The sequence below is a fragment of the Panulirus ornatus genome, chromosome 4 (genome assembly GCF_036320965.1).
Source record: "Panulirus ornatus isolate Po-2019 chromosome 4, ASM3632096v1, whole genome shotgun sequence".
In the NCBI taxonomy this organism is placed as follows: domain Eukaryota; kingdom Metazoa; phylum Arthropoda; class Malacostraca; order Decapoda; family Palinuridae; genus Panulirus; species Panulirus ornatus.
This window is the reverse complement of record NC_092227.1, coordinates 5,757,491-6,013,920: the sequence shown is the minus strand read 5'-3', so window position 1 is coordinate 6,013,920 and position 256,430 is coordinate 5,757,491. Positions and strand designations below refer to the sequence as shown.

General features: G+C 39.6%; 3 protein-coding genes across 5 annotated transcripts in view; 2 read left to right on the top strand and 1 right to left on the bottom strand.

Moving 5' to 3' along the window:
* The first annotated feature begins 16,863 nt into the window (after window positions 1-16,863).
* Window positions 16,864-142,341, top strand: dsd (attractin-like protein dsd). Of its 2 annotated transcripts, XM_071692726.1 has the most exons (23): window positions 16,864-17,108; window positions 26,619-26,819; window positions 29,154-29,282; window positions 29,577-29,770; window positions 32,976-33,179; window positions 40,827-40,906; window positions 51,102-51,567; window positions 59,126-59,306; window positions 60,391-60,702; window positions 65,776-65,847; window positions 68,806-69,001; window positions 82,347-82,415; window positions 108,585-108,911; window positions 110,057-110,183; window positions 114,756-114,953; window positions 119,119-119,259; window positions 120,001-120,147; window positions 122,565-122,729; window positions 126,561-126,771; window positions 131,703-131,781; window positions 132,833-133,210; window positions 135,241-135,355; window positions 137,354-142,341. In XM_071692726.1, exons 1-23 carry the CDS (start codon window positions 16,882-16,884, stop codon window positions 137,506-137,508), a joined length of 4,374 nt encoding a protein of 1,457 aa, XP_071548827.1. In that variant the 5' UTR covers window positions 16,864-16,881; the 3' UTR covers window positions 137,509-142,341. The 2 variants fall into 2 exon arrangements, with proteins under 2 accessions (XP_071548827.1, XP_071548836.1); XM_071692735.1 differs by lacking the exon at window positions 82,347-82,415.
* An 11,177-nt stretch (window positions 142,342-153,518) lies between these two features.
* On the top strand, window positions 153,519-209,349 carry LOC139765337 (BOS complex subunit NOMO1). Its single transcript, XM_071692717.1, has 12 exons — window positions 153,519-153,808; window positions 155,089-155,188; window positions 159,322-159,450; window positions 166,908-167,087; window positions 169,857-170,010; window positions 174,329-174,555; window positions 176,840-177,008; window positions 186,112-186,244; window positions 188,364-188,504; window positions 189,124-190,392; window positions 197,671-197,842; window positions 202,672-209,349. Exons 1-12 carry the CDS (start codon window positions 153,669-153,671, stop codon window positions 203,320-203,322), a joined length of 3,465 nt encoding a protein of 1,154 aa, XP_071548818.1. The 5' UTR covers window positions 153,519-153,668; the 3' UTR covers window positions 203,323-209,349.
* Window positions 207,925-256,430, bottom strand: part of nonC (serine/threonine-protein kinase Smg1) — a 455,954-nt gene continuing 407,448 nt past the window's right edge. For both annotated transcript variants that reach the window (XM_071692708.1, XM_071692701.1), the window contains exons 57-66: window positions 254,034-254,208; window positions 247,863-247,990; window positions 238,902-239,059; window positions 235,191-235,355; window positions 234,872-235,019; window positions 230,040-230,200; window positions 220,091-220,256; window positions 215,703-215,906; window positions 213,195-213,301; window positions 207,925-209,454 (exon numbers count right to left, since the gene is read on the bottom strand). In XM_071692708.1, the coding sequence (XP_071548809.1) occupies window positions 209,377-209,454; window positions 213,195-213,301; window positions 215,703-215,906; window positions 220,091-220,256; window positions 230,040-230,200; window positions 234,872-235,019; window positions 235,191-235,355; window positions 238,902-239,059; window positions 247,863-247,990; window positions 254,034-254,208 (1,490 nt within the window). In that variant the 3' untranslated portion in view covers window positions 207,925-209,376. The remainder of the gene's footprint in view (window positions 209,455-213,194; window positions 213,302-215,702; window positions 215,907-220,090; window positions 220,257-230,039; window positions 230,201-234,871; window positions 235,020-235,190; window positions 235,356-238,901; window positions 239,060-247,862; window positions 247,991-254,033; window positions 254,209-256,430) is intronic.

Below are 256,430 nucleotides of genomic sequence, written 5' to 3'. Positions count from 1 at the left end.
AATTCAAGAAAGTCAAAGGGTACATCACCAAGACTCTTTAAGAATATAAAATGTTTCATAATATGATCTTGCATAGGAGTGTTAATTGGAAATATTCACGTCACGAAGACTATATTTTTAAGTCCCAATCTCTACACGTTCTAATGAGTTTATCAGTTTTTTTTGGCATTTTTATCATTAATTTTATCGTGGTCATATAATAATCTTCGCTATTCATTAATCTTGAATGTATATTTATCTATCTGTCCCGCTAACGCTCTGGACATCACCGTTTAAACGCATCCCAACTTCATTCATGCCCATGATACATCTACTATAGACACCCAACACTTATTACTCCATTGCCTTACACTTTCTGCGTACAAACGCACACATACATAACACAGTGCTTTATAACTTCTATAACTCGGTGGATCTGGCCAGCTTCAAGTGTGAGGCAGGGGTCTCATGAAGGGAATTCTTTGGGTAGGAAGGTGAGGTGTGTAAGATACTTGTTGGCCGTCTTAACGTATGAAGAAATGGCCTCATTTGCTTCCATCCACGGAAACCAGAGCCCACTACCCTGCGTGTGGTTTCCCCTGGCATCTTCATATGCCCTGGTTCAGCCCATCGACAGCACGTTGCCCCCTGTACATCACATCGCTCCAATTCGCTTTGACCCACACCGCAAACCCTTTTGCATGGTTAGGCCTAAGCATCTTTCACCCTATCCTTCCACCTCCAATACAGTCTATCTCTTCTCCTTATCACCCCCACTTCTCTCTTCACCTTCTCTTCGATCATCCAAACCGTTTCAGCATACCATCTTCATCTCTCTCACACAAATACCTGTTACTACCACACCATATTCTCATATACTTGTTACTACCACACCACATACCCTTGCAGTGGCGGCTGACCTCCCCCCCCCCCCTCTGAAAAGCAGGGGGGGGGGGCTCAGCCCCCATTTGGTTAAGACTTACTTGTATAGAACTACAGTATGCTGCATCGTTGCCCTCAGATCACTGGCAAGCTCACTGCCACCACACTTGGCATTACTAGTCCGCCAGCTGCGTCGTACGTTCGCGGCTGGTGCGCGACCGACAATGCGCATGCGTAAAGCGTATTAGTTTTCAAGCGGGAGACAACATCAATTATGGCGAAGCGACAGGCTATTTCGCTTTTGATGTTCTCGAGAGTGAAGAATACGAACAGGGATGTTTCTGAGGTGTTAGAAGAAGCATATCGGTTTGAAGTGTATGGGGTTTTGTGATTTATTATACAGTTAGGAACATTGAATTAGTTCGCCCTTACAAATGGGGTACGACTCATGCAACTTGCCCATCTCTCCACGTGAAGCAGAAGCACTTAATGAAGTCCCTGAGAACGGGAAAGCGTCAGCATGTCTACTACAATTGAAGCAGCTGAGCTAGTCCATCCATGTACTGGACTACGTTGTACTGCCAGTGCTGAGAATGTTCATCAGCTTACTAAGGATAAGCCAACACTGGATACACTATCTTCCAAAGGGACAAACTTTCAAGTGTCGTGCTAGAAGTCATACTCTTGGCTGGGTCACCAAGACAGAGGCAGAATATTGTAGGTGGACGCTACACAGCGTGAGCCGATCTCCCTCAGCAAGCTAGATGAACAGACATTCACCAGAAGTGGATTTTGCAGTCGGAAGAAAGGCCTTAAGAAATTCAAAGCTCACGGTGGATGCCATTACCACAGACAAAAACATCAAGTGGCTTTTGCCTGTCAAAAAACCAACGATTGCTGTACAGTTGCATTCGCAAGTTGGAACAGCTCCAGCAGAAACGTTGGCGAGGCTTTTTGGGCTCAGTGGTCAGGGATGCGAGTCCTCACTCGCCAAGGTAGTCGTCCTCTTCGAGACCATACACAGAAGGATATCTGGCGCAGCTTCTGATACAGAGCGCGAGCAATGAGATTATCAAGAGATGGATGACAGGTAACCGTTTTACCTTCCATGATGCATTCACTGAGCAGATTTCCATACAGGTGACAGACACTGTTGCACACTCTTTTAGGCCCGATGAAGGAAGTAACTGGGCTAGCATGGTATTATATAATTGCAGATGAGGCCACAGATGTCATCAACAGTAACCAACTCAACCTGTCTATTGGCTGGGTAGATGACAAATTATGAGGCCCACGAAGACCCTGTAGGTTTGTTTAGGGTGCCTGATACCAAGGCAGAAACATTATTTGCATTTATCAAAGATATTCTGATACGATGCCACCTTCCTCTGCAATTGTGCCCAGGGCAAGCATACGATGGTGCTGCCAACATGCAAGGAAAAATACCTGGAGATGCAACACGATTTAAGCAGGAGGGTCCAAGCTGCTGTTCACTCACTGCTTTGTCCATTCGTTAAACTTATGCCTCCAAGATGCGGGCAGAAAGCTCTTGTGCTTGAGATATGTACTGGAAATGGTAAAGGAAGTAACAAACTTAATTTGTGTCCCCCCTCCCCCCAACACATACACACGAGATCAACGCTTTTCACAGCAGTGATGCAACAAGCAAGCAGTCCAGACTCTGTGGTGAAGAGGAAACCTTTGTGCCCGACTCGGTGGACTGTAAGAACAGGTGCTATAAATACCATTGTCAAGGACTACAGCCTTTCGTTGGAAATTCTACAAGAACTACAGCAAACCACACGTGATGAGTATGGCTTAGAGGCTGGTGGTTTACGACATGACCTGAACCAATTCAGCACCTTGTCGAATCACCTTTTGTATGCTGCTGCAGAAACTCTGTCCCTTTACGGAGAATCTTGCCTTCCAAGACGCAACAGATGCAGTGGAAACTATAAAGGCTTACTATAGACGACTACGTTCACATGGCGATTTCAATCAGTTCTGTAATGAGACAGTTGCGTTGGCGGCGAAAAACACAATACTGGACAGCCACAGATACCTAGATATAGGCGGGGGCCACCACGGGTGGACGTTGGGAGCGGCAGCCAGCACATATTTCCCAGCGAATAAGCACACTATCGCCAGATGCACTTCGAGGCATGGAATCGCCTTTGGTGGCGTCCTAGAGGACAGATTCAGCAGCCAGCGCAGTGCGTCAGTGTCAGCACTTGAGAGCACCTTGTTCAGTGCAACAAATGGCAGTGGCTATGAGAGTCATATTTCACAGTTGAAAAGCACTTGCTTTTACGGAAGACCTCCCAAGGCATTTGTCCTTATTGCAAGATGTGATCAAGAAGGGCACTCCAATGGTTAAGAGGGGAGGGGGGGGGGACGTCAGTTCACCTCCATATGAGGCAATGAACAATGCATGTGTGGATGCTTCACACCATACATAATAAACCTGGGTAACTCTGGGCTACTGGGTTGTTTCTGTCGCTTGAGGCAGAGGTTAGATGGCTTGGAGTTTCTCAGGACTTATTTATCATTGGTATCAGATTATTGGTGGTGGATGCCATACGCCCTAAATGTCATATAGCCTAGCCAACATCAAGGCTTCAAGTGGATGAGATATCTTTATATAACAACATATATTTCTAAGTTGACAGTTAGCCTACTATGGGGTTCTTCACTAAATTTATAATGGTGAACTATAGCGTCATTCACCAAGTCAGTTGTGGTGAACTGTGGTATAGTCCCTGAGGAAAATTTGCATGAAGTGCTGAACAATGTTGTGTGGTCATCGTATCAAGTAAAGCTTAGCGGAGCCTGACGCAGGGCTGTCACTGTGGCGGGTCGGGTGTTAACAAGTGTCACACTCGTGCCTGAGAAAGAAAGAAAAAAAACATTTGTTAGAATGAGGGTCAAAGATCTTACTGTCATTACTACAGGCCGTGTGTCAGGTCCAGTTCACCTTCACCTACAACCTTCCACGTTCAGCCTCAGTGACAGAGAGAGGTGTTCTCGCACCTCCCTGCCAGACATATCCTCGCTTGCAAGTATTCACTTGTGGAAGACATACGACATCAGTAATTGAGGAAGTCATGAGTTGTTATTCCAGTAAACTTCCGAATGAAATTCTGATGACACTGACTGACATCAAGTTACATGTTTACCTAAGTCATTCATCACTCCCTCCTCTACTGTAACGTCGTCAGTCAATCCACGGCAGACAATTTAATTTCAATTTCTTTTTAATGCTACTCAACACACTACCTCCTTTACTTCAAACTAGCCTGAACTCAAGTTCTAGAATCGTAGAAATGAAAGGCAGGAATCTAATTTTGTACGTGTCATCGGAAAACATCAGCGGGGTGGGTGGTGGGCGAAGACTGACTTTTAATACGAATCCAGCATGGAATTCATCTACAATGTAATGATTTGAAGATAGTGGGTATTGCGTCTGTTCACCCACAATCTTTACCCTCACCGACCCATACCGTTCAGCAGTGTTACCCAAGGTAACCTGCCCAAAGATGTCTCCTATTTCATCCGGTTCTTTCCAGGTGTTACACATTTCCTGTTGTGCGTTGTCTGTCAGCTGGATTTTCCCAAGGATTACGCGTAGTCTCTCACATCTCCCAGCTTCTTGATACTCAGCGTGGAGGGGACAGCACGAGCCTCCTGTTAATAGCCTGGAAGGGGCAGTATTAGCTTCCTGTTACTAGCCTGAAGGGGGCAGCAACACTGTTACCAATGCCATGATGCGTCAGATGGTGCTGAAGGAAGAGGCCCGAGGCATCTCCACGTCAGCTGGGAACACGTCCCCTCACCAGACTGGTTGACTATACCATGTGGAAGTGACAGGGAAACGTAACTCAACGATATGTACATGAATAGTTGTCACAAAGAGGTTTTAGATCTTCTTTTAGTAAGACATATATTCCACCTTTGGTTAAGACGAATATGTCTTAATCTCTCCGAATGAGACATAGGCAGACTCGACCGGGATAACCATGACCCATTCTGTAGTGGAAGTCGTCCTTACTAGTTGTTTATTACTGGCTGCCGGCGAGGAGTTGACCCGAGACACTCAGATGAACCTTCCCTTGAAGGATCTGAAAACTGTGTCAAGGCAATTGCAGTCGTCATTAAATATCCTGTGGAAAGTATCTGAGTGATGTGGAGAGAGTAACATATTTTGCAAGTCCTGCCCAAGGCCGTAGCTAAGATATGGGGAGGAGATTTCCAAATCAACTCGCTGCAAACAGGAGTGGACACCTTTAACCTCCCTGGTGGTGCTGACCTCACAGTGGCCTTGATCTGACCAGGGCTGTACTGAGTGGACAACCGTTCGCACTTGAATCTCCCAACGTACAACCTTGTCACGTCACATGAATGGTAGTGCTAGGGAAAGGAGCAAGGTGGGGGTTAGCAACTAAATCAAAAATGGAAAACTCCCGGCTCTCCCTCTTTTTAAGGTTTGACTGTCAGTGATATCCATAAAGAACACATGTGCCCCATCTTTAATTCTTAAAGTGGACGAATATGGCATTAGATTCTTGACCGTAACATATGTCAAATGCTTTACAGCCGGCCACTTACAAACAATCTACCCAGTCATCTCTTTCCGTCAGTGCTGAGCTCGCTCTCTCGTAGAAACTGTGGAGGATCGTTACGCATGGCATTCTTTGCTCATATCCACTCCATTGGCACATTCCTTCACTCCCCAGGGGCACCATGAATAGTAACTCAAGAGGTTTCTGAAGTGTATGTATACACATCTTCAGCACTTGTGGAGAAGCTTCATCAAGACTATGTTCCGTGTGTGGGTCAAGACCCTTTCAGTATTTTATTAATGTCTTATCTCGACTTTTCCATGCTTTCTACGACCTCCGCCCCATTCCATCTCACTGGTGATGGGGGTATAGTGTGTTCCACTAGGAAATCCCATTTAAAAATTTTCAATTAGATCTTCAGATTCCCTTACATCAACCTACACAAGGACGTAGAGGGGGCAGCCTAATCAGCTGCTCTTTCACTGAAAAATTACTGAGTTTCTGGAAAAGACCTGGATGTTCTTTTGCTATGGCCGCTATAGTCTTTTCAAAGTTTCTATGTTTCTCCATTCTCATCCTGCTATATTTGTTCCGCCCACTCTTTTACCCTACAAATGCTGACTGACTGGAGTAATAGTAACATGTCTCTTCACCACAGCACATCTTGACGCTACTTTGTTCATTGACATCTTCCACTGAACGATTCTTCCCTCTCTCTTAACCTTACCTCTGCACTTGAGGCCAGTGGTACCCACATTTTTACAAAAACCGTTCACCATTATACCCAGGTTCTTGGCTGCTCAGCTCCATTTCTCAATTCATGTAACTGTAGAAATGTCAAGCTGTGTAGTTTCTATGATTTTTTAATATCCTATAAAAGTCTTGTTTCATCTTTGCATTTTCAAATTCCTCATTCACCACGTAATCAAACTTAAGCATTACACGAGCAACCCTTTTCCAGCTGGGTGTATCACAATTATTGGTAGTGGATAAAATACACTGAGTAATGAGACTGTTGATGTAGACAGCCACGGAGAAGCTTAAAAAGTTCTACGTCTTAGAAACTAAAACTAAGATCAGCTCAACTTTTCTCCATGGCAGACATATTCGTATCCCTCAGCCTCTCATGCAGGTTACCTCTCTTAATTCTCGCTGTATGTACATGACACTTGTTCATGACACGGCCAAGCGGTTTGTAAGTCCCACGGGGAGACCCTATAGATGCGCGAGGCAGGAGGTCACTTACGCCAGCTGTGAATTTGGAATGCGACCACGATGGGCCGTGGGGCGATCCTAGGGTTGCGCAAGGGGCCCAAGGTCATTCACTCCGCTCGGGGGGGGGGGGGGGGGGGGGGGTATGTTATCTAACTGCGTTGAGGAAAGGTTTTGGAGCGAGGCGTCACCGCAAGGCACCTTAGTTCCTCACACCAAGTTGTAAACAACAGATCAGCCTCACCACAGGAGCCACATGTGGACTATGACCGCAAGCAAGACCCTGCGTCTTCCTTGAGTTCGTGAATATCCAACATATAATTTCTCAATTGTTCTAACAATAAATGCAGCCCTTCAACAGACACAGTAAACTTCATACGAACGAACAAATTCAGGCCGAAACCTGGTTCATTTATACGAGTTTCCAGTAAATCCTCAAATATTATGGTAATTAGGTTACTGATGTATCATAATTAACAGTTGTGCCACAGGCAGTGTGAGTGTCGGCATTGGCATGTAACATGGTCTTATTGCCTTAGATTCTGTTAAAGCTCAATAATGATAATAATAATAATAATAATAATAATAATGATAATTTCCACACCAATAGGTATGCTTGAAAATGCACACATAAAAATCTATATCAGAAATCATTTCCCTCGAACATGCATGACGCACATCAACTTCCATTATCATATATTTCCAGACATGCATGTCGTTATATGAATACAGCCAACAAACATATCTTCTGCGTGCAGTATATATTTGGAATAACAATGTAGAACGTCTCATGCGCAGTGCCTTCCTGCAGGCTCCACCCATCACCAGCTTGTGATGTAGTTGCTACATAGGGAAAAATATATATTGGACTGTTATATGACAGACTTCATTACCCATGTTTGACAAACTCTCTTGCTGGGTCGTATCTATTTTTCCCTGGTTTACTGTGGTCTCGCGAGTTACCGATTATCTGGTCAGGATCGACCCGTTGAAGAAAGACAGTAGTAACACAAAGAAAGGTTACCAACCAAGGAAAGTTCCCTTCGAGGAAAATTGGCTCTCTGGTAACTCCACTGAGTCACTCACCAGCTGCTCATGGTATGTTTGAGGGGTTCATGGTCGCTCCGTATGAAACATCATATATTCATTTTTGCGTTTAATCTTCATATTGGTATATTCCTGATCCTATGTGAGAAAAAATAATTAACGGCTAGCTTCTTTACGCCCATTAGCGAACAGGCAAATATTAGACACTAGATCAATAACCACCGTTTTGCCACGTTATAGCATTTTGTGTTGTATCTTAGAACCTAGAAATAATCTGAATCAGTGAAAATAGATTTAGAAAATTCTTATCTCCTTTAGAAGATGAAAATTATCTTTTCATTAGTACTTTTTAGAATCGATATAAATCATGAATAAAATAATTGGTAAGCGTTTATTGTAGAACAACAAGTTATGGCATTCAATGTTGCTATTACGAAAAGGTATGACCGACAACAAACTTAAAGGCTCCTATTCTGTATTTTCTCTTTTCATTTTTATGGTAGGTTTGAAAGCTAAAGATATTTTAGCTGCAGCAGACTTTGTAATATATTCAAAGTAATGATAGCCAAAATATTTTCCTATCGTGAACTGATTGTCCTGAATGTTCATTGCAAATTAGGCTTATACAATAATAAACTCTTGCAATGAAATATCTGATTTGCTCTAGAACATTTCTTATTTTGTACTGCAAGTGCTCTTTCTGTTAGTGGATTATTACAGTGAAATTATGGCAGGAATTACTTCTGATTAATTGTTGTTTATAAAGACATGTGAAAGTCTATGTTGACCGACTACCTTTATATTAGATTTCTAATTTCATTTATAGTCGAGAAGATTTTTTCGACTGTAGTCAAGAGTGCCCAGAAAGTATTTCACGATTTTTTTTGGGGGGGTGTAGATGTAGATGTCAAACTTTTACAAAATATGTATACATTATGTAGGGAATAAAATTCTATTAAGTCAGTGGGTTACAGGAATATGTTCAGTGTGCTTAAACGCTAACACAAATTCTCACTTTTAATGAAAATTACTAGAAATGCTTCATCTGCCAACGATGTCAAGTATGCATCATTTGTAAAATGTGCGGGAGGGAGGGGGTATGTTCCTTTTTGTCCCCTTCCTTTAGTCGCCCATGATTGGTACAGAAGTCAGAGAAACATAAGAGTCTTTGCATGAATTTGGAGAGATTCAGCAACAGCATATCATCCATTTGCTGGGCTTTGCATATTGAATTCCGTAAACAATCAGGACTCGTGCTGAAATCACCTCATAGTACTCTGCAAAGTATTGATCAGTAGTTCCATTCTATGTCGATTGCTTGAATGCTTGAATTAGCTACATGGCGTGTGGAATGGACACTTATTACGAGTTATCACGAGCCAGCCCCCATGTCGGACCCGCCTGGGTTCGAATCTAAGGCATGGCACTCGTCCTACACCCAACCAAGGCGTTCATCATTCCCTTGCGGCTGGTCGATAAACGGGCACCTGGCTACGACTGGGATGTGAAACTATCTATTCGTAATAACCTCTTTGAACAGTACGGGGAGGGAGATATACACTCGTGGGGCCTAATCTTTCTTAGATTTACACCATGTGGTGAACATCCCACCGAATTCCACCACGCCTTTAAGATTCTTAGCTTTTCTATGGCCTTCCTAGCTTGATGCCTCCGAATTTAACGTGATCATAACTGGCCCTTCCCCCCACCCCTCTTTCTCCTTTACGTCTTTGCTATAACCACCAATTATATCTTTTCCTCTATGCAGGAAGCCTCCAACAATCATTCAATACACATTTCCTTCTTATACCCCTTTCTTCTTTATCTGTTGATCTTGGAAGCCAAAAATGATCGTTGATTTACATCTGTCAACCTCCTGTTTTACTAGACATACTAATTTTGGTGCCATCCACAGTTCAGCTAGATCCTCGGCGTGGCATTTTCAACCTCTATGTTTCTAACTTTATAATCTCTCTTTTAGCCAGCAAGCACAGGTTTTGTATTCCCTGTACTCTCTCTCTCTCTCTCTCTCTCTCTCTCTCTCTCTCTCTCTCTCTCTCTCTCTCTCTCTCTCTCTCTCTCTCTCTATCTATCTATCTATCTATCTCTAGTACATCTACAGATAAGTAAAAATGGCAGTACTAATGCTCATGGCAGGCTGAACAGATTACGAGCATAGGCGTAGATCGTTATCGAAAAATGATGAAATTGGATATCCTTATTAATGGAATTCAGTTCATGCATGTTATTCACTGTGACTAATGTGAAATGGAAATAGCCGCGTCTTACGTGAGCACTGATGAGAATAAACGAAATTGATAATACGCCATGAAACAATATATTTTAAGCTGATAATATTTTCCTTTTTTTTCAGAGTTTAGGGGACAACAATACTGATATATTGTCCCAGGGTTCCTAAAAGAAAGTGGGGCAGGAGGGGGACATTAATGCTAGATCAAGAACTGGTAATTACTAGGGATGAAATGGACAGTGACGATATAGTCTCAGATTGTAGGGAATGCATTTTGTATGGACCCATATCAGGGCTTCTACGGTAAAACTTAAGCCGTCAAAGTAAACAGGATCAGGAGTTAAGTCCGATCTCTCATGGAGTTTGAATCGCAGACCCGGTCTTCTTACCCGGAAGAACATTAATTAAATCAAATGAAGGTGTAAAGTGCTCAATATCCGAGCACCAAAACAAGGAACATACTGTGTGCCAAATATGAAGGAAGGCTTAGTAACCTGTGTAGATAACACTCAAGGAAAAGAATCAAAGGAAACAGAAGTTTTAAAGTATTAAAAACGTTTCGGAAGAGTGATTTAGTTCTTCCACTTACCATCTGGAATTAATTTTTAAACCAAGAACAAAAAGTATCTCAGCCAAACCGAAAAAATTTCTGACGCAGGATTGGTTGCAGAAAGACCTAGCATTTTTCAAGAATGTCAATAGGTACTAACTAGCTAGTGAATGCAAGAAGTCGCTCTTGTGAAAGCATAAAACCCCAGAATTCGTTCTGAAGTAGGGAAAGCAGTAACAGTAATAAGAAAGATGTATTCCTACCCACCTGCACCAACAGATCGTGTCCCTGCTACGCTACGTCTTGAGCGGCATCATTTTCATTTGAACGTCATAAATTTCAGTTTTTTTTCACACTGTTTCAGATTCTACTAACATTCGAATTACTGTAAACTGCGTGAACTTTTCCGACGCAACTACATCATAAAATTTGTCTAAGATCAAGAAGTCACAAATTTCACCCCCGCGTCATGGCTTCATGTAGAAAATTGGTTTAGTTTCTGACAATCAAAGCTAGACATTAAGATTCTTGAGCATGATTGTATAATCCTCATTCCTACGGAATTTACCTAGAGCGCGTCTGTAAAATCCTTGTCCAGACGTTACCGTGGAACGGTCTTTTGAGTCTTATAGCCTCCCCTCCACACGATCCTCATCGGGAAGATCAGCAGGTAATTGCTAAGGTCATGTCAAAGGGCAGGCTATCATACCCAAGGGTGGTATAAAATGCTTGAGGGTATCAACGTCGTGCTCAAGGGTTAGACGCGGAAGGTAACCCAGGGAGGGAAGGCCACGAGTTCAACACAAGGTCAAGAACACGTTAATGGGAACGTCGGATTACGGGGTCGCCTCCTGGTGGGTAGGTAGGTCACCTAAATCCAATTACCAGAGGTTAGTTCACTTCCCGCCACCGGCAGTCACTGTTAACTCTGAATCATTTGACATTTTTCAAGGCAAAATGGGTTTAGTTTTTCGTCTAAAAAACCTATTTTACAAGGTAACTTGCTTGGTTAGCAGTGCCACATGGCGTGTTTGATAGCGTAATTAGCTTTCGAGAATCAATACATTCAGCAGAAATTAGTTTTTTCCTCGTATTTTGAGGGGCCCACAAAACTGTAGAATTAATCCTCTTTTCCTACTGGCAACCGAAATCATCGATTGTCGAAAGTGATAATGCCGTTTGACACCGCTATCAAAGCAATTGTGAAGAATTCTCAAATAAAATCCTTTACCTCCGACTCCCTGGTGAAAATCTCTCATTGTTAAAAAACCTAATGCCATCCGTTGGTCAAATACACTTTGACGGAGTTTCCCAGACTAGTAATACACACACACACACACACACACACACACACACACACATATATATATATATATATATATATATATATATATATATATATATATATATATATATATATATATATTTTTTTTTTTTTTTTTTTTTTTTTTATACTTTGTCGCTGTCTCCCGCGTTTGCGAGGTAGCGCAAGGAAACAGACGAAAGAAATGGCCCAACCCCCCCCCCATACACATGTACATACACACGTCCACACACGCAAATATACATACCTACACAGCTTTCCATGGTTTACCCCAGACGCTTCACATGCCTTGATTCAATCCACTGACAGCACGTCAACCCCTGTATACCACATCGCTCCAATTCACTCTATTCCTTGCCCTCCTTTCACCCTCCTGCATGTTCAGGCCCCGATCACACAAAATCTTTTTCACTCCATCTTTCCACCTCCAATTTGGTCTCCCTCTTCTCCTCGTTCCCTCCACCTCCGACACATATATCCTCTTGGTCAATCTTTCCTCACTCATTCTCTCCATGTGCCCAAACCATTTCAAAACACCCTCTTCTGCTCTCTCAACCACGCTCTTTTTATTTCCACACATCTCTCTTACCCTTACGTTACTTACTCGATCAAACCACCTCACACCACACATTTTCCTCAAACATCTCATTTCCAGCACATCCATCCTCCTGCGCACATCTCTATCCATAGCCCACGCCTCGCAACCATACAACATTGTTGGTACCACTATTCCTTCAAACATACCCATTTTTGCTTTCCGAGATAATGTTCTCGACTTCCACACATTTTTCAAGGCTCCCAAAATTTTCGCCCCCTCCCCCACCCTATGATCCACTTCCGCTTCCATGGTTCCATCCGCTGACAGATCCACTCCCAGATATCTAAAACACTTCACTTCCTCCAGTTTTTCTCCATTCAAACTCACCTCCCAATTGACTTGACCCTCACCCCTACTGTACCTAATAACCTTGCTCTTATTCACATTTACTCTTAACTTTCTTCTTCCACACACTTTACCAAACTCAGTCACCAGCTTCTGCAGTTTCTCACATGAATCAGCCACCAGCGCTGTATCATCAGCGAACAACAACTGACTCACTTCCCAAGCTCTCTCATCCCCAACAGACTTCATACTTGCCCCTCTTTCCAAAACTCTTGCATTTACCTCCCTAACAACCCCATCCATAAACAAATTAAACAACCATGGAGACATCACACACCCCTGCCGCAAACCTACATTCACTGAGAACCAATCACTTTCCTCTCTTCCTACACGTACACATGCCTTACATCCTCGATAAAAACTTTTCACTGCTTCTAACAACTTGCCTCCCACACCATATATTCTTAATACCTTCCACAGAGCATCTCTATCAACTCTATCATATGCCTTCTCCAGATCCATAAATGCTACATACAAATCCATTTGCTTTTCTAAGTATTTCTCACATACATTCTTCAAAGCAAACACCTGATCCACACATCCTCTACCACTTCTGAAACCGCACTGCTCTTCCCCAATCTGATGCTCTGTACATGCCTTCACCCTCTCAATCAATACCCTCCCATATAATTTACCAGGAATACTCAACAAACTTATACCTCTGTAATTTGAGCACTCACTCTTATCCCCTTTGCCTTTGTACAATGGCACTATGCACGCATTCCGCCAATCCTCAGGCACCTCACCATGAGTCATACATACATTAAATAACCTTACCAACCAGTCAACAATACAGTCACCCCCTTTTTTAATAAATTCCACTGCAATACCATCCAAACCTGCTGCCTTGCCGGCTTTCATCTTCCGCAAAGCTTTTACTACCTCTTCTCTGTTTACCAAATCATTTTCCCTAACCCTCTCACTTTGCACACCACCTCGACCAAAACACCCTATATCTGCCACTCTGTCATCAGACACATTCAACAAACCTTCAAAATACTCATTCCATCTCCTTCTCACATCACCGCTACTTGTTATCACCTCCCCATTTACGCCCTTCACTGAAGTTCCCATTTGCTCCCTTGTCTTACGCACCCTATTTACCTCCTTCCAGAACATCTTTTTATTCTCCCTAAAATTTACTGATAGTCTCTCACCCCAACTCTCATTTGCCCTTTCTTTCACCTCTTGCACCTTTCTCTTGACCTCCTGTCTCTTTCTTTTATACTTCTCCCACTCAATTGCATTTTTTCCCTGCAAAAATCGTCCAAATGCCTCTCTTTTCTCTTTCACTAATACTCTTACTTCTTCATCCCACCACTCACTACCCTTTCTAAACAGCCCACCTCCCACTCTTCTCATGCCACAAGCATCTTTTGCGCAATCCATCACTGATTCCCTAAATACATCCCATTCCTCCCCCACTCCCCTTACTTCCATTGTTCTCACCTTTTTCCATTCTGTACACAGTCTCTCCTGGTACTTCCCCACACAGGTCTCCTTCCCAAGCTCACTTACTCTCACCACCTTCTTCACCCCAACATTCACTCCTCTTTTCTGAAAACCCATACTAATCTTCACCTTAGCCTCCACAAGATAATGATCAGACATCCCTCCAGTTGCACCTCTCAGCACATTAACATCCAAAAGTCTCTCTTTCGCACGCCTGTCAATTAACACGTAATCCAATAACGCTCTCTGGCCATCTCTCCTACTTACATAAGTATACTTATGTATATCTCGCTTTTTAAACCAGGTATTCCCAATCATCAGTCCTTTTTCAGCACATAAATCTACAAGCTCTTCACCATTTCCATTTACAACACTGAACACCCCATGCATACCAATTATTCCCTCAACTGCCACATTACTCACCTTTGCATTCAAATCACCCATCACTATAACCCGGTCTCGTGCATCAAAACCGCTAACACACTCATTCAGCTGCTCCCAAAACACTTGCCTCTCATGATCTTTCTTCTCATGCCCAGGTGCATATGCACCAATAATCACCCACCTCTCTCCATCAACTTTCAATTTTACCCATATTAATCGAGAATTTACTTTCTTACATTCTATCACATGCTCCCACAACTCCTGTTTCAGGAGTATTGCTACTCCTTCCCTTGCTCTTGTCCTCTCACTAACCCCTGACTTCACTCCCCAGACATTTCCAAACCACTCTTCCCCTTTACCCTTGAGCTTCGTTTCGCTCAGAGCCAAAACATCCAGGTTCCTTTCCTCAAACATACTACCTATCTCTCCTTTTTTCACATCTTGGTTACATCCACACACATTTAGGCACCCCACTCTGAGCCTTCGAGGAGGATGATCACTCCCCGCGTGACTCCTTCTTCTGTTTCCCATTTTAGAAAGTTAATACAAGGAGGGGAGGATTTCCGGCCCCCCGCTCCCGTCCCCTCTAGTCGCTTTCTACGACACGCGAGGAATACGTGGGAAGTATTCTTTCACCCCTATCCCCAGGGATAATATACATATATATATACATATACACACACACACACATACACACACATACGCACATACACACACACACACACACATACATATATATACATATGAAAAATGTAAGAAACAATTTAGAAAACAAACTTTTAGCTTGAAATGAATGAAAAAAATGAATGTCACATATATATATATATATATATATATATTTTCTTTTCTTTCATACTATTCGCCATTTCCCGCGTTAGCAAGGTAGCGTTAAGAACAGAGGACTGGGCCTCTGAGGGAATATCCTCACCTGGCCTCGTTCTCTGTTCCTTCTTTTGGAAAATCAAAAAAAAAAAAATATACAGTCATATCGGAAAAGTCTCTGATCGTGAGTCCCGGAAATATCCACCGAAAGGCTGGGAATGCAAACGGTTTCCCACCTCATGTTGTGTCGTGCATTCAACGCATGGCTCAGTTAGCGAGGTACGTGCACTGAACTGTACCCTTTGCCATAAACCAACTTAATTGTCACTTTTTATGCACGAATATGTGTTTTCCGAGAGAGAGAGAGAGAGAGAGAGAGAGAGAGAGAGAGAGAGAGAGAGAGAGAGAGAGAGAGAGAGAGAGAGAGTTCCTTAGTCAGTTATAAGATACGAAATGTTTTCTTTCAGTAATTTACTTCATTTGTCTACATTATCAATTTCAGTTTCTCAATACTGACTGATTTAAGCTATAATGGTAATAATGATGATGATGATGATAATAATGATAATAATGATAATGATGATAATGATAATAATAATAATAATATTATTATTATCATAAATGGGTGAGAAAGAATCCTACTCGAATTATCTCCTGCATGTTGGACAATGCCTCTAGGGAGGGAAACGGCGTATAGGTGTGATGGAAAAATTCTTTTTATTACAATTCGTTTTATTATCATTATTATCATTAGTTTTGTTGTTGTTCATAATTATAAGTACAATTTTTGAATACTGTTTTATATACATTCGAAACACAACGAGGTGGTGGCGTGCATTTGCCCTGGAAATAAATGAAGATTGTCAAGTCTGTTCAAGCTTCCTCGGGTTAATTATCTTGGGAAGAAAAAAAAAAAACTTCCGTAAGACGTTGCCAATGTTCCGGGTGTGGGTGTCTTTAGAAATGCTCCAGATTAACAGTGTAGAAATGTGGACATGTAGGAAGACTGAACAGCGAAGGTAAAGTTATTTACCTATGAACACAAGATGGTAATAACATGAGGTCAAGGTGCCTGAAGTTCCGTTGACTCCTAAGATTAATGATTTACTGAGAACAAGGGGACTGTGATCCTACCTGATTACAATAAACTCTTTATCCTAACCTATTGTATATGTAATACGAAGAACAGCAGGGACACGATATAAGAACTAATTTAACTTCACTTACATCTACCAGATGATGCACTTCGTTTAGAGAACAGTCTGCCTTGTCATGTAACCTTGTACCGTTAAGACGGACAATCTGGATAAATGATAAATGGGTGCACGTCAGTGTCTTAGTTCCACTATTTCTTTTCTTTTTTTTTACACTCGAATAACGGGAATTAGCGAGGAAAAAAGAGCGAGAGTCTGGTCTTCCCATACTCTGGACTGTGTTTTGTGTGACGTCATTAGTTGCGGAAATGGCAGATCCAAGATGGCTGCGGATCTCCAGAAATTTCTGTTCAAATCTAAGTTTTTGAGGAAATTAGAGCGACCGAAGACCTTAGTCATAGTGTTAGTGTTATTAGGTTATGTGGTGGTGTGTACAGAGGGACAGGAGTGCAGTTTAGAGTGCGAACACGGCAGGTGTGTGGACAACAAGTGTATATGTGACCCAGGATGGAAAGGGCCGCTATGTCAGTGGTGTGAAGGAAGGGTTAGGTGAGTATTAATTCGGTTATTTCCCGCTCTGATATTTCCCTTATGAATCGCCTACTGGTATACGAGGTAGCATGATAATATAGCTTGGCAAATTAGAGGGGTTATCATCCCGAAGACAGAGTCAAAGGGATTGTTGAAGGTATTTAAATTAGGGGATTTCCCTGTCTTATATCAGGAAGTTTGACCCTGATATCTGTTTACGCCTTGGTGCAGTCACCAGGTTTACGGTAGCAACCTCAGCTCCTGCTACGCTGCCGCCCTGTTTAACATTATAATGTTTTGTGTATGACTTGTTTTTGAATAGAGAATTAATAAGGTTAAATGCTGAATTGTCTGATGATTTGGAGGAAGAGTTATGTTCAGTTCACACGGTAATTCTTTTATCTGGATTATTTTCGTTTGAGGGGTGTCTTCAGATATAGAGCATCATTAGTTAGATTAATCCTCTGTCTTAGCTAAAGGCATATGATAAATATGGTAGGTGGAGTAAAGCTGACACTCTTGAAGTGGTGAAGGTGAGCAATTTACAGGCACACACCAAGCAGTGGCTAAATTACGTATGTACCAGATTTAAGGATGCTGCTAGAATAACCAGACTTTTATGGAGGTGGTGTGTGGAACTGGATGGAGAATATAAAAGACTGATAGAGTTATTTGCATAAGTCGTTTTATTATATGATAATAAGAAAGTCGACTATGGGTAGGGCTTTGAAAGTTTTGGAAAATCTGTAATACACATAAATTATGATAGATGAAACACCCTTAAAAATCTACAGGACCAATAAAAACCTTAATCCTCATCTGATTTTCTTGAATTATTTTGTTGGATTAAGTTTTAGAAAACCAAGCATATTGAAAGGCTCCCTGTGTATGTGGAGTAAGAGGAGGGGATTCAGAAATGTCTTGGGTTCTTGGTTTAAGCTGTTCATAAAACCAGTGGCTTAGTTGAAACTTACTGAAACAAATCCATAAGTTATTTGATCGCAGGAATGCTTATTATGATAGTTTAATGGTGTAAAAGTCAAGCTAACCTTTAATGTGCTATTATCTTTGGCTATGAAGTGATTTGATGTTTAAGTAATAGTGCAGTGTACTGGTAATGCAATAATAACTAAGTCTTGTGATGTAGAGCATTATATTGTTTCTGCAGTATTAAAGGTGATAATGGTGAGGGTCATGAGGATCAGGGTTTGATTAATATAAAAATATGGTAGGTGAAATGCATACAAAGATTTAACAGAATCCATGAAAATCTTATCTGGCATCCTTTAGCAGCCAAGATTGATCTGAATTTTCATAATTTTAGTCAGAATATATCAGATAAACCCATGGCTTAACATCATACCAGCTGCTCATAGACGTATACAAGCAGGTGACACTAGGTAGCTATTTGTGCCAGAGCCCAACCTCCCAACAGAAAGCCATTCTGTGTTGTCCTCAGCAGTTGACTGCATCAATGTTGGTATTGTACTGTTATAAATTTTGGCTGCCAAGCGTGCTCTGTTTAGCTTTTTCACAAGTGGTTAACCTACTTTTAAATTGATTAAACCCACTTTGTCTGATATTTTATAACCCTCACTTCTGTCACTTTATTTGATATCACAGAATAATATATAATGCTTCAAATCATGCTTTGCCCCTACTGTTCCCTAAACACCATACTGCCATTGAAAAACTAGATCACTCATTGCCCAGAGCTCCTTGAAATGTTGCAATGTAAACATCTAATAATTAAAAATCTGGAAACATAAAACACCCACATGCTTTGGAACTCACTTTGATAATGAACAGTTTGTGCTAATTGTACAGGTCTTTCTAGGCTACCAGGTCGAAGAATTTAGATAATGATAGATATCTGCAGTATTAGGCCAATGGTGCTTGAGAGAATCCAGTGTCTAGAATTATAAGAATGTATCATAAAGGTGTCCACCTACAATATGGGGTCCAGTGTATGCCTGGGCATATATGCAGAGGTCATTAGCTGCCCCCAAACATTATTAGTGAAAAGCCTTACAAAGTGTTTTAAAATTTTGCATACTGTATGTGCCTTGCAATCTATAAGAAATAGAGTAATAAAGGATATAGCCCAAAATTTAGATATGTTATGACTAGGACTATTTATTCATAGAAAACATCACAGTAATGACCAGTAACTTTGCCCAATCACTCGGACTGTATTCATTTATAGAAAATATCACAGTAATGACCAGCAACTGTACACAAAATTTTTGAAAGGGTGGAGGATATGTACCATAATTGTTATGCTTAAAGGTTGGAAACATAACTTTTTATTGTTGAAACCACACATTTTTTGTTCGTCGTCATATTTTTTTTTTTAAGCTTTGACTTAAAACACTATCTTTTCTCAGTTCTTCATAACTCTCAGTTATCTTGCTTTATTTCTATGCTTTTATTAGATATAGCATAAATCCCTTATCTTGCTTGTACTTCATTGCCTCTGCAAATATCATGATTTAAGCATGTGCTTATCACTTAAAACCCCCTTTTTTTCAATCTTTTTTTTAACTTTTAAGTTTTTACTCCAAGTTAATTAAGACTCCTTTTTCACAAGTTCCCTAATGTTTTTATATTTTCATTTTTGTTATTAATTGAAATTCCCATTTTTTCTGTACTCTATAGCCTTCTTCTTTTCCCCATATATTTTAAGCTTTCACTTGGATATGATATAACTTATGGTTATTAGGTTCAGTAGGGTTGAGGGACAAGTCAATTGGGAGGTAAGTTTAAATGGAGAAAAATTGGAGGAAGTGAAGCGTTATAGATATCTGGGAGTGGATTTAGCAGCGGATGGAACCATGGAAGTGGAAGTGAGTCACGGGGTTGGGGAGGGGGGGCAAAGGTTCTGGGAGCATTGAAGAATGTATGGAAGGCAAGAACATTATCTGAGAGAGCAAAAATGGGTATGTTTGAAGGAATAGTGGTTCTAACAATGTTGTATGGTTGTGAGGCATGGGCTATAGATAGGGTTGTGTGGAGGAGGGTGGATGTGTTGGAAATGAGATGTTTGAGGACAATATGTGGTGTGAGGTGGTTTGATCGAGTAAGTGATGGAAGGGTAAGAGAGATTTTTGGTAATAAAAAGAGTGTGGTTGAGAGAGCAGAAGAGGGTGTATTGAAATGGTTTGGTCACATGGAGAGAATGCATGAGGAAAGATTGACAAAGAGGATATATGTGTCAAAGGTGGAGGGAGTAAGGAGAAGTGAGAGACCAAATTGGAGGTGGAAGGATGGAGTGAAAAAGTTGTTTAGTGATCGGGGCCTGAACATGCAGGAGGGTGAAAGGCATGCAAGGAATAGAGTGAATTGGAAAGATGTGGTATAACGGGGTCGATGTGCTGTCAATGGATTGAACCAGGGCATATGAAGTGTCTGGGGTAAACCATGGAAAGTTTTGTGGGGCCTGGATGTGGAAAGGGAGCTGTAGTTTCAGTGCATTACACATGACAGCTAGAGACTGAGCGTGAGCAAATGTGGCCTTTGTTGTCTTTTCCTAGTGCTACCTCGCGCACGTGGGGGGAGGGGGGTGCCATTTCATGTGTGGCAGGGTGGCAACGGGAATACGTTGAAATGTATAGGTATGTATATGATGTACGTGTTTGGGCGTGTCTGTATATACATGTGTATGTGGGTGGGTTAGGCCATTCTTTTGTCTGTTTTCTTGCGCTACTTCACAAACGCGGGAGACAGCGACAAAGTATGATAATAATAATAATAGTAATAATAATAATAATAATAATAATAATAATAATAATAATAATAATGATGATAATATGATAATAGATTTTTGCCCATGGACCAGCTTTTTAAGAATTTTATAGAATGCTCAGTAAGATGATATTTTCCTGAAAATATATTGACCCAGTAGCTGCCAATTTTTATTCTGCCAAGGAAATGTATGAATTTTAGACACTTGTTTATGTGGGTTAGTTGTTGTAGTAACATTCTTTGTGTGTCTACAGACAGACAGAAGCTTCTTTTTATGATGTAAATAGGCATGATGTATGCTTTCTTACACATTTTTTTGCACTATTCCTTCCTTTAGTGTCTTAATGAACAATATTCTGAGAAACCTAGTGTCTACACATTCCTTCCATGCAAATGTGGGAAACTTCAAGTTAGTAATCCTTATTTGGGTCATATTGTTGTGGTAGGATGAGTATATAATTTCTTATAAGTGTTTACTGTCTTGGGCTTCATTCCCATCCATCTTTCTAACTATGGTTTTCTATCATCTTCCACTGTGAAAGTGCTTTTCACTTCATCATGTTGCTCCTCTCATATTTCTTTATCTTCAGTATTCTTCCCCCTGAGTCTCTTAGCCTGATTACTTGTTCTTTGATTGGTAGTTTACATCTGATGAACTTATAGAAAAGCTTTGAGTTACCTTTCAGCTTGTCCATAGGACTCTTTCCAAAACCTCTCTGCTCCTCCTGCCTTACCTTGCGGTACTCATTCTTTCTCTCCATTGCGTTTCTAATGCTGGCTGGTTACAATGTTGTTTATAACCCTTCCATGGTACATCCCTGAGCTCTCTTGCTTTTTGGCATTTCATGTTGAACTAGGCCTCTCTCCACCTCACTTTCACTCCTCTCCAAGTGTTCCATAGTACCCATACCTGTAACCTTTAGTAGAAGATTTCACAGAACCTTCTGTAGCACTTGACTGTGATCTTATTGTGTATGTTTGTATTTGTTGTCTGTGAGTGGACACATTCTTGTTAGCTTAATAAGCTGAGAACCATGAGTGTTAGGAATATTGTATTTATACTCCATTTACCCCCTTGGAAGTGATGACTAGGTGAGATTTTGGGGCACATAGTTGCATATGTTTATCTAGTAATTTGGAATTATGCATTTTTTGCAGATGCTCTTAATTTAATTGCTCAATGATGGGTGGTTCAGATTTACATTTATGTATTAGGCAGTCATATTATGGCATACAAATGTTTGCAATTTTATAGGCTTAATGACTGTGTTTAGACATTAGGTAATGCAAGTATCCCATACTAATTCTCCAATTGATAATTATGTTGTTATCCAATGGGCATCCACTGTAGTAGACATATTGTAAGCATAATGTGTTGATGATTTTCACGAATGAATATCCTACAGTGAAGTTATGTAGAATAGATTTTTGATAATAATTGTCAAGACTCTGAAGGGGCCAGTGTAAGCATAATGTGTAGATGATTTTGACGAATGAATAGCCTACAGTGAAGTGATGTAGAATAAATTTTTGATAATAGATTTTCAAGACTTTGAAGAGGCCAGTTGTTGCTGTATAGTTTCTTGTATATTATTTATTCATTTATTTATTTATTATACTTTGTCGCTGTCTTCCGCGTTAGCGAGGTAGCTCAAGGAAACAGATAAAAGAATGGCCCAACCCACCCACATACACATGTATGTACATACACTCCCACACATACACACATGCACACATACATACCCATACATTTCAACATATACATACACAGACATAGACATATATACACATGTACATATTCATACTTGCTGCCTTCATCCATATATATATGGGTGTTTTGAAATGGTTTGGGCACTTGGAGAGAATGAGTGAGGAAAGATTGACCAAGAGGATATATGTGTCAGAGGTGGAGGGAACGAGGAGAAGTGGGAGACCAAATTGGAGGTGGAAAGATGGAGTGAAAAAGATTTTGTGTGATCGGGGCCTGAACATGCAGGAGGGTGAAAGGAGGGCAAGGAATAGAGTGAGTTGGATCGATGTGGTAAACCGGGGTTGAAGTGCTTTCAGTGGATTGAATCAGGGCATGTGAAGTGTCTGGGGTAAACCATGGAAAGCTGTGTAGGTATGTATATTTGCGTGTGTGGACGTATGTATATACATGTGTATGGGGGTGGGTTGGGCCATTTCTTTTGTCTGTTTCCTTACGCTACCTCGCAAACGTGGGAGACAGCGACAAAGCAAAAAAAAAATTATATATATATATATATATATATATATATATATATATATATATATATATATATATATATATACACAAATCCATTTGCTTTTCTGAGTATTTCTCACATACATTCTTCAAAGCAAACACCTGATCCACACATCCTCTACCACTTCTGAAACCACACTGCTCTTCCCCAATCTGATGCTCTGTACATGCCTTCACCCTCTCAATCAATACCCTCCCATATGATTTACCAGGAATACTCAACAAACTTATACCCCTGTAATTTGAGCACTCACTCTTATCCCCTTTGCCTTTGTACAATGGCACTATGCATGCATTCTGCCAATCCTCAGGCACCTCACCATGAGTCATACATACATTAAATAACCTTACCAACCAGTCAATAATGCAGTCACCCCCTTTATGGATCTGGAGAAGGCATATGATAGAGTTGATAGAGATGCTCTGTGGAAGGTATTAAGAATATATGGTGTGGGAGTCAAGTTGTTAGAAGCAGTGAAAAGTTTTTATCGAGCATGTAAGGCATGTGTACGTGTAGAAAGAGGGGAGAGTGATTGGTTCTCAGTGAATGTAGGTTTGCGGCAGGGGTGTGTGATTTCTCCATGGTTGTTTAATTTGTTTATGGATGGGGTTGTTAGGGAGGTGAATGCAAGAGTTTTGGAAAGGGGGCAAGTATGAAGTCTGTTGGGGATGAGAGAGCTTGGGAAGTGAGTCAGTTGTTGTTTGCTGATGATACAGCGCTGGTGGCTGATTCATGTGAGAAACTGCAGAAGCTGGTGACTGAGTTTGGTAAAGTGTGTGAAAGAAGAAAGTTAAGAGTAAATGTGAATACGAGCAAGGTTATTAGGTACAATAGAGTTGAGGGTCAAGTCAATTGGGAGGTAAGTTTGAATGGAGAAAAACTGGAGGAAGTAAAGTGTTTTAGATATCTGGGAGTGGATCTGGCAGCGGATGGAACCATGGAAGCGGAAGTGGATCATAGGGTGGGGGAGGGGGCGAAAATCCTGGGAGCCTTGAAGAATGTGTGGAAGTCGAGAACATTATCTCGGAAAGCAAAAATGGGTATGTTTGAAGGAATAGTGGTTCCAACAATGTTGTATGGTTGCGAGGCATAGAGTTGTGCGCAGGAGGATGGATGTGCTGGAAATGAGATGTTTGAGGACAATGTGTGGTGTGAGGTTTTTTTGATCGAGTAAGTAACATAAGGGTAGGAGAGATGTGTGGAAATAAAAAGAGCGTGGTTGAGAGAGCAGAAGAGGGTGTTTTGAAATGGTTTGGGCTCATGGAGAGAATGAGTGAGGAAAGATTGACCAAGAGGATATATGTGTCGGAGGTGGAGGGAATGAGGAGAAGTGGGAGACCAAATTGGATGTGGAAAGATGGAGTGAAAAAGATTTTGTGTGATTGGGGCCTGAACATGCAGGAGGGTGAAAGGTGTGTAAGGAATAGAGTGAATTGGATCGATGTGGTATACCGGGGTTGACGTGCTGTCAGTGGTTTGAATCAGGGCATGTGAAGTGTTTGGGGTAAACCATGGAAAGCTGTGTAGGTATGTATATTTGCGTGTGTGGACGTGTATGTATATACATGTGTATGGGGGTGGGTTGCGCTACCTCGCAAACGCGGGAGACAACGACAAAGCAAAAAAGAAAAAAAAATGTGTATATAGTATGAAAGATGAAAGATATATATGTATGTATGTATGTTTTTTTTTTTTTTTTTTTATATACTTTGTCGCTGTCTCCCGCGTTTGCGAGGTAGCGCAAGGAAACAGACGAAAGAAATGGCCCAACCCCCCCCCCCCCATACACATGTACATACAGACGTCCACACACGCAAATATACATACCTACACAGCTTTCCATGGTTTACCCCAGACGCTTCACATGCCTTGATTCAATCCACTGACAGCACGTCAACCCCTGTATACCACATCGCTCCAATTCACTCTATTCCTTGCCCTCCTTTCACCCTCCTGCATGTTCAGGCCCCGATCACACAAAATCTTTTTCACTCCATCTTTCCACCTCCAATTTGGTCTCCCTCTTCTCCTCGTTCCCTCCACCTCCGACACATATATCCTCTTGGTCAATCTTTCCTCACTCATTCTCTCCATGTGCCCAAACCATTTCAAAATACCCTCTTCTGCTCTCTCAACCACGCTCTTTTTATTTCCACACATCTCTCTTACCCTTACGTTACTTACTCGATCAAACCACCTCACACCACACATTGTCCTCAAACATCTCATTTCCAGCACATCCATCCTCCTGCGCACAACTCTATCCATAGCCCACGCCTCGCAACCATACAACATTGTTGGAACCACTATTCCTTCAAACATACCCATTTTTGCTTTCCGAGATAATGTTCTCGACTTCCACACATTTTTCAAGGCTCCCAAAATTTTCGCCCCCTCCCCCACCCTATGATCCACTTCCGCTTCCATGGTTCCATCCGCTGACAGATCCACTCCCAGATATCTAAAACACTTCACTTCCTCCAGTTTTTCTCCATTCAAACTCACCTCCCAATTGACTTGACCCTCAACCCTACTGTACCTAATAACCTTGCTCTTATTTACATTTACTCTTAACTTTCTTCTTCCACACACTTTACCAAACTCAGTCACCAGCTTCTGCAGTTTCTCACATGAATCAGCCACCAGCGCTGTATCATCAGCGAACAACAACTGACTCACTTCCCAAGCTCTCTCATCCCCAACAGACTTCATACTTGCCCCTCTTTCCAGGACTCTTGCATTTACCTCCCTAACAACCCCATCCATAAACAAATTAAACAACCATGGAGACATCACACACCCTTGCCGCAAACCTACATTTACTGAGAACCAATCACTTTCCTCTCTTCCTACACGTACACATGCCTTACATCCTCGATAAAAACTTTTCACTGCTTCTAACAACTTGCCTCCCACACCATATATTCTTAATACCTTCCACAGAGCATCTCTATCAACTCTATCATATGCCTTCTCCAGATCCATAAATGCTACATACAAATCCATTTGCTTTTCTAAGTATTTCTCACATACATTCTTCAAAGCAAACACCTGATCCACACATCCTCTACCACTTCTGAAACCGCACTGCTCTTCCCCAATCTGATGCTCTGTACATGCCTTCACCCTCTCAATCAATACCCTCCCATATAATTTACCAGGAATACTCAACAAACTTATACCTCTGTAATTTGAGCACTCACTCTTATCCCCTTTGCCTTTGTACAATGGCACTATGTATGTATGTATATATTTATATTTTGTTATGTTAACTTAGGTGGCAGGAGTCAACTATGGCCTTATTCAAGGCCATCTCATTAACGCTATTTATATATACAGTGTATATATCCTAGGGTGAGCCAGATACCCATTTCATTGACCAACCCCATATTTGGATGAACAGTGGTTTGACTGTGGACCGACTGCCACAATCAGGATTCAAGCCTTTGCGCTCAACCCTGGGTGGCTTGTGAATGCGAAATGGGCCTGTATCACTTAACAGCTTTGCATTCTACAGGTTATGGTCCAATTCAAGTGTGATAACAGATGGGCCAGGGAACTATTCTACAGACACACAGTGCACGTGGTTGATAGATGCAGGCCGGCCCAGTACTTCCATCCGTCTTCATTTTGACCATTTTGCCACAGAATGCTCATGGGACCATTTATATGTTTACGACGGTGACAGTATTTATGACCCCCTACTTGCTGTTTTCAGGTTAGTCATGGACAGGTATTGTTCTTTATATGCTCCTCATATACTGTTTTCCTCTTTAATGTGTAAGTTTCAGTAACCATTTCTGTGATGTATCACATGCACTGCTCATCTCCATGTCCCTTCAGTACTAAGATGCTCTCAGACCCACAGGCCTTTTACCTGTTTTTAACTCATCTCACTCCTGCTCCTGCATGTTTGGGGAATGCTTTTACAACTTCATCCTTTTTCTTTCATGTCTAATATGTGATTATGAATTTTGCTCTTTGCAGTTATTTTGTAGTGGCTAACATGACATGGAAAAACATGCCCTGTCAAAGGCCATCTCAGTTTAAAAGAATGATGTGAAAAAAATGTAGAAATTGATTTGGGCTTACAATTGTTTTATTGACCTGACATATAGATGTAGAAGGACAGTAGGAAGAGGGAAACACAAAAGGAGCGAGATAATTCCACAGCTTATTTGTTCGTGGGAAGAAGGAAGTATAATTATGGTCAGTCTTCAAGTGGCTGGTCTCCTTACAGAAACTGTGGGAAGCAATGGCCGGATGCATGCCTATAGTCCAAGCCTTGGGGATGGGGACATATGCCAATATAATGTCAGTAGAAGAGAGAGAGAGAGAGAGAGAGAGAGAGAGAGAGAGAGAGAGAGAGAGAGCAGCAACTTTCCCATATATAAAGAGGTATGGTTGAAGAGAGATAAGATAAAGTTAATTGATGAGATAGAAACCCTTTAATTCTGTTCTGGTTTAGAGAAGTGGAGGAAGTACCACCCCACACATTTGAGGAGTACTCCATTCAGGGTGGGTGAAACCCTTGTAGACAGCAAAAATAATTGCAGCACATATGATTTTTTTTTTATGTTGATGATATGGGGTTTGTAGATCAGAGTGGAGCATATAGTATTGACCAGCATGTTTACATTGTTTCATTGTTGAATTGTGGTGGTTTGAAATTGAGCAGAGGGAAATGAATGACTGTCATATAGTCGTTTAAGAAGAAATTGTTTTAGTACTGTTATCTTTAACCAAGTTACTATTACCCCTTTTTGGGGTACTGCATAGGTCCTAACTGAGAAGGAAATTTTTTCAGTGTGAAAAGGAGAATTATTAGTAGATGGAGAAGGGGATGGGAAGGAAAAGGGGTTGCAGTTTTTAAAGTGAAATCAAGGGCCCAAGACTCTTCAATACTATGCTTCCTATTATCAGAAGCAAAACAGGATGCACAGTAGAGAAGTTTAAGAGTGCTCTGGACAAGTACCTATGGGGACTGTGTAGGCCTGTGGTCTACAGCTTTCAACAGCTTGGTCGACCGGTGACCCAATCCAACAGGCTGGGCCCAGCCAGGGCTGTAAGGGTGAAACCCCCCCAATGACTTCACTAGTTATTCACCAGGTTTCAGCATGAGAGTGAGTAGGGTTAGGAATGAAAAAGAGATCATTTATGGAAAAAAAATGAGATTAAGTGATAGAAAGGAAAGAAATGCCACTGTTGATGGGTAAGAGGGGAAGTTGCTTCGTCAGCATTTACTGAAATGCAGCAGCTAGTGAGGAAGGCATGCATTAAGAAAGAGAGGAAAGCATTTAAAGATAGTGAGAGGAAAGCATGTAAGGATAGTGATAAGTGAAGACTGTTTTTTTCTTGGCCACTCCTTTTATAGGAGTTCCTGGAAGGAATGGGCATCAGCTCTATAGATAGATAGAAGTGCAGTAAAACCAAAAGAAGGGAGTTTAGAATGCAAGGGTTTATGCCATCCTTGAAGATGTTGGGCTATGACAAAAATTTCACCAAAACTTTGGAAATTGGAAGACCAGAGATGAGTCACACTAGAGAAATCACCACATGACCTATCACTGTAAAGTCTGTTTTGGTAATTTAAAAGAAGGTAATAGAGTTAAGTGTTTGAGAAAGTGAAACCAAATTGGAAATGGAAGGATGGAGTGCATTAGATTTTTTGCATTTGTAGTCTGAACATGCAGGAGGGTGAGAGGTGTGCATAGGGTAGAGTGAATTAGAGTGATGTGGTATGCAAGGGGTGAGTTTCTGTCAGTGGACTGAACCAGGATATGTGAAACACCTGGGGTAAACCACAGAAAAGTCTGTATCTCCTGCTTATGGATAGGGAGCTATAGTTTTGGTGCATTACACATGACAGACAGAGAATGGATGTGAGTGAGTGAGGCCGTTGTCTGTTCCAGGTGCTGCCTCGCTAACACAGGAACAATAAATAAATATGAAAATAAAAAGAATTAATATATCTGTATGTAATGAAAAAAATTTGTAAAATTGAAGGATTATGTTTAATCATCATAATATTTTTCATGTTCCTTGGTGACAGTGGGATGGTGGTTCAAGATGATTATCGTGTCCCGCACATACCAGAAGTGGTAGCCACATCAGGCTACGCACTTCTGTACTTTTATTCTGATGCAGCATACAACCTTACAGGATTCTCAATATCGTACAGGTAAGAGACTTTTCTTTTTCATTTATTGTTAGATTAAATAAAATTAGGATTTTTTCACAGATATAGGTAGCAAGGTAGGCCGTTTTCTGAAATATGTTCAAAGTTTGTTAATTGTGTTAAGCTTTAGAATTAAACATCTTGATAAACATCATTATCAGACAAGGAAGGATGTATTACTACTAAAGTAGAAGTTGGTTGTAAGGTTATAGTCTCTGAGGCTTATTAATTTTTTTGCATTACTAGGAGAAAGGTATGATCGTGATAAGATTGTTGAGTCAGTTCTGTGCCCAACAGTGTTGATGGCTGCCCGAGTACAGCGGTTGGGGAGGAGTGCTCTGGCCGAGGCGCATGCCTTGAGGGGGTCTGCACATGTGATGCTGGGTGGGGGGGTCCTGCCTGCTCTGTTCCAGTCTGCCCAGAAGACTGTTCTGGAAATGGTCAGTGCAACCCTGAGGAACACCGCTGTCAGTGTCATCCTGGCTATACAGGTGGGTCACATAATCAATCTTTTAGGGAGGAGGAAATGAATTTATACTGTATATTATCATTATTACTATTATTATTATTATTTATTTATTTATTTTACTTTGTCGCTGTCTCCCGCGTTAGCGAGGTAGCGCAAGGAAATAGACGAGAGAATGGCCCAACCCGCCCACATACACATGTATATACATACACGTCCACACATGCAAATATACATACCTATACATCTCAATGTACACATATATATATACACACAGACATATACATATATACACATGTACATAATTCATACTGTCTACCCTTATTCATTCCCGTCGCCACCCCGCCACACATGAAATAACAACCCCCTCCCTCTGCATGTGCACGAGATAGTGCTAGGAAAAGACAACAAAGGCCACATTTGTTCACACTCAGTCTCTAGCTGTCATGTATAATGCACCGAAACCACAGCTCCCTTTCCACATCCAGGTCCCACAAAACTTTCCATGGTTTACCCCAGACACTTCACATGCCCTGGTTCAATCCATTGACAGCACGTTGACCCCGGCATACCACATCGTTCCAGTTCACTCTATTCCTTGCACGCCTTTCACCTTCCTGCATGTTCAGGCCCCGATCACTCAAAATCTTTTTCACTCCATCTTTCCACCTCCAATTTGGTCTCCCACTTCTCCTCGTTCCTTCCACCTCTAACACATATATCCTCTTGGTCAATCTTTCCTCACTCATTCTCTCCATGTGACCAAACCATTTCAAAACGCCCTTTTCTGCTCTCAACCACACTCTTTTTATTACCACATATCTCTCTTACCCTTTCATTACTTACTCGATCAAACCACCTCACACCACATATTGTCCTCAAACATCTCATATCCAGCACATCCACCCTCCTCCGCACAACTCTATCTATAGCCCACGCCTCGCAACCATATAACATTGTTGGAACCCCTATTCCTTCAAACATACCCATTTTTGCTTTCCGAGATAACGTTCTCGACTTCCACACATTTTTCAACTCTCCCAGAACTTTTGCTCCCTCCTCCACCCTGTGTAGGCATTTATGTATATGCATTTGTATGTGGGTGGGATAGGCCATTCCTCATCTGTTTCTTTGTGCTGCCTCGCTAACGTGGGAGACAGCAGTTAAGTATAATAAATGAATAAATGTAAAATATTATTATTATTATTATTACCATTATCATTTTGCATATTTGATTGCCATTTACTGCATTAATGAGGTAGTGCTTGGAGCAGATGAATAAAGGCCACATTTGCTCTCATCCATTCTTTAGCATTAATGTGCAATGCATTGAGCACTACAGCCTGCTATTCACAACCAGGCACCACGGACCTTTTTGTGGTTTCCTGTAGCTGCATCATATGCCCTAGTTCAGTCCATTGACAGCATAGTATGGGTCAAGACCTTTCAGTATTTCATTAATGTGTTTTCTAGATGTCCTAACATTTTCTAAATCTTCCTCCCCATCTCATCTTATGAGTGATGGAGTTGTAATGTTTTCTAATGTGTAAGCACATATGAACTTGTTTTGCATTCCTCTCATATTACATCATCCATTACTGATTTTTTCTCTGAATCCTGTAATCTGATTGGTACTTTCTAACTGATAATGGTATTTCACATGCCTTATCCAAAATGTTCTTTTCAAAATTTCTCTGTTCCTCTTCTCTTATCCTGCTGTACTCATTCCTTGCTCTTTAATACTTTGCATAAACTGGCCAGCTCTGTATTTGAGACTAGAGATACACATGTTACTCCATTGTAAATTTCACAGAATCTTCCACTACAACTCCCTGGTTCGTGGTTACTGCACTGTGTATCGCAGTTTACGTTACCATAGATATTGATAAGTTTTTAGTGGTTTCCATCCTTATATGCATCTATGTACAGAAAGTGCAAAGCCATGAGTAGTAAGTGCTCCTTTTTGTTATGGTACTTACATTATAGGCATGAAGATTCTTGGGATATGTTGAAGTGATGTTTGCAGTGTTGTAATTATACGTAATGTCAATTGCAAGTTTTTTAAGGTTCTCTTGTAAGTTGATACAATCCCACATGCTTTACACTTCCCTCAAAACCTTTTAATATTCTGGTATGGCAAGGAATGCAAAAGGAATGATTTGTGTAGTGGTAGAGTGGGTGAAACGTAATACTTTGTGGTGGATTGGCATTTGGTAAGAATGCAAAATGGAGAGTTTTCAAGAAAGGTGTGTGATAGTATGACTAATGGTGTTGGTGTGAGAGGGAGACCACTTGTAACATAGGAAAATGGAGTGGAAGAGTAGGAAAATGGAGTGGAAGAGTACTGAAGGGAGAGAAAAGGGGGAAGAATGCCTGGAATGTTGTATGCGAGGGAGGAATGTAAGGACAGGTGTAGTGGAGACTCTTTTGCCATGGCCAGGCCTTGATGGTAGACTCAAGTTAGCTACTGCACATGTTGACTGAGTTTGGAAGAGTGTATGAAAGAAGAAAGTCGAGAGCGCTTGGGAATAAAAGCAAGGTTATTAGGTTTAGCAGGGTTGAGGGATGGTTTAGTTGGGGTGTGCATTTGAGTGGAGAAAAAATGGAGGAAGTGAAGTGGTTTAGGTACCTGGGAGTGAATGGGGCAGTGAATGGAACCATGGAAGTGGAATTGAGTCTTAGGGTGAGGGAATGGGCACAGGTTCTGGGAGCTTTGAAGAAAGTGTGGAAAGAGAGAACATTATGTGGGAGGACAAAAATGGGTATTTTTGAAGTAATAGTAGTCCCAACATTATTATATGGATGTGAGGCATGGGCTATTGATAACGCTGTGTGGGGAAGGGTGGATGTGTTGTAAATGAAATGCTTGAGGATGACATATGGTGTGAAGTTGTGCAATTGAGTAAGGACTGAAAAGGGTAAGAGAGAATTGGGATAATAAAAAGAGTGACTGAGAGAGCAGAAGAGGATGTGCTGAAATGGTTTGGTGTTTATTGCTTGTAGTTTACCAAACATTTCTTGATCCATATACTGGTGCTCAAATGCCATTCTGATCCTTGCTAGAAGACAGTTTCCCTCTAACATGTATATGTATATTCATAAAGTTTGTTGATTTGAATGGAAATTCATGTGACTTTTTGAATCAAAGGTTTTTTACGTTGGATACATGTAATATGAAAGTTGTCACAAGGTCATCATTTCAGCATTCTCCCTCAATTATGTTTTTCTAGGTGCTGACTGTAGCCAGGTGATTGAGGAGGGATGGTGGGAGGTGGTAGGACATGACATGACTAGTCAGTCGACCCACCCTGACCCTGTTTCTACACTACTGGAGAGGTCATCACATGCTAGTGTTCTTATTGACAATGAAGTATGGGTTATAGGTGGTTACTCTTTTACTGAGCGCCCATTCCTTGTACGATATAATATTTCAGGTAAGTAATAATATTTTTTGTTTTTCTTCCTCCTTTGTTTTTCTTTCTTGGGATGGGATAAAGAATTCTTCCTCTATTCCTTGTGTGTTATATAAGGCAACTAAGGTTGATGGGAGGAGGAGGCTGGAAGCCTTCCCCATTTATGTATTTTAGTTTCCTAAAGTTGGGACAAAAGAAGGAGCCAAGCGAGGAGTTCTTATTCCCCTCAAAGGCTTTGGCTAGGGTGTCTTAATGTGCTTGGATCTAACCACTTTGAGAAAAAGTGAGAAAAGATATCTTTGAGGAAAGGAACCTGGATATTCTATCCCTGAGTGAAACAAAGCTCAAGGGTAAGGGGAAAGAATGGTTTGGGAACATCTTTAGGGGAAAGTCAGGTGTGAGGGCAAGAGCATAGGAAGGGGTAGCACTTCTGTTGAAGGAAGAGCTGTGCGAATGTGTAAAAAAGTGTAAGGAATTGTGCTCCAAACTGATCTGGGTAGAAATGAAAGGTAAGAGAGATGGGTTATTATTAGTGCTTATGTACCTGGCCAAGAAAAGTTTAATGAAAAGAGGTGGGTGTTTCAGGAGCTGAGTTATAGTGTCAGCAGTTTTGATGCAAGAGTTTAGGCATTAGTGGTTGGTGGTTTAAAAGTGAAAGTGAGTGATGTGGCAGTTGGGGGTCTAACTGGGGGACTTGGTGTATTCATTGATGGGAATGGAAATGGTGAACAACTTGTGGAGATGTACCAAAAATGGACTGATGATTAGGAATACCTGGTAGAAAAAGAGTACATATATAAGGATACAAGGAGTAGGAAAAATAAGTGTGCGTTATTAGATTACTTGCTAATTGATAGGTATGCAAAAGAGAGACTATTGGATATGAATGTTTTGATAGGGGCAGCTGGTAGGATATCTGATCATTACCTGCTGACTTTCCACCTTTAGTTTTAGATATCTGGAAGTGGACATGACAGTGAATGGAACCACAGAAGCAGAAGTGAGTCAAAGGGTGAGGAAGGGGGCTAAGGTTTTGGGAGCACTGAAGAATGTGTGGAAAGAGAGAATGTTATCTGGGAGGGTAAAAATGGGTATGTTAAAAGGAATAGTAGTACTATCGATACTGTTTGGATGCAAGGCGTGGGCTATGGATTAGTTTGTGTGGAGGAGGGTGGATGTGTTGGAAGTTCAATGTTTGATGACTATATGTGGTGTTAGGTGATTTGATTTAGTAATTTAAGGGTGAGTGAGATGTGTGGCAGTAAAAAGAGTGTAGTTGGGAAAGAAGAGGGTCTGCTGAAATGGTTTGGTCATATAGAGAGAGTGAGTAAGGAAAGGTTGACAAAGTGGATATATGAGTTGGAGGTGGAGGGAATAAGGAGAATATGGAGACCAAATTGGAGATGGAAGGATGGAGTGAAAAGGATTTTGAGCAATCAGGGCCGGAACATGCAGAGGGGTGAAAGGTGTACAAGGGATAGAGTGAATTGCAACAGTATGGTATACTGGGGTTGACTTGCTTTTGTTAGGCTGAACTAGTGCATGTGAAATGTCTGGGATAAACCATGGAGAGGTCTGTGAGGCTTGGGTGTGGTTAGGGAGCTGTGGTTTTGGTGCATCAAACATGACAGCTAGGGAATGGATGTGAGTGGATATGGCCTTTCTTTATCTGTTCCTTATGCTTTTCCCTTTTGATTTGTGAGTTTTTCATGTTTGCCTCTAGTTTGTTTTAGATTGTTTAGCTCACTATCAGTTTTTGCCAAGTGTTTCTCCTGTTTGCCTCAAGTTTGTTTTAGATTGTTTAGCTCTGTCAGTTTTTGCCAAGTATTTCTCATGTTTGCCTCTAGTTTGTTTTAGATTGTTTAGCTCACTGTCAGTTTTTGCCTAGTGTCTGTCAGAAATGCACAAATAACTAACTCTAGATATTTATATGCTATACATGTAGTAAGGGAATTTATTTTGTGGTGATTTAAGAACTGTATAACATAGAGGCCTTCTTACTCATTACTGTCTGCTACTGTACAGCACTGGAACAATATTATCTGTATATATGATGATATACATAGCATGGTCATGTAAGTATTGCAGTAAGATAAATTTACCAGACTGTATGTTGTGCCCCCTTTTCTGTTCCTTCTTTTGGAAAATTAAAAACGAGAGGGGAGGATTTCCAGCCCCCTGCTCCCTTCCCTTTTGGTCGCCTTCTGCGACACGCGGGGGATGCGTGGGGGGGTGTTCTTTCTCCCCTGTCCCCGGGGATGATATATATATATGTATATATATATATATATATATATATATATATATATATATATATATATATATATATATATATATATATATATATTATCCCTGGGGATAGGGGATTAAGAATACTTCCCACGTATTCCCTGCGTGTCGTAGAAGGCGACTAAAAGGGGAGGGAGTGGGGGGCTGGAAATCCTCCCCTCTCGTTTTTTTTTTTAATTTTCCAAAAGAAGGAAGAGAGTGGGGGCCAGGTGAGGATATTCCACAAAGGGCCATTCCTCTGTTCTTAACGCTACCTCGCTAACGCGGGAAATGGCGAATAGTTTAAAAGAAAAAGAAAGATATATATATATATATATATATATATATATATATATATATATATATATATATATATATATATATATATATATATATATATATGGGAGGGTATTGATTGAGAGGGTGAAGGCATGTACAGAGCATCAGATTGGGGAAGAGCAGTGTGGTTTCAGAAGTGGTAGAGGATGTGTGGATCAGGTGTTTGCTTTGAAGAATGTATGTGAGAAATACTTAGAAAAGCAAATGGATTTGTATGTAGCATTTATGGATCTGGAGAAGGCATATGATAGAGTTGATAGAGGTGCTCTGTGGAAGGTATTAAGAATATATGGTGTGGGAGGAAAGTTGTTAGAAGCAGTGAAAAGTTTTTATTGAGGATGTAAGGCATGTGTACGTGTAGGAAGAGAGGAAAGTGATTGGTTCTCAGTGAATGTAGGTTTGCGGCAGGGGTGTGTGATGTCTCCATGGTTGTTTAATTTGTTTATGGATGGGGTTGTTAGGGAGGTAAATGCAAGAGTCCTGGAAAGAGGGGCAAGTATGAAGTCTGTTGGGGATGAGAGAGCTTGGGAAGTGAGTCAGTTGTTGTTCGCTGATGATACAGCGCTGGTGGCTGATTCATGTGAGAAACTGCAGAAGCTGGTGACTGAGTTGGTAAAGTGTGTGGAAGAAGAAAGTTAAGAGTAAATGTGAATAAGAGCAAGGTTATTAGGTACAGTAGGGTTGAGGGTCAAGTCAATTGGGAGGTGAGTTTGAATGGAGAAAAACTGGAGGAAGTGAAGTGTTTTAGATATCTGGGAGTGGATCTGTCAGCGGATGGAACCATGGAAGCGGAAGTGGATCATAGGGTGGGGGAGGGGGCGAAAATTCTGGGGGCCTTGAAGAATGTGTGGAAGTCGAGAACATTATCTCGGAAAGCAAAAATGGGTATGTTTGAAGGAATAGTGGTTCCAACAATGTTGTATGGTTGCGAGGCGTGGGCTATGGATAGAGTTGTGCGCAGGAGGATGGATGTGCTGGAAATGAGATGTTTGAGGACAATGTGTGGTGTGAGGTGGTTTGATCGAGTGAGTAACGTAAGGGTAAGAGAGATGTGTGGAAATAAAAAGAGCGTGGTTGAGAGAGCAGAAGAGGGTGTTTTGAAGTGGTTTGGGCACATGGAGAGGATGAGTGAGGAAAGATTGACCAAGAGGATATATGTGTCGGAGGTGGAGGGAGCATGGAGAAGAGGGAGACCAAATTGGAGGTGGAAAGATGGAGTGAAAAAGATTTTGTGTGATCGGGGCCTGAACATGCAGGAGGGTGAAAGGAGGGCAAGGAATAGAGTGAATTGGAGCGATGTGGTATACCGGGGTTGACGTGCTGTCAGTGGATTGAATCAAGGCATGTGAAGCGTCTGGGGTAAACCATGGAAAGCTGTGTAGGTATGTATATTTGCGTGTGTGGACGTATGTATATACATGTGTATGGGGGGGGTTGGGCCATTTCTTTCGTCTGTTTCCTTGCGCTACCTCGCAAACGCGGGAGACAGCGACAAAGTATAAAAAAAAAAAAAAAATATATATATATATATATATATATATATATATATATATATATATATATATATATATATATATATATATATATAGATATATATTATCCCTGGGGATAGGGGAGAAAGAATACTTCCCACGTGTTCCCTGCGTGTCGTAAAAGGCGACTAAAAGGGAAGGGAGCGGGGGCTGGAAATCCTCCCCTCTCATTTTTGATTTTCCAAAGGAAGGAACAGAGAAGGGGGCCAAGTGGGGATTACCCTCAAAGGCTCAGTCCTCCGTTCCTAAAGCTACCCCGCTACTGCGGGAAATGGCGAATAGTATAAAAAAAAAAAAATTACAGAGGTATAAGTTTGTTGAGTATTCCTGGTAAATTATATGGGAGGGTATTGATTGAGAGGGTGAAGGCATGTACAGAGCATCAGATTGGGGAAGAGCAGTGTGGTTTCAGAAGTGGTAGAGGATGTGTGGATCAGGTGTTTGCTTTGAAGAATGTATGTGAGAAATATTTAGAAAAGCAAATGGATTTGTATGTAGCATTTATGGATCTGGAAAAGGCTTATGATAGAGTTGATAGAGATGCTCTATGGAAGGTATTAAGAATATATGGTGTGGGAGGCAAGTTGTTGGAAGCAGTGAAAAGTTTTTATCGAGGATGTAAGGCATGTGTACGTGTAGGAAGAGAGGAAAGTGATTGGTTCTCAGTGAATGTAGGTTTGCGGCAGGGGTGTGTGATGTCTCCATGATTGTTTAATTTGTTTATGGATGGGGTTGTTAGGGAGGTGAATGCAAGAGTTTTGGAAAGAGGGGCAAGTATGCAGTCTGTTGTGGATAAGAGAGCTTGGGAAGTGAGTCAGTTGTTGTTTGCTGATGGTACAGTGCTGGTGGCTGATTCATGTGAGAAACTGCAGAAGCTGGTGACTGAGTTTGGTAAAGTGTGTGAAAGAAGAAAGTTGAGAGTAAATGTGAATAAGAGCAAGGTTATTAGGTACAGTAGGGTTGAGGGTCATGTCAGTTGGGAGGTAAGTTTGAATGGAGAAAAACTGGAGGAAGTAAAGTGTTTTAGATATCTGGGAGTGGATCTGGCAGCGGATGGAACCATGGAAGCGGAAGTGAATCATAGGGTGGGGGAGGGGGCGAAAATTCTGGGAGCCTTGAAGAATGTTTGAAAGTCGAGAACACTATCTCGGAAAGCAAAAATGGGTATGTTTGAAGGAATAGTGGTTCCAACAATGTTGTATGGTTGCGAGGCATGGGCTATGTATAGAGATGTGCAGAGGAGGGTGGATGTGCTGGAAATGAGATGTTTGAGGACAATATGTGGTGTGAGGTGGTTTGATTGATTAAGTAATGTAAGGGTAAGAGAGATGTGTGGAAATAAAAAGAGTGTGGTTGAGAGAGCAGAAGAGGGTGTTTTGAAATGGTTTGGTCACATGGAGAGAATGAGTGAGGAAAAATTGACCAAGAGGATATATGTGTCGGAGGTGGAGGGAACGAGGAGAAGTGGGAGACCAAATTGGAGGTGGAAAGATGGGGTGAAAAAGCTTCTGAGTGATCGAGGCCTGAACATGCAGGAGCGGGAAAGGCATGCAAGGAATAGAGTGAATTGGAACGATTTGGTATACCGGGGTTGATGTGCTGTCAATGGATTGAACCAGTGCATGTGAAGTGTCTGGGATAAACCATGGAAAGTTGTGTGGGGCCTGGATGTGGAAAGGGAGCTGTGGTTTCGGTGCATTATTACATGACAGCTAGAGACTGAGTGTGAACGAATGTGGCCTTTGTTGTCTTTTCCTAGTGCTACCTCGCACACATGAGGGGGGAGGGAGTTGTTATTCCATGTTTGGCGGGGTGGCGATGGGAATGAATAAAGGCAGACAGTATGAATTATGTACATGTGTATATAAGTATATGTCTGTGTGTGTATATATATGTATACATTGAGATGTATAGGTATGTATATTTGCGTGTGTGGACGTGTATGTATATACATGTGTATGTGGGTGGGTTGGGCCATTCTTTCTTCTGTTTCCTTGCGTTACATCGCTAACGCGGGAGACAGCGACAAAGTATAAAAAAAAAAAAAAAAAAAAAAAAAAAATATATATATATATATGGGAGGGTATTGATTGAGAGGGTGAAGGCATGTACAGAGCATCAGATTGGGGAAGAGCAGTGTGGTTTCAGAAGTGGTAGAGGATGTGTGGATCAGGTGTTTGCTTTGAAGAATGTATGTGAGAAATACTTAGAAAAGCAAATGGATTTGTATGTAGCATTTATGGATCTGGAGAAGGCATATGATAGAGTTGATAGAGATGCTCTATGGAAGGTATTAAGAATATATGGTGTGGGAGGAAAGTTGTTAGAAGCAGTGAAAAGTTTTTATTGAGGATGTAAGGCATGTGTACGTGTAGGAAGAGAGGAAAGTGATTGGTTCTCAGTGAATGTAGGTTTGCGGCAGGGGTGTGTGATGTCTCCATGGTTGTTTAATTTGTTTATGGATGGGGTTGTTAGGGAGGTGAATGCAAGAGTTTTGGAAAGAGGGGCAAGTATGCAGTCTGTTGTGGATAAGAGAGCTTGGGAAGTGAGTCAGTTGTTGTTCGCTGATGATACAGCGCTGGTGGCTGATTCATGTGAGAAACTGCAGAAGCTGGTGACTGAGTTGGTAAAGTGTGTGAAAGAAGAAAGTTGAGAGTAAATGTGAATAAGAGCAAGGTTATTAGGTACAGTAGGGTTGAGGGTCATGTCAGTTGGGAGGTAAGTTTGAATGGAGAAAAACTGGAGGAAGTAAAGTGTTTTAGATATCTGGGAGTGGATCTGTCAGCGGATGGAACCATGGAAGCGGAAGTGAATCATAGGGTGGGGGAGGGGGCGAAAATTCTGGGAGCCTTGAAGAATGTTTGAAAGTCGAGAACACTATCTCGGAAAGCAAAAATGGGTATGTTAAAAGGAATAGTAGTACTATCGATACTGTTTGGATGCAAGGCGTGGGCTATGGATAGAGTTGTGCGCAGGAGGATGGATGTGCTGGAAATGAGATGTTTGAGGACAATGTGTGGTGTGAGGTGGTTTGATCGAGTGAGTAACGTAAGGGTAAGAGAGATGTGTGGAAATAAAAAGAGCGTGGTTGAGAGAGCAGAAGAGGGTGTTTTGAAATGGTTTGGTCACATGGAGAGAATGAGTGAGGAAAAATTGACCAAGAGGATATATGTGTCGGAGGTGGAGGGAGCATGGAGAAGAGGGAGACCAAATTTTTATTGGGGGATTAACATGGTTTTCCCCTTTTAGAAAGGGGGGGGAAAGGAAAAAATTTCCAGGAATTTTTTTGCGGCAAAAAAGGGGTTTTTTTTGTTTATTCTCAAAATTTTTTTAATTTTTTTTAAAAGGATGGGTTTTTTTTTGGGATTTTCCGAGTTTGGAAAAAACCCAAAACCCGGCCCCCCTTTTATCCCCCTTTGGGATGGTATTTTTTGGGATTTTGGGGGTTTTATTGGAAAAATGAAACCCCGGGGGGAGATCCAGGGGTAAAACTTTTTATGTAAAGTAGGATAATGCTTTTTGATTTCAGATAACAATTGGACCACCATAGAAAGCACTAGCATCAGGAAGCCAGTCCCCAGATATGGACACTCTGCTGTGGTTCATAATGTGAGTTACTTAACATTTTTAAGAGGCACGTTCATCCCAAAGTTGATCCTTAGGTTGTTATTAGAGGTGAATTTACAAATCAGCACCATGAATAAAAGTATCTACAAAGCATTTGAAAAACAAGCAAAAGCCTTTTCCCACTTCTTTCTGTATGAAAAACTTGTCCAGTCAGATGATGAAGAGGTGAACATCCTTGATCAGTAATGGTCCTTGATCCTGAACATGAATTATATTCTTACATTTGGACAGAGCCATGTGAGCATTGAAGAGAAAAGATAAAAAAGATTATTGGTAAGCATGCATCTCAACAAAATAGCTTCATAATGTTAATGATTATATAGTACTTACTTGTTGTCCTCAGAATTACAGAGCAGTCATTCATGAACACACGCATGTAACAAAAGCAGCATAAGACCAGAGTCTGTCACAGATTCATGATTATTGTAAGCATTTTCACTCTCGCACTAACACTCATGTTAACAGATTCACTTTGTAATACTAAAAGTGTTATGACAGTTGGTGTATACAGTAATATAGTGCCCCTCTTTATAGATATAAGCATGTACTTTATAAATATAAGCATGTATGAAAAACTAGTGTAATACCAAAAGCATTACATATTGATAGTTATTAACATTTATTGACTAGGGATTGCATACATATAGTGTCCATATATTGATAGTTATTAGCATTTATTGCCTAGGGATTGCATATATGTAGTGTCCATAAAAAACCATGTCTGCATCCCCATACATTTTCAGAGGCAATGTCACAATTACATCTTTGATGTTATTACTGTGTAATCTCTTCTTTGACTGTAATTACTATCAGCAGACCTTTGGGCATGGAATTGGCAAATGTTTCTGAAGTATTCTAAGTCCATGTATTGGTTCCATAGGGCCTTGATCTTGTGAATAAGGTGAGTCATTGATGGGGTGATGCAGAAAACTGCTAACTGATCATATGTTCTGAATGCTCAGTGTGCCTAGAAATCTTGTGTACCCACATTTTCTTGATATCGTACTAGACTTTGGGCTTTCTCTTCCTTAGAAAGGGAAGAGCCAACCATCTTGAAGCACAGGTGGAAGAAATAGAGTGCCCAGAAGTGAAATTCCATAAATGAAATGGCAACTTAGAGAAGAGAAAGAACATCATTTGCTTAAGATAGCCTGAGGCACGCTTAGGCAGTTTTTTATGCTTGCATCATTAGAAACATTAGTCTCAGCAACTAGATATATGGTACGAGATTTCACCTTGAGAGTGTCATATGCTTGTACCCACAATAAACCTAACTCTTTGAAGATATATAGGGGGCAGACAGGGCTATTAGTGGACACTATCAACAAGATTGCTTCCTAAAGGTGACAATGCTATGTTATTTACTAGTTAGGATACACATTATCATACACCAGTCATTTACAAATAGATGTCTGTAAAAAAAGTATGAAACCAAGAAGAGTGACAAACTGATTATTTTATTGTAAAAATATTGAAAATATATAGGAGGCAGACAGGGCTTTTAGTGGACACTGTATCAACAAAATTGCTTCCTAAAGGTGGCAGTGCTATGTTATTTACTTGTTAGGGTTTATTGTCATGCACCAGTCATTTACAAATAGATGTCTGTAAAAAAGTATAAGACCAAGAACAATGATACAAACTGATTGTTTTATTGTAAGAATGTATGCTCAGGCAGAGGTGTAAAGGTGATAGGGTTTGTTGTTGTATGGGGTATCTTATTGCTGTCATGTGGCTTACATATAACATTTAAGGCTGACTCTTTATTTTGTACTTCCTCATTTAATACACATAGATATTTAAGATTTTGACCATTATAATTTGAACATTCACTTTTGTTCCCTTTTACCTTTATACCATGACACCATATAGGCATTCTGACAGTCCGTAGGTACCTCACTTTGAGCCTTACATACATTAAAACCTTAGACATAGTCACCTTTTTTTAAAAAGATTCATCAGCAGTCCCATCCGCTTGCCATTGCTCTCACTTTGCATACCTCCCAGACCCAGACATCCTGTTATCATCAAATGTACTCAACAAACCTTTGGAATACTAACTCCATCTCTTCACCTCTACATGTTGCCACTTTCCCATTGATGCTCCCATTTGTTGTCTTTTTTTGTCACACCATTAGCCTCCTTCCAAAACATTTTTTTATTCTCTCAGAAGTTTGCTTATAATCACAAACCCCAACTCTCACTTGCCTCTGCCACCCCAAGTACCTCACACTTGTCTAGCATTATTTACTTTCATCTTTTGGTATCCCCTCACACAAGCTTCTTTTCCAAGTTCACTCATTTGTGCCACCTAATTCTGACTCTTATCATTTCCCTTTTTCCTCAAGCTCTTTAAACCTTCACCCTCACATCCATTGACTCTTGATTAGACATCCAACCTACTGCTCCTCTTTCCACATTCCCATGAATCAAGAATCTTTCTTTTGCAAACTTATAAATTAGCACCTAGTAAATTGTATAGGAAAGTGGTGAGTGAAAGGGTGGTGGCATGCACAGAGCTTCAGATTTGGTGGGAACAATGTGGCTTTAGGAGTGGCTGCCGTGAAGAATATGTTTAAGAAATACGTAAAGAAACTTAGAGATTTGTATTTTATGTTAATGGAAGTGGAGACAGCTCATGACAGGGTTGATAGAAATGTCCTATGGAAGATATTACAGATATATGGTGTGAGAAGAAAGCTGCTAGATGCATTGAAGAGCTTTTATAAGAGAGTGAGATGTGTGTGTGAGTAGGAAGAGAGGAAGGGGAGTGATTCCGGGTGAAGGTGGGTATGCAGCAGGGTTGTGTGATGTTACCATGGCTATTTGAATTGTTTATGGATGGGGTTGTAAGGGAGGTGAATGCAAGGGTCATGGAAAGAGTAGCAGATATGCAGTCTGCTTGGGATGGGGGACTTGGGGGTGAGTTGGTAGTTGTTTGCTGGTGATGGTGCTGTTAGCAGATTCAAATGAGAAACTGCAGAAGTAGGTTTCTAAGTTCAGGAGTATGTGAAATGTGAAAATTGAGAGTTAGTTGGAGTGTGAGTTTGTATGGAGATGGTGTGGAGGGTGGGATGCTTTAGATAGCTGGGAGTTGGAATGGCAGTGATTGGAACCAAGGAAGCTGTCATGGGCCATAAAATGAGTGAGGGGGTTAAGGTCCTAGGCATGCTGAGGAGTGGATGGAAAGAAAGGTATTATATGTGAGGATAAAGATGGGTATGTTTGATGATATAATATGTTGTATAGATGCAAGGCATCTTTTTTAGATAAACAAGTACAGAAGAGGGTGAGTGTAATTATCTATTTGTGCTGTATGGGGGAGTTTTACATTTGTCTCTTGAACATTCTCTGCTATCATGTATCTTTAAATCTGATGTGTGCTGTCAGTATTAACCATGTTCCTCGTAATTTCATTTCATTCTTCCATCACTCTTACACTGTAAAAGTAATTTTTTTGTATCGTTTTTACAAGTTCCTTTTTTGATTTCATGTTTTCTTCTGGTTTCTTTATTTCTACATCACTTTCGAAGAACTATTCGCGGTCTGCATTATCAGTCTGATTTAGAAATGTAATGGTTACGATCAGGTCACCTCTCTGTCTTCTCCCATTGAATTGAATTAAATTTTCCAAAAGAAGAAACAGAGAAGGGGGCCATTTGAGGATATTCCCTCAAAGGCCCAGTCCTCTGTTCTTAACGCTACCTCGCTAATGCGGGAAATGGCGAATAGTATGAAAGAAAGAATATATCTATTTTTTTTTTTTTTTTTTTTTTTGCCGCTGTCTCCCGCGTTTGCGCGGTAGCGCAAGGAAACAGACGAAAGAAATGGCCCAACCCACCCCCATACACATGTATATACATACGTCCACACACGCAAATATACATACCTACACAGCTTTCCATGGTTTACCCCAGACGCTTCACATGCCCTGATTCAATCCACTGAGAGCACGTCAACCCCGGTATACCACATCGATCCAATTCACTCTATTCCTTGCCCTCCTTTCACCCTCCTGCATGTTCAGGCCCCGATCACACAAAATCTTTTTCACTCCATCTTTCCACCTCCAATTTGGTCTCCCACTTCTCCTCGTTCCCTCCACCTCCGACACATATATCCTCTTGGTCAATCTTTCCTCACTCATTTTCTCCATGTGACCAAACCATTTCAAAACACCCTCTTCTGCTCTCTCAACCACGCTCTTTTTATTTCCACACATCTCTCTTACCCTTACGTTACTTATTCGAACAAACCACCTCACACCACACATTGTCCTCAAACATCTCATTTCCAGCACATCCATCCTCCTGCGCACAACTCTATCCATAGTCATACATACATTAAATAACCTTACCAACCAGTCAATAATACAGTCACCCCCCTTTTTTAATAAATTCCACTGCAATACCATCCAAACCTGCTGCCTTGCCGGCTTTCATCTTCCACAAAGCTTTTACTACCTCTGCTCTGTTTACCAAATAATTTTCCCTAACCCTCTCACTTTGCACACCACCTCGACCAAAACACCCTATATCTGCCACTCTATCATCAAACACATTCAACAAACCTTCAAAATACTCACTCCATCTTCTCACATCACCACTACTTGTTATCACCTCCCCATTTGCGCCCTTCAGTGAAGTTCCCATTTGCTCCCTTGTCTTACGCACTTTATTTACCTCCTTCCAGAACATCTTTTTATTCTCCCTAAAACTTAATGATACTCTCTCACCCCAACTCTCATTTGCCCTCTTTTTCACCTCTTGCACCTTTCTCTTGACCTCCTATCTCTTTCTTTTATATATCTCCCACTCAATTGCATTTTTTCCCTGCAAAAATTGTCCAAATGCCTCTCTCTTCTCTTTCACTAATAATCTTACTTCTTCATCCCACCACTCACTACCCTTTCTAATCAACCCACCTCCCACTCTTCTCATGCCACAAGCATCTTTTGTGCAATCCATCACTGATTCCCTAAATACATCCCATTCCTCCCCCACTCCCCTTACTTCCATTGTTCTCACCTTTTTCCATTCTGTACTCAGTCTCTCCTGGTACTTCCTCACACAAGTCTCCTTCCCAAGCTTACTTACTCTCACCACCCTCTTCACCCCAACATTCACTCTTCTTTTCTGAAAACCCATACAAATCTTCACCTTAGCCTCCACAAGATAATGATCAGATATCCCTCCAGTTGCACCTCTCAGCACATTAACATCCAAAAGTCTCTCTTTCGCGCGCCTGTCAATTAACACGTAATCCAATAACGCTCTCTGGCCATCCCTCCTACTTACATACGTATACTTATGTATATCTCACTTTTTAAAACAGGTATTCCCAATCATCAGTCCTTTTTCAGCACATAAATCTACAAGCTCTTCACCATTTCCATTTACAACACTGAACACCCCATGTATACCAATTATTCCCTCAACTGCCACATTACTCACCTTTGCATTCAAATCACCCATCACTATAACCCGGTCTCGTGCATCAAAACCGCTAACACACTCATTCAGCTGCTCCCAAAACACTTGTGTGTGGATGTAACCAAGATGTGAAAAAAGGAGAGATAGGTAGTATGTTTGAGGAAAGGAACCTGGATGTTTTGGCTCTTAGTGAAACGAAGCTCAAGGGTAAAGGGGAAGAGTGGTTTGGGTATGTCTTGGGAGTAAAGTCAGGGGTTAGTGAGAGGACAAGAGCAAGGGAAGGAGTAGCAGTACTCCTGAAACAGGAGTTGTGGGAGTATGTGATAGAATGTAAGAAAGTAAATTCTCGATTAATATGGGTAAAACTGAAAGTTGATGGAGAGAGATGGGTGATTATTGGTGCATCTGCACTTGGGCATGAGAAGAAAGATCATGAGAGGCAAGTGTTTTGGGAGCAGCTGAATATCTATATATATATATATATATATATATATATATATATATATATATATATATATATATATATATATATTTATTTTTTTTTTTTGCTGTCTCCCGCGTTTGCGAGGTAGCGCAAGGAAACAGACGAAAAGAAATGGCCCAACCCGCCCCCATACACATGTATATACATACGTCCACACACGCAAATGTACATACCTACACAGCTTTCCATGATTTACCCCAGATGCTTCACATGCCCTGATTCAATCCACTGACAGCACGTCAACCCCGGTATACCACATCGATCCAATTCACTCTATTCCTTGCCCTCCTTTCACCCTCCTGCATGTTCAGGCCCTGTTCACACAAATTCTTTTTCACTCCATCTTTCCACCTCCAATTTGGTCTCCCACTTCTCCTCGTTCCCTCCACCTCCGACACATATATCCTCTTGGTCAATCTTTCCTCACTTATTCTCTCCATGTGCCCAAACCATTTCAAAACACCCTCTTCTGCTCTCTCAACCACGCTTTTTTTATTTCCACACATCTCTCTTACCCTTACGTTACTTACTCGATCAAACCACCTCACACCACACATTGTCCTCAAACATCTCATTTCCAGCACATCCATCCTCCTGCGCACAACTCTATCCATAGCCCACGCCTCGCAACCATACAACATTGTTGGAACCACTATTCCTTCAAACATACCCATTTTTGCTTTCCGAGATAATGTTCTTGACTTCCACACATTCTTCAAGGCTCCCAGGATTTTCGCCCCCTCCCCCACCCTATGATCCACTTCCGCTTCCATGGTTCCATCCGCTGCCAGATCCACTCCCAGATATCTAAATCACTTTACTTCCTCCAGTTTTGCTCCATTCAAACTTACCTCCCAATTGACTTGACCCTCAACCCTACTGTACCTTATAACCTTGCTCTTATTCACATTTACTCTTAACTTTCTTCTTTCACACACTTTACCAAACTCAGTCACCAGCTTCTGCAGTTTCTAACATGAACCAGCCACCAGCGCTGTATCATTAGCGAACAACAACTGACTCACTTCCCAAGCTCTCTCATCCCCAACAGACTTCATACTTGCCCCTCTTTCCAAAACTCTTGCATTTACCTCCCTAACAACCCCATCCATAAACAAATTAAACAACCATGGAGACATCACACACCCCTGCCGCAAACCTACATTCACTGAGAACCAATCACTTTCCTCTCTTCCTACCCGTACACATGCCTTACATCCTCGATAAAAACTTTTCACTGCTTCTAACAACTTGACTCCCACACCATATATTCTTAATACCTTCCACAGAGCATCTCTATCAACTCTATCATATGCCTTCTCCAGATCCATAAATGCTACATACAAATCCATTTGCTTTTCTACGTATTTCTCACATACATTCTTCAAAGCAAACACCTGATCCACACATCCTCTACCACTTCTGAAAGCACACTGCTCTTCCCCAATCTGATGCTCTGTACATGCCTTCACCCTCTCAATCAATACCCTCCCATATAATTTACCAGGAATACTCAACAAACTTATACCTCTGTAATTTGAGCACTCACTCTTATCCCCTTTGCCTTTGTACAATGGCACTATGCACGCATTCCGCCAATCCTCAGGCACCTCACCATGAGTCATACGTACATTAAATAACCTTACCAACCAGTCAATAATACAGTCACCCCCTTTTTTAATAAATTCCACTGCAATACCATCCAAACCTGCTGCCTTGCCGGCTTTCATCTTCCGCAAAGCTTTTACTATTTCTTCTCTGTTTACCAAATCATTTTCCCTAACCCTCTCACTTTGCACACCACCTCGACCAAAACACCCTATATCTGCCACTCTATCATCAAACACATTCAACAAACCTTCAAAATACTCACTCCATCTCCTTCTCACATCACCACTACTTGTTATCACCTCCCCATTTGCGCCCTTCACTGAAGTTTTCATTTGCTCCCTTGTCTTATGCACTTTATTTACCTCCTTCCAGAACATCTTTTTATTCTCCCTAAAATTTAATGATACTCTCTCACCCCAACTCTCATTTGCCCTCTTTTTCACCTCTTGCACCTTTCTCTTGACCTCCTATCTCTTTCTTTTATACATCTCCCACTCATTGCACTTTTTCCCTGCAAAAATCGTCCAAATGCCTCTCTCTTCTCTTTCACTAACAATCTTACTTCTTCATCCCACCACTCACTACCCTTTCTAATCAACCCACCTCCCACTCTTCTCATGCCACAAGCATCTTTTGCGCAATCCATCACTGATTCCCTAAATACATCCCATTCCTCCCCCACTCCCCTTACTTCCATTGTTTTCACCTTTTTCCATTCTGTACTCAGTCTCTCCTGGTACTTCCTCACACAAGTCTCCTTCCCAAGCTCACTTACTCTCACCACCCTCTTCACCCCAACATTCACTCTTCTTTTCTGAAAACCCATACAAATCTTCACCTTAGCCTCCACAAGATAATGATCAGACATCCCTCCGGTTGCACCTCTCAGCACATTAACATCCAAAAGTCTCTTTCGCGCGCCTGTCAATTAACACGTAATCCAATAACGCTCTCTGGCCATCTCTCCTACTTACATACGTATACTTATGTATATCTCGCTTTTTAAACCAGGTATATATATATATATATATATATATATATATATATATATATATATATATATATATATATATATATATATATATATCCTTGCGCTACCTCGCAAACGCGGGAGACAGCGACAAAGCAAAAAAAAAAATTTTTTTGAATTCATATTCGCTGTTTGCCGCGTTATCGTGGTAGTGTTAAGAACAGGACTGAGCCTAAGAGGGAGAACCCTCTTACACATATGCATACACATACATAGCCATATTCATATATACACAAAGCAAAATAAATATAAAAAAAAAAAATAAACATATACTTATTCATTCTTGCTTGCCTTCATCAATTCCCAGTGCCACCCTGCCCCACAGGAAACATCTTCACTGCCCCCTGCATCAGCAAGGTAGCACCAGGAAATAGAAATTTAGTAATCACAAAGATAGCTGACACTATATATTGCATATCCATGATATGGTGATGAAGATTATGTCATTGCTATTTGTGTTACCTGGAGAGAGTTTTACACTTGTATTTCCCTGCCTCTTAACCTTGCACCAAATCTTTATGCACACACACACACACACACACACACACACACACACACACACACACACACACACACACACACAGCCTAGCATATGTGTAGATCCCTGATAAGGGATGACAGAGGAGAGGGCTAAAGGTAGAGTTGAGGAGTAATATGCTGCAAATTCATTTATGACTCTAATCAATATTAATGAAGGAAGTACATGTATGAGTAAAGAATGTTTATAAATATGTGTGCTAACATGATTTATAGAGCAGTGAGATAGTGCAGAAGATAATGTATAAGTTCTTCAGTAGGGGAAGGGGGTTATGGGGAGGAACAGTTTGTATGAGCCTTGTAATTCACATTCATAAAATTATACTTCACTATTTATGGTTACTAGTTTAACAGTTTTATATATATTTGTACACATTAACACGTATATTTACATTTATTTACATACAGATATAAGCATCAAAATTACTTCCAGAGACTGGTACTCTCTGAAATAGTCACCAGTAGTAACTAAGGGACACTTAGCATCCATATAGATGTGACAGTATTGTTGGGTTGCTCAAAATAAGCCTGTAAACTGTAGCACTAACATGAATACACCTGGGGCCTGCTATGTAAGTCTTCAAAGGAGGAAGACCTCCTTGGGTTCAGGGTTAAGTAAGGTTGTTGGCTGCCACTTTCTGACCCTCCCAACCATGTTTATTCTCATGCTCAACAAGATGTTATTGAATGATAAATGGGGTTGTTTTTCAGTTTATTCTACCCTCTTGTTTTGATGCTAATTAACACTATTGGTGACATTTTTGTCTTCTTGTTGTTGATGTAAGGGCTTCATATATCTTTTTTCCAGTCTGAAAGAGTTTTTTGTTTTATTCCCATGAACACCTTTCATCTGTGGGTATGAAGTTCCTCCATCTTAGATAATCCTTAACATATCTATGTTAATGATTTTGATTTCATGGAATACATTGGTTTGAAAAATATCTTAATACTGTATTCTGAAGCAGATATAAAGATTTTATTAATTCTTATTCATTTATAGCACTCATGCAATCCCTTTTTTTCATCATTATTATTAAGTGTATCTGTACTGCTATTAATGTTAATTTTCATCTTTTTCTGTAGGGTTCCATTTATATGTATGGAGGAATGAAGGAGGATGGAAGTATAACTCGAGAAATGTGGCGTCTAGAGACTGAATGTGTTGAGTGGTCATTAATACCTTCTGATCGGGGAGCTTGGGGCAGTGGACGTGGTCGAGATGGAAGATGGGGAAGACTTGGCTGTCATGAAAGAAACAGACGCAATGATCGTAGTGGAAGGAGTAAAGAGGATAAAGAGGGTATTATTAGCAGTCATAGAGACTGGGAAGAGGAGGAGGAACACAGTGAAGAAGATATTAAAGAAGAGGAACACCCAAGTAAGAATGAGAGTGGGGGATGTGCCTCTGCCCCTGGTCCCTGTGCACCCATTCCGTGTGTTGGTCATGCTGCTGTGGTTGTGCAGAAAGCGAAGAAAGAAGTCATGCTTGTCATATTTGGACATTCCTCTAAATATGGCTATCTGAATACAGTCCAGGAATATGACTTTGGTAAGAAACTTAAGAGTTAATGAATGAAGAATACCCCATTTTGTGTCATTCATGATTTTTTTTGAGTAAATGATCATGTTAATGGTAGAGATATTGTTTATTTTTTATGTCAATGCCCTTTTTATTTGGGGGCATATTTGCTAACCCTTCTTGGATATTCAGGAGCTTCATAAGGTTAGAAGGGACTCCTGGGGCTGGATGGTAAGGTAAGGTATCTTCAATTACTCCTGTTTACACAAGTAAATCCCAAACTTCTGGAAACTTGCCAGCCCTAAAACCCTCTAAACCACCTAACTCTTCCACCTTCTACTGTCCTCTATCACTTCTCTCCTTAGTATCCAAACTCTGTGAAAAGATGGTCCACAACAGAATCAAAGAACGCATTCCACTCTTACCCACACAGCATGGCTCTAGACCCAAACACTGCCACAGTACTACACACTAAGCTCACAAAACATATTCTAGGGGATTCAGCTAACTAGTTAGTGGCAATAGACATCAACAAAACATTTGTCAGTGTACCTATCCATGTCCTATCACAAAATAATTCATGACACCATCCTCCACAGCAGTGATAGAAAGTGGTTGGGCAGGTTCATAGCAAGCCACCATGCCAGAGTCACTCACAATGGCTTCACTTCTAAAATGATAAAACTCTGTGGTGGAGTTCCCCAAGGAGCTGTTCCTTCTCCATCATTCTTCAATCTCTTCTTACATGACATCCCATTACCTCAGATAAACCTCAACAGAAGGCCCTTAATATGCAGGTGATCTTATAATGACATCACAGCATTCTTACTTCTTCAATCACTTTTGTAATCCAAGATAGCCTTGAATCCAGTTGACACCCACCAATCTTCTTGAACGGACATTTTTTTTCTCTCAACAAAACACTGGCCATTCTAAGGATTACATACAACACCCACAACATTCACTTGTTGCACCAGCAACATAAACTTCAAAAAGCAACACACAAACTAAATGCTCTAAGAGCACCAGATTTGGACAAGTAAAGGAATACCTTATCATCTTATGCACTTCATTTGCTCCTTTTTGAACTGCCTCACCTGCCTGGTCTTCCACCCTCAGAAAAGCAAATATAACAAAGCTGCAGATCATGCAAAATAATGCACCTCAAAACAGTCACTGGCTGCTTAGTAACCACAAATGCTCAACATCTTCACAATGAAACAAAGATGCTCCTGGTACAAACCCATTTCAACATGTGTGACACCCATTGTTATTTCACACCACAAGACCTCTCCCACCCAAATTACTCTGTCGCTAACCATCAGCCCCAAATGATAATGGAAATGTTCCACTTCCTCACATTTTAGTATACTCTGTTCACTAATCCCCTTACTTCCAGCAAATATGACAGTATCAAAACATGCACACACTGAAATAACCACACATGCATGAAACATCCAACCTCCCAAGTTAGTCTTGAACTCCAACCCACCAGACATACTCCCATCAGAAACCACACTCCCCAGATAGACATGAATCACATTTTTCAGCTTATGATCTGGACAGTATGTGGTGTGAGGTGGTTGGATCGAGTAAGTAATGAAAGGGTAGCAGAGATGTATAGTAATAAAAAGAGTTTGGTTTAGAGAGCAGAAGGGGGTGTGTTGAAATGATTTGGAAATATAGAGAGAATGAGTGAGGAAAGGTTGAGAAAGACAATATATATGTCAGAGGTGGAGGGAACAAGGAGAAGCAGGAGACCAAAGTGGAGGTGGAAGTATGTTGTGAAAAAGATTTTGAGTGATTGAGGCCTGAACATGCAGGAGGGTGAGAGGTGTGCAAGGAATAGGGTGAATTGGAATTATGTGGTATACTGGGGTCAATGTGCTGTCAGTTGACCAAACTAGGGCATGTGAAATGTCTGGGGTAAACCATGGAAAGGTCTGTGGGGTCTGTATGTGGATAGGGAGTTGTAGTTTTGGTGCATTACGCAACAGTTAGAGAGTGAGCGTGAACGAATGTGGCCTTTTTTTTTGTCTGTTTTCCTTATGCCACCGTGCTGATGCAGGGGATGATGGTGATGTATCTTGTGGGGCAGGGTGGCACCGGGAATGGATGAAGGCAAGCGAGTACAACAGTGGTGTCTTTCAAGGTTTTGTTTTGTCTCATGCACTTTTTGTCAAATACAAAATACAAATGAATTCAACCAGCAGCAAACTCCTTATCCCTTTAGAGGCTGTTTTTGATAGTGGAAGAGACATGAATATCATAGATCAGAGTGGTAAGAGTAGAGATATATAGATATGAAAGATTTTTTTTCATACTATTCGCCATTTCCTGTGTTAAGAACAGAGGACTGAGCCTTTGAGGGAATATCCTCATTTGGCCCCCTTCTCTGTTCCTTCTTTTGGAAAATTAAAAACGAGAGTGGAGGATTTCCAACCTCCCCTCCCCCTCTCCCTCCCCTTTGAGTCGCCTTCTATGACACGCAAGGAATACGTGGGAAGTTTTCTTTCTCCCCTATCCCAAGGTTGAGATATGAAAGATAAAAAAGATTATATACTTTTCATGAAGCTAAGGAGGTGCAAATAATGTCAGTCTTGGATTTGAAGCAAAATATTTATCACTAGAATGTATGTATGGTACTACTTTCTGCCACTCTAATTGACAAATCATACATGAGTTAACAATCCTTTTTATTAACAATTTCCTTTCTCCTGCAAATATTCACAGTCACTCACATGCTCACGACTCAATTTTGCATTTTTCCACGACCATCAAATCTGCTCTTTCTTCTCTCCCTTGATTTACATCTCATCTTGACTCAACTTCCTTAGTAAACTCAGACTTAGGATATCTCAGTGGCATAGGCATAATCTGGTTAAGTTTAATGCCTTCAAGACCCGATTTCAGCTCATCTCTCTATTGAAGATTCTTCATAACTTCCTCTCTTCTTTGACAGATCCATAGTTCTACCTCTTAACTCATTGAACATACTTGGTATTGCTGTAACATCAACACAGTCATAGAAACCACACATTATGGATATAGCTGCCTGCCTCTTAAGAAATTGGGAGCCTTATTTAGATGTCAAAATTTCCTTTCATATGAAAAGTTGCTCTGATTTAAAGACGATTTAAATGGTGATTTAAATGCGAAGGTAAGTAATGTGGTATTTGAAGATATAATTGGAGCACTTGGGTTGTCAGTGTTATGATTGGAAATGGTGAAGAGCTTGTGACGTTGTGTATTGGGAAAAGACTAGACATTGGGAATACCTGGTTTGAAAAGAGGGACGGACGCAAATATATTTAGGTGAATATGAGAGATGGTCAACAGGCATTATTAGATAAGTTATTGATTGTTGGGCATGTAAAAGAGAGAGTTATGATATAAATTTTGCTGAGAGGGGCAGCTGGTGGGATGTCTGATCACTATCTTTTGTAGGCAAGGGTTAAGATTTATAGATTTTTTTTTTTTTTAAAGAGGAAACAATTTCGGGGAGAAGAAAATGAGTTTGGAAAAAAGATCTGGGTGAAGAAATAGCAGGAGAGACTGAGAGTAGAATGACAAAAGATGAGAGTAAATGAAGAGAACGTAGTAGGTGAGGAATGGGAGGTATTTAGGGAAGCATTGATGGCAAGTGCCAGTTATGTATGTTAATGCAAAAGATGGGCAGATTAGAAAGGGTAGTGAGTGATGGGATGATGAAGCAAAGTTGCTAGTGAAAGAGATAAGAGAGGCACCTGGGCTATTTTTACAAGGAAGGAGTAATGACTGGAAGATATATTAGAGAAAATGGGAGAATATCAAGAGGAAGGTTTAGGGGTTGAAAAATAGGACAAATTAGAGTTAGGTTGAGAAAGTATCATTAAACTCTAGGAAGAAAAAAAGGTTTTAGAGGGAGGTAAATAACTTGCGAAAGACAAGAGAACAAATGGGAACATTGGTGAAGGGGCAAAAGGGGAGGTGGTAACAGGTAGTGATGAAGTGAGGAGGAGTTGGAGTGAGTATTTCAAAGGATTGTTAGACTTGTTTGATGATAGAGTGGCAGATGTAGGGTGTTTAGATTGGGGTGGTATGCAAAGTGAGAGAGTAATAGAGAGTGGTTTGGTGAAGAGAAAAGAGGTGGTGAACGCCTTGCAGAAGACAAGATGTGGTAAGGTGGTTGGAGTGGATGGTATTGTGTCATTGATTGGTTGTTAAGCATATTCATTTTATGTATAGATCATGGTGAGGTGCCTGAGGATTGGCAGAATGCCTGTGTATTACCTTTGTTCAAAGGCAAGGAGGATAAAGGTGAGTGTACAAAGTACAGAGATATAAGTTTGTTGAGTATACCTGGTGAATTGGATGGGAGAGTATTGATTGAAGAGGTGAGGGCATGTACAGAGCATCAGACTAGGGAGGAGCAGTGTGGTTTCATAAGTGGTAGAGGTTTTGTGGAATAGATGTTTGCTTTAAAGAAAGTGTGTGTGAAATATTTAGGAAAACAGATGGACTTGTATGTGGCATTTATGGATCTGGAGAAGGCATATGATAGGGTTGATAGAGATGCTTCGTGGAAGGTCTTAAGAATATATGGTGTAGGAGTTAAACTGCTAGGAGCAGAGAAGTTTCTATCGAAGATGTAAAATGTGTTTATGAGTACGGAGAGAGGAGAGTGAATGGTTCCAAGTGAAGGTTGGTTTGCAGCAGGGGTGTGTGATGTCACCATGGTTGTTTAATTTGTTTTTTGATGGATGGTGAGGGAGGTTGAGGCAAGAATCTTGGAGAGAGGGGGGATTATGCAGTCTGTGGTGGATGAGAGAGCCTGGAAAGTGAGTCAGTTGTTGTTTGGTGGTGATACAGCACTGATGGCTGATCCAAGTGAGAAACTGCAGAATTTGGTGACTGAGATTGCATGAGTGTGTGAAAGGAGAAAGTTGAAAGTAAATTTGAATAAAAGCAAGATTATTAGTTTCAGCAGGTTTAGGGACAAGTTACTTGGGATGTAAGTTTGAATGGAGAAAAATTGGAGGAAGTGAAGTGTTACAGATATCTGGAGGTGGACATGGCAGTGAGTGGAACCCTAGAAGTGGAAGTGAGCCGTTGGGCAGTGGAGGGTGCGAAGGTTCTGGTGGCAGTGAAGAATGTGTGGAATGTGTTATCTGGGAGGGCAAGAATGAGTATGTTTGAAGGAATGGTTGTGAGGTATGGGCTTTAGCTAGAGTTGTGCAGAGGAGGGTGGATGTGTTAAGAATTAATGCTAGAAGACAGTATGTGTTGTGAGGTGGTCTGATCAAGTAAGTTATGAAAGGGTAAGAGAGACTTGTAGTAAAAAAATGAGTGTGATTGAGAGAGCAGAAGAGGATGTGTTGAAATGGTTTGGACTTACGGAGAGAGTGAATCAGGAAAGGTTGACATTATCATTTCCTCTTTTCTTTCGTGCATTTGTTCTGTTTCTTGCGGGGCAGGGTGGCATTGGAAGTGGATGACAGCTGACAAGTATGAATATATCCACATATATATATATATGTTATCCCTGGGGATAGGGGAGAAAGAATACTTCCCACGTATTCCCTGCGTGTCGTAGAAGGCGACTAAAAGGGAAGGGAGTGGGGGGCTGGAAATCCTCCCCTCTCGTTTTTTTTTTTTAATTTTCCAAAAGAAGGAACAGAGAAGGGGGCCAGGTGAGGGTATTCCCTCAAAGGCCCAGTCCTATGTTCTTAACGCTACCTCGCTATCGCGGGAAATGGCAAAAAGTATGAAAAAAAAATATATATGTGTGTGTATGTATATGTATGTATATGTTATTCCTGGTGATAGAATAGAAAGAATACTGCCCTCATATTTCCTGCGTGTCGTAGAAGGTGACTATGAGTGGCAGGAATGGATGATTGGAAGTCTTCCCTTCCTGTAGTACCTTTCAAAAGAAATAACAAAGCAAGGAGCCAAGTGAGGATTTTTCCCCTCCAAGGCTCTTCTTTGCTCAGGGAGGAAATGCGGGCATGTATAAAAAGAAAATTATATAAATATATATTTCTTTCTTCTTTCTTTCAAACTATTCGCCATTTCCCGCATTAGCGAGGTAGCGTTAAGAACAGAGGACTGGGCCTTTTTTGGAATATCCTCACCTGGCCCCGTCTGTTCCTTCTTTTGGAAAATTAAAAAAAAAAGAGAGGGTAGGATTTCCAGCCCCCCTGCTCCCTCCCCTTTTAGTCGCCTTCTACGACACACAGGGAATACGTGGGAAGTATTCTTAACCCAGGGATAATATATATATATATATATATATATATATATATATATATATATATATATAAAAAAAAAATATATATATATATATATATATATATATATATATATATATATATATATATATATATATAAAAAAAATATATATATATATATATATATATATATATATATATACACATATATCCCTGGGGATAGGGGAGAAAGAATACTTCCCACGTATTCCCTGCGTGTCGTAGAAGGCGACTAAAAGGGGAGGGAGCGGGGGGCTGGAAATCCTCCCCTCTCAATTTTTTTTAATTTTCCAAAAGAAGGAACAGAGAAGGGGGCTAGGTGAGGATATTCCCTCAGAGGCCCAGTCCTCTGTTCTTAACGCTACCTTGCTAATGCGGGAAATGGCGAATAGTTTGAAAGAAGAAAGATATTTTTTTTTTTTTATTTTGCTTTGTCGCTGTCTCCCACGTTTGCGAGGTAGCGCAAGGAAACAGACGAAAGAAATGGCCCAACCCACCCCCATACACATGTATATACACACACGTCCACACACGCAAATATACATACCTATACATCTCAATGTACACATACATATACACACACAGACACATACATATATATATACCCATGCACACAATTCGCACTGTCTGCCCCTACTCATTCCCATCGCCACCCCACCACACATGGAATACCATCCCCCTCCCCCCTCATGTGTGCGGGGTAGCGCTAGGAAATGACAACAAAGGCCTCATTCGTTCACACTCAGTCTCTAGCTGTCATGCAATAATGCCCGAAACCACAGCTCCCTTTCCACATCCAGGCCCCACACAACTTTCCATGGTTTACCCCAGACGCTTCACATGCCCTGATTCAATGTTTATGTGTATGTATGTGTGCATATTTATATACGTATATGTGTTTGTGAGCAGAAGTGCCTTTCTTCATGTTTTTCCTGGTACTACCTTGCTGATGTGGGAAATGGTGATCAAGTATGAAAAAAATATACATATTTGTATTACAGTGTTTATTTTCTGATCAGTTCACTGGATTGTTTAGGATTTTGATAGTATTTGCTGATAATACTTATTTTTAAGAATTGGGTGATTTATTTCTTATCATCCAGAAACTCTTAATGTACTTAGTAGAATGTATTTACAGTTGATGACGTATTTGTCTTTCATATAGCAAAGATGGATAGTATTCCACAACTGAAGGTTCAGTTTTGATACTGTTATTTCATGTTCATTTTAATTAATGCACATAAAATGATTTCTTAATGAAACAGCTCCTTGAGATTATTCATCTTTGTGAAGTTGAGGGTTGCAGTAAACACTTTTGACCACAAACTCACTTCCAGAACAAGGGAGCTGGACAACAGTAGAAACTCGAGGTGCTGTAGTGAATGGAGTTTATGGTCATACGGCAGTGTGGGACCCTGAGACTGCCCTTGTTTATGTCCATGGTGGTCTTCTCTCCATTGTTTCTACAAGTCATGTTGTTCCATATCTAATGACATACGACCCCATTAAACTAAAGTGGTAAGTTGTATGTTAATGAAGTAAATGTATAGTCGGATTCCTATATTTAGAGTAGATTTCATTACATTTGGTTCTTTTGATTTTCAGAATTATTATGTGTGAGAGAAGTGAATGGCATGTGGAAGGTGGGAAGTGGGCTTGTGAGACAGGATAGTGAGTGGTGGGATGATGAAGTGAAGTTGCTACTGAGAGAGAAGAGCGAGATATGAAATTTAGTGGTTGGGGAATGTGAGGTATTAGGAAATGTAAAAGAGAAAGTAGCAGGATGTCAAAAGAATGGTGCTGGGACTGAAAAGAGGGCAAATTATAGTTGGGATCATTGAATATTAGCAAACTTCAGGGAGAAAATAAAGATGTTTTAGAAGGATGTGTAGCTCAAATTGACTAATACCTCCTTCTTCCTTTGGAACATCTAAGCCCTGTGGAATATTCTTCTTTTGTTGTCTTTCTTTTTTTGTCTCACCCAAGCTGCCCTTGATTGGGGGCTTGTTTTGCCTCTGCCATGTTGGTCACAGTAAGAAAAAAGAAAAGAAAAGCAAGAGAACAAATGGGAGCATTTGTGAATGGGGAAAATGGGGAAGTGGTAACAGGCAGAGATAAGATGAAGAGATGGAGTGAGTACTTTGAAGATTTAAGAATGTGTTTGATGAAGGATGGTATGGTGTGGAATGTTTGGTTTGGGGATGTGGTGAAAGCCATATGTTGGATGAAGTATGGCAAGGCAGCCTTAGGGGATAATTGTATTGTGGTTAAATTTCTCAAGAAAGGAGATGACTATTGTTGATTAGTTTGTTTGGATTTTTAGTGTATGTATGGATCATGGTAAGGTGCGTAAGGATTAACAGAGTGCCTGTATAGTGCCATTGTGTAAAGGCAAAAGGGGATGAAAGTGAATGTTCAAATTACAGAGGTATAAGTTTGTTGAGTTTACCTGGTAAGATGTATGGATCATGGATGAATGGCCACTATTGCTAGTTGTAATGATCGGTTGATGTAATTGTGTTGTGAGAAAATGAATTTCTGAATGATTTTCAACACATCTATAATATGATTTTTAGTACTCTTGAAATGTTTCTATTTTCAGGAAACTCCGGAGCCCAGCACCAGTGCCTCGATTCCTGCATTCTGCCGTCCTAGTTGAAGGTTTAATGCTGGTGTTTGGTGGAAACACGCATAATGATACAGCCTTTTCTTATGGTGCCAAATGTTACAGTGCTGACTTTCTGGCATATGACATAGCCTGTAATTCGTGGCATACACTGTCCAAGCCCCCTAACTTGTATTTGGATGTAGCACGATATGGGCATGCAGCAGTGATACACCGGGATGAAATGTACATTTTAGGGGGCTTTAATGGCAAAATGCTTGGTTCTGTCTTGCATTATCATCCAGGAGTGTAAGGATTTTTCCTAATTTGTTTTTAGTTAAATTTAGACTATGTATTGATCACAATGTGTTATGGTTTATACTTGCTGTTTGATGTGTTGATATAATTTAAGTAACATGAAGGAATAGTGGTTCCAACAATGTTGTATGGTTGCGAGGCGTGGGCTATGGATAGAGTAGTGCGCAGGAGGGTGGATGTGCTGGAAATGAGATGTTTGAGGACAATATGTGGTGTGAGGTGGTATGATCGAGTAAGTAATGTAGGGGTAAGAGAGATGTGTGGAAATAAGAAAAGCATGGTTGAGAGAGCAGAAGAGGGTGTTTTGAAATGGTTTGGGCACATGGAGAAAATGAGTGAGGAAAGATTGACCAAGAGGATATATGTGTCGGAGGTGGAGGGAACGAGGAGAAGAGGGAGACCAAATTGGAGGTGGAAAGATGGAGTGAAAAAGATTTTGTGTGATCGGGGCCTGAACATGCAGGAGGGTGAAAGGAGGGCAAGGAATAGAGTGAATTGGAGCGATGTGGTATACCGGGCTGACGTGCTGTCAGTGGATTGAATCAAGGCATGTGAAGCGTCTGGGGTAAACCATGGAAAGCTGTGTAGGTATGTATATTTGCGTGTGTGGACGTATGTATATACATGTGTATGGGGGTGGGTTGGGCCATTTCTTTCGTCTGTTTCCTTGCGCTACCTCGCAAACGCGGGAGACAGCGACAAAGCAAAAAAAAAAAAGAAAAAAAAAATTCAAAAATATTTGATATTTATTTGATATATTGAAATGAGTTTTTTTTTTTTTTTGCTAATGAACAGAGCACTGTGAGCATTAAAACTTTATCCTTGCTGGGGCACTTTAAGATATCATTTTACCTTCCAAAATAAGGTGAATCAAGTGTCATACAACACATGAGGCTGGCAGATGCTTGTTTGCAATAACTGGCAATGTCACTGACTTTTATATGTTTGAAGCTCCAGTTATTAGAAGTCCGCATTGATGCAAAGGCTTGATTTGAAAATGTAAAGAGGAGGTAGAAATAAGAAGTGATGAAGAAAGATTTTTAGAATTCAAGAGGAAATGGAAAATCTATTTAAGTTTGAACAGGTTTTAGTTATATGATCAGAAAGACATGAAAGGGTAAAGAATTCTAGGGCACTGAGATATAGGGATAGAAACATATAACTTAATAGCCCATTTTTGAGTTGCTAGCAGTTCTGAAATGATCATTAACTGACATGTATTGATAGGTCTAGCTGATGGTGGGGGCACATAAGCAGCCAGCTCTTGGAAGTATGAATCTGAGTAGAATTAGCGGCAATGTTCATCCCATGTGAGCTCTTTCATAAGCATTCTCCTTCAATACCTGAGAATGGGTGCCATCTGATCCATATATCTTACCTGAGTTCAGAGAAAGTGCAGCTTAGAATGAGTATAAGGAGATCATAGGCAGAGGCATAGGATTAGTAAGAGGATTATTAGGGGTCTGTATATCTTACCTGAGTTCAGAGAAAGCGCAGCTGAGAATGAGTATAAAGAGATCATAGGCAGAGGCATAGGATTAGTAAGAGGTTTATTATGGGATAGGAAAGTTAAGAGTCATCCAAGTTGTAGTGAAAGGAGGAAAGAAGGCCCAAAAGAGTTAAGTTGTCAGTGGTATAGGAAGATATAGTATTGTCCAAATGGAAAGTGGAGACAGAATGCTAGAAGTTGTTATAGATGCTTGTAATGGAATACCAGAAATATTTATCATTATATAAAGGCTCACTGGTCAAAAGAAAATATTCATATTACAAAGGTATAAGTCTAGGGAAGAGGAAATAGGACTCTACTTCTAAATCCCTGCATGTCATAGAAGGCAACTGAAGGGGGGGGGGGGGGGGGATAGGAACAGGGGGCTTGAAATCCCTCCCTTCTTGTATTTCAATTTCTAAAAGAGGGAACAAAAGGAGCTAGGCAAGGAGTGCTCACCCTCCTTGAAGGCTCAGATTTGGGTATCTAAATATAAGTGGATGTAAACAAGATGAGAAGAGAGTGGAGGTGGGTTGTATGTTTGAGAAAAGAAACCTGGATGAATTGGCTCTCTTGTGTTAATCAAAGCTCATTGGTAAAGGGGAAGAATGGTTTGGAAATTTCTTAGTGTAGAGTCAGGGGTTGGTGAGAGAACAAGAGCTAAGGAAGGAGTAGCTTAACTGAAGCGGTGGTTGTGGGGTTTGTGATAGATTGTAAGGAAGTGAATTCTAGATTTGTGTGGGTAAAACTGAAAGTGAATGGTGAGAAATGGGTGATTGTGAGTGCTTATGCACCTGGTCATGAGAAGAAAGATCATGAGAGGCAAGTGTTTTGGGAGCAGCTGAGAGAGTGTCAGCAGTTTTAATGTAAGGGACCAGGTATTAATGATGAACGATTGAAATGCGAAGGTAAGTAACATTGAAGTGGAGGGTTTAATTGGTGCGCATAAGGTATTCACTGTTGTGAATGGAAATGGTGAACAGCTTAGGGAGCTGTGTGCTGAAAGAGAACTGGTGATTGGGAATACCTGGTTTAAAAAGAGGGATTTACACAAGTCTGTGTATTTGAGTAGGAGGGATGTTAAGTAGGTATTATTGGATACGTATTAATTGAAAGGAGTGTAAAAGAAAGATCTTTGGATGTAAATGTGCTGAGAGGGGCAGCTGGCGGGATGTCTGATCACTGTGTTATGGAGGCGAGGATGAAGATTTGTAGAGGTTTTCGATGAAGAGTAAACACTGTCAGTGAAAAGAGAATGGTGAGAGAAAGTGAGTGTAGAAAAGATATTTGCATGAAGAAATACCCGGAGAGATTTAGTGTGAATGACAAGAAGTGAGTAGGTGAAGTAGGGGAGTGGGTGAGGAATGTGAGGTATTTAGGGAAGCAGTGCTGGTGATTGCAAGAGATGCAAGTGGCATGCAAAAGATAGGAGGTGGGCAGATTAGAAAGGATAGAGAGTGATGGGATGAAGAAATGAAGCTGCCAGTGAAAGAGAAAAGAGAGGTGTTTGGCACTTATTTACATGGAAGGAGTGCAGATGAATGGGGGATTTATAAGAGAAAGTGACAGGAGGTTAAGAGGAAGGTGCAAGGGTTGAAAAAGAGGGCAAATGAGAGTCAGAGTGAGCAAGTAATAGTAAACTTTACAGAAAATATGATGTTCTGGAAGGAGGTAAGTAATGTGAAAGACAAGAAATGGGAACATCAGTGAAGGTGATAACGTATTGACAACGTGAGGAAGAGATGGAGCGAGTATTTTGAATAACTATTAAATGTGTTTGATGATATAGTGACAGATTTAGGGTGTTTGTGTTGGGGTGGTATGTGAAGTGAAAGAGTCATGGAGAGTGATATAAGTCTTGCGTAGAGAAGAAAGAGTTCTACCTCTAAAATCCCTGCATGTCATAGAAGGCTCCCACTTCCTTTAGGAGCCTTCTGTGACATGAAGGGATTTTAGAAGTAGAAGTTTTTCTCCTCTGTCCCAGACTTATGCCTCTGTAATTTGAACATGGCAATGTGGCTAGAGCAGATGGTATTGCAGTTGAATTTGTTAAGAAAGGGGGTGACTGTGTTGTTGATTGGTTGATAAGGATGTTCTTTTTATGTATGGGTCATGATAAGGTACTTGAGGATTGGTTGAATGCATTTATGGTGCTGTTGTATGAAGGCAAGGGGAATAAAGGTGATTGTTCAAACTACAAAGGTATAAGTTTGTTGAGTATACCTGGTAGCATGTATGGGAGGATACTGATTGAGAGGGTGAAGGCTTGTACAGAGCACCAGATGGATTTTTATGTGGTATTTATGGATCTGGATGTGGAAGGTCTTTAGAGTATACATTGTGGGAGGGAAGCTGGTTGAAGCAGTGATAAGTTTTTAGGAAGGGTTTAAGGCTTGTGTATGAGTGGGAAGAGAGGAGAGTGAATGGTTCCAAGTGAAGGTAGGTCTGTGGCAGAGTTGTGTGATGTCTTCATGGTTGTTCATTTTGTTTGTGGATGGAATCATGAGGGAGGTAAATGTGAGAGTCTTGGAGAGAGTGGTTTAGATGTAAGAGGGTGGGATGTAAGTTTGGAGAAAAATTGGAAGTAGTAAAGTGTTTTAGATATCTGGGATTAGACATGGCAGCGAATGGAACAATGAAAGCGGAAGTGAGTCATAGGGTGGATAAGGAGCGAAGGTTCTCTGAGTGCTGAAGAATGTGCAGAGTGAGAGAGTGTTATCTGGGAGGGGAAAAATGGGTATGTTTGAAGGTGTGGGAGTCCCATCAATATTATGTGGATGCAAGGCATGGGCTATAGATAAGACTTTGTGGAAGAGGGTGGATGTGTTGGAAATAAAATGTTTGTTGGCATTATAGGGTGAGGTGGTTTTATTAGATAAGTAATGAAAGAATAAGAGAGAAGTGTATTACTGAAAAGAGTGTAGTTGAGATAGCAGAAGAGGATTTGCAACAGGTAAGTAACGAAAGAGTAAGAGAGAAGTTTAGCACTGAAAAGAGTGTAGTTAAGATAGCAGAGTAGGGTGTGCTATTGTGGTTTGGACAAATAGAGAGAATGATTGAGGAGAGCTTGACAAAGAGGATATATGTGTCATAAGTTGAGGGAATATTGGAGATGTAAAGATGGAGTGAAATAGATTTTGAGTGATTAAGGTCTGAATATGGAGGAGGATGAAAGGTGTACATGGGATAGAGTAAATCGGAACTACTGGAGTTGATGTGCTGTCAGTGGACTGAACCAGAGCATGTGAAGCATCGAGGGTAAACCATGGAAAGGTCTAAGGGGCCTGGTTGTGGGTAGGGAACTGTGGTTTTGGTGCGTTACTTATGACAGCAAGAGAATGGATGCAAGTGGATGTGGCCTTTCTTTGTCTGATTGTGGCATTACCTTACTGATGTTGGAAATGGCTACCAAGTATAGAATTTTTTTTATCCCAGGTTTCTTTAAAGATGATTTATTGATTAGTAATTATTGTAGAAAATCACAAAGCCATGTAATGAGGTTTATCATTGAAATTAGCTCAGATTAAAGATTTATTGTTTTTTAATGGCCCTTTTACTTGAGAATTTCTTTACAGATGCAAGACACGACTGACCTCCAGTGATAAGTGCCTGCATGCTTACCCTGGCCGCAAGTGTGTTTGGAACAGGTGAGCTTTTAAAATTGGTAGTGTTAAGAGACAACTAGAGGCCAATAGGTATTTAGATATTATGACTCTGCTGGTAGTTCACTAGTTATGGAGTCTCTATTACAGTGGCCACCCCCTGTATAAAGAGTGAACAGTAGTGATGATAACACACAACCTTGAGGAGCACTTGTGTTTTTTATCAACAAATCCAAATGTTTACCCATAGATTTCACAAATTGAGGTCTACATGACAGAAAATCATGAATTCACTAAACTAGATATAAGTTGACATTATAGAAATAATTTTTTTGCATCAGACTATGGGGCTGGATGGTGTTGAAAACACTTGAAAAGTAGGCAAAAAAATCTTTGTGGAATTTTTAGCAAAGCTAGAGTTGACCTTTTTCAGAAAGCTAAGTATTTTATTTATTTATTTTGCTTTGTTGCTGTCACTGGCGTTAGCGAGGTAGTGCAAGGAAACAGATGAAAGAATGGCCCAACCCATCCTTATACATATGTATATACATACACGTCCACACACGCAAATATACATACCTATACATCTCAACGTATACATATGTATACACACACAGACATATATACACATGTACATAATTCATACTGTCTGCCTTCGTTCATTCCCATCGCCACCCCGCCACACATGAAATAACAATCCCCTCCCCCCGCATGTGTGCGAGGTAGCGCTAGGAAAAGACAACAAAGGCCACATTTGTTCACACTCAGTCTCTAGCTGTCATGTATAATGCTCTGAAACCCCAGCTCCCTTTCCACATCTGGGCCCCACAGAACTTTCCATGGTTTACCCCAGACGCTTCACACGCACTGGTTCAATCCACCTCTGCTGTGTACACTTTCAAGGATGAAAATGGCTGAGTGGATTTGGGTGAGACAGGTTTGCTGTGGCTCCATTTGTTTGCATTATTGTTAGACAGAGTTGTAATGAGTTTATACAAGAAGAGGAGCAAAAATTAGATGAGATCAGAAATAAATAGAAAGTGACTAGATTATGATATGGCATGTATAAGGGAGAGAAAAGCTGTAGGATACAACTGGGGAGTAAAATTTGAAAAGATTGAAAAGGAGTAGAAAGTAGGTATGTCAGTGAATGCCTATGAAGTGCCATTTATAGTGGAGAGAAAAATTGTAGGATGGAATGAAGTATTTTTGAGTTTTATCGTAAAAGATTAAAATGAAAATTTTGTGTTTGAAAGATCACCATGGCATTATTAAGTAAATGGGAGTATGTGTCCAGTATCAAGGGAGCATTCTTAGTAATGGTAGAGGAATGAATATGAAACACTTAAAAGGCTTTTCAAAGGAAGTCAAATAACTGAAGTAGTGACAATGTAACTTTGAATTAAAGATGTGAGCCTGTATGTGTGACAGTTTCTTAGAAGGCATTCAGCTGAGCATGGGAGTGTCACAAGGGTTTGCAGGTATAGAATGCTGGTGCTAGCTCTGGAGATGGATCTCTTTACTTAAGAATGGGAGTAAGAAAAGGGCTGAGACTGAGAAGAGTGGTAAGCAATTTAGAAAAGTATGGTTGAAAAATTGAGGGATGTTTGAGCCTTCAAGAAAGATGAGTGTAGGAAGTATTACAGTGAAAATGCATAAGAATAAGAATAGGAAAGGAAAGAGGAAACCAAAAATATGATGGAAGGAAAGCTTGAGAGGTATATGGCCAAGAGGATTTCACAAAAAAGGAACATATGGAGGTTTGCTTGGAATAGTGTGTTTAATGGCGAGATACAGCATAATGTGAGTGATATGATGTGAAATGTGCTTCAATTGATGTGTCTGTTAATGAATTTATTTGTTGCTCACTACATGGAATGAGTTACTAAAATATAAAAAGAGTAAATTTGGATATTTTCATTAGCTGCAGTCAGGAGAAAGAATGAATGTGGCTCTGGTTTTTAACAGTTAAAGTTTTAAATGTTTGTAGATATATGCCACTTTATAAGGAACTCTTGTTGTTACTGGACTCTACCAGCTCAAGGTATACCTCAAGTAAAAAGTCACCTCTAATGAGACTGTATCACTTTGAGTTCAGCCTCTTCATAGAGCTTCTCACTCCTAAGGAGTGCAAATTTCCCTGTTGCTGAAAGTAGTGTACCTTTGGGCTGTAAAGCCTGTAGAAAGAGATCCTGGGTTATATCATGAGCTTTTCTTAGAAAGAGGTCCTAAGGCAATTATAGATAGATAAGTAGGTTAACTTTTCACCCATGTCAGATTTTTAGTTGTCTTATAACTTGTATGTATATAATACAGACAGCATAATGATTGAAATAGACTCTTCAAAGGTTGCAATTAGTGCATATGCATAATAAAAACACTGTACTTTTTGTGTGGCATTCATCTTCTCATTGTTATTCATATGCAACTGATTTCTTTTGCTCCCTAGTTTTACAGATGAAAATTTTCCATGCTATTTACAGCTTCTGAGAAATCCATTGTACTGTAGTACAATATGTCTTATTTTCTAAGTTCCTAAGTGTTTGCAAGTTTTGACAGTACAGGTGTTCATACATGGAAATGTATGTATGATATTCAAGCATATTTCTGAAAAGTGAAGACTATATGAAGCATAAGTAACTTTTGATATTGTGTCGTGACCCTTGCTGTATGTCCTGTTCTCACTTTGTGTTTTCTTGCTTTAACAAAGTACACTGATGGTTTTTTCATTTAACCATGAGACCTTCATTTACTTTTTTTTTATCCTTGAGACTTCTGTCATAGTTCATACTTCTCTCAATCCTTCTCTGCTTACTTAAGCCATTCCATATTCATCTCTTTGTCTTTGTCTGGCTTTCTTTAAAAGATGTATCTAAGAAGCTTAATTTGTCATTTACATATTTTTTGCCTTAGATTAGTGTGATTATTCACCTTGCATGGACTAATGTGAAATATCATCTTCCTATGGATTGTCCACTACCATTGATAATATTTTACTTTCAGGATTTTGACCCGATGTGAACTCAATAATAATAATGATAAAACGGCATATGATGTATGTCCAGCTGTGACACCGAAGCTTAATTTTACCGCACTCTGCAGTGAGCAAAATTCTTGTCGGTCATGTGTATCTAATACCTTCGGCTGTGTGTGGTGTGGCAATACCTGCACCCACAACAAGTGTGTGGAGTACACCAAGGTTAGAGTTTGTTGATTTTTTCTCCACACTTAACAGTTAACAATTTATCACTGAATGTTGCCATTTGTATACAGAATGCAGGCTGGTTGGACATATGGAAAACAGAGGGTAAGGAAATGTTTCATTATAGCTTCTCAAATAGGCTAAGGGAACATTCAAGAGGACAGCTTGCTGTAAGATTGAGCTCCATGTATCTTGCATACATGCCAGGACATGCTGGCTTGTTAAGGTGCTTTAGATCTGTATCTTATATTTCAACTTTTAGGCAAGGGATAGTAATTGCCTTTCAGAGGAATGTTGATTGTTCAAGCTGGAGAGCTGCATATGGGGAGCACTTTATCTGAAAGTTCTTTATGCCTTGATCCTTTTGGCTAGATTTAGCATGGCCATACTAGCCATATCTTTGTTACAGTTGTTGTAGGAGTTACCTATCTATAGTTACCTAATATTGCTTTATTTGGGAGTTTTGTACTCATGGAGCCCCACCTCTTGAACTTTCTCTGCTGTCATACAATTTGTGTATGCTCTCTGCATTTTCCATGTCCTCAGTTGTTGTATTCCATACATCCAACATTTTTATTCTTTTTAACAAGTTTCAATTTCATAATTTCATGTAATGTCCTCTGGATGCTGTATCCTTACTTCTCTCAAAGAAATGTTCACTCTTACATAATAGATCTGTATAAAAACCTTAAATTTATATTGTGATCAGGTCACTGCTCACTTTTCTTTTTTCTAAGATTGGCAAATTAAAGGACTCTAACCCTTTCCATGTAACTCATATGTCTTATGCAATCACAAGCATAATAAGTAAGAGGATGTTTTTGTTTTGAATTGTCTTGGGATCATATAAATTTATGTATTTCTGCAAGTATTGTTGAGAAATTTGTTGTCTTTTGCAGCAGATATTTAATGATAGCAGAATTACTGGGGCCAATTTTTGTATTTTTGGCTGGGTTACTGTAGATGAAACGCATTCACTTTATGTATTGTTGTATGCGAATTAGAGACAGAGACTTTTAACATTGAGGCAAAGCTCTACTGTTGGACAACACATAACAAGAGATCCTCAAAATATAGTGAAAGATATAACCAGCCAATCAATGTTGACCGGGCATTTCAGCCAAATCAGTGAGAAGCTGCCACTCATATCCATTGTTTTATTTGTTTTTTGCCAAGTATATCCTTGTTAACCTCATCTCATTGTTCCAAGTTGTTTCAGGCTGTAGTGAAATCATAGAGGATGTCAAAATCTTACTTAATTACTGATACAGTTCTTTGCACTTAAATGGTGACCCACAGCAATAGATGTATTTTACAGAATGGCTGCCAACATCCATGGATGGATTAATTTTTTTTGCCTCTGTTTAGATAACCAGCTGACTTATTATGTAATAAGTACCCTCTAGAAGTCTCTTTTATTGACAAGCAGGGGTGGGAAAAAGTTCTTTGGTTCTCAGTACCCCTTCAGCTACCATTATATATAGCTGCATGATTGTTGACTGTAGGTCTCGGGTGCATGGTGACTCTGCAGAAATTGTCAGAGCTTAGATAATTAAAGTGATGAGAAGGAACTCTCATCATATGTATCAGTTGATGAGGAAAATGATGAATAATATGAGAAATATGAAGAAATAAGTGACTCGGAGATTGATTTAAACCTGTTTGTAGACCTGACTCTTAACCCTTACTCTGCTTTGTTCCTTATACTAGAAATCTCTAAGGACTGCTCTACGTCTCATATGAGGTTAAATGGTTCCTTCCTCATTTAAATTCACAACTGATGGAAGCTTCCATCTCCTATATTTTATTATCATTGATTAAACCCCTGGAGTGCTTCAAGAGAATGGTATTAGCCTCCGTACTATTTGTAATCATGTTATTTTACATTGATATGAATTTAAATGAAAGTAAAGTTAGATATTTTGCAGATGATGCAAGATTGAGTTAAATGGTTGAAAGCCTCAGAGATCAAGAAAAGATGCAAAAGAGAACTGAATATTACATATAGATGGGTAGAAGAGAACCAAGCAGAATTCAGGAAAGAGAAATATGAACAAATAAGTCTTGGGAAAATTAGCAGTATTTCAGCATCTTAATACAAAATTCCTATAGGAAAAGAAATAGAGTGTTAAGTAAATTCCAAAGTATTTGGGGATTGTTATGAATGAAAAACTTGATGAGATAAATGCTCTCAAGCCAAATAATGAATGGGATGTTACCAAGAGTCATTGAAACTAGAGATAGAACATTGTTATAGGGAAAGGATAGAAATTTTAAATTTGTCCCCCTCGGTAGGGAGAACAGTGAGGGGTGACATGGATCACAACCATTTCTGATTTTGAAAAAGATTGAGGATGTAGAGAGTGAGTGGTTCTTTGAGAGATGTAGGGATAGAGCAGTAAGATGATACATTATGAATTTAAGCAAGAAACTTGTTTAAATAGATGGAAGAATGCTTTAATGATATAAGAGTAGTGGATGATTGGAGTAGAATGACTAAGGACAAGGTTAATGTAGACTGCATTAAGAAGTTGTATGATAGAGAATGTTCAAGAGATGGGGCCCATGAGTGTAAAACTCCCTCCATGTGCAATACAAATAGGTAATTACAGAAAGCTAGTGGTGAAACTGTATGATTTATATACAAGAAATAGAATTAACTGCTGTTGTGTTTTCTGGTTGGTAATTAAAATAGATTGATATAAACAAAGTAAAGAGAGTTCAGAAACACTTTACAAGCAAAATCAGTGGACTAGAGCATATGATCTATTTGAATGCTCTGTGAGGAAACTGGAATTATGATTTAATGCTGTACCAAGAGGATTGCACATGTAGTGACTACAGAAACATTCAAAGGAAAGCTAGACTCATGCTGGAGGAAAATATCACTTGACCTAAGGATAAGCAGTTATGCCAGAGAAGTAGTCACAAAAAAAGGCATCATCCAACAAGCAAGATGTGAAATAAGTATTATGGTGAATGTTAAGGGAAACAGAATAGCTCAACAAGTAGTGTGCATTGAGTGCTTCAGGCTAACCATACCATCCTGGTAAAAGCTTGTTTAGATATTTAGAGGCAGGTAGGTATTTGGGCTTGAATAACTTCAAGGCTGCACTACACTCAGTAGCAGGGACAGGTTGGACTCCTTTGAAGCGAGAACTTCTTTCAAGAAACTGTACTCTTTGTACCAGCTTACAGGAACACTGTACTACCAAGCCAGATATGACTTTTCACTTACGGTCTAACCTCAAGAAGGCAAAGTCTGGCAACACCTCTGCTATCCATAGATGCCACTAGCAACCTAACAACACAGCTGGAACAAAAAATATTATGCATCACAATCACCTATGAATTGTCAAAGAAATTGTAGCTGTCAATGTGATGGGAAGGCAGATTTACACATCAATATTGTGGATATTTTTAGAATATTATAATCAGTGGACTCCAATGATGCAGTGGGTAGCATTCCTGACAGTGACACATTCACAGGCTGCCCAGGGTTGAGTCCATAGGTTCAAATCCTGGTTATGGCATTAGGTCTACAGTCAATTCAGCTGTTCATCCACCCCTAGGGATGGTTGATAAAATGGGTACCTGGCTCAGGCTAGGGTTTCTGTGCATTATACATGACACCTAGAGACAGAGTGCGAATGCTTGTGGCTTTTTTGTCTGTTTTCTTGGTGCTACCTTGCTGACTAGGGGGGTGGTGATGCTGCTTCCTGACAGGCAGGGTGGCTCAGGGAATGGATGAAGGCAAGAAAGTATGAATATGTACAAAATCTTTTTCACTCCATCTTTCCACCTTCTATTTGGTCTCCTGCTTCTCCTTCTTCCCTTCACCTCTAACACATATCCTTGTTGTCAATCTTCCCTCTTTCATTCTCTTCATGTGTCCAAACCATTCCAACACACCCTCCTCAGCTCTGTCAACCACACTCTTTTTATTTCAATGCATCTCTCTTACCCTTTTGTTACTTACTCGATCAAACCTCCTCACACCGCATATTGGAGTGTGGCAGTGAGGTATGGTAGCTAGTGGCAAAACTGTTTGTGGGTGATACTTTTTTGTTTGTGGAGAGTGAAGAGGAGTTGCAGAAGGTTGTAAGTGTGTTTTGTGATGTGTGTAAGCAGAGGAAATTGAAGGTAAATGCAAGTAAAAGTAAAGAAATGGTGTTTAAAAGGAAATAGAGTGAAAATATAGATTTTATAAAACCATATAGAGTGAAAGAAGAAAGTGTACCAAATCGTGCTGTGGATATGGAAGAAAAGACTGAAAGAAGTGAGGGAATGTAAGTATCTGGGAGCAGTCTTGGGTAAATGTGGTGATATGGAAGGAGAGAGAAGGGAGAGAGCAGCCAAAATATGGATGTGGAATAAGGCACAGAGATCAAGAATCTAGGTTGTGGAAATGAGCTGTTTGAGAAGTTTACAAGGAGAGTGTATGATAGTACAGTTAAAGAGGTTGGTGTGAGTGGAAGACCACCTGTGACATGGGCAAATAAGGTGGAGGAATACTGGAGGGAGAGAAGCAGAGGAAGAATGCATGGAATGGTGTATGCGAGGGAGGCATGTAAGGACAGGAATAAGTGGTGACTCTTTTGCCGAAAGTAAGTAGTTACAATGAATGTTATTGAATGATCAACTTTAGTTCTGTATCATTTGAGCTAGCCTTGGATATTCTGTCAAGGATTTTATACTTACGTATCATTGACCTTTTTCACTTGAACACATTGATTTTTCTTGGTACCTTCCTTATCTGGACAAGTTATAACATTTTAAGCCTTCACTATGGATTCCAAGAAGAGACTGCTCCATCGTGATGAATTTCATCCTGCCTAATGCAAGCATGCTACACTTGGTACACTAACTGTCTTCAAGAAAGTATCAATTATGCAGAAGTTTCATAAAAGGACTTCAATGAGGTTTTATTTCCAGTACATCCACCCTTGCCTACACTTTCTCATCTGTAACCAGTGCTTCACATCCCTATAGCATTAGATAGGGAGCTGTGGTTTCATTGCGTTAGACATGACAGGTAGAGACTGTGAATGAATGGGGCCTTTTTGTGTGTATTCCTGCTACTACCTTGCTGAAGCAGGGGATAGCAATGCTGTTTTCCTGTGGGGCAGGGTTAGTGACAGGAATGGATGAAGGCAAGCAAGTATGAATATGTACATGTGTATGTATATAATGTTTGCATTTGTTTATGTATTTGTATCTAGGATTAAGAATACTTCCCACGTATTCCCTGCGTGTCGTAGAAGGCGACTAAAAGGGGAGGGAGCGGGGGGCTGGAAATCCTCCCCTCTCTCTTTTTTTTTTTTTTTAATTTTCCAAAAGAAGGAACAGAGGGGGCCAGGTGAGGATATTCCCAAAAAGGCCCAGTCCTCTGTTCTTAACGCCACCTCGCTATCGCGGGAAATGGCGAATAGTATGAAAAAAAAAAAATGTTGATATGTTTATGTAGGTATAAACGTGTATGTGGGCATTTATGTACATATATGTGTATATGAGTGGATAGGCCATTCTTCGTCTGTTTCCTGGCTCTACCTCGTTGACATGGGAAACAGCGATTATGTATGATAGTGATAAAAGAAAATACTATTTTTATATTTATTATTTATTTATTTATTTTGCTTTGTCGCTGTCTCCCGCATTAGCGAGGTAGCGCAAGGAAACGAACGAAAGAATGGCCCAACCCACCCACATACACATGTATATACATACACGTCCACACATGCAAATATACATACCTATACAACTCAATGTATACATATATTTACACACACAGACATATACATACATACACATGTACATAATTCATAGTCTGTCTTTATTCATTCCCATCGCCACCTCGCCACACATGGAATAACAACCCCCTCCCCCCTCATGTGAGCGAGGTAGCATTAGGAAAAGACAACAAAGGCCCCATTCGTTCACACTCAGTCTCTAGCTGTCATTTAATAATGCACCGAAACCACAGCTCCCTTTCCACATCCAGGCCCCACAGAACTTTCCATGGTTTACCCCAGACGCTTCACATGCCCTGATTCAATCCATTGACAGCACGTTGACCCCGGTATACCACATCGTTCCAATTCACTCTATTCCTTGCACGCCTTCCACCCTCCTGCATGTTCAGGCCCCGATCACTCAAAATCTTTTTCACTCCATCTTTCCACCTCCAATTTGGTCTCCCACTTCTCCTCGTTCCCACCACCTCTGACACATATATCCTCATGGTCAATCTTTCCTCACTCATTCTCTCCATGTGACCAGACCATTTCAAAACACCCTCTTCTGCTCTCTCAACCACACTCTTTTTATTACCACACATCTCTCTTATCCTATTACTACTTACTCAGTCAAACCACCTCACACCACATGTTGTCCTCAAACATCTCATTTCCAGCACATCCACCCTCTTGTGCACAACTCTATCCATAGCCCACGCCTCACAACCATACAACATTGTTGGAACCACTATTCCTTCAAACATACCCATTTTTGCTTTCCGAGATAATGTTTCTCGACTTCCACACATTCTTCAAGGCTCTCAGAATTTTCGTCCCCTCCCCCATCCTATGATTCACTTCAGCTTCCATGGTTCCATCCGCTGCCAAATCCACTCTCAGATATCTAAAACACTTCACTTCCTCCAGTTTTTCTCCATTCAAACTTACCTCCCAGTCGACTTGACCCTCAACCATACTGTACCTGATAACTTTCTCTTATTCACATTTACTCTCAACTTCCTTCTTTCACACACTTTACCAAACTCAGTCACCAGCTTCTGCAGTTTCTCACATGAATCAGCCACCAGCGCTGTATCATCAGCAAACAACAACTGACTCACTTCCCAAGCTCTCTCATCCACAACAGACTGCATACTTGCCCCTCTTTCCAAAACTCTTGCATTCACCTCCCTAACAACCCCATCCATAAACAAATTAAACAACCATGGAGACATCATTCACTGAGAACCAATCACTTTCCTCTCTTCCTACACGTACACATGCCTTACATCCTCGGTTAAAACTTTTCACTGCTTCTAACAACTTGCCTCCCACATCATATATTCTTAATACCTTCCACAGAGCATCTCTATCAACTCTATCATATGTCTTCTCCAGATCCATAAATGCTACATACAAATCCATTTGCTTTTCTAAGTATTTCTCACATACATTCTTCAAAGCAAACACCTGATCCACACATCCTCTACTACTTCTGAAACTACACTGCTCTTCCCCAATCTGATGCTCTGTACATGCCTTCACCCTCTCAATCAGTACCCTCCCATATAATTTACCAGGAATACTCAACAAACTTATACCTCTGTAATTTGAGCACTCACTCTTATCCCCTTTGCCTTTGTACAATGGCACTATGCAAGCATTCTGCCAATCCTCAGGCACCTCACCATGAATCATACATACATTAAATAACCATACCAAGCACAAGCCATTACTGCTTCCCTAAGTACATCCCATTCCTCCCCCACTCCTCTTACATCCTTTGCTCTCACCTTTTTCCATTCTGTGCTCAGTCTCTCCTGGTACTTCCTCATGCAAGTCTCCTTCCCAAGCTCACTTACTCTCACCACTCTCTTCACCCCAACATTCTCTCTTCCTTTCTGAAAACCTGTACGAATCTTCACCTTCGCCTCCACAAGATAATGATCAGACATCCCTCCAGTTGCACCTTTCAGTACATTAACATCCAAAAGTCTCTCTTTCGCGCGCCTATCAATTAACACGTAATCCAATAATGCTCTCTGGTCATCTCTCCTAATTACATACGTATACTTATGTATATATCTCTTTTTAAACCAGGTATTCCCAATCACCAGTCCTTTTTCAGCACACAAATCTTCAAGCACTTCACCATTTCCATTTATAACACTGAACACCCCATGTATACCAATTATTCCCTCAACTGCCACATTACTCACCTTTGCATTCAAATCACCCGGTCTTGTGCATCAAAACCACTAACACCCTCATTCAGCTGCTCCCAAAACACTTGCCTCTCATGATCTTTCTTCTCATGCCCAGGTGCATATGCACCAATAATCACCCATCTCTCTCCATCAGCTTTCAGTTTTACCCATATCAATCTAGAGTTTTCTTTCTTACACTCTTTCACATACTCCCACCACTCCTGTTTCAGGAGTAGTGCTACTCCTTCTCTTGCTCTTGTCCTCTCACTAACCCCTGACTTTACTCCCAAGACATTCCCAAACCACTCTTCCCCTTTACCCTTGAGCTTCGTTTCACTCAGAGCCAAAACATCCAGGTTCCTCTCCTTAAACATACTACCTATCTCTCCTTTTTTCTCATCTTGGTTACATCCACACACATTTAGACACCCCAATCTGAGCCTTCGAGGAGGATGAGCACTCCCCGCGTGACTCCTTCTTCTGTTTCCCCTTTTAGAAAGTTGAAATACAAGGAGGGGAGGGTTTCTAGCCCCGGCTCCCGTCCCCTTTAGTCACCTTCTACGACACGTGAGGAATGCGTGGGAAGTATTCTTTCTCCCCCATCCCCAGGGAAAATACAAATATGAAAATATAGGTTATTGTTATTGTTATTATACTTTGACGCTGCCTCCCGTGTTAGCAAGGTAGGGCAAGGAAACAGACGAAAGAATGGCCCGACCCACCAACATTACACATGTATATGCATAAACACCCTCACATGCACGTATACATACCTATACATTTCAGCGTATACATACGTATACATACACAGACATATACATATATACATATGTACATATTCATATATGCTGCCTTCATTCATTCATGCTACCACCCTGCCACACATGAAATGACACCCCCTTCCCCCCATGTGCACGCAAGGTAGCGCTAGGAATAACAACAAAGGCCACATTCGTTCACACTCATTCTCTAGCTGTCATGTGTAATGCACCAAAACCACAGCTCCCTTTTCACATCCAGGCCCCACAAAACTTTCCATGGTTTACTGCAGATGCTTCACATGCCCTAGTTCAATCCATTGACAGCACATCGACCCTGGTGTACCACATCATTCCAATGCACTCTATTCCTTGCACGCCTTTCACCTTCCTGTATGTTCAGACCCTGATCGCTTAAAATGTTTTTCAGTCCATCCGTCCACCTCCAGTATATAGGTAAAATTAAAAAGTATTTCATTACAAATGTTATCATCTTTGAAAATACAGTACTATATTCCTAACTGTTTAAGCAAACGTTTAGCTAGAATATTCTTGGTATAATAAGGGAAGGAAGTAGAGAATTCATTGTTTTTCAGCATTTTCTCGTGAAGATGGATGGTTGTGTAAGAGTGCTGTGAATTGGATGATAATGTTTTATGAATGGAATTAGCTAGCATATCTAGACTTTGCCAAATCTTCAGAATTCTTGGAAATTTTGATTCTATTTACTCTGGAAAAAGCATTTGTCTAAGAACTGCTTGGTTCCCTGGTCACATGGGCAAAAGTATGGAATTAGTGGTATCCTGGCCTTTCCTGTATCTGAATGATTTTAAGCCAGGTCAAGGGTTACAATCAAAGGTTCATGTCATTTTACAGCATATCTCTTTTAGATATGACAGACCCCTTTACCTTAGCAGCCGTAAAGAAACAGTTTATTTAAGATTTTTTTATGCAAAATTTGTCACTCTTGGGCAGATACCTCATCAAGAACATTGACTATGTCATCCAAGAAAACACTGGAAACAGCTGCTTTTAAGTGAATCCAAATGAACAGGGTCCTTACATATTTTTTTCTTTTATTTTAGATTTTTCAGAGTAGAAGAAAATAGACAAGAATGATTTTTGCAAAGGTGCTGACACACTTGGAAGTACTCTTATCATTAGCAGAATGCTTCTCTTATGAATTGCAAACTTGCATATACCATTCCTGTCTTTAAAACTGTCTTTAAAATGATTAAACTGCCAAGCAGAGAATTCACAGTGTTCCTTAGTAAGTGGTTCAAAAATAGGCTTATTTTCACTGCTTTGTTGTTTGAACCACTCAGAAAGTGTCTGTCAAACTTAGGAAACTATGACTAGCTTATATTCTTTTATGTTAGTAGACCTTCAATAAAGTTAGTCAGCATGAAACTTAAGGATCTGCTCATTTTGTGTCTTTAGATCTTAGACTATTATGCATGCTCTTTCCAAGCATTCATTGCTAACCCACATGAGAATAGATCAACAGCTCAGGGTTTACCTTGGAATGCAGCCCGTTATTTAATTATAGCTTTTAGGTTCAGATTGTTTTCTGTCTGTAAAACTTTTTATTTTTATTTTCTATTTTTTTTGTTGACTTAAAGGAAAAGGGATCTTTTTTAGATTGCCTAATTGGTATAGTGGAGTTTTGTTCTAGCGTACAAATGATTGCATTATTATGAAGAGAAGAAAGTGGGTTGACAAAAATTTTATGGTAGGCCATATCAGCAGAAAACTTATTGTACATGTTTATACAAAGATAAGGATTTTGTAACGATTAAAGATTAGTTGTTGTTTGTGTGAACTATTTCCTTAGTTTGTATTGCACAGTTTGTGAAGAATCCATTGTATTGTCAACTTTTTGGGCATTTACTTGTGTGCTATCATTTACATTGCACTTTTATTTCTCATTACACCTTTCACTTGCAAAGGGAGCTGTGGTTTTGGTGCTTTACACATGAGACCTTGAAATTGGATGCAAGCAGATGTGGCATTTATTTGTCTGTGCTTGACACTACCTCACTAACATGGGAAATGGCGATCAAGTATGAAAAAACTTGGACATGGAAAAATTAGAATAGTCTATTGGATTGGTTTAGTTAGTGAAGTAGAATAGTATTAACAGTTTTTAGGTTTTTGATAAATGGGCTTGCTAAGAAGAATAATAACATATTTTTGTAGTATCATTGATTTTGCTCCTACTGAATTGATGTTTTCATTTACTGGGTGTGATTTCACCTATGAAAGATGTGAATATTTTTAGAATATTGTTTACACATTTTTCAAGTATTAACTTAAGTATAATAGCTCTGCAAAATGTGGATGCAGAGTTAAAACCTAATGGTAAAGGAAAATATCAAATGTTTTGTTAGTTGTGTACATTTATATTTTATTTGTTTCCATTTGCATTTTCCTACTGTAGTAAGGTTGCATCAGGAACAGATGTCTGGACCTTAGATGTAAAATTCACAGTGGGTTACTTTTTTGTTTTACATTTAGGAAGTGATGATACAGGAAGGGAGGATTCTAAACTCCCACACTCCCATTCCCACATAATTGCCTTTTGTGACATGCAAGTGATATGCAAAAGGAATGCAAAGAAAAAGGAATTCATACAGCGGAGACCATCGAGTCCTTTTTAAGGCTGTTTTTGATTGTAGAAGATACCAGAAACTCACAGATCAGTGTGCTAAAAGTTGGAAGGCAAACAGATAATTCAAAGATAATAACCTGCAAGTTGTCATTGTGTCTAAGGAGGCACAAATGATGTAAGTCGTGGACTTGAAGTAAAGTATTTATCAAGTCTATTCTTAAGTATATCTTTCAACTACTTTAATTGGCAAATCATTTCATATATTAACAATCCTGTTGAAGAAGAAGAGCTTTGCCTCATTCGATGTATAACATTTCCCCATGAATATGTAACCATTACTATGAGTAAAATCAGATGAATCAAAGTATATTAGGTCAAGGTTATCAAACCATTGGTTGATTTTGATTACTTCCAATAGATCACTTCTTAAGCTTCTCTTGTAAGCCAAATTGATTCAAGTCGTTTGATCTGCTTTCTTAGGATTTGTTTCTCAGTCTAGGAGTCATTTTGCTTGCTTGTTGTTGTGCACCCTCTATTTTGTCTGTCTTTCTTTGGTAAGGTGACCAGAACAGAACAGTATCAAGATGTGGACAAACCAGTTAATTGTAGAGTGTAATGATGATTTCTCTGGACTTAATTTGAAGGCCCTTCCTCTGAATCCAAGAATTTTGTTCGTTCTTTTCACCTCTTCTGTGCACTGCTTACTTGGTTTTATGTCGCCATAGATTATTATGCCCATTCTTCATTTATCCTTTGCAATTCAACAGATTTCATACTGTGGTTTGCCTTTTCGTTTTTACTTCTTATAAATTAATGCTGCTGTACCCTTTCTAGACTATCCCCTAGGTTAAAAACCTCTGACATTGTGGTCATTCATCATTCAGTAGGTATTACTTTCATGCACATTGCAAGATAGTAGCTGTATTAGGACAGTTACCACAAAACATGATTTGATGATATTTGGCAGCCTTGGGTTGCTTTAGGCAGTTACAAAAGAATGTGATAATTTACACATTTCGCTTTATACTGCAGTATGATATGGGCTGCTTTTTAGATAGAAATGTTTGTTTGCCAGTAACACACAGAAGGCATCATCTGTTTTGTTGTTTTATAGAAGCTTGGAACCTGTGCATGATGTCACATTATGTTAGCCATATCTTTTGTAGGATGATTTTATTGATGGAATCCAAAATAGATGCTAGGTTCAAAGGCTTCTGCATATTTTGATTTCAGTAATAGTGACGTTTATTGTAATTTTGTACAGTGGTGCAGTTTTTATACATATGTTTCCTTAGCCCTTAAATCATAAAATTTTTTTCTCAGCGATTGGTTTCAGGTAAGAGTGTTCATTATTTTCGTACAAATTTTTTTGTAATTTGTAAAACAGTTGCTGTGTGACAACTGATGCATTTACAGTATGACTTCTATGTCATTGATTCATGAAATTAGGGCCTTGAAAATGTGTTATCTTTGCTTTATTAATGTTATTTTAGTTTATCAAATGCTTTTTTTTTTTTTTTTTTTTTTTTGAAGAGATGAAAATTCTCTGAATATAAATATATTGTAGGTTTAAGTTTGGCTGCTCCTCATTTTTGCATTTTCCTGTGCCCAACATTGTGAAAGCCTTTTTGTGCTTCCTGTATATATGAACATCATGTGTGATTTATTGATTATATGATTATTGTTCCTTTTTGTTGTTGATCATACAACTGACTAGTATGATAGGAACTATCTTGTCAATCTTGGAGTTGCAAGATGCATGTAAAAATGAGCATTTTATATTAATTCATTAGATAAAGTGAAAATAAATGATGGACACATTTTTTTGTATTTTGTTCACAGGGGTTTCCTGCAGTTTAATATAATAGAAATTTTGATTTATATTGTTATATATGTGTGTAAGGTTCATGAAGATTGAAAAGTTTTTAAGAAACTGGAAGCCCCTGTTGTTGGCATTGAGTAAACAAATGAATGTTTTATAAGCTTTGTCCTCAGATGTGGAGTAGTAACTGTTTGCCCCATTTCTGACAGCCTGAGGGTGTGATGAGTTTGAGTAATGGCCTCATAAATAAAGAGGTTCCCAGGCCTACTAAGGTGGTGGTATGTTGGTGTCAGCTGCTCTCCTGCTCTCCCTACTGTACTCATGGTCATTTAGTTACTGCTGTTCCCTTGTGTGCATGATCTTAAAATGTGCTCACTGTGGAGACATGTTTTTTTTTAAAGCCTGTTGAATATCCTGCTAAACAAGTTTTTGCTTCAGTTTTTAATTATGACCCAACCTCTGTATAAATATTGCATCCCATGCTTACTGTATCAGTTGTTGCTTCTGAGTAGAATAATTAGAATGATGTATTGTGAACTGCTTCTTGCTAGGGGCCTGATGTTATTATTCTGATATGACTGTTTTCACATCAGTAGATCACTGCTTTTTGTTTCTTCCCTATTGTAGGGATATTGGAAAATACCTGTCAGTTGGAAATGCCAATCTATGAGTATGTGTCTTTCGATTATATGGTTCTTGCATTTAAAAGACTTTGATTATATGGCTCTTTGTGTTTAGAAGACATTATGTACCTTACTCTTCGGTTTTTGTCCATCTCCACTCCTTGATATGATGAATTTTCCATAATAAGAGTCACTGATCATCATATTGTCAACCAATGGAGTGTTAACAGCAAGGACTTTTGCTTTAACTGCATTCACATTGCATCCATACTTTATTTTATTTGTATCATTTACCATTTTTCCCCACAAACGACACTTTTCTCTTATCCATGTCTTTTCTCTCATGTTTCCTTTATGTATACAGTATTGGATACCCCCAGGTCTGAAATAGTAATTGTGTTTCTGTTTTGCTCTGACTCTTACTGTTCAGGAAAATGGCTCTTCCAGATTTTTCTGCAAGTAATGTCTTAGGAAAAGATCTTACACACCCACATACATAGGTTTCTTCTTCTTATGTATTTTCTCACTATCTTTCCACCTTATCTCTATTGTCCACTTTAGTCTTGTCTTCATCTCTATCATGTATCCATTCTTCATCTTTTTAGCAGTGAACTTTTCTAGATGATGTTACCATGTCAAAATTCATCATTGATTGTATGATCCATTCCTGTAGTCTTCATCTTCACCTCAGATCCTCATTTCTAACTTTTTCCATCTTATTGCCTCCACTTAAGTACATCAGAAAACTCCAGCTTGACAGCTTGCATATTTCTTATTTTCTCTGATAGATGCTAACATTTCACTTCCATACATCAACATTGTTTAGTTTTTCATCAACAGATAAATCTGAAGAACACAATAGATCAGGCATGGGTGTCCAGGAGACTGCCTATGTTTCTTGGTTGGTCCATTGCAAGGCTCTGGTTAACATCTTAGGGAAATGAACATTTACCACTGTACAAATTGATACATTTAGTGATCATCATAGAACTTTAAGTGTCTTCTTCTATTGATGATCTTTTCAAAAAAATAACCTTGTGTCTGCAAGTATGCTTCTATTAGCAGGCTTCTCCATATTTCTCATGACTTCCTCAGAATTCAAGCCACTTGCTCACTTTTCATTACTTTTCAGCTTTCAGCATCCAATCCACCATTTTCAGTAAAAGTACCCACAGACATACGATATCTTAATTCTCATGTCGTTGCCTCATTTCGTAAAGCCTCTACAAACTTTCAGTCTCACTTATACTAAGAAATGATTAGACATTCCACCAGCTTCTCCTCTTAGCACATTTACATCCAGAAGTCTCTCTTTACCATACATATCAGTTAGTACATAATATGATAATGGCCACATTATTAGCCCCATTCACCCATGTAATCTTATATATGCCATTTTTAAACCAGATATTCCCTATCATCACTCCTATTTCAGCTCATAACTCCACAAGCTGTTGAATTTTATTCACATCAATGGGTACCACATGCCCCCGAATTATACCATGTCTGTCAGATCACCCACTCATGCATTCAAAGGACCCTTCACAATTACTTGATTCCTTGCATCAAAATTGCTTACACTCTTACTCAGCTCCTTTCAGACTCTCACATCTTATCCTAGTTTCTCTTGTTGCAGTTGCATAAATGTTGATAAGCATCCACCTCTTGTAATCCACTTTCATTTTCACCCCTTCATATTGAGGCTCATGTTTAAACTTACACAAATTCCCAAAATAACATCTTCAGCATAATTACCCCCTTCTTTGCTCTCACCCTCACACTATCACCCTACTTTACTTTTTGTACATACCTCTACCCTTATGCTTAGTTTCACTCGGAGCTAGAATATCCAGGTTCCTCTCCCCAAATGTACTACCTGTCTCTCCCTTCTTATGTTGATATTCATGCATTAGTCAGACATCCCAGCCTGAGTCTTTGAGGTGGATGAGCACTCATCACGTGGCCTCTTCATCTTTCTGTCTATCTGTCTGTCTCTGATGCCTGTTCCAGGGGTGGCCACAGCAGCAAAGTCTCCTAAACTTGTGAAATCCAATGCTACTTCATAGCCTTTAGTACTTCACTCTTAACAGGCACCTGGTAAAGGGCAACTCAGGTGCAGTGTTCGTAGAGGCTCTTGCCAAATGCTCCTACAGACTACCTCTACCTAATGTTCCAGCCTCCTACTTCTGCATAATGCTCTTGCCTAAATGTTCCTACCAACTTCTATCTATTGCTCATCTTTATCTCTTCCTGCTTTTAGAAATATGAATACAATGAGGAGAGTGTTTCCACCCATCTGTTCGGCTTGAAATTGTCTTTAAACTGTCAACTCCTTTTTTTCCTTAAAATTCTCATTCACTCATTTTCTTCCATTTTTTGCATGTTGTCCTTGATTCTGTTTTCCTTATATTTTAGCCTCATTACATAATCTTCCCTCTTCTGATATACCTTTTTTTTATGCCTTTATATATTATATATTTATTTATTTATTTGTTATACATAATCGCTGTTTCCCGCATCAGTGAGGTAGCGCAAGGAAACAGACAAAGAATGGTCCATCCACACATATACACGTATGGTGAGGTGCCTGAGGATTGGCGGAATGCGTGCATAGTGCCATTGTACAAAGGCAAAGGGGATAAGAGTGAGTGCTCAAATTACAGAGGTATAAGTTTGTTGAGTATTCCTGGTAAATTATATGGGAGGGTATTGATTGAGAGGGTGAAGGCATGTACAGAGCATCAGATTGGGGAAGAGCAGTGCGGTTTCAGAAGTGGTAGAGGATGTGTGGATCAGGTGTTTGCTTTGAAGAATGTATGTGAGAAATACTTAGAAAAGCAAATGGATTTGTATGTAGCATTTATGGATCTGGAGAAGGCATATGATAGAGTTGATAGAGATGCTCTGTGGAAGGTATTAAGAATATATGGTGTGGGAGGCAAGTTGTTAGAAGCAGTGAAAAGTTTTTATCGAGGATGTAAGGCATGTGTACGTGTAGGAAGAGAGGAAAGTGATTGGTTCTCAGTGAATGTAGGTTTGCGGCAGGGGTGTGTGATGTCTCCATGGTTGTTTAATTTGTTTATGGATGGGGTTGTTAGGGAGGTAAATGCAAGAGTCCTGGAAAGAGGGGCAAGTATGAAGTCTGTTGGGGATGAGAGAGCTTGGGAAGTGAGTCAGTTGTTGTTCGCTGATGATACAGCGCTGGTGGCTGATTCATGTGAGAAACTGCAGAAGCTGGTGACTGAGTTTGGTAAAGTGTGTGGAAGAAGAAAGTTAAGAGTAAATGTGAATAAGAGCAAGGTTATTAGGTACAGTAGGGTTGAGGGTCAAGTCAATTGGGAGGTGAGTTTGAATGGAGAAAAACTGGAGGAAGTGAAGTGTTTTAGATATCTGGGAGTGGATCTGTCAGCGGATGGAACCATGGAAGCGGAAGTGGATCATAGGGTGGGGGAGGGGGCGAAAATTTTGGGAGCCTTGAAAAATGTGTGGAAGTCGAGAACATTATCTCGGAAAGCAAAAATGGGTATGTTTGAAGGAATAGTGGTTCCAACAATGCTGTATGGTTGCGAGGCGTGGGCTATGGATAGAGTTGTGCGCAGGAGGATGGATGTGCTGGAAATGAGATGTTTGAGGACAATGTGTGGTGTGAGGTGGTTTGATCGAGTAAGTAACGTAAGGGTAAGAGAGATGTGTGGAAATAAAAAGAGCGTGGTTGAGAGAGCAGAAGAGGGTGTTTTGAAATGGTTTGGGCACATGGAGAGAATGAGTGAGGAAAGATTGACCAAGAGGATATATGTGTCGGAGGTGGAGGGAACGAGGAGAAGAGGGAGACCAAATTGGAGGTGGAAAGATCGAGTGAAAAAGATTTTGTGTGATCGGGGCCTGAACATGCAGGAGGGTGAAAGGAGGGCAAGGAATAGAGTGAATTGGAGCGATGTGGTATACAGGGGTTGACGTGCTGTCAGTGGATTGAATCAAGGCATGTGAAGCGTCTGGGGTAAACCATGGAAAGCTGTGTAGGTATGTATATTTGCGTGTGTGGATGTGTGTATGTACATGTGTATGGGGGGGGGGGGGTTGGGCCATTTCTTTCGTCTGTTTCCTTGCGCTACCTCGCAAACGCGGGAGACAGCGACAAAGTATAAAAAAAAAAAAAAAAAAAAAAAAAAAAATTTACATACATATACATATCAACATATACATAGATATACACACACATACACAAACATTACATTCATATGCATGTACATGTACATACATGCTTGCCTTCATCCATTCCTGTCGCTACTCTGCCCCACAGGAAAACAGCATTGCTATCCCCTGCTTCAGCAAGGTAGCGCCAGGAATACAGACAAAAAGACCCCATTCATTCACACTCTCAGACTTTTCCATGGTGTACCCCAGATGTTTCACATGCCCTTGTTCAGTCCATTCTCAGTACATCAACCCCGATATACCACATCATCCCAGTTCACCCTATTTCTTGCAAGCCTCTCACCCTCCTGTATGTTCTGGCCCTGATAGCTCAAAATCTTTTTCACTCCATCCTTCCACCTCCAGTTTGGTTTCCCACTTCTTTTTCCCTCCACCTCTGGCATATGTATCCTTTTTGTCAGCCTTTCCCTCCTCATTCTTTCCATATGTCCAAACCATTTAACACACCCTCTTCTGCTCTCTCAACTACATTCTTTTTCTTACCACACATCTCTCTTACCCTTTCATTACTTACTCAATAAACCACCTCACACCACACATTGTCCTTAAACATTTCGCTTCCAACACATCCACCCTCCTCCGTACAACCCCATCTATAGCCCCTGCCTCGCAACCATATGATAGTGTTGGAACTGCTATTCCTTCAAACATACCCATTTTTGCTCGAGATAACTTTCTTTCCTTCCACTTATTCTTCATTGCTCACAGAACCTTCACCCTCTCCTCCACACTGTGACTCACTTCCACTTCCACGATTCCATCCGCTGCTAAGTCCACTCCCAGATACCTAAGACACTCCACTTCCTCCAATTTTTCTCCATTCAGACTTACATCCCAATTAACTTGTTCCCCAACCCTGCTGAACCTAATATCCTTGCTCTTATTCACATTTACTCTCAACTTTCTCCTTTCACACACTTTTATTATACTTGATCACCTTTTCCTGTGTCAACAAGGTAGTGCCGGAAGACAGACGAAGAGAGACCCATCCTCTCATATACATATGTTTATACATAACGCCCATGCACGCACATATACATACATATACATATCAAGAAATATACATATGTATACATACACATACACAGACATATACATATATACACATGTATATATTCATACTTGCTTGCCTTCGTCCATTCCTGGCACCACCCTGCCCCAGAGGAAACAGCATCTTTACCCCTACTTCAGCGAAGTAGCACCAGGAAAACAGACAAAAAAGGCCACATTTGTTCACACTCAGTCTCCTCTCCACATCCAGGCCCCACAGACACATGTATATGTATGTATATGTGCATTTATGGGCAAGTATGCAGTCTGTTGTGGATGAGAGAGCTTGGGAAGTGAGTCAGTTGTTGTTCGCTGATGATACAGCACTGTTGGCTGATTCGTGTGAGAAACTGCAGAAGCTGGTGACTGAGTTTGGTAAAGTGTGTGAAAGAAGAAAGTTGAGAGTAAATGTGAATAAGAGCAAGGTTATTAGGTACAGTAGGGTTGAGGGACAATTCAATTGGGAGGTAAGTTTAAATGGAGAAAAACTGGAGGAAGTGAAGTGTTTTAGGTATCTGAGAGTGGATTTGGCAGTGGATGGAACCATGGAACTTAAGTGAATCATAGGGTGAGGGAGGGGACGAAAATTCTGGGAGCGTTGAAAAATGTGTGGAAGTTGAGAATGTTATCTTGGAAAGCAAAAATGGGTATGTTTGAAGGAATGGTGGTTCCAACAATGTTATATGGTTGCGAGGCATGGGCTATAGATAGAGTTGTGCAGAGGAGGGTGGATATGCTGGAAATGAGATGTTTGAGGACAATATGTGGTGTGAGGTGGTTTGATCGAGTAAGTAATGAAAGGGTAAGAGAGATGTGTGGTTATAAAAAGAGTGTGGTTGAGAGAGCAGAAGAGGGTGTTTTGAAATGGTTTGGTCACATGGAGAGAATGAGTGAGGAAAGATTGACCAAGAGGATGTATGTGTCAGAGGTGGAGGGAACGAGGAGAAGTGGGAGACCAAATTGGAGGTGGAAAGAGGGAGTGAAAAAGATTTTGAGTGATCGGGGCCTGAACATGCAGGAGGGTGAAAGGCGTTCAAGGAATAGAGTGAATTGGAACGATGTGGTATACCGGGGTTGACATGCTGTCAATGGATTGAACCAGGGCATGTGAAGTGTCTGGGGTAAACCATGGAAAGTTGTGTGGGGCCTGGATGTGGAAAGGGAGCTGTGGTTTCGGTGCATTATTACATGACAGTTAGAGACTGAGTATGAACGAATGGGGCCTTTGTTGTCTTTTCCTAGTGCTACCTTGCACACATGAGGGGGAAGGGGGTTGTTATTCTATGTGTGGCGGGGTGGTGATGGGAATAAATAAAGGCAGACAGTATGAATTATGTACATGTGTATATATGTATATGTCTGTGTGTGTATATATATGTATACATTGAGATGTATAGGTATGTATATTTGCGTGTGTGGACGTGTATGTATATACATGTGTATGTGGGTGGGTTCGGCCATTCTTTTGTCTGTTTCCTTGCGCTACCTCGCTAACACGGGAGCCAGCGACAAAGCAAAATAAATAAGATAAAGATAAATATATATATATGTATACGTTGAGATGTATAGATATGTATATGTGCTGTGTGTGGACGTGTATGTATATACATGTGTATGTGGGTGGGTTGGGCCATTCTTTTGTCTGTTTCCTTGCGCTACCTTGCTAATGCGGGAGACAGCGACAAAGTATAATAAAATGAATAAATATTTAAAATATATATATATATACGTATTAAGTAAGGGGAGTGGGGGAGGCATTGGATGTATTTAGGGAATCAGTGATGGATTGCGCAAAAGATGCTTGTGGCATGAGAAGAGTGGGAGGTGGGTTGATTAGAAAGGGTAGTGAGTGGTGGGATGAAGAAGTAAGATTATTAGTGAAAGAGAAGAGAGAGGTATTTGGATGATTTTTTGCAGGGAAAAAAATGCAATTGAGTGGGAGATGTATAAAAGAAAGGGACAGGAGGTCAAGAGAAAGGTGCAAGCGGTGAAAAAGAGGGCAAATGAGAGTTGGGGTGAGAGAGTATCATTAAATTTTAGGGAGAATAAAAAGATGTTCTGGAAGGAGGTAAATAAAGTGCGTAAGACAAGGGAGCAAATGGGAACTTTAGTGAAGGGCGCAAATGGGGAGGTGATAACAAGTAGTGGTGATGTGAGAAGGAGATGGAGTGAGTATTTTGAAGGTTTGTTGAATGTGTTTGATGATAGAGTGGCAGATATAGGGTGTTTTGGTCGAGGTGGTGTGCAAAGTGAGAGGGTTAGGGAAAATGATTTGGTAAACAGAGAAGAGGTAGTAAAAGCTTTGCAGAAGATGAAAGCCGGCAAGGCAGCAGGTTTGGATGGTATTGCAGTGGAATTTATTAAAAAAGGGGGTGACTGTATTATTGACTGGTTGGTAAGGTTATTTAATGTATGTATGACTCATGGTGAGGTGCCTGAAGATTGGCGGAATGCATGCATAGTGCCTTTGTACAAAGGCAAAGGGGATAAGAGTGAGTGCTCAAATTACAGAGGTATAAGTTTGTTGAGTATTCCTGGTAAATTATATGGGAGGGTATTGATTGAGAGGATGAAGGCATGTACAGAGCATCAGATTGGGGAAGAGCAGTGTGGTTTCAGAAGTGGTAGAGGATGTGTGGATCAGGTGTTTGCTTTGAAGAATGTATGCAAGAAATACTTAGAAAAGCAAATAGATTTGTATGTAGCATTTATGGATCTGGAGAAGGCATATGATAGAGTTGATAGAGATGCTCTGTGGAAGGTATTAAGAATATATGGTGTGGGAGGCAAGTTGTTAGAAGCAGTGAAAAGTTTTTATCGAGGATGTAAGGCATGTGTACGTGTAGGAAGAGAGGAATAGTGATTGATTCTCAGTGAATGTAGGTTTGCGGCAGGGGTGTGTGATGTCGCCATGGTTGTTTAATTTGTTTATGGATGGGGTTGTTAGGGAGGTGAATGCAAGAGTTTTGGAAAGGGGGCAAGTATGAAGTCTGTTGGGGATGAGAGAGCTTGGGAAGTGAGTCAGTTGTTGTTCGCTGATGATACAGCGCTGGTGGCTGATTCATGTGAGAAACTGCAGAAGCTGATGACTGAGTTTGGTAAAGTGTGTGAAAGAAGAAAGTTAAGAGTAAATGTGAATAAGAGCAAGGTAATTAGGTACAGTAGGGTTGAGGGTCAAATCAATTGGGAGGTAAGTTTGAATGGAGAAAAACTGGAGGAAGTAAAGTGTTTTAGATATCTGGGAGTGGATCTGGCAGCGGATGGAACCATGGAAGCGGAAATGGATCATAGGGTGGGGGAGGGGGCAAAAATCCTGGGAGCCTTGAAGAATGTGTGGAAGTCAAGAACATTATATCGGAAAGCAAAAATGGGTATGTTTGAAGGAATAGTGGTTCCAACAATGTTGTATGGTTGCGAGGCATAGAGTTGTGCGCAGGAGGATGGATGTGCTGGAAATGAGATGTTTGGGGACAATGTGTGGTGTGAGGTGGTTTGATCGAGTAAGTAACGTAAGGGTAAGAGAGATGTGTGGAAATAAAAAGAGCGTGGTTGAGAGAGCAGAAGAGGGTGTTTTGAAATGGTTTGGGCACATGGAGAGAATGAGTGAGGAAAGATTGACCAAGAGGATGTATGTGTCGGAGGTGGAGGGAACGAGGAGAAGTGGGAGACCAAATTGGAGGTGGAAAGATGGAGTGAAAAAGATTTTGTGTGATCGAGGCCTGAACATGCAGGAGGGTGAAAGGAGGGCAAGGAATAGAGTGAATTGGATCGATGTGGTATACCGGGGTTGACGTGCTGTCAGTGGATTGAATCAGGGCATGTGAAGCGTCTGGGGTAAACCATGAAGCTGTGTAGGTATGTATATTTGCGTGTGTGGACGTATGTATATACATGTGTATGGGGGTGGGTTGGGCCATTTCTTTCGTCTGTTTCATTGCGCTACCTCGCAAACGCGAGAGACAGCGACAAAGCAAAAAAAAAAAAAAAAATGAGTGGATTGGCCATTCTTCATCTCTTTCCTGGTGCTTCCTCTATGACATGGGAAATGACGATCAAGTATAATGAAATTATATATAAGATGATATAGGCATTCCTCATTTTCTGCAATTTCTATCCATATGCCTTTCTCACTGTATTTCTAATAATATCCTTTTTTTCTAATTCCTTGCTGTCCTTTATAGGATTGGTGGAATAATCATCTTTACATTTGAAACCTCTATATTGACATAATTTCATCTTTTTCCTTTGATTATATTTTTACATCACATTTCCCTTTGTATTTTGCATTCTTCAAATAATCTTTATTACTTCTATGTTAAAAAGCTTGCTAGGGGATGTGTTTCACATTTTTCTATATTGTTGGCTTCAGTTACATGATCCATTAATACATTTCACCTGCTTTTCATGAGCATTTCTTTCTGCTATCTACCACTGCTTGTCTGAAGAACCAGTCTCATATTTTGACTTTTACGTTATTATCATCTAACACTAAAATTGTTTTCCTTACCATATTGAGTTACAGATTGTGCTAATTTAAGTATTTCACTGTACTTCCTTCTGATTTTCTTCGTGCACAAACACTGTCATTATAAACTACATTGCTCAATGTGCAGTCAGAAATGCAGTAATCTTGTGTTGATTATATTTTACTTTGCTGACATGTTTCTGCAGATCAATTGCCACACTTTGCTTTACCCTTCTTCCCCTCTTTCCTTCTATTCATAAATACACCCTCAACCTCTGAAATATATCCTTCTTATCCCTTTACACTTTAGTATGTTACACAAGTATTGATATGTATTTCAGGCCATCTATATACCTGTAACAGCATCTGTTGATGTATTCACATGAGGTGGACGAGGTTATTGCCTTTTATTTCACTCATTTTTATACTTCTCCCACTCAATTGCATTTTTTCCCTGCAAAAATCGTCCAAATGCCTCTCTCTTCTCTTTCACTAATACTCTTACTTCTTCATCCCACCACTCACTACCCTTTCTAAACAGCCCACCTCCCACTCTTCTCATGCCACAAGCATCTTTTGCGCAATCCATCACTGATTCCCTAAATACATCCCATTCCTCCCCCACTCCCCTTACCTCCATTGTTCTCACCTTTTTCCATTCTGTACACAGTCTCTCCTGGTACTTCCCCACACAGGTCTCCTTCCCAAGCTCACTTACTCTCACCACCCTCTTCACCCCAACATTCACTCCTCTTTTCTGAAAACCCAGGTGCAAGAGGTGAAAAAAAGGGCAAATGAGAGTTGGGGTGAGAGACTATCAGTAAATTTTAGGGAGAATAAAAAGATGTTCTGGAAGGAGGTAAATAGGGTGCGTAAGACAAGGGAGCAAATGGGAACTTCAGTGAAGGGCGTAAATGGGGAGGTGATAACAAGTAGTGGTGATGTGAGAAGGAGATGGAATGAGTATTTTGAAGGTTTGTTGAATGTGTCTGATGACAGAGTGGCGGATATAGGGTGTTTTGGTCGAGGTGGTGTGCAAAGTGAGAGGGTTAGGGAAAATGATTTGGTAAACAGAGAAGAGGTAGTAAAAGCTTTGCGGAAGATGAAAGCCGGCAAGGCAGCAGGTTTGGATGGTATTGCAGTGGAATTTATTAAAAAAGGGGGTGACTGTATTGTTGACTGGTTGGTAAGGTTATTTAATGTATGTATGACTCATGGTGAGGTGCCTGAGGATTGGCGGAATGCGTGCATAGTGCCATTGTACAAAGGCAAAGGGGATAAGAGTGAGTGCTCAAATTACAGAGGTATAAGTTTGTTGAGTATTCCTGGTAAATTATATGGGAGGGTATTGATTGAGAGGGTGAAGGCATGTACAGAGCATCAGATTGGGGAAGAGCAGTGCGGTTTCAGAAGTGGTAGAGGATGTGTGGATCAGGTGTTTGCTTTGAAGAATGTATGTGAGAAATACTTAGAAAAGCAAATGGATTTGTATGTAGCATTTATGGATCTGGAGAAGGCATATGATAGAGTTGATAGAGATGCTCTGTGGAAGGTATTAAGAATATATGGTGTGGGAGGCAAGTTGTTAGAAGCAGTGAAAAGTTTTTATCGAGGATGTAAGGCATGTGTACGTGTAGGAAGAGAGGAAAGTGATTGGTTCTCAGTGAATGTAGGTTTGCGGCAGGGGTGTGTGATGTCTCCATGGTTGTTTAATTTGTTTATGGATGGGGTTGTTAGGGAGGTAAATGCAAGAGTCCTGGAAAGAGGGGCAAGTATGAAGTCTGTTGGGGATGAGAGAGCTTGGGAAGTGAGTCAGTTGTTGTTCGCTGATGATACAGCGCTGGTGGCTGATTCATGTGAGAAACTGCAGAAGCTGGTGACTGAGTTTGGGAAAGTGTGTGGAAGAAGAAAGTTAAGAGTAAATGTGAATAAGAGCAAGGTTATTAGGTACAGTAGGGTTGAGGGTCAAGTCAATTGGGAGGTGAGTTTGAATGGAGAAAAACTGGAGGAAGTGAAGTGTTTTAGATATCTGGGAGTGGATCTGTCAGCGGATGGAACCATGGAAGCGGAAGTGGATCATAGGGTGGGGGAGGGGGCGAAAATTTTGGGAGCCTTGAAAAATGTGTGGAAGTCGAGAACATTATCTCGGAAAGCAAAAATGGGTATGTTTGAAGGAATAGTGGTTCCAACAATGTTGTATGGTTGCGAGGCGTGGGCTATGGATAGAGTTGTGCGCAGGAGGATGGATGTGCTGGAAATGAGATGTTTGAGGACAATGTGTGGTGTGAGGTGGTTTGATCGAGTAAGTAACGTAAGGGTAAGAGAGATGTGTGGAAATAAAAAGAGCGTGGTTGAGAGAGCAGAAGAGGGTGTTTTGAAATGGTTTGGGCACATGGAGAGAATGAGTGAGGAAAGATTGACCAAGAGGATATATGTGTCGGAGGTGGAGGGAACGAGGAGAAGAGGGAGACCAAATTGGAGGTGGAAAGATGGAGTGAAAAAGATTTTGTGTGATCGGGGCCTGAACATGCAGGAGGGTGAAAGGAGGGCAAGGAATAGAGTGAATTGGAGCGATGTGGTATACAGGGGTTGACTTGCTGTCAGTGGAGTGAATCAAGGCATGTGAAGCGTCTGGGGTAAACCATGGAAAGCTGTGTAGGTATGTATATTTGCGTGTGTGGACGTGTGTATGTACATGTGTATGGGGGGGGGTTGGGCCATTTCTTTCGTCTGTTTCCTTGCGCTACCTCGCAAGCGCGGGAGACAGCGACAAAGTATAAAAAAAAAAAAAAAAAAAAAAAAATAATAATAATAATAATAATAATGATAATAATAATAATAATTATAATAATAATAATAATAATGATAATAATAATAATAATAATAATAATAATAACAATAATAATAATAATAATAATGATAAAAATAATAATAATAATATTAATAATAATGATATTAATGATAATAATAATAGAAAGTTGTATGGTTGCAAGGCGTGGGCTATGGATAGAGTTGTGCGCAGGAGGATGGATGTGCTGGAAATGAGATGTTTGAGGACAATGTGTGGTGTGAGGTGGTTTGATCGAGTGAGTAACGTAAGGGTAAGAGAGATGTGTGGAAATAAAAAGAGCGTGGTTGAGAGAGCAGAGGAGGGTGTTTTGAAGTGGTTTGGGCACATTGAGAGAATGAGTGAGGAAAGATTGACCAAGAGGATATATGTGTCGGAGGTGGAGGGAACGAGGGGAAGAGGGAGACCAAATTGGAGGTGGAAAGATGGAGTGAAAAAGATTTTGTGTGATCGGGGCCTGAACATGCAGGAGGGTGAAAGGAGGGCAAGGAATAGAGTGAATTGGAGCGATGTGGTATACCGGGGTTGACGTGCTGTCAGTGGATTGAATCAGGGCATGTGAAGCGTCTGGGGAAAACCATGGAAGGCTGTGTAGGTATGTATATTTGCGTGTGTGGACGTATGTATATACATGTGTATGGGGGGGGGGGTTGGGCCATTTCTTTCGTCTGTTTCCTTGCGCTACCTCGCAAACGCGGGAGACAGCGACAAAGTATAAAAAAAAAAAAAAAAAAAAAAAAAAAAAAAAAAAATTTCACTCATACATATCCTCACTCTATATCCTTTGTGATAAAGTGGACATGTGCTTCCACACTGATGTAAGTTCTTCATCTTTTTTTTTATTTTACATGCATGGTTTATTTCCATTAACATACTTTTGCCTTCTCACTCGAAAGAATTCCATTGCTCATTGTCAAAAACCATTCCTCTAGTATCATCTGAAGTATCTGTAACCATAAGCAGTTCACTCACTTTATCTGGCTATTTTTTTTATGATATGGGTTTGCTATGTAGACATCATATTTAGCACCTTATTTCTTCCTTACCAAACTATCATTTGTCATGCTTACTATATGGCCACACCATCTGTTGTGCATCCATCTTATATGGCTGTACCATTTTTCCTGTATTTTATATGGCTATACAATATATATATAAAAGGCATTCATCGACACATCTTGCTAATGTTTGCTGTGCTCCACATATATTTCTCATCTGTTCATTCTTTTCTCTGTATGTTTTCTTAGTTCCAGGTACCTTATACCGTTTACCTATCTCTGCTGTTCTTTTTATGTATCTGGACTTTGGAAAACTAAGGACTTAGACTCTCAGTCATATGCCAAAATTGGGACAGGTATTCCACTTTGTAAGCTTCTTCCACTTTTTACATATAGATTCTTCCAGTTCGTCAGAGCTCATATACACATAAAGTCTTTCACCGTTCTTTGATTCTACTCTTAAGCTTGAGCTTTCCTGTTGTCATTCTTGCTGATTGTCACTCCTAAATACTTAACTCATTAAGTCTTTTTGCTCACTGATTCAAAATAATATTATGCTGTGACCATCATTTGTTAAAGATTATATTTGTGATATATTTGTGACTATCTATCTATCAGAGATTTTACATGTTCAACACAGTGACCTACAATTTTATTCATTCTATTTCATCATGGTTTATTTCTACATAACAGTCATCCAGTTTCACTCTCTTCTCATGCAATGCTCCAAAGAAAAAATTAAACATCACTAGTGACATAATGCACTTTTAACCTTCCGAGAATAGTACTTCAAACCATTCACTAACACCACGCTAAGCATTGTTGCCATTATAAAACTCCTGCCAGATATTCTCATAGTTATCTTATATTTCAGTAGAGAATCAGAGCTTTCTGAAGTATATTTATTTTAACTTTTATCTTGTTCCATTTTTACCATAACCTGTTACGACAACATAGGTATTTTTCTTTTTGTATAAACACACTGTCTGTACACATTCTTGCTTTCTAAAATCTGTTTTATTCTTATTTTATAAGAGGATCATTAATCCTAGCAGCATAATGAATCATAGTTTTGCTTTATATCTTACTTATTACACCAAGAAGACATATCTTATCAATTTGTAAAATTATATGAACTGTCATTATAAAGTAAAATGTTCACTATCTTTGCTTCAGCTAAGGTGAATCTAGCATCCCTCATGACACCTTGTTTTAATGTCTGTGCAGGATCGCTTGTTTTATAAGCATTAACAGTTCCTGAGATCCAGCACAGTATTTGTATTATGATAGTTTCTTTAGTAAAAAATAAGTATATCAATTTTTCATGATAGGTAGATTGATTTTTGAAAAATCACTTTCATGATAAGCCTTGATGAAAATATACTAAACAAAACAGAGTTAAAAAGGTCAAACCATCAGGTTCGCATTATTGCCTTTGGGGTTTTGAACATTTGGATCAAAACAGCAGATGTCATTTGATTGATTGAAAAATATTTTTTGGAGGATAATTTGTTACTGATAAACACAGAAAGAATCTCAGTTTTTGTCTGAAGTGAAGTGAAATTTTTAGGAGTGAAACTAGGAGCTGAATTGCCTTTAGTCTTTATGTCCTGGAGAACATTGAACTTAGGTTAAGTAGTGAGCACTAGAAATACAGCCAATATGATAGCAACAGCAGCTTATGGTTGTTCAGTGAAAACAATGTGGTTTGGATGTAAGATCTGGTGAAGGCAGAGTCTGTGTTGCACTATATAAGTAACTTCAAGTCTTGTGTTTTAATCATCAATCAGTGATTGCAGTAATGATTAACACTTTTTTCTCATGATGGTCATTTTATATGCTATTTTTCAAAAAGCTTTTCCTTTTATGTATTGTTATTTGTCAGTATGGTATTGTGCCTTCTGAGGATGTCTTTTTGACTCCCAATTGTCATAAGTTCATAGATAGTTTGTTTTTTTATTGAGTGTGTTAGAGTCTTCTTTTTTAGCTGTTACTTCCAAAAGGATAAAATAGTTTTTGACATTAAACTCTTAATAGTCTGACAGTACTGTTATGCTGGTCTTGGATTTGTGCAGTTGACCATGTGCCTGTAAATCTATTTTGAATGGTTTGGCTCTGCACCTGTTCTGTCCTTTTTTCTTTTATTTCTTTATTATGTATTTCAATGCTCATAACTGACATTATAATAAAATTTTTAGTACCATCAGAGTTCATATGGCTCTGTAAAAAGTATTTCTGGTTTTTGTGTTATAGAGTTTGACTGAAATGTCTGAAAAATATCCTTGAAGTTGTTATTTGGTCTTAACTTCATTGTAGTGTCAGAACAAATAGTTTAACTCCTTCCCTTCCAAGTATACTTTGGATAATACATAATTAGTATCCTGGTTTAACTCAGGGGATTTATGTTCTCAAAATTGTTATCCTGAGATAACTCATGTGGGGTTCCAAGTACATTTTGTGTCATTCCCAGCAGGCAAAAGCATCCTAAGTATCATTGTAATAAAATTTATCCTTTATCAGAATAAGTCTCACGGATTTGTTCTACACAGTCATGCCTCACACAGATTTCACATCTTTGTCAGTGCCATCTTCCAAGATTGTTTGATATTTTCCTTTAAATTCACATTTATTCTTCTTCCAGGATCCTTACTTGATTTTCTTTAAATCAGGTACATCACCTTTTTTCTGCTTTGAATTTTTATTTCACACACTTTACCCTGCTTTAGTCACTATTTTATGAAGATACAGCTTTTCCTTCCAAAATTTCTTTTTCTCCTCAACTATATTTCATTTATCATACTTAATCGCTGACTCCCACATCAGCGAGGTAGTGCATGGAAACAGATGAGGAATAGCCCAACCCAACAACGTGCACATGTATACACATAAATGCCCATACATTCACATATACATACATATACATTTCACCGTATACATAACATATACATACAGACACCTACATATATACATATGTATATATTCATACTTGCTGCCTTCATCCATTTCTGTTGTCGCCCTACTACACATGAAATAAAATCCCCCCATACCCTCCCTACTATCTTCGGTAATTTTTTTTTGTGCTTTGCTCTTTCTCCCTTTCCACAACATGTTCCTACAAGCAAGAGATATAGTAAATTTGAAGAAGTGCATGAATGCAGAGTTGAGTCATTGGCATAAGACAGTATGATAGAGGTAGGGGCAAGAAGGAAGCCAGAGAAACATGGGTATTAATAGGGAAAAAGGTTGACCTGTCTTTGGCTGTGAAAATGAACTGTGGTGTAGCAGTTAGCGTTCCTGACCATGACGCACCATGGGCCGCTCAGGGTGGAGTGCATAGATTTGAATCCTGGTTGTAGCAGTCAATCCACAGTCAACCCATCTGTTCATCCACCCCTTAGGGTTAGTTGATAAAATGGATACCTGACTCAGGCTAAAAAGGAGGGATAGGTAGTATGTCTGAGGGAAGAAACCTGAATGTTCTAGTTCTGAGTGAAATGAAGCTCAAGGGTAAAGGAGAAGAGGGGTTTGGAAAAGTCTTGGGAGTAAAGTCAGGGGTTGGTGAGAGGACAAGAGCTAAGGAGGGACTAGCATTACTCCTGAAGTGGGAGTTGTGGGAGTGTGTGATAGAGTGTAATAAAGTTAATTCTAGATTGGCATGGGTAAAACTGAAAGTGGTGGAGAGAGATGGGTGATTTTTGGTGCTTATGCACCTGGTCATGAGAAGAAAGATCATGAGAGGCAAGTGTTTTGGGAGCAACTGAGTGAGTGTGTCAGCAGCTTTGGTGCACAAGACCAGGTATTAGTGTTGGGATGATTTAAATGTGAAGGTAAGTAATGTGGCAGTTGAGGGTATAATTGGTGTACATGGGGTATTCAGTGTTGTGAATGGAAATAGTGAAGGGCTTATGGATTTGTATGCTGAAAAAGACTGGTGATTGGGAATACCTGGAAGGTTTAAAAAGAGAGATATACGTGAGTATATGTATGTGAGTAGGAGAGATGGTGAAAGGGCATTATCAGATTACGTGTTAATTGATAGGTATGTAAAAGAGTGACTTTTAGATGTTAATGTGCTGAGGGGAGCAGCTGGAGGGATGTCTGACCACTATCGTCTGGAGGAGAAGGTTAAGATTTGTAAAGGTTTTCAAAAACGAAGAGAGAATGTTGGGGAGAAGGGAGTGGTGAGAGTAAGTGAGCTTGGAAAGGAGACTTGTGTGAGGAAGTACCATGAGAGATTGAGTGTAGAATGGCAAAAGGTGAAAGCAAATGACGTGAGGAGAGTGGGTGAGGGATGGGATGCATTTAGGGAAGCAGTGATGGCATGTGCAAAAGATGCATGTGGCATGAGAAAGGTGGGAGGTGGGCTGATTAGAAAGTGTAGTGAGTGGTGGGATGAAGATGTAAAGTTGTTAGTGAAAGAGAAAAGAGAGGCTTTTGGATGATACTTACAAGGAAGGAGTGCAAATGATTGGGAGATGTATAAAGAAAAGCAGCAGGAGGTCTAGAGGAAGGTGCATGGGTTGAAAAAGAGGGCAATGAAAGTTAGGATGAGTGAGTATCATTAAATTTTGGTGAGAATAAAAGGATGTTTTGGAAGGAGATAAATAACGTGTGTAAGACAAGAGAACAAATGGGAACATCGGTGAAGTGGAAAAAGTGGGGAAGTAGTAACAGGTAGTGATGAAGTGAGAAGATAGAATGAGTATTTTGAAGGTTTGTTGAATGTGTTTGATGATAGAGTGACAGATGTAGGATGTTTTGGTCGGAGCGGTGAGCTAAGTGAGAGGGTCAGGGAGAATGGTTTGGTTAAGAGAGAAGAGGTAGTGAAAGCTTTGCAGAAGATGAAATCTGGCGAGGCAGCGGGTTTGGATGATACTGCAGTAGAATTTATTATGAAAGCGGGTGACTGTGTTGTTGTTTGGTTGGTAAGGATATTCAATATACGTATGGATCAGGGTGAAGTGCCTGGTGCTCAAACTACAGAGGCATAAGTTTGTTTAGTATTCCTGGGAAATTATATGGGAGGGTATTGATTGAGAGGTTGAAGGCACGTACAGAGCATCAGACTGGGGAAGAGCAGTGTGGTTTCAGAAGTGGTAGAGGATGTGTGGATCAGATGTTTACTTTGAAGAATGTATGCGAGAAATACTTAGAAGAACAGATGGATTTGTATGTAGCATTTATGGATCTGGAGAAGGCATATGATAAGGTTGATAGAGATGCTTTGTGGAAAGTCGTAAGAGTATACAGTGTGGAAGGTAAGTTGTTAGAAGCAGTGAAAAGTTTGTAGCAAGGTTGTAAGGCATGTGTATGAGTAGGAAGAGAGGAGAGTGATTGATTCCCGGTGAATTTCGGTTTGTGGCAGGGGTGTGTGATGTTACCATGGTTGTTTGATTTGTTTACGGATGGGGTGGTTAGGGAGATAGATGCAAGAGTTTTGGGAAGAGGGGCAAGTATGCAGTCTGTTGTGGATGAGAGGGCCTGAAAAGTGAGTCAGTTGTTGTTCGCCGATGATACAGCTCAGGTGGCTGATTCGAGTGAGAAACTGCAGAATTTGATGACTGAGTTTGGAAAAGTTTGTGAAAGGTTGAGAGTAAATGTAAGTAAGAGCAAGGTTATTAGGTTCAGTAGGGTTGAGGAACAAGTTAATTGGGATGTAAGTTTGAATGGAGAAAAATTGGAGGAAGTGAAGTGTTTTTGATATGTGGGAGTGGACTTAGTAGCATATGGAGCCATGGAAGTGGAAGTGAGTCCCGGTGATGGGGTGGCGATGAAGGTTCTGGGAGCGATGAAGAATGTGTGGAAGGAGGGAACGTTATCTTAGAGAGCAAAAATGGGTATGTTTGAAGTAGTAGTAGTTCCAACAGTATTATATGGTTCGAGGCATGGGCTGTAGATAGGGTTGTATGGAGGAGGGTGGATGTGTTGGAAATGAAATGTTTGAGGACAGTATATGGTGTGAGGTGGTTTGATCAAGTAAGTAATGAAGGGTTAAAAGAGATATGTGGAAATAAAAAGATTAGTTGAGAGAGCAGAAGAGGGTGTGTTGAAATGGTTTGGACATATGGAGAGAATGAGTGAGGAAATATTGACAAAGAGGATATATGTGTCAGAGGTCGAGGAACAAGGAGAAGTGGAAGACCAAATTGGAGGTGGAAGGATGGATTGAAAAAGATTTTGAGTGATCGGGGCCAGAACATACAGGAGGGTGAGAGGCGTGCAAGGCATAGAGTGAATTGGAACGATGTGAAATACTGGGGTCAACGTGGTGTCATTTGACTGAATCAGGGCACATGGAAATGTCTAGGGTAAACCATGGAAAGGTCTGTGGGGCCAGGATGTTGATAGGGAGCTGTGGTTTCAGTGCATTACACATGACATGGATGAAGGCAGCAAGTATGAATTTGTACATGTGTATGTATTTATATGTCTGTGTATGTATATGGATGTATACATTGAAATGCATATGTATGGATATGTGCATGTATGTGCATTAATGTAAATATATGTGTATGTGGGGAGTTGGGCCATTCTTTATCTGTTTTTTTGTGCTAACTTGCTGATGTAGGAACAACAATTAAGTATAGTAGATAGATGTAAATATATATTTAAACGCCCATACATGCATATATACATACATATACATATCAACACATACATTATTATTATATCATTATACTTAATCGCCGTCTCCCGCATTAGCGAGGTAGTGCAAGGAAACAGATGAAGAATGGGGAGTATGAGGGGACATCAATACATGAGTGGTCCATACTGTACATCTTGTTTGTGTTCAAAGAAATAAATGCTTTTTCAGAGGGTTATAAGATTAGTAAGAGATGTAACAGGGGATGAGGGAATATTGGAGTCTTTCAGAGTGGAACTAGAGTTACAAGGAATACCAGAAGATTGCTTTTATTGGTTTGAGAAGTACCTGTAGTATTGTTAGTATGGAAAAATGGAGTAAAGTAATAGGACAGAAGATTTTGTACTTGGATGTCAAATAGGACAGAAGATTTTGTACTTGGGTGTCTAATGGTGTAACTCATTTGTACCCCAGATTGAAGAAACTGGCTCCCTGTGGCACTGTTATTTATTAAATCAGATATAGTATATACTGTATCTCTTGATTTAATTGGCTCCATTAAGGTCAGGTATCAGATATATATTGCAGTTAAATTGGTTGTTTCACTAAGGTTGTTGAGTTTTGGCTTCTTTTAGGAAAAGTGCGCTGACATCTTAAATTTCTGTGACTGAGTAGGAACTCCAAGGAGAGCAAAGTCTGATCTATTCCATTTGAGGCATATCTGAATGCTCATGGATCTTTTTCAGAAAATTTTATAGTCTCAAAATGCATAGTTTCTTTTTAAGATAATGAAATCAGTTATTTGTTTAAACTGCTATGTTTGCTCTTTCAAGGTTTCTGTTATCACATGCAACTGCCTTCAGCTTTTTGTACTTACTATGTTTCTCAACTAGAAGAAAGGAGTGCATGTGCATGAGAAAGAGTTAGGTGTTGGAGGAAATCCCTTTTCATAATTTTACATGTGATGATGGTAATGACAGTTTCCTTCCTCAGTTTCAGTTTTTAGTTTATCAGTTTCATTTATCGTGAGTAACTATGTAGCACATAGTTATGATATAAGAATTTTTCTACTGTATTGAATAGATGGGTAGGAGATGCCTTAACTAATTCAAACTGAAAAAACACAGCAGTTGATATACCCCCTGTTTGCCCTTCGTTATTTCCAGTACTGCATTCTGTATTTTCCAGTTCACCTACTTTTCCTTCTTTTTCATACTTAATGAAGGTGCTGAAAGCCTTCTTGGTGCAGGCATGTGACAACCTACAGGCATGTTACTACCATTTCATTTACATAGCCAGTGTCATAAGGAGAATACTTTATTAGATATTTTGTTAATAGCTCTCCAATACTTTTAGGTTTTATTGTGGTTTGTCACTATGTTTAGGGAAAATGCTAGAAAAAGTAACATGGTGCATAGAGATGAATAATTTATTTGATTTGCATTTGCAGAAAGAATAGAGAAATACATATGAGAACATTAGAGACAGAAAAGTAAAATGGAAAATTGAGAGATGATGGTTTTAGATTTTAAATTAAAGTGAAAGAGGCAGGTATATAAGATTAGAAGTTTGAGAAAGAATCATGTCAGCTGTAGTGAGCTTGTAGTTTAACCATGAATGTATGAATGTAGAATGAATTCTTATAACTTACTCTTGATACCTGTGCACTGCATTGGCATGACTATTATTTTGTACATCTGATATGATTTTATGTTTTTGTGCCATTCAAACCTTTTTACTTTGAATTTATGATTGAGTATTTTCATGAGATTATTTTATTGCTCATTTGATCATAAGTGCAATGTAGATTAGATATCTAGACCCTTTAGAATTAGTTGGAACATTTTTTCTTTTTTTTTCCACCAGCTTACTTTCTGAAATGGAGATATTTCTTTTTAACCATAGTTTTCCTTATTCATGACCTTAATTATTTGAAGACAGTGAGTTAATCCTTTCAAAATATTAGTCATATTTTTTTGGTTGGTGTATTTTTAAGCATTTGTCATAAAGAAATTAATGAATGAAGTGAATAACAAAATGCACAAAACCAGTATTCTTGTGGTTATGAAAATAGTGTATTAGGGTAGAAAGGATTTTTAGACTCCATTAGCTAAGATTTTGTCTTTATGATTACTTAGGGGTGTATGAATTTGGTTATGTGTCCAGTCCTTGTCTTTTCATGTGCATATGTCTTTTATAGATAACACGAGCAGTGCATGCAGCACTACAGCACGTGCACAAGTAGAATGCTAGCTTGCACTAAACAGAATTGCTGCATCCTCACAGGAATCCGCTATCATCATTTTGACTACAGACAGATGTATTCAACCTTTACCTTTGTTTTACCCTGAATGGCTAACTGTTCCCATTCAACAAAACACCAGCTGGACTAGGCATTGCATATGATGCACACGGCATATATCCCCCACATAATGAACATCAACACTGTCCACAGACAAACTAAATATTTTCTCAACCTTCATTGTCAAAACCTTTGGACAGGAAAAAGAATCCCTTACTGTCCTTTACAAACAGCTCATTTGATACACTCACACCTAGGCCATACTTCCCTGGTCACCAGTTCTTTCAAAAAAGTAACTACGGAACTTCATCCCAAACAGAACACTCAGATGACTCAAAAGCTGCATTTCACCAGTATCATTCAATATTTGCACTGTGAAATGAAGATCCTTTCCAAAAAATATACCTTAGCATGTTGAGCAACAAATTTTTGCAATAGTATTGCCCCCACTCCCTCGCTCCATGGAGTGAATGAGATTCCAGTTGAATTTCTTAAGAGAGAGGGTGACTGTTGTTGGCTGGTTAATTAGGATGAATGTATGGCTCAAGGGTAGGTGTCTGAGGATTGGCAAAATGCCTGTGCAGTAAAGTTTCTTTGTATAAAGGCAAGGAGGACAAAAGAGAATGTTTGTATTGCAGAGGTATAAGTTTGTTGGAAAAACTGGTAACGTGTTTGAGAAAGGAGTGGTTGAGAGAGTGGTGGCATACACAGAGCATGAAACTATTTGGACATGTAGAGAGGATGACAAAGATGGTATACATGTCAAAAGTGAGTGGAACGAAAGGGGGTGGGGGAACCTAGGAGGAGGTGCCTGAATATACAGAAGGGTGTGAGGTATGCAAGGGATAGAGTGAATTAGAGTGATGTGGTATATGAGGGACTTTGAGCTGTCAGCAGGCTGAACCAAGGCAGGTGCAGTGGTCAGGGTAAAGCAGGAAAAAAGTCTGTGGGGCTTGTTTATAGATTGGGTTAGATATGACAGAGGGTAAATATGAGTGATTAAAGCTACTTTTTTGTCAATTCATAGTGGTTCTTTGCTAATATAGGAAATGGCTGATTTGGGTGAGAAATTGCAGAAGTTGGTGACTGAGTTTGGTAAAGTGTTTGAAAGAAGAAAGCTGAGAGTAAATGTGAATAAGAGCAAGGTTATTAGGTTCAGTAGGGTTGAGGGACAAGTTAATTGTGAGGTAAGTTTGAATGGAGAAAAACTGGGGGAAGTGAAGTGTTTTAGATATCTGGGAGTGGATTTAGCAGCGGATGTAACTCTGGAAGCAGGAGTGCGTCATTGGGTGGGGGAGGGGGTGAAGGTTCTGGGAGCGATGAAGAATGTGTGGAAGGTGAGAACGTTATCTCGGAGAGCAAAAATGGGCATGTTTGAAGGAATAGTAGTTCCAACAATGTTATATGGTTGCGAGGCATGGGCTATTGATAGGGTTGTGCGGAGGAGGGTGGATGTATTAGAAGTGAAATGTTGGAGGACAATGTGTGGTGTGAGGTGGCTTGATTGAGTAAGTAATGAAAGGGTGTGGTGAGAAAAAGAGCATGGTTGAGAGAGCAGTAGAGTGTGTGTTGGAGTGGTTTGGTCACATGGAGAGAATGAATGAGGCAAGATTAACAAAGAGGATATATGTGCCAGAAGTGGAGGGAACGAGAAGCAGAAGACCAAATTGGAGGTGGAAGGATGAAGTGAAAAAGATTTTGAGCGATCGGGGCCTGAACATACAGGAGGTTGAGAGTCGTGCAAGCAATAGAGTGAATTGGAACAATGTAGTATACTGGGGTCGTTGTGCTATCAATGGATTGAACCAAGGCATGTAAAACGTCAGGGGTAAACCATGGAAAGGTCTGTTGGGCCTGGATGTGGAAAGGGAGCTGCGGTTTTAGTGCATTACACATGACAGCTAGAGACTGAGTGTGAATGAATGTGGCCTTTTTTTTTGCCCATTTTCCTGGCACTTCCTTGCTTAAGTAGGGGGTAGCGATGCTGTTTCCTTTGGGTTGGGGTAGTGCTAGGAATGGATGAAAGCAAGCAAGAATGATTATGTACCTGTGTATATATGTATATGTCTTTGTATGCGTGTATATGTTGATATGTATATGTGCGTGTATTGGCGTCTGTGTATGCATATGTGTATATGATTGGATGGGCCATTCATCTTGTTTCCTGGCTCTACATTGCTGACGTGAGAAACAGCGATAAAGTATAATTCAAGGCTGATGAAGTGGTTGGTTTTGCTGTTGAATATCCTGAGAAAGAGGGTGACTGTGCCATTGATTGGTTAGTTAGGATTTTCAGCGTATGTTTGGATCATGGTGAGGTGCCTGAGGACTGGCGGAATGCTTGTGCAGTGCAGTTGTATAAAGGCAAGGGTGATAAAGGTTAGTGTTAAAACTCTCACCCCTGCCAGGCAAGGGTGTGTTGCCTAACCTAATTCTGCCCAGTTTCTGTGCATCAGTTTTCTCCTGTACTGAGTGTTCTTATGTAATCACCTTCCCTCTCTAATTGCTGTATGCTTACTATTCTTGCTTAAAACTCTGCCGTGGTAGACTTCCCTGTTTCTTTCTCTTCCCTTCAGAGAGATTTAACTCTCATATTTGTATCCAGCATCCTACTTTTGAGTGTATTAGTTTACATCATATCTGGGCAGTAATCCTGATTTAACTACCCTCTCATGGATTTTGAACCAGGATGATACAGCTTTAGGATCATCCTCCACATTGTCCTTGAGTACCCTAAACCTGTACTGGGTTGTTAATTCTCTAGCTTGAACTCCTTCTTTAGGAAGACATGGCTGAAAGGCACCTCTATCCTCTGTCTGAGCCTTGGGAGTTGCATCTTTGTCTCTGAGGAGTCTGGTTTACCATTTACCTTACAATTCGTGGGATGACACTTTATCTAAATTTGCTTGGTCACTGATAAGATAGATGGCCTTATGAAGGATGGTTTTGATTACTCTGTTGTTTGTTGCATAATATTTGTAAAGATTGCAACATGTATGGATGGTATCATTATATTTAGACACACATTAGCCCAAAACATTACACACACACACACAAAAAAAAAAAAAGCAGCCAACTCTGTTTATCAGTTGATTATGATTATTCTTGTGTTCATACAGAATTATTGCATTCATATAAACTGTATCTATCTAACCTTGCCATCGCTTTGGTAAATTTTATTGAGATTCTTACTTTAAGTCTCAGAGAAGGAAAAGTAAAGGAATCAAAGTATTAAAGAACTAATTGCAATCACCTTGTTCAGTGAATGGGTTATTGACATGAATTAATATATTGTGCTAAACTGAGACATTTATACAGACAAATTTACATTTTACACTTTTTTATTTCACTATGTTTGCTTAGGGCGTAGCCAGTGGAGAAGGTTGTGAGGACAGTTTGCGGTCGCGTTGCAAATCTCTCACCACTTGTCCACTATGCCGAGATCACCACCATTGTGACTGGGTGGAGCACCTATGTGTTGCTGCACCCAATAGAACATCATCAACTGGGGATGTGGAAGAAGCAGGCCCCAGCCTTACATCGGAAGATATTCCCAGCACTCACCCTGTTGACCAGCCTGATCATCAGTCACCAGTAACGAGTGGTATCCGGAATGCACTGCATCCTCTTAGGAAGTGTGAGCCAACATGTGCTGAGAGATCATCGTGTTCCAACTGCACAGCAACAAAAGTAATGAATGTATTATTACATTTCAAAAACTTTATTGAGGGACATTTTATAGGTAACAGAATGAAGAGTAAGGAAACAAGACAGGACTTTGAAATACTTTATATTATTTTGGTGTTTGCTTGTCCACTTGTATCATATGCATTCTTCTTCCTCTTAGAATAATTAGGTGCTGCATGCAAGACTTTCTCCTTTGTTGTGGTAACTGACTGTCAGTATGCTCAGAAAAAGGGAAACTATTAGAAGTGCTCAGAATGTAGCAAAAAATCCTGCATCTTGGTTATATATTTTTATCTTGATATCTATATGAAGCAGTTGCTTCTTACTCTTAAGGAAATAGGAGTACTTCATTTGAAAGGAAAGAGGATTCCTACTCTATGTATGCTGTCTTTCTTCATTTTTGTGTTTCATTACCCATTTTTCATGCTTGGAGTAAGGTGATTCATGTTCTCCAATTCTTTTGATAACTGTCCATCTTCATACTTCAGATTAGGCATGAGGATTCTTTTTGAACAAAGATATAACAGCATATATAATTTGTCACCTGAGATTGCATCCTTCAGATGGAAGAGTATATATTGGATGTAATGCTTGTTGTTGCCTCTTACTAGTAAAATGTTTTGATTTTCAAAATGTTTGGTTTGGTGCTTGACAGTTGGACAAAGGTGGATATTGCCCCACTGTACTAAGGACAGGGATTAAAAGGAAATTTAAGAATTATATAGGAATAAGTTATCATGGCATAGTTTGCAAGGTTTATGGAAAGTGATTGATCATGTTAAAAGAATTAGTGAACCCCAGTTTGAAGTTTTCTCATAAGTCTACCACCAGAGCTGTCATCTGCAAACAGCAACAGATACACTCTCCTGGCCCCACAACTCCCAGTATAACGTAGAACAAATCCATTTCAGTCTATAATCAGATTACCATAGGAGGATTTTACTTCGAGTAGTTATATCTATGGCTTTTGTTCTCAAAAATATTTCTTGTTTTTACCACCATATATTGATACATTATCCCTTCCATTTGCAACTTAGGATTGATATATATGCTTAGCGTAAAGTGAAATTTGATGGTCCGTTTTGTTTTTCCTTCTAAGAATTAGAAACTGATTTGTTTTACTAAAACTTTGTTAATGTTGTCTGTAGGGTTCATGTATGTGGTGCTTCAATCAGCAGCGCTGTGTCAATAACAACTCATATTTGGTCAGTTTCCCATATGGACAGTGCAGAGAATGGACTACAGAAGCCAAAAGATGTATGGGTGTTGAGCCAGGTAAGAAAATTCCTGTATAGAAGTGCCTGTGGCTTACTTCCTATGGTTATAATTATTCTGCTTTCTCTTTCACATACTTTCATCAGTGATCATATTAATATTCTAAGTTACCTAGTGTAGCTGCAACTGGTTGAATGTAATCTGTTAAGATAAGTAGTAACTTTCAGTGTTTAGTGCACTGCTTTCATTAAAGGATGTTATCAATTTGAAACCTTTTATAATGCAACATAATCAATGTATATGATCAAAGTAAAGTAGTTCATATCATGTAAATTTTCAGAAAGCATTTGACTAAGTTCCTCATCAAAGGTTATTGGCAAAATTTGACTCACTTGGTGGGATTTTACTTTTGTGGACAAGAAATTTGTTGACTGACTGTTAACAAAGAGTTCTGATCAATGATTGAGCCCTAGAATGGTTAGACATAACGAGTAGTGTGTCACAAGGATCAGTCTTGAGACTGGTTCTCTGTTTTATAGATATTAATGATACTGATAATGAGCTGCATTGCAAGATATCAGAATTCACAGATGATACTAAGGAGGAAAATAAAGCTGCAAATGAACTTGAATGTCTGCAACTTCAAAGTTATACATAGACAAACTGATGGACTGGGCTTATAGGTGGTAAATTAATTTGAATATTGATAAGTGCAAAATTTTGCATATTGACAGTAAAAGCAAAAAGGTATGTTACATTATAAACTCCTTTGAACACCAAAAGGTAAACAGGGAAATTTCTTGAGCATGATAATCTGTGGTTACCTAAAACCAAGTAAACAGTGCATAGAAACAGTGAAAAGGGAACAAGATTCTTGGGCTCATAGGTTGGGATTTTATATTTAAGACTATGGAAGTCATCCTTAATCTTTACTGTTCATTTGTGCATCCCCATCTTGAATATTGTGTTCTGTTTTGGGTATCTTGTTTGAAAGATAGATGTAGTCAGAGTTGAGAGAGTACATTGCTAAGCACCCAAGTTGGTTTCTGGACTGAGAAACAGATCTTGTGAAATCCAACTAAAAGACTTGAATCTGTTTAGCTTAGAAAAGAGATTGTTAAGAAATAAACTAGTATAAGTACTCAGAAGTATCAAAGGCTTTGATAATTTTGATTTAACAAGCTAATTAAGACTTAATTTGCTTTATTTCAATTATAGTAATGGATACAAACTTGTGGGCAAATGGTTTACCTTGAATGAGGCAAAGTATTTTTTCTTCAGCAGGATTGTTAACATATGAAGTGATTGACTGGTTAGAGTGATTGAAAGTGGTACTGTAGACATATAGTAGTAAAATTGATAAATGTTTTGCTTTAAGTTCATCATTTTTGTTTCTGTATTAACTTTGACAGTTTGCAGGCTTTTGTGCCACACAGTTTTGTGAGTTTCTGATATCCTCCACTATCACAAACAGCCTCAAAATAGTATTTTGATGTAATCGTTTGTAATACACCATCTCCAGTGCATTATTGATCCATAACATGCTCCGTGGTGGATGGGATTATTTTAAACCTTTTCATTGCATAGTCGTTTGTATAGGCCAGTCTCTCAAGCATTGAATAGGGGTTGATGTATATGTATTTCACAGTTTTGGTATGTGTGTGTGTGTGTGTGTGTGTGTGTGTGTGTGTGTGTGTGTGTAATTACCTGTTTGTATTGACTAGGGAAGAAGTTTTACACTCTTGGGGCCCCATCTCTTGAACAGTCTCTACTATTGTACAACATAAATTTATGTATGCTGTCTGCATGAACCATTTCTTTAGTCATTCAGTTCCATTCATCCATCACTCTTATACTATAAAAGTACTTCTTAACATCCTTTTTTTTTCTTATCAAATTTTGAACTTTTTTCATGTATATGTGAGGATAAGATCAAGCAATGATTGTATATTGGTCTCCTTCATCAGAATGTGTTCGCTGACATCATGGTAAAGGAACTTTTTCAGTACATATACATTATAAAGATTTGTCTCTCAAACTCCCTGTCATTATGAAAATTTAAAATCCTCCTCATCTATCTCTGTGTGTATGAAATCTATAATCAATACTTTACCGTCCCTGAGAAGTGTTTTGCTGGCTTCTATACCACTGTGATTGCTCCTTCAGTTGTTATCATTTTGTGTTTTTTCTGGATTGTTGCAATCCTTTGGAGGTTTATGAAATATCAACTCCATGATGCATCTCTTTCCTTCTGTTATTCTTCCCATGGTATATTTTCTGAATGTGCCATCTCCCATTATTTCCTGAAACTTATGGCTATCTGTTATAAAGAGTGTTAAGCCTATCCTCCATTGTCATCTCTTTTTCTCCTTAGCATTTTTTATTATTGTTATTTTGCTTTGTCGCTGTCTCCCGCGTTTGTGAGGTAGCGCAAGGAAACAGACGAAAGAAATGGCCCAACCCACCCCTATATACATGTATATACATACACGTCCACACACGCAAATATACATACCTATACATCTCAATGTACACATATATATATACACACACAGACATATACATATATACACATGTCCATGATTCATACTGTCTACCTTTATTTATTTCCATCGCCACCTCGCCACACATGGAATAACATCCCCCTCCCCCCTCATGTGTGCGAGGTAGTGCTAGGAAAAGACAACAAAGGCCCCATTCATTCACACTCAGTCTCTAGCTGTCATGTAATAATGCCCGAAACCACAGCTCCCTTTCCACATCCAGGCCCCACAGAACTTTCCATGGTTTACCCCAGACGCTTCACATGCCCTGATTCAATCCATTGACAGCACATCGACCCCGGTAAACCACATCGATCCAATTCACTCTATTCCCTGCCCGCCTTTCACCCTCTTGCATGTTCAAGCCCTGATCTCTCATAATCTTTTTCACTCCCTCTTTCCACCTCCAATTTGGTCTCCCACTTCTCCTTGTTCCCTCCACCTCCGACACATATATGCTCTTGGTTAATCTTTCCTCACTCATTCTCTCCATGTGCCCAAACCATTTCAAAACACCCTGTTCTGCTCTGTCTACCACACTCTTTTTATATCCACACATCTCTCTTACCCTTACATTACTTACTCAATCAAACCACCTCACACCACATATTGTCCTCAAACATCTCATTTCCAGCACATCCACCCTCGTGCGCACAACTCTATCCATAGCCCATGCCTCGCAACCATACAACATTGTTGGAACCACTATTCCTTCAAACATACCCATTTTTGCTTTCTGAGATAATGTTCTCCTTAGCATTATGTACCCTTTTAGGCAGAAACATATGAGATCTTATCTCTTCTGTAAGCTTCATTTTCATGATTACACCAATATCAGGTGCAATTTCCCTCATGCACTCCCAGACTTCCGGCTCTTTACCATCAACTGCGAATCTTTCAACGTTTGTATAGATTCATTTCAGTTTAACATTCCCACCTCTTAAAACTCTTCACATCTGTACAGTGCTGGCAGGTCTGCTTCATCCTCTTGCCTCATTTGGCATCCCCAGTGTTTTGTCTTTTTACTGTACTCTGTTTTTTTCTCTCTCCCTCTGTTATTGTGATTGATCTCATTTGATGAATACCCCACTGAATTCTATTTTGTATTTAAGTTTTCTTAGGTTGTCCAAATGTGTCTTTGATGGATGACTCCAGGTGATGAGTTAGGATGCCATCTTGTCACTAACATGCCACTACACTATGACATCATAGACGTGACAGGCTCCACTAAAGTTTTTGATTCTCACTGGATGAGCTTCAACTGGCTTATAAGTACTATGTTGGTCAAAGAATGGTGAATCTTTCATGGGTACACCCTATTTTAGGGTTGAAATGGTGATTTGACCCTCCCACTGAACAAGTACACTGCTGTTTCAGATGCTTACAGGGTTCATTTCATAGGTGGGAAATAAGAGTATTGGAGCAAAGGCAGATAATATGCACAAAATATTTAGGATTAACAAAATTATATACTGTAGTGCAAAGAATGAAGTTGTGAGAGAAGTTTGTGGTTTGAAGAAAAAGAAATAATTAGAAAGGCATAAATGGAAGCCTTTTAAGATCTTTTGTTCATGTTAATCATGTGGCAGATGATAAGGTAGTAATGCTTTATGGTAATGTGGTTGAAGTTACAAGGAGAATAGAGAGATTATGAAAGAGGTAAGTAGATGCAGAAGATAAATTTTTTAAGATTAAAGATATTTTAGATGATGATAATGGGGGAATGTGTGCTGTGTAGGTGGTTTATTGTATGAAGTGGTGATGTGAATTATTTTAGTTTCACCTGATAGATCAATTTGGGGTTCTTAATGAAAATGTAAGGAGCATATATATGTAAATACCAAATTCTTTTGTTTACAGTAGCAAACTGGATATATAGTGACAATATATATGATGAACTGAGAGGTGATATGCTCTTGATCCAACTTATGTAAATGTGGCAGACTTTAAGAGTTGAAGATGATGATTAGATAGATAATTACAATTCTGTATGGCATTCAGGCAGTGAATAATGTGTTTGGGAAAGCATTCACAAATCTAATTATTATGTATACCTTTTGCATCCTAATTTTTAACCAAATTTCTGTAGGTGTAAGTCGATGCAGCATTCACCAGACATGCAAAGATTGTCAGGCAGATGTGGCATGTGGCTGGTGTGATGATGGGAGTGGAACAGGCATTGGAACATGCATGGAGGGAGGACAGCGTGGCCCTATCAATCCAGTCACAGGTGTAACACAGAAGAACAAATGTCCCAAGTCAAATTGGTTCTTCACAGATTGCCCTTGTAAGTGTATTTTTGATATAGCAAATATTTTGAAACTAAATTAGTTTTTCAGAATGCCCTTGTACATGTTTGTATTAAAGTGAATGTAAGAGGAAAGCTGGTTAGTCATGATGTTTGACACGCATGTGGCCCAAGATGAGGTACTGTTTAAGTGCTTGTGTAACACTGACACAAAAAAGCAAAGGGGACAAAAATGAATGTTTGAATATCTGAGTGAAGTCTATGGAGGGTACTTAGTAAGGTGTTTGAAAGAATGTTGATTGATTGGGTTGTGTTTTGCTCAGAGCAGTTGATTGGAAAGGAATAATGTTGTTTTAGAAGAGGTGGAAGATGTGTGGACCAGATGTTTCTGAGTGAGAAAACTTATAATGACTTGTGTGTAGCATTCAGGAATCTTTTTTTTTTTTTTTTTTTTTTTTTTTATACTTTGTCGCTGTCTCCCGCGTTTGCGAGGTAGCGCAAGGAAACAGACGAAAGAAATGGCCCCCCCCCCCATACACATGTACATACACACGTCCACACACGCAAATATACATACCTACACAGCTTTCCATGGTTTACCCCAGACGCTTCACATGCCTTGATTCAATCCACTGACAGCACGTCAACCCCTGTATACCACATGACTCCAATTCACTCTATTCCTTGCCCTCCTTTCACCCTCCTGCATGTTCAGGCCCCGATCACACAAAATCTTTTTCACTCCATCTTTCCACCTCCAATTTGGTCTCCCTCTTCTCCTCGTTCCCTCCACCTCCGACACATATATCCTCTTGGTCAATCTCTCCTCACTCATTCTCTCCATGTGCCCAAACCATTTCAAAACACCCTCTTCTGCTCTCTCAACCACGCTCTTTTTATTTCCACACATCTCTCTTACCCTTACGTTACTTACTCGATCAAACCACCTCACACCACACATTGTCCTCAAACATCTCATTTCCAGCACATCCATCCTCCTGCGCACATCTCTATCCATAGCCCACGCCTCGCAACCATACAACATTGTTGGAACCACTATTCCCTCAAACATACCCATTTTCGCTTTCCGAGATAATGTTCTCGACTTCCACACATTTTTCAAGGCTCCCAAAATTTTCGCCCCCTCCCCCACCCTATGATCCACTTCCGCTTCCATGGTTCCATCCGCTGACAGATCCACTCCCAGATATCTAAAACACTTCACTTCCTCCAGTTTTTCTCCATTCAAACTCACCTCCCAATTGACTTGACCCTCACCCCTACTGTACCTAATAACCTTGCTCTTATTCACATTTACTCTCAACTTTCTTCTTCCACACACTTTACCAAACTCAGTCACCAGCTTCTGCAGTTTCTCACATGAATCAGCCACCAGCGCTGTATCATCAGCGAACAACAACTGACTCACTTCCCAAGCTCTCTCATCCCCAACAGACTTCATACTTGCCCCTCTTTCCAGGACTCTTGCATTTACCTCCCTTACAACCCCATCCATAAACAAATTAAACAACCATGGAGACATCACACACCCCTGCCGCAAACCTACATTCACTGAGAACCAATCACTTTCCTCTCTTCCTACACGTACACATGCCTTACATCCTCGATAAAAACTTTTTACTGCTTCTAACAACTTGCCTCCCACACCATATATTCTTAATACCTTCCACAGAGCATCTCTATCAACTCTATCATATGCCTTCTCCAGATCCATAAATGCTACATACAAATCCATTTGCTTTTCTAAGTATTTCTCACATACATTCTTCAAAGCAAACACCTGATCCACACATCCTCTACCACTTCTGAAACCGCACTGCTCTTCCCCAATCTGATGCTCTGTACATGCCTTCACCCTCTCGATCAATACCCTCCCATATAATTTACCAGGAATACTCAACAAACTTATACCTCTGTAATTTGAGCACTCACTCTTATCCCCTTTGCCTTTGTACAATGGCACTATGCACGCATTCCGCCAATCCTCAGGCACCTCACCATGAGTCATACATACATTAAATAACCTTACCAACCAGTCAACAATACAGTCACCCCCTTTTTTAATAAATTCCACTGCAATACCATCCAAACCTGCTGCCTTGCCGGCTTTCATCTTCCGCAAAGCTTTTACTACCTCTTCTCTGTTTACCAAATCATTTTCCCTAACCCTCTCACTTTGCACACCACCTCGACCAAAACACCCTATATCTGCCACTCTGTCATCAGACACATTCAACAAACCTTCAAAATACTCATTCCATCTCCTTCAGGAATCTGGAGAATGCATATGATAGGGCTAACAGAGGCGCATTATGGAAGGTGTTACATATATTAAGCAAAGGTGCAGACCACAGTATGGAGTGTTTTCCAGGGGATTAAAGCAGGGTGCATGGAGGAAGGCTGATGTGTATGGATTGACGATGTGTGATGCCACCATGGCCGTTTGATCTTTTCATGGATGGTTTGGCGAGGGAGACAAATATAAGGGCTTTTGAGCAAGTAGTAAGTCTACTAGGTCTTGTGTGTGTGTGTGTGTGTGTGTGTTTTGGAGGGGGGGCAGAGTTGAGTCTGAAGTTGTTTGCAGGTGACAATGCTCTTGTAGCAGACTTTAGAGGAAGCTGCAGAAGCTCATGACGGAATTTGGTTGTGTAGTAAAAGGAGAAAGCTGAAAAGTAATGTGAACAAAAGTATGGTCATGTGGTGCAGTAAGGATGGTTCGATTGTGCTGCACTTCATTGGAGAGGATCTGGAGGAAGTGGAATGCTTAGTTACTTAGGAATTGACAAACCATGGAGACTGGATACTTGAGGGAGCAAGGGAAAGGAAAATTGTGACTGTAAGGGCAAAGATGAGTTGAGGATAGTATAATAGTCTCACCAGTGTTATATGCATATGAGTCTTAGCTCTTGAATGAAAAGGAAAAGATGAGGGTTGATTTGTTGGGAAGGAAATTCCTCAGGATGGTATGTGGTATGCAGCATATTGATCGAATAAGAAATGACATTGTCTTAGAGAAGTTTAATAGTAAATATAGTATGATTGGGAGGACCAGCCAGTGTGGTTTGCACTTGTGGAGAGGATGATTGAAGAAGTACTGACCTAGAGAATACATGTGTCTGAATTTGAGTGAGCAAGGTGGTGGGGGAGACCAAGAAGGAGATGGAAGGATGGAGTAAAGGAGGCTTTAGGGTTTTGGGGTGTGAAAAGGCAGGATGGTAATAGATGTGCACGGAATACAGTGCTTTGAACTGTTGTGGTGTATAGGAAGTGACATGGTGCTACTAGGATGAATGGCCAAGGTAAATTATGGAGTAATCTGTTGTGCTTGGCTGTGATTAGTGGGCTCTGGATTTGATGCAGTGTACATGACATCTAAAGAGTGTGTGCTTGCAAAGGAGACACTGTTTGTTTGTTCTTGATTTTTTCCCATTGAAGTACGAAAGACTGTTAGGTTTAGAAAAATAAGTTTTCCAAAATCTTAACCAACATACTTCTAGTCTTTGATTTATTGTACTATCTTCATTTAGATTGATATCTACTTCCATATTTTCTTTATTCATTTTCCTGTTGATTACATGAAATTTTTAGATGCAGGGCATTCAAACTTTATTTAGTGACAGCGCTGAGTACATAATGCAGAGACATTAGTATGTCCACAATTAATAAAGAGCCTCTGAGCATATAAATTCACTGCTAATAAGAATTAACCTCACAGTGGCATGCTGCCAAGGTTAGTGACATGAATGAAAGTGGGCCAATTTTAGGCATGTTTTATAATCCACTTGGAATAGTAATTCTTATTTCGGTCTTGGGCTGAAATGAATTGCAATCATATGACTCCCCTAAACATTGTGAGTTACAGTACTTTTAAAACTGGTACTGAATTAGATGATTTTTTATATTCTAGCTTGAGATGTTTTCTTGTAATATTACATGGGCAGCTAAACATTTAATTCACATTTTCCATTATGTGAATTTCATCTGTTGAATTATTTTGGACTCTGCTCATCACTGATTACAGCATGCTTTGGATTGCATTATTCATTTAGGGAAATATCTTTGAAAGCAGTGTGTTTTCTTAATGATTGTGAATTCCAGCTATGAATGTCAAATTATTTGCATTTTAAGAACTTTTACTTGGTATGCCTTTACATGCATTATGTTGTCTGACTTGTTTTTTCAGTGTGTAACTGCAATGGGCACAGTAAGTGTGAAAATGGTAGCCAGTGCATTATGCCTTGTGCCAACAATACTGGTGGTTCTCACTGTCAGCATTGCATTGAAAAGTTTTTTGGAAGACCCATAAATGGCGGACTTTGTAAACGTAAGTTTTTTTCCCTTTTGTCCATTTATCATGTGAACAGTGAGATATCTCTTGGATATTTTTGGCCTTAGCTCCCTCTGACATCACCTCTACCTAGTGGGGTAGCACAAGCATTCCCCACCCATCACAAATCATGAACCCATGGTAGTGGCTGCATGGCCATTTAGGGCCCACCTTTAACCAATCAGACTCTGCTCCAGCAATGATGCCACTGACCAGATCACTTCAAGGGAGTGATCTTCCCTGGCAGCTTATGATTCTCTTGGATCACGTGTCAACTGGATGTTTTTTATGAATAAACTTTATGTGATATATGTAATCTCCAAATTCTCAGCTTGCAGGTATGTCACTTCCCTAGAATAGATGGGTTCACTACAGTGAACTGTGATTGGTTGAAGGTTGGCCCCATATGAATGAGCTGCCTCTGCCATGGGTTTGTAATAACTGATGGTTGGAGAATGCTTATGCTATACCATTTGTTGGATGGGGTGTTAGAGGGGATCAAACACCTAAAATATCCAAGATATCTCATTGCTCGCAGAACACCACCTCAGATTGAAAATGTTTTTCATGCATTAAAATTCTCAGTCTTTTAAGTGTTTCATTATTGGTACCAGATGATGGAAATATCATTTATGCATAATGATAACATCTTGCACACATATTTTATCCCTATCATAGAATAATGTAGAAACATAATATTTTGATGAAGGTTGTTCTGTGTCTCTGTTTTGATTTTAGCATGTATGTGCAATGAACATGGTGACACATGTAATAGAGAAACTGGTCGCTGTAACTGCCACACCAAGGGGGTAACTGGTGATCATTGTGAACGCTGTGATACACAAAACAACTACGTGGGTGAACCTCTCCATGGATCTTGTTTCTGTAAGTTAATCTTATGTTTTTATATTGATAACTCTGGTTGGAGGCTTCATGATAGTTATACAGATAACCTTTTACCCCTTTAAGTATGAATATTTAGCAATTATGGAGACTTTTGCTGTGGCCACTCCTTGAGGGAGTTCCTTGAGGGTACAGGCATCAGAGATATAGATAGGTATGATGATAGACAGATAGATAGGCAGATGATCAGCCTAAACGTTGTGCTGGACTCTCTTGCTGTACGTTGTATTCAGATGTGGGAAGACTCCTCTGACATTACAGGTTGAACCTCTTTAATCCAGTATTCTTGGGACCTGGCCATTGCCAAGCCACAGAAAATGCTGGAAAACAGAAATTGACAAAGAGGATATATGTTAGAAATGGAGGGGACAAGGAAAGGGAGAGACCAAATTGGAGATGGAAGGATGGAGTGAAAAATATTTTAAGTGCCTTGGGTGGAGGCTGAAGGGCATGCACAGGGTAGAGTAAATTAGAGTGATGTAGTATATAAAGGCTGATGCACTGTCAGTGGATTGAACCAGAGCATATAAAGCAACTGGAGGAGACCATGGAAAGGTCAGTGGGGCCTGGTTGTGGATAGAGGGCTGTGGTTGTAGTGCATTACACGTGATACCTTGAGAATGGATATGAGCTAATGAGGCCTTTTTTTCATCTGTTCCTGTCACTTCTTGCCTAGTGTGGGAAGTGGCAAACAAGACTGAAAGGAAGAAGAAAGGTACCTTGTATCTTGTTGAAATCAGGTGAGTGGGGGTAGTAGCTGGAGAATCTTCCCTCCTGTATTATCACATTTTGATGGAACATAAGAAGCTAAGTAAATAGTTTGCTTAGAAGGCATAGTTATTTTTTCCATATACTACCTCATGAAGGTGCAAAAGAAAGTTTCACATCCATAATTCTCAGGCTCAGAAGTGTTCCTAGGGAGCAGTTTTCTCTAGCCTTCATGAGTCTCTCTCGACATGATTTGCCATCACCTCAGGTCAACCACAGTCTTAAAGTTTTCTTATATGCAGATAACTTCATAATCATATCACAGTACTATAACATTCCTTAAACAACAGCAAACATGCAGTGCTACACAATGCAGTTGGAAATATAGCTCTCAAAATAGAATGTCAGCATCCTCACAGAATTACAGTATCTTTCTTAAACCCCAGACAAACATGAGTCTAAAATGCACCCTCCCACAGCCTTAAACTAAATGGTCAACCACTTCCATTCGCCATGATTCCAACTATACTAGACATCACACAAGACACTCAAACAATGTTCATTCCCCTTTTACATTTTTCATCATGAAGGCCATAAACAAAATTAAACACCCTCAAAACACTTACTGGACAGGAAAATGAACCCTTTAGTAACTAAACAAACTGCTCATCTGCTTCTCTTTAGATTATGCCTCACCTGTCTGTTATCCAGCCATTCAAATGCATATATGACAAAGCTGCAAGTAACCATAACAGGGCGCTCAGAATGATCACCGGCTGCTCAGCAACAGCAAGCATACATCAACAGCACATTGAAACAAAAATCCTTCTAATGCTTTCTCATTTTAATATGTTGATCATTCACATTCTTTGCAACAGCACAAGATCCCTCTCATCAGTACCACTCTATAATCATGACCAACCCAAACAAGAGATGAAAAAACCTTACCCCTGCTTTACACCTTGATAACTTATAATCTCAGATACCCCCTCTCTCCAACAAATACAACATTGTCAGAACTTATACACATTGAAGTGGCATGATAATTGCCAGGCTACCACTCTCCCAACCAACTCTTAAACCCTGCCCCCACCAAACATACACCTATATTAAACAACACTCTTCAGACATATATGAGTTACCCTTTTTATGACTGCTTTCTTGATACCCCCTTCTTCTTTAGCACTATGAATGCTGGTGATTCAGCATATCACAAGATCCCTCATTCCAGCATATCATAAGATCTCTCATTCCCAGATTGCAATTTTTACACTGAATACACTTTACACTTACTTGTTTGTCTTCTGTCCGCTCCTTGCAGACACCCAAACATGATGATGATGATGATGATCATCATCATCATCATACTGTTTGATCTGCAATCCCAACTAGCATGTAGGTGTTATCATGCTTTAATTGCAGGTTGTTACATCTCAAGTGAGACATTACTTCAAAGAGGCTGTATCATCAGTAGACGGAAAAGAGAAAAGTTTCGCTAAGGAGTATATCATTTCCTTGTTTTGTTGTGGGGTGCAGCCTTATACCTGCAGGAGCTCCATAAAAGGGTTCCTAGGGATGGATGATGATAGTAATGATATGAATGTTTATTGTATAGTGATCAGAAGGAAAGAGCCATCAGCCTTGGTGATACCTGTTTTGGCTAATATTCTCATGTTTTTCATATTCTGCAGATGACCTTCAGATTGACTACCAGTTCACTTTCAACCTTTCCAAGCACGAGGATCGTCACATACGGCAGATCAACTTCTTCAATGTACCTACCAAAAGTGATGTGGACACTGACTTTGACATATATTGTTCCAAAGCGACAAAAATCAAGATATCAGCAAAAACAAGTTAGTAATGCTGCTTGTGATATGGTCAATCCTTTGATGTTTCTGTGTTCTCCAAGTTTACCATGTTTTATTAATGAAATGTTGTAAACCATTGTTATTCCCAGACTCCTGTCAGTAAGATAGTTTTCTCCTTTTCTAATCGGTCTGTTGTCTTCTCTTCAGGTATTTATCTCTATAGACATAGAATAGATATATAAGATCTTACCAGAAGACAGTTATAAGGAAAGTAAAAGATATTTGTTGTGTAATTGTGGATTGCGCAAAAGATGCTTGTGGCATGAGAAGAGTGGGAGATGGGTTGATTAGAAAGGGTAGTGAGTGGTGGGATGAAGAAGTAAGAGTATTAGTGAAAGAGAAGAGAGAGGCATTTGGACGATTTTTGCAGGGAAAAAATGCAATTGAGTGGGAGATGTATAAAAGAAAGAGACAGGAGGTCAAGAGAAAGGTGCAAGAGGTGAAAAAAAGGGCAAATGAGAGTTGGGGTGAGAGAGTATCATTAAATTTTAGGGAGAATAAAAAGATGTTCTTGAAGGAGGTAAATAAAGTGCGTAAGACAAGGGAGCAAATGGGAACTTCAGTGAAGGGCGCAAATGGGGAGGTGATAACAAGTAGTCATGATGTGAGAAGGAGATGGAGTGAGTATTTTGAAGGTTTGTTGAATGTGTTTGATGATAGAGTGGCAGATATAGGGTGTTTTGGTCGAGGTGGTGTGCAAAGTGAGAGGGTTAGGGAAAATGATTTGGTAAACAGAGAAGAGGTAGTAAAAGCTTTGCGGAAGATGAAAGCCGGCAAGGCAGCAGGTTTGGATGGTATTGCAGTGGAATTTATTAAAAAAGGGGGTGACTGTATTGTTGACTGGTTGGTAAGGTTATTTAATGTATGTATGACTCATGGTGAGGTGCCTGAGGATTGGCGGAATGCGTGCATAGTGCCATTGTACAAAGGCAAAGGGGATAAGAGTGAGTGCTCAAATTACAGAGGTATAAGTTTGTTGAGTATTCCTGGTAAATTATATGGGAGGGTATTGATTGAGAGGGTGAAGGCATGTACAGAGCATCAGAATGGGGAAGAGCAGTGTGGTTTCAGAAGTGGTAGAGGATGTGTGGATCAGGTGTTTGCTTTGAAGAATGTATGTGAGAAATACTTAGAAAAGCATATGGATTTATATGTAGCATTTATGGATCTGGAGAAGGCATATGATAGAGTTGATAGAGATGCTCTGTGGAAGGTATTAAGAATATATGGTGTGGGAGGCAAGTTGTTAGAAGCAGTGAAAAGTTTTTATCAAGGATGTAAGGCTTGTGTACGTGTAGGAAGAGAGGAAAGTGATTGGTTCTCAGTGAATGTAGGTTTGCGGCAGGGGTGTGTGATGTCTCCATGGTTGTTTAATTTGTTTATGGATGGGGTTGTTAGGGAGGTGAATGCAAGAGTTTTGGAAAGAGGGGCAAGTATGAAGTCTGTTGGGGATGAGAGAGCTTGGGAAGTGAGTCAGTTGTTGTTCGCTGATGATACAGCGCTGGTGGCTGATTCATGTGAGAAACTGCAGAAGCTGGTGACTGAGTTTGGTAAAGTGTGTGAAAGAAGAAAGTTAAGAGTAAATGTGAATAAGAGCAAGGTTATTAGGTACAGTAGGGTTGAGGGTCAAGTCAATTGGGAGGTGAGTTTGAATGGAGAAAAACTGGAGGAAGTGAAGTGTTTTAGATATCTGGGAGTGGATCTGGCAGCAGATGGAACCATGGAAGCGGAAGTGGATCATAGGGTGGGGGAGGGGGCGAAAATTCTGGGAGCCTTGAAGAATGTGTGGAAGTCGAGAACATTATCTCGGAAAGCAAAAATGGGTATGTTTGAAGGAATAGTGGTTCCAACAATGTTGTATGGTTGCGAGGTGTGGGCTATGGATAGAGTGGTGCGCAGGAGGATGGATGTGCTGGAAATGAGATGTTTGAGGACAATGTGTGGTGTGAGGTGGTTTGATCGAGTAAGTAACGTAAGGGTAAGAGAGATGTGTGGAAATAAAAAGAGCGTGGTTGAGAGAGCAGAAGAGGGTGTTTTGAAATGGTTTGGGCACATGGAGAGAATGAGTGAGGAAAGATTGACCAAGAGGATATATGTGTCGGAGGTGGAGGGAACGAGGAGAAGAGGGAGACCAAATTGGAGGTGGAAAGATGGAGTGAAGAAGATTTTGTGAGATTGGGGCCTGAACATGCAGGAGGGTGAAAGGAGGGCAAGGAATAGAGTGAATTGGAGCGATGTGGTATACCGGGGTTGACGTGCTGTCGGTGGATTGAATCAGGGCATGTGAAGCGTCTGGGGTAAACCATGGAAAGCTGTGTAGGTATGTATATTTGCGTGTGTGGACGTATGTATATACATGTGTATGGGGGTGGGTTGGGCCATTTCTTTCGTCTGTTTCCTTGCGCTACCTCGCAAATGCGGGAGACAGCGGCAAAAAAAAAAAAAAAAAAAAAAAAAAATAAAATACTGTGTGGGGGGGAAAGTTTTACACTCTTGGGACCCCATCACTTGATCATTTACTATCGTACAACATTTTAAACCTCTGTATGCCATGTGTATTTACTGTTTCCCTATTCAGTGTAATTGTAATGTATTTTAAACTACCTGTATGTCCTGTATGAGGAGGAAGTTTTATGCTTGTTGGTCCCCTTCTCTTGAACATTCTCTTCTATCATGCAGCTTATTGAATTTATGTATGCTGTTTACATTAACCATATTAATGTTTAATGCAGACATCATACATGAATATAGGAAGTTACATAATACAGAATGTTCAAGAGATAGGGCCCCCTTGAGTGTCAAACTCTCTTTGTGCATTACACGTGCAGCAGTCCCTTGCCTACCATGGTTTTCCAATTACTGTTTTGAGTATACTCACCTAGAAAAATTTGTTCCATTTTGCCAGCCATAACATTGAGTTGTGATTTTCGTCATTTTTCACAACACAAAATTTTATCCATGCATTGGGAAATTGTCATGTGGCCATGGTCTGCATGTTTTCCAGTCAAGCATTAACCAGTTCAAGGTAGAGACAGGAGTGTCATAGACAGGCATTGTTGCTAGGGCAAGCATCAAGGTGCCCTTTTGTGCCGTGTAGGTGGCTGGCTACATTGAGGGAGTATGGAGATGCAGAATCAGTGGACATATACTGCATCTGTGCCTTGTACAAATGCTCCTTGACATATGATGGGGTTATATTCTGATAAACCCATTGTAAGCTGAAAATATTGTAAGTTGAAAATGCATTTAATACATTTGATACAGTACATCTAACATAATGAACATCATAGCTTAGCCTAGCCTACCGTAAACATTCTCAGAACTCTTACATTAGCTTACATTAGACAGTCATGTAAAACGAAGTCTATTTTATAATAAAGTGTTGAATACCTCATGTAATTTATTGAATACTGTACTGAAAAAAAAAATAATGGTTGTAGGGGAACTCATCAGAGGCAGGAGAGAAAGGCATTTTGTAAACATGATGGGACACAAAAAAACAAAACACAAAATCAAAATGCTACTGCACAGTACACTGTAGAGTAACAGTTGTTTACACTTGTGATCACATGGCTGAGTGGAAGCTGCGACCTGCTGCCTCTGTGCAGCATCATAAGAGAGTATTGTACTGCATATCGCTAGCCCAGAAAATATCAAAATTCAAAATTAGAAGTATGGTTTCTAAAGAATGCGTATTGCCATTTCACCATAGATACTCTATTTTCAGATTGAATGTGAGGAAATTTTTCTCTCCTTTTTAGAGTAGGGATGAAGATTTTTCTGTTGGAAAACTAATTTCTTTGTTTTCCTTTTCAGCTAAGAGTCATGAGTCTTGGATAATTCGGAACTACACTGGTACAGAAATTAAGCAGAGATTCAGTGCTTCAGAGTATGCATTTGGATCTGCAGATAATAACACAACATTTCATGTTTATGTGTACAATTTCACACCTCCTATAGAGATTGTTGTTTCCTTCTCACAGCATCCAAAACTGGACCTTCTTCAGTTTTTTTCCATATTTTCACTGTGAGTATTCCTTTGCATTGCTGTAATTTATGATTTTAAAACTTTGTGAAAGTTATTATTATATAGCATATCATTTCTCTTGCATGTATTCTTAACTTAAGGCCATTATGATAGAATGAGCATGGGTTTGCACACTGTTATAAGCCTGCTTTAGTTTGTGACAGGCATTTAAGTTGATTTGTTATATCTGATGGATGTCGTCATTCCTACCTCTGTCCATTTACATGACATTTAAGTTAATTTGTTATGTCAGACAGATATATCCATTCCTACATCCACCCTTTTACACAAAACAGTTCCATTTCACATTTCCATTCACCACACTGCTCTTCCACAATCAGAGCATCAGACTGGCAAAGAGCAGTGTGGTTTCAGAAGTGGTAGAGGATGTGTGGATCAGGTGTTTGCTTTGAAGAATGTATGTGAGAAATACTTAGGAAAACATATGAATTTGTAAGAAAAACAGATGGATTTGTATGTAGCATTTATGGATCTGGAGAAGGCATATGATAAGAGTTGATAGAGATTCTCTATGGAAAGCATTAAGAGTATATGGTGTGGGACGTAAGTTGCTAGAAGCAGTGAAACGTTTTTATCAATGATGTCAGGCATGTTTACAAGTAGAAAGAGAGGAAAGTGAATGGTTCCCAGTGAATGTCGGTTTGCAGCAGGGGAGCATGATGTCTCTATGGTGGTTTAATTTGTTTATGGATGGGGTTGTTAGGGAGGTGAATGCAAGAGTTTTGGAGAGAGGGGCAAGTATGAAGTCTATTGTGGATGAGAGGGTTTGGGAAGTGAGTCAGTTGTTGTTTCGCAGATGATACAGTGCTGGTGGCTGATTCAGGTGAGAAACTGCAGAAGTTGGTGACTGAGTTTAGTAAAGTGTGTGAAAGTAGAAAGCTGAGAGTAAATATGAATAAGAGCAAGGTTATTAGCTTCAGTAGTGTTGAGGGACAAGTTAATTGGGAGGTAAGTTTAAATGGACAGAAACTGGAGGAAGTGAAGTGTTTTAGATATCTGGGAGTGGATTTAGTAGTGGATGGAATCATGGAAGCGGAAGTTTCATAGGGTGGGGGAGGGGGCGAAGGTTCTGGGAGCGTTGAAGAATGTGTGGAAGGCGAGAACGTTATCTGGGAGAGCCAAAATGGGTATGTTTGAAGGAGTAGTGGTTCCAACAGTGTTCTATGGTTGCGAGGCATGGGCTATAGATAGGGTTGGGTGGAGGAGGGTGAATGTGTTGGAAATGAAATGTTTGAGGACAATATGTGGTGTGAGGTGATTTGATCAAGTAAGTAATGAAAGGGTAAGAGAGATATGTGGTAATAAAAAGAGTGTGGTTGAGAGAGCAGAAGAAGGTGTGTTGAAATGGTTTGGTCAGATAGAGAGAATGAGTGAGGAAAGATTGACAAAGAGGATATATGTGTCAGAGGTGGAGGGAATGAGGAGAAGTGGGAGACCAAATTGGAGGTGGAAGGATAGAGTGAAAAAGATTTAGGGCGATCGGGGCCTGAACATACAGGAGGGTGAAAGGTGTGCAAGGAATAGAGTGAATTAGAACGATGTGGTATACCGGGGTCGATGTGCTGTCAGTGGATTGAACCAGGGCATGTGAAGTGTCTGGGGTAAACCATGGAAAATTTTGTGGGGCCTAGATGTAGAAAGGGAGCTGTGGTTTCAGTGCATTACACATGACAGCTAGATACTGAGTGTGAACGAATGTGGCCTTTGTTGTCTTTTCCTAGCACTACCTCATGCACATGCAGGGGAGGGGAGTGCCATTTCATGTGTGGCAAGGTGGCAATGGTATTGGATGAAGGCAGAAAGTATGAGTATGTACATGTGTATATATGTATATGTCTGTGTATGTATATTGTTACGAACCTGTGTGTGCGTCTGCCCCCATGTTCGTGTATATAACGTGTGTGTGTCGTTGTGTATGGTGTTGTTGCTATTCCTTATCAGGGCGAGGAGTGATGTCTTCCACTGTGGCTGGCTCGGAGTTTCTCTTCCCACCAAGCATTAGGCTTAATAATTTTGTTTTTGAAGCCAGATGGTGAATTGTCCTTGAGCACTCGGACCCTTATCAGAGGCGAGAGAATAAGGTGTCAATTAGCTACAGGATATTTCACCACTGTATGTCATCACTGCTGACATAAACAAGAGGACCAAGGAGTGTGGACTATGCAGAGACTTTAGGACCCTCCAACCAATCAGAATTGTTCTTAGTCCCATAGCCAATCAAGGGTAGCGTTATAAAAGCAGGGTGGACACTCGTCTTTACTTGTAATAAATACCCATGACACCCGCTGAGATTTGATTTCTTTCTCTCTAGCCCAGCGAGGTAAGTGGTGTCCCCCCTGCTGTAAGCCTGTAAACCCGTTACCCGAGTGCTGTGCTGTAAGCCTGTTATCCGAGTGCAGTGCGATACTGACCCTACATTGATTTGTCTCTGTCATAGTTGAGTATCATAGAGTTGAACTTGTAACTTAGTGTAATGTTATCGGTCAAATTGTCATAAAGGAAAGAGATCTCCTGGTTTGAAATCTTATCTGGAATGTTAACTCATGTTCAGTGTTAACTCATGTTCAATGTTAACTCATGTTCAATGTTAACTCATGTTCAGTGTTAACTCCTGTTCACTGTTAACTCATGTTCAAATGTTAACTCATGTTTAATGTTAAACTCATGTTCAGTGTTAACGTAAATGATTCATGCCTGATTTATGTGCTTATTTTTTTGTACACTTCAATTCCTTTTCATTATAAGTAGATTTGATTTAATGCTGGTCTTTAATTTAATCCCATAACTTTATGATAGTGTTATCCTGTTGTGAAACATAACAAATCTAACATCCTTGCAAGACAAGGATCAGTATAGTATTTGTGACACATATATGTTACTGGCGACCTTGCCCGAATGAGTATTGAGTTTGTAACAATATGTATGTATACGTTGAAATTTATAGGTATGTGTATGTGCGTGTGTGGGCGTTTATGTATATACATGTGTATGTGAGTGGGTTGGGCCATTCTTTCGTCTGTTTCCTTGGGCCACCTCGCAGATGCGGGAGACAGTGACTAAGTATAATAGTTCCATTTCACATGGGCAGAAATCATTCCTGTAGCTTCCTCACCAGAAATAATTATATGCCAAAATAGTTCATACTCTGTATTTGTCTATCTCCTTAATAGTCTTTTTCTTCTTTTGCTTTCATACACTCAGCTGTATATCTTCTACACCATCTTATCACCTGATTCACTGAAGTAAATTTGATGCAGATATTCACCAACTCGAACATACATGTATGTGATAACATAATACTACTTTAGTGATTGTTAGTCATTCACTCTGAGCATGCTTACACCATAATAGATTCTACTTTTAAAAATTCCTGCATGTGAAATGATTCTGAGGTTACAGTAAACCTAAGGTGTTATGGCTTTGTAGTTTGGTGATATTCATTTTATCCATTCATGGATGATGAAGCCTTTTGGGCTTTATACGTGCGGAGCAGTGACTTTGGGATTGCTGTTGAATACACCAGTCATTTTTCACAACATACTCGCTATATGAGTATGCTTTGTTGATTCACTGTACTTTATTCCTTGTTGCAGTACACACTGTTTTTTTACCCTATGTAATGAGACAGTCCTACACTCTTGTGTATAGGTTCCATCAGCCAAAAGGGTTAAGAGACAACCTTCTTTGACAGTTGATTAGAGAGATTCAGCACAATGCAATTTGGACAAGTGTATCACGTACATGTACCGGAAGCACTACGGTCAAGGCCCTCATTCAGCTACATGGTGCTAACCAGGACAAGCATAATGTTTACATCTGGCAGGAGTGCTAGGGGCAAGACTGCTACTGGCACATGTGCATACTAAAATTGAAAAGCAAATGTGTGGTTACTTACACAGGAAAAATTACCTAATTAAGAGGCAGTGTGGGTTTATAGAATAGATGTTGTGCATAGCACATCTAAATATCTATGATAAAGTGATGTTGTTATAGATAACAGAATTATATGGATGGATTGTATGTTCTTATGCTACCAGAAGGCATTTGACACTGCTCAACGTAGACAGTTCATTAAGAAGTCGGAATTTCAAGCAGACTTAAAAGGAAAATATCTTGAATGGATGAAAAATGATTTTAATGGTATGCAGCAGAAGACACATATCAGTTTAATCCTTTTGAATTGAGTTGGGTTACCAGTGGCATGCTCTTGGGCTCAGTTTTGGGGTGATTGTTTTTCTTGATCTGTAAAAATGATTTGCAATTAAGGGTTGGGTATTTATGCAAATGATGAAATGTGAAACGTAAAAACTAATGAGGATTGCTTCATCTTACAAAGGGATGTAAAGAATCTCTGTAGTTGGACTGGTATGTGCCTGATGAAGTTGAAGCCAAGCAAATGGAAAGCTGTGGAGATGGGACACTGTGAAAAAGGGCCTCAGTATAGAACAAGTTGCTTGAACTATGATTTATATGAAAGGGGTTAAGAGTCACTGTTCTATTCAGAATACCAAAACCAGAACTACTTTCAACAATGAGTTGAGAGAGGAGAGCTGAAAAGAGAGTTTTGGGGAAATAGAAGGGAGACCATTCTTTATCAGGTTATGATTTTGTGAACTTATCACAAGATATGAGAGGTTCTTCGTCAGATTAACACCTGACTCATGCCACTCGTGTATGCATGGAAAAAATTAGATAGTTGCTTTTTTTGATGGGTTATTGGCTCAGTCATTGTTGATGGTGTTAGTTAATTGGTTTATTCGACTTTAAAGTGCAGTTAAAACAAATCTCCTGAGATGAAACTGAAGACTATTAAAGATTTACTTTGAAAAGAAATATTGATGTATTATTTTGTTAATGTAATTGTTTTGAAAATGATATTGTTACTAATCTTTGTGTTTTCACTTTTTCAGGTGTTTTTTAATATTGTTAACTTTAGCAGCAATATTATGGAAAATAAAGCAAAAATATGACATCTATACCAGGAGGCAGGTAAGATAACATTAAACTATATTGTTGCTTTTATAATTTAAGTAGGTTCTTTATGATTTCACATATGCTGGGACTGCATTAGCAAGGTAATGTCAGGAACAAACAAGGAAAAGCCATATTGTCCTACAGTGAAGTTGCGGAAGGTTGTGAGTGTCTTTTAAGCATGGTCATTTAAATGTCAATGCAAGTAAAATTAAAGTGTTTGAAAGAAAACAGAGTGTAAAGATAGACTATGCAAAGCCCTATAGAGCGAAAGAGGAAAGTGTACTAAACTTTTTTTTAGATATGGGGGGATGAAGACTGGAAGAGGTGACAGAATTTAAGTTTTAGGGAGCATTCTTGGATAACTTTGGTGATATAGAAAGAGAGGTAAGGGAGAAAGCAGTACAGGGTCCCTTAATAGAATAATGAAAGGTTGAGGTGTAAGTATGGAAGTGAAGAAAGACTTATGGGATGGCATAGTCCTTCCATCCCTGACCTATGCAGCTGAAATATGGGTGTGGAATGAGTCATTCAGGTCAAGTATCCAGGCTATGAAAATGAGCTACTTGAGAGGGGCATATTGTATGATTAAATGGAATGAAGGAAGAAATGAGTGGTAGGGGTGTATGAAAGATTTGATATGGCAGGTATATGGGGAGTTTATAAGGAGAGTATATGAGAGTACAGTTAAAGGGGTTGGTGTGAGAGGGTGATCACCCATGACATGGGGAAATGGAGTAGAAAAGTACTATAGGGAGAGAAATGGTGGAAGAATGCATGGGATGGTGTATGCAAGGGAGGCATGTAAGGACAGAGATAAGTGGAGACTTATACCATGGCCACCCCATTGATGGGAGTTCCTGGAGGTAATGAGTGTCAGAGATATACATAGGTACATCTTTTTTATCCAACTACTTTATTTAGGTAAATGTTGATTATATGATTTTTGTTCAGAATTTCAGTGCTCAAATTGTTACCATGGAAACAGATTTTTACTTTGTGCATTGTAAAGGATTATTTTGTATCCTCAAAGCTGATTTGATTAATTGTATTTTTTGTATTACCACAGCGCTTACTGGTTGAGATGGAGGCTATGGCTTCTCGCCCATTCCGCCCTATTCTTCTGGAATTATATCCAAGGGGAGCTGATACTGAAGTTTTAGAAAATGGCGACACCTCTCCTACCACAACTTCCACAACTGGCACCACCACAACAACCACTCTCACCAATAACTGTTGTGTGATGGTGACAAATGGAGCCATGCCCAATGCTACCACCACAGCCATTTCTTGTCTTAACTCTGATGCTGTCACAAAGGCTACCAACAAAGCTAATATAAAATCTTTCAATAGTAGTGCCAATAAGATCATCCCAAATGCTACATCACCAGACAGTCTGTCATCAGACTTACTTGATAGCCTAAGCACACTGAAGATAAAAAAGAAGGTATTGTACTATGTGTATGTTTTTTGTTCATTCTTTTTGTCAAACACAATAACTCCAGCAACACTTAAATGGTCATGCAGTAGGTACCCTTATCTTGCTTTTAAGGGTTATTTTGTTACTATGCATATACTGACATGCTTGTTAGTTTTTTTTTTTTTATACATATTCACCATTTCCCACATTAGCGAGGTAGTGTCAAGAACAGAGGACTGAGCCTTAGAGGGAAAGTCCTCATGTGGCCCTCTTCTCTATCCCTTCTTTTGGAAAAGTAGAAACTGGAGGGGAGGATTTCCAGCCCCCACTCCAAACCCTTTTAGTCGCTTCTATGACACACAGGGAATATGTGGAAAGTATTCTTTCTTCCCTGTCCCCAGCGATGATGTATGTATGTTTGAAGGAATAGTAGTTCCAACAATGTTATATGTTTGTGAGGCATGGTTTGTAGATAGGGTTGTACAGAGGAGGGTGGATGTGTTGGAAATGAAATGGTTGAGGACGATATGTGGTGTGAGGTGGTTTGATTGAGTAAGTAACGAAAGAGTAAGAGAGACGTGTGGATATAAAAGAGAATGTGGTTGAGAGAGCAGAAGAGGGTGTGTTGAAATAGTTTGGACATATGGAGAGAATGAGTGAGAAAAGGTTAACAAAGACCAAATTGGAGGTGGAAGGATGGAATGAAAAGGATTTTGAGTGATCAGGGCCTGACCATACAGGAGGGTGAAGAGGCATGCAAGGAGTTGAGTGAATTGTGGTATACTGGGGAGGATTTGCTGTCAGTGAACTAAACTGGGTCATTGAAACATCTTGGGTAAACCATTGAAAGGTCTATGGGGTCTGAATGTGGATAGGGAGCTGTGGTTTCAGTGCATTACACACTACAACTAGAGACAGAGTGTGAACAATCATGGTTTCTTTTGTCAGTTTTCCTGGTGCTACCTTGCTGAAGCAGGGGATAGCAATGCTGTTTCCTTTTGGGGTAGGATGTTGCCAGGAATGGATGAAGCAAGCAAATATGAATATGTACTTGTGTATATGTGTACATGTTGATATGTATGTGTATATGTATGTTATTTGCATATCTGGGCATTTATGTAAATATGTGTATGTGAGTGGATGGGCCATTCTTCGTCTGTTTCCTGGCGCTACCCCGCTGACACAGGAAATGGTGATCATGTATAATAGATAAAAAAAAAATTGTTATTATATATCTTTCTTTTTCTTTCATACTATTCTCCATTTCCCGCATTAGCGAGGTAGCGTTAAGAACAGAGGACTGGGCCTTAGAGGGAATATCCTCACCTGGCCCCCTTCTCTGTTCCTTCTTTTGGAAAATTAAAAAAAAAAACGAGAGGGGAGGATTTCCAGCCACCCGCTCCCTCCCCTTTTAGTCGCCCTCTACGACACGCAGGGAATACGTGGGAAGTATTCTTTCTCCCCTATCCCCAGGGATATGTTATTACATATATATACACAAATATAGTGCATATGACCACACACTTTTCATAGAATACTTCATGCTCTCCAACTGCAAGGATTTGAACCTGGCACCATTCATGTGATTGCTGGGACACTAACCACTCATCTATGATCCTCCCTATAGGGAAGTGACTATTCAATTAGTAGCAATCGAAAACCTGTCATCTCACGTCCTGAGCAATTAGATCTAGCCTGATCATATCTCATCAGCCTCACATTACCAGTAGCCAGCAGTTTCACAGAATATACTGTCACACGTGGTGGTATATGAACACAAAATAAGAACTCTGTTGCTAAGGCCACCCCTTTAAAGGAGTTCCAGTTGGAACAAGTGTCAGAGATATAGAAATATAGTGTGTCAGAGATATAGAAATATAGTGCATATGAATGTGCACATTTCATAGAATACATAATGCCATCATGCAAATGATGCCGGGTTTGAATCTTGTGTGCATTTGAAAAGGATGCAGATTTATACTTATTCAGACGATCATGAAGTGAGGATGAGATGACTCTTAAGACTACTTATTTTGAAGCAAATGTATTATTGGCAGGTTAACCCTAGTCCCATTGCCCTGGAGCCATGTTGTGGCAACCGTGCAGCCGTCCTGTCCCTCCTGGTGCAGCTGCCCACTGGTGGAGAATCGTATACTCCTCCAGGACACCCAGGTTGGTTCTCAGTTTGTAACAAAGGGTCATACACTTATATAGAACAACCAGATATAGCAAGACTATTTTGTACTTTGAAGTCATCTTTTACCCAAGTAGGTTCTCGGCTTGATCTTAGGATTCGGCTGTTCATGTATTGTAAGGCCACATCTTGCCATAAAAGACTTAAATAGGCTCAAGCTTGTGTCTGGAGATCATATCATTCTACAGAATTTTCAAGTTGCTTTTCATTTACTACTGGAAAATCACAAGATATAGGATATCTAGTTATGTAATATACTTAAATCTCTTAGATCTCTCATATAGGTAAAGGTGTTGTATTCATATAAAAGACTCAATCTGTTAGCTTGTTCTTAGATTTCATACATTTTTATAGCATATGATTTCTCAGACTTGCTTTGGGAGGCAGCAGACTCTTGTAAATATACCTCAACTTGTACCCTTTTACACACAACAGAGCCAGGAAGATTCCTAGCATTTATGCCAAAGTTATGTTTTTCAGCAATATAAGATAGGCCCAGCTTATGATTAGAGATCATATTTATTGTCGTACATCATGGTAGGTTGTGATTATTTGCACAAAATAGGTTCTCAGGTGTCATATTACAGTACTTATTAGTAGCTTCTGATTTTTCACACGAAATAGTTTGTAAGTATAAACTTTTCTCTTTCTGTCTTTTGTACTCGTTCATTGTTTCCCGTCAGCAAGTTAGTACCAGGGACATACAAAGAAAAAGCCCCATTTGCTCACAACCATTCTTTCACTGTAATTCACCAGAACTATTGCATCCCAGCCACAACAAAGCCCCACAAACCTCTCTGGTTTTTCCTGGCTGCTTCATATTCCTTGGTTCAGTCCATTGGCAACAATTTGACTCCTGTGTACCATGTCATACCACTTCACCGTGTTCCATGAATGCCTTTCACCCCTCTGCATGTTCAGGCCCCAAACATCCAAAATCTTATTCCCTCCATCCTATCATCTCCAGTTGTCTTTCTTCTTTACCCCTCTGCTTCTGACATATCCTCTTTGTCAACCTCTCCTCACTCATTCCTGTCTTTATGTTTAAACTATTTCAGCTGTATACACCATGGGATGTTTATACGTTTCCATTTAAAGATATCCAGGCTGGACCTTAGCTTGACCATGAGGCTCTTTTCTTATAAAGTACACGTAAATATATTTCCTGCTTATCCCAGTAGATGTTACACTTTTGAAGTATATTCAAATAGGCTATCATATTGTATCCAATCCAACAGTATTTCTGTTTAGATGTTCACCTCCTATAGGATTTAAACTTTTATAGCACCTTAAGATAAATGCTGAACTTGCAACTGAGGGTCAAGTCCTTCTAAGGCACACTTCGATAACTTCTCAGGTGATACCTGGAGATGGTATATGCTACATCTGGATAGGTCCCCATCAAGTAAAAGAGGTATATCCCTGCAGTTTACCTGTACAGTATTTCCAACATAGCGCATTTATTAAGTCTCTTTTATGTGTCTGCAAGTCATTTTTTACCACATATCTCAGAATAGGCTTTCAACTGATGATTGTATTATCATACACTATATCTGTCTAGGCCCTGAATTCTGCCTTTGGTCATATATTCTAAGAGTACAACCAGGCAGACTTTCATCTTATACCTCAGAAATATCATACTTATGTTATTTTGGAAACATATTCACATAGGATTTTATGATTTAACCTGGTAATGAAAAAGGTATGAAGTCCATATGGATTGAATTTGCAAATTTTGGTGTTGCCTTGGAAGCAGAAAGCTACCAAAATAATTTTTGACACTTTAAAAGACTTGAATTTCAAAGAATCAGAGTCATACTCTAGTTATTTCTTTTCTTATACCTAATTGTTTCTCATGCCTGAATGAGATGGTGTCAGAAGAGAATGAAGAGCAGCCTAATTTGAACACATTTATGCTGTAGTTGTCACGTATTATGTACCAATACCTGTACCTTCTACCATCTTTTTAATTTCAGGTGGCTTAGCTATAGCCAGCACACTTGTGACTCTTGGAAATCCACGCAAGTGTAGCAACGACCCCATTACACTAGCCAAGGGGGACATAAACAAAAATAAAGCTGTTAGAGGAAAACAACCATATTCCAGCCATACTCCTGACACATGCATTTAACACCTGCCTTGCCACCCTCCAGCAAGATAAATTCCTTGACTTCAGATGTATTGTATCTGGGTATTAACCACTGTTAGCCAAACATCCAGTTTCCTGTATGACTTACTTATGGAAAAATCTTTCAGAAAAATTTTTAGATTTATTTTTTATGGAAATGGCATACTGTGTTGATGCTAACTTAGTGTTTGGCAAACTAGATTGAGGAAGCCTGTCCCAGTGATGCCATAGTGGCATAATGAAAATCTTGATTTATTTTCAGTTTATGAATTATCTTAAAAGAAGGTTGTAATGAATCTGTTTGTAAGAAAGAGTGGGATTCTAATAATCATTTAGCGTATCAGATTGTCCATTGCCATACAATTATAGGGATTATGTGTCACATTAGCACACCACGAATAAAAAAGAAAAGAATGCCTGGCCAGGTTCCAAAATTTTGTAACAATTGGTTGTTGAAGAGTTTTTCAGCTTAACATTTTAATTTACTATATATACATGGATTGTAGGTGGCAAAGCATGATGACAGGTCTTTGTTGATCATTCATAATGATCAGTGATATTGGAAACATTATGTATTAAAGCATTCCATTAGTTGTACAGTATTCACTGTTTCATAGATCATATATTGTTTAGTTTTCTATCAAGCTAAGATTAAATATTCCTTATTTTGGAAACATCGTTTTCATAGAAAATAAAAAGAGGGATTTCCAAAATAACATACTGAGATGTGACTTAATTCCAGTTAGAGTCAGAAAAATAGAATTGATACTGATATGTAAGTAAATTTGCTTGGCTGAATTATATGAAACTTTTGAACATGTACATTGATGAAATAGAGGGTGGTGAATCCCAGTACATATACAGCTGTCCTGTAGTGCCCTGGACACAGCTGGTTATACACTGTTGGTTCATGTATATGCCTTTCATGAAGTGCACACACTGTTTCTTCATATGTGTATAAGTATAAAGGATATACGAGTACACTGTTGTTTCATGACATGTCAGTGAAAGGGTGCATGTTGTTGCTTAAGGATTGTGTCAGCAAGAGAGGTACACACTTGCATTGTGTGTCATGTTAGATGAAATGGTATATACTGTTGTCTCCTGTGCATGCCAGCAAAAAGGGTAGTATTAAACTTGGGAGAGGTGGCAGGAATTCTTGATACAAGTAGGTGCTAAGGTTTCTAACTCTGTCAGTGACATTAAATTTATTTTTGGTTTCTGATCACCTTGGGATAATTAAGATCTTTTACCTTATTTTTTATTCCTTTTTGGATAAAATTGATGTATGTCTACAAAGTATGAGTGTGGATTTTTTCTTAGCATTCTTTTATGAGTGACATGTAAAATGTTGAGTCTTTAGAAGTTATGATTCAGGTAAGTTTAATGGATCCCAAGTATTAATGATACAGAACCATCTGGTAAAATGTCACATCATTGAGAACTCAGGTATGTACTGTTGGAGAACTGAAAGGCCTTGGTATTAAGGGGATACCTGGTATGTCTGTGATTTTTTTTTAATTGCTGTTGATAGTATTAAATTAAATGAGTGGAACTCCTTTTCACCACACTTGTTACAATAAGCAAGTGGTAGTCAGGGTTGATTAGCTAATTATTGGGATTCGTAATGTCTGAGGATAAATGGTATAGATTAGAAAATGTTAGTGCGTTTATATATTTATTGTGATTTACAGTAATATTTCTTACTTCCATTGTAAGTTTGTTCAGGCAAGTCATTGGTGACAGACATATGTTTTCACTTGACTCTGTATTGAAAGAGATTGGCATATATAAATTCTATCAAATGTTAAAGAGTTGGAAGGAAGTTGATCTCATGCAAGCCTGTTTGAGGATCATGGGTTTGTATATAATGATGCTTTGGAATCAGTTAGGAGAGGTCAAATGATAATGGTATAGGAAAAATATCTAAATCAAATAGGATTCCTCATTTCCTTTTCCTCTTACATCATGTGTACTGTCTCATACAAAGCAGAGTTACTCAAGAAAATTAAATTCCATAGGTATCTAATATTTACTGAAACAATTTTAGCAGTGGAATGATAAGTTTCCTCATGATAAAATGCAGTATTAGAATGTTAACTTGTAGTTTTGATAACCATCCATTTCAGTAGTAGTATGCTTTCAGAAAATAGTACATTTGGTATGCTATTTACAAAAAATACATGATATGTTATCAATTATTTGTAAAATGTGATGCCCCAAATGTTGATATATAATTTGTTGAGGGGTAAAAGAATAAAGGTTCTTGTATAAAGCTGTGTGTAAGCAAATGGCTTCTCAGTTTCAAAGTACACATATAGTAATTATATAATAAAGTAAAATGTTGGTATGGCTCAGAATCTGTGATGGTTAATGTGCACTGTGAACACAGCCACTGATTGTTTGGTGAGGGGGTATAAGATTGGTTAACATGCTTGTAAATAATGTCTTTTCTTTTGTTGACCATGCTCTTTTTTTTTTTTTTCATTTTTGGATATGCTTAGTCTTATTAAAGGCATTATCCAGTCTTGTGTATGAATAATAGTCGTGAATGCCTGTGCGTTTTGCTGCAGGGCATTGTTTTTATCATGGCAAAATTTTATATTCTATTTTCTTAGATCTTAAATGCTGCCTTGATAGATGTGGATTTTGTTTCATATGGCTCAAATATTTTGTTGTTATGGTTTAGGAGCAAATGGATGTACATATTGAACAATAGTATTAAGACTTCAGATCATGATGTAATATATATATATATATACATATATATACATATATGAATATATTATTTATTTAGTCTTTATTATAAGGCAGAGCAGACCAAATTGTATGCAGACTGTCTCATTGAATCTCAGCCATGTGATAATTCTCCATTGTAAGAGCTGTGTTCAGGAGACATTAATAAGTGACCACTCAAGTACCATTATTATCAACCTGTGAAAAGTGTTCTACTGTCATTCCTAGACACTGTTTGCTGTCAAAAAATTTTGATCCAGTCTTTAAGTGAGTATTGTCAGTATCCAGAATTGGTGATAACATGAAGTGGCTTAAGCAACTTTGGTTGGTAATATTGTTTTTATTTTGAGTTGATTACTGAACTTTGGTATACACCAGAGTCTCTAAACTAAATCTGAAATCTCGATATGAATGTGACTCTATCCCCAAGTGTTTATCAATTTTTTTGAATTTCTTAGTTAATGTAATAAGTGTGGAGCTCACTTTTTCAAAATTCAATGGTGTTAACAGTTGATGATGCCAATCTGAGAATTTTAAGTGGCCTAGTGAATGTATTCTGTAAATGAATATGAAAGATGGCTGTTATGTATACTGTATATGCCACATTACTTATTTCAAAAACATTAATTACCACTTGGTAAATTTTGATAAAGATTGTCAGGTTTTAATGCTCTTGTCTGTTGAGGAGTAGATTGAGTTATGCAAATGTATCTTGAGTAGTCTTTGCTTATTCAACATAAAGGTACTTTTTTCTCTAGCTGGTAGGTCAGGTGTTGGGAAATGATTAAATATACATTACAAATGTGTTTTAAAGATAGACAAGACTGGGAACTAATTAGTTATATATGATTTAAAAGAGGAAGTGAATCTCTCAATATTCAAAGGACTATACTTGTAATTTGATATGTGCATTTGAATTACTTAATATTAGGTGGACAAAACAGGGAGTTAGTTTTACATCATTTAAGATGGCAGGTGAATCTCATTTTTTAATGAATTATAAAAAATTGTACTTCAGGTCAGATATTTGAATTACTGAAAATGTATGATGTAGAGCAGTATAATATGAATACATCTTGTGGCATATATGTGGTATGGGAAGCAGAGGTTTAATCATTTTTGAATGGTCTGAATTAATTGTATTGTTACAAATGGAAACCTTGAAGCTTGTAGAGTATGCAGTATTTTACCAGATAAAAATAAAAGTTGTATGTGAATACAGGTCACTTAAACTTCATTGTTTGATGTGTTCATCTATAACTAGAAGTTCTTGTGTCTTCTTTGCGACAATGAAATATCTATATGAAGATAAAGGACTAGGTGTAGCAAAATTTCCTTGAAATAAAGTTTAATGTGATCAAATGATGTATCTTGTTCTCTTAGCCAGAGTAGTGAAAGAAATATACTCTTCAGCATCAAGAGGTTGTATTTTATTCATGGGTGCTGTATGTCAAAGCATGAAAGTTGATGTGTTATGCCAGGACTTGGTGATTAACTACAATTAACTGTCAGCAGTAAATTGTATCATACTGAGGATTGGTTAGATTTCATGAGAGAATCATGTTTACTTTTGTTCCAAAACCTTTGGCGGATTCACCAATTTATTTTAGTATGGAAACATGCTGGTCAGAGCTGTTCATATTGGAATAAGTGCAAAAGCAAACCCATTTTTAATTAAGTTATGGTTTCTTCTAAGTTGGAACAAAACTCGGCTAAAAGGCTAATTTTGAATATTGGTAATTGTTCAGAACAGATGCATATGTGGGGGTATTAATATAGATGGAAACTTGTGGATGGTATGATTTTATAAGTACTGTACTTTTGTTAAAAGGTGTCAGAATGTGATGCAGTATGAAAGTAAGATTTACTTGAGTAATTTATATTTCCATTTGATGTAGATTATTATTTGTACAGATTATTATCATGAAGAATCAGGCTTGGAATAGAAATTTAACTTTTTTGTGAGAGAATTTCCTCATAAGGTAGCATTTTGTAAAAAAAAATTAATTTTTGTAATTTATGATATTTACTTATTAGTCATTGTTCTGCATCACTATGTACAGCAGTATAAAACTGGAAAATAATTTCTTGATAGAAAAATATATATTTTTTTTCATACCCAACTGCCTTTCATGCTTGAGCAAGGTAGTGTTAAGGACTAATGAACAGTGGCCTCATTTACACACATCTAATCAGTAGTTGTCTTGTATAATGCATCAAAACCAGGTTTATTGAATTGTATATCAAGACTAAATGCTCATTTATTGTAACTGACTGAAGTAAATTGCAGAGTGTTATTTTAAGATCACCTTTACTCTTGGTTTTTAAAAGAGCTGCTGACTATTACATAACAGTATTGTGCTATCATGCAAAATGATTGGTTTTATTGGACTCTTCCCACTTGCTGTTTGCCTTCGAGTGAAAAGTCACCTTTAGCAACTCTGTGTCATCAACATTTGATGAAAGGGAGCATAGTCTCTTTGAGGGATCTTATTCCAAAATAGTCCATAACTTCCTTACTTCCAATAGAAGTGCAATCACAAAGTTCCTGGAGACTCACAAAAGAGGCCCTGGGTTTTAATAATACAATAATATGAAAACTGAATTTTGCACTTAATTGGCTGTAGACCACAAATATAGCATTATTATTACAAAATAGGATACCTTGCTGTGTTCTTATGAGAATCCAAAGGATGAAGTTATATGTGTTTGTTCTTGTTGCATGGGAGAGGTATTTTATGTTTACCTCAAAAGTTTTAAAATAGTAAGCTCAAACATCATCTGTCACTGTCACATAAGTGTTGCATGATAACAATGGATTAAATCGCAGTCTAAGAATATGCAAAAGTTTTTTATTGCTCAAAGAAACTTTAAGCTCTTGAATAGGCCACTGAATTTCACTGAATGCAGCTGTAACAACCGAGCAATTTATGTGAAGAATTAGACCTGAGGTGTAAATATTTGCCATTTTGAAATTTGCTCATTTCTCTTTAGTTTTCTTTCTTACTCAGGCTATAATTAAAATTGTTTATGAAAATTCCAGATACTTTCTTCTTGCATTTTTTTGCATCTATAAACTATTGTGAAATCTCCAAACTCCTCTCACATATGGCTATTAGAAGTGCAGATGTTGCTAACCTCTGTGTAAATATATATTACATTTAATTTTTTGCTATGAATGACGTTTTATTGTTGAATACGTTGTTTTGTACATGACATTGTAACAGCAGAAATTATTATAAGAATTATGATATTTTGCTTGTAAGTGATTTTCGTTTAAGAAATGGTTTATCACATGTAATATTTTATTTTTGTAATTTGATTCATGAAATTTTGTGTTGTAGAAGTACAAAAATTAAATGACCACATTTGTGGATGAATATGCAAATCTATTACTGGTGACGGCACCCATTCGTGTTATCGGGTGTATGCAGCCTCATGTCACTGACATGTACCCTTAACTGTCAAGTGATTTTAAGTTAACAGCTTCCTTACAACAAAAACAAAGCTTAAGTATTTACTTTGCACACTTAATGTTTTAACTTATGAATAGAAAACTGGCAGTGGAGTGGACTTATCAGTATATGCACAACCAAAACTCAGATAATGGAGGAATAATATGGTCCAGTTGAAAAGAATTCAGTTTACTTGATTCTGGTATTTTATGTTTTTTTTTATTGAATTATACTATGAAAGAAGCATTCAGACAATTTTAGCATTGCTATTTTTATTGATAATGTAGCTTAACTCTGTTCACCTTTGTTTTGTCATAATGGATGTAATTTTTAACAATTATTTTTTACAGTGTATTTTAAATACGTATATATGACATTTGAATTGACATGTTATCTATCATGGGCAAAACACGGCACATAGCAGAGACGTCTGTGGCCTCTTGAACTTTGGGAACCCAAAATAAAAGCAGTTGTAAGATTACCATATATACCATTAATCTTAGGTAACAAATTTATGATGATTGATGAAAAACAATGTTAGATGAATGAGATTGTACAGTATACCATTGTACAATATTGTCTTCACTTGACAAAGTACTAGCTGAGTTACCATACTCTTTAAAAACAAAAAGTAAATTCTTGAACTTAACATTTATATTGTCATATTGAGGTCAGTGATAATTAACTGATTGGTATTCTAGGCCTGGTAATGTATTCAAACCCTTATGCCACCCAAATTTTCAGCTCCTCCCAAAATAATATAACCATAAACCAAATGCATGACCTTAACTTTTATCCTCTGGTGCCACTTGGCCTTGTGCCGGTGAGGTTGTAATCAAAGCACCCGTTATAATCCAGCATCATTTACTTATGCATCAATGGCCCTCCTCTGAGATCTTCAAGGGAAGCATCTCTGAAAATGCTTGTTCAAAAGAGGTCAGAATAGCCAGTCACCAAAAAATTACGTCACATTGTCTTGTGGGATTGTTCATTGACAGTGTGAGCTCCAATAAGGAGGGCTAAAAAGCCAACATCTTTTGAGCCATTCAAGTTCTCATGGAATGGTATGCTCCCAGGTGGGAAGGATGTGCCTCATTGGGGATTTTTACATGACAGATCCCTTGATTATATGTGTACATGACAGATAATACTCTTCCAACCCCATCTGGCTGCAGGACTGAACTTGCATTCCAAGAATTTAGATTGCAACATTTTGTACATATGTAAAACACAAACGTATTCAGTATCTTCAAGATCATGCAGTTTCTTTTCTGTAGCAAAATACTGTATGATAATATTCAATATTGTATATAAAAGATCATTCAAGTTAGTCTTTAGTGAGAGAGATTTCAAACCTAGTAGAATAACACATCTGAAAACTTTATGAATTTATGATCAGTATCTTAAAGTGACAGCAGAAGGATCACATCCATTAAGTTAATGGTTTTAATCTAATAAAAAAAACAAGTAAAATTGTAATAGTGTGGTTTATGGCAAATGCATAAGAATGGAGAAGGGGTAATGCTTTTAAATCTTCATAATTTTCTCCCTTTCCTTTACTGCCATTTTTTAAAAAACAGAAACATGTAGAATTTAATGTTACTAAATTAAGGAGAAAAAAAGAAATAGCTGGTTTGAATATTGTATGATCAAATATTATTTGTTCATAACTTCAAATTGTACTAGTTACAATATTAACCACTTGCCAGTATGTCAAAGCTGGGGGGGGAGGGAGATGAACATGTTACCTCAAAACCATTAGAAATTTAAGATTATTTCAAAATTGAAGGTTTATGTATTTGTATCTTAAAAATTAGAAATTTTCTTGCACCACTAATAAATACCATTTTGCTAGAAGATTTTATAGTACTCTTAAGCTTTAACAGATTTATTCTCTTCCCTAAGCATTTACTAACTGGATCAAGTCTTTTTCAGCAATATTACTAAAAAGAAAGGGATGTTGATAATGAAATGTTGGCAATGTTTTCAGTACAGGCTGTTTTTGCAATAGATATTAGTATCCTACATGGTTTACAGTTTGTCTTGCATATTCCTTTTTGTTACCAAATTTTTTTTAAGACAGATCAGTGGCATGTTTAGTGGTGGTAAGGGGAAGACAGGATTTATTTTTTCTTTTATCCTTGGTATTGGGCAGGTTAGAGCAAGGGCAAATTTATTTTTCTCAAATCCTTTGGTGTGTTTAATGTATGTTGCAATGTTTTTAATTTGTATGAATGAAGTCAATAATTCACACAATTTACAAAAGCACTGATTGTAAGTGCACTGTGTACCAAAGATTACTAATTTAAAGTGACTAGCAATCTTGTAATGTTCGAGTCTTTTTAAAAAATAATTTCAGTTATTAAGAGGATTGCTAGACTATCTAAACATGAAAGGGTTGGGAAAGGGGTAGATGCAGTTTACTTGAAATGTAATTTAAGGGTCCATTTTTTATTGTGGATTTTCACTGATATTTTTAAATACTTTTTGTGGCGTCTAGTCTTGAGTTGCAATTGTTCCCATCAGAATAGCCATGCTGGCTCACCCTAGTGTGACTTTTGTCTTCCTGTCTTTGTATACTGCTTTCTGATGTAGCTGAAAAGATACTCAAAATTTGCAAAAAAAGAAAAAAGAAAGAAGACATTTTTCAATTCTTTCCTTGACCTTCTGTATGTTTTTTGTACAACAGAATTTAAATCTGCAATATCCTTTCTTAAGTTTAGATTATAATAGCTGGGTATACCAGGTAGAAGGGGTCATATAAAACTTAGTAACATTATTTATAGGGTCTCTGTTTTGCTGCAGTCATTTTTGTTGCTGTCCAGTTTATATCAATCATCCAAGAGAAAGTGCTCAGGAAGTTATACATAATATTACAGATGAGTTTGCATATTAGTAGTTAAAGGAGCTTGACCCTCATCACAGTATCTTTAGTTTTTCCTTGTAGTTTTTGGATCGTCGTACAAGAATAAGCATTTTCTCTCTTGTCCATTGTAAATACAGAGTGAATGAACTTCGTGGGTTCATTTCATTCTTGTATAATTGCATAAATATTTTCATTCCAAGGCATGGCTTATTTCACAGCTGTGACTTGCAAGTTGTTTCAATTTAATCCTTTCATCAACTAGTATTGAGTGACCAACATTTTATTATACTTGTACCCTCTAACCAGTCAATGTGCTCAAAGTGCATTAATGAAGCATCTTGCAATTAGTTGCAGTTGTGAGAAGAGTCCCCGAGTGCACTTGATGTCCGTGGTTACTGCAGCAGCTTTTATTGTTTGTTATTAAAATAACCTTATTACTTCTTTCTGCTGTAAAAAAAATTTTGCTAATAAAAGCCAAGATATTTTTTGTTTTATTCCTTTCTTTAGTTGCTTATTATAGATTACATTGCAGAACCAGTAAATGTTAAAAGAATAAAGGAAAACTTAAAAAAAAAAATTAGTTTATGCACCACTACCTACGAGCCTATGATATAGTTGCTCTTTATCAGTGGAGTTAAGGGTGAACCATTAAAGGCTAAGAATCAGCACTGGAGTTCACCACTTATGGAGACTTTTGCTGCAGGGAATTCCTGAAAGACAGGAGCCAAACATAGCAATGCTTTAAGGTTATCTACCTTAGGAAGAAAAGTTGCTGCTAGATATGAAAATTAAAGAAAAGGATGAAGAGAAAAATGAGGCGTTTGTAGAGAGAGAAACAAAGGTAAACATTTAGAACCCAAAGAGCCCAAATATACCATTCACAGTATTTTATTTTCTGTTCCCTGAAGTTGTGGCTATATGTACAGACAAAATTCTTTAATTTCCCAACTGTGCCTCAAGGTGAAATGTACAGCCATTAATGATTTGGTATCATCCAATGCATTGTCACCTGATGCTAAAGCCTAAATTATTTTTTTCTGTTCAGTGTACAAGAATGTATGAGATGTGCACCCTATTGTTATGTAATAATTTGTGATGTTGTGAGACTCATAAAATAACAATGCCACTTCTAAAAACAATGTACATCTTGCAATTTATGCTTGGCATATATACCTGAGAGTGGAGCATCGTAAGTCAAAGGGGTAAACAGAATGTAATTTCGTACCAGGTTGAATTGCATATCATTTTATTTAGAGAATTATGTTCTAGATAGTCCTGAGTCATTATTATTATTATTATTATTATTATTATTATTATTATTATTATTATTATAATTCTCATCATTATAAATGATCGCTGTTTCTTGTGTCAGAGAGGTGGCACCGGGAAACATTCCCGGTGCCACCCTGTCCCACAGAAAATAGCATCGCCACCCTCTGCATTGGTGAGGTAGTGAAAGGAAACAGACAAAGAAAGGCCACATCAACTTGCACTCATTCTCTATCTGTCATGTGTAATGCACTGAAACCATAGCTCCCTATCCACATCTAGGCCCCACAGAACTTTCCATGGTTTACCCCGGATGTTTTCTATGCCCTGGTTCAGTCCATTGGCAGCACATTGACCCCAGTATATCACAGCATTCCAATGCACTCTATTTCTTGCACACCTTTCACCCTCCACGTTCAGGCCCTGATTGCTCAAGATCTTTTTCACTCCATCCTTCCACCTCCAATTTGGTCTTCCACTTCTTGTTTCCTCCACCTCTGACACATATATCTTCTTTGTCAACCTTTCCTCAATATCTCCATATGTCCAAACCATTTCAACACACCCTCTTTCGTTCCCTCAGCCACACACTTTTTGTTTCCACACATCTCTTACCCTTTCATTATGTACTCGATCAAACCACCTCACACCACGTACTGTCCTTAAACATTTCATATCCAACACATCCACCCTTCTCCACACAGCCCATGCCTCACAACCATATAATATTGTTGGAACTACTCTTCCTTCAAACATGCCCATTTTTGCTTTCCAAGATAACATTTTCTCTTTCCACAATTCTTCATTCCTCCCAAAACCTATGTCCCCTACCCCATCCTATGACTGCCAAAGAAATGGCCTCATTCACTCTCTAGATGTTATGTGTAAAGCACCAAAACCAGAGCTCCTTATCCACAACCAGCCCCCAAAGACCTCTTCTGTAGTTTCCATTGACTGCTTCACATACCATGGTTCAGCCCATTGCCCCATGTATACTTCACTCCAGTTCATTCTATCCCTTATATGCCTCATGGCTTTATTCATATTCCCTCCTATAATAACCAAGGGTCTTTTACTCTATCCTTGCACTTCTTGGCTTCCCCCTTTTCCTTTCTCCCTCCACTTCTCGTGTATATCCTCTTAATCTCTCCAAACTCATTTCCTCCATATGGTCAAACTATTTCAGCATACTCTCTTCATCCCTTTCATACATACTCCTCTTACTACAACTTACTCTTACCCTGTCATATCTTATTTGATCAACCTTCCTTACATCACATATTGTCCTCAAATATTTTATTTCCAACACGTTTACCTTCCTCTGTATTTTATCATCTATGGCCCATGCCTTGCATACATACATTATCAGGACAACTATCACATCAAATGAACCTATCAATTTCCACAAAGATTATAAATTCTCCACACTTTTCTCAGTGTGTCCAGGAACTTCACCCCCTCACCCACTCTATGGTTCCCTTTAGCTCCAAGTGTTTCATTTGCTGTCATGCCCATTCCCAGATCTCTTAAAAAGTTTTCGTTCCTCCAAGTTTTCTCCATTCAAACTCACTCCAACTAAACACCATTTGCGGTCATGTCCCCTCTTAGGTCTTTATAAAAAGTCAGTTACTCGCGAGTTTTCTCCATTCAAAACCATACTTTAACTAAACTTTTTTTTCCACCATTAAACCTAATAACTTTGCTTTAATTTACATTTACTCTCAACTTTCTCCTTTGATACACTCTCCCAAATTCAAAAACTGACTCCCGTGATGCTGTTAATGGAGAGGTATTCATTGCCGAGGTCCCATTTATGCTGTTAATGGAAAAGGGGTTATTACCGAGGTCCCATGATGCTGCTATTGGAGAAACGAGATATGGACCAGGTCACATGGTGACCTGAGACTTTTTCAAGGGGTGGTGTACATGATGCTGCACAAATATCAAGATTCTAGTGTGACGTTAGCTTATAACTCCCACCGAGGACAACATACAGGTAATCCTCGTGGAGTGCGACTAGTGGGGCCATGCAAAAAGGGCAGTGGAACGGCGTGTTGTTTGGTTGGGCTTTGACAGGGCATCATTTAAAAGAATTCTCACTTCTGAGGCAAATTTTCATAAGGGCCCATTTATGTGCGTGGAAATGAATAATGCTAACATAATAGAAAGTTTTTTTTTGTATTATGTATTTTTGTTGTATTTTTTTAACTTTCTAAAATGGGAAACAAGAAGGAGTCATGTGGGGAGTGCTCATCCTCCTCGAAGGCTCAGATTGGGGTGCCTAAATGTGTGTGGATGTAACCAAGATGTGAAAAAAGGAGAGATAGGTGGTATGTTTGAGGAAAGGAACCTGGATGTTTTGGCTCTGAGTGAAACGAAGCTCAAGGGTAAAGGGGAAGAGTGGTTTGGGAATGTCTTGGGAGTAAAGTCAGGGGTTAGTGAGAAGACAAGAGCAAGGGAAGGAGTAGCAATACTCCTGAAACAGGAGTTGTGGGAGTGTGTGATAGAATGTAAGAAAGTAAATTCTCGATTAATATGGGTAAAACTGAAAGTTGATGGAGAGAGATGGTTGATTATTGGTGCATATGCACCTGGGCATGAGAAGAAAGATCATGAGAGGCAAGTGTTTTGGGAGCAGCTGAATGAGTGTGTTAGTGGTTTTGATGCACGAGACTGGGTTATAGTGATGGGTGATTTGAATGCAAAGGTGAGTAATGTGGCAGTTGAGGGTATAATTGGTATACATGGGGTGTTCAGTGTTGTAAATGGAAATGGTGAAGAGCTTGTAGATTTATGTGCTGAAAAAGGATTGATGATTGGGAATACCTGGTTTAAAAAGCGAGATATACATAAGTATACTTATGTAAGTAGGAGAGATGGCCAGAGAGTGTTATTGGATTACGTGTTAATTGACAGGCGCGCGAAAGAGAGACTTTTGGATGTTAATGTGCTGAGAGGTGCAACTGGAGGGATGTCTGATCATTATCTTGTGGAGGCTAAGGTGAAGATTTGTATGGGTTTTCAGAAAAGAAGAGTGAATGTTGGGGTGAAGAGGGTGGTGAGAGTAAGTGAGCTTGGGAAGGAGACTTGTGTGAGGAAGTACCAGGAGAGACTGAGTACAGAATGGAAAAAGGTGAGAACAATGGAAGTAAGGGGAGTGGGGTAGGAATGGGATGTATTTAGGGAATCAGTGATGGATTGCGCAAAAGATGTTTGTGGCATGAGAAGAGTGGGAGGTGGGTTGATTAGAAAGGGTAGTGAGTGGTGGGATGAAGAAGTAAGAGTATTAGTGAAAGAGAAGAGAGAGGCATTTGGACGATTTTTGCAGGGAAAAAATGAAATTGAGTGGGAGATGTATAAAAGAAAGAGACAGGTCAAGAGAAAGGTGCAAGAGGTGAAAAAAAGGGCAAATGAGAGTTGGGGTGAGAGAGTATCATTAAATTTTAGGGAGAATAAAAAGATGTTCTTGAAGGAGGTAAATAAAGTGCGTAAGACAAGGGAGCAAATGGGAACTTCAGTGAAGGGCGCAAATGGGGAGGTGATAACAAGTAGTGGTGATGTGAGAGGGAGATGGAGTGAGTATTTTGAAGGTTTGTTGAATGTTTGATGATAGAGTGGCAGATATAGGGTGTTTTGGTTGAGGTGGTGTGCAAAGTGAGAGGGTTAGGGAAAATGATTTGGTAAACAGAGAAGAGGTAGTAAAAGCTTTGCGGAAGATGATAGCCGGCAAGGCAGCAGGTTTGGATGGTATTGCAGTGGAATTTATTAAAAAAGGGGGTGACTGTATTGTTGACTGGTTGGTAAGGTTATTTAATGTATGTATGACTCATGGTGAGGTGCCTGAGGATTGGCGGAATGCGTGCATAGTGCCATTGTACAAAGGCAAAGGGGATAAGAGTGAGTGCTCAAATTACAGAGGTATAAGTTTGTTGAGTATTCCTGGTAAATTATATGGGAGGGTATTGATTGAGAGGGTGAAGGCATGTACAGAGCATCAGATTGGGGAAGAGCAGTGTGGTTTCAGAAGTGGTAGAGGATGTGTGGATCAGGTGTTTGCTTTGAAGAATGTATGTGAGAAATACTTAGAAAAGCAAATGGATTTGTATGTAGCATTTATGGATCTGGAGAAGGCATATGATAGAGTTGATAGAGATGCTCTGTGGAAGGTATTAAGAATATATGGTGTGGGAGGCAAGTTGTTAGAAGCAGTGAAAAGTTTTTATCGAGGATGTAAGGCATGTGTACGTGTAGGAAGAGAGGAAAGTGATTGGTTCTCAGTGAATGTAGGTTTGCGGCAGGGGTGTGTGATGTCTCCATGGTTGTTTAATTTGTTTATGGATGGGGTGGTTAGGGAGGTGAATGCAAGAGTTTTGGAAAGAGGGGCAAGTATGAAGTCTGTTGGGGATGAGAGAGCTTGGGAAGTGAGTCAGTTGTTGTTCGCTGATGATACAGCGCTGGTGGCTGATTCATGTGAGAAACTGCAGAAGCTGGTGACTGAGTTTGGTAAAGTGTGTGAAAGAAGAAAGTTAAGAGTAAATGTGAATAAGAGCAAGGTTATTAGGTACAGTAGGGTTGAGGGTCAAGTCAATTGGGAGGTGAGTTTGAATGGAGAAAAACTGGAGGAAGTGAAGTGTTTTAGATATCTGGGAGTGGATCTGACAGCGGATGGAACCATGGAAGCGGAAGTGGATCATAGGGTGGGGGAGGGGGCGAAAATTCTGGGAGCCTTGAAGAATGTGTGGAAGTCGAGAACATTATCTCGGAAAGCAAAAATGGGTATGTTTGAAGGAATAGTGGTTCCAACAATGTTGTATGGTTGCGAGGCGTGGGCTATGGATAGAGTTGTGCGCAGGAGGTTAGATGTGCTGGAAATGAGATGTTTGAGGACAATGTGTGGTGTGAGGTGGTTTGATCGAGTAAGTAACGTAAGGGTAAGAGAGATGTGTGGAAATAAAAAGAGCGTGGTTGAGAGAGCAGAAGAGGGTGTTTTGAAATGGTTTGGGCACATGGAGAGAATGAGTGAGGAAAGATTGACCAAGAGAATATATGTGTCGGAGGTGGAGGGAACGAGGAGAAGAGGGAGACCAAATTGGAGGTGGAAAGATGGTGTGAAAAAGATTTTGTGTGATCGGGGCCTGAACATGCAGGAGGGTGAAAGGAGGGCAAGGAATAGAGTGAATTGGAGCGATGTGGTATACCGGGGTTGACGTGCTGTCGGTGGATTGAATCAAGGCATGTGAAGCGTTTGGGGTAAACCATGGAAGGCTGTGTAGGTATGTGTATTTGCGTGTGAGGACGTATGTATATACATGTGTATGGGGGTGGGTTGGGCCATTTCTTTCGTCTGTTTCCTTGCGCTACCTCGCAAACGCGGGAGACAGCGACAAAGCAAAAAAAAAAAAAATAATAGAAAGTTCACTATTGATATCACAATTCATATTTTCATACCAAAAATGGCTTCAAAGGGCTTAGCTTCTTTGTGTAAAAATGGATTTTTGGTTTTGGTTACTCAGAAGAAAAACCTACTGGGGTAATTGTCTTACTAAAAAGTAAAAAATGCTCATTGCAATAATGGTATCTCTTCTGACAGCTTGTTATATATCGAATCAGAACGTAGCATAGAGGGCCATTCTGCTAGCGCCTACTAATATCGGCAAACGCATTAGCTGGCAAACAACTAAGCCAGCTGACCGAGATACGTGAGCGACCGGCTGCTCAGCTGACTAGGTCTACTGTCAACAAGGACGCCACTAATACTAGAAAAGACATGTGCTGTGATAGATTATAGAGAGACCAAGTAAACTGCAAACTCCACAACTGAAAGGAAGGAAGGAAACATGAGGGAAAAAACGCTCCTGTATATTATAGTATCAATAGCAGCTATCATTAGACTTTCCTTGTCAAATGATGTCTTAGGATGTGGAGGATATGTTAAGAGTGACGTGGAGATTAACTTTGCACAAGTTGGAATTAAACTGTAAGTAATTGTAGCTTGTAACGAGTCTTATTTTGACGGTCAATTTCGCCTTATTATAGTATCTGGGATTTATCTTTTATCATAAACTCTGACCAAAAATTCATCACATAGCCATACCTTTCAGGTTATAGCATCTTATCTCAGCGCATGACCTGGGATACCATGTTTTAAAATCCAGTGGTATTTAGAGGAACTCCAGGAGAGAAAAGTGAAAAGATGAAATAGTACTTTAACAACACAATGACCGTAGCTTTGGGTACTGAGTGAAGTTGTTTTGCTATGGTAGTGTAGTAAATCGAGTTAGAGTAGTGGAGCATGATTTATGACATCAGATTTTATTATGTGATACCAGATATGATAAGGGTGAGGGTTATAGATTGAAGTATGGAAAATGTTAGAGGTAAAAGCTCTCTAGGCAAAATAATGCCAGAAATTAATGGAACCATTGGAGCGACTCCTTATCTCTTGCAGTTACTGAGATTTATATCAATTTAGTTATATTTGAAGTAATTTTTTGTAAGCAGGTGTGGGGCATTCTGTCAACAGGCCTCCCTTTTTATGTGATCCTTCTAAAATTACTCGAAGTCGCACGGGTAAAGTTTCATTGGTGGTTTACCAGCTTAGTTTTACATTGCAGTTAGCTTTGCAGATTCTCTAGTGCTTGTCTAGTGATTAGAAAATACATTGACAATAATGGAGCATTACATTCTCTTGATCGATTTTAGATAAGGCAGTAATTGTGATGTTATGTATATCAGAGAAACTTAGGGTTAACTTAAACTATTAACAGAATCTTTTAAAACCTTAAATGGTAGCTGAAATAGTAGTGCAAATATACCAGCATTATATTTGTCCTTTGATTTATCTGCAAATTATTTTTGTTGCACCTCAGAAAGTGGAACTTGACCGTCACTTATTTCTTCACATTTTTCATGTTATTTTCATTTTCTTTAGCAAGTGATATTAGATTGTTCCTCCTCATGGCTGTTCACTGCCTTTTGTTTTTTCACATCTGGAGCCATTTTCATGGTGCTCAGTCAGGGGTAGGGAGGTAGGTGAGGTTAGATTTCTTAGGATTTGTTGATTTTTTTTACTAATGCATTACAGACTTTTACTCCACCCAATATCATACCTGATACTACTATTGCCTCATTTGATATAGTTCAGTGAAATATTTGCTCAAAGTCTGTTTTTTCAGAATTATTCACAAACTACTTACAACATTTTATGCAAATTAGCTCTATTATGACAGCAATAATTTTGAATTTTAAATGTTTCAGGTACACAAAACAGGGAAACCTGAAATATGAAACGGAATGTGCACCTAACAATGGTTACTACTTTATGCCTTTGTATGATAAGGGCCAGTATGTAATAAAGGTAATCTTTTAATGCAAGCTTTTATTTATTATGTTTGTATTTTATGCAAAGAACATGAACATCTGCATGCTTATGATCAGATATTTGTGATAACCTGAATGTGCATTCAAGGAGGGAGTTGTTCTCTCTGTAGGGCTGTATCATCAAATTTCTTTTTATTATTCTGCATATGTCTGAATTTTTTTGATGTTCTCTGCACTGTTATGTGATCATGTTTATGCTACTCATCCACTACTTTGTCAGTATTAAAGCATTCCTACAAAGGTTGCTTTTCGGTGTTTGTATCCAGTACTCAACATGAATGTGTAGGTATGCTTGTGCTTACTTATTTTTCATATCCTGTTTGTGCATACACAGAGGAAATTTTACACTTGTAAGGCCTCATCTCCTTATGTAACTTTACAATCAAACTTTTTTCAACTTTGATTCTATACATTTATCATTTATTTACCACTCATCAATCTATTAGTAACAAAGTCTTTCAGTAAAAGCTTTCTTAACAGTGTTTTTACTTGATTAGTTGTTTTTTTGTGCTTATCACATCCTTTGTATTTCAGTTAACCATTCATTAGTGATGCTGTCAAATATGTAGATTCAAGTGCGTAAAAGTTGTAATGTCTCCCCTATCCATTGTTAACAGTGGCAAAACTATGGCTGCTGTTACTGTTAGGAGCTCATTATTGATTATATTTGGACCTTTGAATCTAAATGTCTCTTGGTATGCATGTTTGTGTAAGTACTTCATTGAGATGTAATACAGTACCTTTAAGTACTATAGGGAAGCAGTTCACCACTCATTAGGCCCCATCTTTTAAACTCTCTTTAATTAAGATCATGCAACTTTCAAACTTTTGTATACTGCTTACATTCACAGTTTCATCACTGCTCAGTCCAGTCATGTGCTATCCTTGTACTTTAAAAGTACATCTTTACATTTTTTTTTACCCCCATTGGAGGCTCCAGTCAAGGACATAAGTCCACATCAAATCTGGGCCTTGAAATATAGAGAGCATAATGAAAGGGAAATTTCTTTATTTATTTCCTTCCTGTGTGGCTTTTCCTTTGAGCATCACATGTATTCCCCCATGGCTTAATACATTGGCATTCTACATGCATTTTGCCAATCCTCAGGCACTTTACCTTGATCTATATGTACATTAAAAATCCCACTTAATCAGTCAACAGCGCAATCACCCCTTTTTTTAAAAAAGATTCAATTGCTATACATCTACTCCAGCTGCTTTGCCACATCTCATGTTAAGCAAGGCTTTCACCACCTCATCTTCCCTCACCAAACCACTTCCCATAATTTTCGCTGCTCATATATCCCTGGTACACTATAGCATTCTTTCTCCCCTATATGTATATATATCTTCTGCAAGAGGTTGTGAAAGCATTGCAGCATATGAAAGCCAGCAAGGCGGTGAGTTTGGATGGTATTGTAGTGGAATTTATTAAAAAAGGGGGTGACTGTGTTGACTGGTTGGTGAGGATTTTCAGTGTATGTATGGTTCATGGTGAAGTGCCTGAGGATTGGCAGAATGCATGCATAGTGCCATTGTACAAATGCAAAGGGGATAAAGGTGAGTGTTCAAATTAGAGATATAAGTATGTAGAGTATTCCTGGGAAATTGTAAGGGAGAGTATTGGCTGAGATGGTAAAGGCATGTACAGAGCATCAGATTGGGGAAGAGCAGTGTGGTTTCAGAAGTGGTTGAGGATGTGTGCATCAGGTGTTTGCTTTGAAAAATGTATGTGAGAGATACTTAGAAAAACAGATTGATTTGTACGTAGCAATTATGGATCTGGAGAAGGCATATGATAGGGTTGATAGAGATGCTTTGTGGAAGATATTAAGAGTATATGGTGTGGGAGGTAGGTTGCTGGAAGCTGTGAGAAGTTTTTACCAAGGATGTAAGGCATGTGTACAGGTAGGAAGAGAGGAAAGTGTTCCCAGTGGATGTTAGTTTGCAGCAGGGGTGCGTGGTGTCTCCATGGTTGTTTAATTTGTTTGTGGATGTAGTTGTTAGGGAGATGAATGCAAGAGTTTTGGAGAGAGAGGCACATATGCCCGTCTGTTGTGGATGAGAGGGCGTGGGAAGTGAGTCAGTTGTTTGCTGATCATACAGCGTAGGTGGCTGATTCATGTGAGAAACAGCAGAAGCTGGTGACTGAGTTTGGTAAAGTAAGTGAGAAAAGAAAGCTGAGAGTAATTATGAATAAGAGCACAGTTATTAGGTTCAGTAGGGTTGAGGGACAAGTTAATTGGGAGGTAAGTTTGATTGGAGAAAAACTGGAGGAAGTGAAGTGTTTTAGATATCTGGGAGTGGATTTAGCATTGGATGGAACCATGGAAGCGGAAGTGAATCACAGGGTGGTGGAGGGGGCGAAGGTTCTAGGAGTGTTGAAGAATGTGTGGAAGTCGAGAACATTATCTCGGAGAGCAAAAATGGGTATGTTTGAAGGAATAGTGGTTCCAACAATGTTATATGGTTGCAAGGCATAGGTTTGCCACACATGAAATGATACCCCCTCCCCCCGCATGCACACGAGGTAATGCTAGGAAAGGACAACGAAGGCCACATTCGTTCACAGTCATTCTCTAGCTGAGCTGTCATGTATAATGCACCGAAACCGCAGCTCCCTATCCACATGCAGGGCCCACAGACCTTTCCATGGTTTTCCACAGACGTTTCACATGCCCTGGACCAGTCCATTGACAGCAAGTCGACCCCGGTATACCACATCGTTCCAATTCACTCTATTCCTTGCATGCCTCTCACTCTCCTGCATGTTCAGGCCCCGATCGCTCAAAATCTTTTTTTCTCTATCCTTCCACCTCCAATTACGTCTCCTGCTTCTCCTTGTTCCCTCTACCTCTGACACATATATCCTCTTTCTCAGTCTTTCCTCACTCAGTCTCTCCACATGTCCAAACTATTTTAACACACCCTCTTCTGCTTCCTCAAGCGCACTCTTTTATTTCCACACATCATCTTTCATTACTTACTCGATCAAACCACCTCACATCACATATTGTCCTCACATATCTCATTTCCAGCACATACACCCCTCCCCCACCCTGTGACTCACTTTTGCTTCATGGTTCCATTCGCTGCTAAGTCCACTCCCAGGTATCTAAAACACTTCATTTCCTCCACTTTTTCTTCATTCAAACTTACATCCCAACTAACTTTGTCCCTCAACCCTGCTGAACCTAATAGCCATGCTTTTATTCAAATTCACTCTCAACTTTCTCCTTTCACACACTTTTCCAAACTCAGTCACCCACTTCTGCTGTTTCTCATTCGATTCAGCCACCAGTGTTGTATCATTGTCGAACAGCAACTGACTCACTTCCCAGGCCCTCTCATCCCCAGCAGACTGCATACTCGCCCCTCTCTCCAAGACTTTTGCATTTACTTCCCTAACCACCCTATCCATAAACAAATAAAACAACCATGGGGACACACTTAACCCTGCTGCAGACTGACCTTCACTGGAAACCAATCACTCTTCTCTTTTCGTACTCGCACACATGCCTTACACCCTTGATAAAAACTCACTTCTAGCAGCTTATCTCCCTCACCATATACTCTTACGACTTTCCACAAAGCATCTCTATCTACCTTATCATATGCCTTCTCCAGATCCATAAATGCTTTATACAGATCCATCTGTTTTTCTAAGTATTTCTCACACACATTCTTCAAAGCTAACACCTGATCCATACATCCTTTACCACTTCTGAAACCACACTGCTCCTACCCAGTTTGATGCTCTGTAAATGCCTTCACCCTTTCAATCAATACCTTCCCATACAATTTTTTTGTGAATTATACGTGACAGTTAGAGAGTGGATATGATTGAAGGAGGCCATTTCTTTGTATGTTTTTAGTGGTACCTTACTAAAAGTTCCAGATGAAGGAGCTCATACTCCTTGAGGACTTATGCTGGGGTGTTTGAATGTGTGTGGATACAGTCAGTATGAGAAGAAGTGAGAGATAAGTCGTGTTTCAATTCTTGATCACTTTTCATGTTGTAACGAAAGATGACCAGGAGCAAATTACTGAGCCTGCAAGTAAAAATATCAAAACTATTAATATTACTAATATCAAATGATTTTTTAACAGGTATCCCCTCCTCCTGGTTGGAGTTTTGAACCAGAAGAAGTGTCATTGAAAGTTGATGGGGGGACTGATGCTTGCAGCTTGGGACAGGATATAAACTTTCACTTCAAAGGGTTTGCAGTCATTGGCAAGGTTGGTGTTATTATATAAAGTTGTGTTTAAAATATATTTTATAAGAAACAGTGAGATGATGGGTTTTATTGTGAAGATGAACTTGATTAGTAATGGACCTTGCATTGTTAAGTGGTAATTGCTGTATATATTATATATTATATATATATATATTTTTTATAAAATAACTTTCTAATTATTTTATAAAAAAATAAGTAATTAGTAATTAGTAATTATATGGGAGGGTATTGATTGAGAGGGTGAAGGCATGTACAGAGCATCAGATTGGGGAAGAGCAGTGTGGTTTCAGAAGTGGTAGAGGATGTGTGGATCAGGTGTTTGCTTTGAAGAATGTATGTGAGAAATACTTAGAAAAGCAAATGGATTTGTATGTAGCATTTATGGATCTGGAGAAGGCATATGATAGAGTTGATAGAGATGCTCTGTGGAAGGTATTAAGAATATATGGTGTGGGAGGCAAGTTGTTAGAAGCAGTGAAAAGTTTTTATCGAGGATGTAAGGCATGTGTACGTGTAGGAAGAGAGGAAAGTGATTGGTTCTCAGTGAATGTAGGTTTGCGGCAGGGGTGTGTGATGTCTCCATGGTTGTTTAATTTGTTTATGGATGGGATTGTTAGGGAGGTAAATGCAAGAGTTTTGGAAAGAGGGGCAAGTATGAAGTCTGTTGGGGATGAGAGAGCTTGGGAAGTGAGTCAGTTGTTGTTCGCTGATGATACAGCGCTGGTGGCGGATTCATGTGAGAAACTGCAGAAGCTGGTGACGGAGTTTGGTAAAGTGTGTGGAAGAAGAAAGTTAAGAGTAAATGTGAATAAGAGCAAGGTTATTAGGTACAGTAGGGTTGAGGGTCAAGTCAATTGGGAGGTGAGTTTGAATGGAGAAAAACTGGAGGAAGTGAAGTGTTTTAGATATCTGGGAGTGGATCTGTCAGCGGATGGAACCATGGAAGCGGAAGTGGATCATAGGGTGGGGGAGGGGGCGAAAATTTTGGGAGCCTTGAAAAATGTGTGGAAGTCGAGAACATTATCCCGGAAAGCAAAAATGGGTATGTTTGAAGGAATAGTGGTTCCAACAATGTTGTATGGTTGCGAGGCGTGGGCTATGGATAGAGTTGTGCGCAGGAGGATGGATGTGCTGGAAATGAGATGTTTGAGGACAATGTGTGGTGTGAGGTGGTTTGATCGAGTAAGTAACGTAAGGGTAAGAGAGATGTGTGGAAATAAAAAGAGCGTGGTTGAGAGAGCAGAAGAGGGTGTTTTGAAGTGGTTTGGGCACATGGAGAGAATGAGTGGGGAAAGATTGACCAAGAGGATATATGTGTCGGAGGTGGAGGGAACGAGGAGAAGAGGGAGACCAAATTGGAGGTGGAAAGATGGAGTGAAAAGGATTTTGTGTGATCGGGGCCTGAACATGCAGGAGGGTGAAAGGAGGGCAAGGAATAGAGTGAATTGGAGCGATGTGGTATACAGGGGTTGACGTGCTGTCAGTGGATTGAATCAAGGCATGTGAAGCGTCCGGGGTAAACCATGGAAAGCTGTTTAGGTGTGTATATTTGCGTGTGTGGACGTGTGTATGTACATGTGTATGGGGGGGGGTTGGGCCATTTCTTTCGTCTGTTTCCTTGCGCTACCTCGCAAACGCGGGAGACAGCGACGAGGTATAAAAAAAAAAAAAAAAAAAAAAAAAAAAGTAATTAGAAAGTGTAATGAAATTATCAACCCATTAGAAGACAGTGAAAGAATAAGATGATGTTAAGAAGGTAAGTAAAGAGCAGTGTTTAGAAATGAAACTGAAAATGATTCTTACTATTAAAAGTTGCATAGAAAATTAGGAGAGGGTTTGAGTATATGATATGAAAAGGGGACTAGATATTGGATGATTAAAGAGTGATTTGGCTATATTTGGTGTAATTGAAGCAAGATTTGAAGAGCTGAGGAGGATGAAAGAATGTAAAAACACAGGAAGGAATTAGTAGGAAATACGTGAAAGCTTGATCATGAAAGTCAACATAAAGTACTCATGATGATTAACCCTGAAAAAAAGTTGAACACCATGAACTCTTTTGGTGTGGAGTTAGGATAAAAATGTCTTCTAGAAAGTCAGTTAAGCCTCATAATAATGGAAGAGCTTTAACCCTTTTGATATAGAGCCAGAGGAGAAAAGAGAACTTCCAGGTATAGCAAAATTTTATCAAAATTTAATTAAAAGAGCATTAGTAATTTGAACGCAGTGCATCAGAGACATTTAAACCTTAATGTGGCAATGGGGTATTTCAACTTTGGTTGGCCATCATCAGGTAGACCCTGTGTGTACCCAGGAATCCCACTGCATCTCTCTTAACTGAAGTGTGTTTCATATCTCCTGATGTGTTCAGCTATGATAGTTGGCTGTCATCATCATCCATACCACACAAAAATAATGTAGGAGATTTTGGCATTTCCTACCTTTATTTTCTCTGGGTAACTGAGGTTCATGAAATCTTTTGTGCTGATTGATATTGTGGGTGACATATGGCATTTATACATATTCATATTTATTTTTTTTTTTTTTTTTTTTTTTTTTATACTTTGTCGCTGTCTCCCGCGTTTGCGAGGTAGCGCAAGGAAACAGACGAAAGAAGTGGCCCAACCCCCCCCCCATACACATGTACATACACACGTCCACACACGCAAATATACATACCTACACAGCTTTCCATGGTTTACCCCAGACGCTTCACATGCCTTGATTCAATCCACTGACAGCACGTCAACCCCTGTATACCACATGACTCCAATTCACTCTATTCCTTGCCCTCCTTTCACCCTCCTGCATGTTCAGGCCCCGATCACACAAAATCTTTTTCACTCCATCTTTCCACCTCCAATTTGGTCTCCCTCTTCTCCTCGTTCCCTCCACCTCCGACACATATATCCTCTTGGTCAATCTCTCCTCACTCATTCTCTCCATGTGCCCAAACCATTTCAAAACACCCTCTTCTGCTCTCTCAACCACGCTCTTTTTATTTCCACACATCTCTCTTACCCTTACGTTACTTACTCGATCAAACCACCTCACACCACACATTGTCCTCAAACATCTCATTTCCAGCACATCCATCCTCCTGCGCACATCTCTATCCATAGCCCACGCCTCGCAACCATACAACATTGTTGGAACCACTATTCCCTCAAACATACCCATTTTCGCTTTCCGAGATAATGTTCTCGACTTCCACACATTTTTCAAGGCTCCCAAAATTTTCGCCCCCTCCCCCACCCTATGATCCACTTCCGCTTCCATGGTTCCATCCGCTGACAGATCCACTCCCAGATATCTAAAACACTTCACTTCCTCCAGTTTTTCTCCATTCAAACTCACCTCCCAATTGACTTGACCCTCACCCCTACTGTACCTAATAACCTTGCTCTTATTCACATTTACTCTCAACTTTCTTCTTCCACACACTTTACCAAACTCAGTCACCAGCTTCTGCAGTTTCTCACATGAATCAGCCACCAGCGCTGTATCATCAGCGAACAACAACTGACTCACTTCCCAAGCTCTCTCATCCCCAACAGACTTCATACTTGCCCCTCTTTCCAGGACTCTTGCATTTACCTCCCTTACAACCCCATCCATAAACAAATTAAACAACCATATTTATATCTATTTATTATACTTTGTCGCTGTCTCCCGCGTTAGCGAGGTAGCGCAAGGAAACAGACGAAAGAATGGTCCAACCCACCCACATACACATGTATATATATACACGTCCACACACGCACATATACATACCTATACATTTCAACATATACTTATATATACATAGACTGACATAGACACATATACACATGTACATAATTCATACTTGCTGCCTTTATTCATTCCCGTCGCCACCCCGCCACACATGAAATGAGGTAGCACGAGGAGAAGACAACAAAGGCCACATTCATTCACACTCAGTCTCCAGCTGTCATGTATAATGCACTGAAACCACAGCTCCCTTTCCACATCCAGGCCCCACAAAACTTTCCATGGTTTACCACAGACGCTTCACATGCTCTGGTTCAATCCATTGACAGCACATTGACCCAGTTATACCACATCGTTCCAATTCACTCTATTCCTTGCACGCCTTTTACCCTTCTGCATGCTCAGGCGCTGATTGCTCAAAATCTTTTTCACTCCATCCATCCACCTCTAATTTTGGTCTCCCACTTATCCATATATCCTCTTAGTCAACCTTTCCTTACTCATTCTCTCCATGTTACCAAACCATTTCAATACATCCTTTTCTGCTTTCTCAACCACTCTTTTTATTACCACACATCTCTCTTACCCTTTCATTACTTATTCGATCAAACCACCTCACACCACATATTGTCCTCAAACATCTCATTTCCAACACATCCACCCTCCTCTGCACAACCCTATCTATAGCTTATGCCTTTCAACTATATAACTTTGTTGGAACCACTATTCCTTCAAACATACCCATTTTTGTTCTCCGAGATAATGTTCTCGCCTTCCACACATTCTTCAACATTCCCAGAACTTTCGCCCCTTCCCCCACCCTGTGAGTCACTTCTGCTTCCATGGTTCTATCCACTGCCAAATCCTCTCCCAGATATCTAAAACTCCTCACTTCCTCTAGTGTTTCTCCATTCATACTTACCTCCTAACTGACTTGTCCCTCAACCCTACTGTACCTAATAATCTTGCTCATATTCACATTTACTCTCAGCTCTTTTCTTTCACACACTTTACCAAACTCAGTCATCAGCTTCTGCAGTTTCTCACCCAAATCAGCCACCAGCATTGTATCATCAGCGAACAACATCTGACTCACTTCCCAAGCCCTCTCATCCACAACAGACTGCATACTTGCCCCTCTCTCCAAAACTCTTGCATTCGCCTCCCTAACAACCCCATCCCTAAACAAATTGAACAACCATGGAGACATCATGCACCCCTGCTGCAAACTGACATTCAATGGGAACCAATCACTTTCCTCTCTTCCTACTCGTACACATGCCTTACATCCTCGATAAAACTTTTCACTGCTAGCAACTTGCCTCCCACACCATAACTCTTAATACCTTCCACAGAGCATCTCTATCAATTCTATCATATTCCTTCTCCTGGTCCATAAGTGCTACATACAAATCCATCTGTTTTTCTAAGTATTTCTCACATACATTCTTCAAAGCATACACCTGATCCACACATCCTCTACCACTTCTGAAACCACACTGCTCTTCCCCAATCTGATGCTCTGTACATGCCTTCACCCTCTTAATCAATACATATATACATAAATATGGCCCAAGCTGTTGGATATAGTTGTTGGCTGACCAAGCTGATGGAAGCCACAGCCCTCAAGCCTACATACACACACATGTACTTATTCATACTTGCTTGCCTTCATCCATTCCTGCTGCCAACCTACTCCACTGGAAAATAGCATTGCTACCCCCCGCTTCAGTGAGGTAGCGCCAGGAAAATGGACAAAAAGGCCACATTTGTTCACACTCAGTCTCTGTCTGTCATGTGTAATGCTCCAAAACCACAGCTCACTATCCACATCCAGGCCCCACAGACCTTTCCAGGGTTTACTTCAGATGTTTCACATCCCCTTGTTCAGACCATTGACTGCACATCGACCCCAGTATACCACATCGTTCCAATTCACTCTATTCCTTGCATGCTGCTCTCACCCTCTTGTATGTTCAGGCCCTGATCACTCAAAATCTTTTTCACCCTATTCCGCCACCTCCAATTTGGTCTCCTGCTTCTCCTTGTTCCCTCCACCTCTGACACATATGTCCTCTTTATCAATCTTTCCTCACTCATTCTCGCCTTATGTCCAAATCATTTCAACACACCTTCTTCTGCTTTCTCAACCACACTCTTTTTATTTCCACACCTCTCTCTTACCCTTTCATTACTTACTTGGTCGAACCACTTCACATATTGTCCTGAAACATTTAATTTCCAACACATCCACCCTCTTCCATACAACCCTATCTATAGCCCATGCCTTGCAACCATATAACATTGTTGGAACTACTATTCCTTCAAACATATCCATTTTTGCTCTCTGAGATAATGTTTTCTCCTTTCACACATTCTTCATCACTCCCAGAACCTTCGCCCCTTCCCCCACCGATGTGGTGTACTGGGATTGACGTGCTGTCAGTGGACTGAACCAGGGCATGTGAAACGTCTGGGGTAACCATGGAAAGGTTTGTGGGGCCTGGATGTGGAGAGGGAGCTGTAGTTCTGTCGCATTACACATGACGGCTAGAGGCTGAATGTTAAATGAATGTGGCCTTTTTTTTGTCTGTTTTTCTTCTAAAGTGCATCTCCATCAACCCTATCATACCATATATTTTTAAGACCTTCCATAAAGCATGTATATCAACCCTGTCATATGCCTTTTCCAGATCCATAAATGCCACATGCAAACCTATCTGTTTTTCTAAGTATTTTCACACACATTCTTGAATGCTAACACTTGATCCACACATTTACTACTACTTCTGAAACCACACTGCTCCTCCCCAATATGATGCTCGCTATATGCCTTCACCCTCTTAATCAGTACCTTCCCATACAATTTACCAGTTATACTCAACAAACTTAGGTCTCTGTAGTTTGAACACTTATCTTTATCTCCTTTACCTTTATACAGTGGCTCTAACATGCATTCTGCCAATCTTCAGGCACTTCACCATGATCCTTACATACATTGAGTATCTTTACCTACCAATCAACAACATAGTCACTCCCTTTCATAATGAATTCAACTGCTCTGCCACCCACTCCTGCCACCTTGCTGCACTTCATCGTCCTGAAGGCTTTCACAACCTCTTCTCTCTTCACCAAACCACTCTCCTTGACTCTCTCACTTTGCAAACCACCCCAACCAAAACACCCTACTTCTGCCACTCTATCATCAAACGCATTCAACAATCCTTCAAACTATACTCCATCTCCTCCTCACTCTGTCACTACCCGTTATCACTTCCCCTTATGCTCCCTTCACTTTTTCATACAAGTTTGCAGTTTCCCATATAGCTAGGTAGCTTCAGGAACAGACAAAAAATGGCCTTGTTTACTCACATCAGCTCTCTAGCTGTCATTTATAACATATAAACCAGATCCCTCTGTCCACAGCCGAGCCCTTCAGACCCCTTCGTGGTTATCCTTGACCACATCATAAGGCATAGTTCTTCCCCTTGAGAACACTTTGCCATTTGGATACCATATCACTCCTTACAACCTTCTGTTTATTTTACTGAAATGTGTTATTACTGGGTATCTTACAATTTGCTTTAATGTATGAAAGTTATAATAAAGCATTTTCTGATTATTTTTGTTATATTAATGCATTTTCACTCATGTCTAATATTTATATTTTTCTAAGTGCTGTTCTCATGCAGCTAGCATATGTGAACTCTATTAATGATATTTTAGGTGGTGAGCCTTGGGAGTGATTCTGGTCCAGAAGGGGTGACCGTATCCCTGTATAAAGGAGAGAAACTTATTCAGACAACACAGACAACCACTGATGGATCTTATGTATTTACACCACTGTCTTCAGGGGAGTACTTGGTGGTGGCTTCATACCCATCATGGAGCTTCTTAAATGACAAGGTACACCAGTCTTTCCTTTATGCCTTTGTTATAACTCAATTGCTTGCTTTCTCCACTATAGTTTTTCATCTTTATTTGTCTTGTGGGGAAATAAGAGTGGATGATTACTGGAAGGAGAGAAACGGTGGGAGAATGCATGAAATGGTGTTTGTGATGAATGCATGTGAGGACAGGGAAAAGTGCAAAGGCTTTTGCCATGGCCACTTCCTTGATAGGAGTTCCCGAAGGGAGTGGTTGTCAGAAATATAGATTGATAGATGGGGCATTAGGAACATTAGGAAAAGAAGGAATGTTATTCATGTAAGGTGGAGTTAGAGGAGAAATGGGAACCAGATTACTTTGTCTATGGGAGAGACAGCTATAAAAATGTCAGACCGGAGAGTGAAGGAAAGGTAGGACAACAAAAGTTGCCAGCGATGCCCTTAGTTACACACCAGAAAGACTTGTCATTGGATTACAAGGAGAGTTTATCGCACTTCTTTTGAATAAAGGAACTCTGCCTATTGGATAGTGTACTTGCAGTTATTACGGGCAGTGATAAATGCTGAATCGGGAAAGTGCTTCCATTCCCTCAACAGTAACCTCAGCTAATTAATTTGGTGGAGACAGAAGCATCAGTACATAAGAGACTGTGATTTACCCAAGGAAAGTCAGAAAAGAATTTTTGTAAGTTATGCCAGCCAGCTTTGTTGAGGTGCCAGTATTTATGCTGAAGAGCTGCTGGATATATATATGGCAGAGTGATCAGATGAACCAATTAGGGGACAAGACTGTGTAGTTAAAGCAGGATTGAGTAGAGGTGACAAATAGATCTAGAATATTTTGTCCATCAATTTTACTCTAATTATGTGTAGAAGTTCTGTAGATTTTACAGCACAACACTCTTATTAAAATGTTTGTGAAAGTGACTTGGGTGTCAAGTAAGTTGCTACTGCGCATATGTATCTAACTATCTTTGATGCCAATTTCCAGTGGGAACTCCCCCCAAGGTGTTGGCCACAGCAAGTCTCCGTAACTGGTGAACTCCAGTGCTGCTTCTTAGCACTTAGTGCCTCACCCTTAACAGGCCACTGGCAGAGGGCACCTCCAGTGCATGTTGTGTTATTGATTTTGCCTATATGGAAACAATGATTATTGATAATTACTATGTTTTTGATATCGTAAACCTTTCTTTTATGATCAGTGTGATTCACTGAAAATTTTTTCATGACTTCAAAATTATAAAAGTTTGTAAAATTACCATTTGCATCAGTCAGATGGCAATATTGCCTCCACTTTTGCTAGAGACACCTTCTCTTTCCTCGTCTTGGTTGGCCTTCAATGCTGCAGAAGCCAGTGTCCCTAAAATCTCTTTTAGCATCTGTGGTGCAGCAGTTAGCATTCCTGACTGATACTTTCATGGTGTGCCCAAGGTCTAACGCATAGGTTCGAATCCTAGTTGCAGCTGTTCATCCACTCCTAGGGGCTGGTTAATAAGATAGGTACCTGTTTCAGCTGAAAAAAATTATCCAAAGAAAAATAGACAAATCATCATTATCAAGCCATTGTGATACCTGATCCTCTTAATCTAGCTAATAGTTTTTCAGAGTCCTTCCTACAGAATGTTATTGTTGGCATGGCTGGAGATGACTGACTGTGGGGAGAATCATCAGGCACTGCTGTCTTGGCAACCACACAAGCTCAGCAGGTGACCTTGAAAAAGAGGTGTGAAACTTGGTGTAGATATCTGTCGTGAGGATTTGCCTGGCTTGCAGAAAAATCCATCTAGAACAGATAAGGAGTTAAGAACCTTTGATTTATTTTATATACTTTTCCATCCATTAGCAGATTAAACAACCGTGGTGACATCACACATTCTATGATGTATACCCATCACCCACCCTCTTCCCTTCCTACTTGCACACATTCCATACTCTCTTAGTAATATTTCCTTTCTGAATTTTGTAAAATTCCAGGTACTCCATATAAATGTAGCACTTTAAAGAAGGCTTCTCTGTCAATGATATCATATGCTTCCTCTAGATCCATAAATGCCACAAATAGTTAACTTTCTTCAAATATTACTCATTCAGATTCTCCGTAGCAACTTTCTCCAAATATTACTCATTCAGATTCTCCATAGCAAACTTGTGGTTTACACCCTCTTCCTTTCATGGGGCTATGTTGCTGCTCGTAAATATTCTGTGTATGCCACTGCTGTCCCATAAATCTTACCAAGTATGCTCAGGTGTATTCCTTTATTTTGCCATAAAGCTAGAAATTAACACATGGAGACAAAATAATTTATTTCTGTTGTTGCACAAAAGAGCAAAAGAATTGACACATTTTGAGCTGTATTTGTCATTCAAAAGTTTCAATGCCTTTGGATGTTTATACTGATATATGTCTTAAAGTTTTTGAGCGATTCTGTTTTCAAAATGTAATTTTTTTTCTTTTCATTGATATGTGGCACTGGAAGTGGCTGATGTTCACAGTAGTCCCTACCCTTTAAATTTCTCAGCAGTTTTGTTCTCACTCTGATCTGAAATATTTTCTTTTTATTGGTAGGTCATAGTGAAAGTTGCTGATGAAAATGGGAATGCTGGTTCATTTTTAATTGTTGGAGGGTACATCTTTAATTTGAGCAATGCTGTTTTCACAATGTAATTTTTTTCTTTTTATTGATATGTGGCACTGGAAGTGGCTGATGTTCACATTAGTCCCTACCCTTTAAATTTCTCAGCAGTTTTGTTCTCACTCTGATCTGAAATATTTTCTTTTTATTGGTAGGTCATAGTGAAAGTTGCTGATGAAAATGGGAATGCTGGATCGTCTCTAATTGTTGGAGGGTACAGTGTATCTGGAAATGTTACAACAGATGGCCAGCCTACACCAAGTGTCAATTTCATTTTGCACGCTAAGGAAGAAACCACAGGATTACCAGGTATATTTAGATTTGAATTTCTAGAGATAATACATATTTTGCTACAGTTGATAGTATGTGCAAAATTTATCAGATTTATGATAATCATTACTGTTTATAACTCCTGGAGATGTTGGGGAAAGAATACTTCCCACGTATCTCCTATGTGTTATAGAAGGAAGATAAGTGGGCAGGAATGGGAGGCTAAAAGTCTTCTTCTGTACAAGTATAGTACTTTTTTAAAGTAGGATTAGAGGAAGGAACTGAGTAAAGATTGTTTCTTGAAGGGCCAAGTTAGGGTATCTGAATGTGCATGATTATAAACAGGATATAAGAAGGGAGAAACATGTGCTGTAATCATTAAGGTAAACCTGGATATTCTGGCTTTACACAAAATAGAGTTGAAGGATAGGGGGGTTGAGTGGTTTAGGAATGAAGGAAGGGGTGGTACATCTGATAAAGAAGTAGCTGTGGAAGTATGTTCAAGCGAGCAAGGAATTGGAGAAAGTAAACTTTGAAAAGTAGGTGATTGCAAGTGCTTATGCACCGAGAAGTGATATTAGTGAAGAGGAAAGGAATGCATTTTAGGATGAGCAGTTTTAATGCAAAGGATTGAATTATAGTGTTAGAGGGTCTGAAATGAAGGTTAGGTAATGCAGCAGTTGAAAGTATGATTAGGGGCATGGTGCTGCTGAAGTAAACGAAAAAAGGTAACTTGTTGAATTCTGTGTTGAATGAAGGATGATGAAACATATTTAGGTGAGTGAATGAAGGCTTGTGGTCATTCATGATGAGTATGCAAAGGAGAGGTTGTTGTAAATGACCATCCTTAGAGTAGCTCAAAGTGGAAGGCCTGATTATTTCTTGGTGCAGGTAAAAGTGGAGAATTTTAGTAGGATTGGGTAAATAGGAAAGAATTGGTGAAAGTGAATGAGTTTAGCAGAGTGGTTTCTGTGGCTATTTCTGTCTGGAGCTGTCTTCATGTTTTTCATTCCTGAAGATGTGGACCAGTAGCATGCATCTGTCTGCTGCTTCCCATAGTATGTGTATGGAGACCAGCCATATAAGGATTTACAATTATGATACCTGTTTCATCACACAGTGATGATATGAACCCCTTCTTAGTAGAGTCTTAGACAACAGTACATTAAAAGGTTTCTCAAAGCTCTCAAATCTTGTAATGAAAGCTTTGATTTGTAAGGCAAGAGTTTCCACTGCTGAAAACCTCTGCTTAGTGATGGGGTTACATATTTTGGGAAACCTGTAACTAATAGATCCGTTCATAAACAAGCTGTTGTTGTAGTTGTTGATATTGCTGATTGTGGCGGAATTGAAGGTCTACATGGGGTTGAGCCTGTGTGGATTTCAATCCTGGTCACTGATGTTGATCTGCAGTCGACCCAGCTGTTCATCCTCCTTCAGGGGCTGGTCAAGATGGGTAGCTGGTTTATGCTAGAATATATACGTTCATTTTGCCGAGGAATCTCTTCTATCTTCATGAGGCTCCTGTGATGCTCAGGAAGCTGGCCAAATCCACTGATTGGGACTGTATTTTATAGTGTAGTAGTGTCATGTGTGTGTTTGTGTGCAAAGAGTGCAAGGCAGTTGAGTGGGCACTGCTCCATGTCTTTGCTTTGGTACTTTTAACATCAACATGAAAGATCTTGGGATATGTTGAAACATTGTTGTAATTTAGGAATGGGTGATGTCCAGAGTGTAGACAGGAAAGTGTGACACCTGGGTGTCTAGGGATTATTGCTTGTGATGCTTATATTTCTATTGGGGTGGAGTTTAAGGCTGAATTGTGAGGGCAGTTGTTTTGTGCTTGATGGGTTATTTCAGTGTAAAAGTGTTTTGTTATTGCTTTACTTATTTGCTGACGTTGGGGGATCTGTGACTAGGGGTTAAAGTGTGAGCCAGGGGCGGGCTTTTTATTTTTAACTGGGAATTGGTGTTTAGTTATGGAATGGATTAGGTGGGAGGGTCTAGTGCAGAGCATATTGAGGTGGGCATGTGGAAGGAGAAAGTTTAGAATAGATGTAATAGGTAGGGACATTTAGGAAGGAGCATAAAGTAGAAACATTAGTAGTAGTAGGTAGGAGCATTAGATAGAAGTAGTCATTAGGAATGTTAGGTAGGAGTCTCTGCAAACACTGTGCTAGAGTTGCCCTCTGCCACTAGCATGTGAAGGGCAAGGCACTGAAGGCTGAGGAGCACCACTGGAGTTCTTTCCTTATGGAGACTCTGTTGCCATGGCCACCCTTTTGAGGGAGTTCTAATTGGAACAGGCATCAGAGATATAGATGGATAAATAGATATTGAATAAATGCAAATTTATTAGGTTTGATAGTGGAGACGTTTTTTGGAGTATGAGTTTGAACGGAGAGAACTAAAGAAAGTAGAGTGCTTTAAGTACATGGGAGCTGAAGTTAGGTAAGTGTGGGTGAAGAGGTAGTCTTGGGCACATTGAGGAATGTGGAAAGAGGTCACTGTCTTTAAGAGCATGGATGTGCATGTTTGATGGCATTATAGTCCCATCAGTACTATATGGATGCAAGGTGTAGGTTTTAGACAAAAATATAAAGAAGAGTGTGGATATACTGGAAATGAAATATCTGAGGACATTATATGAAAGACGGGCAAGTATGCAGTCTGTTGTGGATGAGAGAGCTTGGGAAGCGAGTCAGTTGTTGTTCGCTGATGATACAGTGCTGGTAGCTGATTCGGATGAGAAACTGCTGAAGCTGGTAACTGAATTTGGTAAAGTGTGTTAAAGAAGAAAGCTGAAAGTGAATGTGAATAAGAGCAAGGGTATTAGGTACAGTAGGGTTGAGGGACAAGTCAATTAGGAGGTAAGTTTGAATGGAGAAAAACTGGAGGAAGTGAAGTGTTTTAGATATCTGGGAGTGGATTTGGCAGCAGATGGAACCATGTAAGCAGAAGTGAATCATAGGATGGGAAGGGGGCGAAAGTTCTGGGAGCGTTGAAAGATATGTGGAAGTCGAGAACGTTATCTTGGAAAGCAAAAATGGGTATGTTTGAAGGAATAGTGGTTCCAACAATGATATATGGTTGCGAGACTTGGGCTATAGATAGAGTTGTGCGGTGGAGGGTGGATATGCTGAAAATGAGATGTTTGAGGACAATATGTGATGTGAGGTGAGGTGGTTTGATCGAGTAAGTAATGAAAGGGTAAGAAAGACGTGTGGTAATAAAAAGAGGGTGGTTGAGAGAGCAGAAGAGGGTGTTTTGAAATGGTTTGGTCACATGGAGAGAATGAGTGAGGAGAGATTGACAAAGAGGATATATGTGTCAGAGGTGGAGGGAACTAGGAGAAGCGGGAGACCAAATTGGAGGTGGAATGATGGAGTGAAAAAGGTTTTGAGTGATTGGGGCCTGAACATGCAGGAGGGTGAAAGGCATGCAAGGAATAGAGTGAATTGGAACATTGTGGTATACTGGGGTCAAGGTGCTGTCAGTGAATTGAACCACGGCATGTGAAGCATCTGGGGTAAACCATGGAAAGTTCTGTGGGGCCTGGATGTAGAAAAGGAGCTATGGTTTCGGTGCATTATACATGACAGCTAGAGACTGAGCGTGAACGAATGTGGCCTTTGTTGTCTTTTCCTATCGCTACCTTGCGCACATGCAGGGAGAGGGGGTTGTTATTTCATGTGTGGTGGGGTGGCGACGGGAATGAATAAGGGCAAACAGTATGAATTATGTACATGTGTATATATGTATATGTCTGTGTGTGTATATATATATATATATATATATATATATATATATATATATATATATATATGTATACGTTGAGATGTATAGGTATGTATATGTGCGTGTGTGGATGTGTATGTATATACATGTGTATGTGGGTGGGTTGGGCCATTCTTTTGTCTGTTTCCTTGTGCTACCTCGCTAACGCGGGAGACAGCGACAAAGTATAATAAATGATAAATATTATATGTTGTGATGAGGATTCATTGAATAAGAAATGCGATATGAGAGAGATATGGTAGTAAAATGATATCTTTTCAGAATACCATATACTTGTATTTCATTTTATTTACACTTCATTGGGGTCCTTTTTTTCCCCCAGTCTCTGTTTAAGGGAAATGGGTATATGGACAATGGAAATAAAATTTGAGATGTTAGAACTTAGCAAGGGAGTATATGTACAAAATTGGAACAAGTATGGTAGATCGGGAAATGTGCAGTACTGTGTTGTTGAGAGTAAAGTGCTCAAACCTAAATGTTAGATTTGGTATATTAAATACAGATTTTTTGTATAGGAATGCCATATCATTGATAATACAAGTATTATCTTTCCTGATAGCATGTATACCAGGAAGCCCTGAAGGCTACCAGAACACAATGGGAATAGCAGTGGTGTGCCATGTGTTGTCTAACAGTGCTGGTGTATTCTCCTTTGGCAATGTGTCACCTGGGACGTACGTTTTGACTCCTTATTTCCATTCACCAACTACAAAGTATGAGGTATCACCAAGTCAGCTGGAGTTTGCTGTTGGACATAATGACTTAATTCTTCAGCAGCCATTTAAGGTAACTACACATATCTTTATTATCAGAAAGATGTGTTGATATGATTTTTTTTCTTATGTTGAAGGCTCCAGTCATGGACAAAAGTCCACATCATGGCTGGGCCTTAATTGAAATATATAGAGAGAATTATGACATGGAAAAAGAAAATACAAGGGAAGGTATTTATGAATTTTTAAGAAAGTGAAAAGCCTGTCTTTTGAAATGTTCTATGTCATAGTTATTGGGAAAGACATGAGAAGGTTGAGAGTTCCAAAGCTTCGACATGTAGGGATAAAAGCAGGCCCACCCCTGAGTTGCCGATGGCCACACAATAATCTTGTGACACAGCAGCTTGCCAAGTATAGCATGGTCTAGCTAGTGGTATGGGCACACAAGCAGCTAGCTCTTGGGAGCAAAAAAGTAAGTCATACCTATAGAAGAGGGAAAGTGAACCAACATTGTTGTGTATTGCAAGGGGGTTAGCCTGATACAACTGGACTGCTTTTGACTCAACTCTATCAACTAAGGATACAGGGTTAGAACCACCCCAAACATGAGAGCAGCACTCCCATACAAGGATGAATCAGTCCCTTGTATAAATGGAATAACTGTTCAGAAGAGAAGTTTTGACATGTAAACAGGATACCCAGTTTCTTAGAGGCAGACTTAGCTATTCCCGTAATGTGGGGTTTCCCAGAAAGAGTGGATGTTATAGTAATACCAAGTATGTTCATTGAGCCCAGGTCTTGGAAACAATGAGGAATGTTTTTGAGAGGTCACTATCTGGGAAGGTGAAGATGGTCATGTTTGAACGTATTGTAGTCCTGACACTGTTTTACCAGTGCAATTTATGGGCTATAGATAAGAATATATGCAAAAGGTGAATGTGTTGGAAATGCAGTCTCTAAGGACTGATCAAGTAAGAAATGATAGGAAAATAGAGAGATGTCTGGCATTAAGAAGAGAATGCTTAAGAGAGTTGAGATGGTGAAAGGCCATTTCTCTACAGTACATCCCTTTGTTCATACATTTCTTTCCTATCTTCTCCTCCACCCTTCTTTATATAAAAAAAATTGTTTAGAATCCTGTCACAAACAGGCCTAAGGGATAGACATGCAGTCAGTCCGCCAGTGAATAGCGGTGAATGGTAGCTTGGTGCTACCTCACCTCCATGCTATGATATAGCCCTGGAGAGGTTGTTGTATGGTTAATGAGTCCTGTAAACAGGCATTTGTCTGCCCTATACATTTTATGTTGGCAGAAGGTGTGAATCCTCATGGATTCACCTGATTTTTGGGATTAAACATTGTTTTAAACCCTTTGGTGAACAAGCTCTCTCTCTCAGGTGCTTTCATGTGACTGTGTTTGAGAAATAGATAGTATCCTTCAAAAACTTCATTCTGCATCCTAATATTTGCTGTTGCATAACTGGAAAGTGCCTTTTGAAATTAAACAATCAGAATAGTGAGGCAAAAGTGATGCAGTGTTTAAAATGAAATACATAATTTCCCTGATAGGCAGAGCCTTTTGAGTGCAGAGGCACTTTTGAAAAGTCACCTCATATAACATAATTAATAGTTTGAAACATGATTGTATAAGATGTAAAGAAATAGATGAAAATACACAGTCAACTATATATAACTCTAAAATTTCTCTCATTACAGTTTTATATTTACTTTACATGGGTTTATTCTTTTTATACATATTTGCCATTTCCCTGTGTTAGTGAGGTAGCGTCGAGAAGTAAAAGGAGAAATGACAGCCTAAGAGGGAAAAATCCTTCCTGGCTTTCTTCTCTGTTCCTTCTTTTGGAAAAGTAAAACAGGAGGGGAGGATTTCCAGCCTCCTGCTTCCACCCCTTTTTGTCACATTCAAAGACATGCAGGGAATACATTCTTTCTCCCATGTCCCCAGGGGTAATGGGTTTTTCTGTGTAGAATATATGTTTGGAATGCATCATTTTATTCTGGGCACATTCCAACAAAGTATGTCCATTTCCATTTCTCCTTCTACTTCATTTACCTTTAGAACTTACTTCTTAAATATTCTTTCAAATTTTGCATTCATATCAGCTTACACCATTTCCATTTAACATTTCTTATACTGAATTTCTTAAACCATAGTAATCCAAAATTTGGTTCTTGAAGATTTGATAAAAATGTTAGATTACCATTGTTATGAATATTTATACAAATATCAGGTTGGTCTAGAGAGTGCAGGGTAACATAACTGAAGGAATTATTGCAAAAAACCAGAAGTTTAAGGATACACCTCTGAGTCTTACTGATATGTATTACCTTTACAGGTTGAAGGATTCAGCGTGAGTGGTCGAGTAACCAAGGGTGTTGGTGGAGAAGCTGTGGGAGGAGCCAAAGTTGTGTTAGATAAGGCACTTTCAGCAACCACAGATGATGATGGAATTTATTCTTTTGACAATATTCAGTCTGGCAAGCATAAGATTAAAGTAACAGCAGGTCAGTTCAAGTAGTTTAGACACATTGTACTGACTTAAGGGAAAGATTTCATTAGTAGCAGGTTGATTAATGAGTGAAATGCTATACAAGATTGAAACTGACAGTGCAGATATTGAGGAATGTAAGAATTTAGCAAATGTCAGATTTACTTCATAATCATCATGTGTAGGTTTTCATTTGTTTCCCCTGAGTATTGCATACCTGATAAACTGAAAACTTGAATGAGAATTAGATCATTTCAAAATGTTTGCCTTGGTAATGTTTCTTGTTTTATGTAATATCTTCTGGTTTTCCCTGTCCATACATATTTCAAAGAACTGTTCACTGTCCACATCATCGGTCTGGTTATAACTTTAAAGGTTATCATCTGGTTCCACTGTTGGCAAATTTAAGGCTTCTAGCTGTTTCCTGCAAATTCTTTCTCTTAGTTTTAGTGCCATCTTGGTTGCCATCCTCTGGGCTTTCTCTTTTAGCACACTGTACTTCTCTAGGGTGGTGTTTTCATTCCTTAACCTGGTACAAAACCATGATGGCCTTTGTTTATGTATTTGTTGTAAATGAAATGCCCCATTGTGCATTTCTGTATTACTTGGTGGGCGGGTGGGTTCATGGTTGACGAATCATTTGCTGATGCTACATGTCTGATGGGAGGCTCAGTTAAGAAACTACAGAAGCAGGTGTGTGTGTTTGGAGGAGGTGTGTAAGGAGAGAAAGGTAAGAGTTAATGTGAATGAAGAAACTGATATTCAGTTTAGCAAGGGAGAGAGACAGGTTGGTTGGAATATGAGTTTGAATGGTAAAAACCTGGAGGAAGTGGAGAATTTTAAGTAGTGATGGGTGGATGTGGAGCATATGGAACCAAGAGAGTTGAAGGTTTTTGGTGCATTGAGTAGAGTGTCAGGGCACAGATGGTTATTTTTATGGTACTGTAGTTCCAACAATATTTTATGGATATGAGGTTTGGGCCTAAGACACAAAAGTATGGTAAATGGTGGATGTGTTGGAAAGGAAATGCTTGAGGATAATTTGTGATGTGAGGAAGGTTGATCAAGTAAGAAATGATGGAATAAGAGATAGATGTGGTGGTAAGGAAAGTATGTAAGAGAGAGCTGAAAAGGGTATGCTGAAATGGTTTGGATATATATATCCAAGGAGAGATAGGTAGTATGTTTGAGGAAAGGAACCTGGATGTTTTGGCTCTGAGTGAAACGAAGCTCAAAGGTAAAGGGGAAGAGTGGTTTGGGAGTAAAGTCAGGGGTTAGTGAGTGGACAAGATCAAGGGAAGGAGTAGCCCTACTCCTGAAACAGGAGTGGTGGGAGTATGTGAAAGAGTGTAAGAAAGTAAACTCTAGATTGATATGGGTAAAACTGAAAGTGGATGGAGAGAGATGGGTGATTACTGGTGCATATACACCTGGGCATGAGAAGAAAGATCGTGAGAGGCAAGTGCTTTGGGAGCAGCTAAGTGAGTGTATTAGTAGTTTTGATGCACGAGACTGGGTTATAGTGATGGGCAATTTGAATGCAAAGGTGAGTAATGTGGCAGTTGAGGGAATAATTGTCGTACATGGGGTGTTCAGTGTTGTAGATGGAAATTGTGAAGAGCATGTAGATTTATGTGCTGAAAAAGGACTGGTGATTGGGAATACCTTGTTTAAAAAATGAGATATACATAAGTATACGTATGTAAGTAGGAGAGATGGCCAGAGAGCGTTATTGGATTACGTGTTAATTGATAGACATGTGAAAGAGAGACTTTTGGATGTTAATGTGCTGAGAGGTGCAGCTGGAGGGACATCTGATTATTATCTTGTGGAGGCGAAGGTGAAGATTTGTAGAGGTTTTCAGAAAAGAGGAGAGAATGTTGGGGTGAAGAGAGTGGTGAGAGTAAGTGAGCTTGGGAAGGAGACTTGTGTGAGGAAGTACCAGGAGAGACTGAGGACAGAATGGAAAAAGGTGAGAACAAAGGAGGTAAGGGGAGTGGGGGAGGAATGGGATGTATTTAGGGAAGCCACGTTAAATACAATGCTCTAGCAGTAACAAATAACATCATGAACAATGGGCACTGACAACAAATTGTTGAAGAATCTATTTTTGAAGTCCTTGTGAAGCTTATATAGAGTGGCAGATATAGGTGTTTGGCACTATGCTTCAAACGTACCATTTGTTCTTAGAAAATGATCTGATTAAACATTTAAAGAGTCCAAAAGCTTTCGTCGCACTATGATCATCGCCAGTCATCGCTGCAGATCCACTCCCAGATATCTAAAACACTTCACTTCCTCCAGTTTTTCTCCATTCAAACTCACCTCCCAATTGACTTGACCCTCAACCCTACTGTACCTAATAACCTTGCTCTTATTCACATTTACTCTTAACTTTCTTCTTCCACACACTTTAACAAACTCCGTCACCAGCTTCTGCAGTTTCTCACATGAATCCGCCACCAGCGCTGTATCATCAGCGAACAACAACTGACTCACTTCCCAAGCTCTCTCATCCCCAACAGACTTCATACTTGCCCCTCTTTCCAAGACTCTTGCATTTACCTCCCTAACAACCCCATCCATAAACAAATTAAACAACCATGGAGACATCACACACCCCTGCCGCAAACCTACATTCACTGAGAACCAATCACTTTCCTCTCTTCCTACACGTACACATGCCTTACATCCTCGATAAAAACTTTTCACTGCTTCTAACAACTTGCCTCCCACACCATATATTCTTAATACCTTCCACAGAGCATCTCTATCAACTCTATCATATGCCTTCTCCAGATCCATAAATGCTACATACAAATCCATTTGCTTTTCTAAGTATTTCTCACATACATTCTTCAAAGCAAACACCTGATCCACACATCCTCTCCCACTTCTGAAACCACACTGCTCTTCCCCAATCTGATGCTCTGTACATGCCTTCACCCTCTCAATCAATACCCTCCCATATAATTTACCAGGAATACTCAACAAACTTATACCTCTGTAATTTGAGCACTCACTCTTATCCCCTTTGCCTTTGTACAATGGCACTATGCACGCATTCCGCCAATCCTCAGGCACCTCACCATGAGTCAAACATACATTAAATAACCTTACCAACCAGTCAACAATACAGTCACCCCCTTTTTTAATAAATTCCACTGCAATACCATCCAAACCTGCTGCCTTGCCGGCTTTCATCTTCCGCAAAGCTTTTACTACCTCTTCTCTGTTTACCAAATCATTTTCCCTAACCCTCTCACTTTGCACACCACCTCGACCCAAACACCCTATATCTGCCACTCTGTCATCAGACACATTCAACAAACCTTCAAAATACTCATTCCATCTCCTTCTCACATCACCACTACTTGTTATCACCTCCCCATTTACGCCCTTCACTGAAGTTCCCATTTGCTCCCTTGTCTTACGCACCCTATTTACCTCCTTCCAGAACATCTTTTTATTCTCCCTAAAATTTACTGATAGTCTCTCACCCCAACTCTCATTTGCCCTTTTTTTCACCTCTTGCACCTTTCTCTTGACCTCCTGTCTCTTTCTTTTATACTTCTCCCACTCAATTGCATTTTTTCCCTGCAAAAATCGTCCAAATGCCTCTCTCTTCTCTTTCACTAATACTCTTACTTCTTCATCCCACCACTCACTACCCTTTCTAAACAGCCCACCTCCCACTCTTCTCATGCCACAAGCATCTTTTGCACAATCCATCACTGATTCCCTAAATACATCCCATTCCTCCCCCACTCCCCTTACTTCCATTGTTCTCACCTTTTTCCATTCTGTACACAGTCTCTCCTGATACTTCTTCACACAGGTCTCCTTCCCAAGCTCACTTACTCTCACCACCTTCTTCACCCCAACATTCACTCTTCTTTTCTGAAAACCCATACTAATCTTCACCTTAGCCTCCACAAGATAATGATCAGACATCCCTCCAGTTGCACCTCTCAGCACATTGACATCCAAAAGTCTCTCTTTCGCACGCCTGTCAATTAACACGTAATCCAATAACGCTCTCTGGCCATCTCTCCTACTTACATAAGTATACTTATGTATATCTCGCTTTTTAAACCAGGTATTCCCAATCATCAGTCCTTTTTCAGCACATAAATCTACAAGCTCTTCACCATTTCCATTTACAACACTGAACACCCCATGCATACCAATTATTCCCTCAACTGCCACATTACTCAGCAGTGATGGCTTGCGCAAAAGATGCTTGTGGCATGAGAAGCATGGGAGGTAGGCAGATTAGAAAGGGTAGTGAGTTGTGGGATGAAGAAGTAAGATTATTAGTGAAAGAGAAGAGAGAGGTATTTGGACAATTTTTTGCAGGGAAATAATGCAAATGAGTGGGAGATGTATAAAAGAAAGAGGCAGGAGGTCAAATGACTGGGAGATGTATAAAAGAAAGAGGCAGGAGGTCAAGACAGGGTGCAAGAGGTGAAAAAGAGGGCAAATGAGAGTTGAGGTGAGGGAGTATCATTAAATTTTAGGGAGAATAAAAAGATGTTTTGGAAGGAGGTAAATAAAGTGCGTAAGACAAGGGAACAAATGGGAACATCAGTAAAGGGGGCTAATGGGGAGGTGATAACAAGTAGTGGTGATGTGAGGAGGAGATGGAGTGAGTATTTTGAAGGTTTGTTGAATGCGTTTGATGATAGAGTGGCAGATATAGGGTGTTTTGGCCGAGGTGGTGTGCAAAGTGAGAGGGTTAGGGAGAATGATTTGGTAAACAGAGAAGAGGTAGTAAAAGCTTTGTGGAGGATGAAAGCCAGCAAGGCAGCGGGTTTGCATGGTATTGCAGTGGAATTTATAAAAAAGGGGGTGACTGTGTTGTTGACTGGTTGGTAGAGTTATTTAATGTATGTATGACTCATGGTGAGGTGCCTGAGGATTGGCGGAATGCTTACATAGTGCCATTGCACAAAGGCAAAGGGGATAAAAGTGAGTGCTCAAATGACAGAGGTATAAGTTTGTTGAGTATTCCTGGTAAATTATATGGGAGGATATTGATTGAGAGGGTGAAGGCATGTACTGAGCATCAGATTGGGGAAGAGCAGTGTGGTTTCAGAAGTGGTAGAGGATGTGTGGATCAGGTGTTTGCTTTGAAGAATGTATGTGAGAAATACTTAGAAAAGCAAATAGATTTGTATGTAGCATTTATGGATCTGGAGAAGGCATATGATAGAGTGGATAGAGATGCTCTGTGGAAGGTATTAAGAATATATGGTGTGGGAGGCAAGTCGTTAGAAGCAGTGAAAAGTTTTTATCGAGGATGTAAGGCATGTGTACGTGTAGGAAGAGAGGAAAGTGATTGGTTCTCATTGAATGTAGATTTGCGGTAGGGGTGCATAATGTCTCCATGGTTGTTTAATTTGTTTATGGGTGGGGTGGTTAGGGAGGTGAATGCTAGAGTTTTGGAAAGAGGGGTAAGTATGCAGTCTGTTGTGGATGAGAGAGTTTGGGAAGTGATTCAATTGTTGTTTGCTGATGATACAGCGTAGGTGGCTGATTCATGTGAGAAACTGCAGAAGCTGGTGACTGAGTTTGGTAAAGTGTGTGAAAGAAAAAAGCTGAGAGTAAATGTGAATAAGATCAAGGTTATTAGGTACAGTAGGGTTGAGGGACAAGTCAATTGGGAGGTAAATTTGAATGGAGAAAAACTGGAGGAAGTGAAGTGTTTAGATATCTGGGAGTGGATTTGGCAGTGGATGGAACCATGGAAGCAGAAGTGAATCATAGGGTGGGGAGGGGGCGAAAGTTCTGGGAGAGTTGAAGAATGTGTGGAAGTTGAGAATATTATCTTGGAAAGCAAAAATGGGTATGTTTGAGGGAATAGTGGTTCCAACAATGTTATATGGTTGCGAGGCGTGGGCTATAGATAGAGTTGTGTGGAGGAGGGTGGATGTGCTAGAAATGAGATGTTTGAGGACAATATGTGGTGTGAGGTGATTTGATCGAGTAAGTAATGAAAGGGTAAGAGAGATGTGTGGTAATAAAAAGAGCGTGGTTGAGAGTGCAGAAGAGGGTGTTTTGAAATGGTTTGGTCACATGGAGGGAATGAGTGAGGAAAGATTGACCAGGAGGATATATGTGTCAGAGGTGGAGGGAATGAGAAGTGGGAGACCAAATTGGAGGTGGAACGATGGAGTGAAAAAGGTTTTGAGTGATCGGGGCCTGAACATGCAGGAGGGTGAAAGGCATGCAAGGAATAGAGTGAATTGGAACGATGTGGTATATCATAGTCAACGTGCTGTCAGTGGATTGAACCAGGGCATGTGAAGCATCTGGGGTAAACCATGGAAAGTTTTGTGGGGCCTGGATGTGGAAAGGGAGCTATGGTTTCGGTGCATTATACATGACAGCTAGAGACTGAGTGTGAACGAATGTGGCCTTTGTTGTCTTTTCCTATCGCTTTATATATATATATATATATATATATATATATATATATATATATATATATATATATATATTATATTATTTTTTATTATACTTTGTCGCTGTCTCCCGCGTTTGCGAGGTAGCGCAAGGAAACAGACGAAAGAAATGGCCCAAACCCCCCCCCCCCCCATACACATGTATATACATACGTCCACACACGCAAATATACATACCTACACAGCTTTCCATGGTTTACCCCAGACGCTTCACATGCCTTGATTCAATCCACTGACAGCACGTCAACCCCGGTATACCACATCGCTCCAATTCACTCTATTCCTTGCCCTCCTTTCACCCTCCTGCATGTTCAGGCCCCGATCACACAAAATCTTTTTCACTCCATCTTTCCACCTTCAATTTGGTCTCCCTCTTCTCCTTGTTCCCTCCACCTCCGACACATATATCCTCTTGGTCAATCTTTCCTCACTCATCCTCTCCATGTGCCCAAACCACTTCAAAACACCCTCTTCTGCTCTCTCAACCACACTCTTTTTATTTCCACACATCTCTCTTACCCTTACGTTACTCACTCGATCAAACCACCTCACACCACACATTGTCCTCAAACATCTCATTTCCAGCACATCCATCCTCCTGCGCACAACTCTATCCATAGCCCACGCCTCGCAACCATACAACATTGTTGGAACCACTATTCCTTCAAACATACCCATTTTTGCTTTCCGAGATAATGTTCTCGACTTCCACACAATCTTCAAGGCCCCCAGGATTTTCGCCCCCTCCCCCACCCTATGATCCACTTTCGCTTCCATGGTTCCATCCGCTGCCAGATCCACTCCCAGATATCTAAAACACTTCACTTCCTCCAGTTTTTCTCCATTCAAACTCACCTCCCAATTGACTTGACCCTCAACCCTACTGTACCTAACAACCTTGCTCTTATTCACATTTACTCTTAACTTTCTTCTTCCACACACTTTTCCAAACTCAGTCACCAGCTTCTGCAGTTTCTCACATGAATCAGCCACCAGCGCTGTATCATCAGCGAACAACAGCTGACTCACTTCCCAAGCTCTCTCATCCCCAACAGACTTCATACTTGCCCCTCTTTCCAAAACTCTTGCATTTACCTCCCTAACAACCCCATCCATAAACAAATTAAACAACCATGGAGACATCACACACCCCTGCCGCAAACCTACATTCACTGAGAACCAATCACTTTCCTCTCTTCCTACACGTACACATGCCTTACATCCTCGATAAAAACTTTTCACTGCTTCTAACAACTTTCCTCCCACACCATATATTCTTAATACCTTCCACAGAGCATCTCTATCAACTCTATCATATGCCTTCTCCAGATCCATAAATGCTACATACAAATCCATTTGCTTTTCTAAGTATTTCTCACATACATTCTTCAAAGCAAATACCTGATCCACACATCCTCTACCACTTCTGAAACCACACTGCTCTTCCCCAATCTGATGCTCTGTACATGCCTTCACCCTCTCAATCAATACCCTCCCATATGATTTACCAGGAATACTCAACAAACTTATACCTCTGTAATTTGAGCACTCACTCTTATCCCCTTTGCCTTTGTACAATGGCACTATGCACGCATTCCGCCAATCCTCAGGCACCTCACCATGAGTCATACATACATTAAATAACCTTACCAACCAGTCAACAATACAGTCACCCCCTATTCGCCATTTCCCGCGATAGCGAGGTAGCGTTAAGAACAGAGGACTGGGCCTTTGAGGGAATATCCTCACCTGGCCCTCTTCTCTGTTCCTTCTTTTGGAAAATTAAAAAAAAAAAAAACGAGAGGGGAGGATTTCCAGCCCCCCGCTCCCTTCCCTTTCAGTCGCCTTCTACAACACGCAGGGAATACGTGGGAAGTATTCTTAATCCCCTATCCCCAGGGATAATATATATATATATATATATATATATATATATATATATATATATATATATATATATATATATATATATATAAAGAGGATGAATCAGGAGAGGGTAATGAAGAGGGTAATCATGTCAGAAATGGAGGGAATAAGAAGGGGGTAACAAAGATGAGACAGTGTGACAAAAGCTTTGATTGATCAGGGCTTGAATATGTAGAAGGCTGAGACTTGTATGGGATAGAGTGAACTAATTGATGCAGTATACAGTGGTTGAAGTACTTTCACGGGGCTCAACGAGGACATAAGAAGTGGTCAAGATAAACCATGAATAGGTCTATAGGGCTTGGCTGTGGACAGGAGGTACATCATATGTGGCAGCTAGAGAAGGGATGTGATTAAATAAGGCCATTCTTTGAATGTTCTAGATGCTGCCTTGTTATGGAGGAAGCAGAGAACAATTGTGGAAAAAAGTTTAAAGGAAGGTTTTCTGTATTTTTTTATTTGCTTTTTTAGTATCCTGGGGCAAAAATTTTCTTTCATGGGCACATTTTCTGTCCTGTAATGGGAAAACAGGAATTATTTTAGTGAACTCAGCGTAAATAACAGCTTTTCAGGATTGCTTCTACTATGTTAAGTGGGGGATACCAGTATTAGAAATATTGTAATGGAATATATCCTTTTCTTCTGAGATGACTGCAATTGCATTATTTATGAATAATTTCCGTGCTTCTACAGTACACAACTGACATTTTGGTAATTCATCCTTAGACAAGTTTGAGTTCGAAGAAGCAGTAGTGAATGTTGACCTGCAGCACCCAGTTGTTGGTGAGATCTTCCCAGCACGTTATGAAGTTTGCTTCACTATTACTGTAGAGAAAATGGCTCCTCACGTTGGACCATGGTGAGTTACTTTATAGATATAATTGGATTTATTATTTTATTGATTTCTTTGCTTAGCACTCTGAATTCTGTAGCTTTTGTTTTTGTTCAAAGCACCGTGTTCAGGACACAGCTTTATAAACAATATCGTGAACCTGCAATTTTTGATATTTTTCTCTGGGAAATAGAGTTGCATCAAAACCTCCATATAAGGAATATTTTCATGCTGAATATGAATTGGGTTGAGGTATTGATTGGTGCTCTGTATGTCCTGTAGTTAAGTTTGTAAATGATGACAATTCTAAAACAATTTCTGATCATTTGCTTTGTATTCATTGAGTATCTGTTAGCAAAGGGAAGCATTATGAGATATTTTCTATGATTATTCCATGTATAAAAGTGTTTGAGTTTGGTATTTTTCAATTTTAAAAGAACAATTTTTGTTGGGCAAAGAAATACCCTGAACTCTTACCTGCAATTTTTTAGTATTTTTCTCAGGGAAATAGATTTACTTGGAAACTTTGTAAAAGGAATAGTATTCTGTTCCTAATGGTCCTTGTAGACCCCACTGGACTAAGTTCCGGATCTAATGGAAATCTCTGGTAAGGTTCGTTTCATCACAGATTTGGTTTAGGATATAAGAGAATAGTCTGAGAATTCCCAAACAAACGACATTCTTTCTGCACACATACATATATTTTTACACTGATTTACTGTAGTTTAATGATGCAATACTATTTATATCCTATACAACCATGAAGATAATTTACGAGGAAATTTCAAGATTAACAAGACCTAGCTTGGTCACTAACCACCAGTCTGAGATAAGTATGAATTTAGTCAGCATATAAACAAAGATAATGCCCATGGCAGATAAGAGTGCTGTCAGAGCTGTGCTTGCTAAGAAGTTCAGGAAACCCCTTGGCATTGCTGAAAAGCTGAAAATGTTGTAAAATCATGGATGTGGGAAAAGTAGCTTGTGGCTCATGCACACCCCATTTCTGACCAAGGAATACTCCAGGTGAATCTGTAGTTATTTCCTTTTGATTCAGAGTAGTTTTTGATACCCCTTGAACACCTCCAACTTGGGGAGTGACCTACAACAACAATTATCATTGAAGGAATTAGGTAAGTTTCCACTTCACTAGTTGATATTTATTAATCTTCCTTGGAACGATTTGGGACGTAACAGAATTTGGTTTTAATGGATTTTTCTTTCCCCCATTTAGTCCATTCAAAGTCAACCTTAAAACAGAGGTAAAAGGAACTTACAGCAAGGTGTTACGTTTTGCTTTCGCCCCTTACACATTAAAGGGTGTATAATCAGTCCATAGGCCCATTAAAACAGATAACTTTGAAATAACAGCTTCTGTTAACAGAGGGATTTGGGCTAGACACAGATTCCCTCACAATCTGGCTGACATCTGATAGCTGATGGCCATAATTGTACCTACTCTATCCCTTCTTTTCAAGTTGGTCATATACCAAACACAGCTATATATATATTTATTTATTTTATATATTTTGCTTTGTCACTGTCTCCTGCATTTGCGAGGTAGCACAAGGAAACAGATGAAAGAAATGGCCCAACCCACCCCCATACACATGTATATACATACACGTCCACACATGCAAATATACATACCCATGTATGTGTACAGATTACATTATACATTTACCAACAGCTTTGTATCACATCCTTCCTCTTATGGCCATTCCTGAGAGAGAGGCTTGATCTTGGCCTTCTTCCAGTTTCTATACAGCTTCTCAAAGAAAACTGAATAAGATATAATGGGTAACTGTAACATTTATTGGTAAATAGGTGAGATAACTGTAACAAAGGTCATTCAGATGGGCATCTATAAAACACTGAATGCATTGTTTCTCATGGATGGCAGTAAATGTAGATGTGTGGGAGTGTGAAGGGGTTTCCAAATCACCATGAAGGGAAACTTTTCTGAAGCCTCAGTATAAATCCGTGTGTTGTTATTCAAGGTAATTGATTTGAAATCAGATATACCCAAATGATGTAGTAAAAGGGTTGAGTTATAAAAGCATGTCACTGTCAAGTGAAGGTATTTATTTGGCTGCTTATTTATGATAGCATATATTTCCTACCCTTACTATGATATATCTTTCAGGGAAATTGAGATACTTAATGAATTTGAAGCTCGAATGGTGTTGCAAACAGATACTGAAGGTCGTGGCTGCACCTTCCTTGTAGCTGGACCATACACAGCAAGTGTCAAGCTTTCTTCAGCTGCTAATGAGGCAGGCATGAGGTGACAAATGAAGATTTATAATTCTGTTATTATATAGTTTTATTTTTTCTCTTTCCTGATGAAAGAGGGTATGGGAAGCAAGTGTAACACCTGAAGTCCAGAATAGAAAAGTTATGATGGTGCTTATGAAAAGCTATGAGTGTCTTGGAGGAAAAAATATTGAGTTAATTAGACAAGTTTAGGAGAATGTTAGTGACAAAGTATTAATGTTGTAAAAGTTAAAGAGCATCCTTTAGAGAAATAACACAAAATGATGGTGCAAGAACTGACGTAAAATTATGATGAAACAGATATCTCTTGATAGAGTAGGATTAGAAATACAGGGAGAGAGAAATATATATGCAGATGGGAAGAAAACTCTACAAAGGAAGAAGTGAGGAGAGAAACGAAGCTCTTCATTCCTAGGCTCCAATGTGCTGGTACAATGTCTCACTATGAAGTCTGCAGTGTCCTGTTAGGGTATCAGAGATTTTAGCTGGACTGTGCTAAATTCTCAGTTGGTGTATGATTCCATCTCTTATCCATAAATGTCACTGGTATGATTGTCATTCATTTTATCATTAGCATATCATTATTATTGTTTACTTCATTTATTGACTGATTTTTCTTTCTTTTACAGATTTGGTCCACTTGAACATGTATTCAGTGTAGTGTCAGAGCCCATTAGTGAGCTGTCATTTTCACAGTTCTTAGGTGAAATATCTGGAGAGATCATGTGTTTGGAGAAGTGTCCTGACCTGAATTTGGTCCTCCGGCCTTCCCGGGGAGGTTCTGGTGGACCACATACTACTGTTGCTGTCAATGGAAAGTTTTTTATAACTGAAGTTCTTCCCGGTTCATACCAACTAAGTGTACAGAAAGATGAATGGTGCTGGCAGCTTAAAACAGTTCCTGTGATTATCGATACCCAGAATGTTGAGGTATCACTAGAACAGGTAGGCTACCAGCTGACACTTGCCTCATCTCATGAAACTACCTTAAGCTATACTACTAGCACTGGGGCTTCTGGTACAGTTGTTGCTCAGAAAGGCAGCACCCTAGTATGTATGTCAGTACCTGGCATATACACCCTTACACCAGTTGGTTGCCATAAGTTTAGATCATCTAAAGTACAGTGGGACACCTCTTCACCAAGCTTAGTAACATTATCTGCCACTCGTCATCAGGTGACTTGTGCTCTGAGAGCTACGGAAGAGGCTTCTTTTACAGTTGGAGTGAAATCAAATAGCCAGGTTAACATTATAGAGCCACTCACTCCATCTCCAGAAGATCCGTACCTGTATGTGTTTGAGTTTTGGGCCCATGAAGGTGAAACTTTAATTTTAACCCCTGGATCTCCAACAAATCTGTATCAGTATGAGCCAGCATCTTTTACCATCACTATGCCAGCTGACTGTGTGCTTGACACAGTTACATTTAATGCGGAGCGTGCTCTTTTCATTCATGGTAGAGTGACCCCAGCTATAAGTGGGGTAACAGTCAGTGTTGAGGGCAATGGAAACATTTTTACATATAGTACAGATGTAGAAGGCAAGTATGTTGCAGGTCCTCTTGACAATTCTGTCCAGTATACTGTCACAGCTGAAAAGAAAGGCTATATCATGAATGCTCTTAGTGAGAAAGGACATTTTGAAGCATACAAACTTGCAGAAGTTGTTGTGGAAGTGAAAGATGAGCATGGAGCATCCTTGTCTGGGGTTCTAGTATCAATGTCTGGAGGAAAAAGCTACCGACAGAATAGTTTGACAGAAAATGATGGGACGATTGGCTTTCTTTCACTAACGCCTGGTGACTATTTTCTTCGACCTATGATGAAAGAATACATGTTTGATCCACCTTCCAAGATGGTTTCTGTCGATGAGGGAGCTACAATTATGTTGAGCATCAGGTGAGAATTCATTTCATTATTCTGTTGCTCATATGATTATTTGTTTTAGCTCTTTGTAGTTTGAATGTTGTACAGAATTAACAAATAATTATGCAGTGACTAAATGAATGGAGTACCATCTCAAGTGAGTGTACTAGGATAAGGATTCATGCTACCTGTATCAATATTGGAATAAACTTCAGTCTTTGATCAGGTATAAGTAGATAGGGCTAGGATTTGACCATGTTAAACATCAGGAGTAAGCATAAGCTTGTTAAGAAATACAGAGGGTAAAGGATAAGTGAAAATATGGCAGTAAGGCCTTCTTAGATGCTTAAATGAACATACTGTTTTAAAGGGAAGGGATATGATATGAATACGAAAATGGATGAGGTAGTAACTACTACCATTTAGATAACCATTATTAGTAAAGTCTACACCTACCATGGGACCCATTTGGACCTCAGTACAAATTCTTTTGCATGGCTTTATGTGGAACCCATTACCTCAAATTATATAACATTAATTGGAGGGCTGTCAAAAAGATTTGACAGCTTCACTTTCAAAATATGTTCATGTAGATGGATTGCAGGGAGTTGGATGTGCCTTTTTGGTAGCATAATTGATTCTCAGTAAAGATTCACATATTCACTTGATACACTGTGTAGATGGGAAAGGAGATAAAGACAATAGATAGATAGATCCAACACCAGATGATGAAAAAGGCACACATTCTATTGTGGTCTTTGTCTGTATTTTATTATTAATGCTTTTCCTTGTCATAACTGGGTATGATTTTACCTTAACTATGTAAGATATAAAATGATGCTCTTCACACAAAAGATTTTGCATCAAACAGAAAGCTGTTATTCACCTAGAGGATTTATCAGTATCATTAATTTCTTGACCAAGGCTTAGGTGGGACCTAGTGTCTTTGATGCTGTTACAAAAAAATTTACCTTATTAGCAGAACAGAAGCAACTGAGGTGTTGTAAAGTGTTTGACAGCATGAGAGATATGAGAGAGACACCAAGGTGTGTAAAAAGAGAGTATATGTAGAGTAGATTATGGCATGGTTAAGAGATCATTTAGATTGCATGTTTGTATGAAGGCGAAGGGCATATAGAAGGGTAGTGAGAGATAGGATACAGAAAATTAAAGATTTTACATGTAAAGGGTGAAGTGTACATGAATTTATTTGAGGGCATTTAATTTAAATCATATACTCTGGAGTGCTTAAGATGAATTATGGTAGATGGTATATCTATATAAGTACATTCCCAGATTGAATTATTGAAGTATTTTACCAATTTGTGAATATTTTGCATAGAAGAAATACTAATGTACTGAGGCATATAAGCACTACTAAAAGACTCTATCTTCTTCTGCTGCTTGTTTATGTCATAAATAATTGACATTCCATCTGGGAAGTTATTCATAAGTGCCACCTTGGACTCCTTCTTAGTCAGCTTTTTGTAAAACTTCATCTTCTTTTCGAGGCTTGAACTATTCTTCTTGCACTTCACATGAGATGTAGATGGCTTTCAGGAGCTATCAGGTAATTGTTGTCGGTGGTAAAGAAGGAGCCATTGTTCATAATAGTAATCAATGATGCACAAAATACACAACTGTGCTAGACCAACACACAACACTGCCATAAGTACATGGGAGTTCGTAAATAAACACCAGCACCACAAAATGTTGGGTGAGTAAACTAATTGTTGTGGTGCAGTGTGTGCGATTTGAAATATTTCTCTCTTTTGTCTCCCCTGATGCTGTGACTGTTACACGAAAGTGCACTTGGGAACTTACCGTGTTTCATTTTCCCCGTGGACTCATAGGAATATATGTTTCCTTGCGCTACCTCGCAAATGCGGGAGACAGCGACAAATAAAAAAAAAAAAAAAAAAAAAAATATATATATATATATATATATTTTTTTTTTTTTTTTTTTTTTTATTTGTCGCTGTCTCCCGCATTTGCGAGGTAGCGCAAGGAAACATATATTCCTATGAGTCCACGGGGAAAAAAAAAAAAAAAAAAAAAAAAAAAAAAAAATATATATATATATATATATATATATATTTCCCTGGGGATAGGGGAGAAAGAATACTTCCCACGTATTCCCTGCGTGTCGTAGAAGGCGACTAAAAGGGAAGGGAGCGGGGGGCTGGAAATCCTCCCCTCTCGTTTTTTTTTTTCCAAAAGAAGGAACAGAGGAGAGGTCCAGGTGAGGATATTCCCTCAAAGGCCCAGTCCTCTGTTCTTAACGCTACCTCGCTATTGCGGGAAATAGCGAATAGTATGAAAAAAAAAAAAAAAAAAATATATATATATATATATATATATATATATATATATATATATATATATATATATATATATATATATATATATATATTTTTTTTTTTTTTTTTTTTTTTCATACTATTCGCCATTTCCCGCGATAGCGAGGTAGCGTTAAGAACAGAGGACTGGGCCTTTGAGGGAATATCCTCACCTGGCCCTCTTCTCTGTTCCTTCTTTTGGAGAGAAAAAAAAAAAAAAAAAAAAAAAAAAACGAGAGGGGAGGATCTCCAGCCCCCCGCTCCCTTCCCTTTTAGTCGCCTTCTACGACACGCAGGGAATACGTGGGAAATATTCTTTCTCCCCTATCCCCAGGGAATTGAGATGTATAGGTATACATTGAGATGTATAGGTATGTATATTTGCATGTGTGGACGTGTGTGTGTATACATTGTGTATGGGGGTGGGTTGGACCATTTCTTTCGTCTGTTTCCTTGCGCTACCTCGCAAACGCGGGAGACAGCAACAAAGCAAAATAAAAATATACATATATATATATATATATATATATATATATATATATATATATATATATATATATATATATATATATATACATATATATATCCATACTTGCTCGCCTACCATTTCCCAGTGCCACCCCACCCCAAAAGAAACAGCATCGTCGCCCTGTTACAGCGAGGTAGCGCCAAGAAACATATGGAGAAAGGCCACATCCATACTCTAGCTGTCATGTGTAATGCACCGAAAGCAATGATACTCTCTCACCCCAACTCTCATTTGCCCTCTTTTTCTTCTCTTGCACCTTTCTCTTGACCTCCTGGTCTTTCTTTTATACATCTCCCAGTCATTTGCATTATTTCCCTGCTGAAATCGTCCAAATGCCTCTCTCTTCTCTTTCACTGATAATCTTACGTCTTTATCCCACTACTCACTACCCTTTCTAATCTGCCCACCTTCCATGCTTCTCATGCCACAAGCATCTTTTGCGCAAGCCATCACTGCTTCCCTAAATACATCCCATTCCTCCCCCACTCCCCTTACCTCCTTTGTTCTCACCTTTTTCCATTCTGTACTCAGTCTCTCCAGGTACCATCTCACACAAGTTTCCTTCCCAAGCTCATTTACTCTCACCACTCTCTTCACCCCAACATTCTCTCTTCCTTTCTTATAACCTCTACAAATTTTCACCTTCGCCTCCATAAGATAGTGATCAGACATCCCTTCAGATGTATCTCGCAGCACATTAACATCCAAAAGTCCTTCTTTTGTGTGCCTATCGATTAACATGTAATCTATTAATGCTCTCTGGCCATCTCTCCTACTTACATACGTATACTTATATATATCTCTCTTTTTAAACCAGGTATTCCCAATCACCAGTCCTTTTTCAGAGCACAAATCTACAAGCTCTTCACCATTTCCATTTACAACACTGAACACCCCATGTACCCCAATTATTCCCTCAACTACCACATTACTAACCTTTGCATTCAAATCACCCAAATTTGAATGCAAATATATATATATATGGGAGCGGGGGGCTGGAAATCCTCCCCTCTCGTTTTTTTTTAATTTTCCAAAAGAAGGAACAGAGAATTGGGCCAGGTGAGGGTATTCCCTCAAAGGCCCACTCCTCTGTTCTTAACGCTACCTCGCTAATGCGGGAAATGGCGAATAGTTTGAATGAAAGAAAAGATATATATATATATATATATATATATATATATATTTTATCCCTGGGGATAGGGGATCAAGAATACTTCCCACGTATTCCCTGCGTGTCGTAGAAGGCGACTAAAAGGGGAGGGAGTGGGGGGCTGGAAATCTTCCCCTCTTGTTTTTTTTTTAATTTTCCAAAAGAAGGAACAGAGGGGGCCAGGTGAGGATATTCCAAAAAAGGCCCAGTCCTCTGTTCTGAATGCTACCTCGCTAACGCGGGAAATGGCAAATAGTTAAAAAAAAAAAAAAATATATATATATATATATATATATATATATATATTTCTTTCTTTCAAACTATTTGCCATTTCCCGTGTTAGCAAGGTAGCATTAAGAATAGAGGACTGGACCTTTGAGGGAATATCCTCACCTGGCCCCCTTCTCTGTTCCTTCTTTTGGAAAATTAAAAAAAAAAAAAAAAAAAAAGAGGGGAAGATTTCCAGCCCCACGCTCCCTCCCCTTTTAGTCGCCTTCTACGACACGCAGGGAATACGTGGGAAGTATTCTTTCTCCCCTATCCCCAGGGATAATATATTTTTTTTTCTTTTTTTTGCTTTGTCGCTGTCTCCTGCGTTTGCGAGGTAGCGCAAGGAAACAGACGAAAGAAATGGCCCAACCCACCCCCATACACATGTATATACATACGTCCACACACACACATATACATACCTACACAGCTTTCCATGGTTCACCCCAGACGCCCCACACACCCTGATTCAATCCACCGACAGCACGTCAACCCCGGTATACCACATTGATCCAATTCACTCTATTCCTTGCCCTCCTTTCACCCTCCTGCATGTTCAGGCCCCGATCACACAAAATCTTTTTCACTCCATCTTTCCACCTCCAATTTGGTCTCCCACTTCTCCTCGTTCCCTCCACTTCCGACACATATATCCTCTTGGTCAATCTTTCCTTACTCATTCTCTCCATGTGCCCAAACCATTTCAAAACACCCTCTTCTGCTCTCTCAACCACGTTCTTTTTATTTCCACACATCTCTCTTACCCTTACGTTACTTACTCGATCAAACCACCTCACACCACACATTGTCCTCAGACATTTCATTTCCAGCACATCCATCCTCCTGCACACAACTCTATCCATAGCCCACACCTCGCAACCATACAACATTGTTGGAACCACTATTCCTTCAAACATACCCATTTTTGCTTTCTGAGATAATGTTCTCGACTTCCACACATTCTTCAAGGCTCCCAGGATTTTCGCCCCCTCCCCCACCCTATGATCCACTTCTGCTTCCATGGTTCCATCTGTTGCCAGATCCACTCCCAGATATCTAAAACACTTTACTTCCTCCAGTTTTTCTCCATTCAAACTTACCTCCCAATTGACTTGACCCTCAACCCTACTGTACCTAATAACCTTGCTCTTATTCACATTTACTCTTAACTTTCTTCTTTCACACACTTTACCAAACTCAGTCACCAGCTTCTGCAGTTTCTCACATGAATCAGCCACCAGCGCTGTATCATCAGCGAACAACAACTGACTCACTTCCCAAGCTCTCTCATCCCCAACAGACTTCATACTTGCCCCTCTTTCCAAAACTCTTGCATTTACCTCCCTAACAACCCCATCCATAAACAAATTAAACAACCATGGAGACATCACACACCCCTGCCGCAAACCTACATTCACTGAGAACCAATCACTTTCCTCTCTTCCTACACGTACACATGCCTTACATCCTCGATAAAAACTTTTCACTGCTTCTAACAACTTTCCTCCCACACCATATATTCTTAATACCTTCCACAGAGCATCTCTGTCAACTCTATCATATGCCTTCTCCAGATCCATAAATGCTACATACAAATCCATTTGCTTTTCTAAGTATTTCTCACATACATTCTTCAAAGCAAACACCTGATCCACACATCCTCTACCACTTCTGAAACCACACTGCTCTTCCCCAATCTGATGCTCTGTACATGCCTTCACCCTCTCAATCAATACCCTCTCATATAATTTACCAGGAATACTCAACAAACTTATACCTCTGTAATTTGAGCACTCACTCTTATCCCCTTTGCCTTTGTACAATGGCACTATGCACGCATTCCGCCAATCCTCAGGCACTTCACCATGAGTCATACATACATTAAATAACCTTGCCAACTAGTCAATAATACAGTCACCCCCTTTTTTAATAAATTCCACTGCAATACCATCCAAACCTGCTGCCTTGCCGGCTTTCATCTTCCGCAAAGCTTTTACTACCTCTTCTCTGTTTGCCAAATCATTTTCCCTGCGTGTCATAGAAGGCGACTAAAAGGGAAGGGAGTGGGGGGCTGAAAATCCTCCCGTCTCATTTTTTTTTTCTTAATTTTTCTAAAGAAGGAACAGAGAAGGGGGCCAGGTGAGGATATTCCCTCAAAGGCCCAGTCCTCTGTTCTTAATGCTACCTCACTGTCGCGGGAAATGGTGAATAGTATGAAAGAAAGATATGATTACCCCAGGAACCCTTTCTATAAGTAACCTTTTCCAAGGGTTCCTTTAAAGTGAGGAGTTTTTTTTTTTATTGAAACTGTTCTCTATTTTATCAATTTACAATGATACAGCCTCACAAAAGGTCATTTTTCACTTGCTGTGTAACCTGAAATATTTGGAATCAGGTAACACCAGCCTGTTCTTAGTTAAATCTTAGATGAGTGACAGGCCTTCCAGAATCGGCGTTACTTCCACCTTAATTCTTTCCCCAGTGGTGACTGTTTTCCTAAAAATGTTACTTAGCAGTCATTTGTACTCTTGAGACACTAAGCACTGATTATAGAAATTTCCACTGGTATTTATAGTGATCTTGAAATTATGTCAATAGTAGGCCATTTAAATGAAAGAAATTGATATTTTGATAGGAACTTGGTTATTTTAAATATTAAGTATATCACATTTTTAAGAATGGTTTGAACATAATTGGACTAAAACCACATGAAAGATTTTAAAATTTAAGAAAGGACTGTTAATTAGAGTATGTTAATATGCTTAGTGACATAACAGTCATACAAAAATACTGAATAGCTTTCTTTATTAAAGAAAGGTGGAAGTTATATGCAGGATGTCCAGGCAGTTTAGTGATATGAATGTCATATTTTAGGAAGTGAAAGATCTTTTCGAAATATTTTTAGCCAGAACATCACCAACAATATTGTCTTCTTTCAGGCAGAGCAGTAACTATTTTTTCAGAACTTGCAGTACTTTGTATCATATATTGGTTATGATAACTAATTCATAGTCATGTTGCAGTGGATCACGTGTGGCATACAGTGTATATGGACATACTGTTTCCTTGAGTGGAGAGCCAGAGACTGATGTTGTGGTGGAGGCTGTGGGTAAAGGCCCAGAATGTGATCAGTACCAGGAAGAGGCTATGTCTGATGTTCAGGGAAGCTTCAGGATACGTGGATTACTGCCAAAGGTAAGGATATTTATTCTTACAGCTTTACATTTTCCTTCTGGATTACTGGGGTATTCAGGAGGTTGAAAGGCCTGCATTAGTAAGAAGCAGTTGGAGTACTGTACTGTAAAGGGGCAGCAGGCTGTAGCTAGGCTGAATCAGGGCACATGAAGCAATCAGGGTAAACTATTGTATACCTGTAGTCTGTAGGTTTGGTCTGTAGATGGTTGTCTCTGGCTTTGATACACTACACATGGCATCTTCAGATTGGTTAAGATTGGTTAAGTTCAAATTTGTCCAATAGTTGTTTGTTCCTGACACTGCCTTGTTCAAGCAGGAAAGACAATTAGGTATTAGAAAAAAATAGCATGATTATCTTAAGGAGTAGGGCATGTCCGCCCTCTTTGCTAGTGTGCATGGTGGGGTTGAGGTCTGTAATCCTGCAGATGTTTTCAATAAATGGTGCTTTTGGATTTGGATGAAAGCAGCAAACCTATTTGGATGAAAGCAGCACACCTACAACTGTTTTGACAAGACACAGGATTCAAATGGATGAGTGAAATATTTGGAGGATAAATGATGAGAGTAAGAGAATGGAAATTATGAATAAATTTAGAAGCAAACTTGTATAAGAAAATGGGGTGAGCGATATGAAATCAAGCTCACTTTAGGGAATATTAATGAGGGTCAAGAGGTCAGAAAGATGTTTGACTGTAAATGATGTTGCTCTAGATAATTAATTTTGAAATCAATTTGTAAGGGATTTAGAATGACTGTGATGCTTGCATATGTGGCCCATGCTGATCTCACTTGCATATTCTGAGGGATTCATTAGTAGAAAAGATTGGTTTAGGTAAACTCAGTATTGATGAATATGTTTTTGTAGTAAAAGGGGTTACTGTGCCCAGCCAATTACACAGTTCCCATTTTGATTGAATTCAGTGCTGAATTAATTTTGTTACATCATTAACAGTCGTATTGCAAAATATTGAAAATGCTATTAAATGATTATTATGAGGATTGGAGCTATAATGGTGTGAGTGTAGGGTGGAGCATTGATGATGTGAACCAGGGAGTGTTGGTAGTGGAGGTGAGGGAGGGAACGGTGGAAGTGAGGGTAAGGAAGTTGTGGTGGCAGAGTTGAGTACCTAAGAGTACCTGTAATTATATTTTCTCAATAGCATGATGAATGCTGCCTCACTTTCCTGCATTGCACATTCCACAGTTTTAAGCCTGGGTTTATCTAGAAGTTTTCGACTGTACATCAGTTTTCTTGCAAATGTTTTTGTAGTTGTCCCATGCACATTTCTAATTTCTCATGGCAACGACAGCTATCTTGACACACAACAGTTGCATTTTACCACCTCTTTAAATATTCAGTTTACTCATTGTACCATCAGTATCTTATGAAGGCCTCTATCATCACAAGGCAAGCACAGGACAAAATTCTGCTGTCCTCAATACCCTAAAATCACTGTTGTAGGTTTGCATCAGTTGGCTACTCATGTGTGCAGTGACCCTGTTGAAAAATATTAGATTTTTGGAGGAAGTAAGTGATGCTGGAAAACACTTATGGTACTTAGCAGCTGTTTAGTAAAGAAGAGTAACAGGAGAAACATGACAAAATAAGGGATGGAAAGAATAAATTTAACGTTATATAAAAAGAGAAGGTCATGTTTAGATGCTGTAAGTTCTCACCTGAACAGTTATTCTGTTTATACAAAGGATTTATCCATCGTTGCTTGGAGTACTGTTTTCTCGTGGGAAGATGCATATGTACGAGACTGAGTCAAGTCTAAAGCAGTTAAACTTTATCACTACTTTCAGTTTAACCTCAAAATGTAACCAACCGGTTGCCCAGTACTGTAATGTTGGTCCACTTTCCCAAGTGGCTGATTGTGTGCCCCACTCTTACCTAGACCACTTAGTACTCAGGAAGTTACTACATCACATGATTACACTATGGCTGTTGGCAGCTCAAGAGTAGGCCATTATAATACCTTTTTTTGCTTTACACCTTGAAGCTTTGGAACCCTGCCCTCTCATGTCTTTCCTTACTATTATCACCTAGCCCCTTCTAATGGTGGGTTTTCCATTTAATCTGATACTCATAAATATTTTTCCTTGGGGGTTGGAAACCCTCCACTCCTTATATTTCAGTTTCTAAAAGTTGAAACAGAAGAAGGATCCTAGCTAGGAGTGCTCATCCACCTTGAAGGCTCAGGCTGGATTGTCTGAATGTGTGTGGGTGTTACCAAGATGAGGAGAAAGGAGAGATAAGGTAGTATGTTTGAGGGAAGGAATGTGGATGTTCTAGCTCCCTGAAAGAGGGTATATTTAAACATTTATATGTTAATGAAATTATCTCATTTCAGGTATTGTCAAAATTAATTTGGAATTTCTAAATGCACAATGGTACATTTTTTGTCTTTGGAGATCTAAAATAATTGTTTACTTGTTTACTTTGTCTAAGATTAGATACAAGAGATATACTGTGAAGATTTTAAGATGTCTTTTTTTTTTTTTTTTTATACTTTGTCGCTGTCTCCCGCGTTTGCGAGGTAGCGCAAGGAAACAGACGAAAGAAATGGCCCAACCCCACCCCATACACATGTACATACACACGTCCACACACGCAAATATACATACCTACACAGCTTTCCATGGTTTACCCCAGACGCTTCACATGCCTTGATTCATTCCACTGACAGCACGTCAACCCCTGTATACCACATCGCTCCAATTCACTCTATTCCTTGCCCTCCTTACACCCTCCTGCATGTTCAGGCCCCGATCACACAAAATCTTTTTCACTCCATCTTTCCACCTCCAATTTGGTCTCCCTCTTCTCCTCGTTCCCTCCACCTCCGACACATATATCCTCTTGGTCAATCTTTCCTCACTCATTCTCTCCATGTGCCCAAACCATTTCAAAACACCCTCTTCTGCTCTCTCAACCACGCTCTTTTTATTTCCACACATCTCTCTTACCCTTACGTTACTTACTCGATCAAACCACCTCACACCACACATTGTCCTCAAACATCTCATTTCCAGCACATCCATCCTCCTGCGCACAACTCTATCCATAGCCCACGCCTCGCAACCATACAACATTGTTGGAACCACTATTCCTTCAAACATACCCATTTTTGCTTTCTGAGATAATGTTCTCGACTTCCACACATTTTTCAAGGCTCCCAAAATTTTCGCCCCCTCCCCCACCCTATGATCCACTTCCGCTTCCATGGTTCCATCCGCTGACAGATCCACTCCCAGATATCTAAAACACTTCACTTCCTCCAGTTTTTCTCCATTCAAACTCACCTCCCAATTGACATGACCCTCAACCCTACTGTACCTAATAACCTTGCTCTTATTCACATTTACTCTTAACTTTCTTCTTCCACACACTTTACCAAACTCAGTCACCAGCTTCTGCAGTTTCTCACATGAATCAGCCACCAGCGCTGTATCATCAGCGAACAACAACTGACTCACTTCCCAAGCTCTCTCATCCCCAACAGACTTCATACTTGCCCCTCTTTCCAAAACTCTTGCATTTACCTCCCTAACAACCCCATCCATAAACAAATTAAACAACCATGGAGACATCACACACCCCTGCCGCAAACCTACATTCACTGAGAACCAATCACTTTCCTCTCTTCCTACACGTACACATGCCTTACATCCTCGATAAAAACTTTTCACTGCTTCTAACAACTTGCCTCCCACGCCATATATTCTTAATACCTTCCACAGAGCATCTCTATCAACTCTATCATATGCTTTCTCCAGATCCATAAATGCTACATACAAATCCATTTGCTTTTCTAAGTATTTCTCACATACATTCTTCAAAGCAAACACCTGATCCACACATCCTCTACCACTTCTGAAACCACACTGCTCTTCCCCAATCTGATGCTCTGTACATGCCTTCACCCTCTCAATCAATACCCTCCCATATAATTTACCATGAATACTCAACAAACTTATAACTCTGTAATTTGAGCACTCACTCTTATCCCCTTTGCCTTTGTACAATGGCACTATGCACGCATTCCGCCAATCCTCAGGCACCTCACCATGAGTCATACATACATTAAATAACCTTACCAACCAGTCAACAATACAGTCACCCCCTTTTTTAATAAATTCCACTGCAATACCATCCAAACCTGCTGCCTTGCCGGCTTTCATCTTCCGCAAAGCTTTTACTACCTCTTCTCTGTTTACCAAATCATTTTCCCTAACCCTCTCACTTTGCACACCACCTCGACCAAAACACCCTATATCTGCCACTCTGTCATCAGACACATTCAACAAACCTTCAAAATACTCATTCCATCTCCTTCTCACATCACCACTACTTGTTATCACCTCCCCATTTACGCCCTTCACTGAAGTTCCCATTTGCTCCCTTGTCTTACGCACCCTATTTACCTCCTTCCAGAACATCTTTTTATTCTCCCTAAAATTTACTGATGGTCTCTCACCCCAACTCTCATTTGCCCTTTTTTTTACCTCTTGCACCTTTCTCTTGACCTCCTGTCTCTTTCTTTTATACTTCTCCCACTCAATTGCATTTTTTCCCTGCAAAAATCGTCCAAATGCCTCTCTCTTCTCTTTCACTAATACTCTTACTTCTTCATCCCACCACTCACTACCCTTTCTAAACAGCCCACCTCCCACTCTTCTCATGCCACAAGCATCTTTTGCGCAATCCATCACTGATTCCCTAAAGATTCCTTAAGATGTCTTACCTCTTAAAATTTGATGTAAGTATAACAGCTTTTATGCGAGATAGAAGAGTTTTATTTGAATAACAATTTTTTGTTTTCCAGTGTCACTATGAGCTAAGATTGAAGGATGGAATTGGCATTAACCTGCATGTCCAACGAACTTTGCCAGCAACCCGTACCATTCACACAGACAATGAAGATGTTCGTGACTTAAAGCTTATTGTACTGCGACCTTTCAGTCAGATGGATATTGCTGCCAAGGTGGACACAGATCCTCAGCATCTGTCATCTCTAGTGGCACGTCTGTATCGTGATGACCTTCCAGAGTCTCCAATTCATACCATCAAACTTGGACTTCATCCATACTTTATGCTACCTCCAATGACTGCAGACAGACGCACATACTTTTTGCGTTTAGAATCCAGCCTTCCTACTTCCCAGTATGAGTATTCTACCCCAGAACTCACGTTCGTTGCAGATTCTTCATTTAAACATCTAAACCTCAGTTTTAAGCCAACTTTAAGAGCTGTAGATGCAGAGATGAGTCAGGGAACAGTGGTAGGTTTTGCTATTGCCATTGTTTTAGTTACAGTAGCTTTTAATTATGAAAAGTTTGGTCCTATGGCAGAAAAAGCTTCAGAAATAATGAATAATTTTTCTGCACCAAGAACCAATCAGAAATTTACATCTGTTTCATCAGATATACCCATCATTGAAGCAGTGAGGAAGAGGGTAAAATCAAGAAAAGTATAGCTGGCAACTCTCCTTTCTTTTATTCTTTTTCTCTCTCCTTTTGTTGATCTGTTTGAGTATGATTGTTTGTCTACATGAGGAGGGAGTTGTATACCCTATCTCTCAATTCTCACTCTCTCTTATTTTACAACATAAGAGCCTCCTGATTTTCATTGAGTTTTCCACATTCATTACTTCTTCATATACTTGTTCTTGTCACTACTCTAATACTAGAGAAGTGTTTTTTCATTTCCCTCCCTCCCTCCCATCTCTTGCTTATTTTCTTGTTATGCCTTCCATTTTATTCATTCTATCCCTTCTCAAACAACTCTTCCTTGTGAGTATCATCAAACCCACAGAGGAACTTAAAAGTTGCTATTGTGTCTTTCCTTGTCCTATTTTATAATGTGGGCAAGCCCTTGACTAACCTTTTTTTGTAGTTTAACTCCTATGATTCATTTGATATTTTTATTGCACTTTTAAGTACCTTCTCAAGTAGATATTTATGCTATATGTGATGACGTGCATTGCTGCTGCTACTCCAATTTTGGGTTAAATTATATGTTGCACTTTACTTAATGAACATCTCTTTGTTCATTCACTTTAAGCCAATTTTAACTCACTAGAATATGATATACTTTTGAAAAGTGTTCTAATATGGCTTACTAGTGATGAATTTGGTACTACATCCACCCAGAATTCCCTGACATGAAGATTTCTGTAATTGCCTCCTTGCAGGATGATGACTTCATTTCATAGTGTCCAAGCTTCATCACTTTTACTATTGGTTGGGTTGAATTTCATCAGCCATGTATCTAAATAGTGCTGAGGCTTATACAAGTTCCTTTGTAGGCTTTTACAACCCTGACTACCTTGATTCCTCATACTTTTAGCACCATCTGCAAACATATTGAGACAGTCATTTGCATAGATCAGAAATAGCATTGGTCAAATAGTGAACCTTGTGTGATTCCTATTTGTGTATTATGGGAGACAGTTTTACATTCATGTTGCCTGACTCTTAAAAGTGTATGAATACCCATACTTATTAACAGCTTTCAAAGTAGAAGGTTGAGGGGTTCCTATCTCAGGTATTAATGGCTCATGTTTTGTCCAAAAATGATTTTTAGCATTTATAGGGTGGTGGAAATGACGTATGCTATCAGCACTTTTTTATATTTACAAAATAATGTCAGGTAAAGTTACGTTTTGATTAGCTGTAGTGTGCAGTAAACAGAAGTGGTGTTAATGTACTTTAAACACATAAACATGAGCAGAAAGATTTAGCAGCTGATTGGCTTCAAATAAATCAAATTAGTTTGAATTGAAATAAATACTGAATTCATTGGTTATGGAAACTCTTTTGCCATGGCCACCACCCCTGGGGGAGTTCCCAAAGGGAATGGTATCAGAGAAATAGATAGATTATTGTGTTTTTTGGCATATAAAAAAAAAAAGTACATAATTTTATTGTACTGTTGAAAAACTTAATAAAGTAGATAGCTAAGTTTGGCAAGGGGATGGCTAAGTAGTTACAATGCACATTCAGATGAGAAGGCTAGGTACCATGTTTCATCTTCCTCTGTTGATACTCCAGCACAGACCAGGTATGCATTTATTGGCCAATCTTAAAGAGGAAATGAATAGCTGGGTCGGTTACGATTCAGCTCTCCTGTCTAGGACTTGGAGCTGGACCCATTAAGTTGTTGGGCTGTGACACAAGCCACAGTTTTGCATTATGCAAGTACTCTGAAATTACCTCACTGTACTCTACATTGAGGGAGTTTTCCCTTGTCAGATCCCATCCCTTGACCATTCTTAATCAAGTCATTTCTTAAATTTTGGTATGCTGTCTGCATTAACCTTTTCATGTCATTTTATTTCATTCATCCACCACTCTCATACTATAAAAGTACATTCTCAGTTTTTTGACAAATTTCCTGCTTAGTTTCATGTTATGCCTTCTAGTTGTCCTATCCCTATATCTTTCAAAGAACTGTCCAGTCTGCATCATGTCTGGTTTAAAAACTTGAAAGTTTTTGTTAAGTCATCCCTCACTCCTCTCAATTTCATGGTGGGTAAGTTTAAGGCTTGTAGCCTCTCCCTGTAATTAATTTTTCTTAAATTTGGCATCATCTTTGTTGCCCTCCTCAGGACCTTCTCTAGTTTATCTTTGTTCTTCATGAGGTATGGTGACCAAACTTAGCTTCTTGTAGGATATGAATAGTTTTTTAAATATTTTCTTATCCATTTGCTTGAAAGCTTTTCTGATATTTGCCAGAAGATAGTTTTTCTCCTTTTCTATTCTCTTAATGTTGGACTCTTGCAACAGGTTAGGAATGAAGTCAACTCCCAAGTCCCTTTCACATGCAGAATCCTGAAGCTTATTTCCTGCTTGATCATAACCATATTGAGGCATTCCATCCCTGTGTCCCATCTTCATTATTTTACTTTTGCTTGGGTTGAATTTCATGAAAGATGTATCAGACTAACTTTGATGTCTGTCTAGTTTCCCTTGTAAGTTGATGCAGTTCTACTCACTTTTCACTTACCACATGACCATTGTTTCATCTGCTGACATATGAAGGTAGGAGTCTAGAGTCTGTACCTTCTGGCATGTGTGACCATGTGAGTAATTATCTCTTTGTAATTTTTTATTTGTACGTGTTAGGAGAGTTCTGCACTCATATAGTCCCATCTGCCAAACTAACTTCATGTATGCCGAGGTTTTATAAGGCAGGGTTAACGCATAACACTTACTGCAGAAAAATTTAGCTTCAAGAATAACTATTGTTTGTGATACATATCGTTACATTTTTCTGTAATTATATCTTTGTAATCATCTGTATGTTCAGCAAAGAGAGTTTTATACTTTATGACCCTATCTCTTGAACATTCTCTATCATACAACTTCTTAGATTATGTATGCTGTCTGCCTTAACTATGTCCTTGGCCACCACTCTTATATTATGAAAATAATTCATTATATCTTTTTAACAATTTTTGCTTAAAGACTTAATGGATGTGATCACTGAACCCCTCATTCTTTTCTCCGTGATGGATAAATGTAAAGCTTCTAGCCTGTCCCTATAACTTAGCTCTATTAATGCTTGTTAATTTTGTTTCCCTCTTTTGGACTTTCGTTGTTCTCATCTTTAGTTACAGTAACCAAACCTGAGAAGTATATCCTAATTTTGGCTTTATACAGGATATGAACAGCTTGCTAAATGTATCCTTATACTTGAAAGCTGTTGTTATGTTTGTCAGCAGATATTCTGTCTCCTTAACTGTTCCCCTAATGTGGGAATGTGGAACCTTGGCAACAGCCTAGGGATATTGTTGACTGCAATGCCCTTCTTTTGCCCAAATCCTGAAGCTTATGTTTTTTTTAGATGATAATCATATTGAGGCCTTCTTTCACTTTGCCTCATCCCCATTACTTTACTGTACTTGGATTGAATTTCGTCCACCATATATCAGACCAACTTTGGAGTCTGTCTAGGTCCCTCACGTTTTACTTCCCTCATGACCTTTGCATCATTTTCAAACATATTCAGCAAGCAATTTTTACATAGATCAAGAAGAGTAAGATAGAGGGTGTGTATTTGTGAATTGAATATTACTAAGCTATGTGTATTTGAGACAGAATGGAAAAACAGCTGTGTAGGCCAGGAGGTGGAACTGGACAGCCTCTGTAGTGCTGGTTCACTGCACTGCTGTCACTAACCTATAATACCCAGTTAGTATACCTTCCTGGTTGGTGTTTGCCTGCCACTTACTACCTTGCATGAGCAATTACTTATTTCCAATTTTTACTGTATGGGTTGGCATTCTGCTGTCATAGCTCTTAAGCTTTCTCTCATATCATACAACTTTTTAAATGTGTGTTTGCTTTCCACATTACAGTTTCCTCAAGAGTTTATTCCATTCATCCACCACTCTTCTGCTATGAAAGTACTTCTTTACATCTTTTCTAACAATGTTCTTCCTTCATTTATGTTTTTTCAGTGCAGCCTCTTTCAGAGAACTATTGACTTCATCAAACTAGTTTAAAAACTTCATGATTGTGTGTGTGTTTGTGCTGTGTATTAGAGAGAAAAAAGGAACAGTGTTAATGGCATAAGGGTGTTGGTTCCCATAAGTACAATACTGTTTTTCACTAGTATTTTAGGATTAATAGGTGTTGGTATGAAGATGATAATACAAAATAGGTACTATTATAAAAACTGTTGAGTGGCAAGATGAATTAATTGGAAATATTTTGTATTTGAGCACCTTTATAAGACTTGTGTTTATGTAAGGGGTAAGAAAATGCAGGTTTTTAAAAATGGATTTTTTTCTATAATGATAATGGCTTTGGAAAACAGCTTTTGTTTGTTTTGTAATTGTTACCAGGTGTTACCAGACTCGGCCTGTTTGAGATTACACTGAGTGATGAGTCACTTTTGGCAAGGTTGTGTCTTTGGGAGTACAGTCTTATAAAAGAACTTTTCACTCCAAAGGAGTCTGTATTTCCCTGCTTTTGGAAATAGCATATCTTTGGGTTGCAGGAGCCTTTAGAAAGGCCCTGGGTAACACCAGAACTCTTCATAGAAACTGGTCCAGGGGTAATAATAAGAAAAAGAAGAAATGATTATATTGCTAATGAGACAATCACCATAACATTCTTTTCAGCACAAAGTTATTTGATGTCAATAATTTGGCAAAATGCCATAAATGACAAATAACTATGAATATTGCAGAAAGTGCATGAAAGTTTGCCAAATAACTGTACCTTTTTATCCTTTTCATCTACATGATTATACAGATGTTGAAATTGATTTTAATATAAATTAAAAATAATTTATCTTGTTGATAGTTGGCCAGTGTTAGTCCCCTACCTTCTCAAAGACTATCACACAAATACATTCATAGAGTTGTTTTACAAAATTGTATCTAGACTCATCTTCATTACATTTGGCCTGGTTTAATTTTATGTGCATGTTCCTGTACATGTCTTTTTTCATAACTGTAATTTTCAAGAAAGCTGCTTCATTTTTTGTGCTGTAAATGAAAATTTTTTGTTAGGTTCATTTGCAGTAAAGAAAATACTTCATCCATGTGTAATAAAACACATTGAAATAATTACATAACGAATTACAGTAGGTAATGAATTCACCTGCATCTATGTACACCCAATTTTTAACTTCTAAGTAATGGTAAGTTTTATTCAAGTCCAAGAACTTGACACTTTAAGGATATAAATTTGTTGAAATGTTCAAGGAAAAGTCTCCATTTGTTTATCCTTTCCTAAATGGTTACAATATAATTGTTTCATGTATAAATTCTTTTAAGGCTCCAGTAATGGACTAAAGTCCACACCAAGGCCGGGCCTTAATCGAAATATAGAATTATGTAGAGAAAAAGAAAAGTATTTATAATTTCTATATGAATTTTGGAGGAAATGTAAAAACCTGTCTTTTAAAATGTGCCAGGTCATAGTTATTGGGAAGACATGACAAGGTAGAAAGTTCCAGAGTTTCAACATGTAGGGAACAAAGCAGTTATCAAAACGGTCCACCCTTGAGTTGCTGATGGCCACACAGTAATCATGTAACACCAGCTTGCTGAGTATTGCAATGGTCTAGCTACCAGTGGGGGCACACAAGCAGCCTTCTCTCAGGAGCTGATAATTAAAAAATATATTTGAATATATGATCCAAAACAACTTTTTTGTGATTTGACTTGTTTCTCTTCAGGGCTTTCCTAATGTGTCAGATATGTAGCCACTGTGAATCCAGGAAATTTTGAAGACAAGTTTCCTATACAAAGGAAATTAAGGAAACTTTGAAGACATGTTTCCTGTACAAAGGACACTGCACATGTACATTAACAAAAGACTTGTTTGCCCTCATAATTTTTAGTGTCCACTTATAACTTGTTACTGCTGATAAAGATGTCCTGAAATTTCAGTGTAATTAATATGATCATAGCTGATAATGGATAAATTAAGACCTACTGTTATTAGTGTGTGTTACAATTTACATGAATAAATGAATTTCTCAGTAATTTTGCTGCATGAATATGATGCGCAATTTATACCCAGGGTGTCCAGCCTTCATACAGTGTTGCTAAGTTGTCCAGATTCGTTGCTTCCTTTATGGTGTAATCAACCTAAAAAAAAAAAAATATCATATCAATCTGATGTAAAAAGTTATCAATGCTGAGAAGAAAATATGACATTCAAAAACAAGAAATGCCTTACGAAATCTAAAGCAAATAAATAAGATAAAAATTATGAGTAATAAAAGTATTACTCAAAAACTGAAGCACAAAGGTGAATAGAGGTACCTATGAAGCTAAGCTGAAGCTTAACTGCATGGTGAAATGATTAATTCTGTGTTATATATTAAAAGCATCAGATTGGGGAAGAGCAGTGTGGTTTCAGAAGTGGTAGAGGATGTGTGGATCAGGTGTTTGCTTTGAAGAATGTATGTGAGAAATACTTAGAAAAGCAAATGGATTTGTATGTAGCATTTATGGATCTGGAGAAGGCATAATGATAGAGTTGATAGAGATGCTTTGTGGAAGGTATTAAGAATATATGGAGTGGGAGGCAAGTTGTTAGAAGCAGTGAAAAGTTTTTATCGAGGATGTAAGGCATGTGTAAGTGTCGGAAGAGAGGAAAGTGATTGGTTCTCAGTGAATGTAGGTTTGCGGCAGGGGTGTGTGATGTCTCCATGGTTGTTTAATTTGTTTACGGATGGGGTTGTTAGGGAGGTGAATGCAAGAGTTTTGGAAAGAGGCACAAATATGCAGTCTGTTGTGGATGAGAGGGCTTGGGAAGTGAGTCAGTTGTTGTTCGCTGATGATACAGCGCTAGTGGCTGATTCATGAGAAACTGCAGAAGCTGGTGACTGAGTTTGGTAAAGTGTGTGAAAGAAGAAAGTTGAGAGTAAATGTGAATAAGAGCAAGGTTATTAGGTACAGTAGGGTTGAGGGTCAAGTCAACTGGGAGGTAAGTTTGAATGGAGAAAAACTGGAGGAAGTAAAGTGTTTTAGATATCTGGGAGTGGATCTGGCAGCGGATGGAACCATGGAAGCGGAAGTGAATCATAGGGTGGGGGAGGGGGCAAAAATTCTGGGAGCCTTGAAGAATGTTTGGAAGTCGAGAACATTATCTCGGAAAGCAAAAATGGGTATGTTTGAAGGAATAGTGGTTCCAACAATGTTGTATGGTTGCGAGGCGTGGCCTATGGATAGAGTTGTGCGGAGGAGGGTGGATGTGCTGGAAATGAGATATCTGAGGACAATATGTGGTGTGAGGTGGTTTGATCGAGTAAGTAATGTAAGGGCAAGAGAGATGTGTGGAAATAAAAAGAGTGTGGTTGAGAGAGCAGAAGAGGGTGTTTTGAAGTGGTTTGGGCACATGGAGAGAATGAGTGAGGAAAGATTGACCAAGAGGATATATGTGTCAGAGGTGGAGGGAACGAGAAGTGGGAGACCAAATGGGAGGTGGAAAGATAGAGTGAAAAAGATTTTGAGTGATCAGGGCCTGAACATGCAGTAGGGTGAAAGGCGTGCAAGGAATAGAGTGAATTGGAACAATGTGGTATACCGGGGTCAACGTGCTGTCAATGGATTGAACTAGGGCATGTGAAGCGTCTGGGGTAAACCATGGAAAGTTCCATGGGGCCTGGATGTGGACAGGGAGCTGTGGTTTCGGAGCATTATTACATGACAGCTAGAGAATGAATGTGAACGAATGGGGCCTTTGTTGTCTTTTTCCTAGCGCTACCTCGCACACATGAGGGGGTTGTTATTCCATGTGTGGCGAGGTGGCGATGGGAATAAATAAAGGCAGACAGTATGAATTATGTACATGTGTATATATGTATATGTCTGTGTGTGTATATATATGTATACTTTGAGATGTATTGGTATGTAGATTTGCGTGTGTGGATCTGTATGTATATACATGTGTATGTGGGTGGGTTGGGCCATTCTTTTGTCTGTTTCCTTGCGCTACCTCGCTAACGTGGGAGACAGCGACAAAGCAAAATATATAAATAAATATATACAAAGGGTAAACGATGAAAAAGACTTGGGAGTGATAATCTCAAGTGACCTAAAGAAAAATAAGTAATGTGAAAAAATGTTTAGATTCATAAGTAGGGCTTTGGAATTTAAGCCCAGGGAAAGCATCCTCACTCATTGCACTTCATTGGTGTGCCCTCATCTTGAATACTGTGTTCAGTGTTGGTAACTTTACTTGAAAAAAGATAAAGACAAAATGAATATAGTACAATGACATGGGGATAGGGGATTAAGAATACTTCCCACGTATTCCCTGCATGTCGTAGAAGGGGACTAAAAGGGGAGGGAGCGGGGGCTGGAAATCCTCCCCCCTCTTTTTTTTTTTTTTTTTATTTTCCAAAAGAAGGAACAGAGGGGGGCCAGGTGAGGATATTCCACAGAGGCCCAGTCCTCTGCTCTTAATGCTACCTCGCTAATGCGGGAAATGGCGAATAGTGTAAAAGAAAAAAGAAAAGACATGCAGGCAATATGATTTTCAGACCGAGAAACAAATCCTAAAAGAGGTGACTAAACGACTTTGATTTATTTGACTTACAAAAGTGACTTAAGAGGTGATCTCAAGCAGGTATTCAAAAGTATCAGAGGCTTCCATAGTGTTGAAATAAGTTATGTAAGACTTGATTCATCTGATTTCACTTGTAGTAATGGATACAAACTCATAGATCAATGTCTTACCTCCAAATGGAATGGCTGAAAGCAGTACTATGTACATATACATGTTTTAGAACGGATGAAATATATTTTGCTTCAAGTCCACAGCTAACATTATTTGTGCCTTCCTAGTCACATAAACAGTTCACAGGTTTTTCTCTTTGAATCATCAACATGTTTTTCTACTCTTACAAAAACTAATTTGTGTTTCTGAAGTCTTCCTCTAACACATGCATCTTGGAAAGAACCAAGTGGTCTATTGCAGACTGAATTCCTTTTTTTTCATACTTGATAGCTGTTTCCCACGTCAGTGAGGTAGTGCCAGGAACAACAAGAAAGACCACAACTGCTTACTTCCATTCTCTACAAGTCATGTGTAATGCACTAAAACCACAGTTCCCTACCCACAACTAGGCCCCACAGACCTTTCCATGATTTACTTTGTATCTGTATTTGTATAATATATTTTGTCTGGTGATAAAAAGTAATTTCAAAACAGGTTTTCTTTGAATAAAAAGTATATATAATATGCATATGTGAATGGCATGCTTCTATATCTTTGAGAGACATTTTCCTCAAACTCTTCCAGGTTGTACAAAAATAAATTGTTTTTGAGTAAACGAACTTCTAAACGCCTCAACCCATGGTTACCATATTGTAAAAGTAAGAGAGACATTATCTATATCAGTTGTGAAAATGCAATTCATATCTGACTTTAGGATAAATGTTGGCATTAATCTGCTGCAAATATACTCCATAAGCACCACTGTTTAAACAAGGTGACTGACTTTTCAAAGAATTAGCTAGTATACAATATTTTAACATCAAAGACTATGACCTGTAAGACTAAAAACTGCCCCTGTATAAACTACCCCATAACATTCCAAAACCACACTCCAATGATTCCAAGTGAGACCAAGACGATGTACAATTCAATCATGTCTTAAACATACTTGTATGACAAGCATTTTTAACTTGCACAACACATGAGCATTAGGTTATGTAAGAGCTGGCATGGTTAACCGTGACTTTGAGGAAGTTAATGCACATGCCATGCTGATTTCAATATGAAACACAACTAACCGGATGTATACATTGAATTATTTTAAAAACATCCAGACCATCCTGAAATTAATAAATTCACTTAAAAGGTTTTGGATGCTTACCTGCTCTGCAACTGATGCCCTTCTTGATGGCTCTAAATCTCTTCCTTCTAATTTTATTTTAACTCGCCGCCAAACATTTAGAGCATAGGCATTGTGTTCTTGGACAACTGAAAAAGAAATAAACCATCAATGAGTTTGATGCTCTCCAAAGAGAGCTGACAGCTTTCTATAAGGGAAAATTATTAATTTTGACAATCTACAGAACACCCCATTTTTTCCTTTGAATATTATTGAGTAACATCACACTGAAAAGAGCAACCAATTATGTTAGTGACTGCATCTAGTTGCTGGTAACCTATGTATGTATTTTTTCAGGCAGTAAAATAAGTTGGGCAGAAGCCTCAAGATATATGCCCCACGTAGCCTGCCACTTGATAGTCCAGACTGGGTATGCAATTTGTAACTTACTATTTAAAGAACGTAGGAAGGAAGCTATAAACTCATGGAAACCAGTCCCTTGAACTTTCTTTACTAATATGTATTTTTTTTAAATTTCCTTACACATGGTCTGAATTCAGTCTTTAAGTTTTTACTGTATAATATCTCTACATCTTTTCTCCATGGAAAGATCCATAGCCAACACCCTCTCCTTTACTTTGGTTTTTGCTCCAGAAAGCTGGCTGCTTGAGTGCCCCCACCACTAGCTGGAAAAGTAAATTCCCAAATGCCATTTTCACTATACTTCCAAAACTTTCACAGTGAACTTATACCTTTCTTAAGGTTTCACCAGACTAATCAAACTAAATGGAGCAAAATCTTGAAAACACTCAATATGATATATGCATAGAGGAGAAAACTAAAATCCTGGAGACAACCGTACCCTCGACGACACCAAGAGGAGACCAGGGAATGTATGTATGTGTAGGTCATCAGATTTCCCGTGTCATTTCAGTGATACTGGACCTCTGTGGTGCTCTTTCATGGTTGGAGGAATCATTAGCCTTAGACTTCTGATCTGGCCTGTTTGCTGGTTGTTGAGTAAGGGAGAGAATTCTTTCAGAAAAACTGCTTCTGTTGTTTGTAATCTGATGTGACTGCTGCAGTGCTTGAGAATTTTCGTCGTATTCACCAGCTATTGTTGTGTAAGAGAAATCCTGTGATTTTTTCATGTCCCATTTAGGTGCATCTTCCTATGGGTACATTGTAGGTTTATAATTCAAAGATATGGTGATAAATCCAATGTTGCTACTAGCATGTTCACAGTCTTTGTGAGAACAATCAAATTTGTAAATTACAATGGTAGCCTTCAAAGGGCTTTTGTCATGAGTCACATTATTTTCATCTCAAAGTCATTTATCATACTTGATCGCTGTTTCCCCCATCAGTGAGGTAGTGCCAGGAAATACACAAAGAAAGACCCATCCACTCATATACACGTATATGTATACATAAATGCATATACACGTACATATACATATGAACACATGTATATATATTCATACTTGCTTGCCTTCATCTACTCTCAGCACCACCCCGCCCCAATGGAAACATCATCACCACCCCTTGTGTCAGCGAGGTAGTGCCAAGAAAACAGACAATAAAAATGCCACATTCGTTCACACTTGGTCTCTAAGTGTCATGTGTAATGCATCAAAACCACAGCTCTCCCCACATCCAGGCCTTACAGACCTTACCATGATTTACATGAAGAAAAAAATACATATGAACTGCATTGAAAGATTATAAGAACTACATGAGTGATATATAACAATAAATGCCTAGTAGCAAAAAGTGGACTTAAATAACAATGTTTTAAACCTAAGAGCAACTAAGCAAGGAAGATATAGAATCAATGTCGAGTGATTCCTGAAAGCATACCAAAAAGATTTCAAACGAAGATATATGTCTCAAATCAATTAATGTATCATCTGGAGAACTAGGAAATGTGCTTGAAGACAATATGAGAAGAACATAGGGAAGACAACCATGCTAGAGGAGTAGCAGCTGAAAAAAAAAAGAAGCATTGTACAAGAAGGAAAACAAATAATGGAAATGGGAGAGGTAGTCGAGAGAAACTTTCTTTTTCAATACACAAATTAAGTGGTCAATGCTATGCATTAGCCCTGCTGTCATGGCAAAATACTGTCATGAGTACATCCACTTGCTTCATCCACTTCTGACACATAAATCCTCTTTGTAAGTCTTTCTTTGTTCATACTCTATGTGTGAACCATTTCAGCATGATTATGATTAAGTATATCATGATTCTATAATCCTTCATAAGCTTATTCATATTGTGTAATGATTGCAGTACTTTCTATTTCTCCATTATTTCATCTATACAGCACTGGAGGCAATGTTTTCAGCCAGGAACACATCATGGAAATTTGCATTTGCTTCTTTACACTTGTCCTTTGCATCAAACAAAAATTCTTTCCCTTTAAGTTCTTCAGTCTAATTATCATTTACTAAAAATCAATTCTGACAGCATGTGAATACATATGAACACTAGTATCCACACAATAGTCTTTCATACTTAAAAGTCTGATTAAGTGGCTAGAAACTAACCTCTTCCTGTTACAGGATGTCTTCGAACTTTTGTCCTAGAATCTGGAGTGGATGTTTTAGTGGGCGACATGATGATACTAGTCTGACGAAGTAAAGGAGGCCTACGAGGTTCTCCAATGCTCTCCTTTTGGCCTTCTGCTTCCCCTTCAGCTTCCTCAACAACACACTGGTTACCAAAATCAACTAAGAGATCATATATTGTCCCTGTGAAAAAAAAGAAATGATGGTGAAGACCTTTTATCACATATAAATATAAAAACCTTGCATAAGATGAAAGGTGGTAAAGAAGCTGGAGTAGATGGGACTACAAAGGAATTTCTCAAGGAAGGTGGTGACAGTATTGTTGATTGGTTAGTTATCATTTTCGATGTATATATGGCCCAAGGTGTGGTCACATGTACCTGATGAATTGTGAAAAGCCTGTATAAAGCCAATACATGAAAGCAAGGGAGACAGAAGTGGATGTCTGAATTATGGAGATATGTCTGTTGAGTATACCTGGTAGGTTGTATAGGATAGTGGTTACTGAGTAAGAAGAGAAGCAATGTGGCTTTAAGAATGGTAAAAGATGTGTGCACCAAGTGTTTACTTTGAAAATTTGTGTGAGAAATCCTTGAAGAAAGAGAGGTATGCAACAAGGGCATGTGATGTCACCATGGCTGTTTAAGCTAAATATTACACTGACTTAAAAGTCACCTTTGAAGAGGTGGTATCTTTGTCCACTTGTAAAACATATTACAATCTTCTCAAAAAACTTCTCTGAAAAGGAGACCATCATGTCCCTGCTAGTGAATGTAGAACAGCCTTGAAGCTGCAAGAGTCCCTTTATCACTGAGAAGGAGGGCTATATAATAACAACAATAATAATAATATTATCAATAAAATAATACTAATGATATTATTCCTGGGGTAGGGGAGAAAGAAAGAATACATCCCACATATACCCTTTGTGTTGTAGAAGGCAACTAAAAGGGATGAGCGGGAGCTGGAAATCTTCCCTTTAGTTTTTACTTTTCCAAAAGAGGGAATAGAGAAGGGGGTCAACAGAGGATTTTCCCTCTAAGGCTCGGTCCTCTGTTCATTATGCTAACTTACTAATGCAGGAAATGGCGAGTATGTATTAAAAGAAATAAAATAATGGATAGGGTGGTGTAAGAAGTAAATGCAAAGGTCTCGGAGAGAGGAGTGGATTCTACAGCATGTTGGTGTGGGAAGTCTGGGATGTTTGTCTTTCAGTGTTTTCAGATGACAGGGAAGCAGACTCAAGAGAGAAACTGTAGAAACAAGTGTCTGAGTTTTGGGAGAATGTAAAATGAGGGTGGATATGTTGGAGAGGAAAAACCTGAGGTCAATACGTAGTGTGAAGAGGATTGATCATGTAAAGAATAACCGTATTTGAGAACTGTGTAGTAGTGAAAGGAGTATGACCGACAGAGATGAACAGAGTGTACTGAAATTATTTGCACATGTGGATGGGATGAGTAAAGAGAGACTGATAATGAGAAAAGTCATGTCAAAAAGGGGAAGAAGGAGACCAAGAAGATGGCAGGATGGAGCACAAGAGATTTTGAGTAACTGAGGCCCGAACATGCAATTTCTTGAAACAAATGCTGATTAGAAAGGTCCCCTACCAGTGGGAAAATCTTATCTAGCTGGTTAAAGAAAAAAACATTCTCTCTTGAAGCTACTGTAATCTTTTACCAGGAAGTTACAACAAGTAATATCTTTCCCTTCCCCCTAGAAATGCTCACACATGTTCTCTAAGTTCCTCTTCCTAATTGCCTAGACTTCCATACCAATAATAATTTCAATTATATACAACCTTAATAAATTCCACTGCAATACCATCCAAACCTGCTGCCTTGCCGGCTTTCATCTTCCGCAAAGCTTTTACTACCTCTTCTCTGTTTACCAAATCATTTTCCCTAACCCTCTCACTTTGCACACCACCTCGACCCAAACACCCTATATCTGCCACTCTGTCATCAGACACATTCAACAAACCTTCAAAATACTCATTCCATCTCCTTCTCACATCACCACTACTTGTTATCACCTCCCCATTTACGCCCTTCACTGAAGTTCCCATTTGCTCCCTTGTCTTACGCACCCTATTTACCTCCTTCCAGAACATCTTTTTATTCTCCCTAAAATTTACTGATAGTCTCTCACCCCAACTCTCATTTGCCCTTTTTTTCACCTCTTGCACCTTTCTCTTGACCTCCTGTCTCTTTCTTTTATACTTCTCCCACTCAATTGCATTTTTTCCCTGCAAAAATCGTCCAAATGCCTCTCTCTTCTCTTTCACTAATACTCTTACTTCTTCATCCCACCACTCAGCAGGTTTGGATGGTATTGCAGTGGAATTTATTAAAAAAGGGGGTGACTGTATTGTTGACTGGTTGGTAAGGTTATTTAATGTATGTATGACTCATGGTGAGGTGCCTGAGGATTGGCGGAATGCGTGCATAGTGCCATTGTACAAAGGCAAAGGGGATAAGAGTGAGTGCTCAAATTACAGAGGTATAAGTTTGTTGAGTATTCCTGGTAAATTATATGGGAGGGTATTGATTGAGAGGGTGAAGGCATGTACAGAGCATCAGATTGGGGAAGAGCAGTGTGGTTTCAGAAGTGGTAGAGGATGTGTGGATCAGGTGTTTGCTTTGAAGAATGTATGTGAGAAATACTTAGAAAAGCAAATGGATTTGTATGTAGCATTTATGGATCTGGAGAAGGCATATGATAGAGTTGATAGAGATGCTCTGTGGAAGGTATTAAGAATATATGGTGTGGGAGGCAAGTTGTTAGAAGCAGTGAAAAGTTTTTATCGAGGATGTAAGGCATGTGTACGTGTAGGAAGAGAGGAAAGTGATTGGTTCTCAGTGAATGTAGGTTTGCGGCAGGGGTGTGTGATGTCTCCATGGTTGTTTAATTTGTTTATGGATGGGGTTGTTAGGGAGGTAAATGCAAGAGTCTTGGAAAGAGGGGCAAGTATGAAGTCTGTTGGGGATGAGAGAGCTTGGGAAGTGAGTCAGTTGTTGTTCGCTGATGATACAGCGCTGGTGGCGGATTCATGTGAGAAACTGCAGAAGCTGGTGACGGAGTTTGGTAAAGTGTGTGGAAGAAGAAAGTTAAGAGTAAATGTGAATAAGAGCAAGGTTATTAGGTACAGTAGGGTTGAGGGTCAAGTCAATTGGGAGGTGAGTTTGAATGGTGAAAAACTGGAGGAAGTGAAGTGTTTTAGATATCTGGGAGTGGATCTGGCAGCGGATGGAACCATGGAAGCGGAAGTGGATCATAGGGTGGGGGAGGGGGCGAAAATTTTGGGAGCCTTGAAAAATGTGTGGAAGTCGAGAACATTATCCCGGAAAGCAAAAATGGGTATGTTTGAAGGAATAGTAGTTCCAACAATGTTGTATGGTTGCGAGGCGTGGGCTATGGATAGAGTTGTGCGCAGGAGGATGGATGTGCTGGAAATGAGATGTTTGAGGACAATGTGTGGTGTGAGGTGGTTTGATCGAGTAAGTAACGTAAGGGTAAGAGAGATGTGTGGAAATAAAAAGAGCGTGGTTGAGAGAGCAGAAGAGGGTGTTTTGAAATGGTTTGGGCACATGGAGAGAATGAGTGAGGAAAGATTGACCAAGAGGATATATGTGTCGGAGGTGGAGGGAACGAGGAGAAGAGGGAGACCAAATTGGAGGTGGAAAGATGGAGTGAAAAGGATTTTGTGTGATCGGGGCCTGAACATGCAGGAGGGTGAAAGGAGGGCAAGGAATAGAGTGAATTGGAGCGATGTGGTATACAGGGGTTGACGTGTTGTCAGTGGATTGAATCAAGGCATGTGAAGCGTCCGGGGTAAACCATGGAAAGCTGTGTAGGTATGTATATTTGCGTGTGTGGACGTGTGTATGTACATGTGTATGGGGGGGGGTTGGGCCATTTCTTTCGTCTGTTTCCTTGCGCTACCTCGCAAACGCGGGAGACAGCGACAAATAAAAAAAAAAAAAAAAAAAAAAAAAAAATACCTTAAATCATGCTTCCTCTGAAATGATGAAATTTGACGTTTTTGTATCTAATAACACCACAATCAACCATAGCAATTCAATTTTTCCTTAAATTTTCAAAAATCTATCAATACTTAAACGGACCATGCATACAAGGCTAACAAGCACTCATTTTCCTCTACATAAAAATATTAATCAATCAGTTTACTTGCTGCTAGAAATCAGTATGTATATTAATTTTAGTGGCATTTTTGTGGGAGGTGATGAAATAAAGTGTAATAATTTCTTAACTGTAACACCATTCTTATCTATATCTTATAAAGTACCTTGTTAAAAATTTTTACTTTCTAACTAAAGTATACTCAGCATGATTTTTCAACTAACCTGTCTGAGCAGTGACATCTCTCAACCTTTGAAGGTAGACAGATGCTTTATCTGGGCTCAGTGGATCATGAAGCATTTGTCGAATCAATCCTGAAATTGTCTCAGAATAACTGCGGTACAGAGTAAGATAGTCCTCCACACCAGCTAATCCCCCTTCACCTTCAAACTGAAATTAAATCCAAATCATCAGTTATGTATCTGTGCTCAAGCTGGATACATATATTATCATATCATTATTATATTTGATCAATGTTTCTTGCATCAATGAGGTAGCACCAAGAAACAAACAAAAGAATGACCCAATTACTCATACAAACACATATAAACATACAGCTTCATACACGTACATTTTTTTTTTCTTTTTTTTTTGCTTTGTCACTGTCTCCAGCATTAGCGAGGTAGCGCAAGGAAACTGACGAAAGAATGGCCCAACCCACCCCCATACACATGTATATACATACATGTATATGTCCACACACGCACATATAAATACCTATACATCCCTGGGGATAGGGGAGAAAGAATACTTCCCACGTATTCCCTGCGTGTCGTAGAAGGCGACTAAAAGGGGAGGGAGCGGGGGGCTGGAAATCCTCCCCTCTCACTTTTTTTTTTAATTTTCCAAAGGAGGGAACAGAGAGGGGGCCCAGGTGAGGGCCCAGTCCTTTGTTCTCAACGCTACCTCGCTGGTGCGGGAAATGGCGAATGGTATGAAAGAAAAGAACATCTCAACGTATGCATATATATACACACACAGACATATACATATATATATCTTTCTTTTAAACTATTCGCCATTTCCCGTGTTAGCGAGGTAGCGTTAAGAACAGAGGACTGGGCCTTTTTTGGAATATTCTCACCTGGCCCCACTCTGTTCCTTCTTTTGGAAAATTAAAAAAAAACGAGAGGGGAGGATTTCCAGCCCCCCGCTCCCTCCCCTTTTAGTTGCCTTCTACGACACGCAGGAATACGTGGGAAGTATTCTTAATCCCCTATCCCCAGGGATTGGCGGAATGCGTGCATAGTGCCATTGTACAAAGGCAAAGGGGATAAGAGTGAGTGCTCAAATTACAGAGGTATAAGTTTGTTGAGTATTCCTGGTAAATTATATGGGAGGGTATTGATTGAGAGGGTGAAGGCATGTACAGAGCATCAGATTGGGGAAGAGCAGTGTGGTTTCAGAAGTGGTAGAGGATGTGTGGATCAGGTGTTTGCTTTGAAGAATGTATGTGAGAAATACTTAGAAAAGCTAATGGATTTGTATGTAGCTTTTATGGATCTGGAGAAGGCATATGATAGAGTTGATAGAGAAGCTCTGTGGAAGGTATTAAGAATATATGGTGTGGGAGGAAAGTTGTTAGAAGCAGTGAAAAGTTTTTATCGAGGATGTAAGGCATGTGTACGTGTAGGAAGAGAGGAAAGTGATTGGTTCTCAGTGAATGTAGGTTTGCAGCAGGGGTGTGTGATGTCTCCATGGTTGTTTAATTTGTTTATGGATGGGGTTGTTAGGGAGGTAAATGCAAGAGTTTTGGAAAGAGGGGCAAGTATGAAGTCTGTTGGGGATGAGAGAGCTTGGGAAGTGAGTCAGTTGTTGTTCGCTGATGACACAGCGCTGGTGGCTGATTCATGTGTGAAACTGCAGAAGCTGGTGACTGAGTTTGGTAAAGTGTGTGAAAGAAGAAAGTTAAGAGTAAATGTGAATAAGAGCAAGGTTATTAGGTACAGTAGGGTTGAGGGTCAAGTCAATTGGGAGGTGAGTTTGAATGGAGAAAAACTGGAGGAAGTGAAGTGTTTTAGATATCTGGGAGTGGATCTGGCAGCGGATGGAACCATGGAAGCGAAGTGGATCATAGGGTGGGGGAGGGGGCGAAAATTCTGGGGGCCTTGAAGAATGTGTGGAAGTCGAGAACATTATCTCGGAATGCAAAAATGGGTATGTTTGAAGGAATAGTGGTTCCAACAATGTTGTATGGTTGCGAGGCGTGGGCTATGGATAGAGTTGTGCGCAGGAGGATGGATGTGCTGGAAATGAGATGTTTGAGGACAATGTGTGGTGTGAGGTGGTTTGATCGAGTGAGTAACGTAAGGGTAAGAGAGATGTGTGGAAATAAAAAGAGCGTGGTTGAGAGAGCAGAAGAGGGTGTTTTGAAGTGGTTTGGGCACATGGAGAGGATGAGTGAGGAAAGATTGACCAAGAGGATATATGTGTCGGAGGTGGAGGGAACAAGGAGAAGAGGGAGACCAAATTGGAGGTGGAAAGATGGAGTGAAAAAGATTTTGTGTGATCGGGGCCTGAACATGCAGGAGGGTGAAAGGAGGGCAAGGAATAGAGTGAATTGGAGCGATGTGGTATACCGGGGCTGACGTGCTGTCAGTGGATTGAATCAAGGCATGTGAAGCGTCTGGGGTAAACCATGGAAAGCTGTGTAGGTATGTATATTTGCGTGTGTGGACGTATGTATATACATGTGTATGGGGGGGGTTGGGCCATTTCTTTCGTCTGTTTCCTTGCGCTACCTCGCAAACGCGGGAGACAGCGACAAAGTTAAAAAAAAGAAAAAAAAAATATATATATATATATATATATATATATATATATATATATATATATATATATATATATATATATATATATATATATTTTTTTTTTTTTTTTACAGTGACAAAGTATAAAAAAAAAAAAAAAAAAATATATGTTCAGTGTTGTAAATGGAAATGGTGAAGAGCTTGTAGATTTATGTGCTGAAAAAGGACTGGTGATTGGGAATACCTGGTTTAAAAAGGGAGATATACATAAGTATAGGTATGTAAGTAGGAGAGATGGCCAGAGAGCGTTACTGGATTACGTGTTAATTGACAGGTGCGAGAAGGAGACCTTTGGATGTAAATGTGCTGAGAGGTGCAACTGGAGGGATATCTGATCATTATCTTGTGGAGGCTAAGGTGAAGATTTGTATGGGTTTTCAGAAAAGAAGAGTGAATGTTGGGGTGAAGAGGGTGGTTAGAGTAAGTGAGCTTGGGAAGGAGACTTGTGTGAGGAAGTACCAGGAGAGACTGAGTACAGAATGGAAAAAGGTGAGAACAATGGAAGTAAGGGGAGTGGGGGAGGAATGGGATGTATTTAGGGAATCAGTGATGGATTGCGCAAAAGATGCTTGTGGCATGAGAAGCGTGGGAGGTGAGTTGATTAGAAAGGGTAGTGAGTGGTGGGATGAAGAAGTAAGATTATTAGTGAAAGAGAAGAGAGAGGCATTTAGACGATTTTTGCAGGGAAAAAATGCAATTGAGTGGGAGATGTATAAAAGAAAGAGACAGGAGGTCAAGAGAAAGGTGCAAGAGGTGAAAAAGAGGGCAAATGAGAGTTGGGGTGAGAGAGTATCATTAAATTTTAGGGAGAATAAAAAGATGTTCTGGAAGGAGGTAAATAAAGTGCGTAAGACAAGGGAGCAAATGGGAACTTCAGTGAAGAGCGCTAATGGGGAGGTGATAACAAGTAGTGGTGATGTGAGAAGGAGATGGAGTGAGTATTTTGAAGGTTTGTTGAATGTGTTTGATGATAGAGTGGCAGATATAGGGTGTTTTGATTGAGGTGGTGTGCAAAGTGAGAGGGTTAGGGAAAATGATTTGGTAAACAGAGAAGAGGTAGTAAAAGCTTTGCGGAAGATGAAAGCCGGCAAGGCAGCAGGTTTGGATGGTATTGCAGTGGAATTTATTAAAAAAGGGGGTGACTGTATTATTGACTGGTTGGTAAGGTTACTTAATGTATGTATGACTCATGGCGTGGTGCCTGAGGATTGGTGGAATGCTTGCATAGTGCCATTGTACAAAGGCAAAGGGGATAGAGTGAGTGCTCAAATTACAGAGGTATAAGTTTGTTGAGTATTCCTGGTAAAATATATGGGAGGGTATTGATTGAGAGGGTGAAGGCATGTTCAGAGCATCAGATTGGGGAAGAGCAGTGTGGTTTCAGAAGTGGTAGAGGATGTGTGAATCAGGTGTTTGCTTTGAAGAATGTATGTGAGAAATACTTAGAAAAGCAAATGGATTTGTATGTAGCATTTATGGATCTGGAGAAGGCATATGATAGAGTTGATAGAGATGCTCTGTGGAAGGTATTAAGAATATATGGTGTGGGTGGCAAGTTGTTAGAAGCAGTGCAAAGTTTTTATCGAGGATGTAAGGCATGTGTACGTGTCGGAAGAGAGGAAAGTGATTGGTTCTCAGTGAATGTAGGTTTGCGGCAGGGGTGTGTGATGTCTCCATGGTTGTTTAATTTGTTTATGGATGGGGTTGTTAGGGAGGTGAATGCAAGAGTTTTGGAAAGAGGGGCAAGAATGAAGTCTGTTGTGGATGAGAGAGCTTGGGAAGTGAGTCAGTTCTTGTTCGCTGATGATACAGCGCTGGTGGCTGATTCATGTGAGAAACTGCAGAAGCTGGTGACTGAGTTTGGTAAAGTGTGTGAAAGAAGAAAGTTAAGAGTAAATGTGAATAAGAGCAAGGTTATTAGGTACAGTAGGGTTGAGGGTCAATTCAATTGGGAGGTAAGTTTGAATGGAGAAAAACTGGAGGAAGTGAAGTGTTTAGATATCTGGGAGTGGATCTGGCAGTGGATGGAACCATGGAAGCGGAAGTGAATCATAGGGTGGGGGAGGGGGCGAAAATCCTGGGAGCCTTGAAGAATGTGTGGAAGTCGAGAACATTATCTCGGAAAGCAAAAATGGGTATGTTTGAAGGAATAGTGGTTCCAACAATGTTGTATGGTTGCGAGGCGTGGGCTATGGATAGAGTTGTGCGCAGGAGGGTGGATGTGCTGGAAATGAGATGTTTGAGGACAGTGTGTGGTGTGAGGTGGTTTGATCGAGTAAGTAATGTAAGGGTAAGAGAGATGTGTGGAAATAAAAAGAGCGTGGTTGAGAGAGCAGAAGAGGGTGTTTTGAAATGGTTTGGGCACATGGAGAGAATGAGTGAGGAAAGATTGACTAAGAGGATATATGTGTCGGAGGTGGAGGGAACGAGGAGAAGTGGGAGACCAAACTGGAGGTGGAAAGATGGAGTGAAAAAGATTTTGAGTGATCGGGGCCTGAACATTTTGGAGGGTGAAAGGCGGGCAAGGAATAGAGTGAACTGGATCGATGTGGTATACCGGGGTTGATGTGCTGTCAGTGGATTGAATCAGGGCATGTGAAGCGTATGGGGTAAACCATGGAAAGTTGTGTGGGGCCTGGATGTGGAAAGGGAGCTGTGGTTTCGGGCATTATTGCATGACAGCTAGAGACTGAGTGTGAACGAATGGGGGCCTTTGTTGTCTTTTCCTAGCGATACCTTGCACACATGAGCGGGGGAGGGGGATGGTATTCCATGTGCGGCGAGGTGGCGATGGGAATGAATAAAGGCAGACAGTGTGAATTGTGTGCATGGGTATATATGTATGTGTCTGTGTGTGTATATATATGTGTACATTGGGATGTATAGGTATGTATATTTGCGTGTGTGGACGTGTATGTATATACATGTGTATGGGGGTGGGTTGGGCCATTTCTTTCGTCTGTTTCCTTGCGCTACCTTGCAAACGCGGGAGACAGCAACAAAGCAAAATAAAAATGATAATAAAAATAAATAATAAAAAAAAAGGTGAGAACAATGGAAGTAAGGGGAGTGGGGGAGGAATGGGATGTATTTAGGGAATCAGTGATGGATTGCGCAAAAGATGCTTGTGGCATGAGAAGAGTGGGAGGTGGGTTGATTACGAAGGGTAGTGAGTAGTGGGATGAAGAAGTAAGATTATTAGTGAAAGCGAAGAGAGAGGCATTTGGACGATTTTTGCAGGGTAAAAATGCAATTGAGTGGGAGATGTATAAAAAAAAGAGACAGGAGGTCAAGAGAAAGGTGCAAGAGGTGAAAAAGAGGGCAAATGAGAGTTGGGGTGAGAGAGTATCATTAAATTTTAGGGAGAATAGAAAGATGTTCTGGAAGGAGGTAAATAAAGTGCGTAAGACAAGGGAGCAAATGGGAACTTCAGTGAAGGGCACAAATGGGGAGGTGATAACAAGTAGTGGTGATGTGAGAAGGAGATGGAGTGAGTATTTTGAAGGTTTGTTGAATGTGTTTGATGATAGAGTGGCAGATATAGGGTGTTTTGGTCGAGGTGGTGTGCAAAGTGAGAGGGTTAGGGAAAATGATTTGGTAAACAGAGAAGAGGTAGTAAAAGCTTTGCGGAAGATGAAAGCCGGCAAGGCAGTAGGTTTGGATGGTATTGCAGTGGAATTTATTAAAAAAGGGGGTGACTGTATTATTGACTGGTTGGTAAGGTTATTTAATGTATGTATGACTCATGGTGAGGTGCCTGAGGATTGGCGGAATGCGTGCATAGTGCCATTGTACAAAGGCAAAGGGGATAAGAGTGAGTGCTCAAATTACAGAGGTATAAGTTTGTTGAGTATTCCTGGTAAATTATATGGGAGGGTACTGATTGAGAGGGTGAAGGCATGTACAGAGAATCAGATTGGGGAAGAGCAGTGTGGTTTCAGAAGTGGTAGAGGATGTGTGGATCAGGTGTTTGCTTTGAAGAATGTATGTGAGAAATACTTAGAAAAGTAAATGGATTTGTATGTAGCATTTATGGATCTGGACAAGGCATATGATAGAGTTGATAGAGATGCTCTGTGGAAGGTATTGAGAATATATGGTGTGGGAGGCAAGTTGTTAGAAGCAGTGAAAAGTTTTTATCGAGGATGTAAGGCATGTGTACGTGTAGGAAGAGAGGAAAGTGATTGGTTCTCAGTGAATGTAGGTTTGCGGCAGGGGTGTGTGATGTCTCCATGATTGTTTAATTTGTTTATGGATGGGGTTGTTAGGGAGGTAAATGCAAGAGTTTTGGAAAGAGGGGCAAGTATGAAGTCTGTTGGGGATGAGAGAGCTTGGGAAGTGAGTCAGTTCTTGTTCGCTGATGATACAGCGCTGGTGGCTGATTCATGTGAGAAACTGCAGAAGCTGGTGACTGAGTTTGGTAAAGTGTGTGAAAGAAGAAAGTTAAGAGTAAATGTGAATAAGAGCAAGGTTATTAGGTACAGTAGGGTTGAGGGTCAAGTCAGTTGGGAGGTAAGTTTGAATGGAGCAAAACTGGAGGAAGTAAAGTGTTTTAGATATCTGGGAGTGGATCTGGCAGCGGATGGAACCATGGAAGCGGAAGTGGATCATAGGGTGGGGGAGGGGGCGAAAATCCTGGGAGCCTTGAAGAATGTGTGGAAGTCGAGAACATTATCTCGGAAAGCAAAAATGGGTATGTTTGAAGGAATAGTGGTTCCAACAATGTTGTATGGTTGAGAGGTGTGGGCTATGGATAGAGTTGTGCGCAGAAGGATGGATGTGCTGGAAATGAGATGTTTGAGGACAGTGTGTGGTGTGAGGTGGTTTGATCGAGTAAGTAACGTAAGGGTAAGAGAGATGTGTGGAAATAAAAAGAGCGTGGTTGAGAGAGCAGAAGAGGGTGTTTTGAAATGGTTTGGGCACATGGAGAGAATGAGTGAGGAAAGATTGACCAAGAGGATATATGTGTCGGAGGTGGAGGGAACGAGGAGAAGTGGGAGACCAAATTGGAGGTGGAAAGATGGAGTGAAAAAGATTTTGTGTGATCGGGGCCTGAACATGCAGGAGGGTGAAAGGAGGGCAAGGAATAGAGTGAATTGGATCGATGTGGTATACCGGGGTTGACGTGCTGTCAGTGGATTGAATCAGGGCATGTGAAGCGTCTGGGGTAAACCATGGAAAGCTGTGTAGGTATGTATATTTGCGTGTGTGGACGTATGTATATACATGTGTATGGGAATGGGTTGGGCCATTTTTTCGTCTGTTTCCTTGTGCTACCTCGCAAACGCGGGAGACAGCGACAAAGCAAGAAAAATATATATATATATATATATATATATATATATATATATATATATATATATATATATATATCCCTGGGGATAGGGGATTAAGAATACTTCCCACGTATTCCCTGCGTGTCGTAGAAGGCGACTAAAAGGGGAGGGAGCGGGGGGCTGGAAATCCTCACCTCTCGTTTTTTTTTTTTAAATTTTCCAAAAGAAGGAACAGAGGGGGCCAGTTGAGGATATTCCAAAAAAGGCCCAGTCCTCTGTTCTTAGCGCTACCTCGCTAACGCGGGAAATGGCGAATAGTTTAAAAGAAAAGAAAAGATATATATATATATATATATATATATATATATATATATATATATATATATATATATATATATATATATACATAATTCATACCTGCTGCCTTTATTCATTCCTGTCGCCACCCTGCCATACATGAAATGACAACCCCCTTCCCCCGCATGCGTGTGAGGTAGCGCTAGGAAAAGACAACAAAGGCCACATTTATTCACACTGTCTCTAGCTGTCATGTGTAATGCACCAAAACCACAGCCTCCCTTCCACATCCAGGCCCCACAAAACTTTCCATGGTTTACCCCAGACGCTTCACATGCCCTGGTTCAATCCATTGACAGCATGTCAACCCCAGTATACCACAATGTTCCAATTCACTCTATTCCTTGCATGCCTTTCACCAAAGTGTAGCACTTAAACACCAGCAAAAATCAAATTAATGTAGGTACTAACAAAATAAATACACTTGTTGACCTGGAGCAGTTGAGTCTCAGGTGTAGGCCCAAATAAAACAAAACCAGTGTTCTCAACTGTGTGAGTCGAGTTCTTCTTCATGTAACCATATGACATGACATGCATGGCATTAGACCTGAACTGGGAGATCTTAAATTATAAACTATTTCCTCATCAGTACCATGGTATATCATCAATAGGCTTGTTAGGCCATCAAGCTACTGAAGGAATGTTTGTTTATCTTGTATCACCAAAAAAAAAAAGAAATGACTTGGGGATATGAAATGATTTTGTCAAATGCCTTTAGCTGAAGACAAAATCACATCATTGCATCAAAATTTTTGTGTGCTGGTGGGTACTACATACATTAGCTTCTAAAAAGTGTGATGGGAAAGGCCTGTACCTCCTTTATAAGGGCCAGCCATGACCATAAGTTTGCTAGTATATCATCAGTACATCAGCTGTGGTAAAGGTTCTTTCCATTTACTTGTACTGCTTATCTATTTATCTATGTGTGTGTGTTTGGGCATGTAGATATACGCATACATGATTCACAAGAGAATCAAATAAAATACCACACTTTCACCCATTCAACATGGCTTCAGATCCAACCTCTCTACCACCACACTATGCACTTACCTCACACAACAAATCCTATATGGTTTTAAGCAACCACAAACCTCATCCCGTAAAATATTAATGGCAATAAACATCAATAAAGCATTTGATACTGTCCCCTGACACATTCCCATGAAAAAGATACTTGACACACCCTCTACGATAATGATTACACATGGTTGGCCATTTTCATATTTGGCTGCCATGCCAGTCATGCACAGTAGCTACACCACTAAAGCCAATAAAGTCTGTATTCAATGGAGTTCCTCATGGAGCAGTTCCTTCTAATATTCCTTTCTATCTCTTCCTAAATAACCTCCCATTACCTCCAGCAGATCACAACACAAGCATGAAAGTTGACATCATGATAGGTAAATTTCTTTCTCACTAACATCCTATGTCAAACCTTGTTAGAGTGACCTTTTGGAAGATTCCTCAATCTTTTGTCATTTCTGTGTTTAAATTTGTCTATTAGCTAGCTTCTACCTTAACACAATAGGGAAAAGTGAGCATAAAAGATGCCTCTATGGATAAATGTAGTGAAACGTACAAAAATTATGCTCTGAAATGATTACATATGAGTCATATCACATAAGGGAAATGGTATATTAGGTATACAAAAGTGGGTGAAATACACATCAAATGTAACTTTTATGAGAAGCAGACTTATTAAACATCACTCTTACATGCAAAATGCTCACCTTTGCCATACTCTTAAGAAGAGCTCTAATATCAGACATGAATTTATGATGTGTTGTGAGATGGATGCGTAATGCCACTACTGAAGAATGTACACTGTCAACAGACTTTCTTAATTCCCCACTCTGATCGCCCACCAACTTAGTCAAAAGTTCTATGTGATCTGTAAAAAAATAAAAGAGTTATCAAAACATGGCTAACACAAGAAACATTAACCCAGAAAATTTTGAAAGTTTCTTTGGAAAATAAATTCTTTAAAAATCGTATTTCATGACGGTTTCCTAAACACACTCTATCAATCTCTCTATATATCTGATGCCTCATTCTCCCTGGGAGGGGATGATGGCCATGACAAGAAAGCCTCCTTGTGGCTGTATCCAACCACATCCCCATAGGGGATGCTGATTTTTCCCCCAACTCATTTATGACGCCATCTTATTAAAAGATGTCACTAGGAACTTAAGAACACAATCGGAAAAAAAAAAACATGCATCACAGTCACCCAATATCATCAAAGAGTGTAAATATATCATCCTGGCACAGAGGCAGATTTACATACCAACTATTTTAGAAATTTTTAGAACAAAGGGAAAAGCTTCTCTTATTACTGATTATCTCTTTGATGAAAATAAAGTTATCTTTGTATTCACTCATATGAATGGAGTAATGTTCTGCTGTGTAAATGATATGTAAATACATAAATAATGTATCTAATTTATAAAAGATACATATACTGTATGTTCCACAAATATGTAAATGATATGTATGGCATGTGTGAAATCACCAGGAAAAAATGTGTGTAGTGTGCTTCAGTGCACATAGTTTTAAATCACTTGAGGAAAAAGCCCATGATAAACATATGCTTACATAAATAGGGAGCCATCAAACAGGGTCTTTTCTATCCACTCAAAACCCTCCCAATCAAATATCAGAGGAAAGTATACTACTTTTCTCAGAATTTTTCTTCAGTAACATATACCAGAGATATCCTTTAAGGGAAATTTCCTTTTCAGATTTTTCTCCTTCCTTACCACACTATAGTGTCATTTCAGATGAACTCTGCAGGTCAAGGGTAAACAGGAGAAAACCCTATCATAATCAGCAATTGAATACAATCTCCAGTTACCCATTTTGCAAATACGACTGGAATATCATTAAAGCATAATTTCTAATAAAGGTTACACCTCTTTATGAAGGGGTAGCACCTGATGGTTTTCCACAATTTCATTTTTCATAACTGATCACTGTTTCCTGTGCTAGCAAGGTAAAGCCAGAAACAGATGCAGAAAGACTACATTTGCCAGCTATAAGTGAAAAAGAAACATTCTTTGAAAAGCAATTGTTTTTCTAGATTTGAGTAACTAATAGTAAATAACAGTAACCTGATTTTAAATAATTCTTCAAACTAATTCTCTATCTTTTCCTAACACTATCATATCCTATATGAAGCTACTTTGTAGCTTTACAAAACAGCTGCATGGGGTAAAACTTCTTACTAATGGTATAAAATGACTAAATATCCTTAGTATGCTAGTCACTTATATAATCACTTAAAAACATTAAATTATGCAAATACAGGTCAAATCAACCCTTCTCACACCTTTCTTACAGTAATCCATCCATACATTAGCCTTTCAGAACCAAGTTTCTAGATACAGTTCAACATTTTTCAAAAGGCCAAAAGTGAGACACTCAAGACTTGGTGACTAATAACTTGAACTAACCTTCACATTAATTGAAATAGCTTCAAAAAAGTGTTCCCATGGATTCTTTGTACTTTAACATTTTCACTTGCTAGGAATGGGCCAGGAAATCACCAGACTTATGAGGTCATGTGATATGTGTCAAAAGATAGTTGATTTTGGACAGGTAGCAAGTCCCCATTCAATCACTACTCATTATATTAGAATTCTTTTCAATGTGTAACAGTAGATATAATAGGACCTTTGCATACACTGACATTGGTTGACTTTATTATATGCTGGCCTGAGAAGGGTCTCATTTCAAGACATTGAGACTAAGGCTTTAGGTAAAGCCATCCTGCAAATTATTTCAAAGGACAGGGATTCCTAGTCAAGTACTGAGTAACAAAAGGATTCAATTTACTTTGGCCAAGATGGAGGGAATTCTCTGCCTGATGTTGGTTGAGGGGCTGAGGTCCACTCCCTATCACTGTGTAATGGATGAGAGGTTCAATGGAAAACTTTGAAAAGAAAGAAAGAAAAAAAAAAAGCAACTGAAAGAGTAGACATGTTACACAGCTTACCAAGAAAGTCCCCAGTGCTATCTCAAACTTTCACTATTTCAGTTAATGTATGGTATACCAGTCCAAATTCCTAAGCAAACTGAAGGTAGTGAGAACAACCAAACAATGAAGTCCACTCATTCTAATGGATAAATGATTTCAGTGTATGTGGAGCTAGCCAAGCAGGAGCTTCACAAAGCTCAAGAGGTAAAACAAAGTTACTACAACCAAAAGGTTAAGCTTCAGAAGCCTGGTACTACTCCCTACTATGATAAACTATTAATGCACAGGAAAGGTCTGTAGGAGATTATTCAGATCTTGAACCTAAACTCATCAAAATTGCAGTTGAGACCAAGAGGTTTCACATTAATAGGCTTAAGAAGTACTATACATCCCAAGTAGGACTATGATTGCTACAACTATCAGAAAATTCAAGCAGATACACTGCCTGAACTTCATCAAGTAATATTTTGCATCCCATGACATGAATCTCATTAGTGCTGCCAAAAAGAAATGAAGTAGGTAAGCTTAACATGATACAGCTGCACTTAAATAAGACACTGAAGGATGCTGCACTAAATAAAAATCTTCTTGTTGAACAGGTATTGATCAAGGATGTTTACAGATAAGCCCATCATTTCTATAACCGAGCCTCAATACACAAGCCTTACAATTGAGTTGCCAGTGTACAATCATCTCTTTGTACTGTATGGAGAAGGAGTTTTACATTCATGGTGACCAATCTCTTGAACATTCTCTATCACATAACGTCTTAAATTTCTGTACGCTGACTGCATTAATCATGTCTTCAATCTTATTCCATTCATCCATCACTCTTATTCTATAAAAATACTTCCTCACATCATTAACAACCTTCTTGCTTAATCTTGATTTGTCCTATATTTAGATCACAACTGATAATTATAAGCTTAATGACTCAGCTACATAAGAAATCCAAGAAACTGAGAAAGATGACAATAATGAAAAGTCCACATTTTCTTTTCTTTAAGACTGATAAAGAAAAAGCATCTTTCCAGATCTCACATCATGTAAAAAGTAAAAGTGATTGCATCTAGTACACCTGTAGGCTTACATCAATATCAGTAAATTTTAAGTCCTGTTAGAGGAAGTTCTTGGCAGGAATCAAGGATGTGGATGTCTCTACTCATGATACATTAGTACACAGCAAGACCCCTAGAGGAGCATGTACATATCCTACAACAAGTGTTCCAATGTATTCAACACTGCCATGACAGTGAAACCTACTCAGTGTGAGACCACATGGTATGAAGTACACTTTCATAGTTATACTGTTGATGGTGGTCAGTTTCACCTTCACTCTTTGCCAACTCACTCCCCACTCTGTAACCTACCTCTTCTTATTTCCACCTTTGTAAATGTCTTCTTCCAAATACATATTTCTCTCTCCTCACCTCTATTCTTTCTGTATCAGTGAAAATGTATCTTTCAAAATCTTTGTCACACAGTTCTTTAAAACATTCTCTCCATTTCAAACATATTCTATCTTTTGCTGTCAGCTTTCTCCAAGACTTGTCTAATGTTATATTCTTCCACTCTTTATGCACACCTCTCTTCTACTCTTATTCATCTCTTTCCAGAAAGGCTTATAATTCTTTTTGAAATTCCAATTGATTTTTCTCAAAAGATTTTCATTCTGTAAAACTCTTGAAAAATGCCTCTCTATATAATGTTGCTCTTGGCACCTCAACTTCCATTCCACTATCCTTCCTAAAAGTGCTGCTAGAATATTACATTATTTATCTATTTATCTAAATGTCTGATGCCTGTTCCCTTTGGGAACTCCCTGAAGAGGTTGGCTACAGCAAAAGAGTCTTCATAACTGGAGAACTACGGTGCCACTTCTTAGCCTTCATGCCTCACCCTCAACAGGCTACTGGCAGAGGGCAATTCTAGGACAGTGTTTCAAGAGGCTCCTACCTAGAGTTTCAACTTTTACCTAAAGTCTATATAATATTCTCATCTAATGCTCCACCCAACTACTATCTAATGCTCCTGCCTAATATTTCCCACAACTACTTCTACCTAACATTTCACATAATGTTCCTGCCTACTACTTCTATCTATTACTATAACCATTTTGCGAAAAAGGAAGGAATAGCATAAAGTGCTCATTGCAGAAAAATCTAGAGTTAAGGAGAATAAACTGCATGAGTTATGTGTTGTCATGTGTTATGTGTGACAAGGAGAGATTGTATGGTTGTGGATAGAATGCCAACTGTGCATGTGTACATAAGGTAGAAAGAAAAGACATATATCTGGGTTGGAGGAGGGCAATTTGATAACCACAGAGGAGCTGGCTCATTACGCAGCTGTTGCTAACCCTCTCAATACCCAGGTAGATAGTACTGGTATTATATCTCTCTGATTGGAAGGTATATTATTGATACTACCCAGCTGGGTATCAGGACGGTTATAAATAGCTGCATAGTGAGCCAGCAATTCTGTGGTTGTCAAACTGCACTCCTTTGACCCAGGTAGCTGTCTTTTCATTAGTTTCTAAATTCTCTATTTAAAAACTAAATGAAACAAAATATATTTTTCATTTACCTGATACAGCAACTGATGCCTGTTGGATCCACTGAGTATTGACATCTGCTGGTAATGGGCAAAGGGATACCAAAACTTCTTCTTGAGGATTTACAGATGTATGATAACGTTCTAATAACATGCAACTCTCTTGGCACGTATTGAGAACCTGTTGGAATGATGTTTGGAGTGTTTTATAAAGTTAAGAATATCCTTCAAGATAACAATCTTACTTGTAGTAACTCTGGTAAACTATAAAAGCAACTACATAATTCGTTGTGTTAAGAATAGATAAAAGGATAGTATTTACATATACATGATGACAAAAAGAGACACTCACCGATGTGAAACTACCATCCCATGTAATAGCATCCACAGTATGTGTACGCAGTGCTTCATAATGCAACACTGCATTACAAAGTGAGGCAACCTCCTCACTTCTCTGAAGCAGCTCTGCTACACCACTCAGAGCTACTTCAACACCACTGCTGAACTCTTCCAGGGCCTACAGAAGATTAAAAAAATAAGCTAAAAAATAAGCATAAAACATAGCCATCAATGAATAAGGTTAACCACTGACCTACATCACCATGAACCTTAAACGATATTAATGACATGCTATCCTTCAAACAAAACTAAAATCTGTTTACTAGATATGTAGGACCCCTATTCAACATAACACTTACAAAAAAGTATTGCATGAAATCAAAATTTGCTAGATTGTAAGCACATTAGCTTGCCTTGTTTAATTAGCATGCAAAAACATAAGCTAACTCAGTGATTAGCAGGTTAAACTGTGGCCATAAGGAATGTTTCCAAAAATGTGTGACAATGTGCAAATGGAACAATTCAACAATACTACTGACTAACATTCAAAACATACAGAATCTATCTATATTACTGTATTCAATCAGTACAGTAATACTTTTACAAAACATACACAGTGCATAGCAGATGGGAAAATGGTAACAGGGAAAGATGTGAGGAAAAGATGGAGAGAATATTTTGAAAAACTGATAAATGTTACATGTGAGGAGGTGGATGTGGTGGACTTAAGACGAGGTGGCTCCCAGTATGATAGACTCATGGCACAAGTTATGGTAAAAAGAAAGGAAGTCATGAAAGCACTGTGCAAGAAGAAGTAAGGCAAAGCAGCAAGAGTGGAAGGAACTGCAGCATATTTCTATTCAAGAAATGGGGTAAGAGTGTTGCTGTTCAATGATTCCATTGCTAGGAGAATGCAGGTAAGTGGTTAATGGGGACAAGTGGCTTATGATGCAAACTGTTTACTGCTATACTACGAGAATTAAACAAAGATGGGACAGGGTTTAATTCTTAGAGTATGGTGGTAAATAGTTTCCAACTGGTATAAATCAGTTGAGCATACCATGTAAAATCTACAGGAAAGTGGTGATTTAGAGAATGATGGCAAGTACAGATCATCAGACTGGGATGAAACAATACAGCTTTAGTAGAGAGATAGATGTGTGGACCAAGTGTTTGCTTAGAAAACGTTTTGAGAAACATACTTGTTAAAAGAGGGGGATTCTTAAGAGGCTTTTATAGACCTGTAAAAAGTGTATGATAGAGTTAATGGCGAGGCTATGAATATATGGCAAGGGATGACAGCAACTAAAAACAGAAATTTTAATCTGGAAAGTTAGGCATACATGTGGGTAGGAAGGGAGTACTTGCTGCATGATCTTGCTAGAAGTCATGGCTAGCAAGTAGCATTCACAGTAGGAAAATCTAGGTTACAAAGAATGAGTTGTTTGCATGCTGTCAAGAGATATGTTATGGAAAGGATGGTCTGCACCAAGGACATGTGATACCACCATGGCTGTTAATCTGGTCAATGAATGAGCTCGTTAGGCGAGTATATGTAAGGGTCTACAGTATGCAGGGGGTGGCGGGGTTAGGGAGATGAATTAGTTGCTGTCCAGAAAGATTCTCTAGGTGCCGGCATCATAGCTTGGGGGAGTGTATGAAGGGAAAAATTCACTGTTAATAAGAACAAGAGTTAGGGAATGAGGTGCAACAGGAAGGTCAGAGAGGATGGTTTGAGTATAAGTTAAACTGGGGAGGACCTAGAAGATGTGGAGTATTTTGGATACCTGAGAGCAAAGGCAGCATTGGAGTAATATGAGCAGAGTGAGTCATAGCATATGGAAGGAGAGGTCAGTGTCTGTTTGGGCAAATAAGCTATGTTTTAAGGTGTAGCACATTCAGCATTAAAAGCAATCCTTGTATGAATGTGAGCCTTGGGCCTTGAAAGAAAAGGAAAGTTAAAGGGTGGATGTGCTGGTAATTTGACACTGACTGTTCATGTAAGAAATGAGATACAAGTCACAGTAAGTGCAGTCTGATTGTGAGAGTTGACCAGGGTGTGCTACAATGGACTGAGCACATGGAAATGACAAGCAAAAACGACTAAGAGGATCTATATGCAAAGTGACGAAGTAGTATGAGGATGGAGGAACTGAAAAGGAGACAAACATGAAATGAAGGAGATTTTGGGGCATTGCGGCCAGAATATTAAAAAATGTGAGAAGCATGCACTGGATAGAAGTAACTGGATCGATGATGTATATGAGGTGCTGTGCAGTCAGTGAGCTGAGCTGAATCATGGTAGAGAAAGGTCTGTGGGGCTTAGTTGTGGATGGCAGGCTCTGGTTTTGGTGCATTATACATGACAATGAGAAAGACTGGATGTGCACAAGTGCACTGTTCAACTGTCCCTAATACTACCTTGCTAAAGGAGGAAAAGCAGGAGAAAAAGGAAGTCAAGAAGAGGTGAAAGGATGGAATGAAAGATGCTTCAGGTGTCTGGATCCTGAACATGCAGGAGGTTGTGAAGCTTGTGTGGGAGAGAGCAAACTGAAGTCATGTGGTATACAGGGGAAGACTGGCTTGAACCAGGACATATGAAGTAGTCAATGGCCTTGTTCTGGTTTGGGGTTCTGATTTTTGTGCATTACACACAGCAGCCTGAACAGATGTAAGAAAATATAGCCATTTCTTCTTCTGTTCATGGTGTGACCTTGCCAGCCTGGCAAGGTCACACCATGAAGTTTGTTTAGTATTCCTAGTTTCAGAAGTGGTAAAGGACGTATGGATTAGGTGTTTGTTCTGCAGAATGTGTGTGAGAAATGCTTAAAAAACAGATGGATTTGCATGTAGCATTTATGGATCTGGAGAAAGCATATGATAGGGTTGACAAAGATGCTTTGTGGAAAGTTTTAAAAGTATATGGGATGGGAGGTAAGCTGCTAGGAGCAGTGAAAAGTTTTTATCAAGGATGTAAGGCATGTGTATGAGTAGGAAGAAAGGAGAGTGATTGGTACTCAGTGAAGGCTGGACTGTGGCAGCGGTGTGTGATGTCCCCATGGTTGTTTAATTTGTTTATGGATGGGGTGGTTAGGGAGATAAGTGGTAGAATTTTGGAGAGAGCGTGAGTATGCAGAGTGTTGGGGATAATAGGATGGAGTAAGTAATGAGGAAGTTAAGAAAGAAGAAAAGACATGGGGAGTGGTGTCCCAGAATAAGTTGAGCAAGATACGTAGATGTGGTACAGTCATGTGAAGAGGATACTAGATGAAATACATACGAGTGAGGTACAAGGAAACAATAAGAGAGAAGACAGCCAGCACTTTTGAAAAGAGAAGCAAGGGAATATACTGGAAAGAGGACCCAGGAAGTTGTGATGAGAATGGAGCATGCCAGTTTTCTACAATGGCTATCTTCCCACAAATAAGTTAATGGGAGGAATGATGCGTCAGATATATAGACAGACAGACTTATGGAAAGAGGAAATGACTGATGATAAAATGGAGGATCTGAATGTGATATGTTTTTATGAGGGGAATGAGATCATGAAATGTGAGATGTACCAAAACTGAGGCGTTTATGTTAAGCACTGTCAGGATAAGTTAACTTGATATAAAGCAGGAAACTCTACACTGGTTATGCATAACATGTAAGTCACCTAAAAAGGCCAAGATGATGTATTCAACACTTGGATAATACTGACAAAAAATGCACATCTACACACCTTAGCAATTGAAGGATTAGAGCCAGCTGCCCATTTCAGCCGCTGTTCAACATTTCCTGTTAGACTTGTATACTTTTCCCTTAGTTCTGACACATTCTGGTGTAGTGCAAGAAGTTTACTAACACTACTCCTCAAGTCTCCAAGTAGAGCACCACGAGCTGCATAAGGATTAAATGTCTATGTTATCTAGCACCCACGGGTTGAAAACAAGCGGGAATGTACATGCATAAATGTGGAGAAATCATTGTGTACTGTGGACTGCAGAGCCTGACTACACTCATCCACAAAACGTCCAATGGGAAGAATACAGGGCTGTCTAAAGAAAAAAGTCCTCCCTTGGCATTCTTTTTTCCACTCATTTAGAAGCTAACTACATCATTCCTACTTACACATTCTTTACAGAATCTTGCCTAGTACCATAAAGTCTTCAAAGATTTTCATATATTCTAATTTTACCATCTCATCTAATCCTCTTATCACACTTTTCTTCAGATTATAGTAACTTATCTTTAGCTGCTATCCTTATCAATTTTACAACTGATTCATATATGGTAATGGAAGTAAAAATCAAATACTTCACTATCTTAATTCAGTTCCTACAAGCAGAACACCAAAGGGAGTCTTTTCACTTCTGCTGAGACACTCATGCTTAAAAAGCTATGTATATTTGTCTACAAATCTGGGGATGATTTTACTCATGATAACTTGAACTTATGGAGGGCAAATTTATCAGTAGTCAGTACCTGAATAAAGAGCATACAATTGGGTGGCATAATGGCAATCTATAATGATAATATGAGCTTGTCTCTAAATCCTTAAAACAGAAAATGGGGACTATGTTCATATGAAAAATCTGAAGACAGTATGACCAAACTGATTATGAGCTATAACACAAATTTTGAAGCAGCTTTTCAATCTCAGAGCAAATACAGCATCAGCATTACATTTGATGATAAAGAATGCATTAAAGAAGGTGATTCTAGGAAGAAAAGCCTTTAAGCATTACCAGATCTTCATATGCATTTCTGCACTTTACCTCCACACAGGAGTCAGCCAATGGGCAAAAGATGATAGGAGATCTGCATTATTTAATATGACACTCTCAATATCAACCCTTCTGTCATTACAGACAGCAACCTTATGTGGAGACACTGCTTGCCAATGTCTCCTCAAAAGGAACATGGATAATGTTACAACTTCACATATGGGAAAAAAAGTCCACTTCCCCACCCTATGTGTAATTCAGTCACTAACAAAACACGGTTCATCTTATATAATGCCCCAGGCCACTCAATAAATTTGATGATCTGTCTGATCTTTTGAATGTGGATATGATGCAACTAGAACATGAGTAAGCTGCAGGAGAGTAGAAAAGTGTGAGAAAGTTCCACCCACCTTGGATTAATTGTCTACGAAGCAACTGCCTGAGAGCCAACTGTCTGAAACTTCATATTTCACAGCAGTTTTGTTTTCAACTGGAGTTAAAACTTTGATCCACTTTTACAAAAATCTCTATGATGAGATAAAAGAACATTCACAACAGATGTCTCTGGATACATTCTATGCAAAAAGTCCCATTAGCAGTAAAGGAACCAAAGTGAAGAATGCTTCTCCAATGGCAAAAAAGTTTGGAGCAGAAAAGACAACTTAGGAAATGAAGAAGATAATTTCTACTGCCCCTCACAGTAATCCCCTACATCTCCCTAAAACAATACTTTATGCAGGGATAGCTATAGTCTCTGGTAAGTCTTGTAAATAAATTACCTATATTTCTATTTCTGTGCCTTAATTTCAACAGTTTAATTGTGGAAGTCCTAGTATCCATTGTACAATCTGTATGTGAAAGATTACTTACTTACAATTTACTTCCTGCCTCAGTTGTTCCTTTTATCTTTATGAGGCTCCTGCAGCACTCAGAAAACTAGCCACATCACCAGTTAAGACCATCTATATCTCTGTCACCTGCTCCCAACTGGAACTCCCTCAAGAGGGTGGCTACAGCAATGGAGTCTCCATAACCAGTGAACTCCCATGCTGCTTTTTAACTTTTAGTGCTTTACCCTTAACAAGCCACTGGCAGAGGGCAAGTCTAGTGCAGTGTTCGCAGAGGTTCCGACCTAATGTTCCTACCTACCACTTCAATCTAATGTTTCTATCTAATGCTCCTGCCTCAATGTTCCTAACTACTACTGTTTATTGCTCCTAACACTTTGCCAAAAGCAGGGCAAGTGCATAGTGCTTACTGCAGGAAAATCTAGTTACAAAGAATGAGCTGTGTGAGTTAATTGTGGTCAAGTGTTATGTATGACAAGGAGAGATTGTATGTTTGTTGACAGAATGCCAGTAGTCAACATGTGGGGAAGGCAGAAAGAAAAGACAGCTACCTGGGTCAGAGGAGTGCAACTTGACAACCAATGAATTTCTGTCTCACTATGCAGGTGTTACTAACCTTCCCAATACCCAGTTACACTACAGATCATGAACTGCTGTAACTATTAATCTATCCTGTATGGGAAGCAAGTTTTACACTCATGGGGGCCCCCATCCCTTGTGGAGTCTATGTGCTGAGGGTGCAGGGCAACTGAGTACTAAGTTTTCAGTGCCTTCATTACAGGAGATGAATCATGGGTATGAAGGGTCTTGAGATGTGCTGAAATGGTGTCTATAGTGTTGTAGAGATTGGTGATGTCTACAGCACTGAAAGGAGTGTGTGACTTGTGTCTGTCTGGAGAATGTGGTTTTGGCTTGGTGTATGTTTGGTGGGCTGGAGTTTAAGACCGACTTTGCAGGTCAAATGTTAAGAGCTTGTTGGGTTATTTCAGTGCAATTGTGTTCTGTCATTGTCATATCTGTTGGGGGTGGAAGGGATCTGCGATTACAGGTTATTGAAGTGTGAGGTAGCAGCAAATTCTAATTTCTACTTGGAGGTTGGTGGTTACTTAATGAGTGGTTTGAGTGGGAGGGGTCTAGTGCTGCTGCATAAAAGTGATAGCTGAACATGTTGAGGCGGGACTGTACTGGGAGGGTCTTTGTTTCACTGTGTAGGTGTTGAGTGTCTGCTGTTGTTAAGCAGTCAGTGATTGTTCTGAGTGAATTATGCTTTCCCATTTGCAGTTATATTATATTTGCTTTTGAGAAGATGGAAAACCAGGCAAGTGAGGCAAAAGTTAAAATGAAACGAATAAAATGTTTGTAGAGGAAGCTGAAGGATTCCTTTTCTTGTCCAAATCTGGTGCCAGTTAGTGGTCTAAGGGCATTTAATTTGTGTATTACATCTATGGTGAAGAACTTGTAGATTTATGTGCTGAAAAAGGACTGGTGATTGGGAATACCTGGTTTAAAAAGCGAGATATACATAAGTATACGTATGTAAGTAGGAGAGATGGCCAGAGAGCGTTATTGGATTACGTGTTAATTGACAGGCGCGCAAAAGAGAACTTTTGGATGTTAATGTGCTGAGAGGTGCAACTGGAGGGATGTCTGATCATTATCTTGTGGAGAATAAGGTGAAGATTTGTATGGGTTTTCAGAAAAGAAGAGTGAATGTTGGGGTGAAGAGGGTGGTGAGAGTAAGTGAGCTTGGGAAGGAGACTTGTGTGAGGAAGTACCAGGAGAGACTGAGTACAGAATGGAAAAAGGTGAGAAGAATGGAAGTAAGGGGAGTGGGGGAGGAATGGGATGTATTTAGGGAAGCAGTGATGGATTGCGCAAAAGATGCTTGAGGCATGAGAAGCGTGGGAGGTGGGTTGATTAGAAAGGGTAGTGACTGGTGGGATGAAGAAGTAAGATTATTAGTGAAAGAGAAGAGAGAGGCATTTGGACGATTTTTGCAGGGAAAAAATGCAATTGAGTGGGAGATGTATAAAAGAAAGAGACAGGAGGTCAAGAGAAAGGTGCAAGAGGTGAAAAAGAGGGCAAATGAGAGTTGGGGTGAGAGAGTATCATTAACTTTTAGGGAGAATAAAAAGATGTTCTGGAAGGAGGTAAATAAAGTGCATAAGACAAGGGAGCAAATGGGAACTTCAGTGAAGGGCGCAAATGGGGAGGTGATAACAAGTAGTGGTGATGTGAGAAGGAGATGGAGTGAGTATTTTGAGGGTTTGTTGAATGCATTTGATGATAGAGTGGCAGATATAGGGTGTTTTGGTCGAGGTGGTGTGCAAAGTGAGAGGGTTAGGGAAAATGATTTGGTAAACAGAGAAGAGGTAGTAAAAGCTTTGTGGAAGATGAAAGCCAGCAAGGCAGCAGGTTTGGATGGTATTGCAATGGAATCTATTAAAAAAGGGGGTGACTGTATTGTTGACTGGTTGGTAAGGTTATTTAATGTATGTATGACTCACGGTGAGGTGCCTGAGGATTGGCGGAATGCGTGCATAGTGCCACTGTACAAAGGCAAAGGGGATAAGAGTGAGTGCTCAAATTACAGAGGTATAAGTTTGTTGAGTATTCCTGGTAAATTATATGGGAGGGTATTGATTGAGAGGGTGAAGGCATGTACAGAGCATCAGATTGGGGAAGAGCAGTGTGGTTTCAGAAGTGGTAGAGGATGTGTGGATCAGGTGTTTGCTTTGAAGAATGTATGTGAGAAATACTTAGAAAAGCAAATGGATTTGTATGTAGCATTTATGGATCTGGAGAAGGCATATGATAGAGTTGATAGATATGCTCTGTGGAAGGTATTACGAATATATGGTGTGGGAGGCAAGTTGTTAGAAGCAGTGAAAAGTTTTTATCGAGGATGTAAGGCATGTGTACGTACAGGAAGAGAGGAAAGTGATTGGTTCTCAGTGAATGTAGGTTTGCGGCAGGGGTGTGTGATGTCTCCATGGTTGTTTAATTTGTTTATGGGTGGGGTTGTTAGGGAGGTGAATGCAAGAGTTTTGGAAAGAGGGGCAAGTATGAAGTCTGTTGTGGATGAGAGAGCTTGGGAAGTGAGTCAGTTGTTGTTCGCTGATGATACAGCGCTGGTGGCTGATTCATGTGAGAAACTGCAGAAGCTGGTGACTGAGTTTGGTAAAGTGTGTGAAAGAAGAAAGTTATGAGTAAATGTGAATAAGAGCAAGGTTATTAGGTACAGTAGGGTTGAGGGTCCAGTCAATTGGGAGGTAAGTTTGAATGGAGAAAAACTGGAGGAAGTAAAGTGTTTTAGATATCTGGGAGTGGATCTGGCAGCGGATGGAACAATGGAAGCAGAAGTGAATCATAGGGTGGGGGAGGGGGCGAAAATCCTGGGAGCCTTGAAGAATGTGTGGAAGTCGAGAACATTATCTCGGAAAGCAAAAATGGGTATGTTTGAAGGAATAGTGGTTCCAACAATGTTGTATGGTTGCAAGGCGTGGGCTATGGATAGAGTTGTGCGCAGGAGGGTGGATGTGATGGAAATGACATGTTTGAGGACAATGTGTGGTGTGAGGTGGTTTGATCGAGTAAGTAATGTAAGGGTAAGAGAGATGTGTGGAAATAAAAAGAGCGTGGTTGAGAGAGCAGAAGAGGGTGTTTTGAAATGGTTTGGGCACATGGAGAGAATGAGTGAGGAAAGATTGACCAAGAGGATATATGTGTCGGAGGTGGAGGGAACGAGGAGAAGTGGGAGACCAAATTGGAGGTGGAAAGATGGAGTGAAAAAGATTTTGAGTGATCGGGGCCTGAACATGCAGGAGGGTGAAAGGCGGGCAAGGAATAGAGTGAACTGGATCGATGTGGTATACCGGGGTTGACGTGCTGTCAGTGGATTGAATCAGGGCATGTGAAGCGTCTGGGGTAAACCATGGAAAGTTGTGTGGGGCCTGGATGTGGAAAGGGAGCTGTGGTTTCGGGCATTATTGCATGACAGCTAGAGACTGAGTGTGAACGAATGGGGCCTTTGTTGTCTTTTCCTAGCGCTACCTCGCACACATGAGGGGGAGGGGGATGGTATTCCATGTGTGGTGAGGTGGCGATGGGAATGAAAAAAGGCAGACAGTGTGAATTGTGTGCATGGGTATATATGTATGTGTCTGTGTGTGTATATATATGTGTACATTGAGATGTATAGGTATGTATATTTGCGTGTGTGGACGTGTATGTATATACATGTGTATGGGGGTGGGTTGGGCCATTTCTTTCGTCTGTTTCCTTGCGCTACCTCGCAAACACGGGAGACAGCGACAAAGCAAAATAAATAAATAAATAAATATTGCATCTATGGTCATGTTATTAATGTGGGAATGACTGTTCATTCAAAATACATGGAGGGTGTGAGCTGGATATGTATGTGTCTGCAAGTGGTGGCATTGTGGGCACTAAAAGGAAATGAAGGAACATCCCACCATAGCAGTTTATAGCCTACCCTCAAAAAGAGGAGACTGGGGTACTGCCAAGTGAAGCCACCCCCTTCAAGAACCTATCCCTATTCTGAGTAAAGCTCAGCCTCAAGCTGTATGGCAGATTCTCAAATGCTATCAAAAATCAATCTCCATAAGTTTATTACTAATGACTACCTAGAACAATATTTACATGTGCTATACATCCTTTAACTTATGATTGTATTCTGTTCTACATATATGGTATACCAGGAGTACTGTCAGGCATATGTCCTGAGATGTGTGGTATTTTTGGAAACATTCTTGTCACAAACAAATAAGATGACTATGGGTTTTGTTCACACATATCTATTATTTTCTAAGAGTGTCGCACTTTCACAAATCATTGTACAATGAGAAGGCATAAATTTCATAAAGGCCTACTTGACATCTGATCATAGCCTGTGCAGTGTATGGAGAAAATTTGGGCTGTAATACCTAATAACAATGCCACTACAAGCATTAACTGATGTATATTTTGGTTTAAGGCAAAGGCAAGAAATTTGAGAATCTTTATGGATGCCCCAGTTGCAGTGAACAGAAAATAAAATGCTACAACCACTAAGGGTTTTGATCAAAGATATATAGTATTTTGTAAGAGTGTCAGTGTTACAACTTCACAAATTATTACATAATGAGAGGATGTAGATCTCACACATGCCTATTTGCCACCTCCATAAAGAATGACCAGTCTACCAGAAAAATTCTTTTGATAACAATGCCTGGGAAGCCACTACAAGCATTAACAACTGTGTATTTTGCCTTGTGGCAGAGGGGGGGGGATGATTTAAGAATCTATATTGTGTATGCCCCTGCAGCAAAGAGAAGACATAATACCATAATGTATAATTGTATAATTTACCTCTAAGCAGAGGCTGGCTTTTCAAGAATTTTTACTGTGTATACCCTACCTAGTGTGGAGAAAAAATAAAAAACCAATAACATCTAATTGTAACAATATTATATTCATTCTGGGTTCTTATGTGTGTTTTTATTATGTTTTACATCCAAATTCTATCCACATGGATGGGTCTTACCGGACTCCATCTTCATGAAGTACCTTTGTGAGTGAGAAGTCAGCTTTTGCATGGTTGTATTATTGTCAAGGGAAAAATACTAGTACAAACTCGTTGAAGAACTTCCCTTTCCAAAAGAGTCCATATTTTCTTGACTACTGATTGTAGTGCAGCCTGACAACTGCAGGGGCACTATGAAAGGGTCCTGGGGTTATGTTATTAAAAGATAATATAATGATAGTCTAAGGGGAAAATGAGATGTACAGTATGGAACTTTGCTATGCAAGCAACTTTTCAAATATGGATCTAATCCATACAGCATGGGATGGGTGTAAAGAAAAGTGTTACCACTAATGATTACGGGTAAGTAATTTACATTATGGTGTAATAATAATTCCTCTGGATCTGACAGGATAATGGTTTCAATGATATGACTTTTAGGTGTTCAGTTTATCATAAAGTGTCAATATCCAGCAACTAAAATCAATCAAAATTTAGAAAAAGCATATACAGAGATTATGTCATTAAAAGATAATGTAATAATAGTCTAAGGGGAAAATGAGATGTACAGTATGGAACTTTGCTATGTAAGCAACTTTTCAAAAATGGATCTAATCCATACAGCATGGGATGGGTGTAAAGAAAAGTGTTACCACTAATGATTACAGGTAAGTAATATACATGTATGGTGCAATAATAATTCCTCTGGATCTGACAGGATAATGGTTTCAATGTTATGACTTTTAGGTGTTCAGTTTATCATAAAGTGTCAATATCTAACAACTAAAATCAACCAAAATTTAGAAAAAGCACATACAGAGATTTTCATGCAAATAAAATGTGCTAATCGATTTAAGTGATTACAAAGCTGAATATTATTAAGATTAAAGGAGAGTGGGTAATACATAATACACTGAACTGGTATGGGCATGTGAAAAGAATTCAAGACAAGGAGTTTACGAAAAGAATTCAAGACAAGGAGTTTACAAGGAGAATGCATGACGTGAGCAGAAAACCACCTGTGACATAGGGAAATAGAATGAAAGAGTACTAGAGGGAGAGAAATGGTGAAAGAATGCATGGAATGGTGTATGTGAAGGAGGCATGTAGAGACAGGGATAAGTGACTTTTGCTGTGGCCACCCCCTAGATGGGAATTCCTGAAGGGAACGATTAATGATTAATGATTATAGTGAAGGCACTTTAACTAGAAAGGTTAAATCTTTATGCCAATTATGAGTGAAGTCATCATAAAAGATTTAATCCTCCCTTCAAAAATTATATCGAAGAACAGTAAAATAATTTTCTTCACTGAAATTTTCCTATTATCTTACGTGATTCCTATTTCTTTTCTTTTATACTACTCATTAATATTTCCTCATTACATATCAAACCAGAGACAGCAAGTTTCCAGAAGGTGTGATACGGGTTTACAGGAAAAACTTACCTATCCCACACTAAGGATACATGATATTTCACATAAATTTCCCAATAATTCAATACATTATATCCACAATAAATCAAATTTAATGTTTCTTTTCAATATCTTAGTATAGAACTCAGTCCTCCAAGCAGAACACTATTCTGAAAAAGATAAGAATTTACTTGGCTGCACAGGAGGAGCAACTACACGCTGCTTGAGAATGTCTTCATGGTACCACTGATGACCAAGATGCTGAGATGTAATTCGTTGATGAGTTGTCCGCAACCCTTCAGCCTCAGCCTCCCAGTGCCTGAAGTACATTTTTTGACAAGAATGACTTCAACTAAACAAGAGGAAATCTTAATCATATGAACTCTTCTTAGTTACAGTGATTTGTCTAAAAGTTTATGTAAAACAATAACTCTATAATGAATATGAGGTACATTATCAAAGTTAAGATCTCCTATGGGTTACTATCCATGTACCTCCTGTACATCAAAGATGGTGATTAAGAGGAGTAAGAAGAGGGGGCTGGAAACCTTCCCCTTTTGTATTTTTTTTAATACATTTCTCATTTCCTGCATTAATGAGGTAGTGCCAGGAACAGAAGCAGAAAGGTCTCATTTGCTCAAATACATTCTCCAGCTGACATGTGTAATGTACTGAAACCATAGACCCCTTCCCAAAATCAGGCCCCACAAACCTTTATTTGGTTTCCCCCAGTTGCTTCATATGCCCTTGTTAAGTCTCTTGATAGGACACTGCCCCATATATCACATCGTTCCAATTCACTCTATCCCATGTACACCTTTAACCCTCCTGAGTGATCAGGATGACAGCACTCAAAGTATTTTTCACTCCACCTTTCCATCTCTAATTTGGTTTCCCCCTTACCCTTGTCCTCTCCACTCCTAACATTTATATCCTCTTTGTCAACCTTCCTCACTCATTCTCTCCATATGTCTAAAACATAAATGTATATAGTAAACCTTCAAAGTAACATACCCAATATAATGGATTTCAGATATAATGGACCAGACAAACAATAATACAGTAGATTCATTGACAATTTGAAAAATTATTTACCTCCTGAGAGGTGCAACTGGAGAGATGTCTGATCATTATCTTGTGGAGGCTAAGGTGAAGATTTGTATGGGTTTTCAGAAAAGAAGAGTGAATGTTGGGGTGAAGAGGGTGGTGAGAGTAAGTGAGCTTGGGAAGGAGACTTGTGTGAGGAAGTACCAGGAGAGACTGAGTACAGAATGGAAAAAGGTGAGAACAATGGAAGTAAGGGGAGTGGTGGAGGAATGGGATGTATTTAGGGAAGCAGTGATGGATTGCGCAAAAGATGCTTGTGGCATGAGAAGAGTGGGAGGTGGGTTGATTAGAAAGGGTAGTGAGTGGTGGGATGAAGAAGTAAGAGTATTAGTGAAAGAGAAGAGAGAGGCATTTGGACGATTTTTGCAGGGAAAAAATGCAATTGAGTGGGAGATGTATAAAAGAAAGAGACAGGAGGTCAAGAGAAAGGTGCAAGAGGTGAAAAAAAGGGCAAATGAGAGTTGGGGTGAGAGAGTATCATTAAATTTTAGGGAGAATAAAAAGATGTTCTGGAAGGAGGTAAATAAAGTGCGTAAGACAAGAGAGCAAATGGGAACTTCAGTGAAGGGCGCAAATGGGGAGGTGATAACAAGTAGTGGTGATGTGAGAAGGAGATGGAGTGAGTATTTTGAAGGTTTGTTGAATGTGTTTGATGATAGAGTGGCAGATATAGGGTGTTTTGGTCGAGGTGGTGTGCAAAGTGAGAGGGTTAGGGAAAATGATTTGGTAAACAGAGAAGAGGTAGTAAAAGCTTTGCGGAAGATGAAAGCCGGCAAGGCAGCAGGTTTGGATGGTATTGCAGTGGAATTTATTAAAAAAGGGGGTGACTGTATTGTTGACTGGTTGGTAAGGTTATTTAATGTATGTATGACTCATGGTGAGGTGCCTGAGGATTGGCGGAATGCGTGCATAGTGCCATTGTACAAAGGCAAAGGGGATAAGAGTGAGTGCTCAAATTACAGAGGTATAAGTTTGTTGAGTATTCCTGGTAAATTATATGGGAGGGTATTGATTGAGAGGGTGAAGGCATGTACAGAGCATCAGATTGGGGAAGAGCAGTGTGGTTTCAGAAGTGGTAGAGGATGTGTGGATCAGGTGTTTGCTTTGAAGAATGTATGTGAGAAATACTTAGAAAAGCAAATGGATTTGTATGTAGCATTTATGGATCTGGAGAAGGCATATGATAGAGTTGATAGAGATGCTCTGTGGAAGGTATTAAGAATATATGGTGTGGGAGGAAAGTTGTTAGAAGCAGTGAAAAGTTTTTATCGAGGATGTAAGGCATGTGTACGTGTAGGAAGAGAGGAAAGTGATTGGTTCTCAGTGAATGTAGGTTTGCGGCAGGGGTGTGTGATGTCTCCATGGTTGTTTAATTTATTTATGGATGGGGTTGTTAGGGAGGTGAATGCAAGAGTTTTGGAAAGAGGGGCAAGTATGAAGTCTGTTGGGGATGAGAGAGCTTGGGAAGTGAGTCAGTTGTTGTTCGCTGATGATACAGCGCTGGTGGCTGATTCATGTGAGAAACTGCAGAAGCTGGTGACTGAGTTTGGTAAAGTGTGTGAAAGAAGAAAGTTAAGAGTAAATGTGAATAAGAGCAAGGTTATTAGGTACAGTAGGGTTGAGGGTCAAGTCAATTGGGAGGTGAGTTTGAATGGAGAAAAACTGGAGGAAGTGAAGTGTTTTAGATATCTGGGAGTGGATCTGGCAGCGGATGGAACCATGGAAGCGGAAGTGGATCATAGGGTGGGGGAGGGGGCGAAAATTCTGGGAGCCTTGAAGAATGTGTGGAAGTCGAGAACATTATCTCGGAAAGCAAAAATGGGTATGTTTGAAGGAATAATGGTTCCAACAATGTTGTATGGTTGCGAGGCGTGGACTATGGATAGAGTTGTGCGCAGGAGGATGGATGTGCTGGAAATGAGATGTTTGAGGACAATGTGTGGTGTGAGGTGGTTTGATCGAGTAAGTAATGTAAGGGTAAGAGAGATATGTGGAAATAAAAAGAGCGTGGTTGAGAGAGCAGAAGAGGGTGTTTTGAAATGGTTTGGGCACATGGAGAGAATGAGTGAGGAAAGATTGACCAAGAGGATATATGTGTCGGAGGTGGAGGGAACGAGGAGAAGAGGGAGACCAAATTGGAGGTGGAAAGATGGAGTGAAAAAGATTTTGTGTGATCGGGGCCTGAACATGCAGGAGGGTGAAAGGAGGGCAAGGAATAGAGTGAATTGGAGCGATGTGGTATACCGGGGTTGACGTGCTGTCAGTGGATTGAATCAAGGCATGTGAAGCGTCTGGGGTAAACCATGGAAAGCTGTGTAGGTATGTATATTTGAGTGTGTGGACGTATGTATATACATGTGTATGGGGGTGGGTTGGGCCATTTCTTTCGTCTGTTTCCTTGCAGTACCTCGCAAACGCGGGAGACAGCGACAAAGCAAAAAAAAAAAAAAAAAAAATATATATATATATATATATATATTTTTTTTGCTTTGTCGCTGTCTCCCGCATTTGCGAGGTAGCGCAAGGAAACAGACGAAAGAAATGGCCCAACCCACCCCCATACACATGTATATACATACGTCCACACACGCAAATATACATACCTACACAGCTTTCCATGGTTTACCCCGGACGCTTCACATGCCCTGATTCAATCCACTGACAGCACGTCAACCCCGGTATACCACATCGATCCAATTCACTCTATTCCTTGCCCTCCTTTCACCCTCCTGCATGTTCAGGCCCCGATCACACAAAATCTTTTTCACTCCATCTTTCCACCTCCAATTTGGTCTCCCACTTCTCCTCGTTCCCTCCACCTCCGACACATATATCCTCTTGGTCAATCTTTCCTCACTCATTCTCTCCATGTGCCCAAACCATTTCAAAACACCCTCTTCTGCTCTCTCAACCACGCTCTTTTTATTTCCACACATCTCTCTTACCCTTACGTTACTTACTCGATCAAACCACCTCACACCACACATTGTCCTCAAACATCTCATTTCCAGCACATCCATCCTCCTGTGCACAACTCTATCCATAGCCCACGTCTCGCAATCATACAACATTGTTGGAACCACTATTCCTTCAAACATACCCATTTTTGCTTTCCGAGACAATGTTCTCGACTTCCACACATTCTTCAAGGCTCCCAGGATTTTCGCCCCCTCCCCCACCCTATGATCCACTTCCGCTTCCATGGTTCCATCCGCTGCCAGATCCACTCCTAGATATCTAAAACACTTTACTTCCTCCAGTTTTTCTCCATTCAAACTTACCTCCCACTTGACTTGACCCTCAACCCTACTGTACCTAATAACCTTGCTCTTATTCACATTTACTCTTAACTTTCTTTTTTCTGATACTTTACCAAACTCAGTCACCAGCTTCTGCAGTTTCTCACATGAATCAGCCACCAGCGCTGTATCATCAGCGAACAACAACTGACTCACTTCCCAAGCTCTCTCATCCCCAACAGACTTCATACATACCCCTCTTTCCAAAACTCTTGCATATATATATATATATATATATATATATATATATATATATATATATATATATATATATATGTATATATATATTCTTTTTTCTTCTTTTAAACTATTCGCCATTTCCCGCGTTAGCGAGGTAGCGTTAAGAACAGAGGACTGGGCCTTTGCGGGATATCCACACCTGGCCCCCCTCTGTTCCTCCTTTTGGAAAATTAAAAAAAAACGAGAGGGGAGGATTTCCAGCCCCCCACTCCCTCTCCTTTTAGTCGCCTTCTATGACATGCAGGGAATATATGGGAAGTATTCTTAATCCCCTATCCCCATATATATATATATATATATATATATATATATATATATATATATATGAGTGGATGGGTCATTCTTCGTCTGTTTCCTGGTGCTACCTCACTGATGCAGGAAATGGTGATCAAGTACAATATATGACTAGGTAGAAGAGAAAGAGGCAGGGCATTCTCCCCATTAAACCTTGAGCTTTGTTTCACTCAGAGCAAGAACACAAAATTTTCTTTCCTCAAAAAAATAACTTATCTCTCCTTTCCTTTCATCTTGTTACATTCACACGCATTCAGACACCCTAGATGATCTTTTGTGGAGGATGAACACTCCCTACTTAGTTTCTTCTCCTGTTCCATCTTTTACATACTAAAACACAAGAAAGAAAGGGGGTGAGAGGGTTTCTAAGCCATCACTCCACAAAAACTGATTAGGATGGGCAGCAGCTATTGGGCATGGTTAGTCACAATTGCCAATTTCAAGAAAGAAATAGCCTCACTCACTTACATCCCTTCTCTAGCTGTAATTTGCACTTTGCAAATCATTACACTGGCAGATAATCAAACATTCATTATACAAAGGTATTGTATAACTGTTCCAACATGCATGAATGAAATAAGTCCGGCAACTATCAAAACTGTTCTATTTCATACTAAGCTACTAAAGGACATACACATGGCAACAGAGACATGAGATGCAGCTAACACTATCACCTATGTACTGTGTAAAAAGGACCTGCATTAGACATTACAAGATGTAAGACTATCAATTCATCTAACCCTGACATCTGCACTTTTCTTTAATCAATAATGGCATAAGCTTTTGAGTACTAAATATAAGTACAAGGATTAAACCCTTGAGTAAGAGGAGGTTATTTGTAATTAACCATTTGTACTGAATGGGGAGGGAGTCTTACATTCATGGAGTCCTATCTCTTGAACAATTTTTATCATACAACTTTTTTAATTTCTGTATGCTGTCTACAATAATCATATTTTCATTCGTCTTATTCAATTCTTTCTTAATTTCATGCTATGTCCTCAGTTGTCCTATACTTACAACTTCTCAAGAACTGCTCATTATCTACATATTCAATGGTTTGAAAATTTAAAGGTTGTGTTTATGGAGTTTGAACAGTGTCTTGTTAAAAAACAGCATAGCAGTGAGTAATGTCTGGGTCCTTAAAGACTGAGATTGCCAATCTTACTCCAGCCTTGACCATACAAGTAGCATCATAGTTAAGATCATGCATGGAGCAATATAATAGAGAAAGCCAGGAATCTGAGCAATGAATGTGAACATAGTTAAGGCTGAAATCCAAGAGTTTGTTTTCTTTTCTATCCAATTAGCTTTGGAAACATTTCTTAAATTCAAAATAGTATGACCTATTAAAACAAGACTACATTTCAGTATGCTTCCAGATCCAACACATTAATTCATGAAAGGAAATAGAAAACATACCTTAGCAGTAACTTCTTTCGGACAGCATTTAAATGATGTGTGAGTGTGGTAGCAGCAGAGGTAGGAAGAGCTGGATCAAGACCATGACGAGTCATGCAGCACTCTAGTGCTTCTTGAACTACTCCTTCCAAGCTTACCCGACCCTCTGTGCCTACATCGCGTGCCTCTATGTAACCTGAAATATAACCTTTCTTGGTCAAGAATTCAAAAAAGTTTTACTAATAAAATACTAATGTAAAACCATATCAATGAGGCATAGGTTTTCCTGCACAGTGCTGTAACTCACTTATGTCTGCTCTGCATCCACAAATTTGATAAGCACACCCTTTTCTAGGAATGCATCCCTCATGTAAATCAACGGAATGGAATACTGTGCAGTACAATACAGTACATATAGTACTTATTTTCTTTGCTTAAGTTCCCTTGTTATCTCCTGTCTAAACAATTGTTGATAAATATAATCCTGATAGAGTCAAAAAACCTATTGCTCCTTGTTTACCACCAATGAGAGAGTGTTCAGACAGTTGTAGCACTAGCTGCTCCCATGATTTTCCTCTCTCTAACAGACCTGCCTCTCATTCTATTCATCATATCAGCATTTATGGTCCTTCTAGTTATCTCTCTTCTGTTGAAAATCACCTGTTTAGTGCCTCTGCTAATATCTTACTTCTCCCTGTAACCCGATCCCCAAAGGAGTTTTCACTAGCCCCTCTCTCATATCTAACCATAATCACTTGTGATTCTGATTCAAAGGGGGTGTCTGTGTTTATTCGAATGTTAAAACACCCATGGCATGCCTCAACTACCTTGAGTCCCCAAACTCTAAAGTTATCTGGCTCAAGGTCTATCTCCCAAATACCACTGTTTTCCTTTTGTTTCACTTACTCTTCTCTTAACTCTACAAATATCATATATTTTTTTGACTGTCTAAACTCCTGCCATAAGGGGTATGACATTCTCTCACCTGTAAGCCAAGATTCTCCACAGAGGGGATTTCAACTTTTGTCATGAGGACTGGTTGAATTCCCCCCATACGAATGGTGGGGGAATTGAAGCCCTCATGTTCCCCATTCTTAATGATCTAGAGTAAATTATAACCCATCCCACCCATATTCCTGACTCCTGCGACCACCCCTAATTTTCTGAGTCTGTTTTTCACCTCTAATCCTTCATGCTGAAGCTACACAATCTTGTCTCCAATTGGTTCATCTCACCACACTCATAGATGTAACTCTTTTAATGGGATCTCCCCCTCTAGCAGCCCCTTCTACATATAAATAGTGGCACTTCAACAAAGCTGACCAAAATAACTTACGTTTTTTTCCGACTCTCCTTGGGTAACTTACTGTTTCTTATGTAGTGATGCCTTTGTCTCGGCCAAATGCACTGCATAGGTTATTGTTACTGGAATGGAAGCATTTATCCTCCTTCCTCCAAAACAATGTCTTCTTCCAATCCATAGTTCAACCATTCATGTTTTGATGCAACTCAGGCAAGGTATCAGGCATATTGGGCTTGGAAAAGCTCTCCTTCCTCCAACTCCCATTCAGCATTTCACAAATGCCCATAATCAATGGAAGCATGTTGTCCAAGAGGCAAAGCATTTCTATATTCAAAGGAAGTGCAATACCCTTTTTTCATCATCCACTGATGGGGCTTTCTGGTTTTTAACTAAGGGTGTTGCTAACAACTTCTGTCAATCTACCTTTCCTCCACTTTTCTGTTCTGACAGCAAGCCTGTCTCTCCTGAAAACAAAGCAACTCTCTTTGGTTCTCATTTCTCCTCTAACTTTACCTTGGATGACTCTTACATTCCTTCATCCCCTGATGCTCTGCTTAATAATCCTATGCCCCTGCCCATAATCTCTTTTCAAACTGCTTGAAAAACTCTTTTCTCTCTGGATGCAAGAAGGCATCCATCCTCATGTGCTGAAAGAACAAGCTCCTGAACATGCAAGCTCATCTGTACTGTTTCAGGTTAAAAACCAGAACTTTTCCTTCTTGGAAGCATGCACTGGCACAACCCATCTCTAAGTGGGGTGACTGCTCTACTATTTTCCTGTTATTTTGTCACCCATCATTTCCAAAATTCTTGAATCCTTCCTCAACTCCCACACCCTTAGACATCATGAATCTCACTGCCTTCTCTCTGATTATCAGTAAGGCTTCTGTGAGAAGATCTACTGATGATATTCTTTCATATTTTATTCATGTCTGGTCTTCATCCTTGAAAGATTTTGAGGAATCCTATGTAGGTGCCCTTGACATATCCAAAGCTTCTGACAGGGTGTGGCATCAAGATTTCATCTCTAAGTTCCCTAATATCTAGCTTCTTCTCTTGCCAGTCTATCTCTGTAGTTGTTGATGGATCAGCACCTTAACCTTTCTTCATAAATA

Bases quoted from the DNA above. Each gene is read 5' to 3' on its own strand.
- dsd (XM_071692726.1), top strand. From the start codon at position 16,882: ATGGCTGCGGATCTCCAGAAATTTCTGTTCAAATCTAAGTTTTTGAGG. The intron at 122,730-126,560 runs GTTAGTAATGCT...TTTCCTTTTCAG, and splicing joins CAAGATATCAGCAAAAACAA to CTAAGAGTCATGAGTCTTGG. The intron at 135,356-137,353 runs GTTGGTTCTCAG...TTTTAATTTCAG, and splicing joins TACTCCTCCAGGACACCCAG to GTGGCTTAGCTATAGCCAGC.
- LOC139765337 (XM_071692717.1), top strand. From the start codon at position 153,669: ATGAGGGAAAAAACGCTCCTGTATATTATAGTATCAATAGCAGCTATC. The intron at 159,451-166,907 runs GTTGGTGTTATT...ATGATATTTTAG, and splicing joins GGTTTGCAGTCATTGGCAAG to GTGGTGAGCCTTGGGAGTGA. The intron at 177,009-186,111 runs GTCAGTTCAAGT...ATTCATCCTTAG, and splicing joins TAAGATTAAAGTAACAGCAG to ACAAGTTTGAGTTCGAAGAA.